This window comes from Gymnodraco acuticeps, unplaced genomic scaffold, assembly GCF_902827175.1.
Source record: "Gymnodraco acuticeps unplaced genomic scaffold, fGymAcu1.1, whole genome shotgun sequence".
Classification (NCBI taxonomy): domain Eukaryota; kingdom Metazoa; phylum Chordata; class Actinopteri; order Perciformes; family Bathydraconidae; genus Gymnodraco; species Gymnodraco acuticeps.
The window spans coordinates 302813-543357 of NW_022991896.1; the positions used below are offsets into that span (position 1 = coordinate 302813).

General features: G+C 41.8%; 13 protein-coding genes across 18 annotated transcripts; 5 read left to right on the forward strand and 8 right to left on the reverse strand.

Moving 5' to 3' along the window:
- Positions 1 to 7517: 7517 nt before the first annotated feature.
- Positions 7518 to 8856, reverse strand: LOC117535553 (transcription factor Adf-1-like). The gene is made up of 2 exons (XM_034200067.1): positions 8658 to 8856; positions 7518 to 8131 (listed from the first exon to the last, which is right to left on the reverse strand). Exons 1-2 carry the CDS (start codon positions 8785 to 8787, stop codon positions 7518 to 7520), a joined length of 744 nt encoding a protein of 247 aa, XP_034055958.1. The 5' UTR covers positions 8788 to 8856.
- Positions 8857 to 17492: 8636 nt separating this feature from the next.
- Positions 17493 to 19336, reverse strand: LOC117535554 (complement C1q-like protein 2). Its single transcript, XM_034200068.1, has 6 exons — positions 19288 to 19336; positions 19165 to 19245; positions 18975 to 19016; positions 18331 to 18393; positions 18024 to 18152; positions 17493 to 17843 (listed from the first exon to the last, which is right to left on the reverse strand). The coding sequence occupies exons 1-6, from the start codon at positions 19334 to 19336 to the stop codon at positions 17560 to 17562; spliced, it is 648 nt and encodes a 215-aa protein (XP_034055959.1). The 3' UTR covers positions 17493 to 17559.
- A 2427-nt stretch (positions 19337 to 21763) lies between these two features.
- On the forward strand, positions 21764 to 25578 carry LOC117535555 (IgA receptor-like). The gene is made up of 3 exons (XM_034200069.1): positions 21764 to 22670; positions 22754 to 22943; positions 23955 to 25578. The coding sequence occupies exon 3, from the start codon at positions 23968 to 23970 to the stop codon at positions 25576 to 25578; it is 1611 nt and encodes a 536-aa protein (XP_034055960.1). The 5' UTR covers positions 21764 to 22670; positions 22754 to 22943; positions 23955 to 23967.
- A 19291-nt stretch (positions 25579 to 44869) lies between these two features.
- LOC117535570 (complement C1q-like protein 2) lies at positions 44870 to 46921 on the reverse strand. Its single transcript, XM_034200087.1, has 7 exons — positions 46835 to 46921; positions 46560 to 46622; positions 46352 to 46393; positions 46175 to 46216; positions 45708 to 45770; positions 45401 to 45529; positions 44870 to 45220 (listed from the first exon to the last, which is right to left on the reverse strand). The coding sequence occupies exons 2-7, from the start codon at positions 46606 to 46608 to the stop codon at positions 44937 to 44939; spliced, it is 609 nt and encodes a 202-aa protein (XP_034055978.1). The 5' UTR covers positions 46609 to 46622; positions 46835 to 46921; the 3' UTR covers positions 44870 to 44936.
- A 659-nt stretch (positions 46922 to 47580) lies between these two features.
- On the forward strand, positions 47581 to 53660 carry LOC117535556 (IgA receptor-like). Its single transcript, XM_034200070.1, has 3 exons — positions 47581 to 47686; positions 47813 to 47912; positions 51605 to 53660. The coding sequence occupies exon 3, from the start codon at positions 51618 to 51620 to the stop codon at positions 53226 to 53228; it is 1611 nt and encodes a 536-aa protein (XP_034055961.1). The 5' UTR covers positions 47581 to 47686; positions 47813 to 47912; positions 51605 to 51617; the 3' UTR covers positions 53229 to 53660.
- An 18386-nt stretch (positions 53661 to 72046) lies between these two features.
- Positions 72047 to 82315, forward strand: pdia4 (protein disulfide isomerase family A, member 4). Of its 2 annotated transcripts, XM_034200082.1 has the most exons (11): positions 72047 to 72329; positions 73365 to 73539; positions 73638 to 73843; positions 73928 to 74066; positions 75004 to 75209; positions 75630 to 75788; positions 79885 to 80036; positions 80211 to 80367; positions 81233 to 81466; positions 81683 to 82123; positions 82171 to 82315. In XM_034200082.1, the coding sequence occupies exons 1-10, from the start codon at positions 72254 to 72256 to the stop codon at positions 82096 to 82098; spliced, it is 1920 nt and encodes a 639-aa protein (XP_034055973.1). In that variant the 5' UTR covers positions 72047 to 72253; the 3' UTR covers positions 82099 to 82123; positions 82171 to 82315. The 2 variants fall into 2 exon arrangements, with proteins under 2 accessions (XP_034055973.1, XP_034055971.1); XM_034200080.1 differs by having other exon boundaries at positions 81683 to 82315.
- A 37-nt stretch (positions 82316 to 82352) lies between these two features.
- On the reverse strand, positions 82353 to 98140 carry si:ch211-217a12.1 (alanine aminotransferase 2-like). Of its 4 annotated transcripts, none has more exons than XR_004567432.1 (12): positions 97958 to 98140; positions 97323 to 97482; positions 92579 to 92668; positions 91618 to 91726; positions 89995 to 90128; positions 86516 to 86759; positions 85922 to 86001; positions 85254 to 85390; positions 84486 to 84660; positions 83900 to 84055; positions 83069 to 83732; positions 82353 to 82960 (listed from the first exon to the last, which is right to left on the reverse strand). XR_004567432.1 is itself a non-coding variant. In XM_034200083.1 (12 exons), the coding sequence occupies exons 2-12, from the start codon at positions 97461 to 97463 to the stop codon at positions 82870 to 82872; spliced, it is 1470 nt and encodes a 489-aa protein (XP_034055974.1). In that variant the 5' UTR covers positions 97464 to 97482; positions 97958 to 98139; the 3' UTR covers positions 82353 to 82869. The 4 variants fall into 4 exon arrangements, 3 of the variants coding, with proteins under 3 accessions (XP_034055974.1, XP_034055976.1, XP_034055975.1); XM_034200083.1 differs by having other exon boundaries at positions 83069 to 83181; positions 97958 to 98139; XM_034200085.1 differs by lacking the exon at positions 97958 to 98140 and having other exon boundaries at positions 83069 to 83181; positions 97285 to 97482.
- A 3378-nt stretch (positions 98141 to 101518) lies between these two features.
- On the reverse strand, positions 101519 to 120006 carry ppp1r16a (protein phosphatase 1, regulatory subunit 16A). 2 transcript variants are annotated; one of them, XM_034200077.1, is made up of 11 exons: positions 119890 to 120006; positions 110566 to 111555; positions 109949 to 110020; positions 107997 to 108142; positions 107173 to 107276; positions 106821 to 106945; positions 103869 to 103994; positions 103709 to 103784; positions 103347 to 103476; positions 103086 to 103248; positions 101519 to 102537 (listed from the first exon to the last, which is right to left on the reverse strand). In XM_034200077.1, the coding sequence occupies exons 2-11, from the start codon at positions 110809 to 110811 to the stop codon at positions 102034 to 102036; spliced, it is 1692 nt and encodes a 563-aa protein (XP_034055968.1). In that variant the 5' UTR covers positions 110812 to 111555; positions 119890 to 120006; the 3' UTR covers positions 101519 to 102033. The 2 variants fall into 2 exon arrangements, with proteins under 2 accessions (XP_034055968.1, XP_034055969.1); XM_034200078.1 differs by lacking the exon at positions 119890 to 120006 and adding an exon at positions 116553 to 116663 and having other exon boundaries at positions 102034 to 102537.
- A 4931-nt stretch (positions 120007 to 124937) lies between these two features.
- Positions 124938 to 129032, forward strand: foxh1 (forkhead box H1). Its single transcript, XM_034200057.1, is given in 8 exon segments — positions 124938 to 125584; positions 126259 to 126363; positions 127127 to 127148; positions 127151 to 127230; positions 127232 to 127285; positions 127287 to 127340; positions 127342 to 127641; positions 127643 to 129032. Coding segments are annotated over 8 exon segments (1524 nt in total). The 5' UTR covers positions 124938 to 125113; the 3' UTR covers positions 128081 to 129032.
- Positions 129033 to 131525: 2493 nt separating this feature from the next.
- oplah (5-oxoprolinase, ATP-hydrolysing) lies at positions 131526 to 160027 on the reverse strand. The gene is given in 35 exon segments (XM_034200071.1): positions 131526 to 132316; positions 133327 to 133424; positions 134156 to 134316; positions 134798 to 134955; positions 136538 to 136687; positions 137745 to 137879; positions 139036 to 139182; positions 140355 to 140539; positions 141287 to 141371; positions 141373 to 141462; positions 142296 to 142558; positions 142991 to 143142; positions 143472 to 143584; positions 143725 to 143863; positions 144082 to 144219; positions 145202 to 145372; positions 146113 to 146225; positions 146573 to 146689; positions 146772 to 146947; positions 147370 to 147437; positions 150021 to 150034; positions 150036 to 150125; positions 150127 to 150147; positions 150149 to 150162; positions 150468 to 150483; positions 150485 to 150544; positions 150546 to 150635; positions 151345 to 151380; positions 151382 to 151452; positions 151455 to 151540; positions 154556 to 154679; positions 155429 to 155543; positions 156679 to 156870; positions 157689 to 157895; positions 159910 to 160027. Coding segments are annotated over 34 exon segments (3912 nt in total). The 5' UTR covers positions 157860 to 157895; positions 159910 to 160027; the 3' UTR covers positions 131526 to 132163.
- A 978-nt stretch (positions 160028 to 161005) lies between these two features.
- LOC117535560 (ranBP-type and C3HC4-type zinc finger-containing protein 1-like) lies at positions 161006 to 181025 on the reverse strand. Its single transcript, XM_034200073.1, is given in 17 exon segments — positions 161006 to 162188; positions 162191 to 162248; positions 162605 to 162748; positions 164052 to 164150; positions 164659 to 164838; positions 165685 to 165796; positions 171753 to 171913; positions 173854 to 174024; positions 174444 to 174544; positions 175053 to 175134; positions 175136 to 175396; positions 176282 to 176372; positions 176834 to 176975; positions 177469 to 177546; positions 179518 to 179692; positions 180410 to 180437; positions 180439 to 181025. Coding segments are annotated over 17 exon segments (2178 nt in total). The 5' UTR covers positions 180714 to 181025; the 3' UTR covers positions 161006 to 162168.
- Positions 181026 to 188900: 7875 nt separating this feature from the next.
- LOC117535561 (prolactin-releasing peptide-like) lies at positions 188901 to 194248 on the forward strand. Its single transcript, XM_034200075.1, has 3 exons — positions 188901 to 189003; positions 191025 to 191189; positions 193921 to 194248. Exons 2-3 carry the CDS (start codon positions 191054 to 191056, stop codon positions 194109 to 194111), a joined length of 327 nt encoding a protein of 108 aa, XP_034055966.1. The 5' UTR covers positions 188901 to 189003; positions 191025 to 191053; the 3' UTR covers positions 194112 to 194248.
- A 468-nt stretch (positions 194249 to 194716) lies between these two features.
- Positions 194717 to 237822, reverse strand: LOC117535559 (rab effector MyRIP-like). Its single transcript, XM_034200072.1, is given in 16 exon segments — positions 194717 to 197295; positions 199368 to 199428; positions 199539 to 199634; positions 200384 to 200545; positions 201418 to 201501; positions 201503 to 201610; positions 205238 to 205300; positions 205659 to 206294; positions 210666 to 210809; positions 211343 to 211860; positions 213386 to 213557; positions 215950 to 216111; positions 218548 to 218628; positions 218724 to 218821; positions 222647 to 222733; positions 237705 to 237822. Coding segments are annotated over 14 exon segments (2421 nt in total). The 5' UTR covers positions 218814 to 218821; positions 222647 to 222733; positions 237705 to 237822; the 3' UTR covers positions 194717 to 197251.
- Between the last annotated feature and the right edge of the window lie 2723 nt (positions 237823 to 240545).

The following is a 240545-nucleotide window of genomic DNA, read 5'->3' on the forward strand; positions in this document are numbered from 1 at the left end:
TGTAATCACTCATCTGGTTACGTTATTGACCACCCCCCCCCCCCGACCCAAAAACATTGGCTTCCCCTACATTTTTCCCCACCCCACGCTACTGATTGGGACGCTACTCAAGATCGCGCAGACAAATCAACTTCCGGTGAGACCGAGACCGAGGAGCGAGGAAATGAAAAATAAGAGAAGTGAGAAGGGCCCTGAGTCTGAAAAGGGAGTTGAGGAGACACCAGACTTGCAACATAGTGAGCCTCCTTCACCGTCCCCAGTAACTGAAGCACCAGATCTGAGAAAATCCACAAGACATAGAAAACCACCTGACAGACTTATAGAACAATAAACTGTTGACATGCAGTTATAAGTGACTTTAAGAAAAGAGCATAGTTGGCATTTATTTGATATTTGTGTCATAAGTTTTGTTCACAATAGATCTTTTATTTAGAGTAAATAGCAAGTTAAAAACTGCTATACTTTCTTTACAGTATGTTTATACATTTTGAATGTTTAAAATGTTTACATTTGAAGACTGTACGTTCCAGAAGCTTTATAATTAAAAAATGTGTTAAACTGACCTGTTTGGAAAGGGGATGTAATGATAGGTGTTTATGCCTCGTTACAATGCATATATGTTACCACTATTATACTGTTTTTCATCAATATATCACAGGTCTCAGATATATACAGAGCCTGTCTCTGATTGGCTGGAACACCAAACAGATCATTGCAGCATTACCCATAATCCCCTCTGTTTCAGCCCTGTTTCCAAAGTGCTGATTCTCTGTCTGTTACTTTAAATGAAAATAAGCAGGGCCGCCCCTCCCTACAGGCCAATCACGCAGGCTGCATGGGGCCCCACCTTGCGCAGGGGGCCCCGCCCAGAGGGCCTCAGCTGCTGTGCGCAGTTCTCCGCTCAGTTCTCCGTCATTGAGGTGACAAGGGGAGCACGTCTGTAACCCGACACCGTTGCAATGAATCGACATCTGACCAATCATGGCTTTGATACGGCCACTAGTGCAGGTGAAGAGATGTCGGTGAAAAGACAGTTTCAGTCCGGCGCAAGCAAGAGGGGAAAAAAATAAAACATGAAGAAACTCGAGCATCACTCGAAGGTGGGTTATTGTTTGAGTTAAATGTACAACTTGCGAATGTTGTATAAGTCAAATTGCCAATTGCCATATTAAAACATCAGCTGCAATTCAGGACATGAAGAAGGCAGTCTCTGCATAGCATATAGGCTAATGGAGATGCAGTTATTTCCAGCATTCTTTATTTACCATTCATTCAAGTATGTTATGCCTTTTATCTGCTAATGTACAGGAGGAAGAGTGATACACTGTCTGTCTAGTTGGCTTACATAACAGTTAAAGTTTACATCCTAAAAAACATGGAGCATGTTTTCCCCTTTTATTCATTTTTATGTCAATTTGCACATTTCATGGTGATGCTCAGCCTCTCCCCTTAACTCCTAACAGTCATCATCATTTCAATCATGAGAGACGTGATGTATGAAATACATGTTTAATACCGGACACGTGGTATAGAAAATTATGATTGACAGATTACAACAATGAATCAACTGATGTTTGGAGATTAGGCCCCGGTTTGTAGGATATCATTCAGGAGGGGAAAACCGCTCCGATGAACCCCAAAGAGAAGAGAAGTAAGAAGTGCTGAGATGTGAAGCATTTCTTACCTTGCTGGCTGATTGAGGAGATCTGTGGATGAAATGAGATAACACAGGGACATGATGAGATTGTCGGAATAACTGTAGGGTTAATGTGAACGCCAACCATGCTTAGCGCCTGCATGTTGGATTAGACGATGCTGACCCACAGGCCGCAACCTGCACGCGCAGGGTTAAACATGACGCTGACCCACCGGCCGCAACCTGCACGCGCAGGGTTAAACAAAATGCTGACCCATAGGCCGCAACCTGCACACACAGGGTTAAACAAAATGCTGACCCATAGGCCGCAACCTGCACACACAGGGTTAAACAAAATGCTGACCCATAGGCCGCAACCTGCACACGCAGGGTTAAACAAAATGCTGACCCATAGGCCGCAACCTGCACACGCAGGGTTAAACAAATGCTGACCCATAGGCCGCAACCTGCACACGCAGGGTTAAACAAATGATGACCCATAGGCCGCAACCTGTACACACAGGGTTAAACATGACACTGGCCTACTCGCCCTGCACGTGTAGGGTTTAAACATAATGCGGACCCACTGGCCGCAACCTGCGCGGCAGGATTCAATACGAGCGAACCTGAAGGTCACGACGATATGAAGTGTTTAAACATGAACACGGTGACACGTACATGTGCTGACTTGCTAAGACCACCACCAGTTGTATGTATAAATACCGTTTAGTGTTCGGACCTTGGATGGCCAGCACGCACGGATGTCCGGGTGAATGTGGGATATGAAGGCGGAGGAGAACCACCGTCCGAGTTGGCAGGGAGGAGGGAGATATGCCTTGAATGGCTGCACCTGTCAGAACGAAAGCCCTGATATGCTATTAGACGCCACCACCAGTTATATGCATATTTACCATAGGTAAACTGAAGAGATCTTGATTGGCGGCACGAGCCGATGTCCGGTGAAGACGGGGATGTAGACGATATAATGCCCGAGAGCTGTTAGCTTGAGTACGGTGATGCATGAATATCGTAACCTGGTTTACCACGAGCCAAGTGAGCATGAACCCGAGAATATGAATGAAGTGCCGGATGCACGCAGAAAAGACGTACACTTGGTTAAATACTGAGACGTGACCCATGATATAGTATATCTTAATTAGCGTTAAGTGTGCCGGGATGAGTCATAGATGCTGATGAGCTGATTGAGTGATTAAGACTGTCTTCTATCATCTGAAGTGAGGATGATGGAGGGACGCTAGTATTAGATCCAGCAAGTGTGATAAAAATGTGTAGAAATAGTGGAAATCTGAATGATCTCATGCAGATATCCCCCCCAAAACGGAGGATGTGCAGTGCACGTCCTTAAGTCGGGGAAAACACGGTCGTCGTGAGGCCGGCGGATGCCACGTCCAGGAAACGGGAGATGATGCGTGCCGAAGAATCCGCATGCAAAGTACGGTTGCCCGGTGAGGAAGAGCAACTGTCGTTGAAGACGTTTATGTGGATGCACGCAGTTGGTTAGAGGAACGATAATACCATGAGCTTGATGTGATGGCTAGGAACTCCAGTGTGAGACTGGGCCTGTAGTTCCTCATGATTAGGAACGCTGTGCTCCTGGAGGATTCTCTTCTTCTTTCTTCTTCTCTTTTCACAGTTGAGCGGAGTTGTAGTTTAGTAATGTTGTATTTGAACGCTAGATGCGTGAAGGCAACGCATGAGGAGATCTCCCTGAGCAGTGGGTGATTTGAAACTGGGGAGAGACGCTATTAATATTATTACCCGAATAGCCGGTGCACGCATAGTTTCTCCTACTTGACTTAAGGCTGAACGATGATGGGAACATTAACGCGCGTCGTAATATCTGCTTTGAAGAGCCAGCCTTGGCCTGCACGCTATTAGATTACATTATCTCCGTGCGTAGAAAGGGGGGAACACGTACAAGGAACACCTTGTCATCGAGATTGTCACCTGAGCATTTACCGAATTGTATTAAATAATCTGTCGACAGGCTGTAAACAGAAAAGCTGAAATTGAAACTAATAAATACTCAGTTAACCGAGTTTGTATAATGTAGTTAATAATTCCTTACATTTATTATAGCGCTTTTTCAATGACTCAAAGCGCTTTACATATACACACATTACACATATATCATACATGCAATGGTCAGATACTGTGGACAATACCCACAGGAGCAAGTTCAGGTGAAGTGTCTTGGACACACCGGCTTTACAGACGCAGCAGCGGCGGGTTTCACCCCTTGATCTGATGATCTGATGATCATTGCACAGCGCACTGCGCCACACCGTCCATCTTCACGCCTCGAGGTCATCGAGGCGCTTTTACAAGTACACATTGGTATTATACATGTACTGTGGACGATACCCACAGGAGCAAATCCGGGTGAAGTGTCTTGCCCAAGGACACAACGGCCTGACGCAGTGGCGGCAGGAGCGGGTTTCGAACTGAGTTCCCCAGCACTCCCCCTTGATCTGATGATCGGCTGCACAGACCACTGCGCCACCCGTCCCTACCCCACAGTTACTCTGTGTGTTGCTGCTAGCATACATAACATCTGACGTGGGAACGTTACTCGTGAATGGAGCTACGGAGCTGCTAGAAAGACAGTGGAACCCGGTGCATTCCTCCGTCTGGATGTGGAGCACTTTTGCTAAATGTTTAGACAAAGTGCTCGTGTTACGCCCTTACATGATAAACTCTTATTGCACTTTGGCAACGAGCATTCTCCACATCGAAGCGGGTGAAGTTAACCACGCCTCGGAGCGCGTTCTCTCCGCCACCTCCGCAGTGTGCTCCGCTGCATGTAGCAGCTGTGTGTGTAAACTGCCCCGTCCCCTCGCGATGGGGGAGAGAGATCTCATCTGATCGAAAATACATCAGGCGCATTTGTTTGTCCTTTGCATATTAGAACGAGTTGTGACACTAGACTGCGATATAATGTTTTTGTAGCAATAAACATAACATATATTTATAAATGTCTCCGGTACTGAAAAAAAGACCAATAACGTTGGAGCTTACGCACGTAAACACACTGCTGACGTCACAATGAATCGACGACTGAATTAGTTGCAACTAATTTGGTAATCGATTTGATCGATTAGTCGATTAGTCGTTGCACCCTTAGTCGCTGCAACTCTGACTACTTTTACATCCAGGCTGAAGACTTTTCTTTTGTCGCTGCTTTTAATTGAACTATTCATATATTAAAACTTTTTCTTTTAATGTTTATTTTATTAGCTTCCTTTTAAATGACTGATTTTAAATGCCATTTCTTAATGTCTTTCATTTTTTAAAGCAATTTGAATTGCCTTGTATTGAAAGTGCTATATAAATAAACTTGCTGCCAAGAAGATGTTGTTGTCGCAGATCTAGCCGTTGGTGCACCAAGAAACGGAATATTCTTAGTGGAGAAGAAAAAGAGAAAACCGATCATTTAGTCAATAATCATTAAATTAATATTGGGGGTGACTCTCTGTCCTCTCCCAGGGCAGAAGCAACACGCTTCTGGTTCAATAACTCATTTTATCGGAAAGACAGGAGAGAGGCGAGCTCTACTTGGGAGGTCGTTGCATTATTTAGCTCTCCTGTTTCGCAAGATAGATTTCGCAAGATCACAGACCTTCCTTTTTTCTGCCGCCACGTTTATTTCTAGAAAACATGTATCCCGCTCGCTCATACCATGCCCATGCACACATGCACGCCACACCCCTCTCTTAAGGGTAGCGATCTCGCGGGCCGGCCACACTACAAGCGTAAAATTCGCTTCCAACGCCCCAAGATTTACGCTTGGGGCGTTTCTTCGAGCCCCGCGACCAACAACCAATCAGAATCTCCATGTGAATCTCCCGCCCCGGACATACAAAGTGAAAAACCCCGGTTCTTCTCCACTATTGCTAAAATGGATGCCGTCTACAAAGGGGGGAATACCACCTTCTCGTCCAGGAGCTCCGTCTCGATGACCGCCTTTTTCAGAGGTACTTCAGGATGAGCAAGGAGGTGTTCGACGAGTTGCTCGGAAAGGTGGGCCCACTGATTACAAAGGTGGACACCCATCTGCGTATGTCAATCGGCCCCGCCGAGCGACTCGCCATCTGCCTACGGTACGTTTTGTGTATTTCTACTTCTTTAATCTGACTCTGTATAGAAGGAGAGAGAATGCACGAATGATGACTGAAGTCTGTGATTTAGTTCAGATGGGTAACATTAATTAAGATATCTAGGTAAACACAGTATTGCTCCCCTGTGTACATGGCGTGTGTGTCTGTGTCTGTGATCAATGTGTGTGTGGGGATCTGTGTGTCTGTCTGTGTTCAATGTGTGTGTCTGTGTGTCTGTGTTCAATGTGTGTGTCTGTGTTCAATGTGTGTGTCTGTGTTCAATGTGTGTGTCTGTGTTCAATGTGTGTGTCTGTGTTCAATGTGTGTGTCTGTGTTCAATGTGTGTGTGTCTGTGTTCAATGTGTGTTCAGTCTGTGTTCAATGTGTGTGTCTGTGTTCAATGTGTGGAGGGGGGGGATCTGTGGTCTGTGTGTGTGTGGGGTCTGAATAAATATATTTTGTAATCATGTATATATCTTTTTTTCTCAGGTACCTGGCAACTGGTGACTCGTACGCGACGATAGCCTTCAGCTATCGGGCCGGGCGTTCTACAGTGGCAGTCATTGTCAAGGAGGTTGCGGGGGCCATCTGGACCGCCCTGGTCGAGGAGTGCATGCCGGTACCACAGGTGGAGGATTTTACCAACTGTGTTGGTGCCATAGATGGGAAGCACGTCGTTATCCAGGCTCCAGCAAATGCAGGTTCCCTCTACTTTAATTATAAGTCCACCCACTCCTTGGTACTGCTGGCTGTGGTGGATGCTGAGTACCTGTTCAGGGTAGTGGATGTTGGAGGCTTTGGGAGGAGCAGCGACAGTGGGAGCCTGCGGAATTCTGCATTTGGAGAGAGCCTCCGAGACGGCAGTCTGCAGCTACCACCTGACACCGTCATCGCAGGATCAGAGCGGCGGGGCCCTCTCCCCCATGTCTTCGTTGGAGATGAGGCATTTCCGCTGCTGGACAACCTTCTGCGTCCATTCCCTGGACGTCACCTCACCCGTGAAAGGAGGTTATTTAACTACCGCCTCAGCCGTGCCAGGTTGGTGGTTGAATGTGCGTTTGGCATCCTCTCAACCCAGTGGAGAATGCTCAGGCGTGTCATCACCACCAGCCCCGAGGTGACGGAGTTGTGTGTGAAGGCTGCCTGTGTGTTGCATAACTTCCTCCGCAGGAAGACCATTGATATGCCATCACGCACACCTATCGCAAGGTCCACGGATGAAGTTACTCCAACCCTGTGTGATGCACCGAGGATGGGCTCCAACAATGCCACACGGCAATCCATCCAACAGCGGGAGACCTTCTGCTCCTACTTCAACGAGGAGGGGGCAGTGCGATGGCAGGCAAATGTGGTGTAGGCCCATATTTGTCTCCAAACCAAAAAGCTCTTTTAAGAGCTACCCATTTTCTTTAAAAAGCAAATATTCCAAATGAGCCATTTTAAAATCAACCATTCCTAATAAACATGTTTCTTGAATTGATATCATGATATAACTAACAACCTTTTTCCTTCAGCCCTGTTTTTAGTGATAAACCACTCATAATTTTCATCAGGGTTTCACCTGAATAATTACAGAAGACAGCACATTATATATCGACATACAAGAAGCTCCTGGTATGTTGTAACTGACAAACCACATGAACAAGTCAAGACACAGTATAGCCATAACATACTTTTAAATAACTTTTATTTATGTGATGTTGTGTGTGATGAGTGATGAGTGTAAAAAGATGTAATGTGGATCAGTATCAGTATCTAATTAATTAATTATTAATGTCCATTTCTGTGGCCTCCAGGACCGCCTCTTGTAGCTTCATTTTCAGTCTCATGCTGCTCGTCCTGCTCAGCTTTTGCATTGCAGGCCAGAGACTCCTTAAAAAAAAAAGGAGGTCCTCGTCTTCCACCTCCACCACTGGTGGTGGGGGTGGTGGTGGTGGCATGGCCAGCATCGGGCCTACGGCCGACAGCAGGTTCTCCTCAAAAGGGGACATCTCCCTTCCCCTGCTCTTCTTCCCCCGGAATGCTGGCACACTGGCCGGCACACCGTCTGGCACACCGTCTGGCACACTGGCCGGCTGACTGGCCGGCTGACTGCTACCTGGCTCTGGCTGGCTTTCCAGACTGTCATCCAGGCTGTCACCCATAGAGTCTTCCTCTTCTTCTGCTCCGGTGGGTGGAGGCAGGGGTTGCCGGGGGAAATTGCTGGACGTCTCACGGTCCAGCATGAAGGGCTTTAAAAAGCTCATTACTGCCGCGAGACGCCAGGGCTTAGATCCCCCGGAAGCCCCTGCCCCGCTACTTTTCCCTTCCTTCTCCAGGATCCTCTCCCTGCGGTATCGGTCCCTGAGGGACTTCCAACGCTTTTTGCACACTTCGTCTAATAAAATGAAAATGAAAGAATACAGTTAATTTCTTGAATTTCAGAAAATGATTGCTCCATTAATGAAAACCAAATCCCTTTCAATTGCATACAAGGTTTTACATGTCACACTTTATCAGAATCAAAAACAGGTTTATTGCCAGGTAGCTTTGCACATACTAGGAATTTGACTTGATGTCATGGTGCATATATACAAAACAAGAAATCTAATATAAAACACAACATGTATTGTACAGTTAAATTGCAAAAAGATAAAAATTAAATAAAGCAGTAATTTACATGGAAATAGAATGCTAGGAATGAATTTTTGCATATATATATATATAACTAAGAAATGTGAAAGGAGTATGACTGTGTGCATTAATGTAATGCAATATAGTCTATGATGTGGCAGCGGATGATTAACATGTATGTGATTAATGTCTATGGCGCTATTTTATGCTAAATATACCGGCTATGTTTCATTAGCTATGTTAACATGAAGTAAACTGGATATAAAATCCCCAAACAGGCGAAAACCTACCAGTTTCCCCCACTGTCTCTGCCACCTCCTTCCATGCCTGGTTCCTCTGGTTTCTATCCCGGTAGGTGAACAGGGTCACATCAAATAATACAGGGTGATTCGCTACCGCTACGATTATAACCTCGTCCATTTTATTTCAAATATAGACATGAACGGCGGGATATCTCAGGATATCTCTCCCAGCGTATGCGCGGTTTTTGATTGGCTACGGCAGGGGTGGCCAACCAGTCAGAGGTTAAGAGCCACATTTTTTCTATGTTACTGCAAAGAGCCACATCAAACACACAGTCACTGATACCGCTTGTTTTCGTTTTTTGTTTTCTGGAGACAAGATTTCAACCACGTCACTGATGCATTTTTATGGCATTGGGATATATATTTTTAAAATCCTCTGGAGCAGAGAGAGGAGCTGTGGATTATTGTTATTGATTAATGCATCAGTGTTTCTTAGGGTCAAAAACACTAAACTCACAACTTAAAATGAAAGCGTTTAGTTTATTTAATAAAAGAGCACATGTTCAATGTGAAAAGTGACAGTAGTTATAGATTATTTGCAATTTGGTGCTATATATATATATATTTAAAAATAAAATTATATATATTTTTTTTTTTAAACACCTTGAATTTCAGGGGGGGGGCGCGGGGCTCCGTTGGCGGGGCGCGGTGCCCCTCCAAGACAATGGTAGGGGAAACACTGGATAATGTTTAATCAACGATAGGTTTTCCCCCCCCCCCCCCCCCCCCCCCCCCCCCTCAAAGGTGATTGGTTCACTGCATCGCAGGTATTATTGTGATTGGCTCTTGGGCCACATCAAAATTATACGCACTGTCATCCTCTCATACTGACACCACACATACACAACATACATAACACGGGACGAAAGTAACGGAGCGATTTTATCCGAGCCCAAACAACTTTGACCAGCCAAATTACGTCAGAATTATCAGCATTCAATACTTAACAGACCTACTAAATATCAGGTTTAACTGTCAGGAGTAGCTAGTGTTGTCACGATACCAACATTTTGGTTTCGATACCAAGTCAAGAATTGCGATTCCGATTCTTTTTCGATACTTTTCTTAAAAAAAGGGAAACAGTCTTAAATGTAATTATTGTGCTTTATTTCACACCAGAACCATAACCATAACACAAACTTTTAAACAATGAGAACAATAAATAAAATAAATGACAAGAATTCATATTAAATAAAATTAATAAATGTCTTACAGACAGGCCTCGTGGTGTCCGTAGGCTTGCCCTCACTGTCAGAGATATAGCTAAAATACTTCCACATTTAGCTTCTGACGTCTTTTTTGTCAACAAGCCGAGGCGCAGCGGCAGCTGCACTCCCACTGGCAGCCATGCTTCTCGTTTTCTCACATGCTCTGGCAGCTAGCGCGTGCATGAGAGAGGGGAGGGACTTAGAGCGTGCTTGAGAGGGGCGGGACTGCAGGCACGGCTGCAGTGCAGGGAGTGGAAGCAGAGCGCTGAACACACACGGCTCTTATTAAAACGGCGCTTTCTCACCGGAGTACTTTCCCCCGTCATTCTTAAAGTACCGATACTAATGAAACGGAGGAATCGTAATGTTTTTAACGGCAGGGTATCGCGGTACCTTTCAAGTATCGGTACACCGTGCAACACTAGTCAGGAGTCAGTGTCTCTCCCCCAAACTTACACATATAAAATTCGATATGAACTGAAGAGCCGCATGAAACTAGGCAAAGAGCCGCATGCGGCTCGAGAGCCGCGGGTTGGCCACCCCTGGGCTACGGCTTGAGCTGTCAGATTTTCTGAAACGGGATTTGATTGGCTTACGCTCACTTGTCAGGAATCGAGAGAGCGTTTCGCGCGTAAAAAGTTCAACATTGTTCAACTTTTTACGCGCGAGACGCTCTCAAAGTTACGCTTGCCTTCCCGTGATGCAGTTCGGCGAAAACGTGAGCGGACGTGACGTCACCCCATTCAAAGTGAATGGGCAGACGCGCTAGAGGCGTAATTTTACGCCTGAAACGCTTGTAGTGTGGAGGGCCCGCTCTGCATAACCCAAATGTCGTAACAATATACGAAACATCTCGTGAATTTGTTGCAACTGCCTTTGCCAACGTTACCCTGACGCCTGTTGAAGTGAGCGCAGGAGGAATAGCTTCAATGGGATAGCTTAAGCCCTGCCTGCCTGCAGGAGGGGTTGTAGTTGAAGCCAGAATGGGTAAAACTCCGCATGTGATGAGGACCCGTTCCACGTGAAGCCGGAAGCGCCGCATTAGGCGGCCCTGATGCCAGTGATGCCTCTCAAGAGACTGAAGCGTACGTCAGTTGTTTGCGTGAAGTAGCCATTCCCATTAGGCCGGAGGAACTTCCATGGAGCCCGATTTCCTTGTCTTTTCCTCCCGCGTCCGGCCGGCTGACCCGCTACCCGACTGGGGAACGCCGCCTGTAGCTTAATCCGCGATACTGCGGAGCTGATGAATAAATGCCTGGAGCTGGAACGAAGCCCTCAGCTGGGACAAAGCCCTGCTGCTGCTTGGCTTAACCATGAACACCGTGACGCGTACACTTGTGCGTTGACATCTGAAATGACAACTGACGGAGAGGGAAGAGCAGATTTAAAGGGTTTAGCAGGTGCAATGATTGCTAGCTGGGGAGTACCGCCCCTGATTACTTAATGGGAGAAGAGCTTGCAGTGACGTGTAACACCAGGGGGTATGGTCTTCTTTCTTGAACTTGCGCTAAGCTTCATGTCAACCACAACACAGAGAAATACTGATAGAAATGTGTGTCTAGTTGTTGATGCATTGCTGACAGAGGGAACTACATTTGAATACAGATTTAAGAAATATCAGTTTTTGAGCATGTCATAAGCATGTTTTGTATTACAACTATATTATAATAAAATAATATAGTATTTATATTATTGAATTGATTATGTTTATTATTATTAGTAGAAGTAGTTTATTTGCATTCATTATATTTTAATCTTTTTGAGGCTAGTATTTGGCAGGAAATGCAGACGTATTCACCTGTAAACGCATACTGAACGAGATACATGCACATTTACCATTTACCTCACTGTATACAAAAGTAACTGTGTTGATAATAATAATAAACAGGAATGATATTTGCAAAGTAGCCTACTTTGTTTCCAAAACTTTTTTTTTCACTCCTGTCGGTTGGGGGGGGGGGGGCCTCATCTCACAATGTCGCTTGGGGCCCCAAATTGGCCAGGGGCGGCCCTGAAAATAAGGACCCCCTCCCCACGCCCCTCTGAGAGACATTTGGTTACAAAGAACTCAATGGTGCTCTAGGAGGAGATTCAGGTGATAAGGGGGGGGGGGGGGGGGGGTTACCTTGGTTGGTGATTGGCTAATGGTTACCCAAGACAAAACATCGTTATGACATCATAAAGTGGCTAAAATCTGATCAGCTCATTTTCAGACAGGTTTTTATATAAATGGATCAAAAAGAGAGAGAAACTTTCAGAGTCTCTTTCCACAGAGGGGACGCATGTTGATGTAGAAGAGACATGAAGAAGAGGGGACACATGTTGATGTAGAAGAGACATGGAGAAGAGGGGACACATGTTGATGTAGAAGAGACATGAAGAAGAGGGGACACATGTTGATGTAGAAGAGACATGGAGAAGAGGGGACACATGTTGATGTAGAAGAGACATGAAGAAGAGGGGACACATGTTGATGTAGAAGAGACATGAAGAAGAGGGGACACATGTTGATGTAGAAGAGACATGAAGAAGAGGGGACACATGTTGATGTAGAAGAGACATGAAGAAGAGGGGACACATGTTGATGTAGAAGAGACATGAAGAAGAGGGGACACATGTTGATGTAGAAGAGACGTGAAGAAGAGGGGACACATGTTGATGTAGAAGAGACATGAAGAAGAGGGGACACATGTTGATGTAGAAGAGACGTGAAGAAGAGGGGACACATGTTGATGTAGAAGAGACATGAAGAAGTGGATTTTGCATAATAGGTGACCTTTAAAGCTCTTGCACCAACTCCCCCCTAGAGAGCGCTGTTTCACACATATTGACCCATACTGTATGTGTCCAGTAATGCAAAATGTGTCAAGGCTTTGAATTATTACTTTAAGAGATTCATTAATCCTTCATCGTCGATTTTAACCTTTAAATGATGGTTTTGTTCTGACCGCTCAGGTCTCCAGTGTGACTCTCGTACCAGAGAGTCTTCTCTCTTTCTGGTCTGGGATCAGATCATCCTCTCACAAACAAACCAAAGACTCGGTGCCTCCAGGGACGTTTGGTCAGAGTGCTTCAGTCGGCTTAGGCCACACAAAGTGAGAAACAGACACATGATGGGGAGGACACTGGAAACAATGCTGCTCCATAAACAAGTAAAACAAGTTGTTTTCACCTGAAATAACTACAACAATCTGCCAATAGAACAAGTGAACATTTGCTTGGTAAGATTTCTTGAAATAAGATGGGATATTTAGATGAATCAGATCTTGTAATTAGCTGGGAGAACTTATTTTAAACTATATTTTACCAGGATCAGGAAATGTTGTGTTACAATATAAGCCGCAAATGCTGAAAAGTGTTCTGTTTTCTGATGTTAGTTGGTGATGTTAGTTACAAGATGATGCATCGTCTCAAAACAAGACCCGATATCTCACTGCGGTGTCACTTCTGAAGTTATTATTTCTTATATCAGATGTAAAGACATATTCTGACTAGATATTAGACGAATAAACTGGGCAAGATTTTGAGTGTTTGTAGAGAGTTATGAGGAATTTCCAAATGTGCTGAAAGACTTCCTGTATTTCTGCAGGTCTGCTGCTGCGTCCAAACTGAAGCTCCTGCAGTCAGACGGCTGGCTGGACGGACATACGGTCTCTCTCCACTTCACCTTGTTCAGCCCTGCACCAAACCTGTTCACCAGTGTGACCCTGCACACTGAGCAGAGCCCCCCCGCTGGCCTACTGCCCTCTGCCAGGGTCCAGTCAGTGGGTGGCTGTCTCTCTCCTGCTGTGGGGGAATATGGTGTCATGGTGTGCCAGGTAAAATACTGCATTAGCTTTTAATCTGTGGAAACCACTAGTGTGCAGCTGGAGAGAATCTACAGACAAAAAGTCACACACCAAAATACAAACAGAGGTGGGAGAAGTACTCAGATCTTAGATTTTAGTAAAAGTAGAAGTGTTCAGATCTTGTGCTTAAGTAAAAGTAGAAGTACTCTGATCTTGTACTCGAGTAAAAGTAGAAGTATCCGAGTGTAGGAATACTCTGTTACACTAAAGGTCCTTAATTCAAAATGTTCCTCAGGTAAAAGTAGTAAAGTATTCTCATCAAAATATAGTGAAAGTAGCGACAGTAAAAGTAGTCGTTGTGCAGATTGGTCCATTTCAGAATAATATATATGATATGTTTTATAATGATTGATCATGAAAGTGTTCTCAAAGCTGGTGAAGGTGCAGCTAGTTTGAATGACTTTGTATACTGCAGGGTAGCTGGTGGATTTACTCCAGGTGGAACTAAAGTCTGATTTAACACTTCATTATATTTCACATCATTCATCCAGATCTGTGAAGTAACTAAAGGTATTAAATACATGTAGTGGTGTCAAAGTACAATATTCACCAGGTGTCCAAATTCATTCTATAACAAGAGTAAAACGGGGCTGGCGTTCGCCCACTGGTGAGAATGAAACCCTTGTCGAGCTCGGGAGAATCTTTTTTTAAATGTTCATCATGTGCTTCTTCCTCCCCTCCAGCTCCTCTTCCTCGTCCTGTCTCTGCTGCAACTCAGTCGTCAAGTGTACGCTGTAGGGGAGCAAGGGCTGATGGGATACTGGAGGACTCCCTGCAACTGGCTGGAAGTGAGTCTACTGCATATGCATTAACACACACAGGCAAACATATAACAATCAACATACTATGATATCTTTTTGGCTTGCACACAACTTTAAGACACAGTAAACACACAGAAACACACACACACACACACACACACACACACACACACACACACACACACACACACACACACACACACACACACACACACACACACACACACACACACACACACACACACACTTGGCCACACACCAATGCAAACAAGATCACAATGACCTATCTGCAGGGCAAAGTAACCTGCAGCTCTTAAACCAACATACCTGTGGAAGGTCACAGCATGGTCTTAACTTTCAAATAATCTACCTGTGTATGCTTTGACTGCTGTCGAAATATAATAATAATAATAATAAATAATAATATATTTTATTTATAAGCGCACTTTTCATTTGCGTAAACAAAACTCAAAGTGCTACAAAATTAAAAATTAAAAAGGGTGAAACAAAACAACAAAAACAATAAAAACAATAAAAAACAATTTAAAAACAATTAAAACAACATAATAAAAGCTGTGACATTCATGCCGGCATGGCATAATGTGGGGGATTTAAAAATCTAGTTAAAGGCTATTCTAAAAAGATGCATTTTTAGGCCTTTTTTGAAAGCCTCCACAGTCTGTGGTGTCCTCAGCTGGTTTGGGAGGGCCACAGTCTCGGAGCAGCGAAGCAGAAGGCTCGGTCTCCCATGGTCTTCAGTTTTGTCCTTGGTGGGATGAGGAGGTTTGCCTTTACTGAACGTAGGTTCCTCGTGGAGGTTTGTGGGGTGAGCAGTTCCTTGATGTAGGTGGGAGCATTTCCATATATGCACTGATGAGTGAAGAGGGTGATTTTATATATATAACTCTCTCTCTGTTTGCAGGTCAGTTTGCTGACTGGGTATTTAGTGTACTATATGTATTACATCTATCACTCCGTTATCGTCCTGGAGGTTGTGGAGCTGCTGCACAAACACAGCTACAGAGGACATGTGGATGTCAGCCTCCTGGCAACATGGGAACAAGTGAGACGGAAAAAACAATATTTAATGTTGAGAAAACAGCTCACTGCTACTCCTGCTTTAGTTTGAAAAAAGGAGCTTCCCTTGAAAAAAAAGAGCCTCATCTTTAGGGGGGATAATCACACTTTACATAATTACAATGTTACTTTAAAGGTAAATACTGAATGAAAGCCCGATTTTGAGGTTTAGAAATCCCCAAGAGATCATGGTGTCAAATGAAAGTAATTATTGAAAGGCATTATAATCCAAGTTATCAAGTGCTCTACATGGCTAACAAGGGAACAGGAAGAGAGGAGGAATGCACTACAGTGTGGGAGAGGTGCTGACCATAGTGGAAATAAAACTGTGAACCAAGGCAGAGTCATGAAGCTAAAAAGTTATTTATTTACCAATGTTTGACTGAATGAATGACATAAAATCAAACATTTACAAGATTTGTGTAAGTTAAATTGGAATAACACACGCAAAAGTAATTTCTAAAAGAAGAAGAATAACATTTACTAAAAGACATGTTGGGAATAAACTAGTGGGCTCACATTAAGAAGCTTTTTAATGATTTAAAGGATTCTACTGACTCAGTGTTACGTTGTGTTTTGTTTCACAGTGTATTCGATCTCTGCGTGGCATTACACTCTTCCTCCTCACCATGAAGAGTGTCACCGCGCTGAGAGTGACCTCCTCCGACAGTCTGCACCAAACTCTGCCCTCCAAAGCTCATCGCTACCCAGAGCATTACAATGCCGTTATGTGATGACTTTCAAAGAGAAAAGCAAGAGCACTCGGAATAAAGTATTATTTTATTTTTTTTAAATGTTTTCGGATTTCACATCGCATAAACACCATTTCCCAACGTGCATTGCGGCTAAACCATCCAATTACCGAGCTGAGGATCTTGCCTACGTCTGTTTCCGGTATTTGTTTATGACGATGTGATGTGAGATGTGGGACTGGGTTGGAGATTTGCACAGGGGAAAAAACACCATTAAACAGTTACACAACATAACAGAAATAATATCGATAGCAGCGTCCCTAGCAACCACCTTGGTAACAATGAAAACGTTGTATAGACACAATTTCCTGAAGTAATCTTCGTAATAACTAGCAAACTAAAGATCATGTACATCCACTGCACACATAATCTGAAATAACAACTCATATTTCTCGCATCAAATGACATCAAAACGCATTTTAATGGCCAAACTAACCTTAAAATAGGCATTTTCCACCGAGAATAAAACGAAGGTCGGCCATGTTTTTTTTTTTCTGCGGGGAGAAATTTGAAGATCACGTGACATAGACGCCAGCCATTGGAATGAATGGTGAAAAAAACGTGTTTTTGTAGAAATACTATGTCCCAAGTTGTGGACCAACGTAGTTATTACACGTTTAGATGTGAGACTGGGTTGAGCACCCCCTGCTGCTCCTTTGTAGTCTGTCGTTGTGCCAAAAGACAATGCGGCCATCTTCACCGGCGCATAATCCACACTAGGGACAGTGTAAAATTGAAGCTGCAGCCAACACTGTTAGTGTTGTTCTTACCGGTGTTGGTGTTCACATCTTACACTCTTAGTGTTAGTAACACTGTGATAGTGTTATATTGTCAACACTTTGGAAAGTGTTAATTTAATACTTGCTCGTGGTTTCTATATAAACTCTTTCATAGTGTTAAAATTAACTACATGGGTGTTGAATTTTAAGATTTCAAATTTGCTGTGTAATCAAACAGGTGAACCTAAAAATGTAACATATGACTGGAAATATACTTCAGTTAGATTTTAATCATAGGATTTTCTAGGGGTGCCAATAATTGTGGCACATGTGTTTTGGAGAAAAAGATGTATTTAAAGTCAACATTTTTCTTTGTTTCAATCATTTTACTTCAGGGCACTGTATCTATGTGTCTTGTTCATGTAACCAAGCAAACACAAACATTATATTTATAGAGTCAACACACTTTTTTATTAATATGTAATGTTGAAACGTAATGCAGTGGGTGTTTTACAGTGGGCTTCACTGAGGAAAGAGTAGAAATCCACTGAAAATGATGCGATTATGCGAATCATCCCGAACGCCGTAGTTGGAGGGCAGAACGATGTAGACAACATCTCCCTTCTCCAGCTGAAGAACCATTGCGTTAGACGCAGAGACCACGCCAGATCGATCAATGTAATCTGAAAGCCTCATCTTTCGCTGGTTGTTGTGATATAATACAACAGAGGTATAAGTTGATCTGCGGCTCTCCCACATGTTGAACCTGAAGTAGTAGACTCCTCTGACGGGGGCTGTGAAGATACCTGCATCAGAGGAGAAGATGAGTGAGGGGAGATTGTTTCTGGTGCTTCAGCAGGACTTAAGGATGGATTTTTAAATAAGGAGCATGTAGGAGCTCTTGACTTGGTTCTACTTTCTACCATGATCCATTGTAGGATTACTAAGATATGTTTTCATTAAGAACGTGTGTGTAGTAGGCCTACCTGTAGTTGGGCTGTAGGCCTGGCCGATATTGGTGAAGACTTTACTGAACTTCAGTGTGATATCAGTCTTGAAGGGTCCGACTGATCCTGAATCAGTGAGACCGGCTGAGAACGCCACCTGAGGACGGTCTGTGAGAAAGAGGAGGATGCTCACAGAGCGATGAGAACTCATTAACAAACTGTCTATTAAAACAAAAAAAGAGTGGTTTGGATTCTGATAGCCAGCAGAGATTGATATTTAATATTCTCCTCAGGATACCAGTTCCTTTCTTTAAAACATTTTGACTCTTCATAATCTGTTTCTTACCTGCGTTCTCCCTCTGGAGCTCCTCCACCTCCTTTTCACTGGAGCTCATTCTGCCCTCTAGAGCTGAACAAATGAAAACGTTTAAAAAATATGGTCAATATTGATTTTCAGTTTTTGTCACTTTTACACATCACACATTTTTATGAAAACAACAACAACCTTGTTTGTCATTTCTTCCATCTTTCTTGTAACATATTATATTATAACATTAAAATACAGCAATATTGACATGAAATGTACATATACCCGTATAAATAAAATACAAATATGACAAGTGGAAACCCGTGCAGATATAAGAGGTATCTTTGTGTGCAATGTGCAACATTTGGAGCGCTGTGCAGGACTAACGGTATTGAAAGGAACAACATATTGTTTGCATTGTGTGGAGTAATGTAATGCATAGAGTCGATGCTGAGGGTCAGTGGGGGTCCCGGGCCTTGGTAATGAGGCAGGGGAGGGGATCCTACCTGTGCTCCTCTTCTCATTTGCTGTTGCTCTATCCAGGAGATCAGCAATACAAAAAGCAGCTCATTATCTGATCAAAACCGCACGTTATATCTTATCAGTATGTTCATCTGATTTTCTCTTTTCTCACTTTTGTGTTTTATTTTTTGTATTCTTCTTTGGTTACTTTGTACTCCTACCTGTGCTCTTCTTCTCCCTTGCTGTGACTCGAGCCAGAAGATCTGCAACAAAGAGGAAGAGCAGGTTAACAGCTGTTACCTCCATATATCTCATCAATATGTTGAATTTGTTTCTGTGAAATATATCTTTCACTTCTCTTTTCTCTCTTTTTCGTTATACACAAAAACATTCAATGTTTATTTTTTAATAATAGTTTCTGTTTCTTACCTGCGTTCTCTCTCTGGAGCTCCTCCACCTGCTTTTCACTGGAGCTCATCCTGGCCTCTAAAGCTGAACAAGTTTAAACATTGTAAAATATAAATGATGGTCAACATTTATCTTCAGTTTTTGTAATTTTTACATTCAAGAATGTTTCTACCATACTAACATGTTCATTTTCAAATGTTTGCTCGGCCGCTTTTTAAATATGGGAAAAATGTTCAGTTTTTATGAAAACACAACAAATCTTCTCAATGTTGTCTTTGATTACTTTGTACTCCTACCTGTGCTCTTATTCTCACTTGCTGTGACTCGAGCCAGGAGATCTGCAATGCAAAAAGCAGCTCATTATCTGACAAACAACCACACGTGATATCTTATCAGTATGTTCATCAGATTTTCTCTTTTCACCTCTCTTTAACACTTTTGTATTTTACACAAAAACATGTCTCTGTATCTTAATAGTTACAACATTTCCCTTTTTATGATGTTTCTGTAACTTACCTGCATTCGCTCTCTGGAGCTCAGCCCAGACGTCAGTGCTCATCTGGGTCTGACTGCTGCTCTGATCGAGGGCTGCTTTCACTCCTTGGATATCAAACTCCCCCTCTTTCATCCCTGTCCCCCCTCCATCCTCACCCTGAGCCCCCGTCCAGAGCAGACAGAGCAGCAACGCCAGAAAAACTGCAGCTCTCCTCATTCTGAAATATCGCTGTTCAGACAGAGAAGTGAGACACGTCTCACTCTGTTCCCGCCTTTATATCTACGTTAAACAGGTCACTGGCAAGGCCATGAGAATCCAGCAGATGGCTTTGATAACAAATGTGATATACATCCAAACGTCCTTGGACAACTTACTGATAGTAAAGGGCAAACAACAACTTGAATTCTGTTCCTTTAAAAAAAGTGTATTATTCCTGATTTTTCTATATCGCTCTTTTTTTTGTGATTAGACCTTGTTTTCCTCGACTTGTATTAAACTAAGCTACCCAAAATCATCCGATATTTAAAGGAAACCTCTATGTGTTTAACAGGTGTACATGGTGCTCATAGGGGAAGATGGTTTCTCACAAACAAGAGAACTACAGGATGCACTCTGTTCAGGAGGAACTCTCAAGACACCTTTATCATCAGGTGAAATCCCAAAACTCCACACAAAGTGAATACACAGCTGCGTTTTACATCAATCTCACATAATTATTGAGCTGCTTTGAACTGGTTTTGCTCATTTATAAAGAAGGTCTGTCTCTGACCCCACAGTGCAGCCGACAGCCTGGGCCCTGTGTGGGGGGTGCACATCTGGCACAACAACTCTGGACCCTCCCCGAGCTGGAACATCAAACACCTGGACGTGTCCGAGGTAAAGAGTGACATTACCACACACATCCTTTACCCCAGGGGTGTCCAAAGCTTTTTCACAGAGGGCCACATACAGAAGAATATACGAAGGGCTGGGCCACTCACTAGAGGAGAGGTATATCGCCTCATATGTTCAGTTATAAGTTGGAAACATCTATCAAATGTAGGTAAATTATTCTTGATACTTGAAAATGCTTTAAGAAACACAACAGCTCACAGCTCTCCAGAGGGTTTACTTTATTTTGTTAGCAGCTCATTCCCTAAAACAGAAGCTTCAGATTGCTTTTAATAAGAGGAAATATGAAGGGTCTATTTCAAGGTCGTTATTTACATTTGTTATTTGGCTTTTTTCTTATCAACTTAGATTTGTCAGAAAATCTTTTCAACTTTAATTGACTGAATTTATTTGAAAATGGTTCTTATTTACACACGAATACTGTGTTATATATTAGAACATGTATATTTAAGAAGTGCAATACAAGACAGGCAGAAGTTTCATTTGTTGGCCATATTTCTTTATACTTTTTTAATTAGCTGAGGGCCGATTCAAAACGGTCCGCGGGCCGCATTTGGCCCCCGGGCCATAGTTTGGACATCCCTGCTTTACCCCCTGTTTCCTTCATTTCAGAAATACAAATGAGTTTTTCTCGGTGAAGGTAGAATCGAAAAAAATTAGAAAATTCTCGACTTATTTCCTGTGGGTGAATTACGGCAGTATGTCACAACACTAAAACTATCAGTTTACAAACTCTTGCACAATTTAACTTATCCTGTAACTGCTTCACAAACACTTGCAATTTCTCCTCACTCTTTTAGACCGTTCTGCATGAACACTAATGACATTTTTGCAGGCGTGTTTGTGAAATATATACGACTGGATAAATGAGAGTTGGATTGTACTGCAAGTTTTGTGAGAGTTTTTTTTAAATCATTCAAGAATTTTCACTTTTTGTTGGATTCTTCATTTTTCATGGAGGCATTCCCTGGCTCCACCAACAATGCAATATAAATAGATATAAGGCATAAAACAATACAAATAAAATAGACTAAGTTGCAAATAATGCAGGAGTAGTTCAATAAATACAAGTAAAATATAATAAGATGAGCTAAATAGTCTAGTTGTCAGCGTATAGAGTCCTGTTGTTAACCCGGAAATGTACCCTAAAGTTAGAAATGTATTTGTATTGGACAGATTGCCTATTTATTTGAAAAGAATTGCCCACAGTAGAGGTAATCATTTCCATCTTGTGCTCTGTACATCCAATGGTGGCACCATTACTCATGGTAGTCAAAATCAGCTCAGAGAGAGTACACATATGGCCACTTTCTGGTTAAAACTGCCATCATTGATCCTGAAAATCCCCCCAAAACCACTCCAAATCGGCCACATCATTGTTTTACTTTTGTTTACATATGCTATAATGCCATTCATCTTAATTAACTCCATTTATGCTAATTGTGCAAAGTGCCCAACATATGCAAGTTAGCATCCGGCAGTTTCTATGTACTTGGGACCCCTACTATACATTACTATCATAACACTTTGGGGTACTCAACATTTCAGGGTTCACTAGAATGAAAAATGAAATGCTGTAATTTAAATACTGCTTATTGTAATAATAGATAAACATGTGAGATGCGAACAGATGGTATGAAGTTGTGAAGGCACAGAGCTCAGAGGTTCATCAGTCTTATGGCCTTTGGGATAAAATGGTAACACAGGATCAGTCATATGTCGTTCTCCGGGTAAAGTGTTGGGGATCTGCGTGTTTCTTAATGCAGAGGGCAGCTGAAGGGACGTGCGTGGCTCTTTGTGGCTCAGTGCTGGTTGGCTGTGAACCAAAGTGACGGGCGGGTGGAGAGGATTCTGGTAAAATGCACTCGTGGAATAGGCTTGTATGAGGTACAGAGTCCTCATACACATACACTCAGATACAAAAAACAAATATTAATATCTCCCCCCCTTGCAGACGCTGAGTCTCAAGCTATCAGACTATTTGGCCGATTACCACATCTGGATATCTTTGTACAGCTGCCCCAACGCGTTCACACACACTCAGAGACTGTGTGTGAGCCTGCTGCTTCTGCTGGGATATGCATGTGTCAGCACACTGATCATATCACACATGGATGATCAGGTTGGTTAATAAAACCTATACAGTTTAATATTTAGAGCCCCAAGAGTGTCCGAAACATTTTAACGCAGATCCGTTGTTTGCAGTTGCCCTTCCAGTTTGGCTGTGTAGAAGCAACAGCTGTTTCTGTGCGGACAGGACTTCTGAGTGTGTGTGGTGTTGCCAGCAGCAGCACACTATTTGGTGTCTGTTTGGCTCCAAATACCAAACAGATCATTGCAGCATCCCATGATCCCCTCTGTTTCAGCCCTGTTTCTAAAGTGCTGGACAAAACGTGTAAGTATCATCAACATTTGTTTGCCACAGATCTGATTTTCTGAAATAGTGCAAAAGCCAATTTGAAAAATCCCATTGACTTTTATTTGAGGGAACCATTGCGATGCTAACATGCTAACATCCAAGTTTGCTAACAAACAGACGTCATCCCTGCACCGCTCTATTACAAAAGGACCTATAAGGCTTGCTGTCCTCTGTCTATACCCTGTAATGATTCAATATAAACTATACCAGTCATTTGAATCGTACTAAGGGTGTGTTTTATTTCTAGTTACCTCTTAATAACAAATGTACTACCCCCTAAGTCCCTGTACTTCTTCCACTCTACCAACCAGTAGCAGTTATTTATAATTGGTACCCAATATGTACAAAACATTTACAAACTGTTATTTGAAATATGACTAATTCAATACGTTTGATATATCAAACCAAATAGCTTTAATGTTGGAGCATCATCCTTCAGACGCCTGGTGTACCACAACGATGTAAAACACATAGTGAGATTTATATTTAATGCTTCAAACACGATTATATTTAGTGAAATAGTGCAAAAATCAATTAAAATCAACTGATCTGTATATAATGTCAGTATTTTTTTAAGTGTGTCTAAGTAGAAACAAACACACAAATAATGCACTTATAATAAATAATTATATATTTTATGTTAATAAAGACAGAAAAGACATGTGTGCTTACAAAGAAGCATGTGACTTTGACTCAAAACAACATCAGGAACAATTAAAACAAATTAAATGTTTGCATTGTGTAACTGTAAAGACCTTAAAGCACAACATTTATTCTGCCTATAAAGTCATAAAGTGGGACAAATTAATTGCATTTGACTACGAAATCACATGTGACCTTAACGGAATCACATGTGACCTTAACGGAATCACATGTGACCTTAACGGAATCACATGTGACCTTAATGGAATGACATGTGACCTTAATGGAATCACATGTGACCTTAACGGAATCACATGTGACCTTAATGGAATGACATATTCACAGATGAGAGTACGCGATGACCTCATCACATGACATCACAGATGGCCTTCAAGTTGAGATTGCGAGAGCTCTGAAGTGCAGGCATTCTTCAGTTCTTCAGTTCAGAGCGGTGAGTGGTACACGTATTCAGTCAGAGCAAACTAACTTCACAGTTTTCCCGACAAAACACGTATTACGTACACACGTAGATTTCTATTCCTACGCACAACACAAGTCCACAGACAGCGCCATGGATAGAACACAGTCAGACCAGAGCAGCAAGGAGACATCCCACAGCCAGAACGATGAAAGTCTGCTGCAGTTTGACGCAGAGACCGTCAAACTGCTCGTGATGAGAGGAGATGAACTCTTTGAGTGTTTGACAGTCTGTGAGGAAAGATACGGCGCTCTGGAGGAAAGATACGGCGCTCTGGAGGAGGAGATGGAAGCTAAAGAGGCTCGACACAAGCAGCAGCTGGACGAGAACCTGGTGACCATAAACCTGCTGAAAAGAAGAGAGGAAGAACTCCTTCAGAGCCAGGAGAAGTCCACCAAGGACCTGGCTGAGAAACAACAGAGCTGGGAGAATGGAAAACAAGGCATGAAGTATGTAGTGGACGAGAAAAACTACCAGGCCGCTAGAAACCACACCTTGGAGACGGAAAAACGAAAGATGGAATGCAAAGTGAAAGGGGTGATGAAGCACAACAGTCAGCAGACCTTTAGAATCCACAGCTTGGAGAAGGAAGTCCAGAAGCTGGTGCTCCAGTTGGAAAAGCAGGGAGAAAACAACTCTGAAGACCAACAACCGATGGAGGCCAAACTAAAACAGGTGGAGAAGGAGAACGAGGATCTGGCAAAGAAGAACACAAGCTGGGAGACGGATGTCAAACAGCTGAAAGACCAGATGAGAGAGAAGGAGGAAAAGTTCTCCAAAGACCTGGCCGAGGAACAGCTGAGCTGGGAGAGTGAGAAACATCAGCTGGAGGGCGAGAGGAGAGAGATGGAGAAGACATTGAAACAGGTGGAGGAATCCAAGAAGAAGCTGGCTAAGGAGAACCGCAGCTTGGAGTTGGACGTCACACTGAATGTCTTGCTGGTGAAGCAGTTTGAGAAGGACATGGAGGTGCAGCAGGAAGAGTTCTCCAAACGACACCAGAGCTGGGAGACCAAGGCCAGTTCGATGGAGACCGAAATAAAAGAGGTCACTCAGGAGAAGGAAGACCTGGCTCAGACACTTCAGAGCCAGGCGACTGAATTCAAAGACATTCAGGCTCAGTTACATCAGGCAGAGGATGAGAACAACGTGAGCTGGGAGACAAGAGTCCATCAGCTTGAGAAGGAGATGAAGGAGCAGAAGGAGAAGTGCTCCAAAGACCTGAGCCAGAAACACCAGAGCTGGGAGACCACGGTTCATCTGATGGAGACTCAACTGAAGGAGGCGAAGGAGGAGAGGGACAACCTCGCTCAGACGCGACTGAGCTGGGAGACCAAAGAGAAGAAGATGGGGGAAGAGAAGACACTTCTGGAGGACCTGTGTCTTCACAGGAAGAATAAGAGCAGAGGATTCTTCGCTCGCAGGAGGGCGACTGAGGAAAGGGACGTCGTTTTGCAGAAAATGCTGCACAAGATGGAAGAGAGGAGATGAGAAAGAAAGCAAAGGGGGAGAAGGAGGAGAAGGAGGAGGCTGGACGTCAGTAGCTGTCTTTTCCTCTCCTCTCTCCCTCCTCCCTTTCTCTCACCTCCTTCCTCCTGCCTCACCCCCTCCTGCCTTCCCATTTTCATACTCAGGGTTTTCTCCTGGAGCTCAGGTTTTCCCACAATCTGTATAATGGATGTAAAAAAACTCACTTGAAGTCCCTCCCCCTTTAACTGTACCTACTTCCTGCTCCCTCACCATCTCTCTCCTGACTCCATCCTTTACCTCCTTCCTCAATACTTCGCCTCCCTTCACTCCAAACTCTCTCCTCAATTTCCCTCACCTCTTCCTTCCTACATCACCCTCTCTTCCACTTTTCATATTTAGTGTTTTTTAGTTGTATTTAGACTTGATTTTCAAATAAAATGTTAATTAAATGTATTCTGTGTGTGCCTCACTGTGTAAACGTATACAGTATATATTAATTACTGTATGTTGGTTACTAAAGTACCGGTTCTATTTGTGATTTAAACAACTTTGAATTTAATAAATATAACAACAATAGAAGATGTTTGTGCAGATTGTTCTTTTATTTTGGGGTTCAATTACATTGTTTTTTTTTTTGTTTTTTTTTTAAATGTGTTGATTTCATATGAGCTGTTAAAGTGTTCAAAGCTCAGGGTTTACATTTTAATGTTATTTAAAGGTCCCCTATTATACTGTTTTTCAGGTCTCATATATACAGAACATGTCTTGTAATGATACAGAAACAGGAAGAGTCTGTTGAAGACTCAGGAGAACATTGAGGAAGTTGGTCAGGAGACTGGGGCCCTTCTCACTTCAGTTAAATGGATTCCTTGTGTCCCTCATTGCGTCGTTTCCCTGTGACTAGTCCCTCCCACCAGGGAAGCATGGAGGGACGCAAGGAAACCACGAGAAGCAGGGGCTGCTTCTCAGGTCGACTATTTTCATTTCCTCGCTCCTCGGTCCTCTGTCTCACCGGAAGTTGATTTGCCTGCGCCATCTTGAGTACCGTCCCATGGCTCTTATTTCTGCCGGAGGACCGAGGATCGAGGAGCGATCATGGAGGAGCGATAACCGAGGAACCACCAGACCATCCTCCGATGAAATCCTCAGATACTCACCCCGCCCCCTTACTGTGTATCGCTCACTGATTGGACGAGGCAGCGCATGCACTGATCTGATGCTTCTTGACATGAGAGCAGAGTGAAGAAAATACATGAACCTCACGGGAGTCACTCCTCAGTTTATACCGTGTTTTGTTTCAATTCATGTATCATTTAGTTACAAATATGTGATATATCTGAACAACAAAGTGGTCAAAAATCATTTTATTCAATTATTGGAAACATTTTCATGATCGCTTTTTTCGTTTCACATTTTCATTTATTGTCATTTCCATTCAGTCAGTCATTAAGTGCTATTAAAATGTTAATGTGCTACATATTGTTAGAGATTAAAAGGGATATCTAGTCCGCTTTTCAAATCTCCGCGCGTCCCTATCAAGCTGGTTAATACAGGAAGGAATCCAGAGCTACCAAGTAAACAATATCTACTTTAATGGTAATATGACAATACAATACAATCAATACAGTACAAATTCAACACAGTTAATCCCTGGGATCCCGAATTTACCTGCACGTGAGCCAGCCAGAGGAAAGAGGCTGAACACCGCGTGTGTGTCTGTTTATACTATTTGACAATGGGAGGAGTTATCAGATCCTCCCATTTGGAGCTCATTGATTGGCCGCCCAAATATCACAGACACCTCCGATCTTAGGTTTCCCCAACCACTGTAGCCAGATAAGTTGAATGCAAATCAAGACATGCTCTCACCTACCCCCCATCTTCCTTTGTCCTCAAAAACACATGTCAAAAGGCCCCAAATCCAGCTCACAGTTTTACCCAAATTATTCTCATTTTAAGCTTATCCATAGTTTGCTAACATGAATAAATACAAATATAACTCTACAATATCCAAACAAACAAACAAAGTGTGCAATCCAATGAATGTTAATCTAACTGGGTTTTGATAGATAACATATCTCTTTTTCTTCTCTCAATTATTTTATTTCTATTGTGCACTCTAATCAATATTAATCAAACTATTGTTCGTTTATACATTTGAAGAATGGCGTTTATATTTTTTGAGAATTACTTCTTATTTTATTTCATGTATTTGGATCTACAACAGATGATACTAATGTTTATGTCAGTAAATGTGCACTAACAGAGGCGGGGTGTGTGTGGAAATAACGGGGACAGAGCTGCTGTCAGACGATCAGCTGTGCAGCGTCATCACAAACGGACGTCGCTTCACGTGACGCTCCGGAGGAAAGGACGTCCCATTGCTCTTAAAACTCATTTCCCTGCTTCTCGTGGTTTCCTTGCGTCCCTCCATGCTTCCCTGGTGGGAGGGACTAAACGCAGGGAAACGACGCAAGGAATCCATTTAATCGACCTGAGAAGCAGCCAGGGAAATCGTCCTTTCCTCCGGAGCGTCACGTGAAGCGACGTCCGTTTGTGATGACGCCGCACAGCTGATCGTCTGACATCAGCTCTGTCCCCGTTATTTCCACACACACCCCCGCCTCTGTTAGCTCACATTTACTGACACAAACATTTGTATCATCTGTTGTAGACCCAAATAAATACAATTAAATAAGAACTAATTCTCAAAAAAGATAAACGCCATTCTTAAAATGTATAAACGAACATTAGTTTGATTAATATTGATTAGAGTGCACAATAGAAATAAAATAATTGAGAGAAGTAAAAGATGTATGTTATCTATCAAAACCCAGTTAGATTAACATTCATTGGATTGCACACTTTGTTTGTTTGGATATGTAGCACATTAACATTGTAATAGCACTTAATGACTGAATGGAAATGACAATAAATGAAAATGTAAAACGAAAAAAGCGATCATGAAAATGTTTCCAATAAATGAATTAAATGATTTTTGACCACTTTGTTGTTCAGATATATATATTTGTAACTAAATGATACATTAATTGAAACAAAACACGGTATAAACTGAGGAGTGAGTCCCGTGAGGTTCATGTATTTTCTTCACTCCGCTGAGAAACTGCTCTCATGTCAAGAAGCATGAGATCAGTGCATGCGCTGCCTCGTCCAATCAGTGAGCGATACACAGTAAGGGGGCGGGGTGAGTGTCGACGAGGATTTCATCGAAGGATGGTCTGGTGGTTCCTCGGTTATAGCTCCTCGATTATCGCTCCTCGCTCCTCCGGCAGAAATAAGGCCATTGGGACCAGTGGCGTTTTCTCCCGGAGGCCAAGGGAAGCCAGGCTTCCCCTGTTTTTTCGGATTGTAGTTATAACTTAAATAAATAAAAACACTTTGTTTTGTTTCTGTAATTCTACTTTCCTGTGTGTTCCTGCCGGACCGTCTCTCCCCCATTCTCATTGAGTATTTTACAAAGAGTGAAACAGCGCCCCTCTAGATGTCATGGTGAAACAGTAGATTGCATTCACTGTTGCGAGAGGAGGCCAGCAGAATCTAGCTTCCCTTGGTGAAAAAAAATTGAGGGATTAACCAATCAGATGAGGCCCACGTGATGCCCCTGCCAACCTGTGATTGGTCAGGGCCATGCCAGGGGAAGCCAGCCGCCTCTAGCTTCCCTTCAGGGGCGGCTGGCGATTTGATTGGACACTGCCATCCAATCACATCAACATCAATTTGAATACTGTAACTGTCATCACCGCCGTTAGAAATGATCAAGCAAATGAAGCATTATGGAGGGAGGAGATTTGGCGTACTTAATTAAGCATAACTTCACTAAACTTCCGCTACAGCAGCAACTAAAAATTAAAGCAGATGGCAGGACAACGCCCACACTCGAGCTGTGTACACAGAGGAATAAGGGATCTAATCGGACGTTCAATGAGGACAATTATGTCCGCACGGAGTGGCTAACTGGAAGCGCTAAACTTCAGCGTCTATTTTGCTGGCCATGTCTTCTTTTTGACAAGGGTTCGTGCTCCCTGAACAATCCTTGGGTAACTTCAGGATTCATCGACCTTGCCAACCTGTCACGGGCAATTGAGAGGCACGGTAAATCTAAAAATCATATAGATTGTGCTGTGAAATTAAAGCTTTTTGGACGCGTCAGGATTGACGAGGCTCTGGATGTAGCAAGAACCATTAGCACAAAGAAGCACAACGAACAAGTAAAAAAGAACCGGGATATTCTGAGGAAACTCATCATTGCTGCCCTGTACCTTGCACGTCAAGAGCAAACATTCAGGGGACACAATGAGGCCGCTGGCAGCTCTAACAGGGGCAATTTTGTAGAGCTGGTACGTGCATTTGCAGAGTTTGACACTGCACTCGCGGAGCACTTGGGATCGTCAACAGTCTTCAGTGGTATGTCAAACACCATACAAAATGACATAATTGAGAGCATAGCTCGTTGTATCCAGGATGAGACTGATAAAGAAATACACATTTCTCCTTTCATTGCTGTACAAGTGGATGACACATCAGACATCTCCAATAAGTGCCAACTCACTATCATAATCAGATATGTGAATGAAAAAGGCAGTGTGTGTGAACGTTTCCTCGGCTTTTTTGATGTCAGCTTAGAAAGAGATGCAAAAGCTGTAACATCAGTTGTCATGAGAGCCATCGGGAACTACAGCCCAACAAACAAACTGATTTGTCAGACTTATGACGGAGCAAGCTGCATGAGTGGACAGCACGGTGGCGTTCAGGCTTTAGTGAAAGCACACTGCCCCAATGCGCTATTCATCCACTGCTATGCTCACAAATTAAATTTGGTTTTAGCACAAGGCCCAAACAACATCCAAGCAGCCAAACTGTTTTTTGCCAATCTCGATGCCTTCCACAATTTTTTCTCACGTTCATGTAAGAGATCAGCACTACTGTCTGAAGTTGATCGAGCTGTGCGTGTACCAGGGGGTTCTGCTGTGAGGTGGAATTTTAAAAGCCGCGCAGTACACGCCATCCATGAAGGACGCGGGTCGCTCTGTATCGCTTTTGACAGGATAATGACAGAGCCGGGATGGGACAAAGAGACCATTGCACAGAGTGCTTCCTTGAAGCAAAAACTTGAGGATTTTGACTTCACCTTCCTGCTCGGGGTCTTTCAGTCCATTTTCGGCCTCACAGAACCACTCTTCCAGGTTCTGCAAAGCAAGACGGCGGACATAAAAAAATGCCAGGATCGGATCATGAGCACTCTCAGCGCTCTCAAAGCCACGAGAACAGATGAGACATTCAGTCGCATTTACGATGACACGGTCAAAGCAGTCGGCGATCCTGTGCCCCGACGTAAACGACGTCGCCGCGGCTGGGACGACCTGGAGCAAGGGTTTAACCAGCACCAAGAAGGAGACGAGGAAACGGTTATGTCTTTCCGGCGTCTTTACTTCCAGATTGTTGACGGCATAGTGTTGCACATGACCCAAAGATTTGCAGATATGGAGCACCTGCACTTTTTTCGGATACTGGAACACACATCATTCACATCGTTCTGCAACCCTGATGCATTTCCCAGCAGTGAGCTGGCTCAGCTGATCAACACGTATCCATTCTTTGATGAGCAGAAGTTAAGGAATGAGCTGCACACGCTGTACAACAACAGGTTGTTTCACAAGCCACCAGGAGAGCTGATACAGCTTCTTATTGAGGATGACCTACAGGGCACACTCTCCGAGGTCTACAAGCTGCTCCAGCTCATGCTCACGATACCAGCCACCAGCACATCAGCAGAGCGCTCCTTTTCCTGTCTAAAAAGGATCAAAACGTATCTGAGGAACACGTGTGGACAGGACAGACTTGTCAACCTAGCCACAATATCCATTGACTCTGTTGTTGTGGAGGACCTAAAGGCCGCTGGGAAGTTCTATGACATTGTTATTGACCACTTCGCTACCATGAAAGACAGGAGAATGGCCTTCCTCTTCAAATAGGGTGAGTGAAATGCACACCCCTTTCTCTCTGTGCATACCTGTTGCCTGAACTGCCCGTGTAGCTATGTGTGCAATTTCTGATGTGGTTCTGTTGGTTATTGTGCATTGCTTGCCTGGATTTAGCTGCAGGTGTTCAGTCTGAAGTAGTTGTTTTATTGCAGTTGTTTAATTAGCACAGGGTGCTGCTATCCGAAAATAAGCACCGCAGATAGCATGCCATATAGTGCCCGATCACCTGAATAGATGAGTGTTTATATTTTTGTGTTACTTTTGGACTACGGACTGAACTAATTACAGAGACGAGGACTGTTGCTGCACTTGCAGTGTGTGTTAGTGTAACAGATGTAAATATGCAGTGGGGTTTATTTAATTTAATTTTGTATAATCACACACATTCTGTGTTTTATATTATTGTATTCTGTGTTCTTCATTTTATTGAATGTTAAATACCTGGCAAGGTCGGAGAGCTGTGCTCAGGAGTTTATTGTTGTGAGGACTTTAATTTCCTTTCTTTGTGATTTTACTTTTTGTATATATTGTGTCCCTCACGTTTCCTCTTCCCTTTTTGTAAACGTTCCAAGCAATGAGAGGAGTCACTGAGGGAAATGTATGTAAAACTGATCATTTTATCTGTTATCAGATTCAGACATTAAACAGAGATCGTCTCAACTTTACGCTGACTCGGCGGGTCTCGTCCATTATCAACACAACGCATACTGATACTTTGATGTGAACGTAAAACTTTAAAGGTCTCCTGATTTAGTTTGTGAATGAATGCTTCTTATTTATTAATTACCGAATCTGCACTGCGCATTGAGCGGCTGGTATTGCATTGGTGGGGGGAGGTTGGCATAAATTAATAAGAAAATGCTTAAATTAATAAGAAAATGCTTAAATTAATAAGAAAATGCTTAAATTAATAAGACGAGAGAGTTTCAGCTGGAGAGTGCATGCGGACCTGTCGCTTAGATAACAGGCGTGTACAAGTCCTGCATCTGTATGATACAAATGTGTGTAAAATGTTACCGGGCGCTGTAATCACTCATCTGGTTACGTTATTGACCACCCCCCCCCCCCCCCCCCCCCGACCCAAAAACATTGGCTTCCCCTACATTTTTCCCCACCCCACGCTACTGATTGGGACGCTACTCAAGATGGCACAGACAAATCAACTTCCGGTGAGACCGAGACCGAGGAGCGAGGAAATGAAAAATAAGAGAAGTGAGAAGGGCCCTGAGTCTGAAAAGGGAGTTGAGGAGACACCAGACTTGCAACATAGTGAGCCTCCTTCACCGTCCCCAGTAACTGAAGCACCAGATCTGAGAAAATCCACAAGACATAGAAAACCACCTGACAGACTTATAGAACAATAAACTGTTGACATGCAGTTATAAGTGACTTTAAGAAAAGAGCATGGTTGGCATTTATTTGATATTTGTGTCATAAGTTTTGTTCACAATAGATCTTTTATTTAGAGTAAATAGCAAGTTAAAAACTGCTATACTTTCCTTACAGTATGTTTATACATTTTGAATGTTTAAAATGTTTACATTTGAAGACTGTACGTTCCAGAAGCTTTATAATTAAGAAATGTGTTAAACTGACCTGTTTGGAAAGGGGATGTAATGATAGGTGTTTATGCCTCGTTACAATGCATATATGTTACCACTATTATACTGTTTTTCATCAATATATCACAGGTCTCAGATATATACAGAGCCTGTCTCTGATTGGCTGAAACACCAAACAGATCATTGCAGCATTACCCATAATCCCCTCTGTTTCAGCCCTGTTTCCAAAGTGCTGATTCTCTGTCTGTTACTTTAGATGAAAATAAGCAGGGCCGCCCCTCCCTACAGGCCAATCACGCAGGCTGCATGGGGCCCCACCTTGCGCAGGGGGCCCCGCCCAGAGGGCCTCAGCTGCTGTGCGCAGTTCTCCGCTCAGTTCTCCGTCATTGAGGTGACAAGGGGAGCACGTCTGTAACCCGACACCGTTGCAATGAATCGACATCTGACCAATCATGGCTTTGATACGGCCACTAGTGCAGGTGAAGAGATGTCGGTAAAAAGACAGTTTCAGTCCGGCGCAAGCAAGAGGGGAAAAAAATAAAACATGAAGAAACTCGAGCATCACTCGAAGGTGGGTTATTGTTTGAGTTAAATGTACAACTTGCGAATGTTGTATAAGTCAAATTGCCAATTGCCATATTAAAACATCAGCTGCAATTCAGGACATGAAGAAGGCAGTCTCTGCATAGCATATAGGCTAATGGAGATGCAGTTATTTCCAGCATTCTTTATTTACCATTCATTCAAGTATGTTATGCCTTTTATCTGCTAATGTACAGGAGGAAGAGTGATACACTGTCTGTCTAGTTGGCTTACATAACAGTTAAAGTTTACATCCTAAAAAACATGGAGCATGTTTTCCCCTTTTATTCATTTTTATGTCAATTTGCACATTTCATGGTGATGCTCAGCCTCTCCCCTTAACTCCTAACAGTCATCATCATTTCAATCATGAGAGACGTGATGTATGAAATACATGTTTAATACCGGACACGTGGTATAGAAAATTATGATTGACAGATTACAACAATGAATCAACTGATGTTTGGAGATTAGGCCCCGGTTTGTAGGATATCATTCAGGAGGGGAAAACCGCTCCGATGAACCCCCAAAGAGAAGAGAAGTAAGAAGTGCTGAGATGTGAAGCATTTCTTACCTTGCTGGCTGATTGAGGAGATCTGTGGATGAAATGAGATAACACAGGGACATGATGAGATTGTCGGAATAACTGTAGGGTTAATGTGAACGCCAACCATGCTTAGCGCCTGCATGTTGGATTAGACGATGCTGACCCACAGGCCGCAACCTGCACGCGCAGGGTTAAACATGACGCTGACCCGCTGGCCGCAACCTGTACACACAGGGTTAAACAAAAGCTGACCCATAGGCCGCAACCTGTACACACAGGGTTAAACAAAATGCTGACCCATAGGCCGCAACCTGCACACGCAGGGTTAAACAAAATGCTGACCCATAGGCCGCAACCTGTACACAGGGTTAAACAAAATGCTGACCCATAGGCCGCAACCTGTACACAGGGTTAAACAAAATGCTGACCCATAGGCCGCAACCTGCACACACAGGGTTAAACAAAATGCTGACCCATAGGCCGCAACCTGCACACGCAGGGTTAAACAAAATGCTGACCCATAGGCCGCAACCTGCACACGCAGGGTTAAACAAATGCTGACCCATAGGCCGCAACCTGTACACACAGGGTTAAACATGACACTGGCCTACTCGCCCTGCACGTGCAGGGTTTAAACATAATGCGGACCCACTGGCCGCAACCTGCGCGGCAGGATTCAATACGAGCGAACCTGAAGGTCACGACGATATGAAGTGTTTAAACATGAACACGGTGACACGTACATGTGCTGACTTGCTAAGACCACCACCAGTTGTATGTATAAATACCGTTTAGTGTTCGGACCTTGGATGGCCAGCACGCACGGATGTCCGGGCGAATGTGGGATATGAAGGCGGAGGAGAACCACCGTCCGAGTTGGCAGGGAGGAGGGAGATATGCCTTGAATGGCTGCACCTGTCTGAACGAAAGCCCTGATATACTATTAGACGCCACCACCAGTTATATGCATATTTACCATAGGTAAACTGAAGAGATCTTGATTGGCGGCACGAGCCGATGTCCGGTGAAGAGGGGGATGTAGACGATATAATGCCCGAGAGCTGTTAGCTTGAGTACGGTGATGCATGAATATCGTAACCTGGTTTACCACGAGCCAAGTGAGCATGAACCCGAGAATATGAATGAAGTGCCGGATGCACGCAGAAAAGACGTACACTTGGTTAAATACTGAGACGTGACCCATGATATAGTATATCTTAATTAGCGTTAAGTGTGCCGGGATGAGTCATAGATGCTGATGAGCTGATTGAGTGATTAAGACTGTCTTCTATCATCTGAAGTGAGGATGATGGAGGGACGCTAGTATTAGATCCAGCAAGTGTGATAAAAATGTGTAGAAATAGTGGAAATCTGAATGATCTCATGCAGATATCCCCCCCAAAACGGAGGATGTGCAGTGCACGTCCTTAAGTCGGGGAAAACACGGTCGTCGTGAGGCCGGCGGATGCCACGTCCAGGAAACGGGAGATGATGCGTGCCGAAGAATCCGCATGCAAAGTACGGTTGCCCGGTGAGGAAGAGCAACTGTCGTTGAAGACGTTTATGTGGATGCACGCAGTTGGTTAGAGGAACGATAATACCATGAGCTTGATGTGATGGCTAGGAACTCCAGTGTGAGACTGGGCCTGTAGTTCCTCATGATTAGGAACGCTGTGCTCCTGGAGGATTCTCTTCTTCTTTCTTCTTCTCTTTTCACAGTTGAGCGGAGTTGTAGTTTAGTAATGTTGTATTTGAACGCTAGATGCGTGAAGGCAACGCATGAGGAGATCTCCCTGAGCAGTGGGTGATTTGAAACTGGGGAGAGACGCTATTAATATTATTACCCGAATAGCCGGTGCACGCATAGTTTCTCCTACTTGACTTAAGGCTGAAGAGTTCAGCTGAACGATGATGGGAACATTAACGCGCGTCGTAATATCTGCTTTGAAGAGCCAGCCTTGGCCTGCACGCTATTAGATTACATTATCTCCGTGCGTAGAAAGGGGGGAACATTGACCTTGTCATCGAGATTGTCACCTGAGCATTTACCGAATTGTATTAAATAATCTGTCGACAGAAACAGAAAAGCTGAAATTGAAACTAATAAATACTCAGTTAACCGAGTTTGTATAATGTAGTTAATAATTCCTTACATTTATTATAGCGCTTTTTCAATGACTCAAAGCGCTTTACATATACACACATTACACATATATCAATGGTCAGATACCAATACCCACAGGAGCAAGTTCAGGTGAAGTGTCTTGCCCAAGGACACACCGGCTTTACAGACGCAGCAGCGGGTTTCACCCCTTGATCTGATGATCATTGCACAGCGCACTGCGCCACACCGTCCATCTTCACGCCTCGAGGTCATCGAGGCGCTTTTACAAGTACACATTGGTATTATACATGTACTGTGGACGATACCCACAGGAGCAAATCCGGGTGAAGTGTCTTGCCCAAGGACACAACGGCCTGACGCAGTGGCGGCAGGAGCGGGTTTCGAACTGGAGTTCCCCAGCACTCCCCCTTGATCTGATGATCGGATGCACAGACCACTGCGCCACCCGTCCCTACCCCACAGTTACTCTGTGTGTTGCTGCTAGCATACATAACATCTGACGTGGGAACGTTACTCGTGAATGGCGCTACGGAGCTGCTAGAAAGACAGTGGAACCCGGTGCATTCCTTCGTCTGGATGTGGAGCACTTTTGCTAAATGTTTAGACAAAGTGCTCGTGTTACGCCCATACATGATAAACTCTTATTGCACTTTGGCAACGAGCATTCTCCACATCGAAGCGGGTGAAGTTAACCACGCCTCGGAGCGCGTTCTCTCCGCCACCTCCGCAGTGTGCTCCGCTGCATGTAGCAGCTGTGTGTGTAAACTGCCCCGTCCCCTCGCGATGGGGGAGAGAGATCTCATCTGATCGAAAATACATCATAGGCGCATTTGTTTGTCCTTTGCATATTAGAACGAGTTGTGACACTAGACTGCGATATAATGTTTTTGTAGCAATAAACATAACATATATTTATAAATGTCTCCGGTACTGAAAAAAAGACCAATAACGTTGGAGCTTACGCACGTAAACACACTGCTGACGTCACAATGAATCGACGACTGAATTAGTTGCAACTAATTTGGTAATCGATTTGATCGATTAGTCGTTGCACCCTTAGTCGCTGCAACTCTGACTACTTTTACATCCAGGCTGAAGACTTTTCTTTTGTCGCTGCTTTTAATTGAACTATTCATATATTAAAACTTTTTCTTTTAATGTTTATTTTATTAGCTTCCTTTTAAATGACTGATTTTAAATGCCATTTCTTAATGTCTTTCATTTTTTAAAGCAATTTGAATTGCCTTGTATTGAAAGTGCTATATAAATAAACTTGCTGCCAAGAAGATGTTGTTGTCGCAGATCTAGCCGTTGGTGCACCAAGAAACGGAATATTCTTAGTGGAGAAGAAAAAGAGAAAACCGATCATTTAGTCAATAATCATTAAATTAATATTGGGGGGTGACTCTCTGTCCTCTCCCAGGGCAGAAGCAACACGCTTCTGGTTCAATAACTCATTTTATCGGAAAGACAGGAGAGAGGCGAGCTCTTCTTGGGAGGTCGTTGCATTATTTAGCTCTCCTGTTTCGCAAGATAGATTTCGCAAGATCACAGACCTTCCTTTTTTCTGCTGCCACGTTTATTTCTAGAAAACATGTATCCCGCTCGCTCATACCATGCCCATGCACACATGCACGCCACACCCCTCTCTTAAGGGTAGCGATCTCACTCTGCATAACCCAAATGTCGTAACAATATACGAAACATCTCGTGAATTTGTTGCAACTGCCTTTGCCAACGTTACCCTGACGCCTGTTGAAGTGAGCGCAGGAGGAATAGCTTCAATGGGATAGCTTAAGCCCTGCCTGCCTGCAGGAGGGGTTGTAGTTGAAGCCAGAATGGGTAAAACTCCGCATGTGATGAGGACCCGTTCCACGTGAAGCCGGAAGCGCCGCATTAGGCGGCCCTGATGCCAGTGATGCCTCTCAAGAGACTGAAGCGTACGTCAGTTGTTTGCGTGAAGTAGCCATTCCCATTAGGCCGGAGGAACTTCCATGGAGCCCGATTTCCTTGTCTTTTCCTCCCGCGTCCGGCCGGCTGACCCGCTACCCGACTGGGGAACGCCGCCTGTAGCTTAATCCGCGATACTGCGGAGCTGATGAATAAATGCCTGGAGCTGGAACGAAGCCCTCAGCTGGGACAAAGCCCTGCTGCTGCTTGGCTTAACCATGAACACCGTGACGCGTACACTTGTGCGTTGACATCTGAAATGACAACTGACGGAGAGGGAAGAGCAGATTTAAAGGGTTTAGCAGGTGCAATGATTGCTAGCTGGGGAGTACCGCCCCTGATTACTTAATGGGAGAAGAGCTTGCAGTGACGTGTAACACCAGGGGGTATGGTCTTCTTTCTTGAACTTGCGCTAAACTTCATGTCAACCACAACACAGAGAAATACTGATAGAAATGTGTGTCTAGTTGTTGATGCATTGCTGACAGAGGGAACTACATTTGAATACAGATTTAAGAAATATCAGTTTTTGAGCATGTCATAAGCATGTTTTGTATTACAACTATATTATAATAAAATAATATAGTATTTATATTATTGAATTGATTATGTTTATTATTATTAGTAGAAGTAGTTTATTTGCATTCATTTTATTTTAATCTTTTTGAGGCTAGTATTTGGCAGGAAATGCAGACGTATTCACCTGTAAACGCATACTGAACGAGATACATGCACATTTACCATTTACCTCACTGTATACAAAAGTAACTGTGTTGATAATAATAATAAACAGGAATGATATTTGCAAAGTAGCCTACTTTGTTTCCAAAACTTTTTTTTTCACTCCTGTCGGTTGGGGGGGGGGGGGGCCTCATCTCACAATGTCGCTTGGGGCCCCAAATTGGCCAGGGGCGGCCCTGAAAATAAGGACCCCCTCCCCACGCCCCTCTGAGAGACATTTGGTTACAAAGAACTCAATGGTGCTCTAGGAGGAGATTCAGGTGATAAGGGGGGGGGGGTTACCTTGGTTGCTGATTGGCTAATGGTTACACAAGACAAAACATCGTTATGACATCATAAAGTGGCTAAAATCTGATCAGCTCATTTTCAGACAGGTTTTTATATAAATGGATCAAAAAGAGAGAGAAACTTTCAGAGTCTCTTTCCACAGAGGGGACGCATGTTGATGTAGAAGAGACATGAAGAAGAGGGGACACATGTTGATGTAGAAGAGACATGGAGAAGAGGGGACACATGTTGATGTAGAAGAGACATGGAGAAGAGGGGACACATGTTGATGTAGAAGAGACATGAAGAAGAGGGGACACATGTTGATGTAGAAGAGACATGAAGAAGAGGGGACACATGTTGATGTAGAAGAGACATGGAGAAGAGGGGACACATGTTGATGTAGAAGAGACATGGAGAAGAGGGGACACATGTTGATGTAGAAGAGACATGAAGAAGAGGGGACACATGTTGATGTAGAAGAGACATGAAGAAGAGGGGACACATGTTGATGTAGAAGAGACATGGAGAAGAGGGGACACATGTTGATGTAGAAGAGACATGAAGAAGAGGGGACACATGTTGATGTAGAAGAGACGTGAAGAAGAGGGGACACATGTTGATGTAGAAGAGACATGAAGAAGAGGGGACACATGTTGATGTAGAAGAGACATGAAGAAGAGGGGGCACATGTTGATGTAGAAGAGACATGAAGAAGTGGATTTTGCATAATAGGTGACCTTTAAAGCTCTTGCACCAACTCCCCCCTAGAGAGCGCTGTTTCACACATATTGACCCATACTGTATGTGTCCAGTAATGCAAAATGTGTCAAGGCTTTGAATTATTACTTTAAGAGATTCATTAATTGTTCATCGTCGATTTTAACCTTTAAATTATGGTTTTGTTCTGACCGCTCAGGTCTCCAGTGTGACTCTCGTACCAGAGAGTCTTCTCTCTTTCTGGTCTGGGATCAGATCATCCTCTCACAAACAAACCAAAGACTCGGTGCCTCCAGGGACGTTTGGTCAGAGTGCTTCAGTCGGCTTAGGCCACACAAAGTGAGAAACAGACACATGATGGGGAGGACACTGGAAACAATGCTGCTCCATAAACAAGTAAAACAAGTTGTTTTCACCTGAAATAACTACAACAATCTGCCAATAGAACAAGTGAACATGTGCTTGGTAAGATTTCTTGAAATAAGATGGGATATTTAGATGAATCAGATCTTGTAATTAGCTGGGAGAACTTATTTTAAACTATATTTTACCAGGATCAGGAAATGTTGTGTTACAATATAAGCCGCAAATGCTGAAAAGTGTTCTGTTTTCTGATGTTAGTTGGTGATGTTAGTTACAAGATGATGCATCGTCTCAAAACAAGACCCGATATCTCACTGCGGTGTCACTTCTGAAGTTATTATTTCTTATATCAGATGTAAAGACATATTCTGACTAGATATTAGACGAATAAACTGGGCAAGATTTTGAGTGTTTGTAGAGAGTTATGAGGAATTTCCAAATGTGCTGAAAGACTTCCTGTATTTCTGCAGGTCTGCTGCTGCGTCCAAACTGAAGCTCCTGCAGTCAGACGGCTGGCTGGACGGACATACGGTCTCTCTCCACTTCACCTTGTTCAGCCCTGCACCAAACCTGTTCACCAGTGTGACCCTGCACACTGAGCAGAGCCCCCCCGCTGGCCTACTGCCCTCTGCCAGGGTCCAGTCAGTGGGGGGCTGTCACTCTCCTGCTGTGGGGGAATATGGTGTGCCAGGTAAAATACTGCATTAGCTTTTAATCTGTGGAAACCACTAGTCTGCAGCTGGAGAGAATCTACAGACAAAAAGTCACACACCAAAATACAAACAGAGGTGGGAGAAGTACTCAGATCTTAGATTTTAGTAAAAGTAGAAGTGTTCAGATCTTGTGCTTAAGTAAAAGTAGAAGTACTCTGATCTTGTACTCGACTAAAAGTAGAAGTACCCGAGTGTAGGAATACTCTGTTACACTAAAGGTCCTTAATTCAAAATGTTCCTCAGGTAAAAGTAGAAAAGTATTCTCATCAAAATATAGTGAAAGTAGCGACAGTAAAAGTAGTCATTGTGCAGATTGGTCCATTTCAGAATAATATATATGATATGTTTTATAATGATTGATCATGAAAGTGTTCTCAAAGCTGGTAAAGGTGCAGCTAGTTTGAATGACTTTGTATACTGCAGGGTAGCTGGTGGATTTACTCCAGGTGGAACTAAAGTCTGATTTAACACTTCATTATATTTCACATCATTCATCCAGATCTGTGAAGTAACTAAAGGTATTAAATACATGTAGTGGAGTCAAAGTACAATATTCACCAGGTGTCCAAATTCATTCTATAACAAGAGTAAAACGGGGCTGGCGTTCGCCCACTGGTGAGAATGAAACCCTTGTCGAGCTCGGGAGAATCTTTTTTTAAATGTTCATCATGTGCTTCTTCCTCCCCTCCAGCTCCTCTTCCTCGTCCTGTCTCTGCTGCAACTCAGTCGTCAAGTGTACGCTGTAGGGGAGCAAGGGCTGATGGGATACTGGAGGACTCCCTGCAACTGGCTGGAAGTGAGTCTACTACATATGCATTACACACACAGGCAAACATATAACTATCAACATACTATGATATCTTTTTGGCTTGAACACAACTTTAAGACACAGTAAACACACAGAAACACACACACACACACACACACACACACACACACACACACACACACACACACACACACACACACACACACACACACACGCACTTGGCCACACACCAATGCAAACAAGATCACAATGACCTATCTGCAGGGCAAAGTAACCTGCAGCTCTTAAACCAACATACCTGTGGAAGGTCACAGCATGGTCTTAACTTTCAAATAATCTACCTGTGTATGCTTTGACTGCTGTCGAAATATAATAATAATAATAATAAATAATAATATATTTTATTTATAAGCGCACTTTTCATTTGCGTAAACAAAACTCAAAGTGCTACAAAATTAAAAATTAAAAAGGGTGAAACAAAACAACAAAAACAATAAAAACAATAAAAACAATTTAAAAACAATTAAAACAACATAATAAAAGCTGTGACATTCATGCCGGCATGGCATAATGTGGGGGATTTAAAAATCTAGTTAAAGGCTATTCTAAAAAGATGCATTTTTAGGCCTTTTTTGAAAGCCTCCACAGTCTGTGGTATCCTCAGCTGGTTTGGGAGGGCCACAGTCTCGGAGCAGCGAAGCAGAAGGCTCGGTCTCCCATGGTCTTCAGTTTTGTCCTTGGTGGGATGAGGAGGTTTGCCTTTACTGAACGTAGGTTCCTCGTGGAGGTTTGTGGGGTGAGCAGTTCCTTGATGTAGGTGGGAGCATTTCCATATATGCACTGATGAGTGAAGAGGGTGATTTTATATATATAACTCTCTCTCTGTTTGCAGGTCAGTTTGCTGACTGGGTATTTAGTGTACTATATGTATTACATCTATCGCTCCGTTATCGTCCTGGAGGTTGTGGAGCTGCTGCACAAACACAGCTACAGAGGACATGTGGATGTCAGCCTCCTGGCAACATGGGAACAAGTGAGACGGAAAAACAATATTTAATGTTGAGAAAACAGCTCACTGCTACTCCTGCTTTAGTTTGAAAAAAGGAGCTTCCCTTGAAAAAAAAGAGCCTCATCTTTAGGGGGGATAATCACACTTTACATAATTACAATGTTACTTTAAAGGTAAATACTGAATGAAAGCCCGATTTTGAGGTTTATAAATCCCCAAGAGATCATGGTGTCAAATGAAAGTAATTATTGAAAGGCATTATAATCCAAGTTATCAAGTGCTCTACATGGCTAAAAAGGGAACAGGAAGAGAGGAGGAATGCACTACAGTGTGGGAGAGGTGCTGACCATAGTGAAAATAAAACTGTGAACCAAGGCAGAGTCATGAAGCTAAAAAGTTATTTATTTACCAATGTTTGACTGAATGAATGACATAAAATCAAACATTTACAAGATTTGTGTAAGTTAAATTGGAATAACACACGCAAAAGTAATTTCTAAAAGAAGAAGAATAACATTTACTAAAAGACATGTTGGGAATAAACTAGTGGGCTCACATTAAGAAGCTTTTTAATGATTTAAAGGATTCTACTGACTCAGTGTTACGTTGTGTTTTGTTTCACAGTGTATTCGATCTCTGCGTGGCATTACACTCTTCCTCCTCACCATGAAGAGTGTCACCGCGCTGAGAGTGACCTCCTCCGACAGTCTGCACCAAACTCTGCCCTCCAAAGCTCATCGCTACCCAGAGCATTACAATGCCGTTATGTGATGACTTTCAAAGAGAAAAGCAAGAGCACTCGGAATAAAGTATTATTTTATTTTTTTAAAATGTTTTCGGATTTCACATCGCATAAACACCATTTCCCAACGTGCATTGCGGCTAAACCATCCAATCACCGAGCTGAGGATCTTGCCTACGTCTGTTTCCGGTATTTGTTTATGACGATGTGATGTGAGATGTGGGACTGGGTTGGAGATTTGCACAGGGGAAAAAACACCATTAAACAGTTACACAACATAACAGAAATAATATCGATAGCAGCGTCCCTAGCAACCACCTTGGTAACAATGAAAACGTTGTATAGACACAATTTCCTGAAGTAATCTTCGTAATAACTAACAAACTAAAGATCATGTACATCCACTGCACACATAATCTGAAATAACAACTCATATTTCTCGCATCAAATGACATCAAAACGCATTTTAATGGCCAAACTAACCTTAAAATAGGCATTTTCCACCGAGAATAAAACGAAGGTCGGCCATGTTTGTTTTTTTCTGCGGGGAGAAATTTGAAGATCACGTGACATAGACGCCAGCCATTGGAATGAATGGTGAAAAAAACGTGTTTTTGTAGAAATACTATGTCCCAAGTTGTGGACCAACGTAGTTATTACACGTTTAGATGTGAGACTGGGTTGAGCACCCCCTGCTGCTCCTTTGTAGTCTGTCGTTGTGCCAAAAGACAATGCGGCCATCTTCACCGGCGCATAATCCACACTAGGGACAGTGTAAAATTGAAGCTGCAGCCAACACTGTTAGTGTTGTTCTTACCGGTGTTGGTGTTCACATCTTACACTCTTAGTGTTAGTAACACTGTGATAGTGTTATATTGTCAACACTTTGGAAAGTGTTAATTTAATACTTGCTCGTGGTTTCTATATAAACTCTTTCATAGTGTTAAAATTAACTACATGGGTGTTGAATTTTAAGATTTCAAATTTGCTGTGTAATCAAACAGGTGAACCTAAAAATGTAACATATGACTGGAAATATACTTCAGTTAGATTTTAATCATAGGATTTTCTAGGGGTGCCAATAATTGTGGCACATGTGTTTTGGAGAAAAATATGTATTTAAAGTCAACATTTTCTTTGTTTCAATCATTTTACTTCAGGGCACTGTATCTATGTGTCTTGTTCATGTAACCAAGCAAACACAAACATTATATTTATAGAGTCAACACACTTTTTTATTAATATGTAATGTTGAAACGTAATGCAGTGGGTGTTTTACAGTGGGCTTCACTGAGGAAAGAGTAGAAATCCACTGAAAATGATGCGATTATGCGAATCATCCCGAACGCCGTAGTTGGAGGGCAGAACGATGTAGACAACATCTCCCTTCTCCAGCTGAAGAACCATTGCGTTAGACGCAGAGACCACGCCAGATCGATCAATGTAATCTGAAAGCCTCATCTTTCGCTGGTTGTTGTGATATAATACAACAGAGGTATAAGTTGATCTGCGGCTCTCCCACATGTTGAACCTGAAGTAGTAGACTCCTCTGACGGGGGCTGTGAAGATACCTGCATCAGAGGAGAAGATGAGTGAGGGGAGATTGTTTCTGGTGCTTCAGCAGGACTTAAGGATGTTTTTTAAAATAAGGAGCATGTAGGAGCTCTTGACTTGGTTCTACTTTCTACCATGATCCATTGTAGGATTACTAAGATATGTTTTCATTAAGAACGTGTGTGTAGTAGGCCTACCTGTAGTTGGGCTGTAGGCCTGGCCGATATTGGTGAAGACTTTACTGAACTTCAGTGTGATATCAGTCTTGAAGGGTCCGACTGATCCTGAATCAGTGAGACCGGCTGAGAACGCCACCTGAGGACGGTCTGTGAGAAAGAGGAGGATGCTCACAGAGCGATGAGAACTCATTAACAAACTGTCTATTAAAACAAAAAAAGAGTGGTTTGGATTCTGATAGCCAGCAGAGATTGATATTTAATATTCTCCTCAGGATACCAGTTCCTTTCTTTAAAACATTTTGACTCTTCATAATCTGTTTCTTACCTGCGTTCTCCCTCTGGAGCTCCTCCACCTCCTTTTCACTGGAGCTCATTCTGCCCTCTAGAGCTGAACAAATGAAAACGTTTAAAAAATATGGTCAATATTTATTTTCAGTTTTTGTCACTTTTACACATCACACATTTTTATGAAAACAACAACAACCTTGTTTGTCATTTCTTCCATCTTTCTTGTAACATATTATATTATAACATTAAAATACAGCAATATTGACATGAAATGTACATATACCCGTATAAATAAAAAAAAAATATGACAAGTGGAAACCCGTGCAGATATAAGAGGTATCTTTGTGTGCAATGTGCAACATTTGGAGCGCTGTGCAGGACTAACGGTATTGAAAGGAACAACATATTGTTTGCATTGTGTGGAGTAATGTAATGCATAGAGTCGATGCTGAGGGTCAGTGGGGGTCCCGGGCCTTGGTAATGAGGCAGGGGAGGGGATCCTACCTGTGCTCCTCTTCTCATTTGCTGTTGCTCTATCCAGGAGATCTGCAATACAAAAAGCAGCTCATTATCTGATCAAAACCGCACGTTATATCTTATCAGTATGTTCATCTGATTTTCTCTTTTCTCACTTTTGTGTTTTATTTTTTGTATTCTTCTTTGGTTACTTTGTACTCCTACCTGTGCTCTTCTTCTCCCTTGCTGTGACTCGAGCCAGAAGATCTGCAACAAAGAGGAAGAGCAGGTTAACAGCTGTTACCTCCATATATCTCATCAATATGTAGAATTTGTTTCTGTGAAATATATCTTTCACTTCTCTTTTCTCTCTTTTTCGTTATACACAAAAACATTCAATGTTTATTTTTTAATAATAGTTTCTGTTTCTTACCTGCGTTCTCTCTCTGGAGCTCCTCCACCTGCTTTTCACTGGAGCTCATCCTGGCCTCTAAAGCTGAACAAGTTTAAACATTGTAAAATATAAATGATGGTCAACATTTGTCTTCAGTTTTTGTAATTTTTACATTCAAGAATGTTTCTACCATACTAACATGTTCATTTTCAAATGTTTGCTCGACCGCTTTTTAAATATGGGAAAAATGTTCAGTTTTTATGAAAACACAACAAATCTTCTCAATGTTGTCTTTGATTACTTTGTACTCCTACCTGTGCTCTTATTCTCACTTGCTGTGACTCGAGCCAGGAGATCTGCAATGCAAAAAGCAGCTCATTATCTGACAAACAACCACACGTGATATCTTATCAGTATGTTCATCAGATTTTCTCTTTTCACCTCTCTTTAACACTTTTGTATTTTACACAAAAACATGTCTTTGTATCTTAATAGTTACAACATTTCCCTTTTTATGATGTTTCTGTAACTTACCTGCATTCGCTCTCTGGAGCTCAGCCCAGACGTCAGTGCTCATCTGGGTCTGACTGCTGCTCTGATCGAGGGCTGCTTTCACTCCTTGGATATCAAACTCCCCCTCTTTCTTCCCTGTCCCCCCTCCATCCTCACCCTGAGCCCCGTCCAGAGCAGACAGAGCAGCAACGCCAGAAAAACTGCAGCTCTCCTCATTCTGAAATATCGCTGTTCAGACAGAGAAGTGTGACACGTCTCACTCTGTTCCCGTCTTTATATCTACGTTAAACAGGTCACTGGCAAGGCCATGAGAATCCAGCAGATGGCTTTGATAACAAATGTGATATACATCCAAACGTCCCTGGACATCTTACTGATAGTAAAGGGGAAACAACTTGAATTCTGTTCCTTTAAAAAAAGTGTATTATTCCTGATTTTTCTATATCGCTCTTTTTTTGTGATTAGACCTTGTTTTCCTCGACTTGTATTAAACTAAGCTACCCAAAATCATCCGATATTTAAAGGAAACCTCTATGTGTTTAACAGGTGTACATGGTGCTCATAGGGGAAGATGGTTTCTCACAAACAAGAGAACTACATGTCCCAGGATGCACTCTGTTCAGGAGGAACTCTCAAGACACCTTTATCATCAGGTGAAATCCCAAAACTCCACATAAAGTGAATACACAGCTGCGTTTTACATCAATCTCACATCCTTATTGAGCTGCTTTGAACTGGTTTTGCTCATGTATAAAGGCGGTCTGTCTCTGACCCCACAGTGCAGCCGACAGCCTGGGCCCTGTGTGGGGGGTGCACATATGGCACGACAACTCTGGACCCTCCCCGAGCTGGAGCATCAAACACCTGGACGTGTCCGAGGTAAAGAGTGACATCACCACACACATCCTTTACCCCAGGGGTGTCCAAAGCTGTTTCACAGAGGGCCACATACAGAAGATTATACGAAGGGCTGGGCCACTCAGAGGAGAGAAGAGGTATATCGCCTCATAGGTTCAGTTATAAGTTGGAAACATCTATCAAATGTAGGTAAATTATTCTTGATACTTGAAAATGCTTTAAGAAACACAACAGCTCACAGCTCTCCAGAGGGTTTACTTTATTTTGTTAGCAGCTCATTCCCTAAAACAGAAGCTTCAGATTGCTTTTAATAAGAGGAAATATGAAGGGTCTATTTCAAGGTCGTTATGTACATTTGTTATTTGGCTTTTTTCTTATCAACTTAGATTTGTCAGAAAATCTTTTCAACTTTAATTGACTGAATTTATTTGAAAATGGTTCTTATTTACACACGAATACTGTGTTATATATTTGAACATGTATATTTAAGAAGTGCAATACAAGACAGGCAGAAGTTTCATTTGTTGGCCATATTTCTTTATACTTTTTTAATTAGCTGAGGGCCGATTCAAAACGGTCCGCGGGCCGCATTTGGCCCCCGGGCCATAGTTTGGATATCCCTTGCTTTACCCCCTGTTTCCTTCATTTCAGAAATACAAATTAGTTTTTCTCGGTGAAGGTAGAATCGAAAAAAATGAGAAAATTCTCGACTTATTTCCTGTGGGTGAATTACGGCAGTATGTCACAACACTAAAACTGTTTACAAACTCTTGCACAATTTAATTTATCCTGTAACTGCTTCACAAACACTTGCAATTTCTCCTCACTATTTTAGACCGTTCTGCATGAACACTTCTGACATTTTTGCAGGCGTGTTTGTGAAATATATACGACTGGATAAATGAGAGTTGGATTGTACTGCATGTTTTGTGAGAGTTTTTTAAAAAATCATTCAAGAATTTTCACTTTTTGTTGGATTCTTCATTTTTCATGGAGGCATTCCCTGGCTCCATCAACAATTCAATTCAATTCAAAACCTTTATGTATCCAGGTAAAATCCCATTGAGATCAATGATCTCTTTTTCAAGGGAGACCTGCAGCAGTAAGTTCCACAAGAAGACATAAACAACAGAACAACAAAAGGACATCATACAGCAAAATGTACAGGGATTACAATTTACATATTTAACCACAAGTACAGGTACCAACAGCATCTGATTTTGTAGCATCCAACCGAGCTTTAAAAACATGTAGTGGTACTAGCTTATACAATGCAATATAAATAGATATAAGGCATAAAACAATACAAATAAAATAGACTAAGTTGCAAATAATGCAGGAGTAGTTCAATAAATACAAGTAAAATATAATAAGATGAGCTAAATAGTCTAGTTGTCAGCGTATAGAGTCCTGTTGTTAACCCGGAAATGTACCCTAAAGTTAGAAATGTATTTGTATTGGACAGATTGCCTATTTATTTGAAAAAGAATTGCCCACAGTAGAGGTAATCATTTCCATCTTGTGCTCTGTACATCCAATGGTGGCACCATTACTCATGGTAGTCAAAATCAGCTCAGAGAGAGTACACATATGGCCACTTTCTGGTTAAAACTGCCATCATTGATCCTGAAAATCCCCCCAAAACCACTCCAAATCGGCCACATCATTGTTTTACTTTTGTTTACATATGCTATAATGCCATTCATCTTAATTAACTCCATTTATGCTAATTGTGCAAAGTGCCCAACATATGCAAGTTAGCATCCGGCAGTTTCTATGTACTTGGGACCCCTACTATACATTACTATCATAACACTTTGGGGTACTCAACATTTCAGGGTTCACTAGAATGTAAAATGAAATGCTGTAATTTAAATACTGCTTATTGTAATAATAGATAAACATGTGAGATGCGAACAGATGGTATGAAGTTGTGAAGGCACAGAGCTCAGGGGTTCATCAGTCTTATGGCCTTTGGGATAAAATGGTAGGGGGACAAACGGCCTTTGGGATAAAACGGTAACACAGGATCAGTCATATGTCGTTCTCCGGGTAAAGTGTTGGGGATCTGCGTGTTTCTTAATGCAGAGGGCAGCTGAAGGGACGTGCGTGGCTCTTTGTGGCTCAGTGCTGGTTGGCTGTGAACCAAAGTGACGGGCGGGTGGAGAGGATTCTGGTAAAATGCACTCGTGGAATAGGCTTTTATGAGGTACATAGTCCTCATACACATACACTCAGATACAAAAAACAAATATTAATATCTCCCCCCCTTGCAGACGCTGAGTCTCAAGCTATCAGACTATTTGGCCGATTACCACATCTGGATATCTTTGTACAGCTGCCCCTGCCCCAACGCGTTCACACACACTCAGAGACTGTGTGTGAGCCTGCTGCTTCTGCTGGGATATGCATGTGTCGGCACACTGATCATATCACACATGGATGATCAGGTTGGTTAATAAAACCTATACAGTTTAATATTTAGAGCCCCAAGAGTGTCCGAAACATTTTAACGCAGATCCGTTGTTTGCAGTTGCCCTTCCAGTTTGGCTGTGTAGAAGCAACAGCTGTTTCTGTGCGGACAGGACTTCTGAGTGTGTGTGGTGTTGCCAGCAGCAGCACACTATTTGGTATCTGTTTGGCTCCAAATACCAAACAGATCATTGCAGCATCCCATGATCCCCTCTGTTTCAGCCCTGTTTCTAAAGTGCTGGACAAAACGTGTAAGTATCATCAACATTTGTTTGCCACAGATCTGATTTTCTGGAATAGTGCAAAAGCCAATTTGAAAAATCCCATTGACTTTTATTTGAGGGAGCCATTGCGATGCTAACATGCTAACATCCAAGTTTGCTAACAAACAGACGTCATCCCTGCACCGCTCTATTGCAAAAGGACCTATAAGGCTTGCTGTCCTCTGTCTATACCCTGTAATGATTCAATATAAACTATACCAGTCATTTGAATCGTATTAAGGGTGTGTTTTATTTCTAGTTACCTCTTAATAACAAATGTACTACCCCCTAAGTCCCTGTACTTCTTCCACTCTACCAACCAGTAGCAGTTATTTATAATTGGTACCCAATATGTACAAAACATTTACAAACTGTTATTTTAAATATGACTAATTCAATACGTTTGATATATCAAACCAAATAGCTTTAATATTGGAGCATCATCCTTCAGACGCCTGGTGTACCACAACGATGTAAAACACATAGTGAGATTTATATTTAATGCTTCAAACACGATTATATTTAGTGAAATAGTGCAAAAATCAATTAAAATCAACTGATCTGTATATAATGTCAGTATTTTTTTAAGTGTGTCTAAGTAGAAACAAACACACAAATAATGCACTTATAATAAATAATTATATATTTTATGTTAATAAAGACAGAAAAGACATGTGTGCTTACAAAGAAGCATGTGACTTTGACTCAAAACAACATCAGGAACAATTAAAACAAATTAAATGTTTGCATTGTGTAACTGTAAAGACCTTAAAGCACAACATTTATTCTGCCTATAAAGTCATAAAGTGGGACAAATTAATTACATTTGACTACGAAATCACATGTGACCTTAACGGAATCACATGTGACCTTAACGGAATCACATGTGACCTTAATGGAATGACATGTGACCTTAATGGAATCACATGTGACCTTAACGGAATCACATGTGACCTTAATGGAATGACATATTCACAGATGAGAGTACGCGATGACCTCATCACATGACATCACAGATGGCCTTCAAGTTGAGATTGCGAGAGCTCTGAAGTGCAGGCATTCTTCAGTTCTTCAGTTCAGAGCGGTGAGTGGTACACGTATTCAGTCAGAGCAAACTAACTTCACAGTTTTCCCGACAAAACACGTATTACGTACACACGTAGATTTCTATTCCTACGCACAACACAAGTCCACAGACAGCGCCATGGATAGAACACAGTCAGACCAGAGCAGCAAGGAGACATCCCACAGCCAGAACGATGAAAGTCTGCTGCAGTTTGACGCAGAGACCGTCAAACTGCTCGTGATGAGAGGAGATGAACTCTTTGAGTGTTTGACAGTCTGTGAGGAAAGATACGGCGCTCTGGAGGAAAGATACGGCGCTCTGGAGGAGGAGATGGAAGCTAAAGAGGCTCGACACAAGCAGCAGCTGGACGAGAACCTGGTGACCATAAACCTGCTGAAAAGAAGAGAGGAAGAACTCCTTCAGAGCCAGGAGAAGTCCACCAAGGACCTGGCTGAGAAACAACAGAGCTGGGAGAATGGAAAACAAGGCATGAAGTATGTAGTGGACGAGAAAAACTACCAGGCCGCTAGAAACCACACCTTGGAGACGGAAAAACGAAAGATGGAATGGAAAGTGAAAGGGGTGATGAAGCACAACAGTCAGCAGACCTTTAGAATCCACACCTTGGAGAAGGAAGTCCAGAAGCTGGTGCTCCAGTTGGAAAAGCAGGGAGAAAAGAACTCTGAAGACCAACAACCGATGGAGGCCAAACTAAAACAGGTGGAGAAGGAGAACGAGGATCTGGCAAAGAAGAACACAAGCTGGGAGACGGATGTCAAACAGCTGAAAGACCAGATGAGAGAGAAGGAGGAAAAGTTCTCCAAAGACCTGGCCGAGGAACAGCTGAGCTGGGAGAGTGAGAAACATCAGCTGGAGGGCGAGAGGAGAGAGATGGAGACGACATTGAAACAGGTGGAGGAATCCAAGAAGAAGCTGGCTGAGGAGAACCGCAGCTTGGAGTTGGACGTCACACTGAATGTCTTGCTGGTGAAGCAGTTTGAGAAGGACATGGAGGTGCAGCAGGAAGAGTTCTCCAAACGACACCAGAGCTGGGAGACCAAGGCCAGTTCGATGGAGACCGAAATAAAAGAGGTCACTCAGGAGAAGGAAGACCTGGCTCAGACACTTCAGAGCCAGGCGACTGAATTCAAAGACATTCAGGCTCAGTTACATCAGGCAGAGGATGAGAACAACGGGAGCTGGGAGACAAGAGTCCATCAGCTTGAGAAGGAGATGAAGGAGCAGAAGGAGAAGTGCTCCAAAGACCTGAGCCAGAAACACCAGAGCTGGGAGACCACGGTTCATCTGATGGAGACTCAACTGAAGGAGGCGAAGGAGGAGAGGGACAACCTCGCTCAGACGCGACTGAGCTGGGAGACCAAAGAGAAGAAGATGGGGGAAGAGAAGACACTTCTGGAGGACCTGTGTCTTCACAGGAAGAATAAGAGCAGAGGATTCTTCGCTCGCAGGAGGGCGACTGAGGAAAGGGACGTCGTTTTGCAGAAAATGCTGCACAAGATGGAAGAGAGGAGATGAGAAAGAAAGCAAAGGGGGAGAAGGAGGAGAAGGAGGAGGCTGGACGTCAGTAGCTGTCTTTTCCTCTCCTCTCTCCCTCCTCCCTTTCTCTCACCTCCTTCCTCCTGCCTCACCCCCTCCTGCCTTCCCATTTTCATACTCAGGGTTTTCTCCTGGAGCTCAGGTTTTCCCACAATCTGTATAATGGATGTAAAAAAACTCACTTGAAGTCCCTCCCCCTTTAACTGTACCTACTTCCTGCTCCCTCACCATCTCTCTCCTGACTCCATCCTTTACCTCCTTCCTCAATACTTCGCCTCCCTTCACTCCAAACTCTCTCCTCCATTTCCCTCACCTCTTCCTTCCTACATCACCCTCTCTTCCACTTTTCATATTTAGTGTTTTTTAGTTGTATTTAGACTTGATTTTCAAATAAAATGTTAATTAAATGTATTCTGTGTGTGCCTCACTGTGTAAACGTATACAGTATATATTAATTACTGTATGTTGGTTACTAAAGTACCGGTTCTATTTGTGATTTAAACAACTTTGAATTTAATAAATATAACAACAATAGAAGATGTTTGTGCAGATTGTTCTTTTATTTTGGGGTTCAATTACATTGTTTTTTTTTTTGTTTTTTTTTAAATGTGTTGATTTAATATGAGCTGTTAAAGTGTTCAAAGCTCAGGGTTTACATTTTAATGTTATTTAAAGGTCCCCTATTATACTGTTTTTCAGGTCTCATATATACAGAACATGTCTTGTAATGATACAGAAACAGGAAGAGTCTGTTGAAGACTCAGGAGAACATTGAGGAAGTTGGTCAGGAGACTGGGGCCCTTCTCACTTCAGTTAAATGGATTCCTTGTGTCCCTCATTGCGTCGTTTCCCTGTGACTAGTCCCTCCCACCAGGGAAGCATGGAGGGACGCAAGGAAACCACGAGAAGCAGGGGCTGCTTCTCAGGTCGACTATTTTCATTTCCTCGCTCCTCGGTCCTCTGTCTCACCGGAAGTTGATTTGCCTGCGCCATCTTGAGTACCGTCCCATGGCTCTTATTTCTGCCGGAGGACCGAGGATCGAGGAGCGATCATGGAGGAGCGATAACCGAGGAACCACCAGACCATCCTCCGATGAAATCCTCAGATACTCACCCCGCCCCCTTACTGTGTATCGCTCACTGATTGGACGAGGCAGTGCATCCACTGATCTGATGCTTCTTGACATGAGAGCAGAGTGAAGAAAATACATGAACCTCACGGGAGTCACTCCTCAGTTTATACCGTGTTTTGTTTCAATTCATGTATCATTTAGTTACAAATATGTGATATATCTGAACAACAAAGTGGTCAAAAATCGTTTTATTCATTTTTTGGAAACATTTTCATGATCGCTTTTTTCGTTTCACATTTTCATTTATTGTCATTTCCATTCAGTCAGTCATTAAGTGCTATTGAAATGTTAATGTGCTACATATCCAAACAAACAAAGTGTGCAATCCAATGAATGTTAATCTAACTGGGTTTTGATAGATTACATTTTTTTTTTTCTTCTCTCTATTATTTTATTTCTATTGTGCACTCGAATCAATATTAATCAAACTATTGTTCGTTTTTACATTTGAAGAATGGCGTTTATCTTTTTTGAGAATGACTTCTTATTTTATTTTATTTATTGGGGTCTACAACAGATGATACACATGTTTATGTCAGTAAATGTGCACTAACAGAGGCGGGGGTGTTTGTGGAAATAACGGGAACAGAGCTGCTGTCAGACGATCAGCTGTGCAGCGTCATCACAAACGGACGTCGCTTCACGTGACGCTCCGGAGGAAAGGACGTCCCATTGCTCTTAAAACTAATTTCCCTGCTTCTCGTGGTTTCCTTGCGTCCCTCCATGCTTCCCTGGTGGGAGGGACTAAACGCAGGGAAACGACGCAAGGAATCCATTTAATCGACCTGAGAAGCAGCCAGGGAAATCGTCCTTTCCTCCGGAGCGTCACGTGAAGCGACGTCCGTTTGTGATGACGCTGCACAGCTGATCGTCTGACAGCAGCTCTGTCCCCGTTATTTCCACAAACACCCCCGCCTCTGTTAGTACACATTTACTGACACAAACATTTGTATCATCTGTTGTAGACCCAAATAAATACAATTAAATAAGAACTCTCTCAAAAAAGATAAACGCCATTCTTAAAATGTATAAACGAACATTAGTTTGATTAATATTGATTAGAGTGCACAATAGAAATAAAATAATTGAGAGAAGTAAAAGATGTATGTTATCTATCAAAACCCAGTTAGATTAACATTCATTGGATTGCACACTTTGTTTGTTTGTTTGGATATGTAGCACATTAACATTGTAATAGCACTTAATGAATGACTGAATGGAAATGACAATAAATGAAAATGTAAAACGAAAAAAGCGATCATGAAAATGTTTCCAATAAATGAATTAAATGATTTTTGACCACTTTGTTGTTCAGATATATATATTTGTAACTAAATGATACATTAATTGAAACAAAACACGGTATAAACTGAGGAGTGAGTCCCGTGAGGTTCATGTATTTTCTTCACTCCGCTGGGAAACTGCTCTCATGTCAAGAAGCATGAGATCAGTGCATGCGCTGCCTCGTCCAATCAGTGAGCGATACACAGTAAGGGGGCGGGGTGAGTGTCGACGAGGATTTCATCGAAGGATGGTCTGGTGGTTCCTCGGTTATAGCTCCTCGATTATCGCTCCTCGGTCCTCCGGCAGAAATAAGGCCATTGGGACCAGTGGCGTTTTCTCCCGGAGGCCAAGGGAAGCCAGGCTTCCCCTGTTTTTTCGGATTGTAGTTATAACTTAAATAAATAAAAACACTTTGTTTTGTTTCTGTAATTCTACTTTCCTGTGTGTTCCTGCCGGACCGTCTCTCCCCCATTCTCATTGAGTATTTTACAAAGAGTGAAACAGCGCCCCTCTAGATGTCATGGTGAAACAGTAGATTGCATTCACTGTTGCGAGAGGAGGCCAGCAGAATCTAGCTTCCCTTGGTGAAAAAAAATTGAGGGATTAACCAATCAGATGAGGCCCACGTGATGCCCCTGCCAACCTGTGATTGGTCAGGGCCATGCCAGGGGAAGCCAGCCGCCTCTAGCTTCCCTTCAGGGGCGGCTGGCGATTTGATTGGACACTGCCATCCAATCACATCAACATCAATTTGAATACTGTAACTGTCATCACCGCCGTTAGAAATGATCAAGCAAATGAAGCATTATGGAGGGAGGAGATTTGGCGTACTTAATTAAGCATAACTTCACTAAACTTCCGCTACAGCAGCAACTAAAAATTAAAGCAGATGGCAGGACAACGCCCACACTCGAGCTGTGTACACAGAGGAATAAGGGATCTAATCGGACGTTCAATGAGGACAATTATTTCCGCACGGAGTGGCTAACTGGAAGCGCTAAACTTCAGCGTCTATTTTGCTGGCCATGTCTTCTTTTTGACAAGGGTTCGTGCTCCCTGAACAATCCTTGGGCAACTTCAGGATTCATCGACCTTGCCAACCTGTCACGGGCAATTGAGAGGCACGGTAAATCTAAAAATCATATAGATTGTGCTGTGAAATTAAAGCTTTTTGGACGCGTCAGGATTGACGAGGCTCTGGATGTAGCAAGAACCATTAGCACAAAGAAGCACAACGAACAAGTAAAAAAGAACCGGGATATTCTGAGGAAACTCATCATTGCTGCCCTGTACCTTGCACGTCAAGAGCAAACATTCAGGGGACACAATGAGGCCGCTGGCAGCTCTAACAGGGGCAATTTTGTAGAGCTGGTACGTGCATTTGCAGAGTTTGACACTGCACTCGCGGAGCACTTGGGATCGTCAACAGTCTTCAGTGGTATGTCAAACACCATACAAAATGACATAATTGAGAGCATAGCTCGTTGTATCCAGGATGAGACTGATAAAGAAATACACATTTCTCCTTTCATTGCTGTACAAGTGGATGACACATCAGACATCTCCAATAAGTGCCAACTCACTATCATAATCAGATATGTGAATGAAAAAGGCAGTGTGTGTGAACGTTTCCTCGGCTTTTTTGATGTCAGCTTAGAAAGAGATGCAAAAGCTGTAACATCAGTTGTCATGAGAGCCATCGGGAACTACAGCCCAACAAACAAACTGATTTGTCAGACTTATGACGGAGCAAGCTGCATGAGTGGACAGCACGGTGGCGTTCAGGCTTTAGTGAAAGCACACTGCCCCAATGCGCTATTCATCCACTGCTATGCTCACAAATTAAATTTGGTTTTAGCACAAGGCCCAAACAACATCCAAGCAGCCAAACTGTTTTTTGCCAATCTCGATGCCTTCCACAATTTTTTCTCACGTTCATGTAAGAGATCAGCACTACTGTCTGAAGTTGATCGAGCTGTGCGTGTACCAGGGGGTTCTGCTGTGAGGTGGAATTTTAAAAGCCGCGCAGTACACGCCATCCATGAAGGACGCGGGTCGCTCTGTATCGCTTTTGACAGGATAATGACAGAGCCGGGATGGGACAAAGAGACCATTGCACAGAGTGCTTCCTTGAAGCAAAAACTTGAGGATTTTGACTTCACCTTCCTGCTCGGGGTCTTTCAGTCCATTTTCGGCCTCACAGAACCACTCTTCCAGGTTCTGCAAAGCAAGACGGCGGACATAAAAAAATGCCAGGATCGGATCATGAGCACTCTCAGCGCTCTCAAAGCCACAAGAACAGATGAGACATTCAGTCGCATTTACGATGACACGGTCAAAGCAGTCGGCGATCCTGTGCCCCGACGTAAACGACGTCGCCGCGGCTGGGACGACCTGGAGCAAGGGTTTAACCAGCACCAAGAAGGAGACGAGGAAACGGTTATGTCTTTCCGGCGTCTTTACTTCCAGATTGTTGACGGCATAGTGTTGCACATGACCCAAAGATTTGCAGATATGGAGCACCTGCACTTTTTTCGGATACTGGAACACACATCATTCACATCGTTCTGCAACCCTGATGCATTTCCCAGCAGTGAGCTGGCTCAGCTGATCAACACGTATCCATTCTTTGATGAGCAGAAGTTAAGGAATGAGCTGCACACGCTGTACAACAACAGGTTGTTTCACAAGCCACCAGGAGAGCTGATACAGCTTCTTATTGAGGATGACCTACAGGGCACACTCTCCGAGGTCTACAAGCTGCTCCAGCTCATGCTCACGATACCAGCCACCAGCACATCAGCAGAGCGCTCCTTTTCCTGTCTAAAAAGGATCAAAACGTATCTGAGGAACACGTGTGGACAGGACAGACTTGTCAACCTAGCCACAATATCCATTGACTCTGTTGTTGTGGAGGACCTAAAGGCCGCTGGGAAGTTCTATGACATTGTTATTGACCACTTCGCTACCATGAAAGACAGGAGAATGGCCTTCCTCTTCAAATAGGGTGAGTGAAATGCACACCCCTTTCTCTCTGTGCATACCTGTTGCCTGAACTGCCCGTGTAGCTATGTGTGCAATTTCTGATGTGGTTCTGTTGGTTATTGTGCATTGCTTGCCTGGATTTAGCTGCAGGTGTTCAGTCTGAAGTAGTTGTTTTATTGCAGTTGTTTAATTAGCACAGGGTGCTGCTATCCGAAAATAAGCACCGCAGATAGCATGCCATATAGGGCCCGATCACCTGAATAGATGAGTGTTTATATTTTTGTGTTACTTTTGGACTACGGACTGAACTAATTACAGAGACGAGGACTGTTGCTGCACTTGCAGTGTGTGTTAGTGTAACAGATGTAAATATGCAGTGGGGTTTATTTAATTTAATTTTGTATAATCACACACATTCTGTGTTTTATATTATTGTATTCTGTGTTCTTCATTTTATTGAATGTTAAATACCTGGCAAGGTCGGAGAGCTGTGCTCAGGAGTTTATTGTTGTGAGGACTTTAATTTCCTTTCTTTGTGATTTTACTTTTTGTATATATTGTGTCCCTCACGTTTCCTCTTCCCTTTTTGTAAACGTTCCAAGCAATGAGAGGAGTCACTGAGGGAAATGTATGTAAAACTGATCATTTGATCTGTTATCAGATTCAGACATTAAACAGAGATCGTCTCAACTTTACGCTGACTCGGCGGGTCTCGTCCATTATCAACACAACGCATACTGATACTTTGATGTGAACGTAAAACTTTAAAGGTCTCCTGATTTAGTTTGTGAATGAATGCTTCTTATTTATTAATTACCGAATCTGCACTGCGCATTGAGCGGCTGGTATTGCATTGGTGGGGGGAGGTTGGCATAAATTAATAAGAAAATGCTTAAATTAATAAGAAAATGCTTAAATTAATAAGACGAGAGAGTTTCAGCTGGAGAGTGCATGCGGACCTGTCGCTTAGATAACAGGCGTGTACAAGTCCTGCATCTGTATGATACAAATGTGTGTAAAATGTTACCGGGCGCTGTAATCACTCATCTGGTTACGTTATTGACCACCCCCCCCCCCCCCCGACCCAAAAACATTGGCTTCCCCTACATTTTTCCCCACCCCACGCTACTGATTGGGACGCTACTCAAGATGGCGCAGACAAATCAACTTCCGGTGAGACCGAGACCGAGGAGCGAGGAAATGAAAAATAAGAGAAGTGAGAAGGGCCCTGAGTCTGAAAAGGGAGTTGAGGAGACACCAGACTTGCAACATAGTGAGCCTCCTTCACCGTCCCCAGTAACTGAAGCACCAGATCTGAGAAAATCCACAAGACATAGAAAACCACCTGACAGACTTATAGAACAATAAACTGTTGACATGCAGTTATAAGTGACTTTAAGAAAAGAGCATGGTTGGCATTTATTTGATATTTGTGTCATAAGTTTTGTTCACAATAGATCTTTTATTTAGAGTAAATAGCAAGTTAAAAACTGCTATACTTTCTTTACAGTATGTTTAGACATTTTGAATGTTTAAAATGTTTATATTTGAAGACTGTACGTTCCAGAAGCTTTATAATTAAGAAATGTGTTAAACTGACCTGTTTGGAAAGGGGATGTAATGATAGGTGTTTATGCCTCGTTACAATGCATATATGTTACCACTATTATACTGTTTTTCATCAATATATCACAGGTCTCAGATATATACAGAGCCTGTCTCTGATTGGCTGAAACACCAAACAGATCATTGCAGCATTACCCATAATCCCCTCTGTTTCAGCCCCGTTTCCAAAGTGCTGATTCTCTGTCTGTTACTTTAGATGAAAATAAGCAGGGCCGCCCCTCCCTACAGGCCAATCACGCAGGCTGCATGGGGCCCCACCTTGCGCAGGGGGCCCCGCCCAGAGGGCCTCAGCTGCTGTGCGCAGTTCTCCGCTCAGTTCTCCGTCATTGAGGTGACAAGGGGAGCACGTCTGTAACCCGACACCGTTGCAATGAATCGACATCTGACCAATCATGGCTTTGATACGGCCACTAGTGCAGGTGAAGAGATGTCGGTGAAAAGACAGTTTCAGTCCGGCGCAAGCAAGAGGGGAAAAAAATAAAACATGAAGAAACTCGAGCATCACTCGAAGGTGGGTTATTGTTTGAGTTAAATGTACAACTTGCGAATGTTGTATAAGTCAAATTGCCAATTGCCATATTAAAACATCAGCTGCAATTCAGGACATGAAGAAGGCAGTCTCTGCAGGGCATACAGGCTAATGGAGATGCAGTTATTTCCAGCATTCTTTATTTACCATTCATTCAAGTATGTTATGCCTTTTATCTGCTGATGTACAGGAGGAGGAGTGATACACTGTCTGTCTAGTTGGCTTACATAACAGTTAAAGTTTACATCCTAAAAAACATGGAGCATGTTTTCCCCTTTTATTCATTTTTATGTCAATTTGCACATTTCATGGTGATGCTCAGCCTCTCCCCTTAACTCCTAACAGTCATCATCATTTCAATCATGAGAGACGTGATGTATGAAATACATGTTTAATACCGGACACGTGGTATAGAAAATTATGATTGACAGATTACAACAATGAATCAACTGATGTTTGGAGATTAGGCCCCGGTTTGTAGGATATCATTCAGGAGGGGAAAACCGCTCCGATGAACCCCCAAAGAGAAGAGAAGTAAGAAGTGCTGAGATGTGAAGCATTTCTTACCTTGCTGGCTGATTGAGGAGATCTGTGGATGAAATGAGATAACACAGGGACATGATGAGATTGTCGGAATAACTGTAGGGTTAATGTGAACGCCAACCATGCTTAGCGCCTGCATGTTGGATTAGACGATGCTGACCCACAGGCCGCAACCTGCACGCGCAGGGTTAAACATGACGCTGACCCACCGGCCGCAACCTGCACGCGCAGGGTTAAACATGACGCTGACCCGCTGGCCGCAACCTGTACACACAGGGTTAAACAAAAGCTGACCCATAGGCCGCAACCTGTACACACAGGGTTAAACAAAAGCTGACCCATAGGCCGCAACCTGTACACACAGGGTTAAACAAAATGCTGACCCATAGGCCGCAACCTGCACACGCAGGGTTAAACAAAATGCTGACCCATAGGCCGCAACCTGCACACACAGGGTTAAACAAAATGCTGACCCATAGGCCGCAACCTGCACACACGGGGTTAAACAAAATGCTGACCCATAGGCCGCAACCTGCACACGCAGGGTTAAACAAAATGCTGACCCATAGGCCGCAACCTGCACACGCAGGGTTAAACAAATGCTGACCCATAGGCCGCAACCTGCACACGCAGGGTTAAACAAATGCTGACCCATAGGCCGCAACCTGTACACACAGGGTTAAACATGACACTGGCCTACTCGCCCTGCACGTGCAGGGTTTAAACATAATGCGGACCCACTGGCCGCAACCTGCGCGGCAGGATTCAATACGAGCGAACCTGAAGGTCACGACGATATGAAGTGTTTAAACATGAACACGGTGACACGTACATGTGCTGACTTGCTAAGACCACCACCAGTTGTATGTATAAATACCGTTTAGTGTTCGGACCTTGGATGGCCAGCACGCACGGATTGTCCGGGCGAATGTGGGGATATGAAGGCGGAGGAGAACCACCGTCCGAGTTGGCAGGGAGGAGGGAGATATGCCTTGAATGGCTGCACCTGTCTGAACGAAAGCCCTGATATGCTATTAGACGCCACCACCAGTTATATGCATATTTACCATAGGTAAACTGAAGAGATCTTGATTGGCTATAGCCGATGTCCGGTGAAGAGGGGGATGTAGACGATATAATGCCCGAGAGCTGTTAGCTTGAGTACGGTGATGCATGAATATCGTAACCTGGTTTACCACGAGCCAAGTGAGCATGAACCCGAGAATATGAATGAAGTGCCGGATGCACGCAGAAAAGACGTACACTTGGTTAAATACTGAGACGTGACCCATGATATAGTATATCTTAATTAGCGTTAAGTGTGCCGGGATGAGTCATAGATGCTGATGAGCTGATTGAGTGATTAAGACTGTCTTCTATCATCTGAAGTGAGGATGATGGAGGGACGCTAGTATTAGATCCAGCAAGTGTGATAAAAATGTGTAGAAATAGTGGAAATCTGAATGATCTCATGCAGATATCCCCCCCAAAACGGAGGATGTGCAGTGCACGTCCTTAAGTCGGGGAAAACACGGTCGTCGTGAGGCCGGCGGATGCCACGTCCAGGAAACGGGAGATGATGCGTGCCGAAGAATCCGCATGCAAAGTACGGTTGCCCGGTGAGGAAGAGCAACTGTCGTTGAAGACGTTTATGTGGATGCACGCAGTTGGTTAGAGGAACGATAATACCATGAGCTTGATGTGATGGCTAGGAACTCCAGTGTGAGACTAGGCCTGTAGTTCCTCATGATTAGGAACGCTGTGCTCCTGGAGGATTCTCTTCTTCTTTCTTCTTCTCTTTTCACAGTTGAGCGGAGTTGTAGTTTAGTAATGTTGTATTTGAACGCTAGATGCGTGAAGGCGACGCATTAGGAGATCTCCCTGAGCAGTGGGTGATTTGAAACTGGGGAGAGACGCTATTAATATTATTACCCGAATAGCCGGTGCACGCATAGTTTCTCCTACTTGACTTAAGGCTGAAGAGTTCAGCTGAACGATGATGGGAACATTAACGCGCGTCGTAATATCTGCTTTGAAGAGCCAGCCTTGGCCTGCACGCTATTAGATTACATTATCTCCGTGCGTAGAAAGGGGGGAACATTGACCTTGTCATCGAGATTGTCACCTGAGCATTTACCGAATTGTATTACATAATCTGTCGACAGGCTGTAAACAGAAAAGCTGAAATTGAAACTAACTCAGTTAACCGAGTTTGTATAATGTAGTTAATAATTCCTTACATTTATTATAGCGCTTTTTCAATGACTCAAAGCGCTTTACATATACACATGTAGGAGGACGCGGCAGGAGCGGGTTTCGAACTGGAGTTCCCCAGCACTCCCCCTTGATCTGATGATCGGATGCACAGACCACTACGCCACCCGTCCCTACCCGACAGTTACTCTGTGTGTTGCTGCTAGCATACATAACATCTGACGTGGGAACGTTACTCGTGAATGGAGCTACGGAGCTGCTAGAAAGACAGTGGAACCCGGTGCATTCCTCCGTCTGGATGTGGAGCACTTTTGCTAAATGTTTAGACAAAGTGCTCGTGTTACGCCCTTACATGATAAACTCTTATTGCACTTTGGCAACGAGCATTCTCCACATCGAAGCGGGTGAAGTTAACCACGCCTCGGAGCGCGTTCTCTCCGCCACCTCCGCAGTGTGCTCCGCTGCATGTAGCAGCTGTGTGTGTAAACTGCCCCGTCCCCTCGCGATGGGGGAGAGAGATCTCATCTGATCGAAAATACATCAGGCGCATTTGTTTGTCCTTTGCATATTAGAACGAGTTGTGACACTAGACTGCGATATAATGTTTTTGTAGCAATAAACATAACATATATTTATAAATGTCTCCGGTACTGAAAAAAAGACCAATAACGTTGGAGCTTACGCACGTAAACACACTGCTGACGTCACAATGAATCGACGACTGAATTAGTTGCAACTAATTTGGTAATCGATTTGATCGATTAGTCGATTAGTCGTTGCACCCTTAGTCGCTGCAACTCTGACTACTTTTACATCCAGGCTGAAGACTTTTCTTTTGTCGCTGCTTTTAATTGAACTATTCATATATTAAAACTTTTTCTTTTAATGTTTATTTTATTAGCTTCCTTTTAAATGACTGATTTTAAATGCCATTTCTTAATGTCTTTCATTTTTTAAAGCAATTTGAATTGCCTTGTATTGAAAGTGCTATATAAATAAACTTGCTGCCAAGAAGATGTTGTTGTCGCAGATCTAGCCGTTGGTGCACCAAGAAACGGAATATTCTTAGTGGAGAAGAAAAAGAGAAAACCGATCATTTAGTCAATAATCATTAAATTAATATTGGGGGGTGACTCTCTGTCCTCTCCCAGGGCAGAAGCAACACGCTTCTGGTTCAATAACTCATTTTATCGGAAAGACAGGAGAGAGGCGAGCTCTACTTGGGAGGTCGTTGCATTATTTAGCTCTCCTGTTTCGCAAGATCACAGACCTTCCTTTTTTCTGCTGCCACGTTTATTTCTAGAAAACATGTATCCCGCTCGCTCATACCATGCCCATGCACACATGCACGCCACACCCCTCTCTTAAGGGTAGCGATCTCACTCTGCATAACCCAAATGTCGTAACAATATACGAAACATCTCGTGAATTTGTTGCAACTGCCTTTGCCAACGTTACCCTGACGCCTGTTGAAGTGAGCGCAGGAGGAATAGCTTCAATGGGATAGCTTAAGCCCTGCCTGCCTGCAGGAGGGGTTGTAGTTGAAGCCAGAATGGGTAAAACTCCGCATGTGATGAGGACCCGTTCCACGTGAAGCCGGAAGCGCCGCATTAGGCGGCCCTGATGCCAGTGATGCCTCTCAAGAGACTGAAGCGTACGTCAGTTGTTTGCGTGAAGTAGCCATTCCCATTAGGCCGGAGGAACTTCCATGGAGCCCGATTTCCTTGTCTTTTCCTCCCGCGTCCGGCCGGCTGACCCGCTACCCGACTGGGGAACGCCGCCTGTAGCTTAATCCGCGATACTGCGGAGCTGATGAATAAATGCCTGGAGCTGGAACGAAGCCCTCAGCTGGGACAAAGCCCTGCTGCTGCTTGGCTTAACCATGAACACCGTGACGCGTACACTTGTGCGTTGACATCTGAAATGACAACTGACGGAGAGGGAAGAGCAGATTTAAAGGGTTTAGCAGGTGCAATGATTGCTAGCTGGGGAGTACCGCCCCTGATTACTTAATGGGAGAAGAGCTTGCAGTGACGTGTAACACCATGGGTATGGTCTTCTTTCTTGAACTTGCGCTAAGCTTCATGTCAACCACAACACAGAGAAATACTGATAGAAATGTGTGTCTAGTTGTTGATGCATTGCTGACAGAGGGAACTACATTTGAATACAGATTTAAGAAATATCAGTTTTTGAGCATGTCATAAGCATGTTTTGTATTACAACTATATTATAATAAAATAATATAGTATTTATATTATTGAATTGATTATGTTTATTATTATTAGTAGAAGTAGTTTATTTGCATTCATTATATTTTAATCTTTTTGAGGCTAGTATTTGGCAGGAAATGCAGACGTATTCACCTGTAAACGCATACTGAACGAGATACATGCACATTTACCATTTACCTCACTGTATACAAAAGTAACCGTTGATAATAATAATAAACAGGAATGATATTTGCAAAGTAGCCTACTTTGTTTCCAAAACTTTTTTTTTCACTCCTGTCCAGGGGCGGCCCTGAAAATAAGGACCCCCTCCCCACGCCCCTCTGAGAGACATTTGGTTACAAAGAACTCAATGGTGCTCTAGGAGGAGATTCAGGTGATAAGGGGGGGGGGGGGGGTTACCTTGGTTGGTGATTGGCTAATGGCTACACAAGACAAAACATCGTTATGACATCATAAAGTGGCTAAAATCTGATCAGCTCATTTTCAGACAGGTTTTTATATAAATGGATCAAAAAGAGAGAAACTTTCAGAGTCTCTTTCCACAGAGGGGACGCATGTTGATGTAGAAGAGACATGAAGAAGAGGGGACACATGTTGATGTAGAAGAGGGGACACATGTTGATGTAGAAGAGACATGGAGAAGAGGGGACACATGTTGATGTAGAAGAGACATGAAGAAGAGGGGACACATGTTGATGTAGAAGAGACATGAAGAAGAGGGGACACATGTTGATGTAGAAGAGACATGAAGAAGAGGGGACACATGTTGATGTAGAAGAGACGTGAAGAAGAGGGGACACATGTTGATGTAGAAGAGACATGAAGAAGAGGGGACACATGTTGATGTAGAAGAGACATGAAGAAGAGGGGGCACATGTTGATGTAGAAGAGACATGGAGAAGAGGGGACACATGTTGATGTAGAAGAGACATGAAGAAGAGGGGGCACATGTTGATGTAGAAGAGACATGAAGAAGTGGATTTTGCATAATAGGTGACCTTTAAAGCTCTTGCACCAACTCCCCCCTAGAGAGCGCTGTTTCACACATATTGACCCATACTGTATGTGTCCAGTAATGCAAAATGTGTCAAGGCTTTGAATTATTACTTTAAGAGATTCATTAATCCTTCATCGTCGATTTTAACCTTTAAATGATGGTTTTGTTCTGACCGCTCAGGTCTCCAGTGTGACTCTCGTACCAGAGAGTCTTCTCTCTTTCTGGTCTGGGATCAGATCCTCTCACAAACAAACCAAAGACTCGGTGCCTCCAGGGACGTTTGGTCCGAGTGCTTCAGTCGGCTTAGGCCACACAAAGTGAGAAACAGACACATGATGGGGAGGACACTGGAAACAATGCTGCTCCATAAACAAGTAAAACAAGTTGTTTTCACCTGAAATAACTACAACAATCTGCCAATAGAACAAGTGAACATTTGCTTGGTAAGATTTCTTGAAATAAGATGGGATATTTAGATGAATCAGATCGTGTAATTAGCTGGGAGAACTTATTATGTCACTCTCCTGCTGTGGGGGAATATGGTGTGCCAGGTAAAATACTGCATTAGCTTTTAATCTGTGGAAACCACTAGTCTGCAGCTGGAGAGAATCTACAGACAAAAAGTCACACACCAAAATACAAACAGAGGTGGGAGAAGTACTCAGATCTTAGATTTTAGTAAAAGTAGAAGTGTTCAGATCTTGTGCTTAAGTAAAAGTAGAAGTACTCTGATCTTGTACTCGAGTAAAAGTAGAAGTACCCGAGTGTAGGAATACTCTGTTACACTAAAGGTCCTTAATTCAAAATGTTCCTCAGGTAAAAGTAGAAAAGTATTCTCATCAATATAGTGAAAGTAGCGACAGTAAAAGTAGTCGTTGTGCAGATTGGTCCATTTCAGAATAATATATATGATATGTTTTATAATGATTGATCATGAAAGTGTTCTCAAAGCTGGTAAAGGTGCAGCTAGTTTGAATGACTTTGTATACTGCAGGGTAGCTGGAGGATTTACTCCGGGTGGAACTAAAGTCTGATTTAACACTTCATTATATTTCACATCATTCATCCAGATCTGTGAAGTAACTAAAGGGATTAAATACATGTAGTGGTGTCAAAGTACAATATTCACCAGGTGTCCAAATTCATTCTATAACAAGAGTAAAACGGGGCTGGCGTTCGCCCACTGGTGAGAATGAAATCCTTGTCGAGCTCGGGAGAATCTTTTTTTAAATGTTCATCATGTGCTTCTTCCTCCCCTCCAGCTCCTCTTCCTCGTCCTGTCTCTGCTGCAACTCTGTCGTCAAGTGTACGCTGTAGGGGAGCAAGGGCTGATGGGATACTGGAGGACTCCCTGCAACTGGCTGGAAGTGAGACACAGTAAACACACAGAAACACACACACACACACACACACACACACACACACACACACACACACACACACACACACACACACACACACACACACACACACACACACACACCAATGCAAACAAGATCACAATGACCTATCTGCAGGGCAAAGTAACCTGCAGCTCTTAAACCAACATACCTGTGGAAGGTCACAGCATGGTCTTAACTTTCAAATAATCTACCTGTGTATGCTTTGACTGCTGTCGAAATATAATAATAATAATAATAAATAATAATATATTTTATTTATAAGCGCACTTTTCATTTGCGTAAACAAAACTCAAAGTGCTACAAAATTAAAAATTAAAAAGGGTGAAACAAAACAACAAAAACAATAAAAACAATAAAAAACAATTTTAAAACAATTAAAACAACATAATAAAAGCTGTGACATTCATGCCGGCATGGCATAATGTGGGGGATTTAAAAATCTAGTTAAAGGCTATTCTAAAAAGATGCGTTTTTAGGCCTTTTTTGAAAGCCTCCACAGTCTGTGGTGTCCTCAGCTGGTTTGGGAGGGCCACAGTCTCGGAGCAGAAGGCTCGGTCTCCCATGGTCTTCAGTTCTGTCCTTGGTGGGATGAGGAGGTTTGCCTTTACTGAACGTAGGTTCCTCGTGGAGGTTTGTGGGGTGAGCAGTTCCTTGATGTAGGAGGGAGCATTTCCATATATGCACTGATGAGTGAAGAGGGTGATTTTATATATATAACTCTCTCTCTCTGTTTGCAGGTCAGTTTGCTGACTGGGTATTTAGTGTACTATATGTATTACATCTATCGCTCCGTTATCGTCCTGGAGGTTGTGGAGCTGCTGCACAAACACAGCTACAGAGGACATGTGGATGTCAGCCTCCTGGCAACATGGGAACAAGTGAGACGGAAAAACAATATTTAATGTTGAGAAAACAGCTTCCCTCAGCCTCACTGCACCCCCCTTCCGTTTAACCACCATGGGGTCTAGAGCCTTCAGCCGCTTTGCACCCCGCCTCTGGAACTCCCTCCCACCTGACATCCGCAACACTGACTCTCTCCCCATTTTCAAATCACGCCTCAAAACATATCTCTTCACACTCGCATATCCACCCTGATCATTATCCATCACACATCCTCTGTTTTATTTATTTGATTTGTTGCATTGTCTTGTTTATGTTTCTTATGCTGGTGTTAGGTATTGTGTATCTTGTTTTTTTATGTGTTTGTACGGCGACCTTGAGAGCCTTGAAAGGCGCCTGTATAAAATAAATGAATTATTATTATTATTATTACAGTGTGGGAGAGGTGCTGACCATAGTGGAAATAAAACTGTGAACCAAGGCGTAGTCAAAAGTTATTTATTTACCAATGTTTGACTGAATAATGAATGACATAAAATCAAACAATTAGCCTACAAGATTCGTGTAAGTTAAATTGGAATAAAACACGCAAAAGTAATTTCTAAAAGAAGAAGAATAACATTTACTAAAATACATGTTGGGAATAAACTAGTGGGCTCACATTAAGAAGCTTTTTAATGATTTAAAGGATTCTACTGACTCAGTGTTACGTTGTGTTTTGTTTCACAGTGTATTCGATCTCTGCGTGGCGTTACACTCTTCCTCCTCACCATGAAGAGTGTCACCGCGCTGAGAGTGACCTCCTCCGACAGTCTGCACCAAACTCTGCCCTCCAAAGCTCATCGCTACCCAGAGGACAGTCCTGCCCTCTCACACACACAGGAGATCAACATGCACGCACAGGTGAGTCAGACTTCAAGGAATAGGGCACATGCATACAGACAGGGCCGGCCCTAGACATTTTGGTGCCCTAGGCGAGATTATGATTTGGTGCCCCCCCCCCCCCTCCAAGCAATACACAATAGAATATATAAAGAATAAATGAAAAATCTCTACAAAAGACCAAAACAAAAACAAAAACGTATTGACATGTTGGTTATATACATAAAGAAGGTTTCAAATGTATTCAGTATTGTATGAACATGTTTTAATTGGGGGGTGGACGTCACATCCTCCACATTGTTCATTCATATCTTATTTTACCTAGTTAACATTTATTTATTCATGCATTTGTTTTAATATCTCCATTTTTAAAGGATATTTTTGGTTACTGTCCTATAGTATACATTGGAATGATTTCAAACCTGTTTTTATTTATCCTAATAATTATAAAGGAGTGCCTTGGAAATATGTGTTTACATAAATTGTGACCAAACCGTTTGAGACTGTGAGCTGCGGGTGCCTGATAAGTCAACATCCCCCACTTTCATCACTTACAGCGCCCATCGTACAGGGCAAATGCAAAATGTTGCCGGCCCGGGGTGCAAAGGCTGTTTACTTTATTCAATTATTAATGTAAATGTATTACATCAAGGGCAGAAAATTAGGCAGAATAAAAATAAAAACAAATTATCCGGCACCAGCCCACCGGGAAAACTCCCGGTATTTCCAATGGCCAGTCCGCCCCTGCCTGCATCTCACCTGCTCAGGTAAGACACATTTCTAAGCACAATTTAAAAATCACTAATTACAAAATGATGATAATTGACAAGTTTCTTTTTTGCCTGATTCTGCATCACCAGGTCCGTGCTTGAACTGGAGGACATGCCGTTTCTGCAGCAGAGAAACCAAAGGGGAGGCTGTCATTCTCTGACGTTGTTGTGGGATTGGATAATTCACAACAACCAGGAACAAGAGCCGGAGAAAACCCAAAAGACCAAGAGCTCCAGACTTATTTAAAGACACAGAACTACCCGTCCCGCCCAGATGATGCATGTATCATCAGGGTTTGGACAGAAGATGTTCTGGAGAAGCAAAGTGAGCCATGGACAGTAATCAATGATACAACTCAGGCCCCACAGACTGAGATGGTGGTGGAGGTGCTGGTCCACGAGGAGCCTGGAAGTGTAGAGCCAGATCAATAAGTGATGGAGATGTGGCTGAAAATCTGCAAGTATTACAAGACAACAAGATCTACAAGGTCTGTATTTTCTGTTCTGTTAAGATTAACAACTGTATGTGACCAGCATGTTTCTGCAAATACTGTTACCTGGGTCACTAGTTTAAACAAAGAGATCATTCACCTTAATGTTCGTGCAACCTTTAAATGCATGCAAGTATTTAAGCATCACATTTGCCTATATCTGTTTTTAATAGCATTTTGACAAGCAAGTCATTGGTGTCTTACTATATATATATGAACTTAAGACCTATTTGTACTTGTTTTATTCAAATGTCACAAATAATAAACCAATAACATAAATATATAAATAAAACAGGTTGCTTAAGAAAAATACATTAAATTCGTCAAATCATTTCTAGTTATATACAGTACAGAGATATTTGGCACATCTCATTAATTTCAGGGACATTAAGTGGAGTTTTTATGGAAGTAGAATGTGGAAATAGTTGAGGGCTTTTTTTGTGCAAAAATGTGCTTCATTTTTATTTTAAAGTATATAAGTTTAAGGGAATACTATGGATGTTAGTTTCCAAATGCTAGTTATCCAACATTATATAAACACAACATATTGACATCAGGGGTACATATACAGAGTTAAACAAATATAAAAATATAATATAATATATAAAGTAAGGAAATAAAACATTTATCAAATACACACTTGGTATTGCTTTATTTTTAATATGTAATAGTCATTAAAACTCCAGTTCTTGTGAATGTGACATTTTCCCAAAAATAAAACGTGTTTATTAAAAAGTCCTGAAGACCATGGGTGTGAGTGTAAAACTATAATAAAAGTCATAGATCCGGGACAGAGCTATCCAATAGAATCACCCTACGTGTTTTTGAGTGGCGAATTGTGATTGGATGGCGGCCGATTACGCGGACCAATCAGAGCGTGGCAAGTCAGACAAGTTGCAGACGGAGGAGGCGTTGTTCGTGTTATCAGAAGTAGTTTGCATGAAAACACACGCACACACATTATCGTCAGTATTGATCCGGACAGAGTGTGTGTGTTGATGACACGTATTAGCCCTTTTATTAGCTGAGTTAATTAGCCTGAGACGAAGAGTTAAAACCCGTCGCCCGTGGAAATGAAGAAGCTCGCGCTGCTGCTGCTCGTGCTGCTTGGCGTTGCACATTTTGCGACCCTCAGCCGATGTGAAGATGGTAAGTGAAGCATTTAACATCTTAATGTGTTAACTGCATCTTAATTAGCTATTCCAGCAAAGCACGGAAGTGGCTGCTGTGCTAATTATTGGACCGCTAACTAGCTAGCTAAGTTAGATACCTTGCTAGTTCTGTTAGCGCGCTAGCTAACAGGACAGGTACGCTAATGACAACAGGACTGCCTTACACACATGAAAGTGCCTGGCCTGAAGGGGTCAACACTAACATAATGTGAATGCAAAAGGTTAATAAAGTCTTGTTTGGTGCGGTGTCTGTGTGCAGGTGTGGAGCATACACATTGTTATCTATATCTGTCTATATGCACAGGTGGGAGAGGTACCTCTACTTCTACTGTACCTGGGCAATTAAGTTATTGCTGAAAAAAACGAAGCACTTGAGTTAATGTAGGCCTTGTAACTGATTCACCAGCACTAACTATGGTATGATCTTGCTTGAAGTGAATATATCTGCACTTTCCTTGTTGTTCGGAGTTTGATTCTTTATGGCTTTTGCACTGATTGTAAGTCGCTTTGGAGAAAAGCGTCTTCTAAATTATAATTTATATCTTGTACTTGAGTAAAAGTAGAAGTACGAGAGTGAAGGAATACTCTAAGTAAAAGTCCTGCATTCAAAATGTTACTCAAGTAAAACTACAAAAGTATTAGCCTCAACATATAGTGCCAAAAGTAGTCATTGTGCAGATTGGTCCATTTCAGAATAATATATGATGTGTTTTTTAATTATTGATGCATTAAAGTGTTCTCAAAGCTGGTGAAGGTGCAGCTAGTTTGAATGACTTACAGTATATTGTTCTGACAATGATAAAACCATCTTTATAAACTAAACTAAATGCATAAATAGTTCTTAATCTAAGAATAGGAGCATACGCATTGTAGAAAACATTGATCTCTACCTTATTGCCCCTCTTAGTCTTATCTTTTTGAACCTGTCCTGTTTCAACAAGAAGCATGTTGATAAATGAATGCACTCGCCAAGTTTGAAATCAGTTTGTGTCCTCTCCTTGTTTGCTGGCAGAAGTTACAGAGGACAAGCAGGAAGCTGACGAAGAGGACAGTGATGAGGAGGAGGAGGATGATGAAGATGACACGGAGGTGAAGGAAGAGAATGGCGTGGCGGTTCTCAACAACAACAACTTCAACACTTTCATGGAGGGCAAAGACACAGTGCTGGTGGAGTTTTATGCCCCATGGTGCGTCTGTTAGGACATTCTTTATTCACACACATTTGACAGCAGCTCACTTTCCATATGCCTGTCAATATTGAAGTCTTCTTTGTTTATCCCTTTAGGTGTGGCCACTGCAAACAGTTTGCCTCAGAGTATGAGAAAATCGCTCAAGCTCTGAAGGAGAATGACCCTCCGATTCATGTAGCCAAAGTGGACGCAACAGTAGCCAATGAAATCGCGACCAAGTTCGAAGTGTCGGGCTATCCCACCTTCAAGATCATGAAGAACGGGGAAGCTGTGGACTACGATGGAGAGAGGACAGAGAAGGGTAGGGACATCTGGATAACTTAAGCATCATTCAACAAAACCTGACCTCGTTTTTTAAAATATGTTCAACGCCCGTTTGTTGCAGCTATTGTGGCTCGGGTGAAAGAGGTGGCGCAGCCAGATTGGAAACCCCCCCCTGAGGCGACGCTGGTTCTCACCAAGGACAACTTTGATGAGATTGTGAACAACGCAGATATCATCCTGGTGGAGTTCTACGCCCCATGGTCAGTCGGTAGACAATCTTTGATAAAATACAAATTGTTTAATGCCACTGTTGTCAATTTTGTTTCTCAAAAGTGACCCACCAAACAAACAGCCGCTGTGAAGCCTTAAAGGTCGCCTATTATACTGTTTTTCACCAATATATCACAGGTCTCAGATATATACAGAGCCTGTCTCTGATTGGCTGAAACACCAAACAGATCATTGCAGCATTACCCATAATCCCCTCTGTTTCAGCCCTGTTTCCAAAGTGCTGATTCTCTGTCTGTTACTTTAGACGAAAATAAGGAGCCCCTCCCCACGCCCCTCTGAGAGACATTTGGTTACAAAGAACACAATGGTGCTCTAGGAGGAGATTCAGGTGATAAGGGGGGGGGGGGGTTACCTTGGTTGGTGATTGGCTAATGGTTACACAAGCCAACAAAAAGGGAGAGAAACTTTAAGAGTCTCTTTCCACAGAGGGGACACATGTTGATGTAGAAGAGACATGAAGAAGAGGGGACACATGTTGATGTAGAAGAGACATGAAGAAGAGGGGACACATGTTGATGAAGAAGAGACATGAACAAGAGGGGACACATGTTGATGTAGAAGAGACATGAAGAAGAGGGGACACATGTTGATGTAGAAGAGACATGAAGAAGAGGGGACACATGTTGATGAAGAAGAGGGGACACATGTTGATGAAGAAGAGGGGACACATGTTGATGTAGAAGAGACATGAAGAAGAGGGGACACATGTTGATGTAGAAGAGACATGAAGAAGAGGGGACACATGTTGATGAAGAAGAGGGGACACATGTTGATGAAGAAGAGGGGACACATGTTGATGAAGAAGAGGGGACACATGTTGATGTAGAAGAGACATGAAGAAGTGGATTTTGCATAATAGGTGTCCTTTAATGAGACGTTCCTAACAACTCTCGATTCTGACTCCAGGTGCGGACACTGTAAGAGTTTGGCTCCAGAGTACGAGAAGGCAGCGAAGGATCTGAGTCAGCGCTCTCCTCCCATCCCTCTGGCCAAGGTGGACGGCACCATCGAGAGCGAGCTGGCGTCACGCTTTGACGTGACGGGATACCCCACCATCAAGATCTTCAGAAGGGGCAAGATGTTCGACTTCAACGGACCCCGGCAGCACCAAGGTGAGTCCCTCAGATATCTTTCTATGTAAATAGATACAGAACGCCAAAGTTATCAAATACTTGTTATCAAAAAAATCCTGAGAACATTTCAAAATATATTATATTTACTTAAATGTATTGTTTTTCAAATGAAATTCTTTGTTTTTACTAGATTTTGTTTTTAATTTTTTTATTACGTTAACTTTTTAATTCATTTTATTGATTTAATGATCTGTTTTTCATTGTTAGTTTTCGTCCAGGGCGGTCCGATTTGAAAGGCCAGGGGTTTCAACCTCTCCTGACGCATTTTTAAATCTTTCATTATCTGGCTTTCATGCAATCTGATGCATTTGCAAATAAAAGAAACAAATACAAGTCACTTCCTTGCATGCAAATGTTTCCTGCTCTTCCAGCCCATTTGATTGACCTCTTCCTCTTTAGGCATTGTTGATTACATGGGCGAACAGGCGGGGCCTCCCTCTAAGCAGGTCCAGGCAGTCAAACAGGTGCAGGATCTCATCAAAGATGGCGACGATGCCGTTATAGTCGGCGTGTTTTCCAGTGAACAGGATGCAGCTTACGAGATCTACATCGAAGCCTGTAAGTAGCACGACATTTGAGGGATGTTTAAAGGTCACCTATTGTGCAAAATCCACTTCTTCATGTCTCTTCTACATCAACATGTGTCCCCTCTTCTTCATGTCTCTTCTACATCAACATGTGTCCCCTCTTCTTCATGTCTCTTCTACATCAACATGTGTCCCCTCTTCTCCATGTCTCTTCTACATCAACATGTGTCCCCTCTTCTTCATGTCTCTTCTACATCAACATGTGTCCCCTCTTCTTCATGTCTCTTCTACATCAACATGTGTCCTCTCTTCTCCATGTCTCTTCTTCATCAACATGTGTCCCCTCTTCTCCATGTCTCTTCTACATCAACATGTGTCCCCTCTTCTTCATGTCTCTTCTACATCAACATGTGTCCCCTCTTCTTCATGTCTCTTCTACATCAACATGTGTCCCCTCTTCTTCATGTCTCTTCTACATCAACATGTGTCCCCTCTTCTCCATGTCTCTTCTACATCAACATGTGTCCCCTCTTCTTCATGTCTCTTCTACATCAACATGTGTCCCCTCTTCTTCATGTCTCTTCTACATCAACATGTGTCCTCTCTTCTCCATGTCTCTTCTTCATCAACATGTGTCCCCTCTTCTCCATGTCTCTTCTACATCAACATGTGTCCCCTCTTCTTCATGTCTCTTCTACATCAACATGTGTCCCCTCTTCTTCATGTCTCTTCTACATCAACATGTGTCCCCTCTTCTTCATGTCTCTTCTACATCAACATGTGTCCCCTCTTCTTCATGTCTCTTCTACATCAACATGTGTCCCCTCTTCTTCATGTCTCTTCTACATCAACATGTGTCCCCTCTTCTCCGTGTCTCTTCTACATCAACATGTGTCCCCTCTTCTTCATGTCTCTTCTACATCAACATGTGTCCCCTCTTCTTCATGTCTCTTTTACATCAACATGTGTCCCCTCTTCTTCATGTCTCTTCTACATCAACATGTGTCCCCTCTTCTTCATGTCTCTTCTACATCAACATGTGTCCCCTCTTCTTCATGTCTCTTCTACATCAACATGTGTCCCCTCTTCTTCATGTCTCTTTTACATCAACATGTGTCCCCCTCTTCTTCATGTCTCTTTTACATCAACATGTGTCCCCTCTTCTTCATGTCTCTTCTACATCAACATGTGTCCCCTCTTCTCCATGTCTCTTCTACATCAACATGTGTCCCCTCTTCTCCGTGTCTCTTCTACATCAACATGTGTCCCCTCTTCTTCATGTCTCTTCTACATCAACATGTGTCCCCTCTTCTTCATGTCTCTTCTACATCAACATGTGTCCCTTCTCCATGTCTCTTCTACATCAACATGTGTCCCCTCTTCTCCGTGTCTCTTCTACATCAACATGTGTCCCCTCTTCTCCGTGTCTCTTCTACATCAACATGTGTCCCCTCTTCTTCATGTCTCTTTTACATCAACATGTGTCCCCTCTTCTTCATGTCTCTTCTACATCAACATGTGTCCCTTCTCCATGTCTCTTCTACATCAACATGTGTCCCCTCTTCTCCATGTCTCTTTTACATCAACATGTGTCCCCTCTTCTCCGTGTCTCTTCTACATCAACATGTGTCCCCTCTTCTCCGTGTCTCTTCTACATCAACATGTGTCCCCTCTTCCTCATGTCTCTTCTACATCAACATGTGTCCCCTCTTCTCCGTGTCTCTTCTACATCAACATGTGTCCCCTCTTCTTCATGTCTCTTTTACATCAACATGTGTCCCCTCTTCTTCATGTCTCTTCTACATCAACATGTGTCCCCTCTTCTTCATGTCTCTTCTACATCAACATGTGTCCCTTCTCAATGTCTCTTCTACATCAACATGTGTCCCCTCTTCTCCATGTCTCTTCTACATCAACATGTGTCCCCTCTTCTCCGTGTCTCTTCTACATCAACATGTGTCCCCTCTTCTCCATGTCTCTTCTACATCAACATGTGTCCCCTCTTCTCCATGTCTCTTCTACATCAACATGTGTCCCCTCTTCTCCATGTCTCTTCTACATCAACATGTGTCCCCTCTTCTCCATGTCTCTTCTACATCAACATGTGTCCCCTCTTCTTCATGTCTCTTCTACATCAACATGTGTCCCTTCTCCATGTCTCTTCTACATCAACATGTGTCCCTTCTCCATGTCTCTTCTACATCAACATGTGTCCCCTCTTCTCCGTGTCTCTTCTACATCAACATGTGTCCCCTCTTCTTCATGTCTCTTCTACATCAACATGTGTCCCCTCTTCTTCATGTCTCTTTTACATCAACATGTGTCCCCTCTTCTTCATGTCTCTTCTACATCAACATGTGTCCCCTCTTCTTCATGTCTCTTCTACATCAACATGTGTCCCCTCTTCTCCATGTCTCTTCTACATCAACATGTGTCCCCTCTTCTTCATGTCTCTTCTACATCAACATGTGTCCTCTTCTTCATGTCTCTTCTATATCAACATGTGTCCCCTCTTCTTCATGTCTCTTCTACATCAACATGTGTCTCCTCTTCTTCATGTCTCTTCTACATCAACATGTGTCTCCTCTTCTTCATGTCTCTTCTATATCAACATGTGTCCCCTCTTCTTCATGTCTCTTCTACATCAACATGTGTCCCCTCTTCTTCATGTCTCTTCTACATCAACATGTGTCCCCTCTTCTCCATGTCTCTTCTACATCAACATGTGTCCCCTCTTCTCCGTGTCTCTTCTACATCAACATGTGTCCCCTCTTCTCCATGTCTCTTCTACATCAACATGTGTCCCCTCTTCTTCATGTCTCTTCTACATCAACATGTGTCCCCTCTTCTCCATGTCTCTTCTACATCAACATGTGTCCCCTCTTCTCCGTGTCTCTTCTACATCAACATGTGTCCCCTCTTCTCCATGTCTCTTCTACATCAACATGTGTCCCCTCTTCTCCATGTCTCTTCTACATCAACATGTGTCCCCTCTTCTCCATGTCTCTTCTACATCAACATGTGTCCCCTCTTCTCCATGTCTCTTCTACATCAACATGTGTCCCCTCTTCTCCATGTCTCTTCTACATCAACATGTGTCCCCTCTTCTCCGTGTCTCTTCTACATCAACATGTGTCCCCTCTTCTTCATGTCTCTTCTACATCAACATGTGTCCCCTCTTCTACATGTCTCTTCTACATCAACATGTGTCCCCTCTTCTTCATGTCTCTTCTATATCAACATGTGTCCCCTCTTCTTCATGTCTCTTCTACATCAACATGTGTCCCCTCTTCTTCATGTCTCTTCTACATCAACATGTGTCCCCTCTTCTCCATGTCTCTTCTACATCAACATGTGTCCCCTCTTCTTCATGTCTCTTCTACATCAACATGTGTCTCCTCTTCTTCATGTCTCTTCTATATCAACATGTGTCCCCTCTTCTTCATGTCTCTTCTACATCAACATGTGTCCCCCTCTTCTTCATGTCTCTTCTACATCAACATGTGTCCCCTCTTCTTCATGTCTCTTCTACATCAACATGTGTCCCCTCTTCTCCATGTCTCTTCTACATCAACATGTGTCCCCTCTTCTTCATGTCTCTTCTACATCAACATGTGTCCCCTCTTCTTCATGTCTCTTCTACATCAACATGTGTCCCCTCTTCTTCATGTCTCTTCTACATCAACATGTGTCCCCTCTTCTTCATGTCTCTTCTACATCAATATTGTGTAACCATTAGCCAATCAGCAACCAAGGTAACCCCCCCCCCCCCACCTTATCACCTGAATCTCCTCCTAGAGCACCATTGTGTTCTTTGTAACCAAATGTCTCTCAGAGGGGCGTGGGGAGGGGCTCCTTGTTTTCATCTAAAGTAACAGACAGAGAATCAGCACTTTGGAAACAGGGCTGAAACAGAGGGCATTATGGGTAATGCTGCAATGATCTGTTTGGTGTTTCAGCCAATCAGAGACAGGTTCTGTATATATCTGAGACCTGTGATATACTGATGAAAAACAGTATAACGGGCGACCTTTTAAAGTAATTTTCGCTTGCAGGACTTTCTTCAACTGTTTAACGGCAGTCAAATGGATGTGTGGCTTTAACTCTCATTGCTGTCTGTTCTGCAGGTAATTCACTGAGGGAAGACTTCACCTTCCGTCACTCCTTCAGCTCCGAAGTGACCAAACTGCTCAAAGCCTCGCCCGGTCAGATCGTCACCTCTCATCCCGAAAAGTTCCGCTCTAAATACGAGCCAGCGTCGCACACACTCGCAGTGGAGGTACTGTCCGTTTGATCATTTGATTTGAACTGGTTTCATTGGGTATTAAAACTCCATAAATGAATGTGCTTTCTTAGTTTAAGTGTTAAATGGACCAAAAAGCAATCATTTATAAGACTTATTTCAAAAGGAGTCACTTTGAACTCTAGACACATTTGTTAATTTATTTCCCAGGACTCCACGGCGGTGTCGGAGGTGCAGGAGTTCTTCAAAAAGCACGTGATTCCCCTGGTGGGCCACAGAAAACCAGCCAATGATGCCAAGCGCTACACCAAGACACCCCTAGTGGTGGTTTACTATGGAGTCGACTTCAGCTTTGACTTCAGGAAAGGTGAGTTTTCTGCAGGTTTGACCCTGGATCATAAAGAGGTCTGTGATGTGATTCTCCTCATTCATTGTATGAATTCCGTTTTTAAGGACTTTAATTATTGGTACTTTATTTATGGCATCCTCCTAGATTTTACGTACTTTAAAAAGAACTATAGTTATCAACATGTTTGACATATTAGTGTCATTTAACATTTTTAAGTCTTAATATGCTCTGACTTTTTTGTAACATATTTAATGAGTGACTTTTTGTAATATTTTCAGCTATACATTCCTAATTTGTTTTAAACATACTTAATTATACTATACTATTGTATTATGCTGTTTTTCTCTCATATATTTGAGATACAATACTTTACAGTTCTTAATATTTTCAACATGCTCTACTAATCAGAATACCTTTATTAGTCCAGAGGGGAAATGTGCGTAGTTACAGCTTAATGTGACATGCATTCAAAACAAAGTACTAAGTTATGATATAATAAAAAAAGTTACATAATTACACATCCTGTAGTTCTTAGGATTTAGCAGCCAGGTATATATTACAGTTATTAACGGCATATATATATATTGCACATAGGTGGTTGGTATTTAACAGCAGCAAGTTACACAATTTACAAAATACACACCTTGTAACAGTTCTAAGGATTTAGCAGCCAGGTATACAAATAAGGTATATACGGTTTTACTGATATTTTTGACATACTATGAAATTAATTATTTATTTTTTGGGGCATTTCTTATGATAAACTCTTAATGGGGTTATCTGACATCGTCAACAACCAATAATAATGATTACAAATTGTGCAAGATTTACAATGCAGTCACAAAACCCCTTTAACCTTGTTTGTCTTTTATATTGTTTTTAGCCACGCAGTTCTGGAGGTCCAAGGTGCTCGAGGTGGCCAAAGACTTCCCTGAGTACACGTTTGCTATCGGCGATGAGGAGGACTACGCAGAGGAGCTGAAGAGCCTCGGCCTCAGCGACAGCGGAGAGGAAGTGAACGTGGGGATTTTGGCAGATGGGGGCAAAAAGTTCGCCATGGATCCAGAAGAGTTTGACGCTGACGTGCTGAGAGACTTTGTGAAGGCTTTCAAGAAAGGTGAGGGCTGAGTTGTTGTTGTGGTCAATTTGCAAAGATGGGGTAACAACTTCTCTAGTGGAAATCCTGTTTTATTTAACTCATAAGAGCTGAGGTTTAACTTCCCAAAATAGACCCAAACATGTTTCTAGTGGTGTTTTAAGGGTTAATCCGCTCTAACACTTTGGACTGAAATGAATTCCACATTTGTTCTGAACTTCTTTCTCTTGTCAACAGGAAAGCTGAGCCCCGTCATTAAGTCCCAGCCGCTGCCAAAGAACAACAAAGGACCCGTTAAGGTCGTGGTCGGGAAAACCTTTGATGAAATCGTCATGGATACCCAGAAGGATGTCCTGATTGAGTTTTATGCCCCCTGGTGTGGCCACTGCAAGAAACTGGAGCCAGATTATGTGGCTCTGGGCAAGAAGTACAAGGGGGAGAAGAACCTGGTGATCGCCAAGATGGACGCCACGGCCAACGACGTGCCAAACGAGAACTACAAAACGGAAGGGTTCCCTACGATATACTTGGCCCCAAGCAACAGCAAGCAGAGCCCCATTAAATTTGAAGGGGGAGACAGAACTCTAGAGGGCTTCAGCAATTTCTTGGAAAAGCACGCCACAAAGCTATCGCAGAAAAGAGACGAACTTTGAAAGCCTCTAGCTAAGAACTCTCAACGCAGCGGAGATACAAACGGTGTTACTGAGATGCTGCGATGATTACAGTTCAATATTATTTTTTGTTTTCTGTTCATTCCAAGGGATTCAGCTTTCCTATGTTTCTGGAAAAAAGCATGTAAGCACTGTTGAGGATTTCCATCTTTTTAAATAAAAGAATGGCGGCTCTGAAGGCCAGCACTCAAATTCTCAATTTGTTTTCAACTGTAAATCAACACAAGTGAACAATGCAGATTAAAAGGTTTTAATAACAATTTTAATATTAGTAAAACAAATGTCTACAATCTGAGACGGGCTTTAAATTCATGGATAGCTCTTGCAGTTCAGTAACTAAAGTTAGTCAGGTTAGTTAATGAACTAACATGTCATTGAATAATACATCCAGCTAGTTTTTCTAGGGGTCTTGGCAGGAGAGAAATGCATTTGTGAAAACATCTGAACGAATACTTTTTCAATTACATAGAATCAGCATTTTAACATCGTTCTGAGTAATACAAACCTGGCCGGGTAGATCTTTGTGAAAGTGCATAATTTAGTGACAATAGTTACAGCTTCACATAGGACATCTAATTTGTACTAGCTGCATAAACAAGGAAGCAGCATAGACGTTTTTCACTGATGCAAAACAGTGAAAATATCTTTAAAAATCAGATTTAGTAGAACACAGCCTCGAGCTGACTAAGACGGCTCCTTCCACACAAAGGCACTTTAAACGGGCACTGATTGGGTCTTCTGCTGAGAAGCTCGTTAGGAAAACTGCTTTGTGAAACGCACGTGAAAGTCCCGGATTTTCTGCAGCACAACCTTCAGCTTCTCAGTGGGAGGCAAGATGGTCATCCTGGTGAAGCAGCAGGAAGGGAGATATGGTTTAATAGCACTACAGATTTAGTGGATGAGACTAATTAACCTTTTTTTACATTGATCCATATAAAGAAGCGGGACTAACCTGAAGTGATAGGTTCCCTCTCTCTGGCCAAATCCACTCCCTGGCACGAGGCAGATGCCCTCCTCCTCTAGCAGCCTCATGCAGTACAACATGTCTGGAGCCAGACCTTCCTCCTGGGGACGGACACACATGAAAATGTATTTAAAGGTCTCCTATTATGCTATTTTTAGGCATATATTATGGGTCTCAGATATAAAAACATGTCTGATATGTTTTGCTCAAAATACCAAACCGATCATGCATTTTAGACATCCCTCATATCCCTCTATTCCAGCCCTGTTAGAGAAACGCTGATTTGGGTCCTTAGGGGTTATCTGCTCAGAATTACCCGGCAGATACTCAGTCAAATTCTGCCGTGATTAAACGCCAGCATGTTCTAAACCACATCAAGGATTATTTCTGAAGCAGTATGGAACTCAAATGCTTTTTCTCTCATGGGTTTTCCACAAGGTGAGTTCCTTTCCTTATTTCCTTTTTTTCTCACATGCTCTCTCCAGTACAGGTTAGCTCTGAGTGTTAGCGATGCTAATGTAAACAAAGACCATATTACGTCCAAAACAGTCGGGCATTGTTTCTGATAGCAACGTTTCTGATTGGGCCGTGGGTCCACATTTCAGATATTACGTCATATCGGACGCAAATCTGGATCAGCTCCGTTGTTCCCCTGTTTTTAGAGATTTGGGTACGGAGGAAAAGAGAAGGTTTTGTTTTCTGACACACCGGGGACACATTTATGTATAAAAGACATCAAAAAGTACATTTAGCATGATAGGTCCCCTTTAACATCGATGAGTGAATCCAGGTGAGATGACGTTAGTGTGCAGTGCATACCTTAGCTGTGTCGATAGCCCTCTGCGGCAGAGTGATGCGGGGGAAGGTGTACATGGCCCCCTGCACAGGGTTACAGATGATACCTGGCACTGTGTTGAAGGTCTTCTCCGTCAGCCCCGCCTTCTCTGCTAACGCTGCAAGAACCTCCGTCCGCTCCTGAGGAGGAAGCACAAGCAAACACAACGTTATATTGTATGTCGAAATATACTATGTTTTTCTTTACTTTTTTAAACATAATATACTATGTCAAAAAAATCTAAACAGTAGTCGAAAAAAACGACATAGCATTTTATGTCGAAATAAGGCATAGTAAACCATGTAAAAATAGGGCATGATGAAAGAAGGGAAAATTGGAAATGTCATTTTTTAGACGATATGTTTGTACTATATCTTTTTTTTCTTCCTTCCTTTTATAATATTGTTTTACTCCACAATCACCCCAAAATACTATATATATATATCGAACGTTTTTTCAGAACATACCATTTGAAGCTGATTATTTCCTTATTCAGGGCCATGTGAGAACAGCAGGCATTATGTGCGGTGGTGTTTATAACGGTTTGTTTGTGTTGTGAGTTGTTCCTACCTTCATAAAGGTGCTGTAGGAGGGCTCGTCGGGCTGGGGGGGGTTCACCACCAGCTCCAGGAGAGCCTGGCCGGTGACGGGGGGGCACAGACGCACCGACACCAGCTTCGTGAGCTGGGCCTTCACCTCAGGGTCCATGTTGATCACCTCCATGTAGCCGCCGCGAAACCCACACCTGACCAGAGGAAAACACAAAGTAAACTCTTAGTGAACGTCAACAGCGGGAGCTTAGGTCTGTGTGTTTTATCAAGCATGTGATAAAAGGGAAGATAAGATAAACCTTTACTGATCCATGTAGGGAAAGGAGTCAAAGCAGCCAAATGTACCTATAGGCAACACTTTTAATAATAAGAAATGTTCAATAATAATAATAAATGAGATACAAAATTGCTTCAGTGCCCTTATTCTAAATGCATATATGTATGTATTAATACATCAACTGAATTAAATGAACAAATCTACATTTACTTATGAAACAAACAAACAATGTATTCTTTTAAATGCTATAATACACTTTGTCATGGCAGACATCGGCCGATACAGATTACTTTAGAGTTTCCCACTCATCAGTATACCACTAGTGTAGTATACAAGAAAGTCTGATTCAACACTTGATTAGATTTCACATCATTCATCCAGATCTGTAAAGTAACTAAAGGTATTAAGGTGTGTGTGTGTGTGTGTGTGTGTGTGTGTGTGTGTGTGTGTGTGCGTGCGTGCGTGCGTGCGTGTGTATATATATATATATATGTATATGTATACACTCACTCCCCCATGTAGCATTTGGAGGTGGAGTGGAAGGAGGCCATCTCCACGGTGCTGGAGAACTCTGGTCCCATCTCAAACAGCACTTTCTTAAAGGAGTGGAACTTGCAGCCCTCTGCGTACACGTTGTCCTGGTACACCTGGAGAGGTACAGCATGTTAGTTAAAAAACACCGTTATCCAGAACAGTATAATCTGATTTTACATTTCAATTCATTGTGTTTCATTTGTATTAACGTGTGCTCGCCTCTTTATTTAATATGCAATTTTACTTTTGCCTTTTATCTTCACTGTACCTTTGCTGTTGTAACCCTGGGTACATTAAAGTCGCTGTGGGACAAATACAATATTTCTGATCTGGACTCAGGAGAAATTGTTACAAGTAAAAAAACATACTATATCTAATAAGTTAGACAGGGTTCGTCACAAAAGTATGGTACCATTTTCATAAATAAAAAAAAGGAAGGTTATTAAATATTTGTAATCAGGCGAGTAATTACTATGCTAATTGTAACTTTTAAGACTAAATTCATTCTTTAATTCTGACACTTGGGACACCTCTTGTGACACTGGGTGCATAATTAATGTACAAATGGTACATTTTAAGGCTCAAATATTATTTTAGAATGAAGAAACAGGAAGTGAACTTCTGAATTGAGGAAATGACATTACTTCGTCAGCCATGAGGAAGAGATGCTCCTCTTTGGCAAATCGGATGACATCTTCAATGCACTTCCTGCTCTGGACCTGACCTGTCACACAGGACGAGCAGAGTTACAAGAAAGCTGGGCGTGCATTTCATAAAAATAACCTTCAATTCTACTTATTCTTATTCTTTATTAGGATCCCCATTAGCAGTAGCATCTTCCTGGGGTCATCACACACACAAAACATACATAAAACAAAACATCTCGTCTTTTCATGCAATTTACAGTGATATATGAAATGAAAACTAAAGTGGTCATCCAATCATAGGCCAAAAAAAATACAAATAAGTGTACATACAGTACATACCCACAGTTCAATTTTACTTTTATAATACTGACATAATTTGTTTGCAACCTTTTAAAATGTACTTGGGAATTTTCCTGAATGATATGGACCGGGAAAGAGTTCCAGCTGACCATGGCCATGTACATGATTGTTTTCTGTCGCCTATTTGATTTAGATTTGGGTAATACGAACCTTCCTTCTATTGCATGTCGTGTTTTGATAGTTATGTTGAGCATACTGCGCTATAAGCCTTTGTGATAATATATGTCCTACCAGTGGGGTTCCCGGGGTTGATGATGCAGATGACGCGGGGGTTGCAGTGTGTCCGGGCGGCGCTCAAGGCTCTCTTCAGCTCCGCCACGTCCAGACCCCAACACCTGTCCTCGTCCAGGTAGTAGCTGATCTGCACGGCAGCCAGGTCTGCCAGCGCGGCCGAGTACAGCGGGTACTGAGGGATGGAGATCATCACTCCTGTACGGTCGGGACCCTCGCCACACACCAGCAGCTTCAGCATGGTCTGGGGTCAGGGGTTGGAGAGAGGAAGGAGATGAGGGGACAAGAGAAAAGGATAAGACTTGAGGTGGTAGGAGTGAAGACATATATAAAAAATGTATATACATGTGGAAAAACAAGATACTGGACATTTGTATTTCCACATGTATATACATATTTTTTAATCTTTTTAATGTTATTTCATTTCTGAAATATATTAGACTGTTTATTTCTCTTATGTCCATTGTCTTGTGTTTTTTATGCTGCTGCAATGCAAACATTTTTCACCTATCTATCTGCCTACCTATCTATCTACCTACCTACCTACCTACCTACCTATCTATCTATCTATCTATCTATCTATCTATCTATCTATCTATCTATCCATCTATCCATCTATCCATCTATCTATCTATCTATCTATCTATCCATCTATCTATCTATCTATCTATCTATCTATCCATCTATCCATCTATCCATCCATCCATCTATCTATCTATCTATCTATCTATCTATCCATCTATCCATCTATCCATCTATCCATCTATCCATCTATCTATCCATCTATCCATCTATCCATCTATCCATCTATCCATCTATCTATCTATCCATCTATCCATCTATCCATCTATCTATCTATCTATCCATCTATCCATCTATCCATCTATCCATCTATCCATCTATCCATCTATCCATCTATCCATCTATCCATCTATCCATCTATCCACCTATCCATCCATCCATCCATCCATATATCCATCCATCTATCCAAATGGTGATGTCCCTTCCATTGACCTGGGTTCCCTGTAACCGTATGCAAAACCCATGGTCACAAATCTGGGTGTCAAAATTGACAGTGCTTTTAAATTGGATAAACAAATCAACTCTGTGGTTGAGTCCAGTTTTTATCAGTTGAGGCTCCTGTCCAAAATTAAACCAGTTTTATCCTTTTTAGACTTTGAGCGTGTAATTCATGCCTTTGTTTCTACGCGTCTAGATTACTGCAATGCACTTTATGCCGGCCTAAACAAGACCTCGCTGGCACGCCTGCAGCTGGTACAAAACGCTGCGGCTCGGCTGCTTACAGGAACACGCAAGAACACATCACACCAATTCTGGCTTCCCTCCACTGGCTTCCTGTCCATTTTAGAGTCCATTTTAAGATTTGTTTGTTTTTAAATCTCTTAATGGGCTGGCCCCAGAGTACATCTCAGACCTCCTACAGGTGTACACCCCCTCAAGGGCTTTGAGGTCGGCTGATCAGCTGCGGCTGGTAGTCCCTAAAACTAGGAAAAAGACCAGGGGAGACCGAGCCTTCTCAGCGGTAGCCCCCAGGCTCTGGAACGACCTGCTTTGTTGCCCACCCTTCAAACGTTTAAGTCCCGCCTGAAGACCCACCTCTTTTCCCTTGCTTTCGAGTCAGTTTGAGCTATGTTTTATCGATTGTTATGCTTTTATTTGTCTGTCCATAGCCCTTATGTGCCTTTTTTCTATTCTTATGTGTGCCTTTTATCTATTATTGTAATATTATATTTTATTATAATGTTATGTCTGCTGTGAAGCACTTCGGTAAAACCCTCTGTTTTTAATATGTGTTATATAAATGAAGTGGATTGGATATCCATCCATCCATCCATCCATCCATCTATCAGAGAAAAGCATGTAAAGTATTTCATAATGAAGGTTGATGTATGATGATTTGGCACCCAGACAGTTACATATAACTCACTGAACATCCGCAGATCTAATTTACAGCAGCAGAATAAACACACCTACATTGAGGCCAATATGTCACATTTTAATACTGCAGGCAACAGCACATGCTCTTGGTGCAGTAGTTTTGGAATAGTTGGAGTTTTTGAGGTGGGGTTGTATATCTGTAGTCACTCAGTGTATTAAAAGATTCAAGATACAGAGGCTTTATTGTTATATGCACAATAGCGAAAGCTTAGTTTTGGCAATTCAAATCAAGGCTCCTCCTACAGTGCAACACACTTAAGACATCAAAAGTAATAAAGTAGTGCAATAGGATGATGCAAGGGAAACAATGGTGCAAATAAAATGCAGAAATATGTTAACGTTCGCCTTGTTATGTAATCAATAAGTGGAACATTATAAATTAGAAGCTAGTGTCTCTTTGCAGACACGCACGGGCCCGACGCACTCCAATCGCAGCGCACAGCCGACGCACACCTGCTGGAGATTACTACAAAGCCTGGGGACAATTATCACTCTGGAGGCTCTCACATGTGGACAGACGCCTCTCGCTGCTTAGCGAATTCTGTTAAACTGTGGTTAAACTCGTGTGATTAGTAGTGTCTAGAGTAGCTTAGTTAGAGTGTAGAGTAGCTTAGTTAGAGTGTAGAGTAGCTTAGTTAGAGTGTAGAGTATCTTAGGATTTTGTGACTGTTGCCTTTAGTTTAGCTGTGTTTTTGTACAGCTTCCTTTAATTAGACTGTACCACTTTGACAGTGAGGGTTTTAGTTATTATTTAGTTCGTTATTATCTATTTCTTTGTATGTAAACAGGCTCCTTTTGTTAGAGTCCGACTCCTTCCTTTGTTTGTACCTTAGTTAAGTCGGCGCCCGTTTGTTTGTTCAGGCCTTCCATTTTGTTTCACCCTGTTATATAATAAAACTACTTGTAACTATTACCAATTCCATTCTGGTGTATGTTAATCTCCTCTACCCTAGAGGGGGACGTAACACTGTTGTAAATTACCCTTTGACCATACACGTCTCTAGTGTACCCAAAAAGTAGGTGGGTGGATATATTATAAATAACATTACGCCTGTTTTTAAAAGTAAATGGCATTTGTCCGATGAGTTGTTGATCTTCACCAATCTAGATTCGAACAATAGCATAACCGTCAGTTCTAGAAAAAAATAAACAAGTCCCTTAAACCCAAATCAAATTGGAAACCCCTATGAGCTTCCTGCAGGTACACATATGTCAAATAAGGGCGTGCAAACCTCAATCCACTCTATCTACTACACTGAATACGGACCTCATTTAACCCCTCTCCACAAAATCCTTGATCCTGATTTAGTTGCATAAAACTGGAAAAAGCTGCATCCTCAGTGGCAAAGGTCTATGGGTGGAGGATGTGCAAAGTGCAGCAGAGTGTATAATCAACAGGAGTTAAATAAAGAAGAGACTCACGGGGCGATTATACCCAGAGTGTGTCACATGTGCAGGGGTAAGGCAACAGATGAACTGATGGCCTACAGTGAGTCAGTAATAAATGGTGTAACGTGTACCACAATGGCGTCGCTGGCCCCGGTGGAGAGGTAGATGTTGTCGGGGTTGGAGGGGATCCCACCGTCTCTCTTCTCGATGTAGCGCGACACGTCCTGACGGATGCACTCGATGCCCTGGCTCGCACTGTAGGCCCCTGAGGTGGGAAGTAGTGGAGTACAAATACTTTGTTACTGTACTGAAGTACACTTTTCTGTTATCAGTACTTTACTCCACTAATTATTTTTCTGAGGACTTTTTACTTTCTACAGGTATTTGGGTTCAACATGTAAGAAACATGTTGAACCCAAATACCTGTACTTTCTACTTCTTACATGTTGACACAAATACCTGTACTTTCTACTTCTTACATGTTGAACACAAATACCTGTACTTTCTACTTCTTACATGTTGAACCACAAATACCTGTACTTTCTACTTCTTACATGTTGAACACAAATACCTGTACTTTCTACTTCTTACATGTTGAACACAAATACCTGTAACTTTCTACTTCTTACATGTTGAACTCAAATACCTGTACTTTCTACTTCTTACATGTTGAACACAAATACCTGTACTTTCTACTTCTTACATGTTGACTCAAAATACCTGTACTTTCTACTTCTTACATGTTGAACACAAATACCTGTACTTTCTACTTCTTACATGTTGAACTCAAATACCTGTACTTTCCTACTTCTGACATGTTGAACACAAATACCTGTACTTTCCATACTTCTTACATGTTGAGACTCAAATATCTGTACTTTCTACTTCTTACATGTTGAACTCAATACCTGTACTTTCTACTTCTTACATGTTGAACTCAAATACCTGTACTTTCTACTTCTTACATGTTGAACAGCAAATACCTGTACTTTCTACTTCTTACATGTTGAACAGCAAATACCTGTACTTTCTTACTTCTTACATGTTGAACCAAATACCTGTACTTTCTACTTCTTACATGTTGAACTCAATACCTGTACTTTCTACTTCTCACATGTTGAACTCAAATACCTGTACTTTCTACCTTCTCACATGTTGAACTCAAATACCTGTACTTTCTACTTCTCTCATTTTCCAAACAGCTGGTTCCTTAGTCTGAATGTGTGTTTGATGCGTGATCATTATTCTTTAGAGTCATTGCGTGCCTATTGATTTGAACACGATCCGTGTATCCATCATTTCCTGGTCTTCTCTAAAGAAGAGGGACCAATGGCAACGTTGTCATGTTGCCGTTGTTCAGCATGGAAACATTCATTAGCTAACAATGACATTATTGTTCTATTAATATAAAGGGAGGTCAGGTACTCTTTAAAACAGCTGCTAGTTATGGGTACTTTTTACTGAGTACATTTCAAAGCCTCTTTACTTTTACTTGAGTAAAGAAGTTTAGTCAGTACTTCTACCTTTACCAGAGTATTTTTAATCACGACTATCTGTACTTCTACTTGAGTAAAGGATGTGTGTACTTGTGCCATCTCTGCATGACAGTGAACTTTGATTTAAAAAGAACACTCACTGCCTGTTTGAATAGTCAAACACTGTCCAAACAAATGTTAATGAGTAGACGAATGGAGGTGGGTGCGATGGAGGGGGGGTGGATGTGGTTGGAGGAGAAAGGGGGGGTCCCATCTGACCTATACTGTGGCCCCCGCAGGCCCCGAGGATACGCCGGGCTCTCTGCTTGGCATCCTCTGGAAACTTGTTGTCGTCCAGGAGATCAGGGTACGCACACAGAGCCAGGACCTGAGACCGGGGGAGAGAATACAAATCCATCAGATACATTTAGACTGTGGTGTAAAGTAACAAAGTACATTTACTCAAGTACTTCAGTGCAATTTTACTTGTACTTTACTTGAGTATTTCCATATTTTGCTACTTTGTACTTCTATACCACTACATTTTATTTTGTACCTTTAGTTACTTTACAGATGTGGATGAAAGATGTGAAATATAATCAAGTGTTAAATCAGACTTTAGTTCCACCTGGAGTAAATCCACCAGCTACCCTGCAGTATACAAAGTCATTCAGACTAGCTGCACCTTTACCAGCTTTGAGAACACTTTCATGATCAATCATTATAAAACATATCATATATATTATTCTGAAACGGACCAATCTGCACAACGACTACTTTCACTGTCGCTACTTTCACTATATTTAGATGAGAATACTTTTCTACTTTCACTTGAGGAACATTTTGAATGCAGGACTTTTACTGTGACAGAGTATTCCTACACTCTGGTACTTCTCCTTTTAGTAGTACAAGATCTGAATACTTCTTCCACCTATGCATTTAGTCTGTGTAAATCCAGTAAAGCCAGTTTAACATGGAAGTATAGGAAACAGGCTTATAGCCAAGTAGGTTTACACATACGAGGCATTTGTCTTGGTGCATTTTTTCAACTATTATTTATTTGTTCAGCAATCTTAATACCTGTGATCTGAGTCTTGTAAATTGGGTCCGTGAACAAGTAGCACACACTTATACTTTAAATTCCCAGGCAGATATGATTTTATGGACACAGTTAAAGAAAAGAAAAAGTAAGAAAAAACAACCAAAAAATAAAATATAAGGCACTCAAAAGATGTCTGACCTGTCTGAAAAATGTGATTGGTTTCTGACCCATGGCGTGGGCGTCACCAATGTTTGCCTTGATGACTTCTGTGAAAGGTTTCTTGACTCCCTGAAAATACAAAAGACATAAAACACAGCATGTGAGAAGAAGTTAGAATAGGTTGACTTCTTGTATCTTAAATACTTTACATCCATTATCTCTTGCATGTTGCAACAGCTTCACAAACAGGATGTGTGAAACTTTGACGAGGGGAGGGAAGGAGACATTCATCTGGATAGGGAGGACTTTATGGCTTCAATTCAAATGAGGAATGAGGAAAGAACAGCGTCCTCCGCCCACTAGTCAATAACAGTTCAAATTGTCATAATTTAATCCTACGAGACATCTGTGTGAAATTGTCATTATTACAGTTATGGCCAAATATGTGTTTTGTGAGATCCTTGATTTAAAATGTTAAGACATTTACAGAATTAATGGGATGGAAAACCCTCAAAAACGAATGCTTCCAGCCGCAGCATGGAGACATAAAAACCTCTCTAAACAAAGAAAGGTATTCCCTTCTTATGCCCAGAGTCAAATAGAGAGAAAATGTTGTTTGCATATCCTGCACACCCTTGTTTACATTACCTAACCAAGAATACAAAAGTGATTCAACCGTGTTGATTTAGATTTCTTACAACTCCTGTGTTTGAAATTCAAAAAGGTATCCCGATGAGGAACATTTGTTTAGGGCTTTGGTGGTAGGAAAAGACAGACAGACAGACACACACACACACGCACACACACACACACACACACACACACACACACACACACACACACACACACACACACACACACACACACACACACACACACACACACACACACACACACACACACACACACACACTTCTTCTGCTTCTGGTTTCACTCAAGAACTGCTGCCTTAATCCAAAAGTGTGACAAGCTTGGTTCTTTTTCATTACATGTCCCTCCTCGTCTGAACCATTTGCTTCTTCTATCAACTCGGATCGACTCAGAGTCCTTCATATTGATCTCTTTGACTTAAGTGGACATTTAATCTTTAGTTTGGTGCCTGTAAGTCTGTGGGCCACAACATGCTGCAGCTGTTTATCAGATGACGTAATCAATGTAACAATAGATTGTCCAATGTTTCTTCATACCAGTGTTGCGCAATGAGGATTACATAGAAATCATGATAATCTTGAGTTTTATGGCTTTATAGTTTGTGAATTCAGAAAAATGTCATTAAATGAAGAGTCATTACATTTGACTGCAGGCTGACGTGACACTCGATGTATAATGAAACAGAAAATCTGATTAGATTAAGAAATGTTTGACTCTTTTTTACACAATTGCCCTGCAATATATATCTAATCAAATGCGTTGAAACCTGTCTCGTGTGAGTGAGTGCAAACATGTCCTAGTGGTTATCCAACTAGTGACTCATATCATATTACTAAACCCACACAAAGCTACAGACAGAGCTGCACATCAATTGGCAACACAAATGAAAAGGTTGCATCCCTTTTCTAAATATAGTTGGACTTTGCACTCTGCACTCATCAAGCCGTGATATTACATGATAACATATCAGGCAAAAGGCATCCAAGGGTACATGTAGCGCTTTCCGTTTGATTAAGTCAGTGTTAGCATTTCTATGACCTTACATGACAGCGGGAGCAAAGCACACCAGCTTCTCTGGGTTTATGGCCGGCTTGAGATGTGAGTAACTGGATGCAGCACGTTTCCTTTTCAGTCCTCGAGCAACAAAGACGCTGCTGTTCTCGGGGAAAGAGAGGAGCTCAGCACTGATTCTCCCTCGCTGCACCAGGCACTGATTACACAGGCCGGAGCCCAGAGAGACGAGAGAGAGAGACAAGAGAGAGACAAGAGAGAGACGAGAGAGAGACAAGAGAGACAAGAGAGAGACGAGAGAGAGACAAGAGAGAGACAAGAGAGAGACGAGAGAGAGACAAGAGAGACAAGAGAGAGACGAGAGAGAGACAAGAGAGACAAGAGAGAGACAAGAGAGAGACGAGAGAGAGACAAGAGAGAGACGAGAGAGAGACAAGAGAGAGACGAGAGAGAGACAAGAGAGAGAGAGACAAGAGAGAGAGAGACAAGAGAGAGACGAGAGAGAGAGACGAGAGAGAGACAAGAGAGAGAGACAAGAGAGACAAGAGAGAGACAAGAGAGAGACGAGAGAGAGACAAGAGAGAGACGAGAGAGAGAGACAAGAGAGAGACGAGAGAGAGACGAGAGAGAGACGAGAGAGAGACGAGAGAGAGACGAGAGAGAGACGAGAGAGAGACGAGAGAGAGACAAGAGAGAGGCAAGAGAGAGAGACAAGAGAGAGACGAGAGAGAGACGAGAGAGAGAGACAAAGAGAGACAGAGAGACAAGAGAGAGACGAGAGAGAGACAGAGAGAGGACAAGAGAGGAGACAAGAGAGAGACAGAGAGAGAGACAAGAGAGAGACGAGAGAGAGACGAGAGAGAGACGAGAGAGACGACAAGAGAGAGACAAGAGAGAGAGAGACAAGAGAGAGACGAGAGAGAGACAAGAGAGAGACAAGAGAGAGACGAGAGAGAGACAAGAGAGAGACGAGAGAGAGACAAGAGGGTGTCGTATTGTCATACTGATATTTTGTACAAACTGTAAAGTCCACTGAGACAAATGTAACATTTGTGATATTGGCTATAAATAAACATTGATTGATTGATTGATTGATTGATTGATTGAAGAGAGAGACGAGAGAGAGACAAGAGAGAGACGAGAGAGAGACAAGAGAGAGAGACAAGAGAGAGAGAGACAAGAGAGAGAAGAGAGAGAGAGAGAAGAGAGAGAGACAAGAGAGAGAGGACAGAGAGAGAGAGACAAGAGAGAGAAGAGAGAGAGAAGAGAGAGAGAGAGAGAGAGAGAGAGAGAGAGAGAGAGAGAGAGAGAGAGACAAGAGAGAGAGACAAGAGAGAGAAGAGAGAGAGAGCAGAGGGAGAGACAAGAGACCCTCAGGGCCACCAGGCTCACTTCTCACGTAGTCTATGATATCTTCTGATACACTGTCCTTAGTGTCCAGTCAGGCTAGAATACTAAGAAAGGTTTGCTCATGCGAAACAAGCAGCTCCTGCCAATGTTTTTCCACACAAAGAAAAAGAAAGAAAGAGAAATACTTTTGTGATTACACAAATTATAACTACATTTAAAAAGTTCTCTTCCCTGGTCTCTTGCTCTGTCGTCCTTGACAGTGCAGACTTTAGATCAAAGCTTAGCTAGATGTCTGGGTTAAGGATGAATAAGGGTCATCAACACACCAGCCGTATAACACACACTTGCATAAAATCTGCTGAGCCATCGGGAGAAGTGTTCCAGTCACAGGTCTGACAGGAAGCACACACTCCCAGCTGATTGGACATGGGATGCAAACCTCCTGACCTCACAGAAAAACTCCTGGATTTCACTTTCATTTAACTCCCTTTTTTATTGCTGCAAGAGTAACAAATGTCTGAAATCAAATCTGTACAATTGGTAAGCAAACGATGGTGCTGCAGGAGCGCTTCCTAGCTGCTCCAGCTGGGCTCCTTGTTCCTTTCATCACTGGAGGCTAAACAAGTGGATTCCCAGGAACTGGAGCACTTTGAGCAGAAACTGGGCTGCAGAGAAAGGCCTGTGACGCTACGGGGCCTCACAGCTGCAGCTCTGTCCAATGACCCCCCCCCCACTCCCCAGTGAGGAGGAGGGAGGTGAGCAAACCCAGAGACACAAAAGAGGAGAGAGAATGTCGCCTTTCATTTTACGTAATAACCTTCTACCATACACATCCTCTCTCTTTACCCCTGACATGCAAACACTTAGTACCTCCCTCCAGGATGTGGCTCTATAATAAAAAGGACATAACTTCAGAGGGCTGCGTCGCTCCTTGTTTAACGTGCTGAGGAATGCATGCTGGATCCAAATGACCACTGTAGGATGTAATGTGAGATGAGGAGTGCTGCGCAGAACATAGCAAGCTGTCATGCAGGGGCTTTTAAAAAACTACCTTCTACTTCCTGCCTCCACTCTCTCAGCACATGCTGTCAAATGCTCGGATGTCATTAGTCAGGTTTATAGCCTTCGTCTTTCCTCCCTCTTTGTTTTGTTGCCATATATATTGAGGAAAAAGAGCATGGTAAATAACTTGTCTTCCTTCACAGCTAATGATGGGTGCCAAAATACACTGAGAGCCACTCAAGGTTTGATTGATAAAAAAAGAGTTTGGGAAAATACAGTAATAATATTGTTGTGATGAAAAAAAGCAGGGAAATAACTCGTAAAACTCATTTCCAAAAGAAAAACAGACTAGTATTTGGCTTTTGGCTTAAGTCAATTTCCAGGTGGTTCAACCGCTTTTCACATCTTCATATCCCACAAACACGTTATTTAAATTCTCAACATTTGGAGTTTACTATATGCTTGTATGTGAAACACAATAAAACCAAATGTTCCACATAAAAGCGTCAACTTCCCCGTCATATCATGGAAATGAATAATAACCGCTTTATAAACTTCCCGCATCAGCACGACTGTTATAATAATAAAAACATCCCTTGTGCATGATCAACAGTGGTGTAGCCTATAGTAACTATGTTCATTTACTCAAGCACTGTAATCAAGTACACTTTTGAGATACTAGTACTTTACTTGAGTATTCCAATGTTGTGCAACAAGAGTCCTACCCCCACCTCTGTGCGTTATCTCGCTAAACTCCACGAGTCTTCACCTCTTTCAGCTCCTTCTCTATCTGCTCCGCGCGCTGCACGATGGCTCCTCGCACCGCGTACTCCACCTTCCTCACGTTGGGGTTCATGTTCTCCAGGGTCAGCACCTTGCCCCCGAACCCGTTCATCGCCTGATGTGACATGTTGCTTCTGTCTGGGTATCTGGAACAGAGAAAGAGTTGTATACACTGCACAGTGAACAGCTGTGACTGTACGCGGGCAGTTAAAGGGCGCCAGGAGTTACCCTCAGAGCTGGAAGAAGTATTCACATTCTCCTTTTGTAAAAGTACAATCAGGTAAATGTACTTAAAGTATCACAGTAAAAGTACTCATTGTGCAGAAACATTGTGTGTATAATTTATTATGTGACATTTCTAGATAACATTGTTGCATTAAGTCGCATTTGACTGTTGTATACAAACAAAGCTCTGATGACTTTTAGTAGGCTACATTATTCAAATAGTTTGTCTCTTTTGTGATTTAAAGAATCCACTAGTTAAAAGTAGCTGTTTAAGAAATGTAGCGAAGTATATTTCCACTATTTCCCTTTTGGAGTAGAAGTAGCATTACATGGTAATACTCAAAAAAGGTACCTCACAATTGTACTTAAGTGCAGTACTTGAGCAAAATAACTCACCAGCTCTGCCAGTTGTTCCGCGAGGAGCTCAGAGTGCTCGCCTCGTGTTGTTTACCTCCACACGCACTCCTCGAGCTCCGAATAACAGTTGAGCCTCTCGTGTTCATATTCCCACCCGCGAGACACGCCTTCGCTCGTGGTTGGCTGGTTCCTTCTCCAACTTCCCCTCACAATTCAGCGTGCCATAAGGACGCATTTACGTGCCGGAGGAAATATATAACATCCAGGGGATCTTTACGTACAGGAATGTAGATATCCCACTTCTTCACAACCCTGTTCTCTTAAAGGCAGAGGTGGAAGAAGTACTCAGTACCAGAGAGTAGGAATACTCTGGTGCAAGTAAAAGTCCTGCATTCAAAAGTAAAAGTAGAAAAGTACTATCATCAAAATAAACTCAAAGTAGGCTACCAAAAGTAGTCATTGTGCAGATCGGTCCATTTGAGAATTATATATATAATGATATGTTTTGATTATAATTATTGATGCATTAAAGTGTTAGCTTGTGAATTTACTCCAGGTGTAACTAAAGTCTGATTTGTGAAATTATAGTAAAAGTATACATTACAATTAAAATGATAGATATGGATAGTCATTTGGACAATTAATTATTGGGTCACTCATGAATTGTAATTTAAGAGTCTATCATTCTGTACCAAAGGGACAATATAAAAGCAGTGCTGCGTTCGAAACCTAAACAAGTTGTGTGTCTCTTTAAGGCAGACAAACCACATTATGGTAATGTAGTAAAACGAGTGTTTGAGGAAATTAAGTTGGGTGTGTATTTTACATAAATGCTTGGGTGTGTTGCAAGGAATTAAGGGGAAGCATATTTTTCTCAGGGATCCTTTAATCCATCATGTGCTCTGCATTAGGAACAAGAGTTTTGAGAAAGGCTCTTACAATGCAAAGGTTATTTTCTGCAAGTTGCAAAATTGTTAATAAGTGGACAAAAGCAGACTTTCCAGTAGCTCACACCCAAACGTACTTTTTAAATGAAACTTGAGGACATGTTTTGGACGAATGTGGGGGTAATGAGAGACTTGGAATTTGGTCAACAACAAAAGGGAGTAAGAGTTAGGAATGCAGACAAGGCAAGGATTTCAAAGCAGATCGAAGCTGTTGTGCCAAAAAACCCTTTGTTAGTGCAACAGAAAGAGAGACACAGAATAAGCTGTGAGTGAGAGACAGAGTAACCCCCCGAGATGTCCTGGAAAGGTCTTGGAAAGACATTTGATATCCCAACATGTGATGTCCCTGCAGTGCGTATTTTGGCAGCATCACCTGACACTGTTCCATTTCAAACCACACCTTCATTTGAAGGACGCATCGACAAATAAAACGTTCAAACAACTCTCTGTTAGTCGCTCACAGCCCTCAAAGTTAAAACATCTCTGAATATAAGCAGGGGTTGTATTGAACACACTTCATGCACAGCTGTTACCAAGGCCACATACAACATGTGCTGCAGAGTGTGTGTGTGTGTGTGTGTGTGTGTGTGTGTGTGTGTGTGTGTGTGTGTGTGTGTGTGCAGAGATTCTTAAAAGGGAAACTAACTTCTTGACAAGAGTCCCAAAAGTTCTATGTACATGCAGGGGCGCCGTAAAGGGGTGAACAGTTAGGACGATTCTAAGGGCCCGTGACTGACATTACATTACATTACTTGTTAGACGTTTTTAACCAAAGCGACTTTCATACTCAATACTGTGGACAATGCCGACAGGAGCAATTTGGGGTGAAGTGTCTCAGGGACACAACGACATGCTGACTGCAGTGGGGTTTGAACCTGTGACCCCCTGATCCGAACACCTACGGACACCCCACAGAGCCACACGCCTCCACAGGCACTGCCTGGGGCCCAAACTACTTTAGAACATTAAGAAAAAAATGTTTAAGTAACCAATGTGATATCTGGGGCCCAAAATCCCTTGCGGCGCCCCTGTGTACATGTGATACTTTTAAGTGTAGGGAAGGGTTTATTACGTACATCATGTGCTTCCCTACGCAGGTGGATCAGGACGGAGCGCGACATTCGAGATGAGCTGAAAGTGAGTGACCACATGATGTAAGAGGAAGAGGAAAAGTCTTTGTGCATAACACTTTTACATTTTCACCACGAGAGGGAGACATCGCTCACTTCATGTCAACAAGACAGTCAGTTCCCTCAACACACGTGTCAAACTCAAGGCCCGGGGGCCAAATCAGGTCCTTGGTGGATTTAATTTCGGCCCGCAGGATAATGTTTAATTGCCATTAGATCTGGCCCGCACACCTTCACTCCATCCTGAGGGTCTCCTCCGCTCAGAGCCTGAGCCCAAACATTGATGACCTTGCACCCAAGATGAGATGCCAAGTATCTGAACTAGCATCACCGAGCAGCACACTGAGCTCAATGGATGTTTCCTTCTGCACTTTTTCTCACGACAACAGGGCATGTTTGGTTTTGGAGGGAAATAGTTTTGTTGAAGCTGTTGTTGGCCTGTGGGAAAATGTACTCATAAGAAATGACTCTGGAAAAGCTGCAGATAGAGCCGTAAGAAATGAATGCAGCTGATTATTTAATGTTGTTTTTATGTGCAATAATTTAAGCTTTGTTAGTTCCAGGTTTAATATGTGCAATAAGTTCATTTCAATACGTCTTGCAATAAACATTGAACCAGTCTGGCCCTCGACTAGTACCGTTTATTTTATTTTGGCCCACTGTGTATTTGAGTTTGACAACAAGTTAAATTAAGCGTAATGTGTAAAGGTCCCCAAAACATCATGTGTCTTCATAAACGTGTATATCTAAACCAGACAAACACATCAACCAAGATGTATTAAAATGACCTCTTGCAGAAAAGACAAAAACATTAATGAAAACTTTTTTTTTTTTTTTTTTTAATGTCGTTTTTTTTCTTAACAGGGCTCAGTAAAATCACGAGCAAAACTGAATTGCAACACAGAAATGAGAGTGCATTGACCGCACGTCACGTAGGAGTTCATATCGGACAGATCATTTGATCCCACTGCTCATCAACTCTATGTGGGACTTTGTGCAAGCATTGCAAACCTAAATCAAATCTGCCACCTAAGGAAGGCACCAACCTGTGAAATAAATGACAAGTTCACTTGGTTTGACAACTTCAATTATATATAATTTCTCTAAATATCTTGCTTTCAAACTTTTATCTTAAAAAAAAAAAAAATGGAACTGTACACCGTCAGCCATATTCAGTATTAGATAATAAATAATGTGATTCCATTCAGAGGGTAGAAAAATAGAAATACTGACAGAAAAATAGAAGTGATTATGATGGATCCACTGATCTCAATATAAGCATTTATGATCGCTAATTATTTTAAATAAAAAACACTTCAATTACGAATCGCACCGTTACACATGTAGGCTTTTCTGTGCACTGGAAAAGTAACAAAAAAAAACAATCAAGGAAATGTCTTCATCTTTCTGTAAATGAACATTTAGAGGAGCTATACTGTATACTGAAACTATCATGACCAAGCAATCTCTCATGCACAAAGCAATCTCTGGCTCGTAATGGAAATGCATGCAAATCTGGATCAGAAAAGAAAACATCTTAATTTGAAACAAGTAATCTTGAACTGAATTTCATTCATCTGAAATGTTATTGTGTAGTAAACGATAAATAAAGTAATAAACAAAAGGCAGAATAAAGCAATTATTTGGTTGTGATTGAAAAACTGGGATCCGTCGTTTTTCTTTTAGTGTCTCACGTACACCTGACATCCGGAGGGAGCCACAGGGAATGTTAGGACCTTTAGTGGAGGGTGTGTATCGTGTTAAAAAACGATAAGCAAATGGGAAATAAGCACAAGGATTGCCCCTCAGTCACTGAAATGCTGCGTGGATCAAACCCTCATTGGCATGTGGCCTTAACTCAGTCTTTAAGGATTTTTTTGTCTGTTCTGAAAGCTTTTTTGCCACTTTGGAGTGTATAACGCCGGCTTATTTACTCTGCAGGTAGTGTGTGTGTGTGTGTGTGTGTGTGTGTGTGTGTGTGTGTGTGTGTGTGTGTGTGTGTGTGTGTGTGTGTGTGTGTGTGTGTGTGTGTGTGTGTCTACATGAGTCCACAGCAGGGCTCCTTATTGTTAGACTGCTCCTCCTCAGGCGCTCTGAGTTTCAGAAGGGGAGGGTCTCCGCTGGCGGGGGTGAAGTACACCTGGCTGGGGGAGGTGAGCTCCTCTGCAGGGGGGGGGGCGGTCTGGACCTCATGCTGTGCCTGAGGGGGGGTCAGCTCCGCGGCAGGCTCCTCCTCCAGGGCAGGGGGCAGCGGGGGTTGAGGGGCTGGGTACTTGTTGAGCTTGGCGGCGGCTCGCTGGCGCTTCAGGTCGGCCAGCGTTTGGTGAGATTTCTCCCGAGTCATACTGTCCGCCCCCTCCCCCTCCGAGGGGCTGAGCTGGTAGGAGGCGCTGCGGTCCATCAGACCTCCTCCACTCCACACCTCTCCGGGGACAGAGGACGCCGGAGACAAAGACGTCCCTCCGTTACCCAGGCTGGACACAACGCTCCTGTCTGCAGACTCCAGCTCCTCTAGGCGGGACGTGGCTCCGACACCAGCGACCTGGAGCAGCAGAGAGAACATTGAAGACAATCAGCTTCAACTAGTTGTGCAAAAGTGAGACAGCAACCATGAGACAAACGAACACAGACCCATGTCGCCCAAATTGTCAGCATTGTGAACACTGGTCCTCTTTATTTGTTTAGTTTAATACTTTATCTACCTTAGTGTCCTTAAGTGAAGAAAACAAGAAAACGTTCACCCCGTTTTCTTGTTCACCCCTGAACCGGAGTTTGGTAGTAGTCATACCCCCATGCTAGAACTCTTTGAAAATGTAAGAATAAACAGTAAGAACTAGACAAGACATTATTGATTGACTAAATTGTCGTGTTTTTTTGGACTTGTTTTGTTTTAGTTTTGTGTACCTTGTACGGCGACCTTGAGAGCCGCCTTTATAAATAAAATGTATTATTATGTTTCTTTTTCCTAACAGTTACAACCAGCTTGTTAAGAAGTTTAATCGGCTTCATCTAGCGATGTACAAGTTAGACTGAAACCACGACACAGGCCTCCTCAGCGTCATGTCAGCCTGTCTCCTGCCTCTCTCTCACCATGGTGGCATGCCGGTGCAGCTCGTTGTCCGTCTGTCTGTCCTCGTCCTCGTCCTGAGACTCCGGCTGTCGGCCGCGCTCCTGCCACACCATGGCCTCTTTGTGGTGCTCGCGCCGGTACAGACTGGAGCGCTCGTTCACACTGACGCGACGTACCACCTTGCTGTACAGACAAACGAGAGAGAGGGGGACATATAGGTTTAACTGCTCCAACTTCATGTGTACTTTCTTCCCCCTCTGGTCTGTAATGCTCCCTCTCACCCTCTGCTGCCGGTGCTCGAGGCTCGTCTCTGCAGCGTTCCTTTCTGTCGGTCCTGGCTCTTCATGATGGCTTCATGTTTGTGTTTCAGGTCCATCAGTTTGGCTCTGACCTCTTCATCCATACACACATCTGAAACGCCAGTAGAAGCAAAGGTTAGACACATGGAAGGAAATATGCTAACAAGAATCAACAGGCCTTTAAGAAATGTATCAGGATAACTAGTTCCTATTTTAGCCCAGGCAGTTTATACCAAATTCTAGCAGGGTGATTGTTGCTTTTTAAGTAACTGCATAGCCTGGGTGCCACTGGAATTACAATCAGATGAAAGCTATTATGGCTTTTTTGCCATAAATGATCTTACCCAGAGGCGTCTCGTCCAGCACAGACTTTGTATTTAAACTGGCTCCATGTGCCACCAACAGTTCCACCATCTGGATCTATGGATCACATAGAAACATAGAAATGGTTCATTTAAGAAAAGTGGAAGGGTTTTATCCTCTGACGTGTGACGCAGCACTCACTTGTCCCCAGCAGGAGGCGGCGTGCAGCGGCGTCCAGCCGTCAGAGTCCCTCGCCTCCATCTGAGCTCTGTGCTCCACCAGCAGCTCCGCCACGGACACGTAGCCGTTAGCCGACGCTATGTGGAGCTGGAAGAGAAGTCCGTTTAACATAGGGAGAAGCACTTACAGTCTAGATTTCTATGGCCGAAAAAAAACCTGATGTAAAATGAAATGTCCAAATGCATTCAGAAAAAGCTACAACACACATTTCCTTTGTTCTGCTGATTTAGAACTTCTCTGTTCACACATCCGTGACTAATAATAGGAACCTGTTTCGATATTGAATTGTAACCTTGAGAGGGAGCACTTCAGACTTCTGAGAAACTAAAAGCACAGCCAAGATCAAGGATGGGCAACTTGGATGGTGGTGGGGGCCACAGAATGTATTTACTGTCCACCAGGGGGCCGCAGATTCACTTGGAACACGCACACAAGAATTCCATGTATTGTATGTAATTATTAACAAATTAAGTCTGACATCTTCATTGACATTTTACAATCTCTCAGGGAACATCCTCTAAGAAGCTCACTAAACAAATATCAGTTCACAGAAATGTTATTTAATGTTTACGAGTGGCATGTTTGTATTGAACAGGTTATTAAACAGTGGAATAAAACTATTTTAAACTATTGGAAAGCACGGAAAATGTGTGTGCATTGAGATTAACCATTAAGATGACTTAACCATGAAGTCATGAACACTACCCCAGACATTAGTTGTCTAACTTGAACCTAAGACACTTGTAGCCTCTGCTGACGCACAATAAGGGGAATGTCAACACAGACCCCTGTCAGCCCGCACTCTGCTGTTCCTCAGCGCCGCTCCCCCTCCCGCTGACATTATGAATGAAAGGCGTAGCAATCATAGATAACACGGCAGGGTCCGTGACAGTTGGTTTTCATCTGATTTCAAATAAACAAAGTCTTGGTTTTTAGAATATTAAACTTGTTTCGCCAAATTCAGATGATAAAAACAACCTTTAAGCTTGTAAAGGCATAATTACAAGCGCAGTGTTTCCCCTAGGATGGAGTCATAGCAGCGGTGCTAAGGCACGTGGGCCCAGCATAATGTGAGCGCGGAGCACGTGGAATTTTTTAGTGTGTGCACGTGCGAAGTGCGCCCCGCCAATTTGTACCTATGTGTCTGCCAGCACAAGAAAGGCTCTTGAGGCCTAGTACCAGGGCCGGTTCTAGACAATTTGCTGCCCTACGCGAGATTTTATATATAAAGAATAAATGAAAAATCTCTACAAAAGACGAATACACTAGAAAAACAGAAACTTATTGACATACGTCAAAATGGCTTCAAATGTATTCAGTATTGTATGATTTTTTTGAACATTTTAAAGTAAAATGCTTCAATCTGGTGCACTTTGAGCACACAATTACTAGAGACCTGATCTAGGGGGTGGGGGTACAACTCTAAAAACACCCATATGAAAAAGATCGGTTTACATTTTAATAATCAAATAAGTATGCGAACATAAACAATGACCTTCCATAGCCAATAACAAATAAATGTAACTTTTTTTTGTTTTTTTGTTCATGCATCTCTTATTTTACCTAGTTAACATTTATTTATTTATGCATATTTTTGTATCTCTCCAACTTTAAACGATATTTTTGGTTTACTGTCCTATAGTATACATTGGAATGATTTCAAACCTGTTTTTATTTATCCTAATAATTATAAAGGAGTGCCTTGGAAATATGTGTTTACATAATTTAGTCAAAACGTTTGAGACCCACTGAGATAACTTAGACTAAAAATGTATATCTAAACACTCGGAGAGTCCTTTACCTCACTGAGCCTCTCAGTCTGACAGGAGAGCTCTCCTCCACCCTGGTTGGAGAAACATCTACTTCTTATATCCGTTAGTGCAGCTAGCACCAGATTCTAATAACAACAGCGCCGGTACCGGTGAGCCCTCTCTCTCTCTCCCTCCGTCTCTCGCTCGCACTTTGGCTGTGAGCTGCGGGCGCCTGATAAGCCAACACCCCCCACTTTCATCACTCACTTTTCATTTGCCCATCGTACAGGGCAAATGAAAAGTGCAACCGGGGTGAAAAGGGTGTTACATTTACTTAATTATGAATGTTGTTACATCAAGGCCAAAAATTAGGATGAGCCCCAACGGTCAAAAATGTTTTTCCCCCCCCCCGATCTGGCGCCCCCTAGGCGACTGCCAAAAATCGGCCCTGCCTAGTACATACAGTGGCAATGTCTCAAGATTTAGCAAAAATACACCTTTATTGAACATACAGTAACACAAATACTACAAATCCACATAAACAATCAAAAATGAAAAAGATTGATTATTTTTTAAATGTTTTTTTTAAAGTTAAAGTTTTTGGGTACCTGGCTGGCGCCCCGTAGCAGCGGCGCGCATATTTCAGCAGCGGCGCTGCGCCGCCACGATTTGTATATAGGGGAAACACTGAAGCGGTAACTTAACGTCACAGCAGGCATAACAACAGCCGGTGTTTCTTGTGAGGGTTTCCCCGGGAAACAAACAATACACACAAACGCTTCACAGATTATTTTTGCAGTATTTGGCTGCCGAACGAAATCATGTACGCAGCTCGCGACGTAACTAGGAGTCCGGACCGCCATCCCTGGCCTAGATGAACTAAAGCAAGTCGGGAAAGCTATGTTTGTGTTTTCACTGTTTGCTTTTGGACTCAAAACACAAGGTGGATATAGTCCTCCGCAGCCACAACTGTAAACTAATGAGGCCACTCTTTGGACATTCTCTCGTGCTCTCCTTGCAAAGCAATTTCCCCGAGAGGGTAATACATATTTCACTCATTCACCTAATTCTGTAACACTAAAAACATATAGATAGCTTTCAAACTAAATGGCACAGCCCTATAAAAATCCCTGGCCTAATTTCTAATGTCCCTCTGACTCACCAGTGTTGTTCCGTTAGCATCCTGTGCGTTTAAGTCCGCTCCGTTCTGAACCAGAGCCTGAATGTCAGCCAGCATGGCTTTCTCTTTAGCCCCCCGGCATTCATCTATGCGGTCCTGAGTTATCCCTACACACACACACACACACACACAACGATTCATGTTAGCATACACACATTAACAGCCTGTTTATTATAGAGCGCTAACTGGTTTCCAATGGGAGCGACAAATAAGGAAGATGTGTTATCTTGTTAGAACATTTTTTTCAAGAGAAAGAATCCATTATGCTTTTTATAAATGTTATTGCAAACAGCACCAATGCGTGAGAGTGCAAAAACAGATTTATTTTACTGACCCTGTTCAGCCATGACCATCTCCAGCAGCTCGAGCGTGGCCTCATCCTCACAGAGGTCATAGGGCATGTTGCCATCTGCATTGACAGCCAGCAGGTCAGCCCCACTACACACACACACACACACACACACACACACACACACACACACACACACACACACACACACACACACACACACACACACACACACACACACACACACACACACACACACACACACACACACACACACACACACACACACACACACACACACACACACACACACACACACACACACACACACACCACACACACACACACACACACACACACACACACACACACACACACACACACACACACACACACACACACACACACACACACACACACACACACACACACACACACACACACACACACACACACACACACACACACACACACACACACACACGATTAGTGCCACACTGTGACACACCCAGATGTACTCACGAACATTCCTACACATGCAAAGTGTTTTGAAAGGCAAAGTGCAGCCATGATGCATCGTTTATGTAGATCAGTCCCTCGCAAAGAATTCCGTTTATATTCTGGACTAGAAATTGTATAATTAAAGCAGAATTTATCCTAATATAGTTGTTGGAAAACTCAATAATATATCAGTTTGGGGACATTACGTTTTGAAAACCTTTCCATTTAAATATGCAAATGAGGCATTTCCCTTTTAAATGTGTGCTTATTTGCTTAGATCTTTGTTCACTGCGCTGACAGCAGGACAATCGTTTTGAATGGTCCAAAAGAAGCTGAAATATGGGGTTGATATTGATGGGGGAACTCACGCCTGGATGAGCAGCTGCACCAGGCCGGTGTGTCCACAGGTGGCAGCAGCGTGCAGCGGCGTCCACAGCTCACTGTCACACGCATTCACACAGCCACCAGCGTCCAGCAGGCACTGCACGATCTCCACAAAGTCATCGATGCAGCACTGAGGGAAAATACATCCGAATACACAGACGGCAAAGTGTTAGAGAAAGGGATATCTATGCATTATTATTTATGAGAACTAATACACTTGCTTGAGTCAAATGTGCATGCGTGGCCCAGCCCTCTGCTCTGTAAACACTGACGCTTTCCAAGGGGAAGAGCAGAGGCGACTGCTTTTATAAAGAGTTCTCTGTGCGCACAAATACCACCCTCGTGAATTTATGGCAGAATGTGTTTAGAGCAAAACAAGAAGGGAGAGAAGGTTTCTTAGAGATTTTAAAGTATGTGTTTCAAGGTCCTGACAAACTAAACACAGGACGCTAATGATGGTTACTTCTCAATCTGACTGCTATGTTCAGGAAAGGAATGTAAGCCTTCAAAAACAGAGGATTACACTAAAATGGTGGAAATGAATAAGAGTGTGTTTTTGTAAACTGACTGAGGATAGGTTATGGTTCAGACGAAACAACGGCAAACTCAGACCAGAGCTGTGACTGCATGAGACGCACACACACCAGAGTTCCCGTTAGAATATTTTTTCGCCGGTCAACATGTCCGTTAAAGTTGAAATCTTCCGGACAAAATGAGAATGAGAATGCCTGTCAAAGGTCTTTGTTATTTATTGAGCTTTAAAACAAATTGATATGATTCGATATTAAACAAACTAATCATAGCAGATTAACTACATTATTCAAAAGTGTACTTATAATAACACGGGAATAATAAACGGAGCGCTCTCCCTCTCCTGTCAGCCCGTCAGTATCATGCAGCTCGCGGATCAGTAATGAGTGACCCGACAGTAAAACTAAACGTATCTATAACTAGTTCAGGTAGTTTGAGAGGTCATTAAAATAGCTACGTGTGATATTCTAACCTGAAGTGTGTGTTTTGTCCGCTCACTGCTGCATGTGATCATGCAGAGCTGCGTGTCGACTCGTCAGCAGCAGCTGATCTCTCTCTCCCGTCAGATTAGACTCGCGTTTATGTCCATATCGATCAGATCCAGCTAGTTCTAGCTAATGATAGGACTACCTGCTTATTAAAAGACACCTAAACAATAAGTGTCGCTATGCAACCGGGTGAGGCCACAAAGTATAGCGCAGCATTATGCATTTGTTTACATGCCCACCGGAACCTCGAGGCATTACCAACAGATCAACGCACAATCAACCCATCCAGGACATCTCTTTCTCCACATTCAGTGTTAGACATTAGAATTGACTATTCTTGTCTATCACATAAATGGCGCAAGTTGCGCAACTGATGTGGTATTGCGCTAAAAGGAAATTATTTTGAACGGACACTTTGACCGGAGAGATTTAGATTTGCCGGTCTTCAGCATATTTTACCGGTCATAGTCCGGTAATTACCGGCTAACGGGAACTCTGACACACACACAGCTCAACAATGTGACCTGCCTCGTTAAGTGAAGTCATAAGGTGTAAAAGTAGGTAACATCACCGAGAACAAATCATCGCTAATTTGAGCTCCACAGGTTTTAATGTACCAGTGTAAAGAATCTCCTCACTATCACTATAACACAACGGATAGCAATAACCCAACTGAAGACCATAAACCAATCCTAAGAAAGGGTAAAAATCAAGAATAATATGCAAGATAGTCTTTGGAGTTTGTGCTAGTTTAAGCACCTTGGTCATAGATGGCTGATGCTACGCTATGACAGAGCAGTCTGTGTTTGAGGGGCGGGACGATGGTGGAATTGGTCGTGTTTGCAGGCGGGAGGCCAGTGAGGGATCATGTCCTCCCTGCACAGGTGACACAACTAGGTGTAAACGTGTGTGTGTACCTGATGTAGGGCCGTCAGTCCATCCTCGTTGACCAGATCAGGGCTGACGCCGTTGTTTAGCAGCTCCCTCACGAAAACACACACACACACACACACACACACACACACACACACACACACACACACACACACACACACACACACACACACACACACACACACACACACACACACACACACACACACACACACACACACACACACACACACACACACACACACACACACACACACACACACACACACACACACACACACACACACACACACACACACACACACACACACACACACACACACACAGACACACACACACACACACACACACACACACACACACACACACACACACACACACACACACACACACACACACACACACACACACACACACACACACACACACACACACACACACACACACACAGATAATTGCTTTATGTCTCAGAAAAGATAGTACCAAATACTTTTAGCTTTCTAGGGTCATAGGACATGTATTGGCATCTTCTGAGTGTTCTTGACTTTCCTCACATATTCAAGCTTTACTTTTAGTTCATGTATTGTGTTGTTTAAGCTTCTAGCATCTATTTCTCTCTGAGTGTGTGTTGGTACCGACCCTCCTCCACGTCGTTGCGTGCAGCAGCATCCAGCAGCGTGATGGACTGGGGGAATGTGACTTTTATCGTGCGCGCCTTCTTCTTATCCGCTTTGGCTCTCGACCCTCGCGTTGAGTCCTTCTCCATCTGCGCCCATCCCTTCAGCTGCTGAACGCGACGCTTCTGGGCGTGTTTCAGGCGCTCGGTGGCTCCCAGACGCCCGACTGTGGCCATCTCACTCAGCAGCTCCCCGTGCTCTGCTGCCATGCCACACCACCACAAGCTGTCCCGGTGTCTTCTCCTCTTAGGTTCTCTTAGTCCAAAAGGATGTCAAACATAAACGTTTCTTAAATGTCTTCTTTACCTACGTCTTGCCCCTTAAGGAGGCCCTTCTGTAAGGCCAACCAGGCCTACGTTAGGGCCAGTGGGAGACAGAAACCGCAGCTTATCTGTAAAAAATAAGGAGCAAATTTCACAAATATCCAGAGTGATGAAACGACTTGTGTTGTGCAATCAGGTGGAAGATATCTCCCTGATTTCAGAAGGAAGCAACATGTTGTGGTAATGTCTCTTCCTCATCTTTCACATAACTCTTATCGTGCCTTGGGAAATCAAAGAGAGAAACATCCAGGATTTGGGCTGTAAGGAACCGTCAGTCCTCCCGTCCATAGCAACTGTGGGGAACTTGGCCACTGAAGGGAAGAGATGGAGAGATGTTGCTAGAAAGGAATAGATGCCTTATTTGAGCTTTTAATCCAAAGTGAGGGTGACTGTGTCCAAGATATTGATCCAAGTGTTTGAGAATCCATAGTGAGAATATGACGAACAACAAATCCACAAAACCGGAAGTACTGAGGAGCTTAAGCTATGATTCAAGTCCAACTTTAGCTAATGCTGTGGCAGTATCCCGTGTGGGTGAGTGGAGACTTTTCCAACTTGTTGTTGTGTACGTTTTCTCTTCAGGGATTCAGGCGAGGTTTCAATGATTCGTCCCTCAACGTCATTGTCTGCCTGTAGAGCGGGAGAGAGGAGAAAAATGTATTGTGAGTGCTGCGTTACAGTATAATGTTTGCACACTGCTCTCCTCATCCTGTTATCTTTAACCCCTGAGCTCCTTCCAGCGACTCCCTCCTCTCCCGGAGGAAACCTGAGACGGTGGGACGCTTTTCATTAATGATTGACACATCCTGCAGCCCGATACACACGACGCCGCCATTAGCATAAATGCGGAGTAAAAACCGAGAGAGGAACGTGGTCGAGAAGCAGGTAAATAGATCAGATGTGAGCGTGGAGTTATAACTCAGGTGACCGCACTCATTACTTTTCTTTAACGTCCCAGATGAGTTACACGACTCACACACACACTCACACACACACACACACACACACATTAATGCTCTTTCCAGGCTATTCATTCATAATTTAGGCCTGGCCTGTGAGCGCTGAGAGGAAGGTCAACTAGACTGACAAGACACCAGTCCTGGGCCACGGAGACACGCCAACACGCAGCCACAGGAAACGCACCAAGAGGCATTTATAATAACCAGGTTCAAGTTAAACTAACTAGTTGATTTAATACATCACATGTCACTTGTTAGACGCTTTTATCCAAAGTGACTTTCATACTCAATCCTGTGGGCAATCCCCACAGGAGCAGTTTGGGGTGAAGTGTCTCAGGGACACAACGACATGCTGACTGCAGTGGGGTTTGAACCTGTGATCTACGGACAACCCACTGCGCCACACGCCTCCAATTGATATCCAAATGAGGTGAAAGAAGTGCTGTCAATTGGTATTAAAAAATGGATGTATAATTGTGTTGATCGCCATAACGCTATATACTGTATAAATAATTGTATTTTGGGGGAAAAAAAAGACATTTGGTGTTTTAATAAAGAAATGCACGAGAAACTGGTAAGAGACATCTAGAGGGTTTTAAGTTGGATTACAACAACTCAGATTTCTGAATTAATGGCATGAATTGTGACAATGAGCTAAAGCATCACAAGGAAATACGTAAGATAACTCAAGTGTACTGCTCGGAAAATAAACACCAGGTCACAGTCATTCTCACAACCTAGAAAGAAACTGGATTATAATTGATATACAACGCAATTATTAAAAAGCAGTACTATAATATATGACTATACTATTAGGGAAGGACAAACATGTAGTCCCTGCAGCATCACTAGCACAAAGTCTGAATTATAGAGGGTTGAATCTGGACGTATATAAGGTGTTTATATATATTTAGAGAGAGACCTACCAGTCACTGTTTCCGTTGAGACAACTTCCTAGCCACTCAAATAGTTCCTGTTTAAAGGCGGACAGACGTTTGTCATTTGTTCCTTTGCTCTGCCGTTCTTCTATTCTTAGGACATCTCACCTCTCACCCTTTGTCACGAGATACAATACAAGGATTTCCTTAGATTGAGGTAATAAGCTTAACTCTCCCCATAGACTGCTGAACACGGCACACATAATTCATTCAGACACGAACACGTTACGCACGGGATCAAACATCATGAATGATGAATGTTAGGCTTGTTTATAATGCCAATTATCCACTTCTTTCTTCCTTTAACCCGTCCTCCTCCTAAAGGGAAAAGTCCATGTTGTGTTAAAAGGTCAACAGGAAACTAACAAACCCTTTGTAGCATTTTTCGAGCTTTAAGAGCGAGACGAAGGTAACTTCACGTCACTATGGACTGACGGCTTCAGGCCGGGTAATATTGCACTTTATTAGCGTGATTGCACCGTACAGTTGACATTACATATCATTTATACTAATTATTGAGGTAGTATTTTTTTTAACTGATTAAACCGTATTTATTGGAATGTGGTCTGGCAGGTGCCGGTCGGGTCCTCGGCTCCGCCTGGAAAGATAGGGGAGTTAGCGAGAGCGCCGAGAGGAGTTACGCTGGTGTGACAGCGGTTGAGAGTAATCAGGGTGATGTGGTTGATGTGTGCACCTGGTGTCCCGTGTTGTCTCCCCCCCCCTCACCTGTGTCTTGTTAGTATGTGTGTATTTAGGTGCCGTTTCCTTGTAACTGGGTGTGTGTGAGATCCTTGTGGCTGCAGGATGTGTGCAAGGGGAACAGCAGGATTGAGGCTGTGAACTTTGTGCACATGAGTTTAATAAATGCCCACGTCGGTTTATATTTGTGGACGTTCTGCCTCTGCCTCCTTGCTTGGTCGGGCTGCTCAACGGTCAGTCTCACAAAGAGGAGAAAGGATGAGAGGAAAAGGGAAAATCTCTGCAGGATTGTAACTGCTGTGTTAGCGGGATAATACCATACAGCGGTGACCATCAACAGGCGGCCCGCGGCGGTGTGCGTTGGAGCTACAAACTTGTTCCGAAATAAGGTCCCATGAGTCCCACTGGAAGGGGAGGGACTTCGCCTCTCTATTAGCGTGAAGAGTCTGCTTTATGCGCTCCGCAGTAGCCCCCGCTGCGAGGCTCCGGCGACTTGACAGTACATGAGCGTGCTCCACTAGCACCCCCCCCCCCACCCCCCCGGTCAACAACTTCAAAATGCAGGGCTATATATAGAAATCGCTGGCCCCCGAAAGTGTGTCTAGGAATAATTTTGGCCCTTGGACAAATGTAGTTGGTGATCCCTCTCCATACACAATCTAACAGATCAGTGGAATATAGATCCCATGTTGGTGTTGTGTGGCTCACAAAAGAAACTACAGAATACATTCTCATACGGCAGGATTTGACTCATATTTCAGATGACTCGTGTAAAGGAGTGGTGAAAAAACGACACACATCCACTTAATTCACCTGTTGCTCGCGTTAGGCTTTTAGTTTGATGGCCTTACACCGACCTGCTTCGCCTCATTTGGATTTGTACTGTAAGAAGTGATGAAAGTTTGCTTTCTTCATCCAAAATAATGTCACTGTGTTAAAAGTAGCTTTGAGACATTGTGAGTCCAATTGTCTCCATGTTGTATTTATGTAGTGCCAACCACGGCTCCTGTGAACATAACAATTAAACCGGTTTACAGTGCTTCCACCCTGACCCCGAGCACAGTGACTCACCTGACTCAAGGCCACTTAGTGCTGCACGGACACACAGAAACCCTCTAACATCTGGGAAGGGATTCTTTAGGAGGTTAATCACAATGCTACTACTTTGTGTAATGTCAGAACAGAGATATTTAAGTGTTCCTAAATAGAGTTATAAAGACACGTTTAACCCTTAGAGTGAGAAGTTGTTTACATACAACTTCCACTTTCTGGCCCATGTTGAAACTAAAGCATCAGGATATTCTAAAAGACAGCAAAATCCCAAAAAAGGTATTTTCGATCCGTCAATGGACCTAGCTTTGCTCCAAATATAAATAAACAATCTAAATCTCACCCACACTCAAGCGTCTGCGTTTAGATGTGTCTGTCATTAGAATACACCTAGGCATTGGGATATGTATTTTTAAATCCTCTGGAGCAGAGAGGAGCCGTGGATTATTGTTATTGATGAATGCATCTGTTTCTCAGGGTCAGTAACACTAAACTCACAACTTCAAATGAAAGCGTTTAGTTTATTTAATAAAAGAGCACATGCTCAATGTGAACAGTGACAGTAGATATAGATTAGTTGCAATTTGGTGTAATATATATCAGTGATTCCCACAGCATGTTTATACTTTGGGGGGCCCCCAAAGTATAATGGCTCCCCCCAAAGTATAATGGCTCCCCCCAAAGTATAATGGCTCCCCCCAAAGTATAATGGCTCCCCCCAAAGTATCATTTGTGTGTTTTTTGTTTTTTTGACTCAGTGAGCACTCATTTGCATTTGCATTGGTGGCAATGAGTGCTCAGTGAGTCAAAACAACTTAAAAAACCATAAATTATACTTTGGGGGGAGCCATTATACTTTTTTTGACAAGCCGCGACGGATCCACTGCTCAAACAGGCTGTGCCGTCTGTGCAACCATTATTCACCAGTTTGTATATAGTTAAAATAAAGTTATCCGGTGATTGACGATCAGATACCAGTGTGGAGTTTTCTGTCTTCAATTTGATATAGATCATGTTCTTTGTTGGTTTGTGAGGATGTTCATACACACTTGGTAAGATGTGTGTGTGAAAGAAGACCAGTGACTGCTCTCAGCTGTTTAACACTTAAAGACCGAGACACCATCACCAGTGGTAGGTTGTCTGAAGTGCAGTGTTACTATGAAAATTCACTAGAATGCAGGAATTGAGAAAAAAAATCTCAACATTTTTCACGGGGGGGGGGTCGAGAACGCCCCGAGTCGTTCCCCCAAAGTATATTTCATTTCTGCTGGAATCACTGTATATATATATTCATTATTTGTTGTAAACGCGCCCCTCCGAGACGATGGTAGGGGAAGCACTGGGCTGATCATCTGTCTTGGCAGAGCGAGCCAGACAACACAAATCTCGGCCAAAGCCAATCAGTGCAGGCATCGAGGGAATGAAGCCGCGGCTCAGACAGTACGATGTGCGTGGCTCGAAGAACACAGAAACCATCTGTCACGTCCATCATGAAGAATCATATTGCTCCTTTACAAACCTGGAATAAGACGCACTCTCTTTGCTTTCCACACAAGTTTGGATGTGACAAAAAGCTATGTTTTACACCAAGAGAGCAACAGTAGCTGCACAATCATTATTAACAACCTCGCTGACCTCCCACATGTATGTACAAATACATAATGAGAACAAATGGTTACTTCAAGTGAAAAAAGACATGATTATCCTGCCCAAAACAGCTCTCCAAAGTATCCCAAGAAATCATCCAATTATGCTTTAAATGGCATCATTTTGTTACTTTCCACTCTGACACTGATGTGGCATAAAAGCTCATTCTACACCAACAACTTTATCATTAACAAACCAACTGACATAATGCATACATTTACATGCCCATACTTAACTATAACACATGGTAACTTTGAGTGAAACTGATTAAATCAACTCAAGACGATAAATGCAGCCATTTCTTCTCAATATTTCTCTAATGTTGTGATCTTACCTCATCTCTCTGTGCACACTCCTAAAGGTCTGCACACTCACAGGTCGGCTGAGACACTGGAGGCTAAGCTAGCATTTCACGAGCTTCCGTTGATTTAGTCCCGTATAAAATAAGCTCCAGCTCAAATGCAGAATGGGGAATTTGTTGGTGGCTAAACTGTGTAAGAGCCTTGTGATCCTGAGTCAGGGCGAGGCCAGACGGACGGGGAAAGACCAGGTGAGATCACTCGTAGTGTACAAAACTAAACAGTTTGTGTTTTTGAAAAATATCCCTACATCAATTTGACAGTTGTCGGATTTTTCCACCTAATGACCGAACAGGAAAGGCTGAGAGGAACACAACCTTCATTCAACAGCTGCAATGAATAGACCAGTATGAACACACACGCACATACATTCATCAGGTGGGTGGTACCTCAGTGTAAAAGCTTGTGACTGAACTTAGTAGTACGGATACCGAGCTAAAACTCTGCTCAGAATTCAATCTGGATACAAAGGAATGACATTGCTCAGCTGTTGACTGAAACACACAAAGCTGAGTCGATGCAGCGCGATCATTCGGGAAGCATCCCGCGACCTACACTCTGAACCAATCCTGAACCAATGCCAAGTCAACATGCCTGCGTCATATTCAGAGGGGTTTATCTGCTGCTGTGCTAATATGATCCTGGTCTAAATCATTCCCAAAAGTCTTTCTCCGATCATCATGAATGACGCTTAAAACACTTCAAAGTAGCTGGAATCACTTTGACTGATTTCTGAAAAATGTCTAAATGTCTGCATCAAAAGAAAGGACACATTTCTTTAGAGAAACATCATAAAAAGTTCATCACACGGTCCCCCTGCATCGTGTTTCCTACCGGGTCATTCCTGTACTTTGCTACCACAATAGCAAGCTTGCAGCATTTCCAGAAAACTACAATCAACGAGTGTTTATAAAAGAATCCTTTATGGCTTTAAACGGTCAGAATTGGGGATTTCAGCTCTGGAGATCATGTTAGTAAGATACAGGCACTACGTTTTGGTTTTAAGTGCATGAATTGGTAAATGCGATAGAACTATATGAATATTACACACAATCAAATGACGGTTGCCATAAAAAGGGAAACTACTCTTTCATTTTCCTATTCCCTCTGATGGGTCAAAGCATTTGAAGAATCCACCTCGGTCTGTGGGCGATGGGCGTCTCTTAACTATAATGAACATTTAACAGAAACCGTTAAACGAAACTAAACAGTTAAACTAAGGAATCTGCCCTTGAGTTGCAGCCCTCGGGGAAAGACTGCGGGTCAATGAGTGCCACACTAAATGGGGAGGGGGTTGCACTTGAGGAGAAGTGTGCACACGTTAAGTCCTGTCATGTGCAATGGGTTGCTCCATATAATCACATATAATGCCACAGAGGAAGGAGAGAGTTTTATGGAGGTATAGAGGAGAAATGTAGACAAAGAGTTGCTGCTTTTTCTGGAGAACAGGATATAGAATGAGAGGGCTGGAGGAGGAGGAGGAGGAGGAGGAGGAGGAGGAGGAGGAGGAGGAGGAGGAGGAAGGAGGTGCAGATTCAAACACACACACGTGGTGCTAAAGAATTGCCTCAGTACGAAAATGCTGAGAAAAATGAGAATGTAAAATAATGTACGAGAGAATAGAAATGCAACAGAGTTTGACCTTTAAATAACTGCAGGGGTCATTCAACTTGTCTTGAAGAAAATAACTATATTAGGACGAGACCACTTCTAATGCTTAACTAGTGACACACCGGGCGCTACAGTATCTTGTAAAGTGCTTTTTGAAGTTGAGATAACCTAGTGTTCCAGTACTGGAGGATGCACAGCGCACTCTGTACTCAAGATCAAAGAGGTTAAAGTCCACTGTAGTAAAAGTAAGAAAGAATCTTTTCTACATCTCTGTGTGTGTGTGTGTGTGTGTGTGTGTGTGTGTGTGTGTGTGTGTGTGTGTGTGTGTGTGTGTGTGTGTGTGTGTGTGTGTGTGTGTGTGTGTGTGTGGTGTGTGTGTGTGTGTGTGTGTGTGTCAGTCAAGGGGCCTAGCTGCTAATCCTGCCCTATATTGTGAAATATTGGACCATACATTACATTCCAAGGACATGCTATTGAAGAAGTACTTTGACCACACGTCTGAATACTTGTGAGTTAGGTTAGACAAAGAATACATGACTGTTTTTAGGGTAATAAGTCAGTGATGTTGTGTTTAAGTTAAATGGTCAGTGAACTATAGAAGATCCTGCATAAAGTTATCATTAATCTGCATTTTCGTTGGAATAAATCCATTATGTCACTCAACATTGAGTTTACTGTCATACATGGCACAGAAAAGCAGTACACCCGACTCATGGGACTCAAAATCATAAAACTCACCATCAAACACTTTTTTATTTTAATGATCTCCGGTAGTGTTCACTTTCTTGCAACCAACATGTGTGTGTAGTATAAAAAACTAATTTGGTGCAACAGATCCTGCTAAATATAGCTTAAGAGCTAAACAACTTCAATTGTTAAGATATTTGGACCGTAGATTTAACCAAGGAGGATAATTATGATGTCCTTCTAACTGTTATCTACAATTAAAGGGAAATCCTGATGAGTTGATATGAAATTCCCCTAAAGTATATAACATCCCCCCCCCATTAATTTTGTATATAAATCACTATAACAGCAGGACTGCAGCCCTGCATGACATAGGAGCCATTTGACTGAACTATGAGCTGCAGCTTGTGCTATAACAGTCAACATGCCAGCCCATGCACCTGATAGTATAGACTTTGCACTTACCGCCCTGTCATAAAGCTGTGATATAATATAGGCTAATATGAATCAGAAAACTACCATATAAGTATTCATTTATACTCACTTTCATTGGCTATAAAAAGGCTTTGAAAGCAACAACACCAGTGTGTACTTGTTGTCACTGTGCAGGATTAACGGTGGCTGCAGATTAGCTCATTTCCCTTCATGTCCGGGCTCAACAGGTGGCGAATTCGACAGGTAACAAGCGGTTAATGAATAAAGCTACCTGGTTCATTTATCGACTCCAGCGCGGATACAAGTAAACACAGGAGGGTGTATCCTAACGTAGTGACTTTATATGACTAAACATGGTGAAAACACTGTTAAAGCAGCATTAAAGTCGGCTAGCTCTGATGTCATGCTAACATCACTTTAGCCTCAGGTTAGCTCACCTTTCCGAAACACGACGCACACAAGGTGCATTACAAGGTGCGTCAAATAAAGAAAACGACTAACTTTGGCGAACACAAGTTAAAGTGAGAACAGTGGAGAGGTATATCGATGGGACATTATATTACATAAAGTGGATCCTACCTGTTGGCTGGGAGTGGTGTCTCCTGTGAAACTGACTCAGCTGCTGCTCCAGCCCTCAGGGGGAATGCTTCACCATAACAACCGGACCTGCGCGCTCTCCTCCCGGGTATCCCTCCGCCGGGGGGCGCCACAGCCTGGAGGACTTTATTCTCATGTATTAAACACACACACATCAGAGAATTTGTGGAGAGATTGGAATACAATTAAATTAAAAGGTATTTATATAAAATTACAAGTGCTATAAGTAAGAGAATAGGCCTATATAAATACAATATAAAAACATAAACATCATTATAAAAGATCGGATTTGTATTCATTTACATTAGTAATAATTGGGCAATAATCTTTACTTTTGCATCGACCCTGCAATTACGTATGTATTCATTTATTTATAACTGTACTGTACAGTCCAACCAATATATTTATACTATTTGAACATTTGAACACATTTAATCATGAATCTTGATTTACATTATTATTATTTCTACACGTTTGTTATACAGTACACATCATTTTGTAAACTTTATTTTTCAATTTCCATTGCTTTTATATATTGTAGTATAATGCATATACTTAAAATGCTTTTTTTTTTAATGTCGATGTATATATATATATCTTTTAAAATTGGGGCAACATTAACTTTACACAATTTTCCTGCAGATATCCATAACAATTTTTAAATAATGTCTTAATCAGGCACAGATAAGAACAACAAGTCAACGAAATGGAGCAAAGACTTAAGAAATAAGGGGTACAAATTAAATTGAATTCACGTAACATATCTCTGATTAATCTTAAGGAAAATGCTATATAAAATTGTGAAAATGGTGTGACAACACTGACCTTTATCCTAATTCTTACAGGTAAGTGCACAGTGCAAACGCCCCTCGCCTTCTTTATTAAGCAGAATATAAAGGGGTGTGTTTGTGAGCATAAGTATAGGTTATACAGCTAATAGTGTGCTTATGCTTTGTAAAACATGAATGCACTTCCCCTATTTCACAACAAACTAGGGTGTGTTTGCCCTCTGGACAACACAAGCCTGAACACATGATCCTTTAACAAACCATAATTAAATATCAATTGAACAAAGCCACCAACCTTAAAGTTGTCTGGCTGGTTTTCTATATAAAAAGGAACCGGCTGATAATACTAACAGAAACCCAGTGGTGATCTGCTGACCCCTGCAGTGAACTGATCACCATCGCAGCAGTGACTCCGCAGAGACGCAATAAAGAAACAGATTGGGAACATGAGCTACTGTAAATCCTCTGTTGTGACAACAGCAAAAAGTCAAACATGGACATTTTTTGACCAACTTGTGCATTATTGTGTTGGTTTTAAGTGCTCAGATTTTAAGACATCCCTCTTCAAGACGTCTGCATTCCCTGCAAGAGGATATAATGATACAGCATTCAAAAGTGACATAAGATTGATTGATTGATTGATTGATTGATTGAAAAGTTTATTAACAGCTTGTATATTGGGTACAGTACAGTACAGCTCAAAACATACAATTGTTAAGGGGATGCAGACCAGAGAAAGACTTTCGTCTTGTTTACATCAGGGTCCCCCATTTCCAATTCATCATATCATTTAAGACATATAAGACATATTTGACATACTATAAGACATATTTGACATACGTAGAGCTATACAAATATAAGCTTTCAACAAAAACTGTGTCAAGGGTCATCTCCAGAATTTGATTTATTAGAACTTGTTTTTTCTAAAGAAATAGTCCCTTGGAGAAATGTTGATTTTGTTCTGTGGTTTATCCAGATACAATACAAACACTATGAACAACACATCTTGTTAACGCTTAATTTTAGTGTTGGTTCTTTAGTCAAAAAGTGAAGTTAGAGCATTGTTTTGACCATGTATGATATTGCTGTTTAATTTGTAAAATAATGCCACTTTTCCACACTCTTAAGTACATCCAATACACTTTGGTTGCAGAAAAAGATTTGGAGATGTACAGTGAATCTCAAAAGAAGCATTCTTCAACACTAAGACAGCAGAGGTTAACAGTAATTAAACACAAGGAAGAAGTGTTTTTTTTCTGTCAATTCTTCTTTAAAAAAATGAACTCTGATGTAGGTTTTTAATAAGTATTTTAATGTATATTATTTCCCTTAAACCTGCACAACACTGATGGCCGATCTGCTACTCAACAGCTTTAATCTTGTGCAGTGTATGTTTGTTGTTTGTTGTCAAATGAGTTAGATACTAAAGTCTACTCTTGCAGTAATGAAGCAGTGACAGCACAATGCAAACTTCCTCTCACTTTCTGTGTCCGTCACAAAGGGCTAAAGTCTCGTCTCGGTTTCAGGATGAGTCCCAGGGCAGCTTAGGAGGGATTTGTCTGGACACAATCAGCCCATGTGAACAGCCCTGTGCTGCATGCTCTCCTATTCATATGCTTTTCCATTCTTCTCATGCGGGGCTCACTAATCCGGGCAAAACCTATTAACTGGCCCTCCGGTAGACAAGAAGACAGATAAACAGGTGGTATTTAAATGACTGCGTTTTGCACGAGCACTTGTTTATAAAAGGACAAGTGTGTGAGGGGTTTGTCCGTATGTTTACTTCATCTGATCTCAAAAAAGAAACTGCATTGATATGAAACTCAAATGTAAGGCTCTGGAAGTCAGTGATACTTAAAGTTGGGATAGGTTTTCAGATCAATCCCTTAATAGTTTTGAATCCAAAAATGCTTCATGTTTCATTCTAACAATTTATTTCAAATCCTGAATTGCTCATCTAAGAATTCCAATTTCTCTTGATTTGTCTTTCATATTTAGTTTAGGTACAGAGTTTCGGGCATGCCAATACATTAATGTACATTGTGCTTTTCATGGTTATTTGATCTGCGTTAAGATGGTGAAAATCAGTTTGATAAATGTCCTAATTCTTACTAATATTTCACTTGTGTGAACTAAGAATTTTGAGTGTGATAAAATAAAATAAACTATATTAAAATGTTTTGAGTGATCCCTGTGCTGGTATCCTGCTTTTCTGTTTTGTTGTGTTTCTTTCTTTGTGGCTTTGTCTTGTTTGTCTACCCTCCCTCCCAAATGTAAAGCGTCTTTGGGTTCAAGAAAAGCGCGATAGAAATACAATAAAATAATTATTATATTCTTCTTCTTGTATGGGACACATTTTGGGTGAAACCACTAGAGGGAGACACACTTTCTGAGCATGCAGAGTGTGTGTCAGCCAGAGAAGAAAATCACTGATGCAAACTGCAGCAGGTGAAGGAGGTTTGCTGGGAAGCAATCTGACCTGCAAAAATCAAGCTCAACAAGGTGAGTTTGTCTCTCAGGGGGATTCATTGCTCCAATTGAGGCTTCTGCGCAGGACAACTTCAATGATATCAGCTTCTTACTTTATGCAATAACCCAATAAAGAGTTTTAATCTAAAAGTTAAATTATGGAGAGGCTAGATGTCACTTTGTGTAAAAGGTAAACGCCCAGTAGCATTTTAAATTCAGGATGATTTAGCATTTTACATGCAGGCTTCACTTCATGTCAAAATGTGGGTTCATCGTCACTTAATTATGGATTTGGCAGCACAGCTTTTCTTGTTTGATATCAGCTTAAACTGACAACTCTAGTTCCTCTGTCTTTCTGACAAATCTTGGTGGCAAAATCACTTTCTTCAAGAGAGCTTTCACTATCTTATCACATTGTAATATATCCGCAATTTAAATTGACAACATGAATACAAATCAAACTAAATTACAAGATGTACAAAAGCAATGTTTGTTGTTGATTCTTGCATTGGGTTTTTGTTTGAGAGACATCTTGAGCTCAGGAGAACTTGATGGCTCCATGTTTGAGGTGTGAATGTCCTGCCCAACAACGACACTTAGCAGCTTGTAATCTCCAGAAAACCCACAAATGGTGTTGAATGGCCCCCGTAATTCCTCACATGCTAAGCAGCTTCTCGGGGAAGGAACCGTCTTCAGCCTGCCGGTGGGGGTTCTTTCTAATCCAACTTGTTTTCACTGTCTTGCTGGGAAGAAAGCGTCTGCACATTAGCACTACGTTAATATGAACAAAAGACATGCATTCCCGAAACTTAGTCTTTCAACGCTGAATGACGTCTTGCATAGTCACAAGAAGACCCTACTGTGCGTAAAACACCCCCAAATGTTGCACACTCTCACCAAAATGTCTCCAAATTATATATTCTGAGTCAGTTACAAATTGGAACATTTTCTTCCGAAATGTGATAGCTTGTTGAGGAGTTTACATGTGCATTTCGCTTGGAATAAGGCTCAAACTCCTTTCACTCTTTCCCTCACAATATCATTGACTCAAGTATTTCAGAGACTAGTTATTGGCTGTGCCCTTTTTAAAATGGATGATTCTCAATCATGTAAATCACATAATCTTAATGTTTTAGCGTTTGTATATTAGCCATTCGTTATGTATATTGCTCACCAAAAATTGTTGATTGCATGTAAGCTTCAATCGAAATTACGCCTCTTTCTTGTACCCCACCCCCCACACGCTTTAGCTTTCGCCTCTGAGCACAAGTGTCCTGACTCTCGAGAAGTATTTTTAATACAGCCATTATATGTAGATGACATGTTCTGCAGATTTAATTGAGATATTCAAATAATGATACTGCTTTATTTTTTATTGTATTGCTATCTATCTATATACATACTGTTTACAGTGTTCTTGATATAGTTCGCTATCTGTGTACTTTTTTTTAGATTTTGTTTGATATTTTTTGTATTACCTAGCTGGTAATAAACTCGTTTCTGATTCCCTTATCTTTGGAATTGTTAAAGTCAATGTAATCGTTTGTTTTAAGTTGCCTCCTCCAAATACGCACTTAATACTTTTAGGCCTTGGCGCGTAAATCTCCTGATTCCAAAGCAAACTGAATCCCTGGGTTGTAAGTGGCATGTTGATATTATCATAAGGGTTATTTACAGGTTTACTGTCTTTCTGTCGCCCCTCCTCGTACACAGACCCTCCCCAGCCCCCCGGCGCGATCACTCATTCTGCTCTCAGATAACGCGTCATTCTCCTCTCGATTACGCAGCGGGATTTACATGAAACTGTTAATTGTTTGCTCTTCAAATAGTCATCCTGGAGCCGGCAGTCTGCCAGAAGTTAAGGACCGACTCTTTGACCTCCCTCCCCCCCTCTCCGAGCTCCTGTCCAAACGTGCGGGCCGGTCTTCACCCCCCGGCTGGGCATCAGCATGACAAAGCACTGGCCGGAGCCGACAATCTCGGCACCAGCCGCCCTGTCCCACTGTGGAGAGCATCACGACCATCACCTTGACTTCCACAGAGATGCGCAGCACAGTTGTCCTCCTCACAGCGGAGTAGCGCGGAGCTCTGCAGCCCAGCATTGGCCTCACCACCTGGCTCACATGGTTCCTCAGCAGCGCCTGGAGAAACCCACTGCGCGTCCTGAACACATCACCAGTACCACAGCATTCATGGATAAACCCGCACCACCGGGGTCTGATTACCCGAATCAACAAGATGCCAACTTTAAACAGGAGACTATTTCCCAGGAGACGTGGAATGGTAACCGGGAGAAGAGTAGCACCAGCGGGGTGAAGAAGAAGAACTATCAGCGGTATCCAAAACCTCCGTACTCCTACCTCGCTATGATTGCTATGGTCATCCAAAGGTCGCCGGAGAGGAAGCTTACGTTATCTGAGGTAAGATTATACTTAGTTTAATTAAGTAAATGCTTGAATCCCGTTCGCTATGTTTGAGCTATTTTGGTAAAGAATGGCACTTGGTGAGTTTTTTACGCACAGTGCTACTCATGATGTTACTTTAAACCAGCAGTATATATCACAGGAATGACTCTGTATAGTGAAATTCTAGCAGGAGACTAACTATAATCAGAGAATTACTTTTACTTTCTACTAAATATATCAATAACATAAACTGATAATGGGTTTCTAGAGTGACACTAAACAGCAGCCTGTTGGTGACACTTGAGTGACCGGCACCCTGACCATTCCTGATTTGATTTGATAAGGCGGGACTGCAGTGAAACCAGACACTGATCTGTATCAGAAAAGTGATAACATGGTGATATCACTTGCATTGTAAAGCCACATTTCTGTTGTTAAACTAACAAAGTTTTGCCAATACAATTTTCATTATTATATTGATTTCTACCTCCCTGGCTTATTTTTGTATTAATTAACAGCTTTAAACTAAAGGGTACAGTAAGCATTAACTTAATGCAAGTCAGTTAAAGTAACTTATCAACTCTGAAGTCACCACATCAATGTGTTTACATATCATTGCATACCCAAAGTTAAATGAAAATGAAGCTTCTTCTCCAGGCGGCCATACTGATGTTTTGTTTTGTTTCTAGATCCTGAAGGAGATCAGCACCCTCTTCCCATTCTTCACAGGAAACTATAAGGGCTGGCGGGACTCTGTGCGCCACAACCTCTCCTCTTATGACTGCTTTGTGAAGGTATGTTGAAATTATCACACAATTGAACCCTTATTACATTTAAAATACACATTTCAATCCATCTAGATTGTTTTGGTGTGAGATTTTGAGTGTTCTAATACGACTAGACTTGTCTGCTTTTTCTCAAATCTATGAAACTAGTTCAAACTCTGCTTAACCATACAAACACAACTCAAACACAATGTGCCTTTTCAGAAAAGCATGGTCCAAATACTTTCATCTTTGAACTATTTACTTTATACCAAAACCACGACTGCCAATGAGTGAGCCTCTTCGTACCTCTCCTCCTGTGCAGTGATGCAGTTGTAGTTTGGTAGAATGAAAATAGTTCCTAGAGTAGGGAACTGATTGAAACAAGATCTGTGTTTCATTTTGAAGTCATGATTTCTTGGAAGAGACGTGGTTGCAGGTTTTAAGCTGTACTTTCTAGTTCCATTGTTTTGAAGAGAGGGCAGACATCTTTTTCAGCTGAAATCACCAACAATCTGTAACTTGCAACCAAAACAATCTAAATTCATGAGTAGCATTACATATAAAAAGGGATAATATGTTTGATTTAACTGGCCTTTTAACATTTGCATCGCACTATAGGTATCTCTTTTAGAAATGTGCTCTAGGGGTTTTTGATTGAACCTTCTAACCAGTTTAGGGCCTATCCTCTGTTATTGTGATGGTTAACAATAAAACTAGGTCAGTCCGGTCTGACTAGGTTTTCAGGCCAAGTGCTCATCTCACTGTCTCCCCCCCCTCTCTCCACCTGTAGGTGCTGAAAGACCCCGGGAAGCCTCAGGAAAAGGTAACTTCTGGGCCGTGGAGCTGAGCCGGGTCCCTCTGGAGCTCCTGAAGAGGCAGAACACGGCGGTGTCCTCGGCAGGATGAGACCATCTTCGCCCAGGACCTCGCCCCCTACATCCTGCAGGGGGCACAAGGTTGACTCTGAGCCTCCTGCACCTCCTCCTCCACTTCCACCTGTCACCCCACCTCCCCATTGTACGTTCCAGAAACCCCTCCCCACCTCAGGAGGATCTGTTCCGCCCTAAACTGGACTCGTCCTTCGCCATCGACTCTCTGCTGCACAGCCTGCGTCCCCCGAGCGCCTCCGATGTGGACGTGTCCTCCAGGGACTGCTGGGGGAGGGGGGAGCGCCCTCGATCCCCTCGCTACGCCTCCTCCGCTCGCAGCGCCTCGGCATCCTCCGCCAGCCCTGCCTCCACCTCCTCGTCGGATGAGGACTGGAAAGGGATGTCTGGGAAACGTGTTCCTTTGGATGGAGAGGCCGGGGTCCGACTGGTACGAGACTACAGACCCCTCTGCACAAATCAGCTCGACGAGGACACCTTCTGCACCCCCATGGGAACTCCCTACGTCCTACGCCAAATATGCCCCCCCTAATGCTGTCGCCCCCCCCAGCATGCGGTTCAACGGAGGCCCTCTGATGCCCCTGCATGGCGGACTTCCTCTATACGGCTATGGCAGCTCTCCTGTAGCTCCGGGTCACTTTTTAGGGCACGCCTACTGGCCTTTACTCCCTAGTGGAAGGGTTTCTGCCCAAACCGCCCCCCTCCTTATGGACCTGGACAACATGTTGCAATCAGTGCCGCCCAATAAGAGTGTGTTTGACGTGTTGGTGCCGACCAATCAGAACTCACACCACCAACCCCCCAGTCAGTACACCCAGCAGAGCGGCCCCCACCTGAACAGGTACCCTCAGTACTGACTGAAGCTCTGACTATTGGTGCAGGACTGGAAGATAAACCACACAGGAAATACATTTCTGATGCAAACTCTCCTAAATCCGCATCAATCACTACCTCCAGGACAAGAAATGTTGACATATGAACTCCCTCATGTTTTTAAATAGATTAAAAGTCTGCGTTTTATTTTTGTATGTTGCTATTTCTCCTTATTGTTTGTCAGTGTGTGGAGTATTACATGGTTTCTTTGTGCCACAAACAGCTATACAACAAAACAGATCTACCTCAGACTCACTGCAATACCAATCTAAGTTGCATTGTTTTTTTATTGGCACGATTTTTTTTAATACATGAATTACTTTTGTATGTTGTCTACCTCGACGCTGAATGTATTGTTGGATCTAATCTTGAATTTAAAGTCAAGAAAAGTTTGAAATAACTGTTTTTTCAGGGTGTGAACACTCACTTGTTCAGATTACCAAAATGTTTTTCCTTGTCTGACTCTCTCAGTTTGGCCGTATAATTGTCTTATTCCATTTGTGTGTGATTGCTTTACAAAAACAATCTTAACCAACAAAATTGACAACATTTTAAATTGTAGTCATTCTGTGAAAATACTGCCTGTCTTGAGGACAAACACTACACAACCTCCAGTCTCTACCTCAGGTTTGAATGTTTCCTGTGGACGTTGCACTATTTTAATGTCATGATGATCATCTTCCAAATGAAATTGCTTGTAAATATCTGCCTACCTCGACAGCTGAATGTTTTGTTAGCCGTTTTTCCTGTGGTCTTGTTAAAGGTTTGTACAGTAACGAGCTGGAAGGGAAAACAGCTCAACGTATTATAAGGAGGAAGTGGAGTGGAACATGTCTTCCTGGTCGAATGTACTTATTGTAAGTCGCTTTGGATAAAAGCGTCAGCTAAATGTAATGTAATGTAACGGGGTACGCAATAAAATGCTGTTTATTTTAACTCTGCTGCTCAGTGTCGTTTGTGGCAATGACTAAAGTCAAACTGCAACTCAGTCTCTTTACGGTGTGCATGTTGGATTGACTTTATCATTTATGTGTTAGTTTCAGCACGTTGGTTCAGATGCTGTTTAGGGCGGCTCGGTTTATTTGCTGACAGCTGGACTCTAGCAGTGTTGCACAATTTGACTAATGGCTGTCTCTTTAAGTCTCTTGCTCTTTAATATTCAATGATTATTGGCTTTGGTTCTTCACTGCAGTTGAACTGCAATGATAGAGCGACTCATTTTAAAGCAATTTTTCATGCAAAAGTATAAGAAAATGCTTTATACTATAAATACTATCTTTTTCAGTTTGATATCAAAGCAAATATCTTTAGGAATCTTCGGCCATTTCATAAACCAATTAAGAGAATACTCAGATCAATCAATATAGCCGTTAGCTGCATACAATTACTTTATTCAATCGATTTGTTTTTTAACTTTTTAGACATTTGTAGCTAATGTTTTAACTATTAAGCCATTACACATAGCTTCCTAATTTGACCATTTAATAGTTCATTTAAACCACTGTTCAAACTATTTCAATTTGTTATACATCACCTTAAAGGTGGGTTAAAGGTAAGTTTGAGAAACCGGCTCAATATACACTTGTTATATTCCAAGGAATGCTCTTAACATCCAGATAGCAATGAATATCTGAAGTGCTTTGACAAAAAATACATTAAAAAAACCTCATCTGAGCCGGCCCGGCTAAAGTAACTGGATGGCCTACCTGCCTGTCAGCCTTCCATCTGTGCACAAACTTATCTCGTGCCCTCATTGGTCATGTGCGCGTCCGTGTGTGTTGGAGGAGGGGCTCTGTGAGGAAGGGGCAGATTTTTTTTGGTTGTGTATTTTCAAATTCTAGCACTCGAGCTGGTTTCTCCATTCGTACCTACCCTACCTTTTAATTGTTCATTATTTAAACCACTGTTCAAACTATGTTCTCAACTATTTCAATTTTTTATACATCACCTTAAACTATTAGACCTGATTAATTCGACTAAATATTTCAACTTATTATTCAAGCATTTGTATCCACCATCTTCTGTTAACTATCTCATCTATTCATAATTTTTAGTACATTATTTTAAACTCCAACCCCATTTATCTTATAGCTATCTTTGTCAAGAAGGAATTCATTTTCGTTAGCTCTCTTTTTGTACCGTTTATTTTGACTAAGTTGAAATGAAGTCATTTATCTCAATTAGTTATTTAGTCAATGTATGAACGCCAGGCTTTACTAATGACCTGTTTTAAGATAGATTGGTTGTTAGGGTTGCCTCTACAGTTTCTCAAAGCATTTACATGAACTCTGTCTATTTAATTTCACAACTAAGGACTTTCTCTTGAGTCACGCTTTCTTTCTCTTCAGTCTCCAAAACCCAAAGCTATTTTCTTCCAGTAACTGAAGTGTAGAGATGGAGAGATAGTGCCAGATAGCAACAGGGGGCGAGTTAGAAATCCTCCTCAGTTTTGATAGACAGTTTTAACCACAGGAATTGTGATCTATAAACAACAATCTTTGATCCACAGCCCAACACACACACACACACACACACACACACACACACACACACAGCACACACACACACACCACACACACACACACACACACACACACACACACACACACACACACACACACACACACACACACACACACACACACACACACACACACACACACACACACACACACACGCACACACACACACACACACACACTTTACATCCAGAGTCCAGCCGTCAGCCTCCTGCTGTTCTCTGCTATCTCTTTATCAGCCGCCTGCTCATGCCTGCACTCCCTCACCATCCTTCCTCCTCTCCTCCCTCATCATTCCTCACCCACAGAGGGGAGGAGGGGACGCCACTTAAACAGGGACATGTCCCCTTCCCCCAAAAACACACACACGAGCCATTCTTGAATGCATCTCAACAGCTCCTCATGAATTTACATGCATGGCTGACATTGTGTTGTTTAATGGTCTGTGATTGCCTGGCTGGAAGTATTCTTCAAATTGTCTGCGTTCCCACACCCTTTTTTAGAATTGTCTATAGTAAAAGGGATATTATTGTTAAAGTGAATTATGTATGATATGTAGTGAAATCTGATATAGCTATGTACTTATTTGTGTGTATATACAGTATAAGTATTTGCACATTCATACTAGGCTTTTCTGATGTTTTCCTTCCTTTTACATTTTTATTTTGTTCTCAACTTTACCGTTATCCTTTTAATGCAAATGATATATTAGTATATTTAAGCAACAGTACATTAATGTTAACTCTTATAACAATGAAAAAAATCCCAATACCTACTTCCATACTGCACACGTTTCACAATGTAAATTAATCTTTGCAACCATTTCACACAATTCCTACAAACACATTCATCGTCTTACATTAAAACACGTAGGGTTTTCTCTAAAAGGAATACAAAGAGGACAGTCTAATTAGTAGAAATGGGGTTTATTTGACACTACATTAGGACTTTGTTGTTCCAGTTCAACGCAGATTAGCAGCTGCTTCATTCAATTTAATTCAAAACCTTTATTTATCCAGGTAAAATCCCATTGAGATCAATGATCTCTTTTTCAAGGGAGACCTGCAGATATGATTTACTTCAATTAACTTCAGTTCATTTCAGTATTAAAACACACTATGCTTTCCCTTACCTGGCTAATGTACACTGGGATGTGTTGTATCACAATGGGACTGTAAAAAGATGTGTAAATATTAAACTAACAAGCGGTTGTTACATCTAAAGTCAACACATCCCTATTGTCTGTTGAATACAGTATGTTGTATATGTTATATAAACAATTAAATGTATATTTCTATAAACAGATTCTACAAAACAGTATTATTGAAAAGAGTTTTGTGCCTGAGGTTATTTTATGCTACCAAAATAAATCTGTTGCTTGACACATTTCCCCTTTTTAACGTTACTGTGTGCCTTTCTCTGTCTCACAGTTTATTGCTGTGAGACAGAGAAAGAATCCTTCACTGACAAAAAGCCCCTCTCTGTTTCTGTGATTTCCCACCTCTTCTTCTTCTCTCTGTTAACCCTTCCTCTCTTTCTGACTCCTCTTCACACTCCCTCTTGGGCCATCCGGTACTCGAAGACGCTGCCTCTCTCGGGGAAAGAGTCGTCGAGGCGCCGGCGCTTCGTTTGGGGTTTTCCGTTCGTGTCCCCCTCTCTTCCATACCCTCCTCCTCCGGGGGTGTAGAGGCAGAACATGTCCTATAGGGGGAGACAGAGAGAAGGTTAATCTGACTGCTTATAGTTAAGATAAAATCAAATAAGAAGTACCTTATTGATCCCAATTTGGGAAATGTTTGAGTTGCAGCAGCATAAAAGACATGGCATTGTACAATACAAATTAAAAGGTAAGAAATAAACAAGAAAGTAGAAAATATACATGTTGTCAGTTTACTCTTTGACCATTTTTGAAATGTAAAGCTTTACATGAACTACATTTTCAAGCTAGTTCACAACAGCTTTCTTATGTGCTTCATTCTGTGTTTACCCTATGGTCCAAAAACACGCTATTCTTCTGCTTTCCTGCACAAAAAGAATAATAATGCATTCAAATAAATGTTGTTGCTAATCATAGATATTATCCAAACCGTGAAAAACATCCTTCAAAAATTGAGCATACAGAAAATCATTTAATTATTTGGCTCAAACATTGGCATTATGTAAACACACTGGCATTTAAAGAGTTACAATCGTGGAAGTATTTAGTCGTTTTTCGGTAGATATTTGGCAGATCGGGACTAATATTGGTTGAGAGTGAAAGTGGAAAGTAATAAACTATATTTTTATGGCAGCTTTTGACGCAGACACATTTGAAAAGTGAAGCACAATGGTTGAAATGTTTGCTTTAAATATAAATATGAAAAAGGATCATTGCCATGTAAGTAACGTGAATACACAGGAATGAACCTGCGATCAGAATATGTTTTCCATGCAACATAACAACGTTCATTTCACTATGACATTTGTAAATACTGTTTCTTTCACACATGCACAGTCTATATATATATCCTTTATTTAACCAGGTAAAAAGTCTCATTGAGATTAAAATCTATTGACCTGGCCAAGAAGGGCAGCAAGAACAACAGATACAACACAGACAATACAGGCAGACAAATACAGCTGTAAAAACAAATTAAATGGCACATTAACCAGTCTATATGCGATAAAAGAAACTATTAGAAATCATTAAAAACGGTCAGTCTTAGTCTCACCCCGGGCTGCAGGCTGACGCTGGTCTTGCCTCCCAGGTTGAGGACTCGTCCGTCGGCTCTGTGCAGGAGGTTCAACCCGGAGGAACCGTCCTCCCCCCCTGAGCCGCAGAGAGAGAGAGAGCAAATACCTTTCAATGCAAATTAAACATTCCATATGCATATATTATAATGACTATTATCATAATTATCTTAGTATCAGTTGATGTAAAATAGGATGATAAATGAAACTGTCTTGTTATCTGAACATGGACTTGTAGGAATTTATTTTTTAGAAATGGATGTATGTATATGTGTACATATGTATGTGTATGTATATATAGAATTTAGTTTATCTGTGTGAGTATTTAATGATCTTTTATTGACTTTACCCTGCAACAGGATGACTAACGGGAGGGCTACCTCTGTATAAACTGCTTTCTGCCCCCCCACTTCTACATTGTGTTTGTTTTTTAGATGTATAAACTGTCTAATTGTTGAAATAGTAGAATAAATAATAATTTAAAAAAAAGATACAAGTCTATATACATGTAAATAGAATATGATATGTACAAGTACAGAATATTAAATAAAATAATGTAAATTAAGACAAAATTCAATACGGTTTATTGCGGTGTATAAAATGTCTGCTGGTTCAGGTTGAAAGGGTCAGAGGTTGTTACAGGATGTGTATTTTGTATATTGTGTAATTCTTATTATAATTTTTGTATCTTTAATATTTTTTAACGCATGCTTCTCAGGTAACACTGAGCTGTCTTTGGCTCTTTTCTGCTGTAACAATGTAAATGTCCCCTCTGTGGGACGAATAAAGGTATTCTGATTCTGAGGTTACCCTGCAGGCCGTACGGTCGGGTGGACCTCCTCTCCGTCAGCACCGACAGCACCACCTGGTTCCTGAACAGAAGTTTCCGCACCACCCCGTCTCCCCCGCAGTATTTCCCTGCTCCTCCTGAGCCGGGCCGCAGAGAAAAGTGCTCTAAGATGACGGGATATCTGAAGAGCAGCAACACATGGGTCAATATTCATACTTGGTGTTGGGAAAATACTGAATGTCCTCTTCCAATATGAGAGTAACGTGATAACAAAGGTATCCCAACTGTAGCTGTGAACATGACAGGATGTGTGATTACCTAGAAGAGCATCAGGACTGTTTGAGACATATGATAGCTATGTGATTAACATGATGATTCAGCCTCTATGCAGATAGACATATGACAAGCATGCTCATTTCTGACGTGGAGCTAATCTGAAGTAAACATTGAATACTGCTTTCTATTCCTCCATCTTGTGACTGTATAACTCCCTCTCTTGGATATCAGCATGTGAAGGACACTGTTCAGGAACTAGTTGATGCTCTGTATGTGATGACTACTTCCATTCTGGAGAGGATCACAGATACATGGATCCTGAGGTTGAAGCTCAAGCCGGTGATGAGGGAGATTTTTCTAACAAAATACTTGAGCTCATGTCTCACCTCTTCTCCAGGATCTCGGGGTCGGTGATGCGGGTGTTGGTCATGTGACTGTGAACGCCGCTCCGCCCCCTCCAGCCTGGCCCCGCCCCCGCTCCCCCGGCAACCGTCTCATAGTAACCAACACTCTCACTGCCGAAGGAAATGTTGTTCATGCAGCCCTGAGGGGAAGAGGGGGAAACGAAAAGTATGGGAAGTTCAAAAAAGTTTTAAAGGTCGCCAATTATACTGTTTTTCATCAATATATCACAGGTCTCAGATATATACAGAACCTGTCTCTGATTGGCTGAAACACCAAACCGATCATTGCAGCATTACCCATAATCCCCTCTGTTTCAGCCCTGTTTCCAAAGTGCTGATTCTCTGTCTGTTACTTTAGATGAAAATAAGGAGCCCCTCCCCACGCCCCTCTGAGAGACATTTGGTTACAAAGAACTCAATGGAGCTCTAGGAGGAGATTCAGGTGATAAGGGGGGGGGGGGGGGGTTACCTTGGTTGCTGATTGGCTAATGGCTACACAAGACAAAACATCGTTATGACATCATAAAGTGGTCAAAATCTGATCAGCTCATTTTCAGACAGGTTTTTATAGAAATGGATCAAAAAGAGAGAGAATCTTTGTTCCTGAAACTTTCAGAGTCTCTTTCCACAGAGGAGACACATGTTGATGTAGAAGAGACATGAAGAAGAGGGGACACATGTTGATGTAGAAGAGACATGAAGAAGAGGGGACACATGTTGATGTAGAAGAGACATGAAGAAGAGGGGACACATGTTGATGTAGAGGAGACATGAAGAAGAGAGGACACATGTTGATGTAGAAGAGACATGAAGAAGAGGGGACACATGTTGATGTAGAGGAGACATGAAGAAGAGAGGACACATGTTGATGTAGAAGAGACATGAAGAAGAGGGGACACATGTTGATGTAGAAGAGACGTGAAGAAGAGGGGACACATGTTGATGTAGAAGAGACATGAAGAAGAGGGGACACATGTTGATGTAGAAGAGACATGAAGAAGAGGGGACACATGTTGATGTAGAAGAGACATGAAGAAGAGGGGACACATGTTGATGTAGAAGAGACATGAAGAAGAGGGGACACATGTTGATGTAGAAGAGACATGAAGAAGAGGGGGACACATGTTGATGTAGAAGAGACATGGAGAAGAGGGGACACATGTTGATGTAAAAGAGACATGAAGAAGAGGGGACACATGTTGATGTAGAAGAGACATGAAGAAGAGGGGACACATGTTGATATAGAAGAGACATGGAGAAGAGGGGACACATGTTGATGTAGAAGAGACATGAAGAAGAGGGGACACATGTTGATGTAGAAGAGACATGAAGAAGAGGGGACACATGTTGATATAGAAGAGACATGGAGAAGAGGGGACACATGTTGATGTAGAAGAGACATGGAGAAGAGGGGACACATGTTGATGTAGAAGAGACATGAAGAAGAGGGGACACATGTTGATATAGAAGAGACATGGAGAAGAGGGGACACATGTTGATGTAGAAGAGACATGAAGAAGAGGGGACACATGTTGATGTAGAAGAGACATGAAGAAGAGGGGACACATGTTGATGTAGAAGAGACATGAAGAAGAGGGGACACATGTTGATGTAGAAGAGACATGAAGAAGAGGGGACACATGTTGATGTAGAAGAGACGTGAAGAAGAGGATTTTGCACAATAGAAAACACTTTTAAATGCACTAATGCAGTTTCTCTCACCTGTGAAGCGGCGCACACCTCAAACGCCCTGAAGATGACGTCCACCACTCTCTGGGATGTGAGCACGTTTCCTCCGACCACTGCTGCATTCTGGGAAGGCTGGAGGATCGAGCCGGGGGGAATGACCACTTTGATCGGAGCTAGACAGCCCTGAATATGTAAAGAACCCCCAATTCAATAACAGAAACTATATGGAAGTCATTATACTTCAAGCTGAGTCAGCAAACTTTCAGATTTCTGTTTTTTTCTTGTTTATGCTAATTATAAACTGGAGTCCGACGCAAAAAGGGACAATTTCAGTGGAATGTTTTTGTATAGGTGGAGGTAAAAGACTGTTCCCTATTTCTGTTGAACAAGTGGCCATGGCATTACATATTATTTAAAATCCCACACAGGTGTCTGAGAATAACCCCCCGTAAAGCAAGGCAAGGCAAGTTTATTTATAGAGCACCTTTCAACACGAGGCAATTCAAAGTGCTTTACAAAAATGAAAGACATTAAGAGCATTAAGAGACATATTATGAAATGACATTTAAAAACACTCATTTAAAAGCAAAGATAATAAAACATGAATAACAAAAGGTACATGAATAAAAGTTACAGTGCAGTGTGAGATGTGAATAGTTCAATTAAAAGCAGCGACAAAAAGAAAAGTCTTCTTGCTGGATTTAAAAGTAGTCAGAGTTGCAGCGGACCTGCAGGTTTCTGGGAGTTTGTTCCAGATATTTGGAGCATAGTAACTGAACGCTGCTTCTCCATGTTAGTTCTGACTCTGGGGACAGAAAGTTGACCAGTCCCTGAAGACCTGAGAGATTTATTTTATTATTTATTTTACTTTATTTTTTCACTGATTCCCGTTTTATTAAAACACATTCGATTCAGCTGATTAAGCCAACAGAACATTTGGTCCTCAGTGACGAGATAACAATCAAACCCTTTTCACACATGCTCTGTATCCCTGAAAGTATTGTATCCAGAGGAGGTTTATGTGAGAAGACTAATGTCCTAACTACTCAGTCTGTGTGATGTCCAACTGATCCAACGTGTGAGAAACAGAAACATCCAAAACCTCAAAGGATTTTAAAGAAAGGTCACGTGATTAGCAAGGCCCACGCCACAGCCATACGTCCTTTAATACTACATGGATGTTCTGGATGGTTCATCATTTAGCAGTAGGTCAGAAATATATTTTGGGCCTAAACCGTACCTGATTGAGGGGGATGTCCTGGCCCACCATGCAGCGCAGGCAGTAGATGAGGGCGGAGAGGGTGATGGCGCGGGGGGCGTTGCAGTTCCCCCAAACCTCGGTTCCCGTCCCCGTGAAGTCAAACACCGCACTGCCCTGTGGGGGGGGGGGTGTCATTTTGTTAGCTAATGAATGTTTCCATGCTGAACAACGGCAACGTTTCCATTGGTCCCTCTTCTTTAGAGAAGACCAGGAAATGATGGATACACGGATCGTGTTCAAATCAATAGGCACGCAATGACTCTAAAGAATAATGATCACGCATCAAACACACATTCAGACTAAAGGAACCAGCTGTTTGGAAAATGAGAGAAGTAGAAAGTACAGGTATTTGAGTTCAACATGTAAGAAGTAGAAAGTACAGGTATTTGAGTTCAACATGTAAGAAGTAGAAAGTACAAGTATTTGAGTTCAACATGTGAGAAGTAGAAAGTACAGGTATTTGAGTTCAACATGTAAGAAGTAGAAAGTACAGGTATTTGTGTTCAACATGTAAGAAGTAGAAAGTACAGGTATTTGAGTTCAACATGTAAGAAGTAGAAGTACAGGTATTTGTGTTCAACATGTAAGAAGTAGAAAGTACAGGTATTAGTGTTCAACATGTAAGAAGTAGAAAGTACAGGTATTTGAGTTCAACATGTAAGAAGTAGAAAGTACAGGTATTTGTGTTCAACATGTAAGAAGTAGAAAGTACAGGTATTTGTATTCAACATGTAAGAAGTATAAAGTACAGGTATTTGAGTTCAACATGTGAGAAGTAGAAAGTACAGGTATTTGTATTCAACATGTAAGAAGTATAAAGTACAGGTATTTGTGTTCAACATGTAAGAAGTAGAAAGTACAGGTATTTGAGTTCAACATGTAAGAAGTAGAAAGTACAGGTATTTGAGTTCAACATGTGAGAAGTAGAAAGTACAGGTATTTGTATTCAACATGTAAGAAGTATAAAGTACAGGTATTTGTGTTCAACATGTAAGAAGTAGAAAGTACAGGTATTTGTATTCAACATGTAAGAAGTAGAAAGTACAGGTATTTGTGTTCAAAATGTAAGAAGTAGAAAGTTCAGGTATTTGTGTTCAAAATGTAAGAAGTGAAAGTCAAAAGTCGTCAGAAAAATAAGTAGTGGAGTAAAGTACTGATACCAGAAAAATGTACTTAAGTACAGTAACGAAGTATTTGTTCTCCACTACTTCCCACCTCTGCTCATTGTGCAAGTGTTTCAGATGATCATGAGACGATGCTCCCTGCTCACCTCTGTCTCATTTATCTGAACTCTCAGTCTGATCGCTGTCCCGTCGTCCATGAAATCCTCCGCCTCCACATCTAAGGAGCCCGTTTCTTGCCGGCGGCGCCGAGCAAAGTCTCTGAGCATGTCCCTCACCGCCAGCTCTGCATTACTCTGAAACATCAACAGGAAGCATGTAGAGGTACAACACCAGCAGTACACACTACTACTATTGTTCACTAAAGAGTGGTGCAGGGATGAGGTATTTTTGAAGGCTGATCTGGAAGTTAGCATCGCAAAGGCTCTCTCCACAAAGAGCAATGGGGTCTTTCCATATCCATATAAACACCACTTGATTATTGAAGTAAAAAGCTAACGTCAGGCTATCAGCGTGGACCACTGCTAAGCTTAAGATAAGATAATGTTGAGCCAGAGTTACAAAAATACAATAAACACAGCAGCATAATAGTAAAACTGTACACTAACAGTGCAGCAAAAAGATTCAATTTAATATCTACAGGAAACATAGACGGTCACATAATTAGTGTAAATATTACCAGTATTCAGTAGTGCAAAAAAACGTAGTGGCAGATGCATAATTGCACGTTATCATAGCACATTATTAATAATAATATTGCACATGTTATATAGCGGCAAAGTCGTCACATTTGTTAGTAACAGCTGTTTTTAAATCCACCAGTGTGGTATTTACTGGCGTATTCTATGTCGTAGAACAAAAATATCTTAAACTTGCGTTAAACACAGACCTTATTTCAGGCTAACAACCAAAACTAATTCAGAAAACCTTTGGAGAGGGGACAGGAATTGGTGAAAGGCTGACTCATATCCAGGTTTGAGGACTCCTTCCTGCACCACTAAAATCACTATTTCTACTGTGCACAGCAGAGTGGATCAGTGGTGTGGATTTTTGTAGGCCGATCGTAAATTAGCATCCCAGAGAGTCCCTCAACGAAAAGCGATGGGATTTCTCCATTTGATTTTGGATTATAGCAGAAAATAATCTTGGTTATGATACTCGCACGCTGGGTTCAGCAGGATAATCTCCACATATTAACACAATTTAAAAGATTTTTTAAGTAAAAAGCTGACTATAAAGGGACTGCAGCAGCTAATGATGGGTGTGATGACTTTTTATTCGTCTCATTTGGGCCCTTGTTAAATCTCTTGCTTGTGTTAACCACAACCCTTATTTAAGGCCTCTATCCAAAACACGTTAAGTACAAAAAGTTGACTTGGTGACAGTGGTAAAATGCTGACTCATTTCCAGGTTTGAGGACTCATTCCTGCACCGCTCTCTAACAGTGTTTTGTTTCCTTCACAGTTACCTGGATGTATCCCATGTAGGCCTGAACCACCGCTAACCCATAGCTGTCAATCAACTCCCCCACCAGCTGGCTGCCTCTCCGATTGGCTGCCACCTGAGCCCGCAGGTCTGACAGGTTGTCATGGAGATTACGAGTCCCAGAGGATTCTGGGTACTGGGCCGGAGCCATCAGAGCTTCAGTTACAGCTGATAGAGACAGAGGGGAAAGAGACGGACAGAAAACAACATTACTGGATGTATTATTAAAGAAACAAATGTAAATGTTAAAGAACATAACTTAAAATGATTTATGTGGATATCCAAGCTCCCTCAACCGGACCATTCTGGTAGTTTCTTATGTTTTAGCCCATTAAACTTGACATGCACTCAAGGTTGCAGCTGACTATTTCCCAAAGCACGCAGTACGTTTTCCGAGAAGTAACCTCAGAGGGTGCATCAGTCGTCCAAATACATGTTTGATGTTAGAAATGACTAAATTCATAGCATCCATGATTGCATTTGGTTTGTTTTCCAAACCAGCCTCTTCTTACCGTGTATTGAAGGGATATCTTGGACTTTTTTTAGCATCATTTATGAGGCAAGTCCCAATTTTGGAGAAGATTGCAAGACCATGAAAAAATGTTTGTGTTATTGTGTGACTGTGTTGGTCGAGGCTGCAGTAGACCTCTGTGTTTTGAGAGGTAAATAAGTGTTTTTCAATGGATTTGGGTGGCTTTGATAGATAACAAGACAAGGAAACTGGTGAACATGTTATAAATATAGTGTCCCTTGTCTACAGCAGTACATCTCTTCTCCTCCTGCTGTTACTCCTGTCTTTTTGGGGTCAAACACTGACTGTGGAAACCCGGTACAGTAAAAACGTCCACATCTTTATCTGGACTTGTGGGCGAGACCCAGCTCTGACCTCTCTCTGTTCCCCTCCTCCTCTCTTACCCTCTTCCTGGAAGACCCCACCAGTGACCAGTTTAAAGGAGATGAAGACGGCCCCCTCCTGCTGAAGGGAGGTGGAGTGGGGGGGGCATGGAGCCTGGAGTGATGCCTCCGATGTCAGCATGGTGCCCCCTGCTGGCCACGAAGAACACAGGACTGCTCACCCCCTTCCTGAACACCTGGAGCAGGAGAGAAGGGGTATTTAGAATCAGAATCAGAAACAGGGTTATCCCCAGGTAGGTTGACACGTACGAGGAATTTGACTTGGTGTCATGGTGCATACATAAAAAGAAGTTCCAAAGATATTGAAGTGACTGTTATTTTGTATATATTGATTGTTGTGCTTTTATTTAGGTCTTAATGTAAAAATGTGTCTGACTATGTATATCTATACATATTTGCACACATAGTTTTACATTATATACATTTGTTTTTATATTCGGGATTGTAGGAAACGGTATTTCGATCTCTCTGTCTTGACTTTGAAAAGTAAAAAAATAAAAACACAGATAGAGAACTATTTTAAGAAAACTATAATAACATTTAAAAAAATAGTAAAATATAGCAGTATTTACATAGAAATAGAATAAAATATGGAATAACATTTGGCAGTGATAAAAAATGAAAATAGATATTGTACATCATTAATGTAATAAGTGAGAAGAAAATGTAACTAGAAAATTCAGAGAAATGTTGACTGTGTGACGTCCCAATGCCAACATTACCCTCGCTGAGTAAGTATTTATAGCATTAGTTGTATTGTTAAGGTACAACAAAGAATATCCATACATTTTAGCTCACTTTTAGCTGACTATTTTAACTGTTTATCAATTACATTTTTGGATTCGTGTTGCACATTTTTGTGTGTTTCGTGTCAACGCTGCGAGACTAGTAGCATGACAAAAATGTGCGGCCGTAGAAGGAGAATAAGATGAGATAAGTATGTTGAATACTAGACTGTGTGTGGCTTCACCAGTCACACATAATTATGAGGAGATAAATGAGGACTTACTGGTGTGATGACTGTGAGGTCGGGGAGGTGGCTCCCCCCTGCACACGGGTGGTTACTCAGGATCACATCGCCTTCTTTCAAAGTGTTCCCCAGAGACCTGATCTGGAACTGGACGGTCTCCTGCATGGCCCCCAGGTGCACGGGGATGTGAGGCGCGTTGGACACCAAACCTCCGTCAGGTCCGAACACGGCACAGGAGAAGTCCAGACGCTCCTTGATGTTGGTGGAGATGGAGGTTCTTTGGAGAACCCTACCCATTTGTTCTGTAGAGGAACAGAGGAGGAACACAAGCTGGGTCTGAGTGTCTGGACTTTAACACCACACACACTCACACACTCAAATCCAGCACCAGACACTTTTTACGCTGCTATGGACAAACTTGCACTAATGTACATTCTCAAAGATATTGGAGTGACTGTTATTTTATATTGATTGTTGTGCTTTTATTTAGGTCTTAATGTATACATGTGTCTGTTGATTGTGTATATATATAGGTACATATATATTTTATACATATTTGTATTTGTATTCGGGATTGTGGGAAACGGTATTTTGATCTCTCTGTCTGTACACACAAACTGAAGGATTGACAATAAAGTTGACTTTGAGCTGATAAGAAAATGATACTCAACATGTTATAGTGACCCCGCCTCCTCCACTTGACCCCCCCTCCTCTCATCTCCTGTGATTTTTACCTGCGATGCTCATGAAGCGGTGAGAGAAGATGGAGAGCTGCACGGTGTTGAGCTCCGTGCCCAGAGCGCAGTGAGGGTCCGAGCCCACCGTCATGCACACATCGCCGCCTGCTGTCAGACGAGCCTCACAGCACGGCTCCACCAGGATGGTGCTGATGGAGGAAAGAGCAGAAAACATATTCAGGTAAAACAGGCATTCATGTATTTTAAAGAAACCACTGTTAGCTTAAAAGTAGGCTCAAGTGGAAGTGTCTCAGGATGTGGAAAAATATCACGTCTCACTTAATGACAATTATTGGGACTGCAAAATGACTCAGTTAATGTTTATCTATTCAAATGTTCCAGTCTGTTGACTACTTCCATTCTTGCAAGGATAATAAATACATGTATCCTGATTATTGAAGCTCAAGCCGGTGATGAGTGATATTTTTCCAGCACAGTCAAACCTTTTTATTATTTTGACAGCTGTTATAACACCTGCCTGTTTTTGTCAATGATGATGGCCGGTCCCTTGATGCTGTGACCGGACGGCAGCTCCTCCCACAGATACACACCTGTGTCCAGGTACCCTTCCTCAAAGTAACACTGGGTCATCTACACGGAAGAACAGAATAATACATCTAAAAAGGTAGGATTTAAAACCGATATAAACTTGCTTTCCTTTGTCACTTTTTCACGTTAGGACGTTTTTCTTTGTGTATTTGAGTTGTATGTATTTATAAGAGTGTGTGTACCGTGACTGGTTTGGCCTGTCCGTGCCCCGTCTTGGTTTTATACACAGATTTGATCCCAGATTTCCCACAACCCCTCACTCTGATGTCATCCACCATGATGGGTCTGTCCGGGATGGTGAATCCAAACTCCTTCAGATAACTAAAGAAGAGAAAAGGCAGCGGCAGGAGTGTAGAGGAACATTAACCGTTAGTAGAGTAAACAACGTCAGCTGCAGAGTTTACTAAGCTTATCTCCTAATGACTGTAACTCGACTGTTTATACAATGTGAACAGAGGATTTAAAACCGATACAAAGGGTGAAATGTGTAAGAGGCAATGGGTAAACCTGTTGAATAAATGTGTAGAGACAAATCTGACCGCTTGGTGAAGGCGCTGCGGAAGTCTCCGGCTGCACAGGACTGAGCGTTAGCGGGGTGACCGTCAGCGGTGACCATGAGAGCGCAGTCTGTGCCTTTATATCGCAGGTGGAGGAAGACTTCCAGCGATATCTGACTGCTGAAGATGACAAGAAACAGAAGGAGAGGACGTATTCAGAGCCTGCACTGAATTTAAAGTACTAATACAACACTGTCCTGCATCCTAAACCTTTCTTAAAGTGGACCTATCATGCTATATTTGAATAATATATTGTAGGGCTATACCTTTATAAAACATGTCTGTGAAGTTTTTTTTTCAAAATACCAAACAGATCGTGCATTTTAGCCATGCCTCATTTCGCTTTATTTGCTCTTTTTCAGCCCTGTTTTTGCCAGGGCTGATTCTGTGAGAAGTCTTCTTCGCTGCTTTTGTGGCAGACTACAGCGCCACCTACAGGCCTGGCATATGTACTACAGCGTCTCCAGCGCTTTCGAGCGGCAATGGCTGTGGCTGTCTCCTTCTGATAGGTGGAGAGTTGCCCACATAGGCGGAGCTCCCCGTTTCTGACGTCAGAACAATTTCAAATCTGGATCAGTCTGTATCAGATCCGTTAAAGCCCCGTTTTTAGAGATTTGGTATGGAGGAAAAGAGAGAGGGTTGTGTTTTCTGACACTTGGTGAGTTCCCTGACACACCGGGGACACATATTCATGTATACAAGACGTACAAAAGTGCATTTTGCATGATAGGTCCCCTTTAAGTAAAGTTTTGTATAAGAAAGTAAAAGTATTGACTGTGCTTCTGACGATTATTATGATGATATCAATCTAGCACAATATATATACCTCAACATTTAAAATTGAGAACATTCTGTGTACTTTTACTTTATTCCACAACTGCAATACACACACACACCTCCATCTTGGTTTCATTACTTGTTTAGTGAGTATAACAGTGAAAACGACTCGACTAACACACCTACTATATCCTGAAGCTGTCTTTGGCTCTGTTCTGCTGTAGCAATGTACATTTCCCCTCTGTGGGACTAATACATGTTTTCTGATTCTGTAGAGGGTCTAGTTTAACCTGATCACCCTGCAGTGACCTGCTGACCTGCTGACCTGCTGAATCCTCGTGCACACAGCGTCTCTCGGCAGCGCTCTGAGAGCTGCTCCACCCTCCGGTTCAGATCCCTGAAGGCCTGCTGCTCGTACTGCAGGGAACACGGCTCCTGATCCTCCTCCACCACGTCAGCCAGAGCCAGGCCGTAGGCCGACAGCACGCCGCTGTATCTGTGACACACACACACCATGTATACATCACTTCAGGGGACATTACATTGACTTACATGCATTTCCTGGAGACTTATCCTAACCTTAACCATAACCAACACATGCCTAGCCCTAACCCTTAACCTAACCAAGTCTTCACCCTAAAATGAATGACTCCCCTCATGGGGACCTCCAATTTGTCCCCATAAGGGAGGCGAGTCCCCACACGTGACTGTGTAAACAGATGTAGGTCCCCACAAGTATAGTAATGTTAGGCCACACACACACACACACACACACACACACACACACACACACACACACACACACACACACACACACACACACACACACACACACACACACACACACACACACACACACACACACACACACACACACACACACACACACACACACACACACACACACACACACAGATCAAGTCGGAAATGTGACTTGCATCACAGCAGCTCCATGTGTAAGATCAACATGGTTTGACTTTATTGATCTGCCATTAGATGGTAGCAGTTCATATTCTCTGTTCAGAACATGCTTTGGGTCCCAGAGGATGTTACTGGACAGCCTCACTAGGATTGACCAACAAACTTTGAGCAGATGTTTAAGAGGTGGAGGAGTTTTGATTTTAAAGTGTTATTGATTGATTCTATTACAGGCTCAAGTAGATGAACACACACACACACACACACACACACACACACACACACACACACACAGGAAACACAACCAATCTCCCTTACTTGTGTATGAAGACAGTCTTCATCCCCAGGGCGCGGGCGATGGCACAGGCATGTTGCCCACCTGCCCCCCCGAAACATGCCAACACATGCTGAGAGGTGTCATGGCCTTTAGCCTGGGAGGTATGGGCGTAAGGAAAGAGAAAAGAATGAAGAGAAATCATAATTAAAATCATTTACACTACAGGTATTTGTGTTGTACCAGTATTGATTGATTTTATTTTAGGGATTATAAAGAACAAAAAAATATATATACAAAAGGTTGAAATGTTAAAGGGAAAACATAACAAAGCACGAGATATGCAAAATGAAAAGAAACAAAGATTACCCTGAAATCTATTTAAATTCCTCCACAATTAAAATGCAAAAAATAAATGAAATCTGAAACCACTGGTATGGTGACAGCCCTATTTGACACATTTACCAACCAAACAATTATCTGGAGTTAAAAACCAAAGCATACCTGTGTCAGCGCTCTGATTGGCCGGCACATGGCCTCATTAGCAACACGGATGAATCCCATCGCAACCTCCTCCACACTCATCTCTGACCCGCTGCCGTTGGCTCCATTTGCACTAACCTGCGAATAAAAACACAAAAAAAACACATCAGTAATACTCCCTTATAGACTTATTTAGAACTATATCAGTAGTTTTTAGTGCCTGTGATTGCTTAGAGGACAGGAAGAGGTTGATCTCCTTGCTCAGACGATGGAAATGCTTCATGGTTTCCTCTGAAGACAGCGCCTCATTCTCCCCCGGCCCGAAGATCTTTGGGAAGAAGGACGGGAGGAGTCGACCCAGAGCTAAGTTAGCATCGGTCACAGTCAGAGGGCCGCCTAGGAACACAACAAAGGGAATACATTTAAACTGAATGCGGTTCAAAGCGGGTATTTCAGTCTTGTATTTTAACATATGTTATGTAAGTCTGTGAGAAATGTTATGCTCTGCCCGACAGGGAACATTAGATTTGAAGTCGTGTTTATTTTTGTTGGCACACAGCACATTTCCAACTGAGCACTAGGAGCTATATCATCTGAAACTTGGACCTGTGCCAATGTCCAGGCTTCCTATAGCTAAACCAGATTATAAATCCACAGAAGGGGGGAGGGAGGAGGACATGAGGAGACAGAAGTAGAAGCTCTGTGTGGATTTATGTCACACAGATGACGGAAAGAGTGGGCGAAAGGTGGGAGAATCGGCCTTGACATGTATAGTTTGTAAAACAGATTACAAGGGAGGAAGCACAACAGTGAGTTACCTTTTCTGTAGCAGGCGGGTCCTGGATGAGCTCCTGCAGACTCTGGTCCAACCACAAACATCCCTGATCTGAGAGGAAGGAGAGAAAACAGAAAGGAGAGAGGCCATGAAACCCAAAGGAGCAGAAATTGTACAATTTTCATTTCATTTTCAGTCTTTATTTCGAACAGATTAAAAAATAACAAATGTGAAAAACAGAATACCGTATTGTTAAAATACCGTATTTATCCACATTCATGGTAATATTTGTATATTCAACAAAAAAAAGTCTTCATATTAATAATAATAATAAATCATGTGTGTCTATATTCTCACCCCTTACTTGATCAATGATTGTCCTTTAAATCATTATGCAAGTTATTCCTACATACATTTACATTTATACATACATACAATCATGTCTCATCTTCAATCACCTCTCTTCCTTCTCATAGTTTTCCAAAAAAAGTGTTTCTGTACATCCTTTTAAACTGAATTATACTTGTGCTTTGTTTGAACTCCTGCTCCAAACCATTCCATAAAGTCACCCCACAGATTGTTAAACTCATACTTCTCAGAGTTGTTCTGACCTTGATGTTTAAAATGTAGATTTCCTCTCAGATGATACCCCCCCCTCTCTGTCTACGAACAATGTTTTAATGTCCTAGGAAGTAGATTATGTCTGGCTCTGTACATGATTTTGTGCCGTTTTAAATTTAACCAGATCAATGACTTCAATATGTGTGACTTCAAAAATAAAACATTAGTGTGTTCAAGATATCCAACATTATTGATAACTCTTATAGCCCTTTTCTGTAATGTGCATAACGGCTGTAGGTTAGTTTTGTACGTGTTTCCCCAGATCTCCACACAGTAAATCAGATATGGAAATATTAGTGTGTTATATAGAGTATGCAATGAGTTGTAGTCCAGAATGTATCTGGCTTTTCCCAATATTGCTTTTACATGAGTGATATGAGGTTTCCAGCTGATGTTGTCGTCTAAAACCACACCAAGGAACTTCATTTCATATACTCTTTCTATGTGTATGTTATCTAGTATTAATCGTATCTGTGGATTTGTTTTATGTTTTCCAAATAACATAATCTTTGTATTGCTTATATTTAATGATTTTACTTTAATCATTTCTGCTGTTATCACTTCCATTAGCTCTTTCAAATTGTCACCGGAACAAAAAATATTAGTGTCATCTGCAAATAAATACATGTCAGTATATTTGATACTCTGAAAATGTCGTTGATGTATATTATGAACAGCTTTGGACCCAACACGGGACCCCTGAGGTACTCCACAAGTTATGTTCATGTATTCTGATTTATGTTCACCAATTTCAACAAATTGTTGTCTGTTGCTTAAATAATCTCTCACCCAGTTTAATTCCCACCCCTCTGATGCCATACCGTTCCAGTTTTATCAGTAAAATATTGTGATCTATGGTGTCAAATGCTTTTTGTAAGTCTATAAATATTCCCACTGTTGTGGAATATTTTCCAAGGCCCATAACTTTGACCCAGTGTATCAGTTCAAACTGTCCTGACTGAGCACAGGCACCTGTAACCTTGGCTGCTGTGCTCTCAGTGTTTTGTCTCCATGTTCCTGCCTGTTGGCGTCAGCTGATAGAGGTGTTATCATTCTATCTTGTTATGCAGCATGTTGATGATGCTCTCTGAACTAGCTAAATACATGGGTCTGGGGTAGAGTTCTTCAGAATTGACGTGGCAACTCTACCGTGAAGTCAGAACCTCTGACTCTTGGACTTGTGATGTGAATCCTCCGGCCGTTAACTCCAAATAAACCATCATGTGTTTGACATCAAAGCTACTGCTCCTACCGTGTCTCCTTCCTGAGTCGGTGACTCCCACTGCATAGCTACACAGAAGTTTCCTCTACACCCCACTGCTTGTTTTTTTATTGTCCATGCAGTTTGCTATTTCCTCACTTAATTCCATTAGTGCCATAGATGTTGATCTATCTTTCCTGAATCCATATTCAACTGGATGCAGAGAGGAAGAAAGAGTATCGTGAATGTGTGATAGGCATGTGGCGCAGTGGATAGAGCCTTGGTGTTCGGATCAGGGGGTCACAGGTTCAAACCCCACTGCAGTCAGTATGTCGTTGTGTCCCTGAGACACTTCACCCCAAATTGCTCCTGTGGGGATTGCCCACAGTATTGAGTATGTGAGTCGCTTTGGATAAAAGCATCTAACAAGTAACGTAAAGCTTAAGTACTTTGGACAAAAGGGCCTACAGTCTTTCATACCTGTGCCACTTTGTTTTTAGTAAGAACTGAGGTAATTTTATCCTAGCACTTTATACAATCAGATTTGAAGTCGACCCCCAGGTTTAAGCACAGCGGGGTCTAATAGCCAAACACCATTACGTGCATCTGTGTATTCCCGGCAATACATATATATCGTTACATCAACACTGTCTCTCCTGATTGAAATGAAGCTTAGCGCAAGTTCAACAAGGAAGACCGTCTTTAGTCATTCTTCACATATTCCCAGTTTTACTACTCTCTCTCCTCTCAATCAGTGATCGACAGCTAAACAACCTATCACTTTCGCCTCTATTCCCACAAGCCTATCATAAATCTGCTCTCCCCCTTCCTCACAGTTGTCATTTTCCTGTTGTTCAGATCTAGTGACCGACCTGAAGAAGAGGCGGGGACCCTCCTCCTGCAGCTACAGTGTTGATGTCCAGCTGCGGGGCCTGCAGGGTGACCCCGGCAGTCGTTGCTTCAAACACGTGTTCACTACTGACCCGCGTAGCGACTTACAATCTGTGGATGTTCCTGGAGAGTGAAATAAGATGGAAGAAATCAGGAAGACAAGTAGTATGGAAAGCTAACACTTAGCATCCCTCCCGTTTATTCCCATTTTCTTTAATCTGTAAATAATCTATGCACAGGATAATAAAACAGGTCACATGTAATAGCAATGTTTAAAGGCGTTTAAAACTACAAACAACAGCAGGAAGTTCCTCACATAGTGTGTTTGCCTTGCAATAAATGTACACTAACAATATTCCCTATTCCTATTCCTCCTCCGCTTCTCTGCAGCTCCACTGTTCTTAATATGCAGCATTGCCCCTACTCACCTCCCATGTCAAAGCCCAATCACAGGTTTCTTCTCCATCTGGTTGTATGAAGTGATGGCGTATCCCACCACCCCCCCCCGCGGGGCCGGAGAGGACGGCCCGCGACCCGCAGAACTGATCCATGGGAGTCAGCCCGCCGTCCGACTGCATGAATAGGACGTCCACATCCTGAGGACAGAGGGACAGTAGAGATGGAGGAGATCATATGTTGTTTGGATGAAGCTCAGCATATCAAAAACATGTCTAAACTTCAAAAACAGAAGCGCCACCTGCAGATTAAAATGGACGTCACTGCTGCCTGGTGTGACCTAGCAGAGTCGTATTCAAATGATTGCTAATAGGAAAAGGAAAATCTAATATCAAAACATATATGAAGTCTTAAAGGTCGCCTATTATACTGTTTTTCATCAATATATTATAGGTCTCAGATATATACAGAACCTGTCTCTGATTGGCTGAAAACACCCAAACAGATCATTGCAGCATTACCCATAATCCCCTCTGTTTCAGCCCTGTTTCCAAAGTGCTGATTCTCTGTCTGTTACTTTAGATGAAAATAAGGAGCCCCTCCCCACGCCACTCAATGGTGCTCTAGGAGGAGATTCAGGTGATAAGGGGGGGGGGGGGTTACCTTGGTTGCTGATTGGCTAATGGTTACACAAGACAAAAACATCGTTATGACATCATAAAGTGGCCAAAATCTGATCAGCTAATTTTTCTTTTTATAGAAATGGATCAGGACAAAAAGTGAGTTTTTTTTTCCTGAAACTTTCAGAGTCTCTTCACACAGAGGGGACACGTGTTTAAGTAGAAGAGGCATGGACAAGTGGATTTTGCATAATAGGTGACCTTTAAGTGGGTCTAGTGGAAAACACACCTTGAGGCCCCCCTTGAACCCAGAGGTGAAGCCCCTTTAAATACTGATGTATTTTGGGAGTGAGGTATGCATCTGCGCAGACGGTGTATCCGCGAGGCACCGCCCGCACATGGGCATCACCTGGCTCGACAGAGACACCTGAGAGAATCCCAGACGGAGAGCCAGAGCCCCGACGGCTTTCTCATGATCCGACCATCTGAAGGAGAGAGGCAGAGGAATGAGGCGAGGCAGGAATGTAAAGCAAACATAAAAATCTTATGTAATTAAAACCGCTCCTCTAAAGTCTGCCTTATCTTTTAAAGTTGAGATATGTGAAAGCAAGTTGGGCAAGTCTTTGACCACTTAGAGGTAGAAGTGTGAATGGATTCAAGGAGAACATGGGAATATATACAGTTATTGATCTCACACTAGTATTATATAACATCATGTCCTTGGTGTGCGAGTTTTGATGTAAATTGTATTAGGTGTGTTGTTCTATAGATCTGTTGCATCCGCTTCTTTCCAGTAAATTAAAACATGTTCGATAAAGTGGGATACACTTTAATATAATGCACGTTTTTAATTTCCAGTTACTTGGAGAACTTTTATTTTGAGATTTGTTTGAGAGAATGTCCTGTAGCTTTGGCAATTTAGCAGAAAATGTAAGCTAAAGAAATACTAAATGTTTATATGGAATGTATAGTTCTGAGAAGGAAAGAAAAGTTGGAAACGGCAGGTTTAGACTTTCAAAAATTGGGAAATAGATGCACCTCTTAAAGTTAAACATGAACTTTCCCCCAGTGCAGCTCATGGGGACCCATACAGTAACAGTGAGGCTATCAGACACCCGACACCTCTGACATACATACCACTATCCCCACAAAGAGGGTGGGAGCTGTTCACCAGTGTACAATGACAGGGAGAACAGACAAATGACTTCTATAATGCGGCTTTCACACCAGCGCTTTTCCTTTCTAGCTCCGAGCTAGAGCTTTTCTGGTTCAGCTCCGGTTTCCCTTTTCTTGCTCCCGCTCTGTTCACACCGCCCAGCACCCGACTGGTGCTGCCGCTGCTGCGTCATGACGTCCACCGTTTACATCGCTGATTTTGCTCCCCAACGGCATTACGGCGCTCACCAACAACAACGACGGGGGAACTGCGTCGGGTCGATGATCGTGTTGCTTTTAATCACACGAAGCCAGAATAAATTGAATAACGACTTCTCCAACCTTATGCTTTCTCGCCGTGGTTCATTGTTTATTAATGTGTTTCTGCAGCATTTACCGACCGCTGCAGTGTTGGCTGCTCTTCCACGGGAGTTTATTCTCCTCCGTTAGCTCCCGGTTAGCTCACACTGCAGCTCTAAAGTATTCACTGTCCGACTCACACAAGCAGCTGATACATATCCCCAGTTCCCCTTAGCCTAAGTGAATGTGTGTCAGTCTGAATTGACGCTGTTTGGTATCACAATGCTGTTATGAAAGTGTATCTGGTATAAAATGGGTGATGTTAGCATAGCAACCGAAGCTAAACTGACTACTTGCTATTGCTATCCTATTGTGGCATAAACCGTTTTCTACAGGCACATGTTACCGGCGTATTTTTATTATGATTCTACTTGTGATAGTCGGACACGAAAACCTGTGCAGCCCATGTATTGATTCCATCCGATAGTGCTATAATACACAAAACAACACGTCTGCCTCTCCTCAATGATCAATAACAATGACCGGATGGTCAAAGTAAGGTACAAATAAACAGAATCACACGAAGCCTGGTTAGTGTTGCCTGACTTTATAAAGTGTGTTTATAAGCACTACTGCTTGTAGGCAGACATGACAGTCGACCCATGTTCAGGGGAGATGGGTTTAGTTTCCTGCACGCCTCGACGTAAGAGAGACGTAAGCGACGCCACCTCTTAGCTCCGAAGCTCTTGCCTCTAGACCAGTGGTTCTCAAAGTGGGGGGCGCGCCCCCCCCAGGGGGGCGCAGGGGCATGACAGGGGGGGGGCGCAAAGAGGACCAGGGGGACAATGGTTCTTAAAAAAAAAAAAAGATTAAAAAAAAAAAAAAACTTATTTTGAAAAAGTATTGATTGAAAATATATGATACAGTACTATTACGTCTGGGTCTCTGTGTTTCATTAAGCTCGGCTCTGTGGTGTGTGGAACGAGCCATTTTGTGTGCGTGCGCGAGCGAGAGAGAGCGCACCGGTACCGGAGATTATTCTTGTTAGCTCTGGTGCTAGCGAGCTAGCTAACGGATATAAGGAGTTTTTTCAACAACAAAGTGGAGGAGAGTCCTCTCCTGTCAGACTGAGAGACTCAGTGAGCTAAAGGACTCTCAGTGTTATCTCAGTGGGTCTCAAACGTTTTGGTCACCATTAATGTAAACAATTATTTCCGAGGCACACATTTATATGATCATTATAGTTATAAAAAAACAAGAGAATAAATTAAAAACAGGTATGAAATACTATATGACAGTAAAACAAGAATACAGTTTAAAAGGGTGATTTGTAAAATATCCATAAAGAAAAAGTAAATCTGTTTACAGTTCTGTTTCATATGGGTGTTGAGAGATGTATCCATAGATCTCTTCATTTTGCTCTCAAAGTGCACCAGATTGATGCTTTTAACTTCAATATTTAAAAATCTTCCCGGGGAGCTTGCCCCCGGACCCCCCTATGTGAGGTCCACACACCCACCATATAAAAATAGCACTTTACCCCTGCTACACCTATATGCCGTGAGCTGATTATCGGCCTTCATTGTAACAGTTGTGGGTACACTGTGTATGTACGTGGGGATTGTTGCAGTAGAAAGTTCCACTGTAGCGCCCGGTACATTAATGGGAAACCCCTAAATGTTTGAGCACCCTCTATGAAACGTCAAGCTACCCCACAGCACCCCCACAAATAAATCTCTGGCGCCCGCCACGGAGCCTGACTATTTGTGTTGGGGGGGCCTCCGACTTTTTTTTTCTCCAAAGGGGGGGCCTGACAGAAAAGTTTGAGAACCACTGCTCTAGACCGACAATTTTTTGGAGCTGGAAGTTAACCGGATTCCGGAGCTAAGAGCCGGCGCCGCTGCGGTGTGAACAGGAAAAACCGGCGCCTTTTCAGGCTCCAGCTCCGAGCCGGAGCTGAAAAAGCGCTGGTGTGAAACTGGCATAAGAGAAGGAGAGATGGGCGGGGACAATCCTTAAAAGGTAGAAGGACAAGATGTACTGACGTGTAGGAGTGCAGCAGGAGGACAGCAAGGCTGGTGATCCCCCGGGACAAAACCCCCTTCAGGTCCTTCTCCACCAGATCCAGATCCAGCTCCCTCCACACCTCCAGAGAGTCTCCTGTGCTGCCTGAGGGAAAAACACACACACACACACACACACACACACAACACACACACACACACACACACACACCACACACACACACACACACACACACACACACACACACACACACACACACATACACACACACAACACAGCAGGGCAATTCAAAATGATGCTATCAAACAATGCCATCATGTATGTGACAGAAGATTGATTTAGATTACATTCAACCTATTGTCCTTGCACAAGCAGTGAGCTTCTAACCAGAAGTGCAGAGGGATATTTAGTATGATATAAATCTATACATCTGTATAAGGCAGTATACACATTACAAACAGCCGTGTAGAAAAAATAAATACACTATAGATAATGTATAAATAAGACAGTTTCATAAAGACATAATAAAGAATTAATAGGAATATTTTATATGCCGTTTTTAAATTCTAGGAATAAATATGAGTATGCCATAGAAAATAGTTGTTTGGAAAGTTTTTGTAAATACACATAAGTTGGTATGTGAAGAAATGACAGTCAGTAAGTATCCAGGGGTGTGTGTGTGTGTGTGTGTGTGTGTGTGTGTGTGTGTGTGTGTGTGTGTGTGTGTGTGTGTGTGTGTGTGTGTGTGTGTGTGTGTGTGTGTGTGTGTGTGTGTGTGTGTATGAGCTGACTTTCCTACACTTACAATACATATAATGTATTCCTACCACCACTGAAGTCACGACTGACATAATGTGAAGTGTATTGGTGGTACAATGGTTTGAGTTTCACACCTGTGACAATACGCTTGGGGTCTTTCCTGGGCAGCTGGCAGCCATCTTGCACGAGAACAACCCGCTCGGCCACTTCTATGACTTCTTCATACAGCACATCAGGAACTGCCACCTCCTACACACACACACACACACACACACACACACACACACACACACACACACACACACACACACACCACACACACACACACACACACACACACACACACACACACACACACACACACCACACACACACACACACACACACACCCACACACACACACACCACACACACACACACACACACACACACACCACACACCCACACACACACACACACACACACACACACACCCACACACACACACCACGAAGTCAATTAAAAGCCGGTTCTTGAGGAAAGTTTGACCAACAGCTCATGTCAGAGCCCTACAGATAAGGATAAGGCCATATTTCAACATGCATAACTGTTCTGCATTAGCTCCATAGATAAGTGACCATTTAAACCATTAATGGTACAACTGGTCAGGGGACAAACTCCAAAAAACTGCCCCGTGTTCTGTTACGTAAAATAATGTCTAAACCTTGTATGATACAGGGACCTGTACCCAGGATATTCATGAACAACACATTCCAAAAAACATCATGATGATGATTTAGGAACTGTGGTCGGATACGCCGTCTATTTAGAATACAAGTAATTCACCTGTGGCCTTTTCAGTTAGCATGTTGTATAAGCATGTCTGGACTCGCTTTACATATGGAAGATACATGGGCCGACTAGGCACAGACCCAGAGGCCCAAACCTTGAAATCACCTGCAAAATGTCAAGACACTTATCATAGAGATGCAAAATGTCCACAAAGTCTTAAAATGACTAAAAGAGTCATAAAACCACAAAAAAGATGCATAATGATCACAATTATGATGAAAAGAGGCACAAACAACACATATGACGCATAAAGACCACAAGGAGGGAAGTAATGAGAGCATAGACACTAATAATGAAACACAAAACCAAAAAATATGCAAACGGACTACAGTGAGAGACAAAATGACCACTTAGAACACAAGATGGTCACAAAGAGACACAATGACCAGAAAGTGATGAAAAACGACAACAAGCTTAAAACAACGAAAAGGGACAAAACAACAGTGCTAAGGCCTTTTAAGTGTCTTTGCTCAGGGGACTCATGACTTTACAATTTAGTTTGAAACCTTTTCGTATAAATATTCATGTGTTAAGAACATCAAGCATTACACACCAGATCGAACAGCTTGGGTCTGGCCTGAGTGCCGATGTGCAGCAGGTCTTTGAAGCCCTGTGTGACCATCAGAGCCGTGCGCTCCCCCTCTCTCTCCAGCAGAGCGTTGGTCGCCACCGTGGTGCCCATCCGGATCCAGCCAATCAGAGAGGTGTCCACCGGCTGCTCGCGGGGGAACATCCGCCCCGTTTCCTGTACACAAATATATCATGGTTCACGTGGTTTTTGATTTTGTGTTGATTTAATGAGCAATACTATACAAGCTACATGGATCTGGATTCATTCATCCACCACATGACCACAGTCAGGGTCACATTGTATGCCTTTGTAAACACATACATCTATTGTGCATGGGTGCTTTCAGCTCCTGCTTTACACTCCCAAAGTTAATAACATTTTCCTATGCTTGAACTAATTTCAACTAATTGATTAGTTTGGCGCCCGAATCGCAGTCATTTTCATGCAATGTCAGAAAACAGGGAAAATCTGCACACAAATACTATCATGTAAAAGTAGATGTATCTGGGTTTTGCCCTGACAACATGAAACATTTAAAGACGTCACCTTGTACTTGACATGGGCATTTTTCACTAGTTTCTGATGTGTTATACTGAATTATCTTTTATTATTAAAACAATTGCTAGCTAAAAAATAAATTCTCTTTGTTTTTGCAATTAAAACAGCTTTACATATTGATAAAAATGGCTTCCGAAGAGGTGAGCTATGGAACTTGAACCAGACTCATGCCATAGTGTTCAAATTGAGACCATAATTAACATTTAGAGTCAAGGCTTTATTGGCATTTGTGCATAGTGTAGTTATGACAATGAAAATCTTAGGTCACATTTAATGAGGATTCCAGAGAATCAAAAGGAACATTTAAGGAGCTACAAGTTAAGACAGCTACATTGGTCTTTGAGTGTTCGGTAATTCTCCAAAACTCTTTGTACAAATGGAATATTAACTAGTAAATGCTTGCTTATGGTATGAATAATGTCCTGTCACGTTACCTCCTCCAGGACCCTGCGGATCCCCTCTGTTGGGGCGTCTTTGTAGTTCTGGGGGTCCCGGGACAGCAGCTTCAGGACTCTCTCGCTCCCATCGGGCAGACGGGCAAACACATCGGTGAAGGTGCCCCCCCGGTCGATGGCAAAGTCGAATTTCCCCTGAGTCTCAGCCATGGTGAAGAGAGAAGAAGAGCTGCTGAGAGAGATAATCTGCAGTCACAGGAGGAGAGTGAGGTGAGTTATATCCTCTGTATCACTGCGCTGATAACACACACATGCTCATTCACTAAATACACACTTATTGCACACTCACATTTCTTATGAACCCCCACCACGCTTATATAAGTCAGACCCCCCCTCTCTCTCTGATCTCCAGGTTTGGTTTAACATTTTGCTGACTACAGACATTCCTCACTCATCAAAACATCTAAACTTCACACTTCATGCTTATCTTACTCTCAACAGATGTGATATTTGACTAAAAGCAGTAAAACCACAGCGGAAAAAACTACAAGTATAAGTATTGCATTCACAAAAATGTAAAAGTGCAAAAGTTTAAGCATCAAAATATACTTTAAGAAAAGTACTTTTTATGCAGAATTTGTCCATAAATATTAATGCATGATGTTCATCAATAAAATCTTGCCGCTGGACTAAGTAGAGCTGCATTTATTAATGTATACTACTGGATAATTACATTATAAACTATATTAAATTGGTTGATAGCATTTTGTATTAATATGAAGGAGGTAGAAGTAGCCTTTAAAGTAGCAGAAAACAGAACTGGGTCATTCTACAGAAAAGGTGGAATCTGGGTGATACAAATCTGCTGAAATATATTCCTTCTAAAAACATCTAAAACCTGTTAAATAGCAATAACTAACTCTTAACTTGATGAATCCACAACAAGTAGAGCTTAAAATATTTTTTATTATTTTTGTACTTTATACAAAGCTTATTTGTATAGGAATGTCACTGGTGTTACGTGTTACCAGGAAGAAGAGTAACACCAGTGACAATTTGGAGAAAACACTACCATTTTAACAAAATGGCTGCAATGTGTCAGACCTGTCAGACCAAATATGGCTTCAGTCAATACAATACATTTTCCCATTCAAATGTTCACCCCTAGGGCTATGCAATGAGTAACACTAATGACAGACTTGAAAGACACATGTAAAATTGGAAGATAAAATGACACCTTTAACAAACGAAGTAAGAAGTATCTGACTTTCCTTATGTCTTTGTCCACTGCCTCAAATGATCTATTGTTACAGGAGGCACTTCAGAGACAGTACATTATTTCAAAATAAAAGCGTTTTGTGTAGCAGTAACACCAATGACGTAATTTTGGGTGACTGACATTTATTTGATATTATTAATAATAATTTGCGTTGTCTTTTACCATTTCAGTGTTAGCCTATATTTAATGCTTGTAATGTTATGTAAATATAAATTAGATTTATTTATTGAAAAAAAATCTTTTAAATTAAAACTATAGGCTCCACTTCCATGTATGATCAAAGTGACAAGGCAGTTCCTTGAACTTGACATTTTAAATAAATTGCAACTTACGTATAAAACCATTTTTTATTTAGTACCATTGCAAAGACAATCTCTATTTATTCAACATATATAATGAATGTGAGTATTAGGTCAACGTCATGTATTTTGGTGTCTGCAAAAGTAAGTGACAGCACTTCCACCTTTTCTGTAGAATGACCCAACTACTGAAGTAAAGTACACATGCAGTACTTGAGTAAATGTACTAGTATGTCTTGTACTTTTAGCTCGTTTGTGACAATTACAAGTTTTCTGCATGACCTTTAACAAACCATGTCTGACTTGTGAGTTTAACCATGCTATTACATATATATAGTGCATTTTCTTTTTACAAATGCAGATTATGTAATATATAGTATTCAGTCACAGCCAAACAGAGAGGATCCCTGCAGGAATATCAATGAAACTGCCCCCATAAAGTGAGATAAAACAGCCATAAACTCACTACTGATTCTGCAGCTGTTTGGTTTGGACTGTTATCGTTAGAGAGACATTAGAGACAGTAATAGAGGATAATGCAATATAAATGAGTTTTTGAAGACTGTCTGCAGCTGTGCATAGTGTGTCTGCAGACCCGTTTTGTGCAGTAGGATTGCTTGCAGGACTCAGAATCGACGCTAAATGTGTGCACAAAGTGTCGGTGTTTACCGTGTTCACTCACCGGTCCGCCGCTGCTGCTCTGTCCGGTGATAATCTGTGATAATCCGGTAATTATCAAATGTTCCTCCCCTCTGCACTGACGGTGTTTGAAGACAGGAACACAAGGCTGCTGCTGCTGCCTGAGGGTTAAACCCCCCCCCCCTGAGAGGCCCCGGTGACAGTGACGAGGACCCATTGACCTGTTTTTATGCTGTCCTAAAATATGAAGCTAAACTCTAAATTAAAATGTTTCATCATACTCCATGTTATTCTGAATCCATCACATCTGACACCACGCATGCACCTTGTCCAAGTGTCCACACAGCGACACCGACACCTGCTGGTGGTTTACTGGAAGTACAGATGTGACAGTGAGTGATAATGTATAAAGTGGTCCTCTCCAATTAAACAATACATTACAAAATCCAGTATATAAAACGTGATAAAACACAAAATAATGCCATCATTCAAGACTGACTGCACCACTTTAGTCACCTGAACATCAATACAATTCAAAAAGTAAATTTACAAGAAATTATAAATCTAAAAGTTGAAGCAAATTAGAGGTAAACAATTAGGAAAAGGGAACATGGGTTAAAATATGTCATATGCTTAAATTATTACTAATAAATTGTCTTCCAGAATAACACCAGAACTAAATGTACGGGGTCTGTAGAAAAAAAATATAAAAACAGGAATATATTATTTAAAATAAAACTAAAGCAAGCTCTCAGAAACAGCAAACAAAAATGTTCTGTTGATAGTAAATCATAGCTTGAAGAAAATAGAAATATCTAAACTTCCAACTGTCAAATGATTTGGAAGCCCATATGGGAAATTATTATTACACAATAGTACCATTTTCAAAATGATGTATGTTTTAGTTGAATAAAGTTTACATTAGTATGCAATAATTAAGTTAGCATTTGCATTTTGACATACTATGCATGTCCAATTGTTAATAAATACCTTTATATTTTGAACTGTGACTTTAATGTTTTCAACATTTATTTAAACAGGTAGTATACAGATTTGGTTAGGACTTATAGATAAACAATCCTTTAACTAATTTGTTTCATTAAAGGTATTATTATTGGAGTGAATAAAGAACAAAGACATGTGTGAGTTTTGAAGTGTATTTATTGATAATTAAGGCACAAGTGAACACCAGCGACACAGAGCTGATGTTTGAACACAGGTAACAGTGGAGACTTCTCATGGCTTGTCAGTGAGGGGCAGTAGTGTAGTGGAGGTGAGGACTCAATCAGAATAACATGCATAGATGAAATAGAACATATTACAAATACTACCATGGGTACAAAGCTTTTAAACGTTTAATAAAGCTGTAAGTGTGCTGGCTAACATGCAGCCGACCTATTAAGCTTCCGGACAAAATGAATAAATGTGCCTTCTCAGAAATATTTTCAAGTATTGCAATGAATCGGACTATTAACTTCTATTTATTAATAATATCAGCATATAACACTCAGTACCCTCAGCACCAAAACAGCCTGCTTCCACTCAAACATTAACAATCAAACACATTTCAAACTTCTTTGGTGACAAAGGACACATGCAGTCAGACACAAACAATGTAACGATATATAACTCTATTAACTGTGTTTGAATACCTCTATGGAGAAAATTGCACGTCAAGGACACAAGACAGATTTAGTCAGAAAACGTCCTCAGAATTAACCTGTAACAGCTTTTATGCACAAGAATAAGGCCACAGTTTAGATTCAGTTTAGATGTTTGGATGTTTTTATGTGGGTCTTATGAAGTACTTATCCACAGTCAGTGTATTACTGACAGCATGCAGTTTGGGTAACAGACAGGAGTACAAACAGGAAGCTAAGTAATGAACTGCTGAAAAAAATATATATATCAATATCAGTCTACTAAAGTTAATATGGAGAAGCACCAACAGACAACTCCACTTCATAAATCCAAACCGTCCCTTTAATGTAATGCATTGTAACTGCTTCCAAAACAGAAAAGGACACATCTGTATTGCTTCACTTGCAGTGCAAACATTTTAAAGTCAGAAGTGATCTTTTTAAAATATATATATCAACGTATAATTTAAAAGGTTTAATTAAAAAAATAAGTTATTCTAGTGGCACTGAAAAGTGGTTAGAAATGGTGTCCAGTTATAATACGAGGAACCTGCTTGAATCCACTTTTCGTTTAAGCTTAATCCTCTTTTCTCTATTTTAGAGAATACTTTATTTAAAGGTGTATATCTCAGTACATTTTATAATCTGACCTCTCAGGTTTCTCAGTGGCAGTTCTGACATTAGGATGACATTTCTGATTGTCGACGTTGCAGCGACATCCCCCGCTGGTGTCTCCAGGACCCTTTAAGAAACAGATCAGAATAAGAGGTGACTTACCTTTCAAATAAAACCTTTTTTAACCACCAAGTTTTGGCAGATTTGTATTTGGATCATTGTTCCAGGGTGTAGGAGATCTGGTTTCTACATAAAGGGTAATTGAAAATGTTTTCTCTCAGTGATCCTGCTGTTATGTTAAATGTCTGTTGTTTGTTTTTCATGTATTGTGTCTTGATATTTGTTTGTTGATGTTACACATGGAGCTGCTGTGATGCAAGTCAAATTTAAGACTTGATCTGAACAATAAAGTATTATCGTATCGTATTGTATCGTATCTTATTACAAAAGAGAGATGCAATGAGGAAAGGAAGGGTTTCTTACCCCCGGCCCCCAGCGAGGCCCTCTGGTCACCCAGCAGATCTCAGAGTGACAGACGGTGCAGCGCAGCCAATCACATCCATCCCTCTTCTGCACGATGATGCCACACTGCGGACAGTGCATGGCCTCGCCTGACTGCACCAGGGTCTGTTTGAGACAGAGAAGTGTGAGTGACAGTTTCTGATATGCAGAGATGGCAAAAGTACACACATCCTTTACTCAAGTAGAAGTACAGATACTCGTGTTTAAAAATACTCTGGTACAAGTAGAAGTACTGACTAAACTTGTTTACTCAATTCAAAGTAAAGAGGCTTTGAAATGTACTTCAGTAAAAAGTACCCATAACTAGCAGCTGTTTTAAAGAGTACCTGACCTCCCTTTATATTAATAGAACAATGATGTCATTGTTAGCTAATGAATGTTTCCATGCTGAACAACGGCAACATGACAACGTTTCCATTGGTCCCTCTTCTTTAGAGAAGACCAGGAAATGATGGATACACGGATCGTGTTCAAATCAATAGACACGCAATGACTCTAAAGAATAATGATCACGCATCAAACACACATTCAGACTAAAGGAACCAGCTGTTTGGAAAATGAGAGAAGTAGAAAGTACAGGTATTTGAGTTCAACATGTAAGAAGTAGAAAGTACAGGTATTTGGGTTTCAACATGTAAGAAGTAGAAAGTACAGGTATTTGAGTTCAACATGTAAGAAGTAGAAAGTACAGGTATTTGAGTTCAACATGTAAGAAGTAGAAAGTACAGGTATTTGTGTTCAACATGTAAGAAAGTAGAAAGTACAGGTATTTGGGTTCAACATGTAAGAAGTAGAAAGTACAGGTATTTGTGTTCAACATGTAAGAAGTAGAAAGTACAGGTATTTGAGTTCAATATGTAAGAAGTAGAAAGTACAGGTATTTGAGTTCAACATGTAAGAAGTAGAAAGTACAGGTATTTGAGTTCAACATGTAAGAAGTAGAAAGTACAGGTATTTGAGTTCAACATGTAAGAAGTAGAAAGTACAGGTATTTGTGTTCAACATGTAAGAAGTAGAAAGTACAGGTATTTGAGTTCAACATGTAAGAAGTAGAAAGTACAGGTATTTGTGTTCAACATGTAAGAAGTAGAAAGTACAGGTATTTGTGTTCAACATGTAAGAAGTAGAAAGTACAGGTATTTGTGTTCAACATGTAAGAAGTCAAAGCAAAAAGTCGTCAGAAAAAGAATGGAGTAAAGTACTGATACCAGAAAAATGTACTTAAGTACAGTAACAAAGTATTTGTACTCCTCTACTTCCCACCTCTGCTGATACGCATGAAACGTGATTTTATCCCAGATTGGTTATTGCACCAGTGCATTCATTAAAACCAGTAAAATAGACAGCTTAGAGGAGGTTTTTCTTTCACTTCACAGTTCACACATAAACACAAGTGAATGCAGCTTGCCTTCAGTAGGTGTGTCGTCCTCCTGGCTGCAGAGTCATTTATAGCGCGCGCTGCGAGGTCATCCTGGTATTGCTTACAGTTCATTCCCTCGTGGATAGACTGAGGAGAGACGGGACATAGAAACAAGGAGCTAAATATAACCTCAGTGGAAGTTGAATGCATACAAATAGAAACATTTCTGTCTCTAAACAGCAGTACGCCTGAGGGGATCAGTCCAATTAGAAACATGTGAGTTTCAATAAGTTCTTTCAAAGGGCTTGTTGTTATCAATTAGCTCTGACTAATTTGTTAGAGCACAGTACAATCTTTCTACCATTTCTATTATCACCAACACAGAATATATAATTGTCTACCACTAGGGGTCTCCTAATCAAAACATGACACCATCACAACTAACAAAATAAAATGCAATCTTACCTTGATTACATTTACGGATTGCTCTGGGTTTGAAAATTGTTGGAAATAATGTGAGTATCAAACTCAACAATATATATATGTAACAAAGTCTAGCTGTTTTTCTACTTTGAATGCAGTAATCTTAAACATTGCCCCAGTAAATGATCCAATGCTGTATCATTTGTGTGTATATACTGTTGATATGTCCTACCTTGCAGATGAGGCAGTTGTGCTTGGTGCAGACGGGGCAGTGGAAGACGTTGACCGTGTCCTCGTACACACACCAGCCTGCACAGTCGGGGGTGGCGCAGTGATAGCTGCCCTCGCACCGAGACTCTGCCACCGACAGTCCTCTCTGCAGCCAGCGCTCGTACTCCTCTGCCGGCACCAACTGAGGACGAGGAAGGGATGTAAGTTATGAAGGACGAGTTAATACTAATTTCCACCACCTAGTTTCCGTTCAACATTACCATCACTTCAGTCACATGCTTTTATCACATGGAAATACTTATGTTGATGTATAATTTTTTTGCTATGATGTTTGTATTTTGCTTTTGTTTGCTTTGTACAGCCCTTTGAGGCATTTCTTGTGATTTGGGGCTATAATACATTTTGATTTGATTTAATAATACTGCTAACAGGATTCTGGATTTCAGGATTCTGTGGTTTCCATGCATTGATACATTGTTCTTCCACACATCTTGTTCTGCGCACAAAGGCATTTAAACTGTTACATTCCTTCAGCTTTTCTGTTTAGATTATAGTTAATGTTTTTACATCTAGAAGCTGGGGAGGTTAAGAAACTGTTGCTTCATATAAGCTGAAGCCGCTGAAGTCTTTCCTCATGAGGAGAGGTCAAAGTCTGGGCAGAAAACAGAGCAGTAGCTCCAGCACAAAGTACTTTAAATATTCAAAACTTGACTGGAAATCAACACAAAACAGGCGTAACTCCTATAGTTAATGGAAAACAAGATGGAAAATCTGTAGCCATGTTTACAGCATGCTCAAATATAGTGTATCAATAAAAACACTGCAGCAGCATCAAGAGGTGTGCATTCTTCTTGTAGTGACTAATTGACACCTAGATTCTTGATGTTACTGCTACTTTTCCTGATGGACTAACTCAACACCGTTTTGTTCTCTTTACACAGAAGGAAGCATTCTTTTAGCTACTTCAGGAAAAAAGGCCAGTTGTAAATATGTGGGCGATAAAACAGTGTGTGTTGGTGTGACTCACGGCTCTGATCTCCCTCTCCTGCAGGGAGCAGGTACAGGAGTACGTGTCGTCTCTGTAGGGACACGCCACCTCCGGCTCCTCACTCAGCATGATGACTGAACGCAGGCACTCTCTGGAGACACACATCGAATAATAATAAATAAATAATAATAATGATCACGCCACCAAACACACATTCAAACTAAAGGAACCAGCCTGTTCGAAAAATGTGAGAAGTAGAAAGTACAGGTATTTGAGTTCAAAGTGTAAGAAGTAGAAAGTACAGGTATTTGTGTTCAAAGTGTAAGAAGTAGAAAGTTCAGGTATTTGTGTTCAACATGTAAGAAGTAGAAAGTACAGGTATTTGAGTTCAACATGTAAGAAGTAGAAAAGTACAGGTATTTGTGTTCAACATGTAAGAAGTAGAAAGTACAGGTATTTGAGTTCAAAGTGTAAGAAGTAGAAAGTTCAGGTATTTGTGTTCAACATGTAAGAAGTAGAAAGTACAGGTATTTGAGTTCAACATGTAAGAAGTAGAAAGTACAGGTATTTGTGTTCAACATGTAAGAAGTAGAAAGTTCAGGTATTTGGGTTCAACATGTAAGAAGTAGAAAGTACAGGTATTTGTGTTCAACATGTGAGAAGTAGAAAGTACAGGTATTTGTGTTCAACATGTAAGAAGTAGAAAGTTCAGGTATTTGGGTTCAACATGTAAGAAGTAGAAAGTTCAGGTATTTGAGTTCAACATGTAAGAAGTAGAAAGTACAGGTATTTGTGTTCAACATGTAAGAAGTAGAAAGTTCAGGTATTTGTGTTCAACATGTAAGAAGTAGAAAGTACAGGTATTTGTGTTCAACATGTGAGAAGTAGAAAGTTCAGGTATTTGTGTTCAACATGTAAGAAGTAGAAAGTTCAGGTATTTGTGTTCAACATGTAAGAAGTAGAAAGTACAGGTATTTGTGTTCAACATGTAAGAAGTAGAAAGTTCAGGTATTTGTGTTCAACATGTAAGAAGTAGAAAGTACAAGTATTTGAGTTCAACATGTAAGAAGTAGAAAGTACAGGTATTTGGGTTCAAAATGTAAGAAGTAGAAAGTACAGGTATTTGTGTTCAACATGTAAGAAGTAGAAAGTACAGGTATTTGGGTTCAACATGTAAGAAGTAGAAAGTACAGGTATTTGGGTTCAACATGTAAGAAGTAGAAAGTACAGGTATTTGAGTTCAAAGTGTAAGAAGTAGAAAGTACAGGTATTTGAGTTCAACATGTAAGAAGTAGAAAGTACAGGTATTTGTGTTCAACATGTAAGAAGTAGAAAGTACAGGTATTTGTGTTCAACATGTGAGAAGTAGAAAAGTACAGGTATTTGAGTTCAACATGTAAGAAGTAGAAAGTACAGGTATTTGTGTTCAACATGTAAGAAGTAGAAAGTACAGGTATTGTGTTCAACATGTGAGAAGTAGAAAGTACAGGTATTTGAGTTCAACATGTAAGAAGTAGAAAGTACAGGTATTTGTGTTCAACATGTAAGAAGTAGAAAGTAGCAGGTATTTGTGTTCAACATGTAAGAAGTAGAAAGTACAGGTATTTGTGTTCAACATGTGAGAAGTAGAAAGTACAGGTATTTGAGTTCAACATGTAAGAAGTAGAAAGTTCAGGTATTTGTGTTCAACATGTAAGAAGTAGAAAGTACAGGTATTTGTGTTCAACATGTAAGAAGTAGAAAGTACATGTATTTGTGTTCAACATGTGAGAAGTAGAAAGTACAGGTATTTGAGTTCAACATGTAAGAAGTAGAAAGTACAGGTATTTGTGTTCAACATGTAAGAAGTAGAAAGTACAGGTATTTGGGTTCAACATGTAAGAAGTAGAAAGTACAGGTATTTGAGTTCAACATGTAAGAAGTAGAAAGTTCAGGTATTTGGGTTCAACATGTAAGAAGTAGAAAGTACAGGTATTTGAGTTCAACATGTAAGAAGTAGAAAGTACAGGTATTTGTGTTCAACATGTGAGAAGTAGAAAGTTCAGGTATTTGTGTTCAACATGTAAGAAGTAGAAAGTTCAGGTATTTGTGTTCAACATGTAAGAAGTAGAAAGTACAAGTATTTGAGTTCAACATGTAAGAAGTAGAAAGTACAGGTATTTGGGTTCAAAATGTAAGAAGTAGAAAGTACAGGTATTGTGTTCAACATGTAAGAAGTAGAAAGTACAGGTATTTGGGTTCAACATGTAAGAAGTAGAAAGTACAGGTATTTGGGTTCAACATGTAAGAAGTAGAAAGTACAGGTATTGAGTTCAAAGTGTTAAGAAGTAGAAAGTACAGGTATTTGAGTTCAACAATGTAAGAAGGTAGAAGTACAGGTATTTGTGTTCACATGTAAGAAGTAAAGTAGCAGGGAATTTGTGTTCAACATGTGAGAAGTAAGAAGAGTAGCAGGTATTTGAGTTCAACATGTAAGAAGTAGAAAGTACAGGTATTTGTGTTCAACATGTAAGAAGTAGAAAGTACAGGTATTTGGTTTTCAACATGTAAGAAGTAGAAAGTACAGGTATTTGTGTTCAACATGTGAGAAGTAAAAGTACAGGTATTTGAGTTCAACATGTAAGAAGTAGAAAGTACAGGTATTTGTGTTCAACATGTAAGAAGTAGAAAGTAAAGGTATTTGTGTTTCAAAATGTAAGAAGTAGAAAGTACAGGTATTTGTGTTCAAACATGTGAGAAGTAGAAAGTACAGGTATTTGAGTTTCAACATGTAAGAAGTAGAAAGTACAGGTATTTGTGTCAACATGTAAGAAGTAGAAAGTACAGGTATTTGTGTTCAACATGTAAGAAGTAGAAAGTACAGGTATTTGTGTTCAACATGTGAGAAGTAGAAAGTACAGGTATTTGAGTTCAACATGTAAGAAGTAGAAAGTTCAGGTATTTGTGTTCAACATGTAAGAAGTAGAAAGTACAGGTATTTGTGTTCACAGGTAAGAAGTAGAAGAAAGTACATGTATTTGTGTTCAACATGTGAGAAGTAGAAAGTACAGGTATTTGTGTTCAACATGTAAGAAGTAGAAAGTGGACAGGTATTTGGGTTCAACATGTAAGAAGTAGAAAAGTACAGGTATTTGAGTTCAACATGTAAGAAGTAGAAAGTTCAGGTATTTGGGTTCAACATGTAAGAAGTAGAAAGTACAGGTATTTGAGTTCAACATGTAAGAAGTAGAAAGTACAGGTATTTGGGTTCAACATGTGAGAAGTAGAAAGTACAGGTATTTGTGTTCAACATGTAAGAAGTAGAAAGTTCAGGTATTTGTGTTCAACATGTAAGAAGTAGAAAGTTCAGGTATTTGTGTTCAACATGTAAGAAGTAGAAAGTACAGGTATTTGGGTTCAACATGTAAGAAGTAGAAAGTTCAGGTATTTGTGTTCAACATGTAAGAAGTAGAAAGTTCAGGTATTTGAGTTCAACATGTAAGAAGTAGAAAGTACAGGTATTTGTGTTCAACATGTAAGAAGTAGAAAGTTCAGGTATTTGTGTTCAACATGTAAGAAGTAGAAAGTACAGGTATTTGTGTTCAACATGTAAGAAGTAGAAAGTTCAGGTATTTGTGTTCAACATGTAAGAAGTAGAAAGTACAGGTATTTGGGTTCAAAATGTAAGAAGTAGAAAGTACAGGTATTTGGGTTCAACATGTAAGAAGTAGAAAGTACAGGTATTTGAGTTCAACATGTGAGAAGTAGAAAGTACAGGTATTTGTGTTCAACATGTAAGAAGTAGAAAGTACAGGTATTTGTGTTCAACATGTGAGAAGTAGAAAGTACAGGTATTTGAGTTCAACATGTAAGAAGTAGAAAGTACAGGTATTTGTGTTCAACATGTAAGAAGTAGAAAGTTCAGGTATTTGGGTTCAACATGTAAGAAGTAGAAAGTACAGGTATTTGTGTTCAACATGTGAGAAGTAGAAAGTACAGGTATTTGGGTTCAAAATGTAAGAAGTAGAAAGTACAGGTATTTGTGTTCAACATGTGAGAAGTAGAAAGTTCAGGTATTTGGGTTCAACATGTAAGAAGTAGAAAGTACAGGTATTTGTGTTCAACATGTAAGAAGTAGAAAGTACAGGTATTTGTGTTCAACATGTGAGAAGTAGAAAGTACAGGTATTTGAGTTCAACATGTAAGAAGTAGAAAGTACAGGTATTTGTGTTCAACATGTAAGAAGTAGAAAGTTCAGGTATTTGGGTTCAACATGTAAGAAGTAGAAAGTACAGGTATTTGTGTTCAACATGTAAGAAGTAGAAAGTACAGGTATTTGTGTTCAACATGTGAGAAGTAGAAAGTACAGGTATTTGAGTTCAACATGTAAGAAGTAGAAAGTACAGGTATTTGTGTTCAACATGTAAGAAGTAGAAAGTACAGGTATTTGTGTTCAACATGTGAGAAGTAGAAAGTTCAGGTATTTGTGTTCAACATGTAAGAAGTAGAAAGTACAGGTATTTGGGTTCAAAATGTAAGAAGTAGAAAGTACAGGTATTTGGGTTCAACATGTAAGAAGTAGAAAGTACAGGTATTTGAGTTCAACATGTGAGAAGTAGAAAGTACAGGTATTTGTGTTCAACATGTAAGAAGTAGAAAGTACAGGTATTTGTGTTCAACATGTGAGAAGTAGAAAGTACAGGTATTTGAGTTCAACATGTAAGAAGTAGAAAGTACAGGTATTTGTGTTCAACATGTAAGAAGTAGAAAGTACAGGTATTTGGGTTCAACATGTAAGAAGTAGAAAGTTCAGGTATTTGGGTTCAACATGTAAGAAGTATAAAGTTCAGGTATTTGTGTTCAACATGTAAGAAGTAGAAAGTTCAGGTATTTGAGTTCAACATGTAAGAAGTAGAAAGTACAGGTATTTGTGTTCAACATGTAAGAAGTAGAAAGTTCAGGTATTTGTGTTCAACATGTAAGAAGTAGAAAGTTCAGGTATTTGTGTTCAACATGTAAGAAGTAGAAAGTACAGGTATTTGTGTTCAACATGTAAGAAGTAGAAAGTTCAGGTATTTGTGTTCAACATGTAAGAAGTAGAAAGTACAGGTATTTGGGTTCAAAATGTAAGAAGTAGAAAGTACAGGTATTTGTGTTCAACATGTAAGAAGTAGAAAGTACAGGTATTTGGGTTCAACATGTAAGAAGTAGAAAGTACAGGTATTTGAGTTCAAAGTGTAAGAAGTAGAAAGTACAGGTATTTGAGTTCAACATGTAAGAAGTAGAAAGTACAGGTATTTGTGTTCAACATGTAAGAAGTAGAAAGTACAGGTATTTGTGTTCAACATGTGAGAAGTAGAAAGTACAGGTATTTGAGTTCAACATGTAAGAAGTAGAAAGTACAGGTATTTGTGTTCAACATGTAAGAAGTAGAAAGTACACGTATTTGTGTTCAACATGTAAGAAGTAGAAAGTACAGGTATTTGTGTTCAACATGTGAGAAGTAGAAAGTACAGGTATTTGAGTTCAACATGTAAGAAGTAGAAAGTACAGGTATTTGAGTTCAACATGTAAGAAGTAGAAAGTACAGGTATTTGTGTTCAACATGTAAGAAGTAGAAAGTACAGGTATTTGTGTTCAACATGTAAGAAGTAGAAAGTACAGGTATTTGTGTTCAACATGTGAGAAGTAGAAAGTACAGGTATTTGAGTTCAACATGTAAGAAGTAGAAAGTACAGGTATTTGTGTTCAACATGTAAGAAGTAGAAAGTACAGGTATTTGTGTTCAACATGTAAGAAGTAGAAAGTACAGGTATTTGTGTTCAACATGTAAGAAGTAGAAAGTTCAGGTATTTGTGTTCAACATGTAAGAAGTAGAAAGTACAGGTATTTGTGTTCAACATGTAAGAAGTAGAAAGTACATGTATTTGTGTTCAACATGTGAGAAGTAGAAAGTACAGGTATTTGTGTTCAACATGTAAGAAGTCAAAGCAAAAAGTCGTCAGAAAAAGAATGGAGTAAAGTACTGATACCAGAAAAATGTACTTAAGTACAGTAACAAAGTATTTGTACTCCACTACTTCCCACCTCTGCCTTTCCACCTGTTATAACACATGTTCTCTGAGTACCTGCAGAAGCAGTGCAGACACTCCCTCAGCAGGACCCCCTCCCCTCTCTTCAGGTCCACATAGCAGATCCTGCAGTCCACGGGCTCGGGGTTCGGCAGCAGCTCCTGTCCGTCCAGCAGCACCAGCCGGGCGAAGTTCTCTCTGCGCTCCGCTTCCCGGGCCTGGGGTTATTGGGAGGGTATTTATCATATGCACAATAAACATGGCAATGCACTGAATGTATGCTGGGAAAATATTGAACGTACTCTTCCAATATCAGAGTACACATGATAACAAAGGTATCCCAACTGCAGCTGTGAACATGACAGGATGTGTGATTACCTAGAAGAGCATCAGGACTGTTTGAGGCATATGATAGCTATGTGATTAACATGATGATTCAGCCTCTATGGAGAGAGACATCAAGCATGCTCATTTCTGACGTGGAGCTAATCTGAAGTAAACATTGAATACTGCTTTCTGTTCCTCCATCTTGTGACTGTATAACTCCCTCTCTTGGATATCAGCATGTGAAGGACACTGTTCAGGAACTACTTGATGCTCTGTATGTGATGACTCCTTCCATTCTGGAGAGGATCACAGATACATGGATCCTGAGGTTGAAGCTCAAGCCGGTGACGAGTGAGATTGTTCTAACAATGTGTAAGAAGTATAGTAAGACGCAAACATTGTGTATAAACATTTTATTTCAATGTGATTCACAATATACAGTGCAAAAATAGCAATCAGGCTGATACATTCAATTTAGTGGCAGACTCTTATTAAAATTCATTAAAAAAACACCTGATGCTGATCATGATTATCCAGCTTAATAGAAGTACAAGTCTTTCATGACCTTTATCACCCCTTTATATGTCCAGCAGGCTGTACCAATAACCAGATATATGAGGGCTTGACTCAGGGTTTCACAAGAGAGTCAGACTAAGTGATTTATTTCATTATGATACAAATAAATCCATCTCTCCCAGACTTTTTAAAACTCTAAAATTGCAATATTTGATTTTTTGTTTGTAGGATAACATATACCACCACCTATTTGACCGGTATTAGGTTGATAGGGATATATAAAAGTCTTGTAAATCTCAAATGACCCACATTCAACTTCAGAGTGGCAATAAAGGGTCATGTGCTTTCTAATAGTATATTTCTGCTGAGACGATGGTTCAGGCTGTCAATGAGACATATCTAAACGTGTGTGTGTGTGTGTGTGTTCAGTAGTCCTGGTCCAGGTTAAACAGGAGTGAGTTGTTTTGAGCCTCAGCACTCCTCAGCACCTCTCTTCTCCCTTTCTCCTTTAAAAAAACAGAGACAGAAGAGAGTAAAACTGAGGGGCCGGCAAATTTGAACTTTAATCAATTTCAGACTTTCCCCCTGCTTAGCATTTGGTCCAACGTGGAGCCCTGTGTTGCTTTAAGGGCTGTACTTATGTTATTCCTTCATTCTAAAATGGCAACTAAGATAATTCACTATAATAGTGTAAGAGCTAAACTACAATTTGTGTAATTACATTTTATAAATGTACTTTTTGGTGCTGTTAGATTGCTGCATACGTCTAAATATATGATATGTTTAAATTCGTCTCATTCATAGACTGAACCATCATCTCTTTTGACTAATCAGACATTTACTATTAGATCACATAAGAAATCCTCATGCCAACGTCTATTTTTATGTCTATGTGCTTGAATTAAAAGCACATGGCTCTTTTATTTCCACTCTTAAGTTGAATGTGGGCCATTTGAGATTTACAATACTTTGATATCCCCACCAATTGTTCAATAAATGAAATAGGTGGAGGTATATGTTATCATACAGTAAATACAGATATTTTAATAGATGTTGTGAATTTTGGAAATAACATCTAGTTTTAATAAGTGTCATTTTTTATCTGACACTGCACAAATACCGGGTTCAAACTGAATGCCACCATCAAACCAAGGTTTTACTCTCAGTTCATATAATAATATATTTTATTTCTATAGCGCTTTTCTTGAACCCAAAGACACTTAAATATGGGTGGATGAAGCTGTTGTTTATACATAGAGTGTACTGTGTGTGTCAGACTGAGTGTTCAGGTGTTCAGGTGTTAGTGAGTTTCTACCTGCTGGTACTGTCTGACCGCCTCCTTCTCCTGCTGGATGCGTCTGAGCTCCAGGTCGTCGGGCCGGTACCCCCCCGGAACCACGTATCTCTCAGGGCGGTTGGTGCTGCAGATCTCACAGCCCGGACGCGTGGGTTTGTTGATGTAGGTGCAGGACGGACACGCCCAACCCTGAGGGGTGGGATCAATCAACCAACAACTTTATTAATCCTGCAGGGGGCAATTGGTTATGAGCAGCTTTTGTCATGTACACAGGCAGGAAGAAAGCACACAGATACACCCAGGAGCCTGGATGTGGATCATTCCAATTTACACGATAGATAGTTCATAGCATCACAATAAAGAAGTAAATAAATAATCAAGTTAAAAAACCTATCAAGAATTTGGCAACAGATGAAATTCATGACCTGGAGATTAATTTAATCTGTTGCCATCAGGGCGTAGATATGCTCTCCCTGCTCTTAAGAGAAAGAACATGTGAGAAACATAGCTACCTACTTTAAATGACATATTTGATCAAACATTGAGCATGTCTAAAAGTGTGTAAATAATAAGGTTCTGTTGTTATTAGAGCATGACTGCTCTCTTACCTGTGTGGAGGCTGTGTTGGGGGTCAGAGCTCTGTTGAGTTGAGGCATCTCCATGTTGGCTAGATCTCTGATCTCACGGATGTTCCCTCTCTCAGACCCACCTGAGACAGAACAAAGCATCTACTAAGCAACCAGGAATGTTTCATATGTGTGCATGGTTATACTTTAGTGGTGTTGGGTCACGGTAGGGCTTGAGCCAAGCTAGAGAAGCATATGGGTCGTAGCATTACATTTAAATACCCTGTAGTTTTCAATGTGTTTCAGTGCCGAGATATTGACTTCTGGTGTTGTTGCAGCATCAGATTTTTCTTACAGTATATTATGAAGCGCTTCAGGTCCTTTTTCTACCTACTGCTAAAACAGTTAATGATTCAAAGCGTATTATAGTCAACTAAACACCGAACTAAGAGCTGTAATCTCATGTGTGCCCTTGACATTTAGAAGTAATATACAGGAAATGCAGATACAGGAAAACATTCCTGCCCACTGCAATAACTCTATATAACAAATCACCTCTGGCTGGCAAAATTAGGATCAATAAAGTACTATCTTATCTCTTATCTTATTAAAAAATCAAATCTGATAACCGTCACAAACGCCCTCCCTCACCCGTGCTGCTGCTGCGGAGCCTCGCAGGCAGGGTGGTGTACGGCCTCCGGTCCAGAGAGGAGGGGTCGTTAGCAGAGGTAGCGTTCAGCGGGGGGGTGGGGGGGAGGCAGAGAGGGAGGGCTGAGGAGAGGCAGAGAGGGAGGGGTGAGGAGCAGAGCACTCTCCTGGTCCTGCTGCAGGGCCTGGAGGGAGAGGCGAGCGTGTCGGGCGGACAGGAGGAACAGGAAGGCCGAGTCGTCGTTCTGACGGACCCCGTACGAGGCCAGGGAGCGCTGGTCGCTGCACAGACACTGACCGATCACCCAGCGCTGCACCCGAGGGTGGAAGCCGTACTCCAGGAACATCTGGGGAGGAAGAACAGTGGGGAAGACATTTTAGCCTGTTTTAAATTAATTTGTGATTCTATGAAAGCTCAATATGTCATTTTATGCCGTGGTTTCTCATTTAAAACAACGACAAAAGACAGAGTTTGTGTTCTGAATGTCCTCTTCCACTCTCAGAGTCCACATGATGACAAAGGTATCCCAACTGTAGCTGTGAACATGACAGGATGTGTGATTACCTAGAAGAGCATCAGGACTGTTTGAGGCATATGATAGCTATGTGATTAACATGATGATTCAGCCTCTATGGAGAGAGACATCAAGCATGCTCATTTCTGACGTGGAGCTAATCTGAAGTAAACATTGAATACTGCTTTCTATTCCTCCATCTTGTGACTGTGTAACTCCCTCTCTTGGATATCAGCATGTGAAGGACACTGTTCAGGAACTAGTTAGACCAAATGCTCTGTATGTGATGAATACTTCATTGTTTGTATTGAAGTTTTTACCCCGAGCAGAATTATCTACGGATAACTTCCTCTCCAAAACCAACAGTCTTGTGATTTAACAAGTACAAACAGGGAATGAAGCAGTGTTATGTCAAGCTGTTTGGCTGCAGCTGATGTATCTTTTCAGCTGAGTCCTCTGATAGCTTAAGATCCCATCATCCAATGACTAACATCCTTCCTCAGGTTACAATATAGAGCTAAAAACGACCAAGATCGAAACGGTGTTTGGTGAAAAATGTGTCTTAAAGTGGATACAAAGTCTAATTGTGACAGCTTCTGACAGACCACGCTGTCACATGCTCAAAGGGAATAAGACGCCATTACTAAATAAATCAAATCAACTGGACATGATTATTTCAGGACACTAATAAAGAACAGAAGCATCTCTCAGACTAACCTGCTGTTTCAGTGCAGCCGTCGTCATGTGTGGGAAAACCTTCACAGTGACGCAACACGACGAAGAAGAATCCTCAACAGCAACGACCAAGCTGTCGGATAAATGAGACGCACACAGTTAGACAAACTCTTCCTAAAGATAAAGATCATTTATCGATCCCAATTTGGGCAATGTTTTTCGTCAGCCGGTTAAAACAAGGCAGTGCACGTCATTTGAAAATGAAAAATAGTAGAAAATAAATAAAACTGAGATATACACATCTCAGGATATAACATCTTTAAATATGACATTATTGAGCCATGGAAGGTTAAAGTGAAAAGAGGAAATGTTGAATATGGTTAATCTATTTGGAGTAAGCTGTACTCTGCTCTGTTTGTGGATGTGCTTTTATTGTATTTTGTCAAATCTAACGTTCTACTAACGGCACACTTTTTTATTTTTTTTATTTATTTTCAGCATTATGTTGCAATCTGCCATATGTCTAATGTTGGGGAATGTTCGGTTGTGTTTGTGTCATGTGATAATAACATTATTATCCATTAATCTGCCTACTTGATTTCATTGTCCTCAGCGTCTCGGGGGGTCGGTTGGATCTTCAGCGCGGCGTGTTGTCGGGCGAGCGTCGCAGCGCAGAGCGACGCAGACTGCATGTCGCCTGCCTCTATGGCTCGAGTCAGCTCTAGGCAGGTGTCCTCTACAGATGGATACACACACACACACACACACACACACACACACACACACACACACACACACACACACACACACACACACACACACACACACACACACACACACACACACACACACACACACACACACACACACACACACACACACACACACACACACACACACACACACACACACACACACACACACACACACACACACACACACACACACACACACACACACACACACACACACACACACACACACACACACACACACACACACACACACACACACACACACACACACACACACACACACACACACACACACACACACACACACACACACAGGTGAACACAGTGTGCAGAGGATGTTCCCATACCTCCAAACAGCCACTAGAGGGCTGATTCAATGAATGAATGAAAGGAGTGAGGGAATCAGGGAATTAGTTACATCACATCTAAAAGAAATCAATCAGATAATACTTTATATTAATTAAGAGTTCACACCTGTTCGTTGCAAGGCTGTTGTTTTTTCAAGTTGGAGCTCATCGGGGGGGCGCGGTGGACTGTAGTGTTGAGGGGCGACTGCCAATGAGAAGAAGAGATTTAGATAAACAAATCAAAAAGACGCACTAATCAACTGATTCAGATTCTACAGAAACATCTCTTCTACTGTCAATTTGTAACAAAGATTACATCGTTTTTTGACATTTAAATATGAAAAAGGCACTTATTAACCAGACTCTTCATCTACACAGTCAAGGTTTTAACATATTTTATTAGAACAGTCAGCAACATAGTCAATAACACGGTAAATATTTATGTCTGATGTTATTTATTAAGGTTATTTAAATGCTAAGTTAATGAAATGTATGGGCATGAGTTTGTAATGCAGCCACGGATAATGAATTTAATATTTATCCATGGCTCAGGTTTATCATTCCATTAACTTTCTTACGCCTTTCTTTTTTTACTTTCCCATGAATGTAATTGAGTAAACAAGGGGCGAGTTTGTGATTCAGCACAGAGCAACTAATTGATATTCCCCCTGAAACCACAATATGGAGCTTGTTTACAGTGGTTGCGATGGACTGTAGAGAAAAGCTCTTTTGTTCAAATAAATAATGATATAACCGGCTGGATTCATCACGCTGAATTAGCATGAAGTATTTCGCTAAAGGGAAACATCATTACTCCGAATCACAGACAACAGGGCTTTTCCTGCATGTTCCTGCAGTTTTGCTCACGAATATCTACATATCCACACCCTCCATTCTGCTGTGGTTGTTAGAGGTGGGAAGTAGTGGAGTACAAATACTTCGTTACTGTACTTAAAAGGTCCCATGCCATGGCCATTTCTACTGATCATAATTCCATTGATGAGGTATACTAAAATAGAGTTATATTGTGCAATGTTCCAAACTCACATTGGTTTCTCACACAGCATCTCTGTATAGTATGTGTATTAACTCTCTGTCCTAAACGGCTTGTTGGAGCTCCTGCCCCCCCCCCCCCCCCTATGAGCCCAGTGGCCGTCTGCGAGACAGCGAGACACAGCGAAACCAGCCCGAACACACACACACACACCCGCAGCCTGGCTGGGAGTTTGTGTATGTGCTCACAGCCTTCTCACATTTTCCAAACAGCTGGTTCCTTTAGTCTGAATGTGTGTTTGATGCGTGATCATTATTCTTTAGAGTCATTGCGTGCCTATTGATTTGAACACGATCCGTGTATCCATCATTTCCTGGTCTTCTCTAAAGAAGAGGGACCAATGGAAACGTTGTCATGTTGCCGTTGTTCAGCATGGAAACATTCATTAGCTAACAATGACATTATTGTTCTATTAATATAAAGGGTCAGGTACTCTTTAAAACAGCTGCTAGTTATGGGTACTTTTTACTGAAGTACATTTCAAAGCCTCTTTACTTTCACTTGAGTAAAGAAGTTTATGGCGCATTTCCACTGCAACGGGGTAGCCCCGTTTAAGCGTCCCTAGCGTCCTCGCTCAGGCCTCGGGCATCAATGAGATGTAGGAACCTCGTCACCTCCTCGGTCGACCACGGTGTGCTTTTCTTATTAGACGTAGCCATTTTTGTAGCTCATCCGTTTACAAAATGCTGTTTATAAAAATGCTGCAAGCTTGCTTCTAAATATATATGCGACGCTAGGGATGAACTTGCGCGCAATCTTGTGACGATTCTCTCTGACCAATCAGCAGTCGAGAGTGTTGACGTCACTAGTTCAGCCCTGGCCCTGGTCTGATAGAACCACGATTTTATGGGGCCGGAAAAAGAGGGAAAAAGTACCCGCTAGCCGGTACTAGGCTATATGGAAAGGCCACCAAAAACTGGCCTGGCCGCTTGAGGACGGTTAAGGACGCTTAAATGGGGCTACCCGCTGCAGTGGAAATGCGCCATTAGTCAGTACTTCTACTTTCACCAGAGTATTTTTAAACACGAGTATCTGTACTTATACTTGAGTAAAGGATGTGTGTACTTTTGTCATCTCTGGGTTGTGATCTAAGGAGCAGAATTTGGCAGGAAGGACACTGACCTCTGTGCGTCTCCCTCAGTGATGACAGCACCACCGTGGCCCACTCCTGCGCCTCCACCTCGCAGCGGAAGTTGAAGCTGATGCGGTCATGAGGAGGCGCCGCCAGACTCAGCTCGTGGCACTTTGGTGACTTCACCTCATACTTCACGCTCCTCAGATCAAACTCTGTGATGGTCTGGGAAATGAAGAAAGGAAAGCAAGAATGAGACGAGATGAGGTAGGAACAATTTATGAAGGTTAATGAATCCCCAAGGTTCAAAGAGTGGCAATTATGTTGAGGTTATGCATGTTACTCTGAATATATGTAAGTGAAATAGGATGTTATGCCATGTCGAGGGCCTTTCTAATAGAGGGAAACATAAAACCATTGTTGTTTAAGTCATATGTATGTTGCAAATCTTATAAATAAATGTGCTGAATCAAATCCACCACAATATTTAGGTTTTATAAACAAGCCAAATCATGTTGGAAACTACAGCCTTAGACAGTTCCCATCAACATTTGGTTTTATTTCACAATATTTCCACACACCATATTTGTGGGATGTTTTACCAAAAGTACTAAAGCCTAAATGTAGAAATACTCTTAGGTAAGTCCTGAATTCAATGTGTTAGCCAACTACAAAAGTGTAAACATCTATATAGTTAAGAGTAACACAAATAAAAGTACTTATTATGCAGAATCTCCAATTTCCACATTTGGGATCAATAAAGTACATATCTAATCTAAATAAACTTAACATGTAGTATAAAAAACACAATATTGACCTCTGACAGATGTAGTGGAGTAGAAGTAAAAGGTAGCATTACATTTCAATGCTGAAGTAAAGTACAAGGACTTCAAAATTGTTCCTTACTTGAGTGTATAGTGTTACATATGTCCCTGAACTCACCACGCTGCGGCCGACCCCCCCCGCTCTCCTGCTGGAGCGACAGCCGGAATTCCCCGGACTTCCCCGGGTCCATGCTGAGCTGCAGGCGGAGAGACATGTCTCCTGCCCCGGGGAGACACAGGGGCCGGATCCCGGAGTGACACACCGACACCCGGACCGACGCGAGGACGGTGTGGCAACCGGTCTGAGGGTGCTGGGCCCCGGCATGGAGACCCTGGAGGGCGGGGGTCTGGCCCTGGGTCTGGCCCTGGGTCTGTTGGTCCTGCGTAAAACCTGGTGCCCAACCGCCTGAAGTCAGAGACATCCTGGCTGTAGACACACAGGGTCCGGGTGGTTCAGCCTGTCGATGGTTGCCCTTTTAACGACATTTTTGTCAACATTTCATATCCACACTCACAACAGGAAGCAAAGTATCCGTGACGTCTCTGTCAGCTGTTCCTTCCGAAGCTCAAAGGTTTCTCTTCCTTCCTTTCGGCTTTATTTAGTGTTTCGTTTCGCTTTAACAGTATTTCTCGGGGTATTCTACACCTGTAAACATGGAGGTTATCAACAGTAGTTTCACTCACACACTCACTGGTGTTGTTTGTGCGTAAAGGCTTTCACTTCCCACTGCGCATGCGTCGTGGGCTGACGTCAACTCTTGTAATATTCATGAGGGCATGACCCTGATCACAGGTGGAAGAAGTACTCAGATATTTAAATACAAGGAGTAATACCTACTTCTACCACATTGTAGAAATACTCTAACACAAGTTAGTGCAAAAAAATAAGCATCAAAATATAATTAAAATACTTTCTATTCATTATGCGGAATGGCCATTTCCCCCAAGATCATGCATCACTTATTTATAGTAAGTGATGCATAAGTGTGTATATCATTTTAATTTTGCAGCAGTTAAAGGTGGAGCTAATGACTTTTTATACTTCCAAGGTGTTTTAACCCATAATATTACATCATAGTTTATTAGTTGATTAATATTTTGCATTTAATAATATTGACCTGCAACAAACTAGTAGGCTGAATAACACTAACACATATATGTAGAGTAAAAAGGTACAATATTGGCTTCCACATTGTAGTGATAAAGTGGTTTAAATTAGCATTAATTTGCATTAAAACTTCATTTTAGGCAGGTATGTTGTTGTGTACATATTTTACCACAAGAGGGCAGCAAAGCCAAAGTCTTCTCACTTCCCTACCTAAAGATTTAGCTGACATTTGATATTTATATTATGTTTTTAATTACGTGTGTTGTATACATGAGTATTTCTATAATCTAATGTGTCCTACATATTCAATACATTTAAAAAAGCTATACTTTATTATTAAAACACAGTTATACTTAATTTAGACAACTGTAATTTACTAGTACGTTGATCCAGGTCGGAGCAGGGTCTTCTCACCTGCACAGTACTAGTTAAAGTAGCAGACCTGTGTGCCGTGAGAGATCCTCTTTCACTCTGTTTCATTATCTTTGAAAAGGTGACAAAAAGCCATGGTGTCGTTTCATTCTGTCGTGAACATGGCCTTATTCACAAGCAGCTCATTTTGACCTGTGGCCGGTTGTTGTTCCTGACAACATTAATGATGGCTGCATTATATTCAGGTGTGATTGGAAAGTCATTGAGTCATTTATTAAGTTAGGTTTTTAAACTTGTGTTTTTATTTTCGTAACAGTTATGAGGTGAGACTCGAACCCACAATCCACAGCTTCGGAGGCTGGTGTCCATTAGGCAATCAATCACTTTCTTGGTGGATTTTGGTCCATCATTCAATTATTTATACACACAGGAGATTTAATGAATACTTATCAACCCTAAAAAACACAAGACAAACCTGTATTTGTACCTGTAGGGAAATGCAGGTGTCAAAGTAGCTACAATACTACGATTAAAAACACAATTACAGGTACTAAAAACTAGTAAACATGCAATCTAAATGCTTTTTATTTGAGTTCTAAATGAAATCCTTTGCCAACAGGAAACCCTAAAAGAGACGTCCCTGCTGGCTGACTAAAAAAGAGGGTCACCCAAACATGGTCAGTGAACGTCTCATCCCACACACTCTGTGGGTTTTTACGAGGTAGATAACAAAATATACTGTAGCACGTACAGGGAATGATTTAGACCTCACAGCTCGGCCGGAATAAGATGTTAATCATTCTGCCTGCAGGGCTTTTCTCAATCAATGCCTCATTCATCACAACCCTGTCCTGCAAGATAAGGAAGCATCTTTGGAGGTTTTTCTTTCTACAAATGAAACACCTTCACTGAGTTGCTTTTTATAGATATATCAGTCACAATTCCTTTTTGTTCACAAAGTGTAATGAAGCAGGAGAGCGTCGCTGCCCCCCTGCTGTGAGGCATTGATGATCCTCTGAGAGCACGAAGCCTTTCAAACTGTTCTGATGAGAGCGTGACGACATGGTGACACGTCAGAGGCGGCGTTATTACAAAAAGGGCAAATCTTGAAATGTGGACAACGTTGAGGTTTATTTTAAAATCAAAAACAATGATTCAGTGACATTAGAGCAGGAGGTTTACGCAGCCATATGCACAGGATACAAACAATATTGCAATTGAGTTTGTTTTCACGGAAGAGGATCAGCGCCACATGTGAAAATTATAAAAAGTATTTCTTTGAATTAGAATTCTGAGACATCAAGTGGCTTCACCTTAACACATTTCTGAGGTGGCGTTATAATATTAAAGACCAACATATGGGAAAGCATGTGTTTTTCTTTATCAAATATGGTGAATTTATAACAGAGATTATTCAAGAACCATATGCATAAACACAGGTTTAGGATGAATATAACCATATTCTTATTCATATTGTTTTTAGGGAAGACCATGGAGAAAAATACATTTGTTCTGTAAAGTCAGAGTTCAACCAAACTCAAAAACATTTCTGAGGTATCATTATGCAATCTTGAAGGCAACATGTTGGACAATGTGGACCAAAGTGTATTCTTAATAAATGTTATGAAGGACCCAAATGCAGCACTCGAGAAACCACGGAGTATTGGTAATGTACTTCGTTGGTAATAATACCAGAGCAGAGGAATACCGGATGATGTACAGGCAAACGAACCAGAGGACAGCGGGCAGAAGGTGAGTCAGGGCCGGGCAGAGGGTCAGGGAGCAGGCGAGGCAGGATAGTCCAAGGACAGGCAGGGTCAGGGAGCAGGCGAGGCAGGATAGTCCAAGGACAGGCAGGGTTAGGGAAGCAGGCGAGGCGGTCAGCGTAGGTAAGGCAGGGTTAGGGAGCAGAGCGAGGCCAGGATAGTCCAAGGACAGGCAGGGTTAGGGAGCAGGCGAGGCAGGATAGTCCAAGGACAGGCAGGTTAGGGAGGCAGGCGAGGCAGGATAGTCCAAGGACAGGCAGGGTTAGGGAGCAGGCGAGGCAGGATAGTCCAAGGACAGGCAGGGTTAGGAGCAGGCGAGGCAGGATAGTCCAAGACAGGCAGGGGTCAGGGAGCAGGCGAGGCGGGGTCAGCGTAGGTACAGGCAGGGTACGGGAGCAGGCGAGGCGGGTCGGCGTAGGTACCAGCAGGGTTAGGGAGCAGGCGAGGCAGGATAGTCCAAGGACAGGCAGGGTCAGGGAGCAGGCGAGGCGGTCAGCGTAGGTACAGGCAGGGTCAGGGAGCAGGCGAGGCGGTCAGCGTAGGTACAGGCAGGGTTAGGGAGCAGGCGAGGCGGTCAGCGTAGGTACAGGCAGGGTCAGGGAGCAGGCGAGGCGGTCAGCGTAGGTACAGGCAGGGTCAGGGAGCAGGCGAGGCAGGATAGTCCAAGGACAGGCAGGGTCAGAACCGGGTAAGCAATCTGATAACAAACGCGTGAAAGACATGAAGGCAAAGTAGGATCTGGCAACGGGTGTGTGTCTGGTGAGGGTTTAAATACTGGCAGTAAAGCTAATGGAAGCAGAAGAGTAAGAGAGTGAGCAAAAACGTGTGTGTGGTTAACAGGTGAGACAGGTGAATGGAAAACTACTGGTGAATGATGGAGCAGACTGTGACAATAAATCAAATATGGTGATTTATTGAGTTTAATCATTTTATTTTACATATGGCCTTGAATAATCATTGCTTATTCAAGGCCATATGTAAAATAAAATGATTTCATTTTAAGGAGGAGATTTAGGGCGACTCTGTACCGTCAGACAAAGAGCTCAAAGTCTTGTTTTTACATGTGGCCTTCATCCTCTTAACCCTCCTGTTGTCCTCGGGTCAAATCTGACCGATTTATTACTTTCATCAATCATAACTTTTTTGTTTTACATTCGATTGCATTAAGGCTTTATGATGTCCTTCACAGTAGACATTTGAACATATACAATTGCTGATCACCACTTTCATTGCATTCTGGATGATTTAGTCAACTTTGTAACACCATGGTGCTCCCTAACCCATGGTGCTCCCTAACCCATGGTGCTCCCTAACCCATGGTGCTCCCTAACCCATAAAGAAAAGGAATTAGTAACCATCCGGATCAGATCTCAGATCACACACACACACACACACACACACACACACACACACACACACACACACACACACACACACACACACACACACACACACACACACACACACACACACACACACACACACACACACACACACACACACACACACACAACACACACACACACACACACCATGTATACATCACTTCAGGGGACATTACATTGATTTACATGCATTTCCTGGAGACTTATCCTAACCTTAACCATAACCAACACATGCCTAACCCTTACCCTTAACCTAACCAAGTCTTCACCCTAAAAATAATGATTCCCCTCATGGGCACCTCCATTTTGTCCCCATAAGGCAGGCGGGTCCCCACACGTGACTATGTAAACAGATTTAGGTCCCCACAAGTATAGTAATGCTAGGCCACACACACACACACACACACACACACACCACACACACGCGCACATACACACACACCACACACACGCACGCACACACGTCCCGCTCTTATGTGCCCATCCCCCCACATGGATCACACCTGGCACACACAATACATGTTCAGTGTCTATTCTTTGTATATTTACTGCAGTTGTTCATGTATACCAGTAGTCTGATACACTATGTACAGTTTGAAAGGGTGTTAAATGAAATTTGGTGATTAATGGCTTTTGTGTTAATGTAATAGCAGTTAAAACAGGACCGGAGAAATGTTACCGCGAACACCAAAGTAAGGGGGGGAAAACGAAGACAATCGGAGGGTTAAAACATGTTAACTCTATGTGTCTCTTCCTCTGGTTTTCAAATAAAGGCTCCCTATCATAGCTCAGCCTCGTTAGCTCCGTTAGATGAGGATTCGTCCGTGTTGGGGTGTGATTACACTTCCGCAGGTATTCCTCTCCTCATTATTACTCTCCCACAGGCAGGCTGTGTCTCAGAGCATCTGATTGATTGATTGATTGAAAAGTTTATTAACAGCTTGTATATTGGGTACAGTACAGTACAGCTCAAAACATACAATTGTTAAGGGGATGCAGACCAGAGAAAGACTTTCGTCTTGTTTACATCAGGGTCCCCCATTTCCAATTCATCATGTCATATAAGACATATTTGACATACAGATGGCTTATTTACAATTTACATACAGGTGGTTTTTTACATACAGATTGCTTATTTACAATTTTCATTTTAGATTTCGTTCTAATACATCCTAACCGGACATTTAAGACATACCAAGTCTACAGATATACAGTTAGTAACAGAGTCTAAAATGCGAGTATATACATAGATGGGGGGGGGGGGGGAAGCTGTCCATTGAACGACAGGTTGAGATTTGTACCATTACCGGGGCCAGTTTTGCAATGCTCTCCCCCGAAGGTGCTCTTTAAGAGAGGTTTTGAAGGTAAGTATAGTTTTACTTTCCTTTACAGTTGTGGGAAGAGCGTTCCACCTTGATGTGGCATAATTGCGAAACGTGTATTCCCCCTTTTTTGTGCCAAATCTGGGTTTCACATGATTTGTGGAGCTCCCTCTGGTGTTATGATCATGGTATTCCTTGACCTTTGGGAAGAATTTTGACATGTACATGGGTACCATAGAGGTGTAGTGGATCTTGTAGACCAGGCCCATTGCAAGTAGCTGTACTCTGTCGTCTACTCTAAGCCATCCTAGGTTGTCAAAGTGGGCAGAGGTGAGGTGGGTTCTAGATGAAAGGTCAAGCAGTAGTCTGACCAGTTTATTTTGCGATGTTTGAAGTTTTATTTGTAGCGCCTTGGAGGTGCTATGGTACCATGACGTGCAAGCATAGTCATAGTACCCTTGAATGAGTGCTCCTGCCAGAGTTTTCAGGGTGTTTTTGTTTACCAGAGAGGAGATCCGGTATAGGAATCTAGTTCTTTGATTGACTTTTTTTATTACATTGGATGCCATTTTGTCACAGGAGAGGTTTGCCTCAAGAATAGATCCTAGGTATGTAATTTCCTTCTTACTTGTGACAATAATGTCGCCCACTGCAACTGAGAAGTCGTCGGATTTGCTGAGATTATGTTTCGAACCGAAGAGAATGGACTCTGTTTTACCCAGGTGTAATGATAATTTATTATCGGCGAGCCAGGTGCAGATTCTGCCGAGCTCGGAGCTGAGGGTTTTTTCAACCTGCAACCTGTTCCTGTCAGAGACCAGCAGGGCTGAGTCGTCCGCGAACAGGAACAAGTTGCAGTCACATGCTGATGACATGTCATTTACATAAATTAGGAACAGTAATGGACCTAATATGCTTCCTTGTGGAACACCACAGCTCACTGGGAGGGGGGGGGACAGAGTACCGTTTACCTCCACCATCTGTTCTCTCCCCTCCAGGTAGGATTGCATCCAGCTCACCGATAGTTTATCAAAACACACATCTGATCTCAGACCATGACTACATTATGTTCGCCCTAATGTGGAGGAGACCAGAGCGCTGCTGGAGGGTACACATACTCACATGGTCACACACAGACCACCGTCACATGCTACGCAGGACAATCATATAATTGCACAATGCGTTATTAGAGTTTCATTATATCGTACATGGCAAAAGTTTATTTTAACACAGAATGTTCCATTTCGAGTCCAAATGTTCATTGAAACACGATGCAGGTTGTCACTATTATGTTGAAAAGTCACATGTATCTCCAGTAGAGCTGTGACTATTCATTCATATTTACATCAATCACTGGATTATTTCCTTGATTAATTAATTGGTTTAAAAAATAACCAAAAATAATAAAACATCTTTGACATTTTCCTTTGTCTGGCGAGCGCTCCAATGCAAACAAATATTCAATTGTTTACCAAATGAGTAAAAGGTTGAATATGTTATCTAAACTATTATTTTTTTGCTCTACATGTGCTTCAGGATCCGTAAACTTCGTTTTGCAAATAAGCTTTCCTCCAATAAATCAGAAAGAAAATGTATTTTATCTTCAGGTTTCTTTTTTGAGCAGCTCTGTCACAAAGCATCGAGACCTCTCTCGACCCCGAGGTGACTTTACACCTGAACACACGAGTGAGAGGAGTTATCCACACCTTGAGTTCTCACTTAGGATGTATCAGTATGCTTGACATATGAATTGATACACACCTACAGTAGTTTCACCTCTTATTGCTTGTGGTGCAGTGGGTTGGTGTTGGGATCAGGGGGTCACAGGTTCAAACCCCACTGCAGTCAGCATGTCGTTGTGTCCCTGGGCAAGACACTTCACCCCAAATTGCTCCTGTGGGGATTGTCCACTGTACTCAGTATGTAAGTCGTTTTGGATAAAAGCGTCTAACAAGTGACATATAATGTAATATACTATATAGGGCGGCTGTGGCTCTGTGGTTAGTGTGCTGGACTTCGAATCAGGGGGTACCATGTTCGAGTCCCACTGCAGTCAGCATGTCGTTGTGTCCCTGAGACACTTCACCCCAAATTGCTCCTGTGGGGATTGTCCACAGTACTGAATGTATGAAATCGCTTTGGATAAAAGCGTCTAACAAATGACGTCTAATGTTTTTTTTTTTGCTTCCTGAATCAGTTTGATAGTGGCTTTAACTGTCACTGATTTCCATCTGCAACACAAACGTCATTTAAATCTTTCTCTGTCACTCTGTCCTCAGTGAAACACAACCGCTTTTACCTTGTTTTTGATAAAAGACATTGTTTTAAAGGTTCAGTTTTTGCTTTCATAATCTTTAGAGTTTATTTCAAAGAAGAAACTTCTTGCAATAGCTGTGATGAAGCTGGTCGATGAAAACCTCCCACCAGTCCCAGTCTCTGTCTGACAGACCTCCTTCAGGAGGGGGACTAATTTAAAGTTGTCCACATGTCACCGACTCCCTGATGGACCGCTCTGCTGCGTGAGGAACGTCAGAAAAACACCAGGAAACAGACCTGCTGTCTCCAAGAGAGGAGGGGGAGTTTAAAGAGTGGGAGGAGGGGAGGGAGGGGGGGGGTCGTGGTGTGTGACGGATGTTCTTGATTCATCATCCAACAACAACAGGAGCAGCGTGGGTATAAAAGGTGGAGAACACCTGCTCAACAACAACAACGACTGCAGACCTCCGCCAGCTGACTTCCGCCTGCCTCCAAAGTCCAGGGTAAGAGACAATATATATATATATATTTAACATGCAAGAGAATGAGGACAACATACGTTATTATTATTAGGTCTTTCTATCATTTGATGGTCTTAATGTTAATTTTTAACAATTTTTGGAAGAAATTAAAATGATCTACTGAACATAGGGAATTCAAACCCTCACTCATCGGTCAGTAAGAAATAAAATGATAGTAAAAAAAGTAGAGATACTCCTCGAGGTGATTATGTTAACTGATTAAACAGTTACATCTTTACTTATCATATAATATTGATAGAGTTTATAATGGTCACTATAATGTGTTTTTAAATTCATTAAAATCTTACTGTATGAATGTTTTGTGCTTAGTGTATCTATTATATAAAGAGGTACAGCTTTTATATTAGATTGAAATGTAGACCTTTTAATAATCTAACCTCACATGTTATTTTTGATGTCAGATTGTAAGAGTTTATGTTTCTTTGGACTCTCTTTTACAAAGGTTCAAAGGCTTTTTTCTCGCATGCACAAAAGCTACAGCGTAGACTCTTCAAACAGTGGAACGCAGTATTTACTTAAGACATGAAATAGTGCAAGAAAATAGTGCTTTGATTACAGAAAAATGCAGGAATAAGTAGACTATGCACATATCAAATAGAGCAAGGTAAACAGAGTAGAAATTAAATCCTGTACAGTGGAATACATATTAGTCTTTTTTGTGTCTAATAAAAGGTGAGTGTGTTTTTGTCAATAAAAATGAAATGCTTAAAACATGAAGAAAAGACATGAAATAGAACAAGGAAATTACAAAACGGTGCGAGTTAAAAGCAGTAACAAGTAGACTAAGATAAATTAATTCATCCAGTGAAATAAATACTAGTCCTTCTTGTTTTCAGTGTCCAATAGAAGTCGAGTGTGCTTCACTGACCAGCGTCTCTCCGCGCTCTTTAGTGCTGTTTCTATCTGTCACACAAAGAGGCACAGCTTTTCTATTACATTTGAAAGTGCATTTTAAATGATTGTTTTTGATATCTAATTGTATGACTGTAGTCTTTGTTAGAGCTTTCATCAGGATGTAATGTTCAAAAGCTTTACTGTCATGTGCAAGATAGCAACAGCGTAACAAGGACATACAATAAGCTTAAAACATGAAGGAAATACATGAAATAGAGCAAGGAAATTACAAAACGGTGCGAGTTCAAAGCAGAAATAAGTAGACTAAGATAAATGAATTCATCCAGTGAAATAAATACTAGTCCTTCTTGTTTTCAGTGTCTAATAAAAGTCGAGTGTGCTTCACTGACCAGCGTCTCTCCGTGCTCTTTAATGCTGTTCTTATCAATTACACCGAGAGGTACAGCTTCTCTATTCAAATGAAAAGCGCGTGTTAAACGATTTTACCTGATATAAATCTATTTTTTTAACTCTAACGGGACACGTAGGGCTCTTTTTAACATAGATGTAAGACTGAATTTGCTTTATTGTCACATGCAAAATAGCAACAGCGTAGTTGTTGCCAATAAACATCTTAAGTCCCAACTGTGCACCATTCAATATACAAAATACATCAAATAGTGACAGTGACAGTGTGGTGACAAGGGACACTAATTAAAAAGCAGTAACAAGTAGACTAAGCTGAATGAATTCTTACAGTGAAATAAATACTAGTCCTTCTTGTTTTCAGTGTCTAATAAAAGGCGAGTGTGCTTCACTGACCAGCGTCTCTCCGCGCTCTTTATTGCTGCTTTATCATCTGTCATACAAAGAGGCACAGCTTCTCTAACGCTTTTTAGGATGTAATATTCAAAAGATTTACTGTCATGCGCAAGATAGCGACACCAAAGTTGTTGGAAATAAATAGGACATACAAAATGTTTAAAACATGAAGAGAGGCGTTCAAGAAAATAGTGCAAATTACAAAAAGCAGTAATAAGTAGATTAAGCTAAATGAATTCATCCAGTGAAATACATACTAGTCCTTCTTGTTTTCAGTGTGTATTTAAAGGTGAGTGTTTGCTTCACTAACCAGCGTCTCTCTGCAGTGCCTTCATCACTCCTCCTCGTCCTCCTGATGCATCCTGGGAGATCAGCTGACGACTGGCTGCCTGCAGCTCTCTCTCTGCTGCTCCTCTCCTGCAGCTTCAGCCGCGCTCACAGCTCCACGCTGGAGCACGACTTCCCCCTCGTGCACAATGTCGACAACAGAAGTAAGACTTTGTTTGTTTTCTATTACCTGCAGAGATTCAAAAGGTGGAGGTGTGTGTTTATGGTCTGCTTTTGGTTGTCTTTAGTGACCTTTTGAAGACACCTGAAAATATATCTTTCTTCGTATCAAATTAGTTTTTCTGTACTTTTGAAATGTACATTGTTTAACACTGTGAGGAATATCTAAATCCACTATTTGTGGTACACTAGTCATTTCTTTTTATTAACTAAGTGTATTATTTTTGTCTCAATTGACTTTTAAAAGATTTAAATTAACTAACTATAACTATTCTATGTATGTTTAGACTTTATGATGCTGCTGTAATACACTAAGGGGGGTCAAACTCAAATACACAGTGGGCCAAAATAAAAAAATGGGTACTAGTCGAGGGCCGGACTGGTTCAATGTTTATTGCAGAACTTATTGAAATGAACTTATTGCACATATTAAACCTGGAACTAACAAAGCTTCAATTATTGCCTATAAAAACAACATTAAACATTAAGTTGCATTCATTTCTTACGGCTCTATCTGCAGCTTTTCCAGAGTCATTTATTATGAGTACATTTTCCCACAGGCCAACAACAGCTTCAACAAAACTATTTCCCTCAAAGAGAAAACCAAACATGCCCTGTTGTCGTGAGAGAGAAAAGGCAGAAGGAAACATCCATTGAAACTCAGTGCTGCTCTGTGATGCTAGTTCAAGCCAGATACTTGGCATCTCATCTTGGGTGCAAGTTCGGGACCCCCTTGAAAACGAGATGGTGCATCTCAAGGGGTTTATCCCAATGAATACAATTTCTATATATATAAGTTCATCAATGTTTGTGCTCAGGCTCTGAGCTGAGGAGACCCTCAGGATGGAGTGAAGGTGTGCGTGCAATATACAGGAGGGCCAGATCTAATAGGAATTAGAAATGAAATCCACCAAGGGCCGGATTTGGCCCCCGGGCCTTGAGTTTGACACATGTGACCTAATCTATTTGTATGAGTAGTTTGTACAACACAATGACTTCTAATGAATGAATTCAACATATAGTTTAAGGAGATATGCGCACAGATTTTATTCAGCTCAAAATTAGAAACACCATCAATCCATTAATTTGTGGAACACTTGTTTTTCATGTGATCTACTTGGTGTATTATTTTGTCACAATTTACAAAATACTGCACGATAATTCCTGTTATTTTGTTTTACTACACTGAACAAAAATATAAACGCAACACTTTTGTTTTTGCTCCCATTTTTCATGAGATGAACTCAAAGATCTAAAACATTTTCTATATACACAAAATAACCATTTCTCTCAAATATTGTTCACAAATCTGAACAAATCTGTGATAGTGAGCACTTCTCCTTTGCCGAGATAATCCATCCCACCTCACAGGTGTGGCATATCAAGATGCTGATTAGACAGCATGATTATTGCACAGGTGTGCCTTAGGCTGGCCACAATAAAAGGCCACTCTGAAACGTGCAGTTTTGCTTTATTGGGGGGGTCCGAAAACCAGTCAGTATCTCATGTGAGGGGTAGGATTAGGGGTAGGGGTAGGGTAATGTTGTGAATCGAGTGGCCTGTGTTCGTCGTCCATAACATACGCCTGCCCATACCATAACCCCACCACCACCATGGGCCACTCGATTCACAACATTACCCTAACCCTAACCCTACCCCTAATCCTACCCCTCACACCAGATACTGACTGGTTTTCGGACCCCCCCAGACCCCCCCAATAAAGCAAAACTGCACGTTTCAGAGTGGCCTTTTATTGTGGCCAGCCTAAGGCACACCTGTGCAATAATCATGCTGTCTAATCAGCATCTTGATATGCCACACCTGTGAGGTGGGATGGATTATCTCGGCAAAGGAGAAGTGCTCACTATCACAGATTCTTTCAGATTTGTGAACAATATTTGAGAGAAATGGTTATTTTGTGTTTATAGAAAAGGTTTTAGATCTTTGAGTTCATCTCATGAAAAATGGGAGCAAAAACAAAAGTGTTGCTTTTATATTTTTGTTCAGTGTATATGTTGAATGATCTACTTTAGATTACATAACGGTTAAAGGGTGTATGTGTCATTGTTATTATATTATTTATTTTATATACTGTGCATTTAGAGAAGAAAGACCCTATATAGACAATTAAAGGAACAACGTCTGATTGTATGGATTAGTCTTTTAGGTTACAACATCGATTCGTTGACTTTAAAGTGTATTATAATCATACTGTTGACCGGCGGTAATGTTTTTAAACTTGTATTTCAGCAGTTTCTACAGTTATTTCAGCAATCATATCTATTTGATTCATAGATCATTTAATAAGAGGATGAAAATGATAATACTTCAGCCGGAAATATTGATTGTATAGAAGTAGAACTGAAGTACGTATTGTGAAGACAGGATATATAATAATAATACACTTTATTTGTATAGCGCAAAGCAGCCCAAAGTGCTCTACAGAAAACACAACAACAATATTAAAATAAATACAGAACAAGATAAAACATCAACAGGGATCCTAATGAAATTCCATTGAAGTAAAGCTGACAAGATATAACATAAGAAGAAAAGACACAAAGGGAGGGTTGTGTGTGAATGTGTGCAAAGGTAAAGAGTGTGTGTAATTGCACAGAAAGGAGAGCACTTTAGTCTCTATACTTTCCCCCCTAGTGAACTCTCTTAGTATTGCACCATACTCTGCTGACCCCTCTGTTCCTGTGTGTCCTCCAGGTCCAGAGATCGACCCCTTCTGGTACGTGGGCCGCGGGGTGAGACCCATCGGGCGCTTTGGGAAGCGGCACAGCGGCCTGCAGGGCAGCGGGGGGGCGACGCCGGGCCTCAGGACGTTATCTCTGCTGCTGCTGCACAGCCTCAGGAACAAAGAGAGTCTGGAGGAGGAAGACAGGGACTGGTTACCCTGACACAGCACGCTTCATTTTGTATCTGAGCTCAAATACTGCTCTCACTCGTACCTGTGTCTCTCTCTGGTGTCTGGGACCAGGCCTTGGTGGATGATCCTTCATATCTGTACATAAAAATGCATCTATATTGATTAATAAACGAGGATGTTGTGATTATATCTGTGCGTCACTTTGCCTTCACGATAACATATATAAAAACAGTCGTTAAAAATAAGGAATTTCACTTATAACTGTTAGATAATAATCCTGTTTACTAATAAATAGGATTGCTATATGTTTGGTTTTATTAACAGTTAAATATTTCACATGTTATATATATGTGATATATATTGAATACTTTATCAACGGTTACAAATATGTTTTTGGTTCATCTATCTATATAATGTTTCATAGAAGTTTTACAAACAATTTCCCTTAAGGTTTGCAAATCATTTGGTTGTCATTTAAAATACTTAATATAATATCACTTATAAGAAAACAATATTATTTCATTAAGTAAAACAACTGTGGACTAAAGTGTGTTCACCATTAATAGTATTGGTTATTATAAAGTGTTACCACCGTCCTGTATTTGCATAACAACGATTCCTTTAGAATAAGACATCTTTTTAAGTTTGCAAATTTTATTCATTTCATAATACATGTTTGTCTGCACATAGAGAATCTGTATTTTTTGCTTGATAACATTTCCTCCAACATGTCATATGGAGCGCATCGAACGATTGCACATAAAGTGAGAGTCCTACATCTCACTGGGTTTAAAGTGAGATCTGTCTGCAGCTCTGAGGGAATCTCATCATTTATCCCGAGACACCGTTACAGTAAATTCGACTTCCTGCGTGAACCCCGCCCTCAGGACAATATACACAGTCTCTTGCACACAACACTGAAAGATTGGTCAACTATGATTGGGCAATACACATTATTCTATATCATATCCATCTTTTCACACATATACATATATTAATAAATTCTGTGATGAGATAATATTATTTTTTACATTAGAAAAATACAGGACACTGATGATTGGACCCTTGTGGCTGTGCTTCTCATGGGACATTTTCACATCAAATTTCGATAAAACCAGAAACATGCTTTTATACATCGACACCTCCGGAGAACAAGATTGACAAAAGTACAGGATCAATGTGCAAAACCCGAGAAGTGAAAGGCTGGGATGAAGAGGGGCAGAGCATTCATTCAGAGGATCATCACACCTTTTTCAGTTCAAGCAGTCCATCAGCAAAAACAACTCTGCAGAAACGTTGACAACCGTATGCATGGCTAACTGAGAACCTGACTAATGCAAGTGGTCACAGAGTAAAGAAAAACAACCAAAACTGAAAGGCAGTATTCTCAAATCTAGTGTTTAAGGAGTACAAATACAGTGTGAATCAGTGTGTACTAGCCGCTCCAAAGATGCCTGTTGACACCCGTGTTTTTGCACCATTTACCGTCGTCATTACTGGCAGAATATCAAATGGTAAATGCAGGCGTACACTGAAAGCACTTTGAGTCATGAGAGTGAGATAGAACCGACTGAGGAGGGCTCCTTTGAGGAGAGAATAAAGCCTTCAATGTGCAATAGTACTTATATCAGTGATGTTGCATAAAAACGTTCAGTAAGTACAAAAATAAATTGCTTGTAACAAAATCATGGTTTCATGGCATTTGTTTTATAGCCCATGTGACTTCATTATGTAAAAAATCTTTGCAAGATTGAATGAATGCAACACAAAAGTGTGGACATGACACAGCGAAAGGTTAAAACATGAAAATACCTTTTTGTTTAAAAAAAAAAGGCCACAACGTTTGAAAGTAAACAAAGAAAATGACTTTAGGTTGAAGAATACTGAACAGGGGGAAAGTTGGCAAACCTGAATGTCAGACCTGAGTTGAGTTTGTCTGACATTCAGACATTAGTTTCACTCGTTTCAATGTAAAAGCATAGCCCTCATATTAAGGCTGTGTCTGTTTCTACGTAGCTTTAATAATACTTGGGAAAGCACTTCATCGACATGTATTTGAAGAATAGTTGGACAATATGGGAAATACACCTTTTCATTTTATGAGAATCGCGTGTCTGCCTTGTTATGAAGTTAATTAGCTGGTTAGCTTAGCTTAGCTTAAAGACTGAAATTCAGGAGAAACATTTAGACTGGCTCTGTTTGACGGAACAATATATGTCTATCTTTTGTACAGTTAAAACAAAAATATAAATCTCTATATGTATGTAAAGGTGAACTTTAGAAGTGCTGCTAATATCATAACCTTTGTGAAGTCAAGCTAGCAAGCTAGAGTCTTTATGCTAAACTAAGCTAACAGGCTTCATATGAACTGTACACACTCTACTGTAGTTTTGATCTTTGTCTGTAAATCTAGTCAAAACGTTATTTCCCGATACCAATCATGTAACTACTTTATTTGAGGCCGTAAAGAAGGGATAAATGATTTCTCAAATGTGCTTTGTTTTTCCTTTTTAGCCCTCTAGTTAGGAAGGAAGGACGAAAACAGTCGTGGCCCTGATACCTTGTGTGTCTAACCCTTATTTTCTGGCAAGTGCATGAATTATTAAAATGGTTAACATATCAAAGGTGTTACAATCATTCCCCAATGAGGATTACCATCTGATAGCTGTGTGTGGAAATCATCCATAAAAGCTCTGAGGGGGGGGCTTAGAGTTTGACATGTCACCTGTTGAGAAAGAGGATGCAGTATAAAACACTGGATCACAGAAAGTTTCACTTGATTTTTCCACGTCTTCATTGTACAGTAAATCACAATACTCTTGCAAACAGATAGAAAAGGGGAATGAGAGTTATTCTTGTCTGTACAGATGTTATTTTTCTGTAGGGCCATGAGGATTGTTTGCAGATATTTAAGGCAGACTGTCGAGTTATCCTTGCTTTATGTTACGAAGTGAAGAAATGGACGATTCATGGGAAAGACGAAAGAGCCAGTTGTCTCTTTTGCCGGTTTTTGACTGACAGGGTACCGACAGAGTGCTTTTAGGGTCACAGGGCAGGTGTTGGCCCCTGATTGGCCTGGAGGCGGGCACTGGGTCAAGGCACTGGATGAGAGGGGCCCGTCCCTGGGGCTCTGAAACCGCCCTGAGGGACTCCTTGTGCTGCTGACTGTCACTACGGCCGAAACACTTTCACCTGTTGCTCTGGCTCCAACTTCTCTGAAATTCAAAAGAAAAAACTGCATTTAATATACAATATGGTATTCCCAATGGCGATAAGACTGTTAAATACCTGAACCTTTGAGAGAACATCCATAATATTCATCTGTTTGCAACTTACATATACATATATCAATATTCCAAAGAATATTCTGCAGTATTTCTACTATATTCTATTTTATTTTGTATACTTGCACTATTATCTGTGTTGTTGTGTCGCACTGTTGGAGGAGCCTGGGACCTAAGATTTCTGTTGTCATAACTACACTATAGCTATGCACACATGACAATAAAAGCCTTGAATCCTTGGTACTTCCTGCCTGTGAGTTTGGTGGCATCCATTGCAGTCATTGCTGTCAGCTTCACTCGGATAGGGTTTTCTTTAATGTTCATAGTCCAGGACATTTTTATCAAAAGCCGAATTACCTTCAAAGGTCTCCTCCTTTCCCAAAACAAACACAGCCGGCGATTTAAACTGTTTGCATACTGAATAAAGCAGTTTAATGTTTAAAATGTGTGGTTCTCCAAGGCAGTTTGGCAGACAGAAGATGTACAGGCTGCGAGATAACAATAACGTTTCTCATCTTATTTATCGCTTAAGATCCAGACATCCAATAAAAAAGCTTTATTGGGTTAAAATGTATATTTAAAAGTACTAAAATCTATACGTTTTATTGTAAACAAATGTGGGTTCAAATTCATAATCTCGCAGACAACCGTAACGCTGGCAAATCTTCAAGTGGATACACTGCTTTTACCAAAGACCAAATGAAACGTAAATACAATTACAGATTTCTCTAGGTTTACTGAAAGAAGTAAACAACCAAATATATAACGGGGTCCAATTGTGTTATACTATTAATAACATATGATTCAGATGAACACATCAGACTTGTGTCTAAAAGTCACGACAGTCTTTACCAGTGATACATTTAGTGCATAGTGTATGATGGCCAGACTAAAAGGACACGTTAAGCTGGAACCAGCGATATGATTACATGTCTCGGTCATTGATTTTGCCCCATTGTCCATCGTGCTTTCTGGCTTTGGAGATGTGCTGAAAAAGCCACCCTGAATCAGAGCTATTGTGCGGATTCTGCTAAAGGGAAAATCGAGACAGACGAACAGAAAAAGGCCATTCACTGATATGAAAAAGGGAACCGACTTCTTGTAGGTTGATACAACAGCCTTACATCTAATGGATCTTTTCAGTTCCTTAGTCCCATTCGAGCAGATGTATTCACACATCCTTTCAGCCGCCAATGACAAAGCGTAAAATGTGTGATGTTAACTAAAGATGAATAAAAGTGCCTTTCGTTTCAATCCCCATCTGCAGCTGTTTCACACACACTGAGCGCACTGTCGAAGACACATTTAGCATTATCTATCCATGACTGGTACAGTGGAGGGTTCACTGTACAGAAGATAGAACATCAACGCAGTAAATGTATTCAACCATTTGGGTAATTTAGTCAACACAGCTCTGAAAAGTACTCCAGAAAAAGTATGTTTATTTCAATATAGTACTAGATGTTTCCAAATGTATGTATGCATGCAAATAGAGGAGTACAAAAACAAAATAATTCACATTTAAAAAGCAGGAATCAGATCATTTGTTGTGTGTTCTCTCACCAAGTAATCGATGGGTGAAAAAGCTGCCAATTAATCTCACAGTTGACAGGTAGGTGATTTTTGCAGCTTGTGTGCGCTACCGTTGTGCAGCGACCGTAAGAAATGCAGCAGTGATGGAGGACAGAATGTGATTTTTTTAAAAGACAAAGCCTAGGAGGGATCTTTTAGATGGCTTTGATGCAGTGAATAGAAGATCTCTTGTTACTGTGCAGCCTGCGGGCCAGAGGGAGAGCAATTAAGCTTTTGGGTTTGCAGCTGAGGAATCAGGCATTTAATCACCTTCAGTTACAACACAGCTCAACAAATAATTGTATTTCATATAGGTTTAGATTTGTCACAGTTATATATGTTATCTTATTGTTTACATGTTACCGAATGAATGTATGCATGCAAATAGTTTTTATATGTATGTACTGTGCAAAGCAAACCTTGTTAGGTACCTTTCAGTGGGGGGGCAGGGAGCTTCCTCCTCTGATGGCGTGATGAGTCCAGGGTTTGAGGCTGTAATCAGAGTACTGGTATTATACACCTCATCCAAATACTTTATGATAAAATGTTAAGACCATGGAGATATAGAACATGTTTGTGTGTTGGAGAGTCACTCGAGTTACCTTGGCCTTTGGCTTGAACTTGGAGAAATGATTGCAGACATTCACATTCAACCCAGCTGTTTTCAGAGCGGATATCCTCGCCTCGATGTTCGAAATCTGAAGAGGAGATACACACTTGAGGTGAATATCTGTTGCTATCTGTCTGCTTTGTGAATATGTATTTTAGTTTAGTTTTTATATATGCTTTTATCATAATATAAGTATCTCTGTTGAATATTGTTTTACTGATTGTATTTACCTGTTATTTGAAGTGAATTTTTGTTTTTAGGATGACTTTCAACATCTGTCCAGGGACTACAGACGAAAAATAGCCTGTTGGCTAACTCTGGCGCATTTACAGAAATGTCAATCAATTTATGCACTGTCCCTGTCAAATAAATATATATAAATAAAAAAATAAAAATAAATAAAATAAATGAATAGGACGAACATTTTCACTAAAAGACATCACCAAGAAACTTCCCCAGTTGATGACTTACATTCAGACAATTGCTTTTTGTAGTTCATGGTTTTTGAGATGTTATGTTTATATATGGGAATGAGGCATCATCTAATGCTAACTTTTGGTGAGATTAAGGGAAACCTACAGTCTCAAATAGACAACATTAGTATCATTAACACCTAATTTATTAATTTGCACTAGTCTGAAGGAAGACTTGTTATGGAGGAATAATTGAAAATGAACCAGTGCATGAAGAACAATGTCTAATCCTATAGTTTCTCGCCTTAAAAGCACAATTGAATACAACATAATTAGAAATGTTCTTTTAAATAAATTGTATTGCGTTGAAATGTCTGTGCATGTATGGTCCAAACCAAACTGCAGGACTCCTCCTCTCCAGTACCTGTATCTCAGAGTGCTGCACCTGGGCGGCAGCAGAGGCCACCTGGTCCTCCAGGAAGGACAGCTCTGTGTCGCTGGTGCCGCTCTGAATGCTGCGTGCGCACTCCTCCAGGTCCCCCAGCTCCCCCTCCAGGCCGTACACCTCACCTGCAGCCAGGTACACCTGCTCAGGGGAGAAGAGGAGAAGATTCAACGGTTTTATTGTCATATGCACAAAGCTACAGTGTAGAAATGGCAATGCAATTATTTTGAACTGAGCTCCTCCAACAATGCAACATATATAATAAAATACATATAAGTAAGTAGATTAAGCATTTAGGCCCAGTTCCAAACCGCCCCCTACACACAATAGATCCTGCAAACATTTACTGGTAAACTGACATTTAATATTGTCCTACAGATGTTAACAACTTCATGGTTGCCTCAGACTTTTTTACATTTAGGATCATATCCCCATGGCTAGTCTAGAAAAAGGTAAACGTGTGCATTTGATCGTACGGTTTTGTATATTTACGAGGACTGACAGAAAAACTGATTTAAAACAAATAAAGGATTACAAAACAAGATTTTTTGAGTTATGATGTATTCTTCTTTCTCCAAGAGATGCTGATTTGAAACCAAACCCAAAGCTTGCCGATGAATGTATACCCTCTAGCTCAGCGGTTCCCAACCTCTGGCCGCGTCCCCCTAGTGGTCCGCGAACGCTTTGCAAGTGGGCCGCCAAATAATTTGCAAAACATTATGATTTGTGTGGAAACAGTTCATTATTAAGATTTTTTTTTATTTGAACCTCCTTTCCTTTCTCTTTCTTGATCCTCCTTAGCAACGGTCATTACAGTCCTTGACAACGGTCTGTTCTACTGGATTAACAACGTGTCACATGTTCTGAATTGACCAATCAGAAGAACTTTTGAAAACGGTTGGGAACCGCTGTCCTAGCTGTGAGATTAAGAAGGTAGCCTCATTCTGCTGTGAGTGTTTGGGGCCTTAGTTTCAGATCACATTACTTTGATCATTTGGCGGTAAGATGCTTACGTTCTCCTCCATCTTGGTGAGCCTCTGGTCCAGCTGGCGGGTGTCGGCGCTGTTGGACACGGGGGGGGGCGCTGAGGGGCTCTGATTGGCTGAAGCTCTCTCCTCCTGCCTCTCCGATCAGCTCCTCTGTGGCGTTCAACACCTTCAGCACCTCCGTGGTGATGCTGCAGAGAGAGGCCGCCGAGTACTTCTGCTTCACCACACCACACACACACACACACACACACACACACACACACACACACACACACACACACACACACACACACACACACACACACACACACACACACACACACACACACACACACACACACACACACTCATCAGACGCAGTGATACTCTGAGAAACCTTTTAAGAGACGTTGAGAGCAAAATGAATCGATGCATATGTGGAGAAAAGTAGGCCACGACATAGATAGTGAAAAACATCTTTCAGGAAGCCAGGGGATTTTACAAAATACAATTAGGCAAACGATGATAGAAGGGGAGCAAATAAATGACATGTTGATTTTACATGGTTTTTAACACATCAGAAGCCCTATATGATGTCCTTCAAATAATCTTATCATGTCCCCCACTCAAATATATTTTGTTTATTGTCATAGCGGAGTACAAACATTAGAAAATTCACATTTAAAAAAGCAGGAATCAGACCATTTTTTACGTGTCGTTTTTTCACTTTTCACCATGTAATCGATTTGTGAAAAAGCTGCCAATTAATCTCATAGTTGATTTTTGCATTTCTAATCAGCAGCTCGAGTTATATAGACTCTTCTTGCACTATTTCAATTGTATTTGTATTCACTTGCACCTCTCAAAACATTCTATGTGTTGCACAGTGGAGGAGCCTGTGACCTACGTTTTTCATTGCCATATCTACACTAATGTGCACATTATAATAAAGCCTTGAATCTTGGAACCATTGTGCTGCTGGTCTTTAATCAGCTGTTGTGAGGTACGCAGGTGCAGAACAAAGAACTGGACGTGAGAAATGCAGCAGCGATGGAGGAGGACAGAAAGTGAGAAAGCTTTTAAGACAAAGCAGGAGGGATCTTTTATATCTGGAGGCTTTGATGCTTTAAAAAGACGTTGCAGTGAATAGAAGGTCTCGTGTTACTGTGTAGTAGCAATTATGGCGTTTAGTTTGCAGCCGAGGAATCAGGCATCGAATCACCTCCCAGATGTTAGATAAAGCTCACATCCTGCATTGTATGACCACGGAAAAACCAAAAATGCAACATCCTAATGGAGTTTTGTTGAATATCACGAGCTCAGTTTAGTCATTTGGAAATGAAGTAGAAAAACAAAAACATGTTTATTCATTTTTGTTTACTGCTTGTTTACTGGAGCAGCTCGTTCTTCCGAATCCATGCCTGCCTCCAAATCTCTGACGACTAATGATACGAATAGTGAAGAAAGCTGCCGTGCCCGTTTCTGAATAGATGAAAACACTGAGAGGAGAGTGAAGAGAGACGGATCATATTCAATAACGAATGGATCACCGGCTGAAGCTTTGATCAGCGAGTATCGATCCGTGTGTTTATGTAACGAGATGAGAGGCAACATATTATAACAGGAGCACTGATCTTAAGACTGAAGCAGAGATATCGACATGGGTTGATCGATGGGGGAAAGATTGATATTTGGTAAGAGGCCCGTGAACATGAGGATCAAACATGCTCCACCATTAAAGTTGAAGATAAACATAATGTGTATTTAAAACATAATTTAGCTGACATACAAGTTGGTGAAGAAGGTAAGAGTCACTGGAATATAAGCGCAGTTATTTAATTCATTAAATTATTCCGTATGCATGACTACTGCAGTATAATGTACGCGTTATAAAGCCCCCTGAGAGATATGTGATAATGGGCTTTCGAGATAACATGTCATTGAGTTATAGTATTGAATAGTAGAAGCTAGTTTAGGGATCACTTTTATAAGAATGGGTTAGGACTCAAAATGTGTTTTTCTGGTCCTTTTGCCTTTCTTGAGTTGTTTTACATCTCATTGCTCTCGTATTAGTGGGCGAGTTTGAGGATCTATTTCTGTCTAGAGCAGGGGTGTCAAACTCAAGGCCCGGGGGCCAAATCCGGCCCGCCACTTCATTTGATGTGGCCCGCAAGAGCTTGCAAAGAATATAATCAGTTTATTATAATGTTACATGCCGCTTTACAGGAGCACGTTGCCAATAAACTACATGTCCCACAATGCATCTGACATTTTTCTCAGAATTTCAATTTTATTTCTTCAAAATATGCTTTTTTCTCAGAATTTGAACATTTTACTTTTTTTTCAAAATGTCACGTTTTCCCCCAAAATCTCACAATCAGAATTTGGCTTTTCTTTTAAAATAATTTTTTGACATTCTCACTGAAGAGACTTGCAATTATTTGCCCTAGACTTCTGCTTTCAGACGTAGTTAATTATGAAGTTATTACCCTATCAGATAATAATCCAATGCAGAGGACAATACTGTAATATAATACATTATTTTATATTAAATATTTGTATATGTATTTTTATATAGTCTTAAAGTTACAACCGGCCCTTTGAGTGCAACCATAATGCTGATGTGGCCCGCGATGAAATTGAGTTTGACCCCCCTGGTCTAGAGCCAACATTCTCCTCAGCTTTTTGGTTAGCATAAAGTTGGTTTAGGTTAGTTCCTCTAGTCGTTTTTTATTTCAGATCCATCATCTCTTGAGGGACGGCACAGTGCTCACCCGCCTTCCCGAGTGCATAATAAGCCATATTTATTTTTAAGCAACACATAAGCCTGTGATTTCAGTGTTTATTTCTGTCTGATATTCCATTTGAAAGGCTTTATCTGCGTATGCCGATGAGTCACAAATATCAAAGTCATCAGTCATTTCTTTATTCCCCTCTAATCGAGCAGGAACAGATCTCACTGGGACATGTGTCATCAAGCAGCATTACTCACAGAGGCCATTATAACGACCAACATCGACCCCCTCCTCTGATGTGACAGAAGGTCCTGTCAAAGTGTGTGTGTGTGTTTTATAAGTCCATCGACCTGCCTTTGTGTGACTGTTCAATACATTCATGGGAATATACTTACTAACTTACTAATGGATCGTTGATTTTACAAGCAGGTTATGAGATGTGGATACTTTCCACAAAGTTTATTTTTTATATCTACAGCATTCAGTACGTTATTTGATTTTCAACTTTCAAATGTCACTAACAGCTAACATTCAGATTTTGGACATTTGAAGTTGTTATAGTTGATTTTGGGAGTTGCTGAATTGTTTTCATTTTGTATTTGTAATCGTTGTAGTTGCTCCTGCTTGCTTTGTCTTTTCCTGTACCCACTTCAACTGAACACGACTTGTTCTGCTTCTGCTAGGATGAAAACGTGTACATAAAGAAAGCAGCAATGGCACAGAGGCAGTTTCTTCCAGTCAAAACCAAACAGAACAGCGCTTGTGTCTTCAAACCACTCTAACCTTTTGAGCCTTTTATTAAAAATATCCATTACAGACTTTCTGTGACAGATATCTTCCAGCATAACTCCTGAAAACCACTTCCAAGCAGCAGTTTAGAAAGAAACACCAGGCTGGTTTACTTTGTATTTCAATTTCACAACAGCTACTAAAGCTTCATTACCTGTAGAAATGATACAAAAACACCACCAGAAACATGACATTTAACCTCAGTTTAAGTATGTGTGTGTGTGTGTGTGTGTGTGTGTGTGTGTGTGTGTGTGTGTGTGTGTGTGTGTGTGTGTGTGTATGATAATGGGGGTTTGCACGAGACATGACAGAATTCTGTTGCTTTCACGCTGATATCTCACCTGCTGCAAGAGAGAGGAGAGCAACTGAAGCCTCTGCTGTTGCTCCAAGTCATGCTGTTCCTCCTGACACACACACACACACACACACACACACACACACACACACACACACACACACACACACACACACACACACACACACACACACACACACACACACACACACACACACACACACACACACACACACACACACACACACACACACACACACACACACACACACACACACACACACACACACACACACACACACACACACACACACACACACACACACACACACACACACACACACACACACACACACACACACACAGGAGGGAAGCCCAGAGAAACACGGAAACACAGGCAGTGAGGATGAAGAGTTAGAGAAAGTTAGACAGACAGAAGCCGAGTGTTTTTCTCCTGATCTCCTCACCTGGTTGTCTGACAGCGCCCCCTCCTGGAAGGATGGAGTAACAGCAGGTGAACTGGCGCTGGATCCACTCCTCCTCGCCTCCTTCTCAGCGTCTCTCTTGTGTTGTCTCTTACTCTCTCTCTTGTCTCCTCTCTTTGGCTCCCACTCTTCTACCTTCTCTTCCAAACACTCGACCCCCATCTCTAACCTCGTCTCCTCCCTCTCTGAAGGACTCTTTATTAGTCTCTCCTCCGGTCCGTTCCCTTGTTCCACCGTCTCACTTTCTTCCTCTCTTTCTTCACTCAGTCTGTCACTTCCTCTCTGTCTCTCGGTGTCTTTCGTGCTCTCCTCCTCTTCCTCCTCTTCCTCCGACGAGCTGCAGTCTTTGCTGTTTGCTCTGCTGACCAGCTGGCTGAGTCTGGCCCTCAGCTCCTCCTCCAGAGAGTCTGCAGGCGGGGGTCCCGGGGCCACAGATTGGGGCTGTGGAGGGCTGGGGGCCGCTGAATTTGGAGCCACCGTGTCCAAGTCCTCTGGCTCAGGGGTCATGGCGTCTGATTTGAAGGCGTCCGGTGCAGCTGATGGCACAGGGTCGGGAACTGACTGCTCCTCACTGAGGCCCCGCTTCAGGAGAGCGTTGAGGAGGAAACCACTGTTCTCCTTCAGGGGGGGGGGCAAAGAGACATACATACATCATCAAAAAGTAATACATCATGCTCATTATTTAACAAAGAGTGCAAACGACTCAATTACTTCTACAAACAGGACTATGCACAGCTTCTTCTTCCCTTCAGACTGCTGACAATGAACCCCACGCTGTCCCATACTGCCTAGTTGTTGTCGTGTGCTGAAGCGCAATTATACAGTACTGTATTCACTGTATTTATTATTATCTGTGTATTTATTCTTGTTTATACATTTCCCATCTATTCACCTTTATTTTCGTATCATTTATTGTGTACATACTACTGATACATTGTGTATATAACTGACTGTTTTGCACTCTGGTTAGACCCTCCTTCATTTCGTTACACTGTGCTTGCATTTTGTAATGACAATAAAGTAATCTAATCTAATCAGATGGCCTGAACTGCATTATCAAACAGCCTCTCAATGGGGAAACACTATTTCACACTTCATTTCTCAATGGCATAGTGGGAAGTGATCAGATTGAAAGGCTTTAGTGTCATATGCACAATAGTTACAATGAAAATCTGAAGTTCCAGGCTTCTTCAGTGCAACCAACAATTTACTTAAAACATTAAAAGAGTGCAAGAATAAATAGAAATAGGATAGTGCACGAGAATGGTGCAACGGACACAATGGTGCAAGTAAAATGCAGAAATTAGTTAACTATATATGTAATTACGTATATATATATATATGTCAAATAGAGTAATATAAGATAAATAAACAATGTACAATTAAATGTGATGTGACTTTACAATAGCCCAAACGTTCAGTATAGATCAGAGCATGTTTTTGCCTTTACTGTTTTGTCTTAGGAATCTGTCAGGAAAGCCTGAGAGTGAGTGCAGGTGTGATGTACCTGATGGACTGAGAGTGAGTACAGGTGTGATGTACATGATGGACTGAGAGTGAGTGCAGGTGTGATGTACCTGATGGACTGAGAGTGAGTGCAGGTGTGATGTACATGATGGACTGAGAGTGAGTGCAGGTGTGATGTACATGATGGACTGAGAGTGAGTGCAGGTGTGATGTACCTGATGGACTGAGAGTGAGTGCAGGTGTGATGTACCTGATGGACTGAGAGTGAGTGCAGGTGTGATGTACATGATGGACTGAGAGTGAGTGCAGGTGTGATGTACCTGATGGACTGAGAGTGAGTGCAGGTGTGATGTACCTGATGGACTGAGAGTGAGTGCAGGTGTGATGTACCTGATGGACTGAGAGTGAGTACAGGTGTGATGTACATGATGGACTGAGAGTGAGTGCAGGTGTGATGTACCTGATGGACTGAGAGTGAGTGCAGGTGTGATGTACATGATGGACTGAGAGTGAGTGCAGGTGTGATGTACCTGATGGACTGAGAGTGAGTGCAGGTGTGATGTACCTGATGGACTGAGAGTGAGTGCAGGTGTGATGTACCTGATGGACTGAGAGTGAGTGGCAGGTGTGATGTACCTGATGGACTGAGAGTGAGTGCAGGTGTGATGTACCTGATGGACTGAGAGTGAGTACAGGTGTGATGTACATGATGGACTGAGAGTGAGTGCAGGTGTGATGTACCTGATGGACTGAGAGTGAGTGCAGGTGTGATGTACATGATGGACTGAGAGTGAGTGCAGGTGTGATGTACATGATGGACTGAGAGTGAGTGCAGGTGTGATGTACCTGATGGACTGAGAGTGAGTGCAGGTGTGATGTACCTGATGGACTGAGAGTGAGTGCAGGTGTGATGTACATGATGGACTGAGAGTGAGTGCAGGTGTGATGTACCTGATGGACTGAGAGTGAGTGCAGGTGTGATGTACCTGATGGACTGAGAGTGAGTGCAGGTGTGATGTACCTGATGGACTGAGAGTGAGTACAGGTGTGATGTACATAGATGGACTGAGAGTGAGTGCAGGTGTGATGTACCTGATGGACTGAGAGTGAGTGCAGGTGTGATGTACATGATGGACTGAGAGTGAGTGCAGGTGTGATGTACCTGATGGACTGAGAGTGAGTGCAGGTGTGATGTACCTGATGGACTGAGAGTGAGTGCAGGTGTGATGTACCTGATGGACTGAGAGTGAGTGCAGGTGTGATGTACCTGATGGACTGAGAGTGAGTGCAGGTGTGATGTACCTGATGGACTGAGAGTGAGTGCAGGTGTGATGTACCTGATGGACTGAGAGTGAGTGCAGGTGTGATGTACATGATGGACTGAGAGTGAATGCAGGTGTGATGTACCTGATGGACTGAGAGTGAGTGCAGGTGTGATGTAACCTGATGGACTGAGAGTGAGTGCAGGTGTGATGTACCTGATGGACTGAGAGTGAGTGCAGGTGTGATGTACCTGATGGACTGAGAGTGAGTGCAGGTGTGATGTACCTGATGGACTGAGAGTGAGTGCAGGTGTGATGTACCTGATGGACTGAGAGTGAGTGCAGGTGTGATGTACATGATGGACTGAGAGTGAGTGCAGGTGTGATGTACCTGATGGACTGAGAGTGAGTGCAGGTGTGATGTACCTGATGGACTGAGAGTGAGTGCAGGTGTGATGTACCTGATGGACTGTGAGTGAGTGCAGGTGTGATGTACCTGATGGACTGAGAGTGAGTGCAGGTGTGATGTACCTGATGGACTGAGAGTGAGTGCAGGTGTGATGTACCTGATGGACTGAGAGTGAGTGCAGGTGTGATGTACCTGATGGACTGAGAGTGAGTGCAGGTGTGATGTACCTGATGGACTGAGAGTGAGTGCAGGTGTGATGTACCTGATGGACTGAGAGTGAGTGCAGGTGTGATGTACATGATGGACTGAGAGTGAGTGCAGTGCAGGTTGTGATGTACCTGATGGACTGAGAGTGAGTGCAGGTGTGATGTACCTGATGGACTGAGAGTGAGTGCAGGTGTGATGTACCTGATGGACTGAGAGTGAGTGCAGGTGTGATGTACATGATGGACTGAGAGTGAGTGCAGGTGTGATGTACCTGATGGACTGAGAGTGAGTGCAGGTGTGATGTACCTGATGGACTGAGAGTGAGTGCAGGTGTGATGTACCTGATGGACTGAGAGTGAGTGCAGGTGTGATGTACCTGATGGACTGAGAGTGAGTGCAGGGGGGATGTACATGATGGACTGAGAGTGAGTGCAGGTGTGATGTACCTGATGGACTGGGAGTGAGTGCAGGTGTGATGTACCTGATGGACTGAGAGTGAGTGCAGGTGTGATGTACCTGATGGACTGAGAGTGAGTGCAGGTGTGATGTACCTGATGGACTGAGAGTGAGTGCAGGTGTGATGTACCTGATGGACTGAGAGTGAGTGCAGGTGTGATGTACCTGATGGACTGAGAGTGAGTGCAGGTGTGATGTACTGATGGACTGAGAGTGAGTGCAGGTGTGATGTACCTGATGGACTGAGAGTGAGTGCAGGTGTGATGTACCTGATGGACTGAGAGTGAGTGCAGGTGTGATGTACATGATGGACTGAGAGTGAGTGCAGGTGTGATGTACCTGATGGACTGAGAGTGAGTGCAGGTGTGATGTACCTGATGGACTGAGAGTGAGTGCAGGTGTGATGTACCTGATGGACTGAGAGTGAGTGCAGGTGTGATGTACCTGATGGACTGAGAGTGAGTGCAGGTGTGATGTACCTGATGGACTGAGAGTGAGTGCAGGTGTGATGTACCTGATGGACTGAGAGTGAGTGCAGGTGTGATGTAACCTGATGGACTGAGAGCGAGTGCAGGTGTGATGTACCTGATGGACTGAGAGTGAGTGCAGGTGTGATGTACCTGATGGACTGAGAGTGAGTGCAGGTGTGATGTACCTGATGGACTGAGAGTGAGTGCAGGTGTGATGTACATGATGGACTGAGAGTGCAGTTGCAGGCGGTGTGATGTACCTGATGGACTGAGAGTGAGTGCAGGTGTGATGTACATGATGGACTGAGAGTGAGTGCAGGTGTGATGTACCTGTAGATGGACTGAGAGTGAGTGCAGGTGTGATGTACCTGATGGACTGAGAGTGAGTGCAGGTGTGATGTACCTGATGGACTGAGAGTGAGTGCAGGTGTGATGTACCTGATGGACTGAGAGTGAGTGCAGGTGTGATGTACCTGATGGACTGAGAGTGAGTGCAGGTGTGATGTACCTGATGGACTGAGAGTGAGTGCAGGTGTGATGTACCTGATGGACTGAGAGTGAGTGCAGGTGTGATGTACCTGATGGACTGAGAGTGAGTGCAGGTGTGATGTACCTGATGGACTGTGAGTGAGTGCAGGTGTGATGTACCTGATGGACTGAGAGTGAGTGCAGGTGTGATGTACCTGATGGACTGAGAGTGAGTGCAGGTGTGATGTACCTGAGCTAGAGGGTAGATGGACTGAGCGTGGCTCCCTGCAGCTCTCTGCTCTGATGAAGACTCTCTCTTGCTCTTCCTGCGTCTCCGTGACCTCCTGACGGGGTCGATCTTCTTCTCCTCCGCCTCACTGCTGTCCCCCGTCACCTGGGAACACACATCACACTTCAACTTTAGTATTTCCTTTTTCATTGCCATAGTTCACATTTCAGACAGTACTTTTTACCCTGAAATGATTGTATTTCCTATACTTTGTATACAAACATGCACTGGATGAGTTTTAGTGATTTTGACTAGTACTTACTTTAATAATATCATTGTGTGATTCTTATTTTCTAATGTTTATCTATATTTACTACTTCTCGCACTTCTTAGCTAAGCTTGGAAAATTCCTTATTAAGAAGATTTGTTGCAGTGTTGTTAGTGACTCTCTATGTGCACCAACAGTATGACCTTCCACTGAACTGAGAACTGAGAACTTCCTGATACGGCCTCCCTAACTCCCAGAATGCTCCTTCATCATCACCAAGCTTCACCCCTTCCTTCCTCCTCTCTGTGTGTTGAGACTGACTGAACTTTCTTGCAAGAAATAAAGTACAACAAAGACAGCTGAATGGTTTGATTCTGTATCCACATTTGATACATAAATTCCCACCACACATATTAAAGCTGAGTTTAACCTTGGGGTTGAAGTTGACGTCCAGGGCCTCTGAGGGCACTGGGTACGGGGAGAGGTTCTGGTGGTACAGCGGCTGGTGGGGGGGGTGCAGGTGTGTGTCGGGGGGGGGTCCTTTCTTCCTCAGCAGGTTGTGGGGGGGTTTTCGGGGACAGGCCGACAGCACGGACGAGGCCTCGGAGTCCGAGTTGAGCGTCTCTGTGTTGGTGTACTGGCCGGAGGAGGGGGAGGTGACGGGCAGGTGCTGCGTGTACGTCCACTCGGGGTCGTGCTGAGAGTCCGTGTAGTACGTCTCGTCGGACATTTTGCGCCTGAACTGTCTCAGCGCCGCCCCCCAGCCGCCCTCGTCGTCCGGCTCAGAGTCGGACCCCATCCCGTCGTACGCCGACACCACGCCGGACTCCTTCTCCAGCGCGCTGAACACCAGGCTCTTCCTCTTGGTCAGCAGGCTGGGCCGGGACAGCTGGGAGCTGTGTAGAGCGATCCAGTTCCCGTCCGGACTCTGGAGCACCGAGGACGCACCTGCAGGGACAGGAAGTTCAGAGACACTGACAGAACTGCACTCTGAGGATAGGCTGTTTGACACTGACTACTTAAAGATTAGATTAGATTGCTTTTATTGTCACTAAACAAGAGTACAGCGAAATTCCAAGCATTCCCGATGGTGCAATCACACATAAGACAGAATAAGTATCAAATACAAGCTAAAACTTTTAATATATGATATATAAAGTGACTATAATTTGGACCTATGATACATTGAATAGTACGCTTACAAAAAACAACATTACCATAAAATGCAAGAACAATACGGTCAAGGCAGTAACAAATGTAAACAAGTCAGTCAGTAAGTTATTGCACATGTATTTATCAGTGCAGTTGATGAAGAGCAAAGATTAAAGCGTCTACTGAGCTGTGAAAAATAATTCTGATGATTGATTCTTAGTCTGAGCTAAATACTTTTGCCAGAATCATGTTTATTAGTTCCTTTAACAGGTGCAAAACAGATGATTTTTTAAAATAAATGTAGAAAGCACATATATTATCCAGGCTAAACCTTCATTTAGATCAGACTTAAGGGTTGATATTTCTTAGATGAACAATAAAACACATGTACTAACATTAATTTCTCCCTTGACTTCTTATCGTAAAACCATCGAAACCATCATTTATTTATTTAGATAAATTACAAATCATGTCTCATCAGTAAGAAAAACTTAATTCAATTTCAGTTTGAATCTGAAAAGGACATGGTGGGGCTGTCTTCCAATACGTATCATGAATTCACATTTTTATTTGATTATAATGACCTCTAGTGTTGGGTAGGTTGTTTGAATAGGGCAGATATACAGACATTTCTTTATCCACGTTGTATATTTTCCAGCCATAAGAAGGTCGTCCAGGGGCCGGAAACATTAAGCCCCCCCCCCTTTCCCCGCTTGATGTTCCCTTTGTGGGCTTTTTGTGTTTTATTGTCTTAAATACGTCCTGCTGCAAAAACCAATTGCCACTGTGGGAGGAAAATAAAGCTGAAATGCCTAAAATCGATTTTATTGTGCATCCTATTTGTCATATTGTCTGCGTGTGTGAGTGTGTGTGTGTGAGTGTGTGTGAGTGTGTGTGCGTGTGTGTGTGTGACTGTGTGTTGTTTCCTGGTTGTGTGTCTGTGTGAAAGAAGAGTGGGAGAACTGCCTAACCTCTCTGTTAGGAGAAAATGGAAAAGGTACAAGTGTGTATGGAGTTATGTTAGCAGCACAACGCTGGTATTGTTTTCAATCTGTGTGTGTGTGTGTGTGTGTGTGTGTGTGTGTGTGTGTGTGTGTGTGTGTGTGTGTGTGTGTGTGTGTGTGTGTGTGTGTGTGTGTGTGTGTGTGTGTGTCTGTGTGTCTGTGTGTGTGTGTGCCACTGTGGGAGAAAAATAAAACTGAAATGCTTTAATCGAATTTATTGTGCATCCTATTTGTCATAGTTGCATCTGCATCCAGAGTGTGTGTGTGAGTGTGTGTGTGTGAGTGTGTGTGTGTGAGTGTGTGTGTGTGATGTTTACTGGAGTTGTCCAGGCGGTCCACACTCTTCCAGCTGGGGAGTGCTGTGGCCTTGCCCTCCCTCTTTAGAGAGGTGTAATCTTGTGACCCTCCACCGGCCCGGGCCCCCCCCTCTTCCTCCAGACCCTTCTCTGGGGAGTCGTCACTGGTGAGGGAGAACGCTGAGCGCGAACGCTGTAGAAAAAACACAGTAAAACACAGGCAAAAATATGATTTGTGAGGAAAAACAAGTCAAATGCATGCACCTCTGCTGATGTAAACAATAAACGTCTGAGTTCAGGCATCAGTCTCTCTGAAAATAAATGGAACATGTTTAAAACTCTGGAAATGTAAAGTAGGAAATCAGTCTGGTCTGTATATAAGATCATTGTTGACTTGAGTCTGAGCAGCTGCAGACAGGTTTTACTGCCTGGACGGCGGCAGTAGTCACATATAATATCTACTTACAGTAATTACATAATATAAAGGGAAGCCCTGCTGGCTAGTCTACTTCCTGTCTGGGCAGAAATCTGTAAAGCTGTGGCTGTGAGTCAACAATCCCACCAGCAGGGGGAGCTAGAACACAACTAAAGAGCAAAACGGACAACAGAGGCTCTTCAAGTCATCTGTGAGAGAAATGTTGTGGAAGTTGTAGGATCATAACATGTCTTTATATTAAACAAACAAACAAAAAAACTAGAGCAAGACATTTTGCCTGCTCTCTTCAACTTTAAGGCAAATTAACAGGTATATTCTTACTCATCTTGTCAATTCGATCTTCATCCTAAAGATTTGGGGTCAACAAATTCGACTTCCATCTTACAAAAACAACGTTACAAAACAGTCTAAAAATACATTTTAACTGCCTGCTTTTCCCCATGTATCTGATGGTTTTATAGTATTTAATCTTTTTATTTTGCTTTGTTGTTTTGTTTAACTCATAGTGACATTTAGCATAGCTATTGCCATGCAGGTGTATCAAGCAATACACCTCTCAGAAACACATGCATGCACACACGTGTAGATTTAGTAGCTGTTCCACTGGGAATGAAAGGAACAATATGGAGGGGGTTTAAAGCTCATTCATGTGCACAAGCTCAACTTAAATCTCATTGGTGAACAGTCGGTCTTTCCCACGACTTAACATCCAAGTTAAAGTACTAAAGGTACATGCATATTCAAATATAGACCATGAAGAGAAAATATATACGTTTGTAGAACGGATGGGATGCACTGTTCAGATTACTCTAAGGATCATTGTTGAGGCAGTGCAGATTTGAGTGTGTATTTGCATGCCTGGTGCCTAGTGTTTGCAGAAAGCTGTGTGTGTGTGTGTGTGTGTGTGTGTGTGTGTGTGTGTGTGTGTGTGTGTGTGTGTGTGTGTGTGTGTGTGTGTGTGTGTGTGTGTGTGTGTGTGTGGGGATCCCCACGTATTTCACGGGACTTTGATCTACGCTGAGTGAAACAGCGGGAAACAGAACGGCGAGGTGCGCAGCTTTGAAGCTTCGCTCACACACGGGACGATGACAAATCTGCAGGAGTCCCCGCTGACTCGTAGTGAGAGGCAGGTGTGTGTGTGTGAGTGTGTGCGTGTGTGTGTACTATACACCTCAGTGAGTCCCTGTGTGTAGTTTTTTTTCAAACCTGGAACATTAAGTGAAACCGGTGTTCTGTAGATTTGGATTGACTTGGCACACATTTGTAATATTTGTAAGGCTTTGCCAACTTAAGGGGAGAATCCACTGTAAAACACTTCTAAAGAGAAAAGCTAAGTCAGGCACCTGGGGGTCTATTTTGTTGCTAAGTGGGCTATTTTCCCTGAAGCATACAGTAGATGAACCTAAAAGAGCAGCACGTGTACTGTCTGCCAAACCCAAGGAATCCTCTAAATGAGACAATTTGAACACATTTTTTGTTTGAATATGCTTCTAGAAAAGCATGAAAATCCACATCATTGTCAACTTTTTGCACTTTTTTGGAGAATACCTTAATCCTGCAAAACATAAGTGGACAAAATAAAGGAATTCTAACTCATCACCACTAGATCTGAAGAGAAATGCAACCCTTAATAAGACCACATTGATTGATTGATTGATAAAAAGGCACCCTTTGGTCGCCACTATTTAGTTGTTTTGAAAGCAGCACTGACATGAGAGGTTGGCACTTAGAGCTGAACATGATATTTTTAATAGAAGATATCATATACTTCTATAAAACCTGAATTATTTTTGAACCAGTGTTGGAGATGAGAAAGAAAATCAGTGTTTAGACACTTGGCTTCACTTTTCAGACGCGGAGGTTGTCTCCTGGGTGCCACTGAAACGATTCATGCCAAACACAACATTCCTGTGTTTTAAAAAAATGGCAAACACAGAGACAGTGGCTGAGAAACACATAATGAAACACAGACCCTCCACTGTTTGAACTCTGAAACGAAGCGAGAACACCAAACCACTATTGTTTAAAACCAAATCTGCAAAGACACTGGTGAACACTCAGCAGTTCACACGCGCTGACAGCACAGCTTTGTGGGGACTTCACTGGATCCGGTTGACATTTGTTTGTTTGAGCAGATTTCATCACTGACCCACAGAGAGTAGGAGGTCTTCAGAGGGTCCTGGGGGGCTTGTGAAGACGCTTGAGGCTGCGACGGAGAGGCGAGTTCTCCGGGCTGGATCAGATTCTGAGGCTGCGGCCAGACAAAGTCGTACTCTGTCTGCATCTCCGAGCGCTTCCTCCTCTGGATGATCTGAGCAGAGAGGGAATAAAGAAGGATAGAGCTTGATTACACTTTTGCATTTTGGAGGGGTCCCGACACTGGACGGGTTGTCGCGGGGAGGAGGTGCTGCTGTACTGACATTTATTGTTCATTATTGACATTTTTGTTTTAGCTGACTGGTTTTCTATTTATTTATTTATTATTTATTTATTTATTTATTTAAATTGAATTGATTTTATTTATTTAAATTGAATTGATTTTATTTATTTATTTAAATTGATTTTATTTATTTATTTAAATTGATTTTATTTATTTATTTAAATTTATTTATTTATTTATTTAAATTTAATTGATTTTATTTATTTATTTAAATTGAACTGATTTTATTTATTTATTTAAATTGAATTGATTTTATTTATTTATTTAAATTGAATTGATTTTATTTATTTATTTAAATTGAATTGATTTTATTTATTTATTTAAATTGAATTGATTTTCTTTATTTATTTAAATTGAATTGATTTTTATTTAAATTGAATTGATTTAATTTAAATTGAATTGATTTTATTTAAATAGAATTGAATTAATTTAAATTGATTTAATTTAAATTGGATTGAATTTAATTGATTTAATTGGATTGAATTGATTTTATTGATTTTATTTATTAATTTATTTTATTTATTCTGTCTGTGTATAATAAATCCAGTTCAACAGACCCTGGATATGTTTGAGTTATCTGGTTTAACTAATCCAAAACAAACACGCTCTCGCTAAGCGGTCCTACGACGCTGGTTATCAACTCAGTAACTCAAGCCAGGGTTTAGGGGCGGGGCTAGCAACATTTTACCAATAACAAACATGGAGAAGCGTACTGACAGCGCAGCGTCATACTTCCTGAATGAAAAGTAAACTATAATATTAGACATATGAAGAAGTTAAACTTTAAACATACATGACTTAAACACTTGATCCAGGATCAAAGCCACAGAGCTGCACCTGCAAGGTGAATACAGCTGGTAACAGAAAAAGCATTTTAATGCGTACATTAACAGGTTTATGATATCACTGCCACTAAGACACGAGTGGATCTGACTTTAATTACATTTGACTCGAGTGTTTCGTCAACTTAATGTGCTGCTTAAAATAATACTTCTGCATACAGTCTGTGACACTGTGAGTGTTGCACGGCCAGATACGGCTCAGCTGACTCAGATAAGGAGATATATGATACATTATGAAGTGATATGATGTGATATGAATGATAATGGGACACATCGACGTCTGCACTCACAAGTGATATGCCGCGGACTGTACGTACTGTTACTTTGATCCGGTTACTTATGTTGTGGCAGATATTTAAGTAAGCTTTCTTAACGCTAATGTTATAATAGTCAGATTGCTCTGAAGATGGAGGTGATATTCTATTAATGTTCACGTTCACACAGTCGGTGATTTTTGCCGGCCGTCTTTCCTGCAACGGCAGTTTTTCTGTATTTCCTTTCTCCTGTAATATGACTTGATCGCTTTAAACTCCGCACACTGAGCTCTGATTGGTCAGCAGGCAGTGCTTTCACTGAGTTGATCTCTTAGCCTGCAACCTAACCTGCTCCGGAGCAGGCTAGCCGCTCAGCATAAGTTACCATGGAGATCGAGCACGGTAAAAAGAGAACCAGCGTCGTAGGACCGGAAAGCCAGAGTTTTCCTTGAAGTTAGCCGCTAAGCGAAAATCCTGCTTCGTAGTACAGGCCTCAGGTGTTGAGCAGTATTTACTTTGTTACTCTATCTATTTTTCTATTAAGTGAAGATCTGTTTACCTACTTTTGATACATGCTCTGATAGAATAACTGTATGCTGTTGAAAAAACCCAATAAACAAAGTAAAGGAAAAAAAGAAGGATAGAGCAAATGTTATCAAGCCTTTTATTAAAAACAGATATATATGTATTATGCGAGGTATACAAAACGTGAAAGAGGTCAGACTGAGAGCTGCAAGGTTTGCAAGCACGCTGCAAGCTTAACTCAAATAAGAAATTATAATAATTGCAACTCTGAAAATGCTAATTAAATCCCATTACAGCTTATTACATTTGCACAAAGGAATGAATCATTTTCTATAATAAAACTTTAAAACCAATATCCAGTTTCCATTTGAACTTTCTGCCTTACAGTTCAGATATTGGACAAATGTTAATTAAAGCAGGACGCAATCAAACTACTGTAAATCTACACTTACTAAAGTCAGGCTAACCTTTGCTAAAGTCGTTCTGTGATCACAATTTCAGAAGAAGAAATAACTTGAATGACTGTGTTCCCGTGCTATTTCTCTTACAAAATGTCATGTCAAAGAAAGTGAAGACCAAGGAGAGACCTAGCTTATTGTATTTCATTTTATATTGTGCATTTACATTTGGAAAAGGCTTACTACACTTTGACACAGAAAGGGAAATTAAAACTTTCCTCAACGTACTTTTTGTACGATAGTTGTGGCGAGTTCTTCTATGAGTTCCTCTTTGTGGTCCTGCAGATATCGAGCCTCATTCTGCTTCTCCTGCACACAGAGAGAGGGTGACTGATTCAAAGGGGAAGGGGAGAGACAGGGGGAGAAAGGGAGGAAGGAGAGAGAGGGACACAGTGATTCCTCACCAAGCTGTCACTGAACTCCTCCGCCTTAGCGATGGCTTCCTCTATCGCCTCCTCAGCGACACGCAGGGCGACTGTGAGCGTCTCGGCCATACTGTGTCCTGAACCACACACACACACACACACACACACACACACACACACACACACACACACACACACACACACACACACACACACACACACACACACACACACACACACACACACACACACACACACACACACACACACACACACACACACACACACACACACACACACACACACACACACACACACACACACACACACACACACACACACACACACACACACACACACACACACACACACACACACACACACACACACACACACACACACACCTGAGATCTTGCACCTGTGATACAAACTACATTCTTCCTTAACACGCATTCTACAGATCCCTTTAACTAAGCGTGGTATGCAACTAGGTACATTTACTCAAGCACTGTACTAAAGTACCAGTTTGAGGTAAAAACTGTTTAACCTAATTGTTAGTATTTTCAAATACTTCAATAACGCATTAATATTTATAGTCCAATTATGTATATATGATTCTGAAATGAGCCATTCTGCCTAATTAGTACTTTTACTATAGTCTATTTTGATGCTTCTGAATGAAGGACTTGTAACAGAGTATTTTTACAGTATTGCGACTTTAACAAAGGAACTACCTCCGCCTTTAACTCCCACTGTGATCAAACAGTTAACCACAGCTGTATTACAGCCCCTCTCGTGGGTCACAAGATGAATGGATATTAAAGAACAATATTTTGCACAGACTTTAATTAATTAATTGAACACCCCTGCTGGACTAAAAACATATTTAAGTGAATACATCTGAGAATTTCAGAGGGAAAACCACTATTTGGTGAACATATGCATGAGTATTAGATGGTGTTGTTCTCAAAGGTTGTTCTTAAAGGTGGGGTAGGTAATTTTGGAGAAACCAGCTCGAGTGCGCTAGAATTTGAAAATACACAACCGGGAAAAGTCTGCCACTTCCTCACAGAGCCCCTCCTCCAACACACATGAACGCGCACATGACCAATGAGGGCACGAGATAAGTTTGTGCCCAGATGGAAAGGCTGACAGGCAGGTAGGCCATCCAGTTACTTTAGCCGGCTCAGATGATTGGTCGTGCTTTCTACAGCGCCACGGCTTCCACAGATTTTTTAATGGATTTTTTGTCAAAGCACTCAAGATATTCATTGCTATCGGGATGTTAAGAGCATTCCATGGAATATAACAAAAAGTGTATCTCGAGCCGGTTTCTCAAACTTACCTACCCCACCTTTAAGTCGCGATATTTCAACAAATGTTACTCCTAGTTTAACTGAAATTAGAATGTGTTTATCTCTTTAGATGATTGCACAAAACATGTTTAATAGAAAAAATGTCAACATACTATTACTGGCCATTTGAACACTGCAGTTAAAGTCTACACATCTACACTGCAGAGTGAAAACCCACCTGTTTCCACTGCAGCTCGGCCAATTAAAACAATCATTATGAATAAAAACCTCATCTCTCTTCTCTAAGTAGCATTTAGGAAGTTTGGGCTTATTAAAAACTAATGCACTCGTGGGATTATTGCTTTTCTGAGTTTGCATCTTAATGGTTGAATGCACTTGCTGTGGATAAAAGCATCCACTAAATGTAATTATAATATTATGTAATAAAAACACACGGATCCCACGTCTTCTCATGCGCTAAACAGCCGATCTGGATCATTGCATAAACTCCTCTTGTTACTGGGAGACAGGTGAAATTAGCTTTATCATTAAATGGGGTTATTAGTGCATTGACCGGCATGTGAGACTAAATGTCTGTAGGAGGTTTTAGTTTTATCTGTGTGTGCGTGTGTGTGCATTTCATTCTCGACAGCGGTTTTATGTGTATCTGTGGATTTATGTGTGTGTGCATTTAATTCTCGACAGCGGATTTATGTGTGTGTGTGCGTATGAATTTTTTACGTGTTTCAATTCACTTTGTAGCATTGATGGGACACACACCCAGGGCCGCCCCTCCCTACAGGCCAATCACGCAGGCTGCATGGGGCCCCGCCTTGCGCAGGGGGCCCCGCCCAGAGGGCCTCAGCTGCTGTGCGCACTGCGCAGTTCTCCGCGCATCCCCCGCGAGAGTGTGACGGCCCGTCCACACGACAGCTTCAAAAACGGTTTCCAACGCGTCTGCCCATTCATTTTGAATGGGGTGACGTCACGTTGCCTCGCTATTCGCCGAACTGAATTGTGGGTAGCATAGCGGTCCGTCTCCGGCGTCAGAAGTTGAACATGTCAGAAGTTGAACAATGTTCAACTTCTGACGCCGGAGACGCCGGAGTAGCCAGCGCCAGCCAATCAAATCCCGTTTCTGAAAATCTGACAGCTCAAGCCCTAGCCAATCAAACCGCGTCTAAGCTGGGAGAGATATCCCGCCGTTCATTTCTATATTTCAAAAAAAGATGGAGGAGAAACTAATTATCGCCGTAGCGAACCACCCGGTTTTGTATGACCAGACCCTCTTCACCTACCGGGATACAATCCGGAGGAACCAGGCATGGAGGGAGGTGGCAGAGACAGTGGGTGAAACTGGTAGGTTTTCGCCTGTTTGGGGAGTTTATATATATATATATATTGCTCGCATAAAATCCCCGGGGTTTTTTGCTTTGTATGTCGGGGGCGGGAGATTCATGTGATTGGTTGTTGGTCGCGTTGCTCGAATAAAATCCCCAAGCTTCAGACACGCCCAGCTCCAAGCTTTTTTTGAAGCTGTAGTGTGGCTGCTCCGAGAGATGACAAGGGGAGCATGTCTGTAACCCGACACCGTTGCAATGTATCGACATCTGACCAATCACGGCTTTGATACGGCCACTAGTGCAGGTAAAGAGATGTCGGTGAAAAGACAGTTTCAGTCCGGCACAAAAAACAAAACATGAAGAAACTAGAGCATCACTCGAAGGTGGGTTATTGTATGAGTCAAATGTACAACTTGCGAATGTTGTATAAGTCAAATTGCCAATTGCCATATTAAAACATCAGCTGCAATTCACGACATGAAGAAGGCAGTCTCTGCATAGCATATAGGCTAATGGAGATGCAGTTATTTCCAGCATTCTTTATTTACCATTCATTCAAGTATGTTATGCCTTTTATCTGCTGATGTACAGGAGGAGAGTGATAAACTGTCTGTCTAGTTGGCTTACATAACAGTTAAAGTTTACAGCTTAAAAAACATGGAGCATTTTTTCCCTTTTTATTCATTTTTATGTCAATTTGCACATTTCATGGTGATGCTCAGCCTCTCCCCTTAACTCCTAAGTCATCATCATGTCAACCACAACACAGAGAAATACTGAGAGAAATGTGTGTCTAGTTGTTGATGCATTGCTGACAGAGGGAACTACATTTGAATACAGATTTAAGAAATATCATTTTTTGAGCATGTCATAAGCATGTTTTGTCTTGACTATATTATAATAAAACAATATAGTATTTTTATTATTGAATTGATTATGATTATTAGTAGAAGTAGTTTCACCTGTAAACGCATACTGAACGACATACATGCACATTTACCATTTACCTCACTGTATAAAAAAGTAACTGTTGATAATAATAATAAACAGGAATTATATTTGCAAACATTTTTTCACTCCTGTCGGTTGGGGGGGGGGGGCCTCATCTCACAATGTCGCTTGGGGCCCCAAGTTAGCAAGGGGCGGCGCTGCACACACCCCTCTGCAGAATGCTCTCCAACAATTAATGAGCAATAACTATAAAAGCTTACCCGTTCTAAGGGACGAATGGACAGCAATATGGCTACTAACGCAGGTGAGAATCAGCTATAAACTGGGGAAGTTAATGTTAATTATAATGGCGTCTGAATTACACATCTCTCACCTTCGCTCTGTTTGTAGAAGGCGGAGTCGCTGTCACAGACGCTGCCATCGTTGTCGTTGCCGGTGCTTCCCTCGTGAGCGCTGCTTTCTAAAGAAGCGGAGAGAGAATGACAAACCCAGTGTTCAGATGAAAGCCTTCGAACTGACGCCTGTCACAGAAATGCAAAAATATCCCGCTCGTATCATAACGTCTCATAATGTAGCTGCGCACTGTTGACACATTAAAAGTAGGTTACAGAGCGCAGTGTCTCTAAACTCCTCATTGTGATCCTGTCAACTGTAGTCCCATCTCCTTTTTGTCATCTAGTGAATCATAGAGTTGTGTGTCTTCTACGCGGTCCCTATTGAACACACACAAAGAAACATGACATTTAAAAAGAAATATGCCTTTCAAACTAATGACACTTGAGCACATCACCATGCTTCCTCTTTCATGTCTCTACAGTGCTGTATTTGTTGTGTAAATATCTTTAAAAACGTATTCCAACATCTAGAGTAAACCAAAATGGAAAATATGTGATTATAATCCTCTCACAGCTCCACTTAAAGAGCAGTGAGGGCCCAGAGAAGGCGTAGTGGTTTCAACATCCCGCCTTCAAAACCACACACTCCCTCAGGGGCCCATTAACTCGTGTTAGACACTTCTCCTGAGGTTTGCATTCAGCCTTTGCATCTGCAGAAATGAAGAGATTTGGACATGCAGGTTATTAGAGAGACAAACTGTCAGAGAGTGCACGAGAGGTGTTAGTCTGACGGACCGCGATCCAGGTACATTTCCACCCCCCCCCCCCCCCCGACCACAGATCCTCCAGACAGATCCGGACCATAATAACAATCAGCTTATATTTTAAGCCTAGTCACCATTGTAAAACTTCGGGAGCGACTGTGGGAATTTAACCAGGCAAAGAGAGTGGCAGATACATTAAGTGTGTCCTCTGAATAATAAAGTCCCCCCCCCCAAACTAAAACCTAGAGTGCTTCTCAAAGTGTGGTCCGCGGACCACTGGTGGTCCGTGAGCGCCCCCTAGTGGTCCGTGAGTATATTGGTAACATTTCACATTTGAAATAAATAAATACATTTCAGTTTTTTGTACTCTCGCGGGAATATCTCCGCAATGGAGCGAGCTTAAGTTTCACTTTCGATTGCATGATATAGCCCAGATAAACACCTTCATCACACATGTTGCCACTTGTTTGTACCATTTTCAGGCGATTTGTAAAAAACGATGTGTTTTTGGATATTTGTGGAGTTAGGTGGTCCTCGAGTGTTTTTTTATTGGTTAAGTGGTCCTTGGTATGAAAAAGTTTGAGAAACACTGACCTAGACAGAGTCGGTCTGGCGTTTTAAAATCAGTTTAATTAGCCCAAACACATTCAACACCTCCAACAGAAGTACAGACATAAATTATAAGTAATTCTCCAGCAATGTCCAACTTAGAATAATAATAATACATTACATTTATAAAGCGCTTTTCCTGGTGCTCAAAGCGCTTGAGTCCTTTCTCTGTGTGTGTGTGTGTGTGTGTGTGTGTGTGTGTGTGTGTGTGTGTGTGTGTGTGTGTGTGTGTGTGTGTGTGTGTCCTCACAATCAAGAAGAATGCAGTCTTCTTGATATGGCTGAATAATCCCAATGAAAGAAAACATAATAAGTCCAAAGTCACTCCACAAAAAGGTAAACTGGCTCCAGATCCACCATCCAGCTCATTTCCATCCAGCAAGCAGAGCCAAAACCAAACCAACCAAAACCTTTCCAAAACACAGGCCCTGATCCAAAACTGCTGACAAAACAAAACCAAATTCCACGACTCCTGTCCTTGGCTGGTAACTTCTCCTCTGTTCCTGTTTCTGTCCTGTTGGGCCGGTTTCAGTTCTGGATGAATGCACAGAGACAGACAAATACTTGTGGTGGTTTGGTGCAAAAGTCTGCCTTCAAGGAGCCAGAGCCACTCACCGATCTGTGCCATAGCTCACTGACATCACAGCTGAACACACAGCGATCATTGATGTTGCCATTGGATGCATTCTTGGCCTCTCGCACAAGCATATAGTCTTATAAAAAAAGCATTTAAAGCAATAAACGTAATGGAATCATTTCAGAAGAGGCCAACACAGGAAAATATGAAGCCAGGGAAGCAAAACACATCTGTGTCCCGCCTCTGACAGCAGCAGTAACACAGGCTGTCAGATGTGTTTCAGTTTGCTACTGTTTGTCAAAGCGCTGAGACGTTATAGTGCAGAGAGCGTAAGCCAGCCATCACACACTCCTACATTTCTCCACCGTGACACGCTGTGACTCAACCAGAAAGGACTATTTTTATATTCTCCTATACATCTGAGTACATGAAGTATCTGCCCTAACAGCAGCTTGAGTCTAAAGATGTGACTAGCTCCGATTTAAAGAGTGTGTGTTTGATTTAATGCAGCCCAGCGTATCTCCGGGGGACAATCCCATGTTCCTCGGATTTATATATTGCACATAATGGGAACAGCTCTATCTAAAAAATGTAAGTGAAGTTCTACCCTTCTGCTGCTTTCAGAACAATGCTAAAACACTACCAACTGCTTTTTAAAGTTTCCAGCTAACTCCCAGCTGAGTGTGTTATTACCGTCATAGATGGAAGAAAGGCATTACAGTGTGCAGTGCTGTAGGAGTGTGAACGAGTGTTAACAGACCAGTGAACTGGGAGCAGACACACTCCCAGTCGCTGCTCGCTGTAACAAATCCTCACCATTACACGTCTGAGCGGCTCTGTTCCCGCCTGGCTGGAGCTGAGTCACTGAGGACGGGGACAATAGGGGACATACCTGCAGCAGCTCGACACAATGTAGACACATACAGGAGAGCTGTCAGGGAAAGTGAGCCGCCTCGCAGGAACACACACACAGGTGGCCAGAACACACACACACAGGTGGCCAGAACACACACATCACTTCAGGGGACATTACATTTACTCACATGCATTTCCCGGAGACTTATCTTAACCATAACCAACACACGCCTAACCCTAACCAAGTCTTCACCCTAATTTTGTCCCCATAATGTGGTAAGAACAGTTTGTCACTCTAGCGTATTGCCACACACACACACACACACACACACACACACACACACACACACACACACACACACACACACACACACACACACACACACACACACACACACACACACACACACACACACACACACACACACACACACACACACACACACACACACACACACAGAGGAATCGTGGTGATGCTCCCTCACTGTTTAACGTCAGCCTCTGTCACAACATAACTTGTGAGATATCCAAAAAGTGTTGCTGTCACCTGTCAATCAAACAGATGCAGCCTGAGGGCCCGCCCCTTTGTACGCAGTATTAACGCAGGAAAATGTGCTCCGTGTGTTTTACTGTCTATTGAGACTAAACATGATTCCATTTGCTTCTTCATTCATTGATCAGTATATTACACCAGTATACTGAAGTGTTTCTGTTTCTTTGCCATTTTCTATATTTTAGGGCAAACACACTTTTTTCATCAGATTTGCTTACCAAATAGTTTTGGCCTTCAATCATATTATAAAAACTCAAATTCCAAATCGAACATTTGATTGCTTATAACATTTTAGTGATTGTGCACGCCAATTTGTTGTTTGAAAGCTGGTATTTCTGCACACTGTCAGAAAAAGACGAGACTAACAATATTAGTATTAAACTATTGTTTATTCGTTTTTTGGTAAAATATTGTTTCTTTGGTTTCAGCTGTTCATAAAGGGACAGCCTGTAATATGAAAAGGCTCTAGATGAAATGACCTGACAGCATTTTTAAGATGACAGTGATCGCTCAGTGTGAGGACACCACATCATTGTTGTGTTTGTAATTGTTATACTCACACCTGCTGTTCATCAACAAGCAATATCTGACACGGCAGAAATGAAACGATGACTAGTGTGAAAAAACAGCAATGTTTTTGGCACTTCTGCTTTGTCATTATGTGTGTGTGTGTGTGTGTGTGTGTGTGTGTGTGTGTGTGTGTGTGTGTGTGTGTGTGTGTGTGTGTGTGTGTATCCAACTTCTGTATTCCCCCTCTATGAACACCTCTCACCTTTGTCCCCCACCACTTGCCGTCCTGCCGCTCTGAGGAGTGGAGGAGGAAATCGCTCGATATTGCCATAGTAACTACACAGACGACAGCGGTGGCCTGTGTGTGTGTGTGTGTGTGTGTGTGTTGTTTCCTGATTGTGTGTCTGTGTGAAAGAAGAGTGGGAGAACTCCCTGACCTCTCTGTCAAAATGGAAAAGGTACAAGTGTGTTTGGAGTAATGTACGTGACACAAAACTGGTATTGTTGTCAATCTGTGATAGTGTGTGTGTGTGTGTGTGTGTGTGTGTGTGTGTGTGTGTGTGTGTGTGTGTGTGTGTGTGTGTGTGTGTGTGTGTGTGTGTGTGTGTGTGTGTCATCATGGCAAAATGTGTTTCTGGAGACACTGCTATAGTGGGAACTACCACTGAACCCGTTTTCAACAACTAGCATTTGTGAATCGTGAAACTTTAAATACTTTTGAGAATAGACCACTTCATGGAAAATAAATCTCTGCTGTTTTGGTCAAAAAGTTTGGAAATTGCTGAAAGTCAGTGTGGGGATTTAGTAGAGTGATAACGAGTGTCGTTACCAGAGGATATGCTGACACACAGAGGGAACTAACAGAAGACTGTATAAATAAATGAGCCAGTTAAGCTCCACTTAGATCGTACTGAAGCGCCGGCAGCAGAGATGAGGAGGAAGAGTCCAGACGGTTCTCTTTCAATTACAACCCAGCATCTGGCAGCTCAGAGCATCATAAACAACGTCCTCAGAACAATGGCTGAGGAGACAGAAAGGGAGTTCACATCCAGAGCGCAAAGTAAACAAACATTTCATCGGTCTCTTTTATTTGGGAGATAAGAGCGTCACTTTCTTGCCAAGATGATACCAATTTAATTTAAATATGTCGTAAAATAAAAATATGAGTTATTTGTATCCGTAATACTGACCGTCTAAGTGATGCACGCAGCACTTACAAGTGTGTGTGGGCAGGAATGAATTGGTCCCAGGGCCAACATGACCTTTAAAGTTTTAACGGATGGAGGAGGAATGTGAAATGAGGGAGCAAAGTGTCTCCAGTAATTCTTACTATTTCATTTTTCCATTTTCATAATGCAGCTACTGTCACCTGCGGGCCATTGTGCCCGACTTAAAAGGAGTCTGATTGGGATAATCCTTTTAGAGCATGAACCTGGGCGAGAACAAAGCTGCAGAATAACAGCTCAAAAGGGCAGCCTGGAGAAAAAGAAATGTTCCAACGGCTGCTTCTAATGCAGAGGGAAATGTCAATGGATACCCAGTTCCACCCTCTCATCCTAATCTGATTAGAAAAAAGACAATCTCGACTCGAGGCATAAAAACTTCACTGTGAATCCAAACTGTAGGACAAAGTCAGGTCCAGCTCCTGAAGGTTAAGATAAGACTTTATTCATCCCGAAGGAAATTGTTGAGCCAGAGTTACAAAATACAATAAACACGGCAGCATAATAGTAAAACTGTACAGTAAAACGAGCAATTAAATATCTACAGGAAACATAGACGGTCACATCATTAGTGTAAATATTACCAAAAAAACGTAGTGGCAGATACGTAATTGCACGTTATCATAGCACATTATTAATAATAAAAATATTGCACATGTTCTATAGCAGCGAGTGTTTTGTAATGACGGTAATGATATTGCACATAGTGTTGGTGTGGAAGTTCTCAGCTCCCTTTACTGAAGGCAGGGTTCCCAACTCTCACGCATCTGGCGTGTGACACACGCTTTCACTCTCAATCTCACGCTCTCACGCTGCCCAAACTATTCTCACGCCCAAAACAAGATGAACCGACGATCGTTTTTGGTTGGTTATTTTCAATGTTGAGTTGACAGCTACTCAAGCTGTCGATCCGCTCCCTCCCCGCCCCCACCACTCTTAACAACGTTAACAGACAGCAGAGCAGTGGGAGCCGGTTGGTCATCCCCGACCCGTATTGCGCATGCGCAGATCTGAGATCCAGTAGAAATGATAACAAAGTAAAAGTCTGCTGCTTATTGTTCTACTTGGCCAAAATAGAGTCAAAGAGTATGAGAGTGAGAGTGTGTAAATTAATATGTTTGGCAGTTTGGAGTAAGTCTGTAGATTTGTGTGTGTGTGTGTTTCATGTAGTATAGGCAGTGGCGGTTCTAGAACATTTTACATGGGGGGGCAAGAGGTCATGCCAGGGTGGCATGGGAGGGCGGACAGTACGTGGCATTTTATACTGTATATAACCTATTTATTGTTAATTCATGCCCTAACACAAGTGTTCTTAATGCACAAGAGAAACAAGGTGTTCAGACAAACAATCGGGTGCCCTTTGAGTCCCCCAAGCTTACCTCAACCATTTTAAATGAAAGGAAACTACAAAATGTATTTTAAAGCAATGAATTAATGGAACAGGTCTTTTTGCATTACAATTTAAAATTAAATATATATTTTGTTTTTAAAAAAATTGGTTTTCTTAGTATTAGACAGACATATTTGCATGTCCTCACTAAGCATTATTACATATTAATTTAATATTAAACAAATCAAAATGGCCAATTATCCCAAAATGTTGCTGCTAATATAATCATATGCTTGTCAACTTTAACTGATCAAAAATCAATTCTGAAAAAATACTTGAATTATCTATGAAATTGCAATATTGTCCCTCAGTTTGTTTCAACCCCGTCACGCCATACCATTTACCCTCCTATTAAAATAATGGATCAGTCCATGTGTGATCTGCATTGAGGGAATTACATCACAAAAGTGTCCGTTTCTTCTCTTACCGATATTTCAGTTTTTGTATTTTCAGATAAAGATTGACAAGCTCAACATTTCAACTTATAATTAAGTACACAAATGACATCACCCATCTCTTCAGAGAGCTACAGGTGACCTGTGCAGCAACACATTTCAATCAATATTTGTCAATACTAAGAGCTGCTAGATTGAGCTGCTGTGATGGAATATGTAAGGAGAATAAGAACATACCATGTGGTCCAGCTGGAGTCTCCTCTGCCTCCTGATCCCTGCCTCTGGCCCTCTTTCTGACACTTCATCTTTATTCCTCACATACATTTCTTCTTCTTCACTAATGTCTTCATCTCCTCCTCTTCCTCCTGCTCTGACCCTCCTGGTCTCTTCATCTCCTCCTCTTCCTCCTGCTCTGACCCTCCTGGTCTCTTCAGTGAACTCTCTTTTCCTTTTCCTCTTTCTGTTCGTCCTGATCACTTCTCATATGTCTTTGTGTTGTTGTTGAATCAGTCCTATACTCTGGCCTGCAAGAGTCTACTTGTGAAAAGCACTGGTACAAATGCTTGTATAACTTTACACGTTAGGGCCATGTAGCCTAGCTAATATGTAGCATATCATATAACATCAGAAAGTATTTATCAAGCGCACACAGGCAGCTGTGTTTAGATCCAGTTTGTACGGTAAAGGATGTATCCTGGTTTCATTGATCTGGCCTCATGGCTGTGATGTGTAGTTTACGTGGATTTAATAGTAGGCTACCGCGTAGTTTAGCAAAGTGATAGATCTCCCAGCTAACGCTGTCTGCGTAGTATTTTGTAACGTAACGCCCCAAACAGTGCCCGTCTGTTAAACGCTATCGATTCAAACGGCAGCGTTTTATTAATATTTAGTTTCAAGCTCTCGTCCTTAGTAAAAACAAAACTAGTGGAATGGGAAATGCTCCCAGCGGAAGCTGATCCATAGGTGCTGGGACAGCTCGCTCCCTCTCTGCAGCGGTGTGAGCCGCGGTCTGTGTGAATGCCGCTCCGCAGTTTAATGCAGGGCCGTAGCTGCGTTTTTAATGGGCCTAAAATTATATTTAAAATGATTCACTTTTAACTAATGTAATGCTTGTTTTGTTGCTTGAGAAGCTTGTGGAAATAGTGTAGGTTTGTTTTAGTACAGTTTTAGGGAAACAAAAGTTAGGGGGGCAGCTGGGGGGGCAAGGCTCTACAGTGGGGGGGCAGCTGCCCCCCCTTGCCCCCCGTAGATCCGCCCCTGAGTATAGGCCTCTCACGATAATTAATTTTGTTGGATAAATTTTCCCGGAAATTATTGCGATAAACGATAATATTGTCGGCACCGTTGTATGACCATTTTAGACCACTGACATAATGATAATATATGACAGTAATTCAAGTACATCCTTTCAAACTGCTAGTCACATCCTCATGTAAATGGAAATGTATCTAGTTCATTTTTATTTATCGTACGATAAGTCAATTAATTGCTTATCGCGACAGGCACACAATAAAACAGTGGAAACAAACATGTGTTTGACTTTCATTAGTGAATGAAACTGTGTGCCCTTTATAGTCTGTGTCCAATATTGTGTATTTGTATATATTGTATATATATCCTATATGCTAAGGTCCCGCTACTGACACTATAGCAGTCATTTCGTGCGCATATGTGTAATTAAACCCATGATATCAAAATCTCACTCCAGCCAGGTACCCAAAGTTGGCAACCCTGCTGAAGGGTGACGAGTTAAAGAGTTTGAAGGTCAGGCGTTCACTTCACACACATTTGGCCAGCTGTCACGGCTGCACACGCTCAATACAAACAGCTGCACTTTTGTTCTTGACACCGATGTGGTCCGGACCCTGTAGTTGTTTGCTTTTTAGCGACAGCCCTGGCTCTGGGTTCCCGTTTAACATCGCGGTCTCCAATCCCTGCAGACAGAGCACTGCACTCTGAGTCACCGGCCTTCAGTTCAGAGAAGTAGAGAAACGCTCCGACAACACAGCTCAGAGTTATTTCACAAATCTACTAAGAGAGGTGAATCAGGGGGTCCTTGTGTTTTGTTTACTCTTATTTTGGCGCGGGAGAACGACAAGGGCAGTGTTCACATTATCCTGGAACTGGCTTACTAGATTGATAGATAGTTGAAGGTGGAGGGAAATGTAATGTCCTCTTTTCCTTGTCTACTTTCTTGATACAGTTATACCAGTTTTCATGGAAGCATTTCTATTCATTAGGTATGCTGCCCCACATACAGTAGCCGTTAAAAAATTTCCCCACAGCTAGAAAATGCAAATGAGGAAGGGAATCATTATCTGACCTTGGTTGGCCGACATTAAAGGGTAGTGATGCAACGAGCAACATTAAGGTTTGGCAAAAGAGGAAGAGCTTCAGAAACACATGTATAGATGTAAGGGCAATCTATGGAGGGCAAACACTGAACAATGATCCCACTTGCAAGCTTTTATTAACAGGGTATATTTGGATATATTTTATTCTATATCATTTGGGGTTTTTTCTCGCAAAAAAACGCTTATTGATGGAAACATGTCAGCAGCTCAAACGGAGACAGACAGGTCAGACTTTGACTTATAGCCGTAACACAAAAGTGAAGGTCAGAAAACCATATGATGAAGAAACACTGAAATCTAGATCCCAACTAAAAATACAGTTAAATAATTCGTAGGTAAACAACAATCTGAGCACCAATTCTGGACAAATTGATATGTAAACTCTAGAGCAGGGGTGCCCAATACGTCGATCGCAAAGGTAGTGTAGGTAGATCATTTGCCACTTGATTGACGTACAGGTAAGCCAGTCTGAGTTGTAGATCTGTAGGTAGATCATTTGGGCGTGGTCATTTTAAAAGTAGCTCCCAAACTGAAAAAGTGTGGGCACCCCTGCTCTAGAGTATGGATTATATTTTCTCAACTTTGGGTAGGGACAGAGAAATAAATGCAATTTGAGTCATTTACTGCAGCTTTTGGTAACAAATGCACACAAATCAAACCTGCAGAGCATAAAAACACAAGCATATATGTATTGTGCATTAAATACAAAGACTAATAACGTATTTCTAGAAATCTGTGCATCACTGCATCATGCTCCGATGCTTTCAGGTGTAGTTGAGGACATCATAACTTGAAAAAGACAGACATAGAAAGCCTCAGAAACCCAACACTGCTTCTCCTCTTCTCCCTTTCACTTCTCCCTCCTGAGATATCAGCGGGTCTGAAGGTTATAATGTGTTTGAGTCGAATCTCTCGAGTCGCTGTCGTCTTATTTGATAGGTGAGAAGAGAGCGACAAACACTTTGAGGGATGTGACAGCAAACACAAAAGGCAGGAAAAAGTAATCCCTGTTTGAAATGAATGAGATTTAAGAAATAAAAAGCGGAGGAAATATCATCCTCATTCCTGCTTTTGATACTTCATAAAGGGCTCATCATGTTGAATTTCATGGAGGATGTTATGATGGTTTACCATGAAGCCAGACTTCAGTGATGTACAAAAATACAGTGATGGAGATTTTTAAATGGCTGAGGCATTATACAAATTAAAAGGTATTAGCCAGCGTGTCGGTGCCAATATATCACGAGGGAAATAAACATAATACCTCCTGGATCAAGTGTACAGCCAAATCTAAACATAAGAGTATAGTGAGTGAGACATGTCTTCAAATAAAACACTCTTTAAGGAAGTAAACATATTCACTAACTTGTCAAAAATATGAAGATTAGTTAAGCACGAAAACAGTAACCAGGGGACAACTGTGAGCTCGAATGGGTCGGAGGAAATCCCTGGTTTGTTGATCAGTACGAATCCTAAAGTGTAAAAACCTGAAGTGTTGTCACCCAGAAAACAACCATGTGCTGTTCTTATACTTTGATTTTGTAAAGATTCAACAAAGGAGACAGTCTAAGAAAGAAAAGTAGCAGCTGGTGGTAGCTTCAGAAATGTAGGAAAGCCTAAAGACATTACAGTCGTATCAATCTCCTAATCTAACTCAGTGAATACATTGAGTTAATGACCTCGTGTTGATTTCTTCCTTGTAAACAATTATTCAATCCTAATAACGCCAATAATGTGTTCAGACATTTGCAGTGATGTTATTATTCTATAAATAAGCTTAATTTACTTTACCCTTTTACCCCAACCACACAGCAATCTAATTTCAAATCTAATTTCAAATCTAATTTCTAATCTTAATTTAATGCGTTGACATGTGCACCAAAGGCTGAGTGTGTTCAGGAAGCATTAATGCATGAGTAAACACAAGCGTTTCATTTCATGCCATACTGCAGCCAAGGCATTAATTACTAATGTAATAGTTCCTCGGATCAGTGCCTGGCATCTGCACGTCCACTTAATGAGCTACTCGAATTAGATTTTTAAAAAAAGGGAAATTCAGCCGCTTTAAAGAAAGTGCAATAGATTTCCTGATATTTTCCTTCTTAAGTCCATGGTCACAGACACTAAGGAAATAATGTGCTTTTACTTCAAAACATTAACTTAAACATTGAGTTACTACAGTATGCAGATTCAGATTACTGATATGATTTATGATCAACCATTATACCTATTTAACAAGCTACACAGCATAAAGACATCCAATTAACTCCACCTTTACATATCATTTTTGAATGGGTCATATTGAGTAGTAAATGTATATTTTTAAGCTTTATACGTATTCTTTAGTAAGATTTTGAATGCAGGATCTCTACACTGTGGTATTTCTACTTATTAAAGTACAAGATCTTGGCATGGGAACCGAAGGGTCGCTGGTTCAAGTCCCGATTAGACAAAGAGTAAGCAGTGTGTACTGGAGAGGTGACAAACCCCCACAATGCTCTCTGTTGCTGTAAAACATCCCATCCTCTTCTGTGCATAAAAAAAGTGTGTTTGCATGTATGTATTCAGACTTACTGTGTATAGGAGTTAGCATTTATATACTGTATATACCGACAGGAATGATAAAGTTGCTACTTCTTCCTCCAACTCTGGTTCATTTCAAACCTTTATTTACCCAGGTGTATCCCATTGAGATCATTGATCTCTTTTTAAGGGAGACCTGCTCAAGTAGGTTCCACATGAAACATTAAAACATAAACAGATCAACAAAAAGGACATCATACAGCATCATTTACATAACTATCCACATGAGCAGGTACCAATAGCTTCCGATTGAGTAGTATCCAACCGAGCTTTAAAAACATTTAGTGGCACCAGATTGTTTAGCTTCCATTCCTTTTGCAGACTATTCCAAGACAGAGGAGCTGCGCATCTAAAAGCTATCTTCCCTAAGACAGTCCTAGCAGTTGGCACATTTAATAAAACTACAGCATTCGATCTCAGGCAGTAGCCACTTACAATTTGCCGTGAGATCAGGGAGCAGATGTAGGATGGAAGTTTCCCTAACATGGCTTTGTATATAAAAATGTACCAGTGACTGAGCCTCCGTACAGTTAGTGAAGGCAAACCAGCCCTTGCATACAGGGTACAGTGATGAGTTATCTAACTGGTTGAATCTCTTTCTCCTCTCGGACACATAGTCCCCCGGCGGAGGGTTATCAGTAGCACAGCCGCATCACTGCCTGGTAGCGCAGATGTTTGACAGGAAAGTACAAATGTCTCTGTGTTGTCGGTCTGAAGGTCACTCTCTCTCTCTGGGGAACGTGATGGATGCAAAACGGTCACATCTCCCTCACTGCTGTCACATCAGCCGCCACTTCACTTCCTACAGAATTCATTTCACGAGCATCGGCGCCACGTGATAATAAAAAACTGAACTTTACTAGCACGCGTATTAGAGGCCGCCTATATTCCACATATGGAAATGTTTGACATTCCTGCGGCTGCTGTTCCTGCATGAGGTGTTAAGACTCTGGCAGAGCAGCGTGATCAAATATAAAAGCTCTTTTGTTGGCGCTCAGTAGACTAAGTGATGATGATGCAACATTAGTTTGTTAATGAGCAACATCTTTATCTCATTTATTTTGTATACCAATCTACAGCTGATTCACTTCCTTCAGTGAAATCTCATTATCAGTTCATTTAAATGCAGGAGACGTTCCTGATCTAATCACGCTAATCTGTTGCCATTATACGCTTGTTGAAACACTTGACAGAAGAGCTTTAAAAAGGGCATTTTCATCCAAACACATTTAAATTCAATCATGTTTTGACAGCTCCAATATATCGCTTTCATTTCAATCTGATAGGCTATGACACACACACACACACACACACACACACACACACACACACACACCACACACACACACACACACACACACACACACACACACACACACACACACACACACACACACACACACACACACACACACACACACACACACACACACACACACACACACACACACACACACACACACACACACACACCACACACACACACACACACACACACACACACACACACACACACCACACACACACACACACACACACACACACACACACACACACACACACACACACCAAATGCAAGCGTTTGAGAATTGGAAGAGTTTTAATCTGCTCATGTGAGCCGAGTGAGAGACCAGCAGAGAATAATCCTCCCTCCTCCATCCAGTGATGTAAGAGAGAGGAAGAGAGAGGAGAGGATGAGGAGGGGAGAGGAAGAGAGAGGAGAGGAAGAGAGAGGAGAGGAAGAGAGAGGAGAGGAGAGGAGAGGAGAGGAGAGGAGAGGAGAGGAGAGGAGAGGAGAGGAGAGGAGAGGAGAGGAGAGGAGAGGAGAGGAGAGGAGGAGGAGAGGAGAGGAAGAGAAGAGGAGAGGAGAGGAGGGGAGAGGAAGAGAGAGGAGAGGAAGAGAAGAGGAGAGGAGAGGAGAGGAGAGAGGAGATAAATAAGGAAATGAAATGAAATGAAAGGAAAGGAATAAGAAAAGGGAAGGAACAATAATTGGGGAAGGAGAAGAGAGTACAAGAAAGGAAAGGACAGGAGGACAAGTGAGGACAGGTGAGGAGAGGAGACAAGAGGACATCAGGAATATGGATGATTGATGGAGAGATGTTTGTCCACTCACACACCAGAGATGAAGCTACCATCAAGTTAGTAAAGTTAAGTAAAATACTTTTCTAAAATGTCAACAAACTAAGCTATTATTGCATTTGTATCCCTTTAGTTTCGTCTTCCTTGTTGCAGGATATGACTAATACACACAGTTACGCTTTTAAAAACAACCGAAGCATTAAACCTTTCAAAAGCCCAGAAGTATGTTGGAGCGGATCTGAATCACAGGGCGGACACACACAATATTTTAATAATGGAAAGGTCTGCACCCTTGTAGTGTTTCCTGTTTTCCAAATCCCTCTCACGGGACAATACGGATGTGAACCAACAAATCATGTTATTAGACTAAAGCCTCTTTCTGACCAACATATTTTCAGATTCCCAGCGAGCCAAATCTGGCTATTTGATCCTGTGAATATATGCTGGCTAGACGTGCTGTCTGTTATTATTATAATCGTTTCCTTTCGCAGGCAGCTTGTTATATTTCAATGCATTGTTTGACTTTGTGGTGGTTCTTCTTGTCTTTAAAACAGGCCTACAAACGTATACATTACAGATGAAATAAACGTCCATTGTGTCCCTCAACATGCCCTCATTCTAACCTGATCCACTCCTGCCCAAAGTCTGGCCTGATTTATCCGCTCTGCATCTTTTTAATCCCATGTATTTTTTTTAAATAATGCCTTGTATCCCGCGACAGAAGCAGACCGATCATGTTGCAGCCGGGGCAAAACAATGTTATCTGGATCAAAGCTGCGCGGCGCAGGAACAACTCCCAGAGGACGCAAAGTGGCCTGAGCCCCGCGGGGATTACCATGCAGGACGAGAAGGAGCCTGTCACTATCACCGACTCCAGTTCAAACACAAGAGCATTTGCAAAATCAATCTGCAGCCGTGGAGTAAAGGGGGTTTCCCACATCAAATATACATGGGTAAATAAAAGTGCTTAACCCGGGATGCGTGTGTTTGAAAAGCTTTGTTTCTACATACATCAAGTGAGACAGGGTTTCCTCCAAATGTCCACGTAAAGCCTCAAACCAGCATTTATGAAAACGTGACACATTGCACTGAGACACAAGGCTGCTCTGCAATCAGAATTATGCAAATGAGATTGATTAAAAGATATCAAACAAACGCTTGGCAGTGTAACAAAGGTCTGATTAGAAAGTGAGCGAGTTACCGGGCAGATCGGAGAGCGCTCCTCTCTCGATGATGTGCTTCCTGTACAGAGTCTTCAGAACCTTGGCGCTGCCGAACCTCTTGAAGCGACTCTTCACGTTGTTATAATACCATTCGAGAGACTGTGTCCTCAAAACCCTGCCGACAAGAAGGGAGGAGGGAAGAAAGAAAACAAGATATTAAGTCAAAAAGAACAGATGGCAACGGATCTGGCGGCAAGCAGATTTTATTATAATTACAGCAGGATTATACGTTTGAGTTCAAGCCAAGACAAATCAATTAAGATCTGAGTGTTTTATTGAATTCATTAGAGGAAGATAATCAGACCTATCCAATCAATCAAAGAAAAGGAGGATTTCTTGCGGATGAATGAGGAATGAATTGTTTTTTTCAATCGTTCCTCTCTCTGTTGAGGCTGCTTTGAAAATGGGATTTCTTTCATTGAATTGTTTTGAAAGTATTTTTTGTTTTAGGATGTAACGTCATATACTTTTTTAGGCTCATGGTACTCTGCAAATGTTGTGTTTAATCAGCACTCCCTTCTGCTCTGATTTCTCACACACATACAGTACGTGAAGCCAAACAAACACACACTAGTTAATTACATATTATTCATCATCATCACCAAAATCAATCCCACTACCAAGTGCCCATGTTGCTAAAGGATGTCCCTCGGTGTTATTGACCTCTTATACATAAGAAACAAATCAATCAGCTACACCTCATCGACATGCTCCTTCATGAACACTGTAGTTCATTGTCAGTCAATCCTTCATGCATGTTGATGCTGCTGTTCAACAGTGAGACTAGTGAGGCCGCTAATGAAAGCATCCTGAGTGTCCCCGAGACTGCTACATCCCTCCTTCCTAACCTCCTTTCCTCTTTCACAGTGGATTTATGATCCTATCCAGCTCAATGGGCTTCAGCTCTTTAATTTCATGCCTCGGGTCAACGTAGCCCCTCTAATGGTGAGTGACGAGGGGGAACTCTTTATCTGCCTCTGGGCCCGGAGAGGAAGGCGAAGACATGTATCTGGAAGAGCAACATAGCGTCCCGTTAGCATCATGTGAAGGAGAAATACAAATCGGTTCCTTCTGGATCTGCTGTTAAGTACACTAGGACCAGAGTCTGTGGTGTCTGCAGCTCTCCATGCGTGGTTCCACTTCGAAGTATACTTAAGGTTTTAAAGAAAGTCCTTTTTTAACGTAACAAGTAGACTTGGAAGTAGGTTCTGCAGCCTCCGCTCGAGCTCCACCAGGCTGAGGAACAGCTTCTTCCACCAGGCGGTCAGGATGCTGAACAACCTTCCCTGAACAACCTTCCCTCATCCAGCACCAGTCACTTTTCTACCCATCTCCGCTGCTACTGCACTGAAACTGTACTTTAAACATCATTTTTTCATTTGCACTAAAGAATACTTGCATTAATGTAAATTCATGTTCTGTGGATTGTGTTTTTAAAAAAAAAAGTATTATTAACTAGTACTTATTACTACTATTAGTTAGTCTTATACCCCATTTATCTAGGCCCTTTTTGTATCTTGTTTTATGTAGGTCACACTGTGGGACTGCGAGAAACGGTATTTCAAGATTTCTGTATGTATAACACATGTAGACATTGACAATAAAACTGACTTTGACTTGACTTAAAGAAAGATCAGAGGTTGGAGATTAATCTTTGAACTTTAACTTCAGTAAAAGTAGTAATACCACAGTGTAGAAATATAAGTAAAATCCATGGCCATTTTCAGAATAATCCCAAATCAGTTGTACTTACTTTGAATTCTACCATCGTAATCCATAAAAGAACGTCATAATCCATTAGTATTTTTTTTTAAATGTATTTATAATATCAACCTGCAAAGTAGCTAATCTTAGTAAAAAGTACAATATATTCTTCCAATTTAGAGTAGAAGTATGAAGAAGCATATAATGGAAAGACTCAGGAAATGTAGAAATACCTTAAAAATGTACTTAAGTATTGAGTATTTAAGTAACTTTACTGAGTTGCTTTCCACCAATGAGAAATAATTGTCTATTAAAGTCCTTCCAAACTTTAAAATGCCAACTATGTCTCTAACTACAGCCCAAAGCACGACATGGAGAAATGCAATAATGGCAAGATGCCAAGCTATGATATACCAGGTCCGTTCATCCGCCATCACCAGCATCACCTTCTCCGGTCAGAACATTCCACTCTCACCAACGGTTACCAATCTGGGAGTTAAAATGGATCCTCACCTGACCTTTGAGGCCCACATCAAGCAAATATGCAAGACCTCTTTCTACCACCTGAGAAATATTGCGAAACTCCGCCCCACACTCAGTCTGCCAGATGCTGAAAAGCTTGTCCACGCCTTTGTCTCCTCCAGGCTGGACTACTGTAACGCACTTCTCATTGGGATTCCTAGCAAGAACATCCAGAAGCTGCAATACATCCAAAACACCGCTGCTAGGATCCTGATGAGAGTGCGGAAGTACGAACACATCACACCCATCCTCAAATCACTGCACTGGCTCCCGGTCTCACTCAGGATTGACTACAAAATCACCCTCTTCACTCATCAGTGCATATATGGAAATGCTCCCTCCTACATCAAGGAACTGCTCACCCCACAAATCTCCACGAGGAACCTACGTTCAGTAAAGGCAAACCTCCTCATCCCACCAAGGACAAAACTGAAGACCATGGGAGACCGAGCCTTCTGCTTCGCTGCTCCGAGACTGTGGCCCTCCCAAACCAGCTGAGGACACCACAGACTGTGGAGGCTTTCAAAAAAGGCCTAAAAATGCATCTTTTTAGAATAGCCTTTAACTAGATTTTTAAGTCCCCCTCATTATGC

Coding starts and splice junctions, on each gene's coding strand:
- LOC117535553 (XM_034200067.1), bottom strand. CDS start 8,787: ATGGACGAGGTTATAATCGTAGCGGTAGCGAATCACCCTGTATTATTT. Junction 8,132..8,657: donor AGAGACAGTGGGGGAAACTG/GTAGGTTTTCGC, acceptor TCATTTTATTAG/ACGAAGTGTGCAAAAAGCGT.
- LOC117535554 (XM_034200068.1), bottom strand. CDS start 19,336: ATGGTAGAAACATTCTTGAATGTAAAAATTACAAAAACTGAAGATAAA. Junction 18,394..18,974: donor AAGGGAGAAGAAGAGCACAG/GTAGGAGTACAA, acceptor TCATTTGTTCAG/CTCTAGAGGGCAGAATGAGC. Junction 18,153..18,330: donor GCTCCAGAGGGAGAACGCAG/GTAAGAAACAGA, acceptor TCTTTCTCACAG/ACCGTCCTCAGGTGGCGTTC.
- LOC117535555 (XM_034200069.1), top strand. CDS start 23,968: ATGACCTCATCACATGACATCACAGATGGCCTTCAAGTTGAGATTGCG.
- LOC117535570 (XM_034200087.1), bottom strand. CDS start 46,608: ATGAGCTCCAGTGAAAAGCAGGTGGAGGAGCTCCAGAGAGAGAACGCA. Junction 45,530..45,707: donor GCTCCAGAGGGAGAACGCAG/GTAAGAAACAGA, acceptor TCTTTCTCACAG/ACCGTCCTCAGGTGGCGTTC. Junction 45,221..45,400: donor GGCCTACAGCCCAACTACAG/GTAGGCCTACTA, acceptor CCTCTGATGCAG/GTATCTTCACAGCCCCCGTC.
- LOC117535556 (XM_034200070.1), top strand. CDS start 51,618: ATGACCTCATCACATGACATCACAGATGGCCTTCAAGTTGAGATTGCG.
- pdia4 (XM_034200080.1), top strand. CDS start 72,254: ATGAAGAAGCTCGCGCTGCTGCTGCTCGTGCTGCTTGGCGTTGCACAT. Junction 72,330..73,364: donor CCTCAGCCGATGTGAAGATG/GTAAGTGAAGCA, acceptor GTTTGCTGGCAG/AAGTTACAGAGGACAAGCAG. Junction 80,368..81,232: donor CAGCTTTGACTTCAGGAAAG/GTGAGTTTTCTG, acceptor TATTGTTTTTAG/CCACGCAGTTCTGGAGGTCC.
- si:ch211-217a12.1 (XM_034200083.1), bottom strand. CDS start 97,463: ATGTCACATCAGGCGATGAACGGGTTCGGGGGCAAGGTGCTGACCCTG. Junction 91,727..92,578: donor CAATCACATTTTTCAGACAG/GTCAGACATCTT, acceptor CCCCGGTCTCAG/GTCCTGGCTCTGTGTGCGTA. Junction 90,129..91,617: donor CTGCGGGGGCCACAGTATAG/GTCAGATGGGAC, acceptor TTCCCACCTCAG/GGGCCTACAGTGCGAGCCAG.
- ppp1r16a (XM_034200077.1), bottom strand. CDS start 110,811: ATGGCAGCAGAGCACGGGGAGCTGCTGAGTGAGATGGCCACAGTCGGG. Junction 110,021..110,565: donor CACGCAACGACGTGGAGGAG/GGTCGGTACCAA, acceptor GTGTGTGTTTTC/GTGAGGGAGCTGCTAAACAA. Junction 103,995..106,820: donor ATGCTAACGGAACAACACTG/GTGAGTCAGAGG, acceptor CTTCTCTTCCAG/CTCCACATAGCGTCGGCTAA.
- LOC117535561 (XM_034200075.1), top strand. CDS start 191,054: ATGCATCCTGGGAGATCAGCTGACGACTGGCTGCCTGCAGCTCTCTCT. Junction 191,190..193,920: donor GCACAATGTCGACAACAGAA/GTAAGACTTTGT, acceptor TGTGTCCTCCAG/GTCCAGAGATCGACCCCTTC.